The sequence below is a fragment of the Ylistrum balloti genome, unplaced genomic scaffold, assembly GCF_031769215.1.
Source record: "Ylistrum balloti isolate Yb309-2 unplaced genomic scaffold, AGI_CSIRO_Ybal_v1 Utg370580, whole genome shotgun sequence".
NCBI classification, from domain to species: domain Eukaryota; kingdom Metazoa; phylum Mollusca; class Bivalvia; order Pectinida; family Pectinidae; genus Ylistrum; species Ylistrum balloti.
The window spans coordinates 542-288,899 of record NW_026782361.1 but is presented as its reverse complement, the minus strand read 5'-3'; the positions used below and the strand labels follow the sequence as shown (position 1 = coordinate 288,899).

At 36.0% G+C, this 288,358-nt stretch overlaps 11 protein-coding genes and 1 long non-coding RNA gene across 17 annotated transcripts in view; 10 read left to right on the top strand and 2 right to left on the bottom strand.

Annotated features, from left to right (window-relative positions):
* The window catches only part of LOC132556591 (protein mono-ADP-ribosyltransferase PARP3-like), an 18,065-nt gene extending 14,827 nt beyond the window's left edge, over positions 1-3,238 (top strand). The window contains exons 10-13 of one of the 2 annotated variants that reach the window (XR_009554476.1): positions 1-121; positions 656-799; positions 1,038-2,769; positions 2,942-3,238. The exon at positions 1-121 is cut by the window's left edge and continues 57 nt beyond it. Coding sequence is in view for 1 of the 2 variants with exons in the window: in XM_060221013.1 (XP_060076996.1) it covers positions 1-121; positions 656-799; positions 1,038-1,207 (435 nt within the window). In the remaining variant the exon portion in view is untranslated. Of the gene's footprint in view, positions 122-655; positions 800-1,037 lie in introns of both variants that reach the window. The other variant, XM_060221013.1, reaches the window with a different exon arrangement.
* An 8,682-nt stretch (positions 3,239-11,920) lies between these two features.
* On the top strand, positions 11,921-37,656 carry LOC132556584 (sodium- and chloride-dependent glycine transporter 1-like). Its single transcript, XM_060221003.1, has 15 exons — positions 11,921-12,045; positions 14,305-14,998; positions 17,641-17,772; positions 23,963-24,103; positions 25,733-25,910; positions 27,003-27,135; positions 27,314-27,448; positions 28,105-28,208; positions 30,387-30,511; positions 31,684-31,796; positions 33,168-33,305; positions 33,657-33,756; positions 34,836-34,936; positions 36,269-36,451; positions 37,507-37,656. Exons 2-15 carry the CDS (start codon positions 14,809-14,811, stop codon positions 37,654-37,656), a joined length of 1,923 nt encoding a protein of 640 aa, XP_060076986.1. The 5' UTR covers positions 11,921-12,045; positions 14,305-14,808.
* Positions 37,657-39,582: 1,926 nt separating this feature from the next.
* On the top strand, positions 39,583-42,492 carry LOC132556666 (uncharacterized). The gene is made up of 2 exons (XR_009554478.1): positions 39,583-41,414; positions 41,481-42,492. It is a non-coding gene; the product is annotated as an uncharacterized LOC132556666 (long non-coding RNA).
* Positions 42,493-42,634: 142 nt separating this feature from the next.
* On the bottom strand, positions 42,635-54,104 carry LOC132556586 (UDP-N-acetylglucosamine--dolichyl-phosphate N-acetylglucosaminephosphotransferase-like). The gene is made up of 8 exons (XM_060221005.1): positions 53,919-54,104; positions 51,405-51,525; positions 50,856-51,069; positions 48,329-48,475; positions 46,914-46,998; positions 46,389-46,577; positions 45,551-45,782; positions 42,635-45,280 (listed from the first exon to the last, which is right to left on the bottom strand). Exons 1-8 carry the CDS (start codon positions 54,074-54,076, stop codon positions 45,215-45,217), a joined length of 1,212 nt encoding a protein of 403 aa, XP_060076988.1. The 5' UTR covers positions 54,077-54,104; the 3' UTR covers positions 42,635-45,214.
* Positions 54,105-54,255: 151 nt separating this feature from the next.
* Positions 54,256-55,132, top strand: LOC132556601 (histone H2A-like). The gene has a single exon (XM_060221028.1). It carries the CDS (start codon positions 54,377-54,379, stop codon positions 54,776-54,778), a length of 402 nt encoding a protein of 133 aa, XP_060077011.1. The 5' UTR covers positions 54,256-54,376; the 3' UTR covers positions 54,779-55,132.
* Positions 55,133-58,854: 3,722 nt separating this feature from the next.
* Positions 58,855-74,550, bottom strand: LOC132556623 (serine/threonine-protein kinase Chk1-like). The gene is made up of 14 exons (XM_060221055.1): positions 74,478-74,550; positions 73,060-73,158; positions 72,088-72,187; positions 71,406-71,529; positions 70,444-70,508; positions 69,202-69,271; positions 67,330-67,518; positions 66,856-66,960; positions 65,088-65,192; positions 64,551-64,659; positions 63,283-63,451; positions 61,467-61,598; positions 60,521-60,622; positions 58,855-59,629 (listed from the first exon to the last, which is right to left on the bottom strand). The coding sequence occupies exons 2-14, from the start codon at positions 73,128-73,130 to the stop codon at positions 59,504-59,506; spliced, it is 1,467 nt and encodes a 488-aa protein (XP_060077038.1). The 5' UTR covers positions 73,131-73,158; positions 74,478-74,550; the 3' UTR covers positions 58,855-59,503.
* Positions 74,551-82,475: 7,925 nt separating this feature from the next.
* On the top strand, positions 82,476-129,997 carry LOC132556639 (sortilin-related receptor-like). Its single transcript, XM_060221075.1, has 42 exons — positions 82,476-82,493; positions 82,707-82,946; positions 84,245-84,406; positions 87,105-87,172; positions 87,464-87,638; positions 87,833-87,931; positions 88,506-88,675; positions 89,290-89,494; positions 95,091-95,276; positions 95,542-95,630; positions 97,112-97,287; positions 97,755-97,944; positions 98,708-98,845; positions 99,353-99,435; positions 99,902-100,083; positions 100,443-100,666; positions 101,235-101,502; positions 102,085-102,223; positions 102,609-102,821; positions 103,517-103,642; positions 105,807-105,926; positions 106,265-106,408; positions 106,977-107,213; positions 108,388-108,540; positions 108,929-109,057; positions 109,555-109,692; positions 110,867-110,998; positions 111,495-111,644; positions 112,095-112,197; positions 112,571-112,743; positions 115,362-115,471; positions 116,752-116,865; positions 117,474-117,711; positions 118,416-118,514; positions 118,730-118,839; positions 119,301-119,505; positions 120,369-120,475; positions 121,610-121,778; positions 121,981-122,087; positions 122,361-122,559; positions 122,778-122,999; positions 123,270-129,997. The coding sequence occupies exons 1-42, from the start codon at positions 82,476-82,478 to the stop codon at positions 123,332-123,334; spliced, it is 6,375 nt and encodes a 2,124-aa protein (XP_060077058.1). The 3' UTR covers positions 123,335-129,997.
* A 10,545-nt stretch (positions 129,998-140,542) lies between these two features.
* Positions 140,543-255,495, top strand: LOC132556597 (rho guanine nucleotide exchange factor 11-like). 5 transcript variants are annotated; one of them, XM_060221023.1, is made up of 40 exons: positions 140,543-140,818; positions 163,884-163,966; positions 167,980-168,081; positions 168,379-168,428; positions 175,542-175,599; positions 196,336-196,466; positions 199,131-199,211; positions 199,938-200,069; positions 200,961-201,020; positions 201,657-201,836; positions 202,626-202,673; positions 209,362-209,502; positions 210,483-210,581; positions 213,235-213,345; positions 213,627-213,731; positions 213,935-214,109; positions 215,841-215,946; positions 216,422-216,593; positions 216,804-216,912; positions 217,238-217,345; positions 221,653-221,754; positions 222,333-222,453; positions 224,705-224,797; positions 228,762-228,839; positions 229,173-229,351; positions 231,951-232,097; positions 232,640-232,719; positions 233,211-233,336; positions 233,596-233,713; positions 234,732-234,901; positions 235,569-235,818; positions 237,051-237,126; positions 237,421-237,555; positions 238,096-238,235; positions 239,814-239,923; positions 240,433-240,526; positions 243,146-243,240; positions 245,927-245,986; positions 249,829-250,057; positions 250,600-255,495. In XM_060221023.1, the coding sequence occupies exons 1-40, from the start codon at positions 140,802-140,804 to the stop codon at positions 251,346-251,348; spliced, it is 5,220 nt and encodes a 1,739-aa protein (XP_060077006.1). In that variant the 5' UTR covers positions 140,543-140,801; the 3' UTR covers positions 251,349-255,495. The 5 variants fall into 5 exon arrangements, with proteins under 5 accessions (XP_060077006.1, XP_060077002.1, XP_060077003.1 ...); XM_060221019.1 differs by lacking the exon at positions 140,543-140,818 and adding an exon at positions 149,262-150,009; XM_060221020.1 differs by lacking the exons at positions 140,543-140,818; positions 202,626-202,673 and adding an exon at positions 149,262-150,009.
* Positions 251,360-255,495, top strand: LOC132556598 (uncharacterized). Its single transcript, XM_060221025.1, has 2 exons — positions 251,360-254,610; positions 254,641-255,495. The coding sequence occupies exon 2, from the start codon at positions 254,661-254,663 to the stop codon at positions 255,216-255,218; it is 558 nt and encodes a 185-aa protein (XP_060077008.1). The 5' UTR covers positions 251,360-254,610; positions 254,641-254,660; the 3' UTR covers positions 255,219-255,495.
* A 9,478-nt stretch (positions 255,496-264,973) lies between these two features.
* LOC132556596 (uncharacterized) lies at positions 264,974-273,292 on the top strand. Its single transcript, XM_060221018.1, has 7 exons — positions 264,974-265,093; positions 266,044-266,224; positions 267,510-268,444; positions 269,127-269,282; positions 269,973-270,127; positions 271,077-271,389; positions 271,824-273,292. The coding sequence occupies exons 1-7, from the start codon at positions 265,060-265,062 to the stop codon at positions 272,030-272,032; spliced, it is 1,983 nt and encodes a 660-aa protein (XP_060077001.1). The 5' UTR covers positions 264,974-265,059; the 3' UTR covers positions 272,033-273,292.
* A 5,100-nt stretch (positions 273,293-278,392) lies between these two features.
* On the top strand, positions 278,393-279,991 carry LOC132556638 (uncharacterized). Its single transcript, XM_060221074.1, has one exon. The coding sequence runs from the start codon at positions 278,393-278,395 to the stop codon at positions 279,989-279,991; it is 1,599 nt and encodes a 532-aa protein (XP_060077057.1).
* A 4,621-nt stretch (positions 279,992-284,612) lies between these two features.
* Positions 284,613-286,190, top strand: LOC132556608 (uncharacterized). The gene has a single exon (XM_060221039.1). The coding sequence runs from the start codon at positions 284,613-284,615 to the stop codon at positions 286,188-286,190; it is 1,578 nt and encodes a 525-aa protein (XP_060077022.1).
* Positions 286,191-288,358: the final 2,168 nt, after the last annotated feature.

The window sequence follows — 288,358 nt, the reverse complement described above, 5'->3', positions numbered from 1 at the left end:
ACCAATGTTGCTGTAGTGGCAGCCATATGTAAAGGTGGACTTCGGATAATGCCACACAGTGGTGGGCGTGTTGGGAGTGGCATCTACTTTGCTTCAGAGAACAGCAAGTCTGCTGGCTATGGTAAGTTTATCCATGGCACAGATAAAAATACAATTGGAATGGCATTTTTTCATAGCTATCTCCCCTTAGAATAGGCGCTCTTATAACAAACCAGTAGAAGATTAGAGAGTGTGACGTTTTGATGACTACACGATCACCGTCATCAGACAAATGACTAACAGTAGTATGGAGTGTAGTAACACTGACATATGTAGTGTATGACTGTGAAGTCCTTGAAACATCACACTCTAATCTTCTACTGTTTGTGTTATAAGAATTTCTTGAAGAAAATGTTCCAAGTTATGTCCCTTTGCATATTTAAGCTATGCATTTTTAGTGCCATGTACCATCACATCCTATTCGAAATCAATCTGTTTTCTTGAGAACCTCGCAACCAATTTTGTTTTTATTTTACCCTAAACTTTTATTAAATCAAGTTCTACACCTTAACATATTCTGATTAGCATAGTATCGACAGAAGTGATATCTCGTAGATAAGTTTGCATTTTATTAGTTTGAATTAGTTTTCTGAGTGTCTAGTTCTTGTGTTTACAGTCCGACCTGCTGGTAACATAGGTATAATGTTTCTGGATGAGGTTGCCCTTGGTGAGGAACACCACATTCTCACAGATGATTGGACACTCAAGTCTGCACCAGCTGGGTATGACTGTATCATAGCCAAGGGTCACACAGAGCCAGGTAAGTCATCAAGATATTGGAGGTCATAGGGTCATGGGGGAGGAGGGGTGAGGAGCTGGGCTATTGGATTCATAAGGTTTAATATAACATTATTTGCATTACCTGGTAAGATGAGTCATGAGTGGGGGAAAGATCTTTCATATAGTTAGATAAGTTAAATAAGTCTAATAGGTAATGATGTTGAGTCAGAACATAAATATTTAAAACTGGAATAATATGAATTTTAATTTTATTTTAGATCCTAAGAAAGATACGACATTGACTCTAGATGGAAAGAAAGTGATAGTGCCCCAGGGTAGGCCGATCCAACAGAAGGCATCTTCTACTTCTAGTTTTTCTCAGAGTGAATACCTGGTCTACAAGGAGAGCCAGAACCGCTTGCGGTACCTGTTGATGGTAGAATTTTAGAAGGAATGTTCTAAATGTTTTTGAAAAATTTATAGACAGGAACATTCTACCTATTGGTGGTACAGTTATAGACAGGGACATTCTATCTGTTGGTACAGTTATAGACAGGGACATTCTATCTGTTGGTGATACAGTTATAGACAGGGACATTCTGTTGGTGATACAGTTATAGACAGGGACATTCTATCTGTTGGTGATACAGTTACAGACAGGGACATTCTATCTGTTGGTGATACAGTTATAGACAGGGACATTCTATCTGTTGGTGATACAGTTATAGACAGGGACATTCTATCTGTTGGTACAGTTATAGACAGGGACATTCTATCTGTTGGTGATACAGTTACAGACAGGGACATTCTATCTGTTGGTACAGTTACAGACAGGGACATTCTATCTGTTGGTGATACAGTTATAGACAGGGACATTCTATCTGTTGGTGATACAGTTACAGACAGGGACATTCTATCTGTTGGTGATACAGTTACAGACAGGGACATTCTATCTGTTGGTGATAGTTATAGACAGGGACATTCTATCTGTTGGTGATACAGTTATAGACAGGGACATTCTATCTGTTGGTGGTACAGTTACAGACAGGGACATTCTATCTGTTGGTACAGTTACAGACAGGGACATTCTATCTGTTGGTGATACAGTTATAGACAGGGACATTCTATCTGTTGGTGATACAGTTACAGACAGGGACATTCTATCTGTTGGTGATAGTTACAGACAGGGACATTCTATCTGTTGGTGATACAGTTATAGACAGGGACATTCTATCTGTTGGTGGTACAGTTACAGACAGGGACATTCTATCTGTTGGTGACAGTTACAGACAGGGACATTCTATCTGTTGGTGGTACAGTTATAGACAGGGACATTCTATCTGTTGGTGATACAGTTACAGACAGGGACATTCTATCTGTTGGTACAGTTATAGACAGGGACATTCTATCTGTTGGTGATACAGTTATAGACAGGGACATTCTATCTGTTGGTGATACAGTTATAGACAGGGACATTCTATCTGTTGGTGATAGTTATAGACAGGGACATTCTATCTGTTGGTGATAGTTATAGACAGGGACATTCTATCTGTTGGTGACAGTTATAGACAGGGACATTCTATCTGTTGGTGATACAGTTACAGACAGGGACATTCTATCTGTTGGTGATACAGTTACAGACAGGGACATTCTATCTGTTGGTGATACAGTTATAGACAGGGACATTCTATCTGTTGGTGACAGTTATAGACAGGGACATTCTATCTGTTGGTGATACAGTTACAGACAGGGACATTCTATCTGTTGGTGACAGTTATAGACAGGGACATTCTATCTGTTGGTGGTACAGTTATAGACAGGGACATTCTATCTGTTGGTGATACAGTTATAGACAGGGACATTCTATCTGTTGGTGGTACAGTTATAGACAGGGACATTCTATCTGTTGGTGACAGTTATAGACAGGGACATTCTATCTGTTGGTGATAGTTATAGACAGGGACATTCTATCTGTTGGTACAGTTATAGACAGGGACATTCTATCTGTTGGTACAGTTATAGACAGGGACATTCTATCTGTTGGTGATAGTTATAGACAGGGACATTCTATCTGTTGGTGACAGTTATAGACAGGGACATTCTATCTGTTGGTGGTACAGTTATAGACAGGGACATTCTATCTGTTGGTGATAGTTATAGACAGGGACATTCTATCTGTTAGGTACAGTTATAAACAGGGACATTCTATCTGTTGGTGATACAGTTATAGACAGGGACATTCTATCTGTTGGTGGTACAGTTACAGACAGGGACATTCTATCTGTTGGTGATACAGTTATAGACAGGGACATTCTATCTGTTGGTGATACAGTTATAAACAGGGACATTCTATCTGTTGGTGGTACAGTTATAGACAGGGACATTCTATCTGTTGGTGGTACAGTTACAGACACGGACATTCTATCTGTTGGTGATACAGTTATAGACAGGGACATTCTATCTGTTGGTGATACAGTTACAGACATTCTATCTGTTGGTGGTACAGTTACAGACAGGGACATTCTATCTGTTGGTGATACAGTTACAGACAGGGACATTCTATCTGTTGGTGATACAGTTACAGACAGGGACATTCTATCTGTTGATGGTTCACATTGCTGTCATCTTTGATATGACCCTAAAATACATTTGAAGCTCCAGGTAAGGCCTTGAGTAAATGACCATTGCATGACTTCTATTGCTATCATATTAAAGTCACTTCACCGTTATAGCCAAACATCAATGGCCTGCTGAAATCCTTGGTATTCTTTGGAATAAAAGCAGTGAGGACTGTACCTACTTAACAGTTTCGTCCATCTCCTTGATGTTGGAGAACTGTAGAGGAAGGTACCAAAAATACATACCTCAGGTGTTATGTCACACCTTAAAGGCCTTTTGTTCCAGTAGTGACTTGGCAACAGTGCAATATCACTACAATCAATAATGGTCATTTCACTCTATTTAACAATGCAGAAGAAATTACCTACAAATGATCACTTGTAACAGTGATTTTACAAAGCTTTGACCTTGATATTTCTAGGTCACATGGTCAAGGACATATTTCAAATTGCATTTTCATCACATTTGGAAGAAGTGGAAGTATTAATTAATTGTCATTCTTCAACTCCACAAAGTTAACATGCAAGATAATCAACTGAGTGAGTGGAATTTATTTATATTTTAAAGATCATATTTAAAATTCATCTCCATGCCATCATCTTGTTTTCCTGGGGTTGAATCTTCAAGGCCATATTTACAAGGTCATCTTCATTTGGGGTTACATGTTTCTTTCATAAATAATCATTACAGTGCATTGGGTTGATGCATGCAGTGTGGTGTCAACAAGAAAATCAACCACATTTTACAGTAGGTAGATGTTTATAACAAAATTAGTATGTCTGATTGTTGTGTTTTGTTTGTGGAAACTTAGTAAATTGTATTTTTAATGTTTTTGATAAAACAAAATATGATTTTAGCGATAGCTTTAGCTATTTAATGAGAACTTTTAGAATTTTACTTCAAACAAGGTTTGTGATACATTTTATCCTTTTACATTTCTATGTTTTCAAATTAAATGCATTTTTTACCTTTTAGCCTTAAAAACTTATGGCAAGTAACATTTTTAGTTTTTCCCTAATGTTAATGTTACAGTTGCAATTCAAAGATTAGAGAATTCCTTTTATAAGTTCATAACAAGGAACACTCCTCCCTGAGTGCTAAAGAGAGAACATTTCTTCCTCAGTGCTAAGGGGAGACCACTCCTTTCTCATTGCTAAAGAGAGAGTTTTTCTTCTTTAGTGCTAAGGGGAGACCACTCTTTTCTAAGTGCTAAAGAGAGAACACTCCTTCCTTATTGCTAAAGAGAGAGCACTTGTTCCCCAGTGGTAAAAGGAGACCTCTGTAAGTGCTAAAGAGAAAACACTTAGTGCTTAGGGGTGGACCCAGGAAGAAGGGAAGACCACTCATGTATTAAGAGGTCACTCCTCTTTAAGTGCTAAAGAGAGAACACTTCCATCGGTATTAAGGGGAGAGCACTCCTCCAATGTGGAGGGTAGAAAACTCATTATCAGTACTATGGGAATAGTGCTTATGAGAAAATGCTCCTTCATCAGTCCTGAGGGTAGAAGACCCTCAATGAGTGCTAGAGGCATAGCAAGAGAAGTTGAGATTAGGTTGTACATTGTGATATTGACAATCACTAACTTATATCTTTTTTATTTGAATAAATATTTATTTGAACACTTGTTTGTTATTATATAATGTATTATTCAAAGCAAACAATGGAAACATATTGAGATAGTGAAGACAAACAAATGGTTCGTTTTTTGTTAATCTGAAGTGAGTACTAAACCTATGTGTCAAATATAGAAATCAGGAGGTCAAAATTGTTCCAGCAACATGTTTTCAAAGCATGGTATATTGAAGAGACCAAAGCATTTTGGAGTATGAACAGAGAAAGATTATAGCCAGTTGATTTAAAATTCATCTCCATGCCATCATCTTGTTTTCCTGGGGTTGATCAGGAGGTCAAAATAATAAAGGATATTACTGACCACACCATGAGCAAGGAAACACACATGGAGGAGATGAAATTAAAGTGATAGTGATAATTCACCACCCCACCAACTTGGTCTAACATAGCATGTTCCTTCATCTAAGTGTGATAATTCACTACCCCGCCAACTTGGCAAAAGATAGCATGGTTATTCATCTAAGTGTGATAATTCACTACCCCACCAACTTGGCCTAACATAGCATGGTTATTCATCTAAGTGTGATAACTCACCACCCCTCCAACTTGGCAAAAGATAGCATGGTTATTCATCTAAGTGTGATAACTCACTACCCCACCAACTTGGCCTAACATAGCATGGTTATTCATCTAAGTGTGATAACTCACTACCTCGCCAACTTGGCAAAAGATAGCATGGTTATTCACATGTGTGATAATTCACTACCCCTCCAACTTGGCCTAACATAGCATGGTTATTCATCTAAGTGTGATAATTCAGTGCCCCGCCAACTTGGCAAAATATAGCATGGTTATTCACATAAGTGTGATAATTCACTACCCCACCAACTTGGCCTAACATAGCATGGTTATTCATCTAAGTGTGATAATTCAGTGCCCCTCCAACTTGGCAAAAGATAGCATGGTTATTCATCTAAGTGTGATAACTCACCACCCCTCCAACTTGGCCTAACATAGCATGGTTATTCATCTAAGTGTGATAACTCACCACCCCTCCAACTTGGCCTAACATAGCATGGTTATTCATCTAAGTGTGATAACTCACCACCCCTCCAACTTGGCCTAACATAGCATGGTTATTCATCTAAGTGTGATAACTCACCACCCCACCAACTTGGCCTAACATAGCATGGTTATTCATCTAAGTGTGATAATTCACTACCCCACCAACTTGGCCTAACATAGTATGTTTATTCATCTCAGTGTGATAATTCACTACCCCGCCAACTTGGCAAAAGATAGCATATTCCTTCATCTAAGTGTGATAATTCACTACCCCACCAACTTGGCCAAACATAGCATGGTTATCCATCTAAGTGTGATAACTCACCACCCCTCCAACTTGGCAAAAGATAGCATGGTTATTCATCACCCCACCAACTTGGCCTAACATAGTATGTTTATTCATCTCAGTGTGATAATTCACTACCCCGCCAACTTGGCAAAAGATAGCACATTTCTTCATCTAAGTGTGATAATTCACTACCCCACCAACTTGGCCAAACATAGCATGGTTATCCATCTAAGTGTGATAACTCACCACCCCTCCAACTCGGCAAAAAAGATAGCATGGTTATTCACACAAGTGTGATAATTCACTACCCCACCAACTTGGCCAAACATAGCATGGTTATCCATCTAAGTGTGATAACTCACCACCCCACCAACTTGGCAAAAGATAGCATGGTTATTCATCACCCCACCAACTTGGCCTAACATAGTATGTTTATTCATCTCAGTGTGATAATTCACTACCCCGCCAACTTGGCAAAAGATAGCATATTCCTTCATCTAAGTGTGATAATTCACTACCCCACCAACTTGGCCAAACATAGCATGGTTATCCATCTAAGTGTGATAACTCACCACCCCTCCAACTTGGCAAAAGATAGCATGGTTATTCATCACCCCACCAACTTGGCCTAACATAGTATGTTTATTCATCTCAGTGTGATAATTCACTACCCCGCCAACTTGGCAAAAGATAGCACATTTCTTCATCTAAGTGTGATAATTCACTACCCCACCAACTTGGCCTAACATAGCATGGTTATTCATCTAAGTGTGATAATTCAGTGCCCCGCCAACTTGGCAAAATATAGCATGGTTATTCACATAAGTGTGATAATTCACTACCCCACCAACTTGGCCTAACATAGCATGGTTATTCATCTAAGTGTGATAATTCAGTGCCCCTCCAACTTGGCCTAACATAGCATGGTTATTCATCTAAGTGTGATAATTCACTACCCCACCAACTTGGCCTAACATAGTATGTTTATTCATCTCAGTGTGATAATTCACTACCCCGCCAACTTGGCAAAAGATAGCATATTCCTTCATCTAAGTGTGATAATTCACTACCCCACCAACTTGGCAAAAGATAGCATGGTTATTCATCTAAGTGTGATAACTCACCACCCCTCCAACTTGGCCTAACATAGTATGTTTATTCATCTCAGTGTGATAATTCACTACCCCTCCAACTTGGCCTAACATAGTATGTTTATTCATCTAAGTGTGATAACTCACCACCCCACCAACTTGGCAAAAGATAGCATGGTTATTCACCACCCCTCCAACTTGGCCTAACATAGCATGGTTATTCATCTCAGTGTGATAATTCACTACCCCGCCAACTTGGCAAAAGATAGCATGTTCCTTCATCTAAGTGTGATAATTCACTACCCCACCAACTTGGCCTAACATAGCACGTTTCTTCATCTAAGTATGATAATTCACTACCCCACCAACTTGGCCAAACATAGCATGGTTATCCATCTAAGTGTGATAACTCACCACCCCTCCAACTTGGCAAAAGATAGCATGGTTATTCACACAAGTGTGATAATTCACTACCCCACCAACTTGGCCAAACATAGCATGGTTATCCATCTAAGTGTGATAACTCACCACCCCACCAACTTGGCAAAAGATAGCATGGTTATTCATCACCCCACCAACTTGGCCTAACATAGTATGTTTATTCATCTCAGTGTGATAATTCACTACCCCGCCAACTTGGCAAAAGATAGCATATTCCTTCATCTAAGTGTGATAATTCACTACCCCACCAACTTGGCCTAACATAGCATATTCCTTCATCTAAGTGTGATAATTCACTACCCCACCAACTTGGCAAAAGATAGCATGGTTATTCATCACCCCACCAACTTGGCCTAACATAGCATATTCCTTCATCTAAGTGTGATAATTCACTACCCCACCAACTTGGCCTAACATAGCATATTCCTTCATCTAAGTGTGATAATTCACTACCCCACCAACTTGGCCTAACATAGCATGGTTATTCATCTAAGTGTGATAATTCAGTGCCCCGCCAACTTGGCAAAATATAGCATGGTTATTCACATAAGTGTGATAATTCACTACCCCACCAACTTGGCCTAACATAGCATGGTTATTCATCTAAGTGTGATAATTCAGTGCCCCTCCAACTTGGCCTAACATAGCATGGTTATTCATCTAAGTGTGATAATTCACTACCCCACCAACTTGGCCTAACATAGTATGTTTATTCATCTCAGTGTGATAATTCACTACCCCGCCAACTTGGCAAAAGATAGCATATTCCTTCATCTAAGTGTGATAATTCACTACCCCACCAACTTGGCAAAAGATAGCATGGTTATTCATCTAAGTGTGATAACTCACCACCCCTCCAACTTGGCCTAACATAGTATGTTTATTCATCTCAGTGTGATAATTCACTACCCCTCCAACTTGGCCTAACATAGTATGTTTATTCATCTAAGTGTGATAACTCACCACCCCACCAACTTGGCAAAAGATAGCATGGTTATTCACCACCCCTCCAACTTGGCCTAACATAGCATGGTTATTCATCTCAGTGTGATAATTCACTACCCCGCCAACTTGGCAAAAGATAGCATGTTCCTTCATCTAAGTGTGATAATTCACTACCCCACCAACTTGGCCTAACATAGCACGTTTCTTCATCTAAGTATGATAATTCACTACCCCACCAACTTGGCCAAACATAGCATGGTTATCCATCTAAGTGTGATAACTCACCACCCCTCCAACTTGGCAAAAGATAGCATGGTTATTCACACAAGTGTGATAATTCACTACCCCACCAACTTGGCCTAACATAGCATGGTTATTCATCTAAGTGTGATAATTCAGTGCCCCGCCAACTTGGCCTAACATAGCATGGTTATTCTCCTAAGTGACAGAGGTTGTAGTTAATGTAAAAGTCACACCTACTATCCCCCTCTACATTGCTCCCAATGTCTTTTGTTTTCCACACCTTAAGTGGAGAATTTTAATGCACCAATCTATGTTGGGAACCAAAGCTCGCACCATCAGCTAAAAAACCTGGAAACCTTATTCCACGCCTTGCATAGATAAAACTAATCTCGTTCTTAACTTAATGAACTATCATTACAATCAGTTAACATGGTAGCCATAGTGACGATTAAAATGATAGTGGTACTGTTACACACAGCACCACCACAACCCATCAAATAAATTACGTCATTGTGTTACCTGGCAACCGTAACATCCCACAAAGTTTTTTGACATCGCAGCCCCATATAAATAAAGCCATTATTCTACATGGAAGTCTTAACCCAACAAATAAGGTGTCACTTTGTAATACCACAACATTTCAAATAAATTACGCCACCGTATCACATGGTAGACTTGACCCTTTCAAATCCATGATGCAATACAGTAGCCTTCCCAACAATTCCAATAGAATTGATTGCGTCACACCGTCACGTGGTAACATTAACAGTTCATGGAATCAATTACATCGTGTAAACAACCCTTTAAATAAAAAATGTTCGGATATGACATCTAAACCATGATTTTCCGCCGATCAATTCAAAAGAAGAAAAAAATCACATTTCTTTACAATAAAAAATCCCAACCTCAATACTTCAGAAGTTACGATCACTTTCGTTCTCGGCACACATGGCACATGCCATGGCAAAATAGAAGGTTCTGTGTGCGACATTTAGTAGACAATACCAACAGACTAGTTTGATAATTTAATGCACATCAAACGAATCTCCAAGAGTCAACCAGATGACTTTGCTTGTGCCCTTAATTTTACCATGACAAGTTCCAGGAAATGCAGAGAGCAAAAGTGATCATAACCCCTGGAGTATCGAGAATATCGAAATCCAAGGTGGTCGTCTGGCAACCATTTGGATCTCGTGTAATACACAACAAAATGTGGTGGACCAAAAATGTGAAGTGGCATTTATAACGTAGTTAGATCAGCACTGAGTCAGCCGCTGGACGAATGGTGGCCGTCGGAAGCAAAGGTCCAGGCGAACGGTTTTAGCCAGCCAGGAGCCGAACTGTACTTAAACACATCAGCAGGCCGAGCGAACGAACGGTCGGTCGGAAACGGAACAAATCTCGAACGAGTGATTGCAATGGTCATTTTCAAAATACAATTCAATGTTCAAAATGGTATTGCTTGATTTTAAGGAACAGTGATAAAAAAAATGTCTGCATGCAGTTGAAATATGTCACTAAGCAGTATGTAGTGTACAAGCGTGTTAGCTCGCCTTTAGTTTCTAGACAAAAGACCCTGACTCTTTCTTTCTATGTAGTTACCCAGGCCTGGATGTGATCTCGCCCTAGTCACTAGTTATTATCAGATGTCTTCCATTGTTGAATCATTAGCTACCACCTATACTTACCTTGATCTTTAGTTATTATAGTCTGTTTTACATGACGTCATCAGATATGAATTCATCATCAATGCATCTTATACCTGTTGAGGTGTCGCAATTTGAAATTGATTGCTATCAAATACAGAAGTGGAATTGATATGTAACGGTCAAATAAGGAAATTTTTCATGTGGTGTTAATGAATGAGAAAGAATAACACCTTTTTAGACATAATTTTACAGCAATATCATAACAGACGCATAAACCAGGCATATATATAAACCAAACAAACAGAAATAAAGAAAATAACAAATAAACATTTACATTGATACAACAAAGGTACTTAAGTTCCATCATGTAAGTTTTACAGGTAAATCTACCTGTTGGGACTGATGCTCATTTTATAAAAAAAAAACTATATGTAATCCTTATCAAAACAAACAGTCATACATCGAAATTCCAATAGCCGGAGTTTAGAAATACACCCTGGCCTATTCAGCTGTAAATCACAGTCCCTTCCCTCAGACCATTACTGATTTTACCAGTAGCAGAGCCCCCAACTTATATAACATCACATATGAATTACATTCAGAAAACATTTAAACTGAAGCATTTCTATCTAATAAACTACACTGCCGAATGAAAAGCTCAACTGGAATAGGCGACGGAGAGGCCGGCCGAATGCTATATTAAGCAAAACGGCCGATCGTACATCTAATCGGGCTGAGCCGGAAACGAGCCGAACGGTGACCGAACGGTTACCGAACGGTTCCGAATTGGATACTTAATTTTAAGTCAATACAACTGACCAAAATCCTCAAGGAGTGCTGCGAGTTCTACAGTTGACTTGTGTCTTCGAAACCAAGAACATTGAAAATCATGCAAACCAAATTCTCTCAACAACAGATGCGGTAATTCGAAATTGCGCGGGCGTTAAAACTTTTCTCCTGGAACGTCAATCGGAGTCTATGAAATAATGCGTTTGACATGATGAGTTTTCTGTAGAATGTTGTGGATGAAATTAATAATTCATTGCACGAAAGACTGTTAAATAATGTGTGAGTATGTATCCTAGACGCCTGTTTTGGCATGTCGATACTGCTGGGAAACGATTTTAGGCAAGTTCCGTAATAAGTTGGATTTTTAAATATCAACTGACGCCGACAAACAACGTTTACACCCAGTGACATATATACCTAATTCATAGGTACTGAATACCGCTGATCCATGAAACGGTCGGTGTATTACAACGGTCCTAGAGTACGTCTCGTCGCGTATCGCACTGGGATTGATTGAAAGTAGCAATGAAATCAACGTATTTCAACAGTAACGAATTTAGCAAACACTGAACAGTCTGTCTGGTAAGTGCATTCACTCGTAATAATTTTCAGAAACGTGTTGAGATTTAACCTGCTGTAAGGTTTTACCCCAAAACTTTCCATTGACATAACTATAGCGTTACTTTAGCATGCAGTACACGTGTCAAGTGCCTGCAACACGTGTATTACCGTATTGACCCTTTTTATCGCCCTATACTGAAAGCGAAGTGTTTCGTCAGATGCAGTGAATTTGGTTCAGACAATGCCAGGCAGCTGAAAATGTTCACGTTTTTTTGTCAACAAATATCCCCATGATTCAGTAACGAGCGTATAAAATACACTACAGTGCAGGATGTAGCACGCCTACTACCTTTAAATTGTATTTCTTTTCAGGTCTTAAAATTCTAAAGCATTTTTGTTGACACTCCATTAACTGACAATTTAAAATCATTGTAGTGTGTAGTAAATTGTATACCACATTGTACACAATACAGAATAGATGTAGAAATTCACAGGATGGCTATTCTTTAAAAGACTAAGACTATAACAATGCACTACAGCTTAAAATAAGTCTGGAAAAGTCTTGTGGTCTGGTAGTAATAAGACTATAAATAGCACGATACAATGTTCTTATAAACTTCTTTTTCCATTCAAATTTACTTAAAACTGTTGTGAATTCTAACAATGTCAAATATCTGTTTGCAAATATTTGTAAAATAATGTAAATTTGTCTAAACTATGTGGAATATTTTGTAATTATTTTGCAGGATCTTTTTTTCCTGAACGTTTTGAAATTTTCTTATTGATTGCCAAACAAACAGCAGTGCTCAATGCATTTAAATGACCAAGATGAATAAATAAATAAAAACAAATGTAAAAATTTAACGAAATACTTCAACCTTTGTCAAAATAAGTTGTTGCTAATATTCAGAACACTTAATTTGGCTTTAATTTACAACCTATAAAAGTCTGTTTCCATAAAGCTTAAAGGTGTGCTATTTTCCCAAAATTGATTAAAAATATTAGGAATTCCTTCACAATTTATATATTATGCTTTATTTTTACAATTTATATATTTTCCGGCAGATTTACAATTCAAGAAAAGAAAAAATGCCATAAAAATGATTTTATTCACATTTTATTCCCTACAAATTTATTTTTACAGCTGAAAAAACTGTTCCATCAAAACAATTTTCCCATATGTCCTCCCAAATTTTAAATAGAAAATGATCTATTTTCATAATTTAGGCACATGCTGTCAAGTAAGACAAAGAGGAAAAACATCAAAATTAATACAAATGTTTGTATACTTCATAAATAAACAAACTGTACAGTTTCCAATGGCCCATTTAGAGGTGATGAACTCACAGACTTTTGTACCATTTAAATGATGTTTAGATGTAAATGCCAGACTGAGAGATCCATTGTGAAACATTATTGTATACATACACATGTAGTTTTAAATGTCAGCAGAATACCTACTGTTATCTGAACGATGAAGCAAGTTACCTGGTTTGGGCAGGTTTGGGTAAATGAGGAAAAAATAAGTGTTCTTCAGTGTGGCTATCAGTATTTCTTGCTAAAAATTTTATCAAACATTTTATCTAGAAAAGAATAAAACAGTATGAAAATAATTGTCTTAATAAAATAAACGAATCAAAATTGTTTCTATTGACAACCAGCTTTTAATGGTTTGTTCTGTTTGTCCAACTGCCATAGACTCTTTAAGTGAGTTATAAAGTTATTTGGACATTAACCTGTAACTGTTTAATGTATCAGAAAGATTTAAAGAAAATAAAGAATAGGTTAATTGGCGATTAGTCAGAGTAAGTCAGGTATTGTCTCGAGATCAGGTATTGTCTATACAAAGCCAACTGACGTTATGGTCAGGAAACATGAATGGGTCAGTGTAAAGGTTGTCACAGCATATTGCTCATTCAGGGAATGTAATGCTCACACAACTGAAGTTTGTCAGCATATTTATACTTCATATGTACCTAACAAAGGTAATTTTTTATTTCAATGCTTCCACCTGGAATAAGACCCTGGATATCTGGATAACTAGTCAGACAATTGACCAACCAAGCTAATCTAAACTAGTTCTTTCTAGCTGAATAGTACTATATATTGCAGCTTGTATTTGTGAGGGATAAAACTTATTAAAGTTGGGTAAAAAAAAATATCAGTTGTACAGTACATTTGTACCTAATCATTTAGTATTTGTCTATAAAGTGGTCACATATAGCCTTAAATTTTTCAGGTGACGATTGCTTATGATGTGTATATTTTTTTTAATTTCAGAAGTTGCGGGTGTTCTGTGAAATTGTTGTGTACAACAATTGCTAATTTGAAATTTGATTCCAAAAGAGAATGATGAAGTTTATTTTTCAAAATTATTACTTGTGATGGACATTGTGTCCATAGAAAGTCATGGTCTGAGTGATGTCCATAGACAAACTTCAGTGATATGTGTAAGAGAGATATTTTAATTGTGTCTGTAAATTGTGTAATCAATACAGTGAGCATTCCCCTGAATACATCGGTCACTACAGGTGTTAGAAGTCATTCCGTTCTACCAAAGAAGGAGATTTATTTGTGAATGTTTCAATAGACAGCCATAAAAAAAGAAAAAGCTCTAATAGAGAGGTAAAATAGCATTCTGAAGGCTCTCATCACCATCGATACTGATCATTTCAACAGAAATTGGATCTATCAAGATTTCTTTAAATCTAAAGAAGTCACTTTCACTGAATAATAAATCCACTGTGAATATTTAGCAAAACGGTTTATAGTGTGTGAAGTGTAATGTCAGAAAAGGCAGCAATGGATAGAACAGAAAATGGAAGTGATGGCAGTGACTCCACAAGTGGGGACGAGAATGTGGAGCGGGGCAACTGGTCTCGGAAGCTGGACTTCATGTTGTCCTGTCTGAGCTATGCTGTAGGCCTGGGCAATGTGTGGAGATTCCCATATGTCTGTTACAGAAATGGAGCAGGTCAGTAAAGATAATAAAAGATGATGAAGTAGTTGATAGAGGGGGAGGGGGATAAAGTAGTGAGGAATGATGATGGAGATATGGAGAGGTTTGGAGAGGAGGCAGTATATGTGGAGAGGGTAGGGCAGGGGACAGAAGGACTGTGGCTGATGATGGAGATGTGGGAAGGGTTGGGGAGGGGGAATAGCTAGAGATAATGATGAAAATATAAATAGGGTTTGGGATGGGGGAAATAGGTAAGTAGCTAGAGTAAATGATGGAGATGTGGAAAGGATAGGGGAGGGCGCAGTAGATCATGTACTAGAACTGATGATGGAGATGTGGAGAGGGTAGGGGGTGGGACAGTGGATCATGTACTTGAAATGATGATGGAGATGTGTAGAGGGTAGGGGAGGGGGCAGTAGATTATGTACTAGAGGTAATGATGGAGATATGGAGAGAGTAGGGTAGGGGGTGGGGGTGCAGTAGATCATGTACTAGAACTGATGATGGAGATGTGGAGAGGGTAGGAGAGGGGGCAGTAGATAATGTACTAGAGGTAATGATGGAGATGTGGGGAGGGTAGGGGAGGGGGCAGTAGATCGTGTACCAGAACTGATGATGGAGATGTGGGGAGGGTAGGGGAGGGGGCAGTAGATTATGTACTAGAACTGATGATGGAGATGTGGGGAGGGTAGGGGAGGGGGCAGTAGATTATGTATTAGAACTGATGATGGAGATGTGGGGAGGGTAGGGGAGGGGGCAGTAGATCAGGAGCAAAGGATGAAGATGTGGGGAGGGAAAAGGTAAAATAAGTCAATAGCGAGTAGCAAAGTCTGATAATGTAATTTTGAGGTGGGTACAGGGAGTGTCGGGCAAGGAGTTAGGGATGATAATAGAGGTGTAAGGAAGAGAGGTATAGAGGTACAGTACAGTTGTGATAACGCACAACACACTGAAACATCAGGCATACATCGTGTGCACACAAGCAAAATACAATATTGTGTGCAGAACTGTGAAATAGGATTGCACATTTTGTGCGGTTTGGTGAAAATGGTTGGCTGATATTACAGATTGAAAATTAAACGAAAAATTCTTGAAGTCATTACTAAATAGCGATTACATGACCTTTAAAATTGATCTGTGATTATAGAAGTCATTTTCAATTTGACAGTTTTCTAAATAACATTAGACCTGCATTACTTAGTCTTATGGTATAGAGTTTCAACGTTTAAAATGACGAGTAGTGGTGCGTCCGGCAACAAAAGTTTACCTGTATACGGATATATATGTGATAGGTCCAGATCCGTACCGGCTGGGTCACCCCTGTAATAAACACAACATTTGATATTTACCGGAGCATGTATTTTTTGTTTACAAAATGAATGAAAAATGAGAGTAATACAAAAGTAATGAAAATAAAATTTTCTTTCTGACGGTATGAGATTTTAAATGATTCATTGCTGTGACATTAAGAGACGTCCATTTAATGTTTACATATATAATGTATATATAGGTTGTCCGTACAACAAGACTGGTCACATATTGCTCTTTGTAAACAAAACACTTAAAATTCCGAGTGCATCTAACTATTCAGTGTGTGTCCAACCTATATATTACTGGATTAATCAGGAAATATACTTCATTGTATTTTTATATATTTATTTATCAGTCATTTTTTAATTTATATCAACAACAATAGAATCACACATTGTGCAGATATCGTGCATACATTGCACATCATATATACATTATGCAGACATCTTGCATACTTTATGCAGACATTGTGCACGCATTGCACATCGTGTATACATTGTGCAGACATTGTGTGCATATCGCACATCACGTAAAATTGTGCGATTTCACAACTGTAGCTAGGAATGATGTAGAAATGGTGAGGGAGGAAGGGAGCAGTAGGTCAGGAGCAAAGTATTATGAGTATGATTGAATTGTAGGGAGGATAAGGGGAGGGGGTTGGTAGGTCAGGAGATAGGGATAATGATTGAATTGTAGGAAGGTAAGGGGTGGGGGTCAGTAGGTCAGGGGTTAGGGATAATGATTGAATTGTAGGGAGGATAAGGGGTGGGGGTTGGTAGGTCAGGAGATAGGGATAATGATTGAATTGTAGGAAGGTAAGGGGAGGGGGTTGGTAGGTCAGGAGATAGGGATAATGATTGAATTGTAGGGAGGATAAGGGGTGGGGGTTGGTAGGTCAGGAGATAGGGATAATGATTGAATTGTAGGAAGGTAAGGGGTGGGGGTCAGTAGGTCAGGGGTTAGGGATAATGATTGAATTGTAGGAAGGTAAGGGAGGGGGTTGGTAGGTCAGGAGTTAGGGATAATGATTGAATTGTAGGAAGGTAAGGGGAGGGGGTTGGTAAGTCAGGAGATAGGGATGATGATTGAATTGTAGGGAGGATAAGGGTAGGGGGTCTGTAGGTCAGGAGATAGGGATGATGATTCAATTGTAGGAAGGTAAGGGGTGGGGGTCAGTAGGTCAGGAGTTAGGGATAATGATTCAATTGTAGGAGAGGTAAGGGGAGGGGGTCAGTAGGAGAGTAGGGGTGCAGTTAATCAGGATTAAGTGATAGTGATTGAATCGTAGGAAGGGTAGTTAGGTAGAAGGTTAGGAACTAATGAGAATGACAATTTGATTATTTCAGGAGCTTTTTTAATCCCCTTTATCATTATGCTGTTCGTGACTGGAATCCCACTGGTTTTTATGGAGCTTTCCTTTGGCCAGTATGCTAGCTCAGGGGTTGTCTCTATTTGGAAAGCTTCTCCAATATTTCAGGGTAAGTACAGTATGGATTCATCTTTCAGAGCTTTGATATTAGATTCATCCAAGGATTATATCAGTTTTCACACTGGAGTGGCATTGTAACCATGGAAACTTCTTTTGATCTTAGTTTCTAGGTTAATGCCACACACAAAGACACTTTTAGAGTTAATTATAACGTCATCAAAATATGTCCTGATTTACAAAAAAATGTTGCCATTTAATTTCGCTATATTTAACGAAGTAATTTTCTCTACTGTATATCATAATCTCAGGAAATATCTGTTCGCCAGAGTCAATGGACAGTATAGACATGTGAAATCTCCATGAATTAATTACAAATAGCTGAACAACCACTGTATAATAGCCTCGCTAACTATACAGTATGTATAAAGTAAGTGTTCAGTGTTTTGTTTATAAATTAACAGAATAGAATCCTTCAGGATATTTGTGTCAGTTTGGTAGTGTATTTTCTGTCTGAAATTTAAAGAAAAAATAATGTTTGGTTAGGAAAGCTTATAACACTATATGTAAATATAGATTGTCAATAATGTGTTTGTCTAAACCTTACCCAGGATTTAGAAATTAGGTGTGTCCTGTACTGCACAGTACAATAGACAGTGAAATGTTTGATCTAACTCCTGAATAGTGTCATTTTTCACTTTTCTTATTAAATCCTTTAAAACAATTTTGAATAAGAGTCACATATTGACTGTTCACTGACATATCTAAACATTTTGATAAATGTCTACACATTTATATTTTTAGGGAAGGCCTTCTTTGGGATTTCTCAGGTTGGCAAACAATACCTTGTTTTTACATTTGTAATATTTTAGAGAAATAGAGGACTCTAAAGTTGACTCATGTGATTCTAGTTCACATTGGGCTACAATTGGGTCTGATAATTTGTGCAAGTGTAGTTCTCTTTGAGCTGCTGTTTGGTAAAAAATGACTTGTGTAAGATTAGTTTTCCTTGGGATAATCTTATGTTAATTGATTTGTGAACTTTAAGGTCTTCCTTGGCTACTTTTGGGATAAACGACTTAGGTACATGTTTAAATGATTCCTTCATGGGCAACTGCTGGGTAAGGAGACTTGTGTAAGTCTAGTGCTTCTTAGGTTACTCTTGAATAAAACCTGTCTATTTCAGTCTAGATCTAGGATACTGATTAATAAGAAAAGGTTAAAATTTGTACCTGTAGGAGTGCTGCCGTTTATTTAAATGGTGCAATTGGGATTTTTCCTACGTTCTGCTGGTCATGAATATCGTTGATTTGAGCTGCACTATATTAAGCAACAATCTTTCCATTGGACATTGATAACCTTGCACTTCCAAGAAAATTTTATTTTGAAAGTTTCCATTAAGGCTTTACATGTTTGTCAGATTGTGTGCAGTATTGTCTGTGACGGCTTGTTCATGGTCAATAGTCTTTTTATGGCTCTGTATATACATCTGTATATAGGGATTTTCCCATTACTTAGAAGGGCATTTTTTTCTAAAATTATGAAAAAAGTGAAAATATTTTTCCAAATTTTATGAAAGTTTTGTTATATCATAATGCTAGCTGAGTCCTTAGGTTTATGTAGACTGTTGCAAAATTGATAAGAAATAAATACTGACTGTTTATACAAAGCAACTGTGGAAAAACCCCAGCAGAAGTCGGTCAGTACGTCATTGATGGATTAAACTTTAAGCAGGTTGTAAAGGGTAGCAGACTTTAATAAGTATAACACAGTCCAAAGTTTATAACAATAAAACAGTATACTGTACACACTTGATGATTTGGAATGAAGAGGTCAATCTGAATTAAAAAACCTAGAAGCTATGAACGGTCGTTTCACTTACATACATACAATGTGTTAGATTTACTGAATCCGATTCTGTCTCTCTTTCTATCATATAATTATAGGTTACAAGATCACTGTGGTAAAATGTTCCTAATATTGAAACACAGATATGTTATGATGAAAAGGCAATATTCATTTTAACAATCCTTTTAAAATTTCTTTAAAGAAATATACCATTAAGCTGTAGATTATATTTGGTTAACACTTTCATTTGTATGTCCTTGAAAAGGGTTATTGATCATTCATTTGAATCTACGACCGCTTTATATCTTAATTCAATCTGATGCCAGATTAGAAATTTTGCCAGAGGAATTTAAAATTTTGATCATTGAAAAATTTCCAAACAATTTTTTAAATTTTTAAATAATGAAAAATATGACATGTTTATAGTTACTATTGTGATTCTTTCAGCTAAAGCCCACCAGCTATTTATCAATGTAAGTTAATATTATTTGGTTGTTGAGTCTATAGAGCAACGAAAATCAGTTAAGAAATCTACAGCTCTCTGAATACAAGTTAATTCACTTGCTAATTTTTTTACTTTGAAAAACCGCTTCATAGGAAATCATTTGTATCAATTCCTTTGATTATAGATTTTTTTTCTTTCAGTCTGCCATAGATATATTTATATACAGTGTATAGTGACGATGTAAGAAGTCTAGGTATCCATGAGAGAATGTGGGAGAGTCGGACAGGGGCCTCCCATGGGGGAAAACTACTTGGCACTAAAACCTAACATATGTCACCATACACACCCTGTAAACTAGTACATGCGAAAACAGTGTGTACACTTACTCATGTAAATACAAATGATTTCTAACAGGCAGTTTGTAAATATATCAGTCAAAATGATGCAAAACAACAAGAACACAGGTAATCCTAGAACAAATGTGATTTAAATAACAGAAAATAACTATGGTATATGTTAGCTACATTACTTCTTAGTCTAAATATTTATAATTTTGTCAAAGTTAACAGTACAAAATGAAAAACAGTTAAAATCTAGGATATGTTTCATCTTTTACATGTATGCTTGGTAATTTAATATTTCTCAAGTTTAAATATCACTTATCAATTTAATATTTCTCAAGTTTAAATATCACTTATCAATTTAATATTTCTCAAGTTTAAATATCACTGTTATCAATTTAATATTTCTCAAGTTTAAATATCACTTATCAATGTTATCAATTTAATATTTCTCAGGTTTTAATATCGCTTATCAATTTAATATTTCTCCGGTTTTAATATTAGAGTTATCAATTTAACATTTCTCAAGTTTAAATATCACTTATCAATTTAATATTTCTCAAGTTTTAATATCACTGGTATCAACTTAATATTTCTCAGGTTTTAATATCACTGTTATCAATTTAATATTTCTCAAGTTTAAATATCACTGGTATATATGATGTTTATATTTAAAGTGTGTTGCCATGCTTTTGTGTATTACATATTTAATTGTCTTTATATGTGTGTTGTGTGTGTTTTAGATGTATTATGTGTTGTACAGGTGTTTTGTGATTTACATGTGTTTTTACAGGTGTTGTGTGTTAAAGGAATGGTAAGAAATTTAAACAATAAACAAGACATGAATATTATATATCTTTTAGGAATCTTTTCGCAATGTTTTATGAAGGTCTGTCCACATGTTAAAATATATAGGTATATGTATATCGACATCCTCATACCATTGATTCTATTCTAAAAGCTGAGAGGGTACACTCTTCTCACATTTTCTTGAATGTAAATTGTATTCACTGATTTTCATTTTCCAGGTATTCTAAATTAGTTTGATTTTTCAAATGAAAGAATTGTATTGGTTTTGGAGTTGATATTTGTTAAAAACAGTAATTAGTTGATGTCTTAAAATCTGACCTTGCTAAATGAATGACCTTACTTTTTTGACAAAAATAAAATGTATATTTAATGATAGCCTGCCAGAGGAAAAAACTATGATAGGGTCGGCCTTAAAACAACAGCAAATACAAGTTAGAATTATAAATTTCATGGAAGGCAAGGAGGAGTATAAATTATATGGAAGGCAAAGAGGAGTATAAATTATATGGAAGGCATGGAGGAGTATAAATTGTATGGAAGGCAAGGAGGAGTATAAATTATATGGAAGGCATGGAGGAGTATAAATTATATGGAAGGCAAGGAGGAGTATAAAGTATATTGAAGGCAAGGAGGAGAATAAATTGTATGGAAGGCAAGGAGGAGTATAAATTGTATTGAAGGCAAGGAGGAGTGTAAATTTTATGGAAGGCAAGGAGGAGTATAAATTGTATGGAAGGCAAGGAGGAGTATAAAGTATATTGAAGGCAAGGAGGAGTATAAATTGTATGGAAGGCAAGGAGGAGTATAAATTGTATGGAAGGCAAGGAGGAGTATAAATTATATTGAAGGCAAGGAGGTGTGTAAATTGTATGGAAGGCAAGGAGGAGTATAAATTATATGGAAGGCAAGGAGGAGTATAAATTATATGGAAGGCAAGGAGGAGTATAAATTATATGGAAGGCATGGAGGAGTATAAATTGTATGGAAGGCATGGAGGAGTATAAATTATATGGAAGGCAAGGAGGAGTGTAAATTATATGGAAGGCAAGGAGGAGTATAAATTATATAGAAGGCAAGGAGAATTATGATTCTGTCCTCATTTTTGTAAACTGATAAATTTGAATACTTTGACACTAGTCAACTGATTAGAGCACAAGGACAGGGGTGAATAGCACTGAGCGTCTTTTACTGTGATAATGCAACATGATCTTGAAACAAACAAATGCTATTTTTGAATTTTCTGGTCTATTTCTTTAACTATATTTGAGCAATTTAAAAAGTTTAAAAAAACAAAAAAATCATTTAGAATATATGCGTGCATAAATAATCATTATCCATTCCACCACACATGTGAAAATATGAAGTCTCTTTGCTTGATCGATTATATTTGCTCAAACCTGGCCAAGGACACCCCTTCACGATTGTTACATGACAGTTGAGGTAGTTTGTCTGTTGCACAATTGGGAACACCAAATTCAGATAAAAAATATGATTCTATGCAACAAATTGAATACTCTAAAAGGGTATCATCAATCGCAACAAACCAGGGACAAGTTGGTTATTTTCCGTGTCTATTTTATTTGTCGACCGGTTTCGCCCCCGATTGGGCTTCATCAGGACAATTTCGGGTACAGACTTTACCCCTGAAGTACTAAATTTTCGGGTAGTTCTCTGTTATGACGTATTAAAATAGCCTATTGTTATCATACCCGATATTTTGCATTTATACCATGTCTGGACGACTGCAGGACACCAGTTACATAAAAAAATACAGCACGCAAGGTGAATAAAAAAATCCCATGCATTACGTGCGGCAAAACGTACGCACGTTTACAAACTTTGAGACGACATGTCAACGTCACTCATGCAGTCGTCCAGACATGGTATAAATGCAAAATATGCAAACATAGGTACGGACGAGAAGATTCTTATAAGAAACATCTACGTCAATCCCAACCGGGATACGTTATAGAACCAGAATTAATGGAGGATCGGACCAGAGCCGAGGCAAAAAAACCGGCTAGTACCAGACCGTTTGAAGTTCTCACTAAACAACAATTGTTAGCAGCCAAATTCCGTATGACACCAGCTAAAGGGATCATCACTAATGGACCTGCCAGGACTACTAAAGCGATCCCAGATACAGATGCAATGGACACATTAAGGGAAGACCTAGCTTTAAGCGATTCAACTAGCACATCTTCAACAGCAGATATCTCAGACACCATAACTGAAGTGAACTACAGAGACTTAAGATATGTTTCAGAATCATCCTCTACTATATGCCTGGATGAAAAATCCTTTTAAATGCTGAAATGTAAACTAAAAACTTTTATATTTAATGTTATTCAAGTACACATGGTAACTGTAAACATTTCAATTATGATTAACTTATAAACGTGAAGGAAAACTGTTACAGTAATGTATATTGTCCATGGAGTTATCAATAACCAAGACACTCAGGGTGTTGATATTTGGCTTGTAGCATTTTGGGATGTATGGCTGTCCAAATACATAACCTCGATTCTTCAGCTCATCTATTTCAAATGTTTCAAAAGTTGAGAGATCTAGGATACTAATATTGGGCCTGTAGCATGCTGTGATATAGGGCTATGAACAGTGTACAAATGAATAATTCTAACTCACATTCAACATCACATGGGCCAAATGCATGAAAAAGTTAAAACTTCTTTCCTTAACAAATATGTCTTTAGTCATGGTATTTTTGAAGTAGCATGCTTGGGGGACCGGATTTTCATATTTTCAGAAATTTTCTTAATGTGTGTTATATATTACAGGTGTGGGCTGGGCTATGTTCATCGTGTCTGTGTACATCTGTATCTACTACAACATGATAATTGCCTATACGCTGTACTATCTGTTTGCTTCATTTGCCTCGGTCCTGCCCTGGAGTCTCTGTGGAGACTGGAGTACCTCATGTAAGTACATATATTCCAAATTACTAAAACCAGTTACCCATTCACTAAGACCATAACATGATATAATGTGTTAATTAATAAGGATGAATACAATTCATTGTAACTGACCTTTTAAGGTCATCTGACCTGAAGGGTTATGATGACCTTTAGTCATTGTGCTTCGTCTGTCGTCATCCGCCATCCATCGTCATCCGTCGTGCGCCATGCGTAAACTTTTGACAAAATTCTTCTTAAATTCTACCAGTGGGATTGAGCTCAAACTTGCATGAAATGATCCTGAGATGGTCCTTACCAAGTGCTGTTATTTTTTGGTATGACTGGAATCAAAGATATTAAGGAAAGGTAGCCAACACAGTGTTGTTATTTTTCGACCTTGTCAAAACTTCAACATGGCAGTCAGGGAGGGCATTTTGTAACATAATTGTACAATCATGCTTTTCCTGTTCAACACCTATTTCAAATTTCTCAAGTTTCACCAGTTGGATTGAGCTCCAACTTTAATGTAAAAAAATAGGTAACACTTGTTACAGTTAACTACTTCTCACTAAAACTATCATTTGCGTCATGGAAAATTAGTAAAATAGTAGAAAATACAAGCCTTCTCCCTGCTGACAGTTTTTGTAGTCAGATGACCGTTAAGGCCCATGGGCCTCTTGTTATGGTTATACAGACTGTGATGGCTCAGTTAGTAGAGCGTTCATCTATGCAATCCTGAAGTAAAGATCTTAGATTCGTTTTAGTGACCTTTGTTCAAGGCAACTTCTCTTTCTCAAAAAGTTTACTAAGTAGGGAAGTCTGTGTTATGCTGATGGTGTCTTTCAGAAGATATTTATTTACCCCACATGGTATGTGATGGGCCTTCCATATATTGTTCAGTTAGGTAGTCATCATTTAGGGTAAAGAAAACCACCTCAAAATGACCATTACTATTGACAGGGTGAAAACCAAGAAAACAAATTATACATACTAAAGTTACCTGCTTGTAAAGTCCTTTTTCAGCTCTCTGAACGACCTTCATTGTCATTATATAATCCAGTGCCTCTGCGAGGGTTCAATCCTGGAACCTATGAATTATAAATCTTACGCTCATCAATCAAGCTTAACAGAAAGTTTCTTTAGCCTATCAGTAAAATATGGCTAGTATTTTACCAATGTTACATTTATAACTTATCAACTATCACATCTGATACCCACTGTAGACTATTATATCTGATACCAACTGTAGACTATTACACCTGATACCCACTGTAGACTATCACATCTGATACCCACTGTAGACTATCACATCTGATACCCACTGTAGACTATCCCATCTGATACCCACTGTAAACTATCACATCTGATACCCACTGTAAACTATCACATCTGATACCCACTGTACACTATCACATCTGATACCCACTGTAAACTATCACATCTGATACCCACTGTAAACTATCACATCTGATACCCACTGTAAACTATCACATCTGATACCCACTGTAAACTATCACATCTGATACCCACTGTAGACTATCACATCTGATACCCACTGTAGACTATCACATCTGATACCCACTGTAAACTATCACATCTGAAACCCACTGTAAACTATCACATCTGATACCCACTGTATACTATTGTATCCAGCTTGCAGTGAGGGAGCCCGCTTTGCCATGAAGACCTGTGCTGAGGCTAATGGTGCTTGGTGTAATGAAACGTGTTACTACAACCTGTCCAGCTATGATATATCCTTCAGAAATGAACTTAGCTGTACCAACCTAACAAAAGGTGCCAGTCTCAAGTCCCCCAGTGATGAATACTTCCAGTAAGTCCAGTTTACAAAGACTTCTTGCATTCAAATAGCTGTACTGTTCCAGTGTTAGTGTTATTGGTATGACGTCAGAGATTCAAATATCTGTACTGTTCCAGTATTAGTGTTATTGGTATGATGTCAGACATTCAAATATCTGTACTGTTCCAGTGTTAGTGTTATTGGTATAACGTCAGACATTCAAATATCTGTACTGTTCCAGTGTTAGTGTTATTGGTATGATGTCAGACATTCAAATATCTGTACTGTTCCAGTGTTAGTGTTACTGGTATGACGTCAGACATTCAAATATCTGTACTGTTCCAGTGTTAGTGTTATTGGTATGACAACAGACATTCAAATATCTGTACTGTTCCAGTGTTAGTGTTATTGGCATGACGTCAGACATTCAAATATCTGTACTGTTCCAGTGTTAGTGTTATTGGTATGATGTCAGACATTCAAATATCTGTACTGTTCCAGTGTTAGTGTTATTGGTATGATGTCAGACATTCAAATATCTGTACTGTTCCAGTGTTAGTGTTATTGGTATGATGTCAGACATTCAAATATCTGTACTGTTTCAGTGTTAGTGTTATTGGTATGATGTCAGACATTCAAATATCTGTACTGTTCCAGTGTTAGTGTTATTGGTATGACAACAGACATTCAAATATCTGTACTGTTCCAGTGTTAGTGTTATTGGTATGACAACAGACATTCAAATATCTGTACTGTTCCAGTATTAGTGTTATTGGTATGACGTCAGACATTCAAATATCTGTACTGTTCCAGTGTTAGTGTTATTGGTATTACGTCAGACATTCAAATATCTGTACTGTTCCAGTGTTAGTGTTATTGGTATGACGTCAGACATTCAAATATCTGTACTGTTCCAGTGTTAGTGTTATTGGTATGACAACAGACATTCAAATGTCTGTACTGTTCCAGTGTCAGTGTTTTGGGTATAACACCAGGCGTACATGTATATAAATACTGTTTCAGTGTCAGTGTTTTGGGTATAACACCAGACCTACATGTATATAAATACTGTTCCAGTGTTTTGGGTAAAACACCAGGCATACATGTATATAAATACTGTTCCAGTGTCAGTGTTTTGGGTATAACACCAGGCGTACATGCGTTGGGAACCATTAAGTGGGAGTTGGTTGGCTGTCTTGCAGTGGCCTGGGTTCTGGTTGCCATCTGTCTAGCCAAGGGCATCAAGACCTCTGGTAAGGTAAGTCTTTCGTCAGGGACAAACTTCATCAGTAAGGTCCAATATCTTTGAGAACTATTTCCCAATTTTCCAGAGAATTTAAAAATGTTAAATTTTAAATTCATTGAAATTGATATGAATGAATACTTGGTATGTGGTATTGAAGTTATATAAATATTATTTTGTTTCTCTAATACAGGCAGTATACTTCACAGCATTCTTTCCTTACATCGTACTCTTGATTCTCCTGGTACGTAGCCTCACTCTGGATGGATCTGTGGATGGTATTGTCTACTACATCACACCACAGTGGGACAAACTTCTCAGTGCAAGGGTAGGTCGTGTTGACAGCACTTTACAGGTTATATCTCAGTGTGGTCCTTTCATGGGTTAGTTTTCCTTGCCCTTTCCCTTTCCACTATCATATATTCAGATGTGTTTTAAAATATAAGTCATCTTACTAGCCTAGTGGAAGGGCAATATTACAAAGAAATTGAAAAACGTTATGTATTTTTCCACTGATATGTGATGTCACTGACTGCAACAATTGAATTCAAAGCTATTAGTGTAAGAGATGGAGATAAATTTGTTTAATGTCTGAACCTGAATCAGGGTTGTCTTTCGGGGGTATTTGTGACTTTGGGGGGGGGGGGAGAGAATTGTTAAAATTGAAAGTGCAGACCAACTTGCTGTTACAGCTAATAGGAATTTTCCTTTTAGTACAGTTGTATTTCATTTGCTTTGAAAGCAAGACATCACAAATTTGAGCCTTAGTAATGGTTGAATCATTTTATCATATAAATTCTGACTCAAAGTCAGGGAATGACCTTATTACAGGACACTGTCCTAGCATTTGTTTGGAATTCATCTGAACTGCAATATATATGGATGGGCTTATTACCAGACATGGGCTTATTACTGAATAAATGAGGTATTTACCATTGTCATTCTTCTCACAAAAAATATGAGAATAAGTGATATTTGTTTCAGGTGTGGGGTGATGCTGCAGTGCAGATCTTTTTTTCCCTATCTCCCTGCTGGGGTGGTCTTATCACACTAGCTAGTTACAACAAGTTCCATAATAACACACTGAGGTATGTATATCCCATGGTACCAGTTATTTAAATAGGAAATCATTCTGTTGCTCGCCATTTAACTGTTATTTGAAAAACCTTCAAGAACAGATGTATGAATGGAGAATACCAGGATGTTGGTTCTAACTCCATTAGGAGTCACACAGGATATCACAAAAAGTTGGCAAGTGTATTACATTTCAAAAGGTTTTCATGATCAGTTTGTTACACAGGATAATAGCCAAGCAGTAAGATTACAAAAACTCTACAATGTTAGTTTACTTTCATCCTTTTCAGTGAAAAAAATATATGCTTAAATAAGTTTGTCTGGTAAATCCAGATTCTTTCGCAAGTTTTGCTTCAAATATTTTTTTGATTTTTTATAATTGAAAGGCACAAAGCAATCTTTCAAAATTTTATCACTCATAAATAGCCACAGTTTATTACCACACTAGTCCAAAAAGCTCAAACTTCATTTTCTTATTAATAAATATTTGACAATACTTTTTAGCCATTTGCTGTTTGACAAAAACAAAATCTCCTGACCTTGTTTCTAGTAAAATCATGAAAGATACAGAAAGCAATGTTTTAAGTAGATATAGATGTAATTATCCTGTACTTTTAAGTAGATATAGGTGTAATTATCCTGTACTTTTGAGTAGATATAGGTGTAATTATCCTGTACTTTTAAGTATAGATGTAATTATCCTGTACTTTTAAGTAGATACAGATGTAATTATCTTGTACTTTTAAGTAGATATAGATGTCATGATCCTGTACTTTTAAGTAGATATAGATGTAATTATCCTGTACTTTTGAGTAGATATAGATGTAATTATCCTGTACTTTTAAGTAGATATAGATGTAATTATCCTGTACTTTTAAGTAGATATAGATTTAATTATCCTGTACTTTTAAGTAGATATATGTGTAATTATCCTGTACTTTTGAGTAGATATAGATGTCATGATCCTGTACTTTTAAGTAGATACAGATGTAATTATCCTGTACTTTTGAGTAGATATAGATGTCATGATCCTGTACTTTTAAGTAGATATAGATGTAATTATCCTGTACTTTTGAGTAGATATAGATGTAATTATCCTGTACTTTTAAGTAGATATAGATGTAATTATCCTGTACTTTTAAGTAGATATAGATTTAATTATCCTGTACTTTTAAGTAGATACAGATGTAATTATCCTGTACTTTTAAGTAGATACAGATGTAATTATCCTGTACTTTTAAGTAGATATAGATGTAATTATCCTGTACTTTTAAGTACAGATGTAATTATCCTGTACTTTTAAGTAGATATAGATGTAATTATCCTGTACTTTTAAGTAGATATAGGTGTAATTATCCTGTACTTTTGAGTAGATATAGGTGTAATTATCCTGTACTTTTAAGTATAGATGTAATTATCCTGTACTTTTAAGTAGATACAGATGTAATTATCTTGTACTTTTAAGTAGATACAGATGTAATTATCCTGTACTTTTGAGTAGATATAGATGTAATTATCCTGTACTTTTAAGTAGATATAGATGTAATTATCCTGTACTTTTAAGTATAGATGTAATTATCCTGTACTTTTAAGTAGATATAGATGTAATTATCCTGTACTTTTAAGTAGATACAGATGTAATTATCCTGTACTTTTAAGTAGATACAGATGTAATTATCCTGTACTTTTAAGTAGATATAGATGTAATTATCCTGTACTTTTAAGTACAGATGTAATTATCCTGTACTTTTAAGTAGATATAGATGTAATTATCCTGTACTTTTAAGTAGATATAGATGTAATTATTCTGTACTTTTAGTAGATATAGATGTCATGATCCTGTACTTTTAAGTATAGATGTAATTATCCTGTACTTTTTAGTAGATATAGATGTAATTATCCTGTACTTTGGAGTAGATATAGATGTCATGATCCTGTACTTTTAAGTATAGATGTAATTATCCTGTACTTTTTAGTAGATATAGATGTAATTATCCTGTACTTTTAAGTAGATATAGATGTAATTATCCTGTACTTTTAAGTATAGATGTAATTATTCTGTACTTTTAAGTAGATATAGATGTAATTAGCCTGTACTTTTACATTCTGTTTCCAAATAGAAATCTGTAAATTGACAAGTTTTGAAGGTACACTCACCAAATAACCACTAACTCAGGATTATCTCCTTACAGTGATGCTGTTATTGTGTCTGTACTTGACTCGGTCACCAGTGTGTTTGCGGGAATGGTCATTTTTTCCATCATTGGTTACATGGCTAAGGAGCTTGACCAGCCAATCGATCAAGTAGCAAGTGAAGGTATGTAGTAATGAGGTGGCAATATTTTTACTTTTTTAATTGAACTTTATTGTTGAAGTATTAATTAACAATGAGAAAATGAAAAATTCATCTTGTTGATTATTAATAAAATGGGCACCCTTGGGAATAAATAATTTGTCACGTATTTTGAGAAGTCAGGATTGTAGAATTTGCAATTAATATTTTTTACTGATTAAGGAACCATGCGGTCCTCATGGTAATGTGTTACTTGGGTTGAAGTTAAAAATGATGACAATGAATGGAAATGATCAAATAATCATTTATTTAGTTTTCCACTTCCCTGGTTTTAATTTTCAATTAGTAATCATGACAAAATATTCTGGCATAAACAACTAAATATTTCTGGAACCCTGTTAAAAAGCTGGCTGCAGTATACTGCTCCGCTAGAGAGAGTTTTTCTTTAGCTTGATATGTATCAGGTTAGTAAGCCACAGGTCTCGGGTTCAAATTCTAGCGGAGGCATTGAAATAAATGATGACCTTTATTACATTTCTTTACATAAGATTAGATGTAATACCTAAAATATGTGATTTGAAATGGCTTAGTAGGTCATTGTGGCTTAGTTATAGTGTTAGATATGGCTTCTGTCGCATTCAACTGACAGGCCAGGCTTCTTTGGCTCCGGTGGTAGAGCCAGTCAGTTATCATGCTGGAGACTTTGGTTCAATTCCTGGTTTGGGCACTCAGTAGGATGCATTTGTCTCTGTTCTTTCAAAGATGTTTGTGTTGTGAGATATTATTGTTGTGGAATTGAGCCAAAGTTTTACTTAACATGTTTAAAACTAATTATAATTACTCTCCTGTAAAATAATTATCTGGAACTGTGAAATGAAGCAGTTTTTAGCTTTGGTCAAGTCATCTGGCCAGATTGGAGATAATTTAGAGAGTGGTTAAGGAGGATTTTTAAAAGAAAATTTGCAGAGAGGTTAGTTTAAAAAGGTGTTGGAGAAAATTTAGAAAAAACCTGGTTTAGAAGGTTTTTTGACGATAGTTTAGAGAGAGGTTAGTTCAGAGAGATATCGGAGAAAGTTTAGAGAGAGGCTGGTTTATGGATTTTGGAAATAATTTAGAGTGAGGCTGTTTTAAAGAGATTTCATTATACTTCACTTAATCATAAAAGTAGTGCATTTTATATGTGATATATGTTGCAGGGGCGGGATTGGCATTTGTGGTGTACCCGGAGGTGGTGACTAAGTTACCTGTATCACAACTCTGGTCCATCCTTTTCTTTGCCATGTTAATTACGCTTGGTCTTGGTACACAGGTAAGTCATTTCTATCTCAGACTCAACAGGCCCAAGATAAACTAAATCTTTTCTGTCCCTGACTTGATTTTTATACTCTCAGGTAAAACTTATCTTGGTACACAGGTAAATAATTTCTGTCCCTTACTTGACTCTGTACACTATCAGGTTCTTGGTACACAGGTAAGTAATTTCTGTCCCTTACTTGACTATGTACACTCTCAGGTAAAACTTATCTTGGTACACAGGTAAATAATTTCTGTCCCTGACTTGACTCTGTACACTATCAGGTAAAACTATGTCTTGGTACACAGGTAGGTTCTTGGTACACAGGTAAGTAATTTCTGTCCCTTACTTGACTCTGTACACTCTCAGGTAAAACTATGTCTTGGTACACAGGTAAGTAATTTCTGTCCCTTACTTGACTCTGTACACTCTCAGGTAAAACTATGTCTTGGTACACAGGTAAGTAATTTCTGTCCCTTACTTGACTCTGTACACTCTCAGGTAAAACTATGTCTTGGTACACAGGTAAGTAATTTCTGTCCCATACTTCATACTATTACCAGGTGTTTAACGTTTTGATGCTAATTATAATAAATGTCTGGAATAAGTCTACGTGACATTTAGTAAGGTGATGTTACATGTTGTGACTGTCATTGAGCTGATTCCTAATAGTATTACATTGAGAATCAATACAAATGGTCTTTGTTGACAGAAAATTCAAATGAAAGCTATAAACTGTACATTAAAAATTTAAAATTCACATTATAAACAGTTCTTACATAGATGTGGTCCTTTACTTTAGATTAAATGTAACAGAACATACAGACAAACCTAACTTAAAAGGCCAACGACATACAGTGTAGTCGTTTCATTTTGAGAGACTAAAAATTGTTTTTGCAGGGATTTCATTTTGCACATGTCTGAATACTGTTATCCAAGTATACAAGCATATAACATAGTTATCCTTAGACTTCAATTCTTTGTTAAATACTTGCTGGCTATTTAATTTACAGTAATCTGATGATTACAGATAAAGCATAATGATATATCCCACAGCCATTACAAACAGTATATAACAAATTTGTCTCTAAAGAGGCACTAGTTTCAAATACCTATATCATACAAATTGAACCTCTGTATATAGGCCACCTGTCTATAAAGGCCACTTTGTTGTGCTCTCTGTTGTGGCCTTTATAGACAGGTTTAAATAGAAACAAAATAAGAACATATGTTACTTAGAGAAGTAAATGATATTCCTATTTATTGAATACAGTTCTCTTAACTAATGATATGAGTGAACAAATGCTTTCTCTGATCCCTCAAAAATTATCATCTTCTGCAAAATGGAATGTATTTTATCTGTATTGTGACATTGCCATTGTCTAGATTGCCACGGTAACAACAGTACACACGACCCTTCTGGACCAGTTTCCAGAAATGTTCCGACGTGGACACCGGAAGCTGCTGCTTCTCATTGGGATATCGGTAGGCTGTTTCCTGGTTGGACTTCCCTTTTGTACTCAGGTGAGCAATTAAAGACACTGACAAATGCTTAAAAGGTAACATTTCTGAATTCTGATATTCTGATTTGATATTTATTTTTATATCCTAGGGGACAAGAAATAGAGAGGAGGGAGTTAAAAGTTTTTATTGGATAAAGTGTCAATTTTTTGTCAACGATTTTATCATTGAAAGTTGCTTATTACAAAAATATTTTTCATTTTTGCAAAGAAAGATGAAAGATTTTCATATAAATGTTTTTGTTCTATAGATGGATCATAGAAACAGGGAAAAATGGTAAAACTGATATTATCCATCTGATGTATCAGCATTGTGATTTATGTTATATAATAGCCTATGTTATCTTTGTTACAGGGTGGGATGTATGTGTTACAACTGTTTGACAATTATGCTGCCACCTACTCTCTCCTCATTGTGGGGCTTACAGAGTGCTTCGCCATTTCTTGGGTGTATGGTATGTTATTAGTCCCCTGTGGGTGACGCCGAGGGGATTGGGTGTGGTGGAGTGGGGAGACCATAGTTTTCCTTCTCTGTCTGTCTTTCTGCCCCTGCATCTGTGAAAGTTTGTCAACGCTCTGGCAGCTTCATTCCTGGAGAAATTCTCATCAAACACAGTCTTATAGAAAAATATCTTGAACGATTTTGACCTTCAGGGTCATTGGTTTAAAGTCAAAGTCACTGTTACTATTTTAAGTAAATCATTTTCAGCTTTGTAGCATTTTCATCCCTTGAGGGATTCTCATCAGACTTCAAACACACCAAATTATCATAGACAATTTTTAGATTTAGGGTTGTTGGGTCATGGTCAAGGTCACTAATACTATTTTTAGAAAATCATTGTTAGCGCTCTAGCTTCTAGGGGCTGATAGGGGACATTTATTGCTACAGCAGTACTCAGTATGCTTGATTAATCTAATCATTGATTTTGACGCCTCACAAGCTCTGTCAGTTAGCCATTAACCTATACCACCTCTGGTAAAGATCCAAGGCGTGTGGTTCAACACTATTTAACTGCGCCATTTGTGTTTCTGAGGAAGCTGTATTGACTTGGTTTTGTTCTCAAGGGTAAGACAATTTACCCTGATTGCTTTTGATGGCATCCAATGGGCCTTCCCTATGACTTTCAGTTAGGTAGCCACCTGCTAATACTAGACAACCCTTCCTCAAAATGGCCCTGACTGTTCAGGGTGGGGGGGATGAATGCACCAAGCAAACAAGCTCATTATTAGGTTACTGTGAGCTAGGTTACTTTGAGCTTATAACAAAGCAAATATAACTAAATAGAAATATCTACTAGCACCAAAGATTCATTATGTAAGCTGAATGTCTTATGTCAACATGGTCAGACAGGTGACCCTGCACCTTTTCCACGTCAGATCAGATCCTTTATACATGCCTGTTTAATTGTGATCCATAAATAATTCACTTACACCATCAGGCCAATATTTTGTGACGTTACCTTAAAAATACATCATTTCTCAGTGATTTTTTTTTTTTTAATTTATCATGTACTGTTTCTGGTTTTGTTTACAGGGGCAGATAGATTTCTCTCGGATATACAGCAGATGATAGGAAAACGACCTCACAACATATGGAAGTACAGCTGGTCATACATAGCTCCCTTGGCTTTACTGGTCAGTGTAGTAACATTATCATTTGAAATGAGCGAGGGTTTATTGGTCTGGATAGAGACCAGTAGACTCCATTAATACTAATTCTATTCTCATAATGGTTATATGACCAAGAATACCGCAGAGCAGGTTTATTTCAACGCCAGCAATTTTTTTTCAATATTGTATATAATTTACTGGTCAGTGTAGTAAAATTATCATTTGAAATGAGCGAGGGTTTAGTGGTCTGGATAGAGACCAATGGACTCCATTAACACTAATTCTATTCTCATAATGGTTATATGACCAAGAGTACCGCAGAGCAGGTTTATTTCAACACCAGCAATTTTTTTTCAGTATTGTATATAATTTACTGGTCAGTGTAATGAAATTATCATTTGAAAGGAGCGAGGGTTTAGTGGTCTGGATAGAGACCAGTAGACTCCATTAATACTAATTCTATTCTCATAATGGTTATATGACCAAGAGTACCGCAGAGCAGGTTTATTTCAACACCAGCAATTTTTTTTCAGTATTGTATATAATTTACTGGTCAGTGTAGTAACAATATCATTTGAAAGGAGCGAGGGTTTAGTGGTCTGGATAGAGACCAGTAGACTCCATTAATACTAATTCTATTCTCATAATGGTTATATGACCAAGAGTACCGCAGAGCAGGTTTATTTCAACATCAGCAATTTTTTTTCAATATTGTATATAATTTACTGGTCAGTGTAGTAAAATTATCATTTGAAATGAGCGAGGGTTTAGTGGTCTGGATAGAGACCAATGGACTCCATTAATACTAGTTCTATTCTCATAATGGTTATATGACCCAGAATACGGCAGAGCAGGTTTATTTCAACGCCAGCAAATTTTTTTCAATATTGTATCAAAGCCAGAATCCAATCTTAGTCATGTCATGTTTTTACTAAAATAAAGCAGGAACTGAAAGTAGATGTTGTATTACTTCCTCAATTAGAATTTGTCTGTCAAGTATTCGCCATGGTGACAATAGTGTCTGTGTGAACACGAGTGATAAAACATACATTTATCACAACACAGTTATCCAGTGAATTGTCACTAATTCAGTATAACTGGGGTCATTTTTTCAGTCAGAAATTATTGCAATTGAATTGGAAAAGTCACAACAAAATGGCTGCATTTGTTTGATTTTTACTTCAAAACCTGTCAAAATGCAAGTTCACTTAGTTTTGTTATAAAAAGTAACTTAAACTTATTTTTCAGATGCTATGTCAGTTTACAGCATTAAAAGCATGCAACAATAACATATGCTGACAGACCAAATGCAGGCATCATTTTCACTTTATCAGTTTTATTTTTGTTTGCTTGCAGTTTATTCTGGTTTTTACCTGGGCTGACTTCAAACCAACAAAATACGATGTCTACGTTTTCCCACCCTGGGCCGAAGGTTGTGGTTTTCTGATAGGTTTTTCTTCTGTCATCTTCATCCCTATAGTGGCTATCATCAAGGTCACTAGGGCAAGGTCAAAACGGCCGGACATGTCTTTAAAACAGGTAATGTCAAGGTCATAATCTAACAATTCAATAAAACATTTGTATGAAACTTTATCCCTACTAGAACCAATCATGTATGTTTTACTACTGCACACCAAAAGATATAGACATACTGTCAAACCATTCATTTTTGTGGAGGATTTTATTTTCATTGATGTTGTGGATATTCTCAATCCACTAATAAATTATAATGTCCATAAACAATTAAACTGAGTATAAGTAAATTTATTGATCAATTTTTACCCACAAAATATTTTGTCTGCGAAATAATAAATTTTTGAAAAACAAGGAAAATTGAGCCCCACCAAAATCTGTGATTTTACAGTAAATCTCATGGTGAGTGATAATGGTCACTGTTCAGACATTGGACCCTTCCTTTTATTTACGTGTGGAAGGAAATTATACTTATTGACCTGAACAATGTGTGTGCGTTGGTTGTAGCCATTTTGAGGAAAATCTATCACCACCAACTACCAGAAATTTCAAGTCCAAAAAACCTGTCTTTTTGTATGCAAGGATATTGAAACTATTATTAGCTGTATTAAGCCTGTTTTGTTGCAGATCTTTCATAATATATCCGTACCATGCTGCTCTGTCACTTGATTAGTACTAGAATCCAATTTGTTTATCATGGACATATCAGTTTTGGATGAGCATTAATGAAAATTCAGTCACTGCAAAATTAATCATGTTACAGATGTTGATAAAAAAACTACTGTGACAAGAAATGTCCCAATTAAGGAAGGGTTTTTGCAAATGTAAAATGATTCATTTTTGTGAGTCTCAGATTTTGTAGTTTTCCAAAGATGTATACTATTTATGTGCATTTTTGTTTATACATGATTTTGTAAAAAGTCTTGCTAACAAAATCCATCAGTGCTGCTATAATTCATGTCAAGTTTTGTCTGTTTCTCATTTTGTGGACATTAATTTTATAGATTTAGAGTAGCCACAAATAAAACGAAAATAATTCCACCACAAAAATTAATTTACTGTATATATCCTAAAGAATTGTGTTGCTCTGTCTAGAACTGTAACACCTGTTTCTTTTCCAGGTTATCAAAAGTATTTCCTGTTCCACAGAAGACTGGGGGCCCGCACTCAAGGAGCACAGATCGCAGAGACAAGAACAATACCCCACTGTAGAAACTTTTGAATCTCAAGTACCTCTCACCCAACCAGTTCAGGAGAACACAAGTTTCTAACACTGACAATAAAGTCCCTCTATGCCAGATGTTTATAATGCCACTAACAATCAGCATGTTCAACACCTACCTACCTACTTCCATCAGTATGGTCCATCTGTATCAGTGTCATCCGTCTGTTATTTCTTTCAGCACTGACCAGCCATTTCACACATTCCACAGGTATCAGTCTGTTCCATTCTTTTGTCACACAGCTGTGTTGGCACAATTCAACCATTCCACATTCCCCCCCTCAAACCCCCCTTCCCTCTACATCCCAAATACAACTGTGTTCTTCTCCTATATCCTTCCTCACAGCACTATTTTCTCTTGCTTTCAGTGCCACACAAATTGTCTGACAACTGTTTTTATCATCTTTTTCATGTCGGCCAAGATGAATTTCATCACACTGGATACAGGCAAACTTAGACTCATTTCATCCTTTTTGCCAATAAGCCAAAAGTAAGATGTTGGTTAAAGATTAATGTTAAAGCTGAAATATACATTGCAGCCTCATTCCCAATTCAAATTATTTTTATTTTAATGTGAAATTATCAAAGGTTGGAATGTCTTTCCTCAGAAAATTTACTTCACAATGCACCAAATTTCTTCCAAAATCAGGCAGATATACAGATACAGATATCTCAAACCAGTGAAAAAACCTTGCTGGTATATTTATAAGAGGAAATTTTACATTAGGAAAAAAAAAAAAAAAAAAAATGTTAAATATGAAAGAAGGTGGGGGGAAAAAACAAGCAAACTTGGGGCAATGTTTCCCTATATACAGTTAATACTATATAAACTTATATCATGTGACTTTTTGACTCAAATTTAAAGGCCTGCTGTTCCATACATATAATATGGCGAGTGTTGTATTTATCAATTATAGATAAGACTGCGTGAATCACTATGGACAGTACTTGGTGAATCACTATGGACAGTACTTGGTGAATCACTTTGGACAGTACTTGATGAATCACTATGGACAGTACTTGGTGAATCACTATGGACAGTACTTGGTGAATCACTATGGACAGTACTTGGTGAATCACTATGGACAGTACTTGGTGAATCACTATGGACAGTACTTGGTGAATCACTATGGACAGAACTTGGTGAATCACTATGGACAGAACTTGGTATATCACTTTGGACAGTACTTGGTGAATCACTATGGACAGTACTTGGTGAATCACTATGGACAGTACTTGGTATATCACTTTGGACAGTACTTGGTGAATCACTATGGACAGTACTTGGTATATCACTTTGGACAGTACTTGGTGAATCACTATGGACAGAACTTGGTATATCACTTTGGACAGTACTTGGTGAATCACTATGGACAGTACTTGGTGAATCACTTTGGACAGTACTTGGTGAATCACTATGGACAGTACTTGGTGAATCACTTTGGACAGTACTTGGTGAATCACTATGGACAGTACTTGGTGAATCACTTTGGACAGTACTTGGTGAATCACTATGGACAGAACTTGGTGAATCACTATGGACAGAACTTGGTGAATCACTATGGACAGTACTTGGTGTATCACTATGGAATCACTATGGACAGTACTTGGTGAATCACTATGGACAGTACTTGGTGAATCACTATGGACAGTACTTGGTGAATCACTATGGACAGTACTTGGTGAATCACTATGGACAGTACTTGGTGAATCACTATGGACAGTACTTGGTGAATCACTATGGACAGTACTTGGTGAATCACTATGGACACTATGGACAGAACTTGGTGAATCACTATGGACAGAACTTGGTGAATCACTATGGACAGAACTTGGTGAATCACTATGGACAGAACTTGGTGAATCACTATGGACAGTACTTGGTGAATCACTATGGACAGTACTTGGTGAATCACTTTGGACAGTACTTGGTCACTATGGACAGAACTTGGATATCACTTTGGACATACACTATGGATAGTACTTAGTAAATCACTATGGAGAGAAATTAGTGAATCACTATGGACAGTACTTGGTGAATCACTATGGACAGAACTTGGTGAATCACTATGGACAGAACTTGGTGAATCACTATGGACAGTTCTTGGTGAATCACTTTGGATAGTACTTGGTGAATCACTATGGATGGTACTTGGTGAATCACTATGGATGGTACTTGGTGAATCACTATGGACAATACAGGGCACATCACTATGGATCGTAATGGGTAAATCACTATGCATATGCATACCTGAGGTCAGTGCTTGTTTGACCTTCTATAGGGTTGGTGCTGCTGGGTGCATTCCTGAGGTCAGTGCTGGTTACACATTCAATGGTCGGTGCTCAAAGTAATAAATTGCTCATATTTATGCTTCTCGATGTTTGATTTTTGATGATACAAGTTTGCTTTGCTGACATGATCACCACTAATACCGATGATCAGGGAGAATTTCTATGCTGCAGCTACAAAGAAAACAAGTGTTCACTTAACATTATATATGCTGTTTTGTGTGGTTTGTTCTTTATAATGTGTTATTTTGTATCTCAAATCATGATATTTAATCTACCATTGTTGTGCTCACTAATTCCCCCTGTTGTCTCCATGAAAGTTTTAATCAGGGCAATTTTAACTAGACAGGTATATTAAGTTTATACTTGAACTTTTCATTGTTCATAAAATGACATTAAATCATGTGAAGGTCAATGTTGTATGTGAAGGTCAAGGTTGTACAGATTTATGCTGCAGACATTCAACTGTCTGCAGAACATCTTGTAATGTTTTTAAGGGTTAAACATCTCTACGACATAGATTTTAGGAGGATTTTAAACAAATGACCTATATATATTTTGTTCTGCCTTATTATGTTTCCTGTTTGCTTAAAACTAATCACAATTTTGAAGTTTACAAGGTAAGCCAGTAGGATTGTAGAATGGTCTTCTAGATAATCCAAACCAGGACATATTTTCAGCTTGATGTTAAATTCCAGATGTTTAATTATTTTTATCTATCAGGGAAAAGATCTCCCCTCCACTCTTACTTGTAGTATACAGACACCAGTTCTTTGTTGTCAAATGGACCTCTTGCTTAACGGCACTATATCTATAATGTCATTGATTTATGTTATAGTACTAAGCAAGATACCAAACCATGGAAAATTATTGTTGTAGTTTTAGGATCAGGTAAATATTTAGAAGAGGAGCAATTCAAAATGTCATAACAGATTTTTTTTGTTTTTGGTTTTTTCTATTTGGCATCATGTGCCGTATTTTATCACATGTAGGAATCCTACATGTTCCTGTGAAATGTTGGGTAGTATTTGGTAACTTATTGGATTGTTTGTTTTATTATATTAGTTTTTATATCATGACCTTTTGTATATAGATCAAGGTCAAACATATTTTTTCAAAGATATATTTGTTTGTGAGTGTTTTTATTTTTTTTCTGATTATGCCTTTAGTCTTCCTATCCCCATAACAAAATAATTGTGTAGAAGTATTAAGAAGAACCAATTTGTAGTTTTATTAAAAATTTATCTTTAAAGTTATTTTAATTATTTAGATTATTTTAATTTATTTTACCGCTTTGTTGTTTCTTTTTGAACTTTTGATTTATGATGAAATCATAGTAAAATATGATATATGGTAGATTACTCATGTCCAGTACTAAAATAGGGCAGAAAACTCATGCTCAGTACTAAACAACGTGGGTATATAACTGATGTTCAGTACTGAAACAGGGGTAGATAACTCATGCTCAGTACTAAAAAACAGGGGTAGCTAGGAAATGCTCAGTACTAAAAAACAGGGGTAGATAACTCATGTTCAGTACTGAAACAGGGGTAGATAACTCGTGCTCAGTACTAAAAAACAGAGGTAGCTAACTCATGTTCAGAACTAAAAAACAGGGATAGATAACTCATGCTCAGTACTAAAAAACAGGGGTAGAAAACTCGTGTTCAGAACTAAAAAACAGGGGTAGATAACTCATACTCAGTACTAAAAAACGGATAGATAACTCATGATTAGAACATTAACAGGGGAAGCTAACTCATGCTCAGGTAGAAGTACACAGTTTCTGAAATTATACGAGTAAGTCCACGCTGAAGTTTGTATAGCCATGTTGAAGTGGACATTGTGTGGCTTCCTATTTTTCAGAATAATATTTTTGTACTGAATACAAAATTACTATTTTGATTGTACTGAATTTGTGTCTAAACACCAAAAACTAGCTTTACAAGAAATTGAATTTGCTCCCATATTTACATGTAAGGTTACCTATATTTCAAAGACATGTCCTATAATTTCAATAAAAAGGCAACTTGACTGTTTCTTGCTTCCTCAGTACTGAAAAAGGGAAGTAAACTCATTGTCAGCTCTAAAACAGGGGAGATAACTCATTGTCTGTACTAAAATGGGGTATAACCGATTGTCAGAACCAACACGAAAAACAGGGATATCTAAATCATAACAGGGGTAGATAACTCACATTTAGCACTGGAATAGAGAAAGGGAACTCATGATAAGTACAAAAACAATGGAAGTCATGCAAAAATTCTCAATAAAAATCTGATCCCTTCATCTTTTCCCTATCGGAGGAAATTTAAGTGTACTCAATAGTATAAAGAAAATGATCAACTCTTAAAAATAAAAAAAAATCTTAATTAGATACATTTTTATTCAATCAAATAGTCTAATGGAATAATATAGTGTGATCTCTTTACCATTGAACCTGTTTGTAAGCCATCCCATCTGAACAGAAACGAACCAGTGTATTTCTGGTGACAGTGAAGTTAATATTAATCAAATCATTACATATAACTTTTTTATTACCTGATCAGAAAATTTATGTTTTAAAATGAAAGTATATTAAAGTTTTCTGTTTGTATTCATTGTGTTTATTGTCAATATCATCTTGCTGTTTGTATTGTTTTCACAAAACAAGATATGTCACAGTATGTGTTATCAGAACAAAAAATTATGAACACATCAGAGATTAACAAATGTTTATTGTAACTCATATCATATAATTGAAAAAAAAGAAAGAAAACATCAAGAAAACTGATATTTACTATAAAGTCAATCAAACAAATAACAATAGTTTTGGTATTATACTTCTCTGTAATAAAAGAAAAAGTCCCAGGTTAACAGATACCATGATAAATAAATTATGATCATACTCACACACGGCCATGATTTCATTCCAATTCATGAACACGACATCATATCAACTCAAATATACATAAAGTTTACACAGGGTAAAATAACATGCTTACACATACTTCCAATTTTAAAGTTATATAAAAATTTGTTATTGCAAATACTTAGGCCCGATTTATACTAAGGTTCCATATTAGTAATAACTACAAATATAAATAATACGAAAGATGTTTAGCCGTTAAAAAATTCTTCGAAAGTTTAATACACCCGTTTCAACTAGATTTCGTCTACCTCGAGCAAACATTATGATGAGGAAAACGATTAACAGATCAATATGCACTTGCACAATAAAATGATGAAAAGTTTTTTAAGAAGGAAAACTTGCCAAATATTATTTCGACCTGCTTTACATACCAAAGCCCAGCTTTACTCTCAGTCACAAACATAAATCATGATCAGTGTCGAAAATACCTACAAAGGTCATACACTTCCTAAATAAGACTGACTCGGTAATTGATGTATTGTAAAATTAAATCATTTTGTCAGGGATTTATTCTCATTGAATTTGTGGGTACAGGAATCCGTAAATTAACCTCTAATAAACAGATACATATTTACATAGATTATAGTAATAATTGATTTCATAGCCAAGATTTATCACGGAAATCATGTTCCAATGATCACTATATATATATGATTTAACAGTAAAACTCTACCGTTTAAGATCTGCTTCAAACATACATGATCTAGATTATAAATAAGTCTGAGATAGTCATTGCACAATATAGTGGATTTGATGAAAATAGAAAAAAAAATTACATCAGTCTGGTAATTCATAAGCTATTGTGACTCGTGTACATAAATCAGACATCTACTACAGCCCTTAAACTCTCCATGGCTGATTCGTTTTGTCTGTTGGGTTGATCGCCCCATCTATTTGTTGGTCACTTCCTCATTGAACAACATATGGGAGGCCGCAATGTAAAATTTAGGTATTTCCAGAAATTCTACGAGTCCAATCAAAATTCTATGAATACAGGACCCCTGTAGATTGACCACTGATACTGATAGGTTTTTTTTACTCGTTGCCATTTTGTGTCCATTCAACATGCTATCTGGATAATGATTAGGATATTGGTAAGCATCCACACATCATGGATAAAAGATATTGTAATGCTGTCTAATTTTCTGCATTATTTTCCTCAAGTTAGTGAGCAGAATTGATGAAATTATCATACATTTACATCTCTTTGCAATTAAAAAAAACATTTGTTTTTATAAATTCTTCTCATCGGACACATTCAAATCAACAGATATACTGCAATAATTCTGAGGGTTTTCACAGAAAATATACAAATTAATTACTTTATTCTGTTTTGAACTCCAGGATCTAACTCATAATCCCAGGGTCAGAGGACTGACTGATAGCACTGTACATGTAGTAGCATTTATATATAATTTTACTGGACAGTTGAAGACATGAATGGGCTTATTACCGGACATTTGCTTCTTGACAAATAAGTACACTTTTATCTTCACACACTATCACCTGTTGACAGACATATCTATAGATATCACATACACACTTCTGAAACCAATGTTAATTGTTGTTTTCCTATTAACAGCTAAGGTCATTTAAGGACGTGCCAGATAGAGGACAGCCAGAGTTTCTGAAGAAGAACCACATGGCACTTACGCCACGTCTTGAAATCGCTACACTGTGTCACCAACCTCTAAACATAATAATACTTGATTATTAACCATTTAAAATAAAGGGTAAACTGAAGGGGTGCACTTAAGGGCATTCAAAACAAGAAACCTTAATTCGCTTACATAGTTATCACATCTGTACTTAGATGTTCATGTTCTGTGTATCAAGTTGACGACATTTCAAAAAAATCGGTAAAGAATCCAGATTGAAACCAAATTCAATATCCCTGACCTTGAACATACTTCTTTCATAACTCTTAACAAGAATGTTCATGTTTATCCTCTCAACAAAATACATCCCCAAATTATATTGCAAATTTGAATTGAAATATAACAGTATAGCCTTAATAGAAATACATGTTTCAATTTTCTGATTTGGTATTGCTAGATAGAGGAAACAAGTATTAGTGTCTCTAAAACCAATACAGAATTTATATTATATATTTGGTATTAAAGGAACTATTTACACTGAGTCACAGAATTCCTCCACTAAATGCATTATCAGCCTGTGATTGTAGTTACAGACCATTTACAATTGTAAAGTTAACTGAAGGAGAGCTTTAAAACAATTTGCACCAAATTGTATGAATTTGTTTTTATAATAATTATGTAAGTGAATTCATCCCGTCCTTTCCTTGTGTCGGCCCGTCAGTTCCAGATTAGTCATCAGTAAAGTTCTACTCAATCAATCTAATTTGTAGACAAATTTGCAAATTTACAATACAGTGTTTATCACATTCTCAGTCTCCGTAAAACACTTTGGCCAGTTGATATCGTATAAAAAATGCTACACAGCTACACAGCACCTAAAATATTAATAGAAAGCATTGTCTCAGATCAAAAATTGATAACTGCAACAACAAGGTATTGTACAACTCCTGTGTAAAATAGCACAATTCTAGTTCTATATAAATGTTTTAAGCTTGTTTTTTCGATCCAATTCCTATCATATATATGTGTTATGTTGTTCAATATTGAATCAAATATACTTTAATTGTTTAACACAGAATAAATCTGAATAAAAATTACAGAGACATCAGTGAGGATTCCTTGTTCAATTAACACAAATTAATTACCTGAATAAACAAGAGTATTACACAAAGCGACCGTTCGTGTAGTGGACCCATGAACTTGAGGATGAAGTTGATGAGTGTCATATTATTGCAGGAAAACGTCTCGTCTGTTTCCTCCACGTACAGTATCCCCAGGCTTCTCATCAATTTTACGATGATTCGTCCAATAGGATTCAAACTTGATGTCTTAAATACGGTCATACTCATCTTCAACTTATCAGTCTTAGGGTCATAACTATAGAAAAATAGTAAAATCGAGAGTATCACGTAAACTGATGACATCATTAGACACTTCTACTTTTCTCTGTAAACAACAAAATTACTGTAAAAGAATTTCTAATTTTCCCATCTGTACAAATGGATCTCAGTATTTGGTACTACATATTGTATATGTTCAGGGCTCTCACACCCCATTTTGGGACGGGGCCCGGTGCCCTTAGAATTGGGAAAAATAATGGTGTTTTCCTTAAATTTGGGAAAACTTGGGGTCTAAATTTGGAAAAAAAGATACTATTTTGCATTGGGAATGGGTCCAAATATCGGCCCCAAATCTGGCAGATCGAGAGCCCTGATGTTCTTTGTTTTTTAAACCAATGCAGTAATATGGATCATATGACAACCATAAAGCAAATTTTGAAACTTTTTCCTTTTCGATGATTTTATAATGTTCCAAAACTGAAAACATTGTCATTTCACAAGCCTGAAAAAGTCAATTACTTTATGTACCGACATTTAAAACGATCGCTTGATCGTTTGATGCTATGAACCAAAAAAAAACCTAAAGCTTACCTACATGGTAAGTGTATGACCAAATAGACCATTGAAACATTGTTTCACCTACCTGGGAAGTCGGTGGCGAGGACATGGTACTAGTTTGAAGATCTGTGGCGCAGAGTACAAAAAGTTGATGACTTGTGGTATGAAGAAAAGAAGCATGGTTTTACTAAAATGTCCTAGAATAGCGACAACAGCAAACGTCATTCCAGAGAAATAACAGAAGGTGTCTCCAACGAAGACCTGGGACGGGTACCTACAACATGTAAAACAAGTTATCATCAATAACACTATACAGGTGTAATATACTTTCCAATGTTTCCTGATGGTCATGTGTTTTATTTTACTGTATGTTTAGAATAAATAATTTTCTTTTCTCATCCTTAGATTCTATAGATTTCCCATAAAAATATGAATCTGTAAGAACTTCAAGATACATTTGTGAAACAGCTAGACAACAGGATCTGTTATCAAACTACAGATGACAGGTTATCATTGTTAAACTGTCAACAAGGTTATTAATTGATAAACTGTTACCAGGGTTATCTCTGTTGAACACGGTTAAAACAGTACAAAAGATAGTATGGCTTACCAGTTGTAATAGAGAAGGGCCAGACTAACAGCTAAAAATGGAATGATGAAGTAAGCACTGAAGACGTGAGCCTGGTGGTAGATACCTGTAACAAATCAAACAAGTTACATTAAAACTTAGTCCCACAGGGATTTCACAATCTGAATTGTTCGTAAACTCAGCTTTCTGTTCAGTGATAGAACCATGGATCTTTACCAGAGAATCACAAATTGTTCTGAACAGGGACAGAACCATACCATGGATCTTCACCAGAGAATCACAAATTGTTCCGAACAGGGACAGAACCACACCTTGGACTTTTATCTTAGAAACACTAACCGTGCGAACAGGGACAGAACCACACCTCAGATCTTCACCTAAGAAACACAGACTGTTACAAGCAGGGAGGGATAGAACTGTGAAGATTAACACTTCACTGAAAGTGTTATAAAGGTCGTTAAAATTTCACATGAGAACATATCTAGCTACAGTAAGATGTAAGTTAGAGCACACTTGCCCTCCCCCTTCCTGTATCAACTAAATCTGAACTTTCTGAATCTGATTTCATTCCAAAATTCCACATGATGAGTTATCTATTTATCTTCCAAATATAACAAGCTTCAAGCCAGAAAAATGTTACACATATGTCCTAAAAATAAAACCTAATGATCAATAACCTAATTTGACCCCTGTGACCTTGAAAAATGGGGTCAAAGGTAATTTTGCTTAAATCCTTTTCAGGCTTCATCCCAAGAATATTTCAACGATGAATCATGATTCCAAGCCTTTTGGTTATCTAGAATAAGTCATATAGCTTTTAATTTAACCCCTGTGACCTTGACTATTACCAAAGGTCATTTTACTTAGCAAACTTTGATGGGCTTTATACCGGTGACCTTCCAGCCATGATTCTAGGCCTTTTATTATTAAGATGAAGTCGTTCAGAGAGAAAAGCTGATTTTGGATGGACAGACAACAGACGGACCACTGATGCCACACCACAGCATAGCCTCATTTGGGCCAAAAATTTGATAACCTCTGATCTCTCAATCCACAAATAAAAAAGGTGGGTTTTTTTTTGTTTTTTTTAGCATAAACATTTTGACCATTTCAACCAAGGTTGTTTGTTTAATAATGAAAATAAAGAGCAAACCCTACTGATTTTACTGACAAGTTTTGACAAAAATCACTACCTGACCCATATTTAAAAATGTAGGTATAACAGGATTATTGCCCCTTTGTATTAATGTTACATTGACAATTTTTAAGAACAAGGTCTCCTGTGTCTCTTTACAGGAAATGTCAATTAAAAGGGAGGTCACTCTTTATTACTTAAACAATCAACAATATTCTCCTTTTAGAAAAAATAAGGAATATTTCTAAAAGTAATCCTTTAAACTGACAATTTATTTCTTTATGTACACATGTTTACCCACCTGACATTTCAATGAAATTGTAGAGAAGGACAGAGAGGGCTATGATCACAGCCTGTCCACATTCCAGGCCATTAATTCCAGCAAGAATATTGATGGCATTGGTACAGAACACAGCCAGCATACCCATATACACGTAGTATAATACCCCTGAAACAGTGATATATATATATATATGTATAAAGTATAAAGTTAATACTTAACAATTAAACATTATACTACCACCAATCTCATAACATTATGAAGAAATCTGGAAAAACTTTTGTAGTATTTTTTAGGCGAGTCCTGAACACCATTTCCAAAATTTTGAGGAGTCCTAATACTGAAAGATACAGTGGGTTCTCAAAATTTGAGTGAGTCTCACAGGAAAAGCATGAGACCAAAACTCAAATATCTATGTCCCAAATAGATTGATGTGAACATTCTTTTTATCATAATCTCTTATTTCTTTTTGTTTAAAACATATCTTGCAGCTGTAAACAAAAAACGTATGAGTATTGATAAAACCAACTTTAAAATACCTTTGTAGATATTGAATCACAGTTCTATACAATAAATAGTTGAACAATAAAATAGAAGATGTGCTTGCTGCCATGCAAACCAAACTCTGATCAGATGTATACAGAATTACTTGATGTTTGGATATTATAGGTAAATATAAATCTCTTGAGATGTTCTTATAATAAAAATCTAGAGATTAATAAGAACAGAACATGAAGTGAGAAGACAGACAGATATATTTATATGCCACCTATCCAGTCCCCATTCTTTGTAACCCATACCATAACAAGAGATCCCAGAGGGATCTTGGCGCCCACCATTTGAGGATCTGTTTTCAGTTCTTGAAGATTTGTTTATTTTTTTTTTTGTTTGTTTGTTACAGGTGTTGTAAATGTTCATGAACTGGTCTTCATTGAATGTACTCAATGATGGCACAAGATATTTTATTAAGCACCTATTAGCAAATATCATTTGAAAAAGATTCCAAAGTATTATTAGATAGCAGTCAGTTACAGGTGGATAATGGACAATATGTTTGTGCTGTATTACTGTCGACATCCAAGATGGCTGCCTGTGGGCCACCTTGATTTCAAATCAGTCCAAAAAAGGTACAATGCACAACTAGGGACCAAGGGAAACCAATATCTGTGAAATATCAGAAGGATCCATCCAGGACTTCCTCAGATATAGCAGTAATAAGATTTTACTCTCAAAATCCAAGATGGCTGCCTGTCAGCCATCTTGATTTCGGATCAGTCCAAAAAGGTATAATGCACAACTTGGAACCAGAGACCTGCATATGAAATTTGAGAAAGATCCATCCAGTACTTTCCAAGAAACAGCATTAACAAACTTTTACATTCAAAATTCAAGATGGCCACCTGTCTGCCATCTTGAATTCGAATCAGTCTAAAAAAGGTACAATGCACAACTAGGGACCAAGGGGAAACTGCATATGAAATTTGAGAAAGATCCATCCAGTACTTTCCAAGAAATAGCAGTAACAAACTTTTACTTCCAAAATCCAAGATGGCTGCCTGTCGGCTATCTTGAATTCGAATCAGTCCAAAAAGGTATAATGCACAACTTGGAACCAGAGACCTGCATATGAAATTTGAGAAAGATCCATCCAGTACTTTCCAAGAAACAGCATTAACAAACTTTTACTTCCAAAATCCAAGATGGCTGCCTGTCGGCTATCTTGAATTTGAATCAGTCCAAAAAAGGTACAATGCACAACTAGGGACCAAGGGGAAACTGCATAAGGAATTTGAGGAAGATCCATCTAGTACTTTCTCAGAAATAGCGGTAACAAACTTTTACTTCCAAAATCCAAGATGGCCACCTGTCGGCCATCTTGAATTCGAATCAGTCCAAAAAAGGTACAATGCACAACTAGGGACCAAGGGAAAACTGCATATGGAATTTGAGAAAGATCCATCCAGTACTTTTCCAGAAATAGCGGTAACAAACCTGTCGGCCATCTTGAATGCGAACCAGTTCAAAAAAGGTACAATGCACAACTAGGGACCAAGGGTAACCTGCATATGAAATTTGAAAAAGATCCATCCAGTACTTTTCCAGAAATAGCGGTAACAAGAATTGTTTACGGACGGACCACGGACGCAAGGCGATTTGAATAACCCACCATCTATTAGATGGTGAGCTAAAAATATAACAGATAATGCCCAAATACATAATTAAGCCATACTTCATCCTAGGAACCTACCAGCCAAATGCTTCTAGAACTTTTTGTTATTCAGAAAGTCATTTCAAGTTTTTAACATATTTGGTCTGTGTGACCTTAAATATGGGTCAAAGTCATTTCTTTTCATAAACCTTTTTTGGATTCATACAATAAATCAATCAGCCAAATATCAAACCACTGGTCATTTTGGTTAGTCAGAAGAAGTTGTTAAAAAGGTTTGATCACTACAACCTTGAATATGGGTTAACGTCATTTTTAACTACGCTGGACGACAGGCAGATGCAGCAGCACAACATAAGCATCTGAGGTTTGACTTCTTACCTAGGTCAATGTCATGACCAAGAAATTGCCGCAGAGGAAGTGGAACAATGATGATTGTTGAGTCAAAGTTTACAAAGTAAACCATGAGTAGAGGGAGAGACGCCATAGTCGGTAACCAGATTTTGTGGCGCCATTTCAGGTTTAAGACATCATCAGCAAACCCCAGAAATATCATGCAACATATGGAGAGTAGGGCTGCAATGTATTCTATGTACTGAAATGAACATGTTTATCACATTTTATACTGTAAACAGATTGAACAATTCAGACAAATTTTACAATCAGAAAATTCTCTACTGTGATAGATGTTTAAAACTCCTGAAACAGCAGAAAAATCTGATGTCAAACTTTACACAAAATAGATAAGAAAACAGGACAATAAGAAAACAATTACTGATATGTACTTTTTTATATAGTTTACATGTAAAATTTCCCAATTTCCTACATTGAATTTTCCCTGGATTCCAAGGAAAAACACTGGAATGCAAGCTTGAACTATAAGATGGAGCCAAATAGGCTGAGATTTGAGAACAAGGTCTACAATATTACCTCATTATGTGGGAATTTAGTTGAATGGTTGACAGCAAGATGTTTGTAGAATGGGAATGGAATGAAAAGAAACATGATGATCAGAAACACAGCTCCACATACCACACCTTGAGCCTCTGGGCTGAAAACAACAATGACACAGAAATTTTTAAGTATTTCATTGAATTTCAGTAAACAGAGGTGAGTATTAGATTTAATATCTGGATTTTTTTAACAAAGCCTCATCAAATATTTTTCTCTGTAAGCAAATACATAACAATCAGGCTAGCTCCTTGTCAAAATAAGAAATTTTAAAAAATATTACTCATAATGCTCATTATTTCTGGGCTCAATATCATGTGACCACAGCAGTAATGCATGTTCATGAATTGTGTTGTATGTATATTTTGTTGGTTTACCGACATCAAAAATTGGGCCCCCAACTTCTGACTCTTAATGTCTCAATGTCTACCTTGATATTCATTATGCTTTTATTAATAATTAGAATTTATTTTTACTAATTCTGCTCATATTGAAATGAGCATAATCAGTAAAACTCTTAATACCAATCACAACACAATACTTGTATATGAGAATATTGACATTATATCATCATTTTAGAGGCAGAAATTTTAGTCTTGCTTAACATGCATGCCTTCCCTGTTGTCTCAACTTGTGTACAGACTTAAAACAAGAAGTTTTAAAAGAAGTCGGTAGATGATATAAAACTAGAGGTTCACATGGTCTGTATCGCTCACCTGGCTTTACTTGACTGAAATTACATCAATAAAACTGAAGGAAAAAGAACACAGCACAATATATATATTTTCATATTGGATCTAAACACTTTGTCCTTAGGGGACCAGCCAAACCATTCATACGGGAGAAGTAGGATTTTAAAGAATTTGCCTTATTTTCCCTATTGGGCCACACCCCTCCTCTAGCAGGGGGCTGAGACCTACAGTTTATAAAAAATTGATTCCCATTTCCCCAAGAATGCTTCAGACAAAATTTGGCAGAAACCCAATTATTTTAAAGAATTTGCTCTATTTCTACTATTGACAGACTGACGGATGACAGACATTGCAGTATGCCAACAGGTCACTTAGTCCTTTTGGCCAGGTGAATTAAAAATCTCCTTGCACAAAAATTTACTACTTTCAATCACAAGTGACAGAAATGTATTAGGCTCAGATAGAACGATATTTTTCTAGGACATAAAAATATGTGACAGTCACTAATCAATTACACAGCATATAGGGCCTAGTTATAATTACTCTACATATCTATGGTTAACTATTTTTGTGATAAATCCATCCTGAAAATATAAAAATTCCTGACCTTTAATGTTTTGCTGAATGCTATAATATTCCTTTATAAATAGCACTACAATTGTTTGTTCCACACATATGTCTTACACAACAGATTATTAACTTTTGCAGATTAACATATTAATACATTGATCTGCTTTTGAAGGATAGTTCCTGCTTACAGCAATCAATTAGTTACTCAAATGCAGGATCCTTTAAAAGAGAAACACATACAAAGGGAGTGGATAGGTTATGGTTTGGGGAGGAATTTAAAGACATCTTTTGTGATCATTAATGGAAATTTCACAGCTGTATGCTATTGAGATAGGTCCTGAGGCCTCATGTTGTGCCTTTCATTATAAGGTAACATTTGACCTTTCAGCATGACAATGCCAGACCACGCGATGCAATAGTTTATAGGGACTTTCTTGCAACCCAGACACTGGTCTTCTTGCTGTGTCATGCTGAATGTTAGGTTAGGTATACTAACAGAAACTGGGGTCGCCTTCTAAATTATAGCTTTTAGATCAGGTCAAGTAGCATAGATAGCCCCTCTCTACCTCATCTCTCCCAACAATCCTACTTTTCCCCTCCTACTCTTTTTCCTATCTCTTCTTGTCTGCTGAAAGACCGAAAGGTCGTAATAGTGGATGTAAAACCTATTAAAATAAATGAATGAATAAATAAGCAACCCAGAACACCATCCCCATTGATTGGCCTCTGTACTGTCCCGATTTGTTCCTAATTGAACAATTGTGGGACGTGTGAGACAGAAGAGTTTGGAATAGAGCAAACATCCCAAATAACCTCCGCCAATTGGCCAATGCACTTACAGAAGAATGGAATAACATTCCTCTATGTACAGTCAATGTCCTTATGAACTTCATACAGAATTAGAGACGTTACAGGTGTTTGGGGAGGGCACACACGATATTAAGAGTATGTCTGACAACTGCCGTTATTTTAACTTTGTGTACACAAGGGTATCCTAATTGATGGTGGCATAATGAAATTCTCTTTTGTTAAAAATCTCAGAAAGACTGATGCAAGTCACATTTACGCTTATCACTAAAAAATCACTAAAAACTGCTGTATTGAGTGTTGGATTGTTGGTAACAATAGACCTAGTAAGTGGAAGGTTTTACGCTATTTGTTTGATTAAGATTAAACTAGATAAAGAAGCTGATGAAACAACTTAAGAGGTCACACAGCTGGTCATACTGACATTTTCGCACGCCCTGGTTTGCTCATGTCGATTCCAGAGAGGTTAGCAGCCACAAACATGTCTTTCAACTTCGGAATTATGTTTAACAAACACAGGAACCCTATGAACGACATTCCTGTGTTTATTAAAAGGTGTGTCTGTGTACTACTTATCTCCATTTTTACTATACTTTAAAATCTAATCTTTTACACCGGTAAAACCGCTACTTTATCCGCCATGTCAGTTCTCGTGGGATTTCGACGTGACAAAACGATATCTGGTTCACATACTTCCGGTAGTGACGATAGATAAAAGAGGCCGTTATCCATTGGATAAATTCTTTGGGTGCTTGTGTTTCATTGGCTACCGTTTCAATCCCACTTGTCGGTATAAAAACAGCCGATTTCGCGCGAAATTCATTCTAAGGATTTACAGTTGAAGCATAAGGACGTATCTAACCTAAACGCATAACTACAACGATGTCTGGACGAGGAAAAGGCGGAAAGACTAAGGCTAAGGCCAAGAGCCGATCTAACAGAGCAGGACTTCAATTCCCAGTAGGCAGAATCCACAGACTTCTCAGAAAAGGAAATTACGCCGAGCGAGTTGGAGCTGGAGCTCCCGTGTATCTCGCTGCTGTTCTGGAATATCTGGCGGCCGAAGTTCTGGAGTTGGCTGGAAATGCAGCTAGAGACAACAAGAAGACGAGAATCATTCCCCGTCATTTGCAATTAGCCATCAGGAATGATGAGGAGTTGAACAAATTGCTGTCGGGAGTAACGATCGCCCAGGGTGGAGTTCTACCCAACATCCAGGCTGTCCTTCTGCCCAAGAAGACCGGAGCTGCTAAAGGAAAGTCATCACAATCCCAGGAGTTCTAAATATCGGAGAACTTCCTAATACCTTCAACGGCCCTTTTCAGGGCCAACCATCTCGCTCGAAAAGCTTTCGAGAAGCCTCGAGATACGCATTTAAACATTTAGTAGCTGACTAACTTTGATTGACATCAAATGTGTTTTTACAGACGTTTTGAACGATGTAATTGTGTATTATCCAATACTTTTTTTTTGCAAAACGATTCTGTGTCGCGTTGTGAAAGAGGGTAAACGTCCTAAATAATGACCTGCTAATTTGAAACTAGAGAACACTGCAAAATGGGCCCGTCTGACATTACTATGATGCCAAATTATGTGCAATTTTTATCCAACAATAAATTTATTGCACACATCTTTAAAGAGACTGATACCTTGTTTATACATTGAATGCACAGGGCTCTTACCATGATTTTTCACCCATATACTGTTATGATGTATATCCTAGCAGGGTTGGGTTCATTGTAATATGGACAAGGAATCCTAGCTATATATAGATTGCTAATACAGGGATATATGCATTTATGACCTGGCTTGCTGTGAAAGTTAATTTTCTTGAAAATAGGTTGACCATTTAATATACATGCCCAACATTGATGCACAAAATCTGGTAAAATCATTGTCCAGCTTGTTGGAAGACAATTGATCCCATCTTATGTAAGGTTCTTTAGATCATATGCAATGTCGGAATTCACTGTAATAGTATTGTTAATACATAGCCAATCCACTTGTCATTTATCTATTTTGGCCAAATATTGATTATATTGCAGTTACGCATACCACAATTTTGACAAGTCCAGTTACTTGGGAGGCATAGCATGTCCTTAAAATTTCAGTGACTGCCCCTAGAAAATTGAGGAGTTCAGAACTGGATATAGAGTCTCTAATATCACTTATAATCTTTATACATTTTATATTCATACTGGTTTCACAAACCAAAGGTGTGTGAAAAGATGTGATTTTAACCCCTATATTGCTTAATATAACCAATTTATAAAGTCTGTTTCAACCAATTTCATGGCCACTAATTAGTACAAGGATACAGGAAAATGGACCTTTTCAACACAATTTAGAACATATCTATCCTTTCCATAAACACTAAGAACAACCCTTTTTGCTAGATTGCCTCGAGGACAAGATATGGTGTTGACATTTAAAAAAAAACCCATTAATCTCGTGTGTCAAAAGTTGGAGGCAAACCTGTTATGATACTTGGAGCACCGGAAGTACCGACACAAAGATCAGTATATATTATCTCAAATTTTAACCCCCTCCCCCCTTAGGTTATGTTGTGTGCTGTCATATTATGCAATATTGCTCATTGAAATATACTTGTAATTAAACAATAGAAAAAGCAAACAGTCCTCAAAACTGGTTTTTGTCGTAATAGTTGCACTCGTACTTTGAAGTTAAAAAAGTATTTTGTAATAATACAAAGTAATTTTGTAGGATTTTTTAAGGCAAGTTCAGAACATGGTAAAGAAAAGCAAGAGTCCAGGACTTTGATAAATCCGAGTCCTGAACATCACTTATAAACATTGCAGGTTAATCCCTGTGATTTCAGGGTCCTGTTTCACATTTGTAAAAAAATGTGTGTCAGTATGAATTGTACATATTGTATAATACAGTCTCTCAATCGTCTGAAGTAACGAACTTCATTGGCTTGGTGGGTAAAGAAATGGGATTATCACACCAGAGACCCAGGCCTTAAGTGGCATTCTGAGGGAATGTGCATTTTCTCTCTAAAGTGATATAACCTTACAAGAGTCTCGGTCCAGATTTAGAAATTTCCAGAGAAAAGGCAATGAAAGTAGTGTAAAACGATTGAGACTGTGTGGCTTGTACATAGTGTTATATATGGTTTTGTCTGACAGAGCATGCTTCATTGGCTCAGTTATAGCTGTGGATTATCACATCAGAGACCTTTGTTTCCTGGTTGGACCACTTAACAGGAATGTGTACTTTCAGTTCTTTCACAGATTTCAGATTATACCTAGACCACAGGAACCTGAGCATTAATCTAGATAAACATGTATTGATATTGGTTCCATGTTCTAGGAGGTTAACATTCAGTACATTATAGAATTTTTATGAAATGTAACCCTCCCAGATATGGAGTTACCTGTTAAACATATTCACCAAGAATTCTAAAGTCACTGAGATAAGAGATGGTTATGATATCTCAGATGTCCATAATTTCAAATGATCTTTGCAAGGATTACAATTAGCAACATTACTGCCCATAGAAACACAGCAATAATAGTATTGGGACAGTCGGTGATCTTGGGTTTCCAAAGACACTCGGACCGCCCAGTGTAGATTCTTTCCATGATGTGTAAAATATGATGTTCCATCAGCTGAGCTATAAAGAGCTCCTCAGGGCCATTCCGGTAAAACATCTAGCCCCCTTCCAGGTTTCATTTAGTATTTAATTGATGACGTGATTAGTATTTATAAACAGGAAGTTGAGTCGTGGATTGAAGGGATTCATTTCAAGAGTCTTTCAGTAAAATTGATGTTTTCCTGGAAAAGCCCTCAGACAAAACAGGAAACCAAGTAGCATTTTACATGTGTAGTTTATTCAATTGAATAGCACCAATATTATACATATATGTACCTAGATTATAAAAAACTTTCACACTTAAACATACAAAAATCTGTGATACAACATTTAAACATGATCCCTATTTGCATTCATATAGTTTTAAGCCAATAACTTTTCCAGCATGACACACAGAGGTAATGATGACATCCTTCATTTACTCGTCTCGCCATCATGTACATGTATACAAACTCTTAAACACCTGTATATATCAATCCAAAAACTGGAAAACATGCAAAAGAAATTAACATTAACAATTTCATGTTTGAGAACTGATGAATCAGTTGTTACTGACGAGAATGCTTACTGAAGTGATACAGTTTTAAAGATTCTTCAAATAATATTGTTTGGGAATTTGTAGGATATGTAACTTGGTGTTGAGCTTCTTTAATCAAAATACAGTTTTCCTGACACTAGTTTTACATTAACAGCTTTACAATTCATTAAATTTTTCTCAAGACCAACTTGTCGAACTTCACCAAGTTAACAAAATGTAGATACAAAAATGAGTATAAAAAGTTGAAAAAAGAAGGTAATTTCTGGAATTTAAATGATTTCTGTAAAATAAGCACAAAATACATCATATCATAGACAAAAGTCCTCTTCTTTCTTGAGCAAATATTGGAGTTTGCATATTGCTTTCACAAAGTAAGATATAGGGAACCAAGGCTTGCTCTGTACAGGTATGTTAGTAGAGGAAAATCTCTGACGGAAGAATTTGGAATTGTGGCTTTTCCAGTGTAGGTGTGGAAATTCTATTTATCAAATAGTAAAGATTTTAAAGGAAAGGGTTATCCTTCGTATGTAGGATAGAAATCAAAGTTTTACCTAACAGAGGGTATGCAATTTTGAAGCTTGACAGTTACAGTATGTATGTAGTGGATGAGAAAATCTTAACTAGAATTTGACACCAAGTCTTGCTCTGTGTATGTATGGAAGACAAGAAAATTTCACCTAACAAAGGGTACACCAACTTGTGGTGGGCAAAACAATATTATAAAATTGTTAATTTTTGTAGGTGTTTTTTATTTTTCATTAAATTTGTGATAACTGTTATTTCATCAATCGATATGTCATCTAAATGATAAACAGAAGAAATTTTTATGGATTATAGAACACTGTGAACTTTTGGGATTCCGTAAGCATGATTTCTCCCCGAAATCAAGTGCCAGCGAAAATGAATAATTTGTAAACACAAAATTTGAGCATATCAAAAATATCAGTTTTAAACAAATTTTTAATTCTCCAGAAAACAATGTCAAGCAAAGGGTATCTGCTTTAGCAGAATATCTGTTTCTCTTATCATGAAACTTGTATTTGACGATCCAAGAATCATTCATTAATGCTGATTTTTACCTGAATATTACATTCCTGTATCGCCAAACAAGTTTATATTTGTATATATAAATAAATGTGGTAATCATTTTTGTTCTAACATGTAAGTTTAAATTTCACAACGTCAAATAATCACATTTTTGTTTCCAGCACATATTTGTGCAGTTTGAATATTTCAAACCATGCTGCTAATATAGTCAAAAGTCAAGGAACTTTTATGTTTAAATCAGGCATAAAATTAACACAGACCAGATCTATACACTGCTTTAGACTGCTTTCGCGTAACCCAGTTGAAACGGCTCAGGTAGTCTGGAATTATTTCACTATACATGTACGCAGATGTATGTTGGAACTGATATATGTTAAATGCACAGCTTTGGAATTTCCTGTTAAGCATAAAACAATGAACAATAATTCATCTATTTCACTCAATGCTTGTTGATATATTTGAGTGCACAGACCCTGCTTTATGTTGAAATTCTGAAAACTACTGATATTCATCAAGTTAGTTTTGAACCGGTACAGCTGGACCTCTTCATCAAGCATGCCAAATATTCCGCAGTCCAGCCTCAGTTCCAATCTGTACCTGGCAGTTCTCATACAGGATCAACCACTCCAACCGTTTCAACTGCTTATGCAAAAGAAATCTTACTTACAACCTCAACACAATATCAATCAGTGCATTTGATTCATAAGTCAAACCAGTCAAACACATGTCCTTCACTGTTGATAAAACTAGTCAAACACATGGAAAGATGCAGTGCCTCCTCGTCCTAGTGAGAATAAGTAGCCTGTTATCAGTGAACGTCCAGAGGGTTAACTTGTGAGGGCACCAGAGGATACGCTGGAGGCATCTTACTGATGACTGATTTCATCTGCTCCTTTATCTTAATAAAATGCCGTTTAAACTCCAGTCCATCTCCCTATAAAAGAAACACAAATATCTAAATTTTCCAAAAAACTCAACTGTAATGTTACAAAGAACACTAAACAACAGAAGTTGTGATTTTATCTAGTATAACATCTATCCCAACCCAGTTCTTCAGATTTTGTTTAGGGCTATTCCAGTTCAACATCTTTCCCAACCTAGTACTCCAGGTTTTGTTGAGGGTTATTCCAGTAAAACATCTATTCCAAACTAGTACAGGTTTTGTTTAGGGTTATTCCAGTAAAACATCTCTTCTAACCTAGTACCCCAGGTTTTGTTTAGGGTTATGCCTGTAAAACATTTATCCCAACCTAGTACTCCAGGTTTTGTTGAGGGTTATTCCAGTAAAACATCTATTCCAAACTAGTACGGGTTTTGTTTAGGGTTATTCCAGTAAAACATCTCTTCTAACCTAGTACCCCAGGTTTTGTTTAGGGTTATGCCTGTAAAACATTTATCCCAACCTAGTACTCCAGGTTTTGTTTGGGGTTATTCCAGTAAAACATCTATTCCAAACTAGTACGGGTTTTGGTTAGGGTTATTCCAGTAAAACATCTCTTCTAACCTAGTACCCCAGGTTTTGTTTAGGGTTATGCCTGTAAATCATTTATCCCTACCCAGTACTCCAGATTTGTTTAGGATTATTCCAGTATCTATACCATCGATCATTTTCTTAGACATAATTGAGGGGATACTGTAACTTGGATAGAAGAGACCTGTTTCTGAGTAGTGAGGCCAAGAAGATGTTTTACCAGAAAAGTCATCATCATTGTCTTATTTCACACATACAGCATAATTTGTGATGTCATGAAAATTTTTTGAGGAACAGTATGAAAATATGAATTATGAATGTGAATAATTTTTTCACAGCAGAATAAAACCTTACCTTAGAGAGACGAAAGTCCATCAGCAAATTTTCTCCCATCTCTAATAGACAGGCCTTGAACACAAGGGACATCTTCCTTCTGTCATGGGCACTCACTGTGGCCTGAAAACGATATGCTTATTCAATGAATAACTAAGACTTATTTTTCTTTTTGTTTTGATTTCAGTGTCTTCTTTTTTGCGGCTAAGGTATTTCTGAGAAAACTTATCTCCTAAAATTTTCCTTATTATCCCCAAGAAAAATTAAACTGCTGTCATATATTTGGTAAGACTTTCAAAGATGTTACTTTGAGAATAAGAGCTAAAGACTTTACAAGCATTAGTCTATTGAGAGTTTTAAAGAAAATTTTTCCTTCCAACTGGTAAACATGTTTCCCACTACACCAAGGTTTTAGTTCTACATTGTCAACTTTGACTTGACGACCAGATTAGTGAACTGTCCTGTCACTGCAAGATATTTCAGCACAAATACATACCACACACCAACCATACAAGAGTTATAACACTTGATGCAAGGACATGTTACCATAACAGACATTTTAGTTGAAATCAATGATATCTATTATACGAAAGGAATAAAGCTGTTCGTTGCTTGATTTACTTAATGTGGAGTCTTTAAACAAATCTCACATACAGAACATTTTTAGATCCTCTGAAATTTTTACTGTTCAGACGTCCACTGTTTTAAATGAGAATTAGTGTTCCATGAATCGATTCTGCTATATCCTTTTCATGTATATAAAATTAGAACTGTGTAATGTTTTTATAGAGTGTGCCTCTGACCCAAACTATTGATAAACTGCAGAGATTAAGTGAAGGCCAAATTATTTGCTTTGTCCCTTAGGACAAGTATAGTTTAAATTTATTTGTGTGAATCAAATGTCATATAAATTTGAAAATCAAATAGTAAGTCAACAGATTTATTTCAGTTACCCTGTGTTACCTACCATGCCTGGTGAGTTCCGTTTGTAGTTATACCCTAGATGTTGGAGAACCCGCTCCAGTTCAGCCATACTGCCTTCCTTATCTGCTCGTACAAAAAACCTGGTCATTCGTCGTACCATCTTCTGTAACGGTGTCTGCAACAACAGAAAAACATCAAGTTACCATCTTTACAAACCCATGGCTGGAAATGATACCACTGTTACTCAGTGGAGTTTTATAAACCAGTACTATATTAATATCCTTTAATAAGCCCACCTATAGCATTCAGTAAAAAAATATTACAGGATGAAGATATACAGTCACACATTTTTTAAAATTGATATATTAGCAAGCAAAATGATATTGCATGTTTAGCTACAAGTAACTTGAAATCCAAGCTAGAATATATAATTGAATCAATTAGCTACAGGAGTGGGCACAAAATGTAGAATCAGATTTGACACACTGTAAAATTGGAATGAAGGAGAAGAAACCAAATAACAAAGAGCATGTATATCACGTGATCCAAGATTAAATTATCAATTAAGGAAGATGTTTAAGGAAACAGAAAATTAAGCAGCATTTAATATGAATTTAAGGAGTTTTCTTATTTCAGTGTTTTCTTGCTGAAAAAGTGCTAAAATGTGATTGCATTTCTTTATGTTGTAAATATAACATCAACTTGCCAAAAAGCGACTGTAAAATGTCATTTAAAATTCAGTATATACAAAGAGGCTATAAATCACAACATACTAACACACTACCCATTAAGAGGGTGTTGAATTTACTGTCAACTAGTTTCACCTCTGTCGCAGAGCTGTCAGTTTGGATACCCTAAAGATATGGAGGGCACTGCCTCTGCGACAGAGGCAAAACTAGTTGACAATAAAGTCAACACCCTCTTAATCGGTAACGTGTGAGTATGTTGTGATTAATAGCCTCTTCGTATATACTTCTTAGTCTTTGTCTAATCGCCCAGCATACCTTTAGGGTATCCATACTGACAGCGAAGTACCAACCTAACACCAGCTTACTTCTACATGACGTTGGCTATTTCCTTTTGAAGTTTCTTTAAAATTCAGAAAGTACATTTACAGTATGACATTAGCTGAGTTATTTCAAACAAATATCCCCCAACATGTTCCTACATTTCCTACCTGTGAACATCCAGGCATGCCCTGGAACTGGCTACTGAGGAACATGTTCCTACATTTCCTACCTGTGAACATCCTGGCGTACCCTGGAACTGGCTACTAAGGAACATGTTCCTACATTTCCTACCTGTGAACATCCTGGCGTACCCTGGAACTGGCTACTAAGGAACATGTTCCTACATTTCCTACCTGTGAACATACTGGCGTACCCTGGAACTGGCTACTAAGGAACATGTTCCTACATTTCCTACCTGTGAACATAATGGCGTACCCTGGAACTGGCTACTAAGAAACATGTTCCTACATTTCCTACCTGTGAACATCCTGGCGTGCCCTGGAACTGGCTACTAAGGAACATGTTCCTACATTTCCTACCTGTGAACATCCTGGCGTGCCCTGGAACTGGCTACTAAGGAACATGTTCCTACATTTCCTACCTGTGAACATCCTGGCGTGCCCTGGAACTGGCCACTAAGGAACATGTTCCTACATTTCCTACCTGTGAACATCCTGGCGTGCCCTGGAACTGGCCACTAAGGAACATGTTCCTACATTTCCTACCTGTGAACATCCTGGCGTACCCTGGAACTGGCTACTAAGGAACATGTTCCTACATTTCCTACCTGTGAACATCCTGGCGTGCCCTGGAACTGGCTACTAAGGAACATGTTCCTACATTTCCTACCTGTGAACATCCTGGCGTGCCCTGGAACTGGCTACTAAGGAACATGTTCTCTGGGTGAACTGGTTGAGAGAAACTAAAGACCGCATCCACAGATGATTGGCCATTGTCCCCTGTAGTGTCTGTGAGCTGCTGAGGATCTGGCTGGGAGGATGACACTCGCATGATGTCACTGTCAAATACACAAAGTAGTACACGGATAATTCTAGGTCATTCATGTTAAAGAGGAATTTACAGGTTTTGCAGAAAGCAGATTGGATATTTCAATGTGATACACAATAGTATATTCTGAATATTTCAATGGGGTTTTTAGCAAAACACATGTGATAATTACTAAATCTCATACAGAGTGATCTCTACTGAATCCCTGTCGACTTGGCCCTCATGAATCACACTGGAAACAGTTACCTAAAGCTGATGTGTACTTGTCATTCATAGGTTATTCTGGTTAAAACTGTGGGTTTGACCTGATCTCTGACCTAGACTTATTGTCTATCAAACGATTCTGGTCAAAACTTTGTCTTGTGTTTTATTTAAAAGGTTTGTGGACCTGTCCTTTTTTAAAAATTCTGGTTAAATACTTTGAGTTGTGTTTTATTTAAAAGGTTTGTGGACCTGTCTTTTTTGAAAAATTCTAGTCAAATACAGTGAGTTAAAGTGATCTAAAACTGATGTGAACTTTTAACCTGGTTTACATGGTAAGTACAGTGAGTTAAAGTTATCTAAACCTGACGTTAACTTTTTACCTGATAAATACAGTGGGCGTGACATAAAGATAAAACAATAAACAAATATTTATGATTTTGGCTTAAAACTCGTGTCAAGGAAGAATAAGACTTTACACTTTTTTTAACCAAACATTTGCCTTTCAACAGTTAACACATTATTCCACTTACTTCACAAGTTATTTCTGTATGATATTTTGTATTGAAGAGCTACCAAAGGGAAATCATTGGATATTACATTAAACTCTGTCAAAATGACCCATGTAATGTTCATCAACACATACAAAACAAACATCAATACTTTTACATTACAAAACAAATATTTGCATGATTATGGTAACACATGAATTGAGTTAGCCACTTCTTACATATCATCACACTTCTCTGTGTAATTATAAATCAAATACACTATATAGACTGTTAATATTGATCTATAAGGAGTAACATACGATTCACAAGGCTGTGACCTTGACCTTTCCATATCAACATCAATAAGATCATGAAGTGATACCACCTCCAAAAGACATTGAACTTCATTTTTTTTACCTGTCTGTACCATGTCCAAGGGGAGATAATCCAGAACAGACACGTTTGAATGAACCTGTCCCACAGGGTGAATCTCCTGGTGATCCTGATGGCAGGCGACCCCATGACCCTGCTCAAATATACATAAATGTAAGTACATCAATGAAATATAAACTTAAGCATTTTAAGTCATTCATGTAGGTATGAACAACCATATGATATATGGCATACCCCTTAAAGACTAAACTTATTATATGGCAGAATTACCACTGATCTGTAAAATCGTATTTAACCCCATAAATGTTTGGGAAAAAGATGACTCTGACTAAATGAATTCTATCTTACACTGACAGATTTTGCATATCTGCATACATTCAGAAATGAATCCAGATTGATGAGATGCTGACAAGTTTATCAACAGAATGGCAAAAATTGGCAACATACTTTCATAAAGCAACAAGAAAAAACATCTTTTTTTTTTGTATCGAGCAAATCCTGTTTCATCTGTTGATTGATTGATATTTACATGCAATGCCATGATAATTTTATGTTACCTACCTTTGCTGGACTTATTGAAGTTTTTGTTAAACCACTGATGTCCCTTTATCTGTCGGATTGTGTATCGTTTTGAGGCATTCTCCACAAGCAGCTTCCGTAACAAAGCTACAATAAATATATGTGTATATAGATCAGGGAGCAGAGAGACATCCCATACTAATTCTATTGTAAAAATTAAAAAAATTACAGTTTGTATCCTGTAATCAGCCTTACAGACTTACACACTACCTTCTCTCTGTCAGGGGGTGGGTTTATCACAGGACCATGAAATATTGTTTGTTTGAAATTTTATTGCAAAAATACTGCTTTTTATCATGTAAATTTTATAACCTGATAGTTTAGTTTATTGTTGCTTTACTTCCTATTAACAGCCACAGTCATTTAAAGACGTGCCAGGTCTGGATAGTTGAAGAAAGCTGGAATTCCCAGAGAAAAAACACTGACCTAATAAATAAAGTAACAGAGCCATCTATGAACTCTATGTACATGTATCGACAAACATCCCTCTGCAGAAATGTCCATATTGAAATCACCTAGGTCACTCTTTTTGCAATAACATTAGAATATGGTACAAGCTTGTTTAATCATGTTTTTATGGTGAAAAAAAGGCCACAATTTATCTTTTAAGTACATATAATAGCTACTTATGATACACAGAATGTAATTGATATGAAAATGTGACAAAAACACAAATGTATCTAAATTTTGATCTGTATTTTGACCTCATTTTTAATTGTGTATATTAATAATTTTCTGACAGAGATTTTTTTTCACTCGTTTTTAAAAGCACACATTGCCCTCATTTTGAGAAGAAAATAATCAGAAGTAAATTGTAAATTTTAGGAATGTGGTAGACACTAGACAGTACAGACTGGTCGGATTAGGTCTGATACATAATGTATACTTATCAGTACTACATGCATACTCTTGATTGAGAGGTTTTACCTTAAGTACACTCCAAGACTGAATCTTTAACAATATTATATAAACATCATCCCTTTATATACATTTGTACTTCTGTATACTGTGCTTGAGAATGCAAGATTTAGTTTATCTGGAGGTTGTATCCAAAATATTTTCAGAATATTGTTTGAAAATACAGATTTTATATGTCTAGAACAAAGGCAAAAATTTCCAGGGATCCACTTTGGTGTTCAGACCTTCCATTATAATAGGGAGCTGTTTTGCATCGCAGGTTTGTGATAAATTATCTCCCTTGAATCTCTTTTAAATCAACCTTTCTCTATACAATATGGAAAGACAAAGTTGTATGTTGTTGTAGTAATTTTATGTCTGTAATCAAATTAAAAAATACTGCCTCCAAATCAAAGTTCTTTTTTTTCACAAATCTTAAATTTTTGTATCTTTTTTTAAATATGTGTTACTGAAATGATTATATTCTTCCAAAAAAACAACCACCTCTAAAAGTGATATTTATATACTTCCTTTGTTGCAAGAATCTTCCTGAATAATCTAAAGCAAAAAAAAATTATTGACATATAGAAATAAATTAATATCAAACAAATTGTGTGAAACAATGTAGCTCCTTCCCGTTATGATAGACATCTTAGTGTTAAAGCATGTTGGTTTGTGAGGGGTCTTAATGTCAGAGGAAACAGGACAACCTATGAAAACTCAAATTTACTCAGAGAACTGGAGTCTGATGTCTAGGTGAAAGGAAAGTGTACTATCACTGTGCCACATGACAACCCATTATGTGATAAGGATGCATGTCAGTACACATTTTAACACTCAGTGAAATACCTACACAGTGCCAAGTTGTCAATCTTGCTCCAAGGAGGAACTGTGATGCGGCAATCTTTCCAATCACTGTACTCCTGACAGCCATAGTTAGGCTCATCCCACGGCAATTCTGTGCAATCAGAAACTCATTAGTTTTCACTTTAACTAATCATACAGATAAATGTACCATTAGGATCAGACAGCGGATTAAGTAATATTTCATAAAAAGATATTTTTTTCTGTAATACACCCTTTCAAAAATTCTAAAATAAAAAAGAGTATCAAATACATTGGAGGATTAATGATTTGAGTTGGTACTATTTTATGACAAAAGTTATCAGAATTATCAAAGATGTATTTGTTTTGTGTTTTCTTTAAAGGTAATCATTCACTAGACAGCCATTTTGAGGTCCTGACCTTTATTGACAATGTCTTGTTTCATTTTATATGGCAGCACAATAAGATGTCTATAGGAAGAGCAAGGACTGTATAAACCTACCTCCAGCCAGAAGAGCTACAAGTATTATAGCACATGACCACACATCAGCCGGCTCTGCATGATACGGTTTACGACTGATCACCTCTGGAGCTACATACGGCACTGTGCCACAACAACGCTCCAGTAGACGTTCATTGCCTTGGTAACGAAACACTGTTGCAAGACCAAAGTCAGAAATCCTCAAATTATCTGTCAAGTAGGAAAGGAAATTCATTTAGACATAGCATACTGTAAAAATGAAATATCGTGTCAATTTTTCAATTCCATTCTTCAAATATTTAGTCAAAATACAAATATACAACTATTTCATACCTTATCAGCTAACAGTGGAATATAACACATTTCCCCGAGGTGTTGGGACTGACAGGATTACACATTTCCCAAGGCTGTAGTCTGAAGGAATTAGTATAATGGGTTGGTCCGAACACCTTGAGGAAATATATTTCACTCCTGACTGATATTAAAATAATGAAACAAATGCTTTGTTACCCAAGTTATCCCAAATAATCAGATGTTGCCCATAGATATTTAGAAATTCTTACACTTGTTTGTCTGATTGTATGTCAAACAGATCAAAAAGACTAAAAGTTGATGATTGCTTTTCATTTGGTTGTTCATGATGCAGGGATTTAAGCGATGAGAATGCTGCTGTGACATACTTCTTGTAATGTTGACGGTGAGTCATACCTTTAAAATTTTATCAATTTTGCTGACAATTACTAAATATCTATCTCTACAGGTCCTGTTTCAGTGTATGACAAACACTACAGGTTGTGTTTCAGTGTATGACAAACACTACAGGTCCTGCCTCAGTGTATGACAATCACTACAGGTCCTACCTCAGTGTATGACAAACACTACAGGTCCTGCCTCAGTGTATGACAAACACTACAGGTCCTGCCTCAGTGTATGACAAACACTACAGGTCCTGCCTCAGTGTATGACAAACACTACAGGTCCTGCCTCAGTGTATGACAAACACTACAGGTTGTGTTTCAGTGTATGACAATCACTACAGGTCCTACTGCAGTGTATGACAAACACTACAGGTTGTGTTTCAGTGTATGACAAACACTACAGGTTGTGTTTCAGTGTATGACAAACACTACAGGTTGTGTTTCAGTGTATGACAAATACTGCAGGCCCTGCCTCAGTGTATGACAAACACTACAGGTCCTGCCTCAGTGTATGACAATCACTACAGGTTGTGTTTCAGTGTATGACAATCACTACAGGTCCTGCCTCAGTGTATGACAATCACTACAGGTCCTGCCTCAGTGTATGACAATCACTACAGGTTGTGTTTCAGTGTGTTTCATGTATGACAAACACTACAGGTTGTGTTTCCAATCACTACAGCCTGCAGTGTATGACAATCACTACAGGTTGACAATCACTACAGTTTCAGTGTATGACAAACACTACAGGTTGTGTTTCAGTGTATGACAAACACTACAGGTTGTGTTTCAGTGTATGACAAACACTACAGGTTGTGTTTCAGTGTATGACAATCACTACAGGTCCTGCCTCAGTGTATGACAAACACTACAGGTCCTGCCTCAGTGTATGACAATCACTACAGGTTGAGTTTCAGTGTATGATAAATACTACAGGCCCTACTGCAGTGTATGACAAACACTACAGGTCCTGCCTCAGTGTATGACAATCACTACAGGTTGAGTTTCAGTGTATGACAAACACTACAGGCCCTCCTGCAGTGTATGACAATCACTACAGGTCCTACCTCAGTGTATGACAAACACTACAGGCCCTCCTGCAGTGTATGACAAACACTATAGATCCTGCCTCAGTGTATGACAAACCTACAGGTCGTCCTGAAGTGTAAAGGTTTGAGACCAGACAGTTACTTACCAAAATCATCAAGGAGGACATTTTCTGGCTTGAGGTCTCTATGTGTTACACCACGACTGTGTAGATACTCCTGTAGTTACAATTTATCACACATTTGATGGTAAATTTCTAGACACAAAGTCACTAAAATATTTTCAGGGGTCAACTTGCTTCAATATTGCTGCTAAATTATCAGTTTTATTTAATATGTATTTAAACCTTAAAGTGCAAGCAAGCCATATACACATATTTCTTTAAAAATTAATGTTGACAATCAAATTAGTGACATGTTTGTAATCAATACCTTCTTACAAGCAAAAGAATGTTGGTTCAAAGTGAAGTTTATTTTTGCTTTAAGTTAGTATACACCATGTGTTTTCTAATGCTAAAAATAGAACAGACTTAACTTCAGAAAGTTTTTCTTCTTTTTTTTAGAAGGGGAGGGTGTTTTTTGCTGTACAGTGTTGTTAATTTAAAGAGTTTTCAAGATATTGAAGAAAGTGAGGCTAAATTGCAAATAAAGATTTTAGGGGATTCAAACAGAAGCCAACCAGTACATGTTCATATAAAAGTTAACAAGTTCATGTTCATACAGAAGCTAACTAATTCATGTTCGTACCAAAGTTAACAAGATCATGTTCGTACCAAAGTTAACAAGTTCATGTTCATATCAAAGTTAACAAGTTCATACCAAAGTTAACAACCTCATGTTGTATATCCTGATCTGTAACTTACTGCTATTTTTGTGTAATTGTTACATTTGCAGAATGCTATTCTGCTCGAATGACGTAGTATCTGCTAGTACTGACCAGTGTTCGTGTGTATCTGCTAGTACTGACCAGTGTTCCTGTGTATCTGCTAGTACTGGCCAGTGTTCGTGTGTATCTGCTAGTACTGGCCAGTGTTCGTGTGTATCTGCTAGTACTGGCCAGTGTTCGTGTGTATCTGCTAGTACTGGCCAGTGTTCATGTGTATCTGCTAGTACTGGCCAGTGTTCATGTGTATCTGCTAGTACTGGCCAGTGTTCGTGTATCTGCTAGTACTGGCCAGTGTTCGTGTGTATCTGCTAGCACTGACCAGTGTTTGTGTGTATCTGCTAGTACTGACCAGTGTTTGTGTGTATTAAGGGTTTGTCCCTTACACTCCAGTAAGAATATTGATTTAAACTCTACAATCTAAATGCAGATATATGCTGACAAACTGTACAAGAAACTGGAGAAAATGAAAATGTTTCCTAACTTGACATGAAATAGAACAACCCACCACGCCTGCCAGCAGCTGTTTGAAGTACTTGTTTGCATCTCCTTGAGACATACCAACATCGGGCTCTGAAACACCAAACACATCTATCAAGAAAACCCTATATCTCAGTTTCCACATTACAGGAAGATAAATTTACATTGAAGATAATTTGATTCAAGCATAGGTTGGAATTATAAGATTTGTGATGTGTAAATATCCACATATCATAACTGTGATTTTAATCTCTACACATCATATACTCTACCAAAATTTAACTAATATCATCTTTCCATATATCGTAAATTTGCGGGTATAGTGCGCGCTCGGGTATAGTGTGCAGGTACTTTTTTGGGGTCAGATTCAAAAAAAAAAAAAAAAAAAAAAATTTCTACAGAAAGATTAATTGATTACTGGTTACCGCGATGAAACAGTTGTGGTTTGATCCATTGATATTAGGAAACCACAATCATCGTGACCCTAACATATCTAATTACCTTATGTAAACAAATTCACACAGGTGACTGACTTAACAAGCATGAAAGGCTTGGCTAATTGGATAATTAACGGTTCTTAATGTAAAGGGCATAAACAGACTTCAATTCAATTTGTTACTTGTACATATCTGTCATAGTGGCAATTCCACACATCTCATAAGTGACGAAAGTCTGTATAAATTCTGAGTGAGAGGAAAGTTATTGCAGAACAATGAAATAGCATTGTATTTTCACTAATCAGCAATATATATACAGGTGGGAACATTACCTGGGCTTATTTTCAGGTAAATTGTACTTATACCTACACATTTAATTTTACAAGCATAGTTTTATAAAATAAATTACAAATCAATGTTTATTTCTATATTAAATCTGTATGAAATGACTAAATTGTCAATCAAAAGCAACCTATAAGAGACTTGCTTTTCAAAAAGATGTAAATCAGGCAATATGAATTACTCTGTTAGGTTATCACATCAGAAAACTTACCTATTCTATCAAACAGCTCCCCACCACTTGCATACTCCAGAAACAGATATTGCATGTTGCCATTTTTCCGGAAGCCAAAAAATTTGATGACATTGTCATGATTCAACATTTTGTGAACACAAACCTGAAAAGTAGAAAACACATTTCATTACTATATTTCTAGCTTTGGTAATCAAGATTTTTCTCTCTCTTTTTTTTTTACGATTTTCAAGGTAGGAATATCAGTTATGATTCCTTCTCTACATATCATCTGAAAATACAAAGGATTCCTAACAGACTTTCTATTTTTTCAGACCTATACTCACAAACTTAAGAAACGACCAGTCTGTGCTGATATGGTCTCTATAACGCATTTTACTCCGGATTGCATACAAGGAGCCTCCCATATGATGTTCAGCAAGGAAGCCATCAAATATTACGAAGAAACTCCCCTCAAAATGATCCTGGTTGTTTACAGGGCAATGACCCCAACAAAAAAAAGATCAAGTGTCTTAGGATGCACCCTGATGATCAGGGACAAAGACATTCATATCATGAATTAATCTAATGCAAGCTGTGAATGCTTTCATCTGAATTATCACTGAAATGTACCAGTAGACAAACAAGACTGCATTATGAACAAAAAGTCTGTAGATTATCAAAGTGCACATATTATGTCTGTTTATAAGGGTGTTTTTCTAACCTCTTTGCGAACACTGTCGGCTGCTGATGGACATCGCTCTAAGTTGATGATCTTCACAGCTATGGCTTCTTGTGTGTCTGTATTTACAGCCAACTTCACTCTAAAATTTTAAACAATTAATTTCATTTCTGCAGAAACAACATAACAATAGAAAATTTACTAAATTTACATGTAAACATACATTATTGTTTCTCAGTTTTAGACAGATTCCCTCAAATGACAGTACAATATGTCATTATATATATCTATATGTAAAAGAGGTCATTATATATATCTATATGTAACACAGGTCATTATATATATCTATATGTAACACAGGTCATTATATATATCTATATATATATCTATATGTAACACAGGTCATTATATATATCTATATGTAACACAGGTCATTATATATATCTATATGTAACACAGGTCATTATATATATCTATATGTAACACAGGTCATTATATATATCTATATGTAACACAGGTCATTATATATATCTATATGTAACACAGGTCATTATATATATCTATATGTAACACAGGTCATTATATATATCTATATGTAAAGGAGGTCAATATATATTTCATTGCCTCCATTAGGATTTGGACCCAGGACCTCTTATTTACATCTGACCAAGCTAAAGAGATGATCTCTATAGCCAAGCAGTATACTGGGCTAAGTATTTTACCTGGTTTACATATTAAGACATTTTTTTTGTGCATTAAGACAAGTAACCATTTCAATACCTCTGCTGGGTTACAGTTTATATGAATAATTTGCAGATAGATTGAGACAGAAGAGTTTTCTAAGCAATATTTTGAAAATAATAATGGGAATTGCTTTAATATTTAGAATGCATAATGATAATTAATCAACAAAACAAAAGAGACAATAGCAGATTTTTTTGGAAAGAACGTGTACTACACAAGTCATGAACATTTTAGGTCTTACGCCCATCATTAAATGCTATGTTAACTCACTCTCCGTATGCTCCTTCTCCCAATGTCTGGACAAAATCCCAGCCCTCCACAAACGTAGTTACTACAGCCATCAGTCACCACGGGGAACTACCATACCTCCTGAAGATAAAATGGTAGATGACCTTTAGATTCTTGGAATTTCTGTTGGGGAGATTACAATTGTGTGTTTTGCAGATATGTGCAAATTTTCAAGCAACCAAAGACTCCATTTCACAATTATCTCACATTTATTTAAAAGATTTTACACCCACCATTATGACTTTCAGTCGACAAAGTATTTTAGAATCAGCATCTCTTATATGTCTGATTTTTGACATGGTCTTAAAACACAGTTCAATTGACAGGACACTCAATTTCATAAGAAAACTATTAATGTAAATGGGCTATTATTATTCATTAGACTATAAAAATTATTCTTTTTGTAGATTAACAATTGGCATATAGTATTCTAGCGTCCATTCTACGAGATATCACGTAAACAAATGAAATAAACAAAAAGCTATAATTTTTTTGGATTTTTTTTATAATTAGGGTCCAAATAATCTTCATGTTAGCCCTGAAAAGGTCAGGACAGGTAGATTATACTGTCAATACACTCACTATATTATCATGTAATCATAATTTGCCATACAGCACCAAGGACAGCATCAGTAGTTGGAATTGGTCAATTGATTATGGCCCGATTGTTAAATTTATAATTGCTTATATTAGTATTTTCCTACACTGTTTCAGTAAAACATATTTACAAAGAAAGAAATCTAGAAAGTTCATAATATAATGTTTCTGAATGCAGTGTTGCCAATAAATTCTTTTGTATAGTTTTCGCATCTGTACTATATGTATTGAGATTATGTTCTATGGCATGTATATCATTAGATCCATATTATTAGATATAGGTGGTCAGGTGGCGCAGTGGTAAAGCACTCGCCTTTCACCTAACCGTCTATGGTTCGAGTCAGAATGGGCGTGAAAAGGTACGGGATCACCTGCCCGACCATATGGGTTTTCCACCAGGTACTCCGGTTTCCTCCCACACTAAGACCTCTCGTACGCTTGCCAACAAGAGTGAGTAATGTAAGTTTGAAAGATTTGCTTCGCAATTGTTCTAAACGAAATGGTTTGTTTATCACTTAGATTGAAAAGTTGAATCCGAAGTTTTTTAAACTGTTTCAAAAGTAATAAAATTACGTGAATCTAGCATTTGTTATCTAAGTAGGTCATTATGTAGACAATATCAGGTTGACCAGACAATATCAGGTAAGTGGCAACCCCAGATCTGAAATCGCCGCCATGTGTTTTGGATGTTGTTCCATCTCCGCCGACACAAAACGTAATTATCATATTTTCAACGTAAAACAGTATGTTTCTTATACATCTGAAATAAATACAAAAGTATTGACAGGTGATTTAATATGAACCTGTTATTGATATTTCCGATCAAATGGAATACAATTGGTGTTTTCTCTTCCTTGTTTACAAATTGACATCCAAAAGCACCGCCATTTCTGCCGCCTTCTAAAATCCTAAACGCAACACGGAGAAAATGTATCCGGAACATGACATGGAGTTACCTCCCATCGGTTGATGTGTCGCCGAACTGCCGCATGTGTTATCTCCTGTTGTTAATTTTGTATCATTAAGTCTTGTTATTAATTAAAAAAAAAACAGCTTATCATGTCCATTTTACATATTATGTTGTTTATAATTTATATCGATATTACACACCGTTATTGATATCGATAATTGTGAAAACATTACAGGTAGCATGATAGAAAACTTAGGAGTTTATTTAGTTTCAATTATATTAATTCAATAATTGAGCAATATTACACATACAACAAATTTTGGGATGAAAGCAACAAGGTTGAACAAACATGTATGTAGATTTATAACTGATTTCTCAAGAAATGTTTTATCTAGTTCTTCCACGAATAGGAATATAACAACATAGATATGCACTTTAAACTTAAAAACATTATCGTAAATATTGATATGTATTGACGTTGCGCTTGATTTTGGTGACGTCAATTTTTGCATTATTTTCACCCTTCTAGCGCTTGGTATCGTGTATCGCCTGGGTACATAACGTTCATGCTCATTTCATCAATTAGCTTTCCCCTCTCTGAAGAGGTGTGTTATTAGATACAATTGTTTAGTTAGCGAGTCCAACAATTTCACAATTGTCAACATATTTAAGCTTAGTCCGAATTACCCTGACGTCCTATCGAATTTAATACATCGTCTGGGGTCAATCGACCATAGCCAAACGTCAGAATTATTCGGACTTGTTTAGGCTATAGTTTGATGACATGGATGATATGGATTCAAAATAGGAATAATTCTAAGTGATGCTCCGTCATGATACATATTTAAATAAATACACTGAATACAACTTCGTCATTCACCACACTAAATACCTGGTCACGTACACAGATTAATGCGTTGTACTCTCGTATCAACGACGTCGCACTCCTATACTACCCAAGAATAGTACAAAACACATCACTCATCTTTGAGTTAGATACAGTAGAGCCAAGCAATTGACTAAACTGCATATGTATCTGTTTCGGCCTTTCTAAGGATCGTCATTGATTTTAAGAGCTGAAATCTTGAAGCCGAAAGAGCAACAGTGACAAAATAGTACAGTTCGAAAGAAATATTAAAATCTAGACGGGAAGGAACGCTATTCCCATAACTTGATACATTTGGAAGCTTTATGACTTCAAAACAACGTCAAGCACACGTGTATATTCTAAACCATACAACTTATAGAAAGAATCCAAACTGGGCATTCGGGTAATTCCGCAAAACCTCGAGAAGAAAAGTCCATTAAGAGTCTACCACCTGCAATCTCAACATACCATTTAATAGTACTAAAAATACTAAGTTGAGAATTAGATACACTAGGACCAAGTTATGAATTAAACGGCATCATTTAGCAGCTGTAATGAGGTTTAGAATATAACGAGGTATTGAAAAGTTTAAAGTGTAACTAATACAAGTGTTCCCCGGTTTAGGAGAGACTGATTTACACTTACAAACATAAATTGTATACATTATAACTCTCTCTCTCTCTCTCTCTCTCTCTCACTCTCTCTCTCTCTCTCTCTCTCTCTCTCTCTCTCTCTCTCTCTCTCTCTCTCTCTCTCTCTCTCTCTCTCTCTCTCTCTCTCTCTCTCTCTCTCTCTCCGTGTAATTTTGTATTTAAACATATAGTTTTGTCTTGTCATTATACACTTTGTCAAACTCTATGGGGAAAGGGCAAAATGTCAAAAAAAAAAAAAAAAAAAACTCGTGTTCGATCCCATTGAAATTTCAATCAAATCAAACATAAATAATCTAAAAATTTGGATTTCAATCGTCGTAACTCACAAATGATAAGGTGTCATTAATGTAATGTCCTCCGTGCAGATTTTTTTCAAAAATATTTTATTACATTAATTAAAGCCCTTTTTCCAAGATAGAATAAAAATTACTGCATTTAACAAAATATGGATGGTTACACAATGATCTCCGAAATCAGAAAAAAATTAATTAGAATGCAATTAAGACCTATTTCCAGATAACGTGAAATCGTGCACATTTCTTCATATAATTTCATTCGTGTCTATATGCAGATTTTTATTTCCAAGAAAAAAATGAACAACAAAGCTACATATTTTCAAGATTAAGGAAAACAAACATCTCGGTTATTCATAGTGTTCTTTAAGATTTAAACTATAGATATATATTAAATTATCGGGAATTTTTTAATTTTCAACAGGTATTTTATATGTAACATAGAAAACGTCACGTCTTCACCATAACGTTGTACAGTGGACATGCTGACTTTACGTCGTGTAAATGGAAGGAGTCGGTCCCGCGCCGCTCAGTGTTAATAGTATAATAAACACAATAAATATTTAATTGTTTTCTGATTGAGAAACATCGTTATTTTTGCCTATTTAACATTTGTATTACAGTTTATTGTGACGTCATTTTATATAGTCAAATGACGTCACATCTAAACTTTTAATATGCGATATATGAAATTCGTCACCATTTGTTTTCATTTCAGCTCTCCAAAGGCTCGCGAAATTGAAACATTCTTAGAATTGCATGCAAGATTCTATGTGTATTACAAAATCCGTTTGTTCTCCACGGATTAAGTTCTTGTCACTAATGTAATATATTCCTTGGAGGGTTTCCAAATTAGCTTCGCCAGTCAAAAATGAGCTGTGATGTCATAATATGGACAATGACGTCGCGTCATGAATATATCACAATGGCAACCTAGGAAACAAAATAGCTGACTCCACGTTTGATGTTGTACATTATTTTTTTTATTTTAACTTTTGAAACGTTTCTGGGATATGGAATATGAAGTATCTTAATTTTGTTCCCATTTTAGGTGAGATATTATGAAAATTGTATAAAAGACACATGTATGAACCTGCATACAGCTGTTTCCTCTTTCAAGGGCTCGTCAGTGATGCTAATGGTTTAAATATTGAAGCCTAGAACTGAAAAAAAAAATCTAAAGCGATGAAAGAAATGTCAGTGGAGAGATGTACTACCCCAATTTTGTAGGATAGATTCAGAAGATGTCAATTGCGTATGTATGAAATTAAAAGTGACACACGAATGCTACAGCTCGTTCCATAAATTAATATTTGTCGCAACATGATGAGATCAGTCTGAAATCAGTTGTGACGTCATAATCGGTAATTTGTATATATATATATATATATACGGAGGCATTTTGTCGCGTTTGATTATCTCCACATTTTGACTTGAAACCTGTAAAAATATCACGTTTACGAATTATGTGATAAAAAGCATATTGAGTTTTTCATTACATATGAGATGTAATGCCACGTGATCGTCTTAGGGTTAATTTATTGATTATATCGGAACATCTAAAACTATCTAAATTTTTTCACGAATGATGTGATCTTTTTGATCCTAATGAAGTATATTTCTCTGTATAATCGATGACGTATCTAACCAGAGACGTATAATATATCCCTGATCTAACGAATTAGATTAAGTTTAGAGTTCTGTCGTCATAATACATATCAAAACATATAACATTTATACGTCTCTTGTTATGTATCACAAAATGTTAATATAATTTAACATTCAAACTTATTTAGTTTAAATAACAATTTCAAAACTGCAATTAAATATTTACGTATACAAATATAATAACTTCATTCATAATAATTTGTCACTGCTTGTGTTTATCTGAAGACTTCTATCGCATAACAGTAATATATTAAAGTATATATATATGTAGGTCAAGATTTATGTAAATGAACACCTTGTTTACAATAACACGGTACCCGGCACGGTCATTGTCACGACCATGACATAATGCTCAGGTGATCGCAAATATATTTTAATTCTCGCTCTTCAATCTGCTCATTTTCTTCCTAAAAACGATTACGACTGACAAAATATAACAATTGGCGGATGAATATATCTCCAACCAAAACTATTAATAAATTTGTCAAATAAAGAAATACCCTTCTTCCTATCTATTTAAATAACAAAATTTATAGATTGATAACGTTAAAAAATTGTGTTTTTATTTTACCGTGGAACTATTTTGTCCGATGTAAATCACAGCCGACTTACCCCATTTTCGTAGTAAACAAAGATGGCGTCCAGATCCAGGATGCACTGGTCCCAGCGAGGGATAATTTTGTTGATATCTTATCTGCTCAGCGTGGTGGTTGCTGAGCGATACGGATCACAGTCCACCACCATTCATGTAGCCAATAGTGGTCGGTCAAGAAAATATGACGCTCGGACGGCTGTCGTTGAAGCTGACATAAGCCTGGAGACAGAAGGCCTTCATAGAGTTAGGAGGTCTGCAACCGTTCCGCCCCTTGGCAATCATCCTCATGACCCCCAAGTAACAGCGGTAGGTTGAAATTGTTACACAATCAGAAATACTCGACATAATGCTACAATTTAAAATTCGACATATTTTCATTTACGACACCATCACATGATCAAAATTTATGTTGCCCTGAAACTTCCTGGTTTCGATTCACCAAACGGATTAGGGACGGGCTCCTGGACTGACTTATGATGTAACCTTTTTATTACAGGACAGAGTTTACAAATACATTTAATCGAACACACGCTGCCAACTGTATGCAATCATTCATAACGGCTAATCGAGACAATGTTATGTTTGTCTATTACAGTTAATGATATTGTTACATAAACCGAAACTGGTCACTTTTAAGAACGAAATTCTTCAGAAAGTTACGCATAATTAAAGAAGAATATCAACTGTTAACTTCCCCATTTAAATGACTTCTTCTCAATAACATAGAATCCAGGATCATTTCCATGACACAAGCGTTATATTTAATGCAGAATGCTGATGTAATATGCATTACTGCCATTTATTCTGTGTAAATACTATACACTGACAGATATTTTTTTTGTAATTTTGACGAAGAATTCTGTGAAAGATGTTATTACACATTCTATCTGGACCACTTAACTACATCAACAAAATGAAGTGCCAACTTGCTTCTACTGGAGCACAATTAAAGATATTCATTTTCAGTCCCCCACCAAGAACTGGAAGGGAGTTGTGTGTTGTGTCTGTTCTTCCTTCAGCTGTCTTGTCCAGGGTCTTATCTTCTACATAACTAATCATAGGAACTTAATACTTGGGATACAGGTTCACCTTGATAAAGCAGTGTGTTGTGTATCTAAAGTAGGTCGCATTGACCTATATTTTGTAAGACTGTCACTGGTACAAAACTGTGGGCCTGGGTACCCAAATTTTAAAAACTGATTAACTGTCATTCTTTGTGAATGAAAACAGAACAATTTGGTAAGATGTTGCATTACTTGGCTTATGGGTTTACCTTGATGCATCAGTGCTCTTGAGGAATGCATTTTGCCAAATTATCTATTTTCTGTATTCATTATACTTTCTTTGCTAAATACAATAATTAATTGGTGAAATAAGGCATTTTTACATCAATAATGACAAGTTTCCACAAGCTTTTTTTAAAAACAATCCACAGTAAATGTCTGTCTTGCAAAACTGGAAGAATGTGTTTTACATCATGTTGATCATAATTTTAAGTATGGGTTATACTAGTACTATCTCCACATAAAATATGATAAATGAATGACCTCCATTTCGATATGGTTCGGGGAAAGAACGACTGTTTTTTTATTTGGGTTTTACAATGGGGTAGCTGAAATGACAGTGGATGATTGTGTCTAGAATGTTTGACCTGGGGGTATGAGTCGGTTTCTGTGCAAGTTTATCCAGATCATGTTGGAGGGTTTTAGCATCACTATCAGACTTGATGACAAGGTAGGCGATTGTGTCATCTGCAAACCGACGGATGGTGGAGTCTATACCCACAGGGATGTCATTTATGTAAAACAAGAATAAACAGGGCCCGAGGACAGATCCCTGGGGGACACCAGACTGGATATTAACAGAGTCTGATCTTTTACCTTCAAGCACAACTGATTGTTTCCTATCACGGAGGAAGTTATCAATCCAGTTGGAAATAGATTCATTGACTCCATAGTGTCGTAGCTTATGGATAAGTAACGCATGACTGACTTTATCGAAAGCTTTTGCGAAGTCCATGATCAAAAGGTCTGTCTGATGTCCTTGGTGGAGATTGTTGGATATATCATTGACAAATTCTAATAGTTGGGATTCACAGAAGCGATATCTGCGGAAACCATGTTGGAAAGGATACAAGATGTTATATAGTTCCGCATGAGTCATGATGTTAGATACTATAATGTGCTCCATAATTTTACTGCAAATACATGTAAGGGATATAGGCCTATAGTTTTCTGGTAGAGGTTTTGGACCCTTTTTAAATACAGGAGAGACATTAGCAGCCTCCAGTCTTGAGGCACTATACCGGTTTCAAGAGATCTTGGCAGAGGATTGGAGATATCTCAGATGCAAGTTCTTTCAAAATCTTAGGTTGTAAACAATCTGGACCTGCAGCTTTGTATGGATTAAGGCCTTTTAGTAACTTGAATATACCTCCCTCAGTGATGTTTATGTCAGGCATTCTAGGGTAGGAATCAGGTGGTAGGTTGCATCAAGAGAGGAATTGGTGTCCAGAAATAGACTCAGATGGAGTAAAGACAGACTGGAATTGTACATTCAGGGCCTGGACTTTGCCTAAGGAATCATAGACTAGCTTACCATTCTTTTTCAATGGAGAAATACCACTATAGTCTGTGCGCTTGGATTTTATGTTTACCCCCGGTAACCAAAAACGCTTCATGTAAGAAAAGTTGCTGTCATTTTCTGGATTACCAGGGAATATTATGTTTTCAATGTAATTCCAGTAAGATGTACACAGTTTTTTCTGTACTAGATGTTTCAGGTCTCTGATTTCTTTTGTGTGTTAACACCTGCAGATTTTTAAAAATTTTTATGCAACCTATCTCTGGACTTAAATAATTTTTTAATTTCTGGAGTGATCCATTTGAGGTTATGTTTAGGTTTGACGGTCTTATGTGGAATATGGTTATTAGCAATTTATAGGAGGTTGGTTTTGAAATAATTCCACATAGTATTAATGTCCTATTCATTGCTGGATAATATATTATGGACAGTGCAGAGCTCAGACTTAATAGTATTCCAGTTGGTGTTTTTGTAAACTGGTACAGATCTTGGTTTTTGATGAAGTTTCAATGGTGTTAGATTGAACTCAGCAAATACTGCCTCATGGTCAGAAAGTCCTGGGCTGACCTCTACACAAGATATTTGATTTGGTAGGTTGGTAATGAGCAAATCAAGAATATTGTCATTTCTGGTGGGGCGCTCAACTAGTTGGGTAAGGGCAGTGTCGTCCAGTAGAGTGGCGAAGTCATAATGGATGTTAACATGATTGGTTCTAGGCATTAGGACTTTATTTTCCCAGTCCCAGCCAGGCAAGTTAAAATCACCACCTATTAGAAGGGCAGCATTGCTATTATGTGAGGCTTCTTTGATGGCAGAGCCAAAGTGTCTCATACTCCCAACATCTGAAGTTTTAGGATGGTAAAATGAACAAATATAGAGTATTATGTCATATTGCAAGGTCTGTATGTTTTGTAGCCCATTGTGGAAAGGGCGATCATTAAAATATGACATCACTTGCTCTGCTTTGATACAAGGAATAATTCTTGAAGGGAAACTTTCACTGGTTTGTAGATGTTTACCTGTAGGTATGACAACATGACAGTTGATTTTTGATGCTATGTAATACATAAAGTATATACTTCAGATAATATATATAGTGATGTTGAAAAGAATTAAATACCTGTAGGCATTGCTGACTAGTACATGATGTCAACTCCATTTACAACAATTCTTTGGTGTTTGGTTTGGAATTCCTGACAGATCTCATTGTGGTCAAAATGTAAAGATCCTCATGAAAGACAATTGTCTGGTAATAATTGCAGCAGCACATCGCTTGATTATGTTAAGTGCTTCTACTCCTGGTACTAGGTGGCAAAATTTACCATGTATGATAATAATATATAATGTATGATAAAAACATGTTTATAAGACACGTACTGATGGAATTTTTTATATTCAAGTTCAAAATTTATAAATAGCTTGTTGTGGCAAGTTGTTTAATATGTTTAATTTTTGTTTAAAGGTTCAACTGAATGACAGCCATAACCAGATGATTGTACATTGGGCAGGTGTGGGGAGTGATGTAATCCTCGCACTGTCTAAAGAGAGTCGTCCCTTCAACGACTCGGCCGGTAGCAGCAATCTGTTCATCTCTTATGACTATGGCAAGTCCTTCACCAATGTGGGGCCTAAACTGATTATCCCGACCGGCAAGCAGCCTATCGTTGACCATTACTATAACAGCAAAGTCTTCAACAGCTATGTAAGTGTTGTGGGAAAGTTGTACAAAATTTCCTATTTTAGGACCCTCTTTATCTTCAGGGAGATTTTGTTCTATCTTTTCTTAATAAAACATCGTGTAGACATAAGCTACGTCATACAGTTAACTAGATGTATGGTTGAGGTTAGTGGAATTAAACACCTTGCTGGAGTTTTTAGCTTGGACTAATTACCAAAATTTTGTGTCAGACTGTAGTTTAAATGTATAGTAACATACTTCTCTGGCTTGTATTGATAGCCGAGAGCTCATGATGGGCCTATAGAAATGTAAACCCATGAGCTCCCTTGCTTGGGCCTATAGCCGAGAGCTCATGATGGGCCTATAGAAATGTAAACCCATGAGCTCCCTTGCTTGGGCCTATAGCCGAGAGCTTGTGTATCGCCAGTAGATATGTTTACACACCTTGAGATTCCCTGGCCTGGACTTTTAAGTCCAGCGTTTGTGTCTTGCTAATGCAAACGACAACCTAGGTACATGATGATTTTTAATTTTACGACATTTTTTGTAATTACATATGTTACTACTGTTGATGTTTTGCACTAAAATAGTGTTACTGATTTAAATTTCTAGACTTTCTTGTCGTGGTTGTGAAAATGTACATTCTTGGTAATATCTTGTATTCATCTGTATCATTAAAGTTGATTGTCTCTTCATTGTACCGACATTACTACCTGTATGTACTTGGTACACAGGTAATTTGGCAGGTGTCCAATTACAAGGCTGTGGTAGATTGGAGATCCTGGTTCTGTCAAAATTTGATTTGAACTTCAGTTTTATGGTTATTCATGCGTTAAAGTGTTCTGAACAACAATATGGTTGTAAATGCAAATAAGTAATACTTGCTCTCTAAAACAAAATAGACTTCGACTAGAATGACTGAGAAAATAAACATATGTCCGACTCTGGTATTAGGATAAGCGATCAATCTTTATGATGCTTGTAGCATAAAAATTTGAATTTTGAAAACAGATTCAAACAATGGATTCATCTCTTGTGATATTTCAAAGTATACAGAATATATAGAAATATCCCATATTTCAGATCACAAGATAAAAATATATTCAAAAGGAAAATCTGAAGTTATACTTACAATGTATATATGGAAACTATTCGCCCCTTTTTGCCCTTTTAAGGTAGGATTAAAATTGAATGAAAAGACTGAAATATCTGTGTTATTCTTCCTTTTTTTAGGGTGAATATGACACTGGGTAAGAATGAAGATGATGTACTTGACTTATGATGAAGTTTATTTAATTATTACGTATTTCTTATTATTTCAGTATATTTTCACGGACATTGCCAACCACTACATATTTACAACAAAAGACTATGGGCAGACATTTACACCCTACAGTGTGCCATTCCGTCCCAAGTCTATTGTCCTTCACCACAGCAATCCAAAGATTGTCCTTGGCACTGATGATGACGAGGATCAGAAAAGGGTAGGTAAATCTGTTGGAAATGAATCACCCCTAAATGTGAAAACCAGGGGTGAAGTTGGTATGACCTGTTGTCCACAGGGGTGAAATTTCAAATGAGTAATTAAGTAATGATTTAATACTGATTATTTACATGTTTAACAATACTTAAAGAATTTACTCCCCTTGCGTAGCAGACATATTCTCATAGTTGAAAACAAATCGCCATTGCGCTTGTAAGATATGGGAGTTTACGTTAGCTTTTACTTGATCAAGATTAGCTGATCGAAACTCCTCATCTGGTACTCATATGAAGGTGTAAAGACGAGGTGTTCCGATAATATGATGGGAAATATGAAACAAAAACTATGATTGCGGACCACTGGTCTGGAATCGACGCATATACATGAATTGAATTTGCTCTGCATTTATTTATTTTTTTTTGCCCATTAATTATGCATGAAACACGCAATCACGCATCCTATCTGGAGCTCTGGGTATGTAATTAAAAAATATATACAAGTCAAAGTAAATTGGTACAAATACCAGAATAAATATGTATATATATATGGTGCTGCATCCAACGCGTCTGTCAACTTCTTATTAGAAATTGCCACCAGTCATGAACAACTTGACAGATTTTGACCCAATTTGGTCAGAAGCAACCTTAGGGGAAGGGGAATTAAGGTTGTATGAATATTGGTTCTCATCCCCCAGAGGCCTAGGTGACGGGGCTCAATAGGGTAAATAGAGCAAATATTCAAAACTCCTTTGTTGGAAGGATTGAATTTTGTCCAGATTTGATATGAAGTATCCTTAGGTGAAGAGAACTTAGTTTTTACAAACAGTGCATCTAACCTCCTCTGGGAGAAGGTATGGGGCCTAATTGGAGAAATACACCATTTCTAAAAATATATTTCCTTTATTTTGAATTAATCAATTGATGTAAACTAAGCCAGGTGATTGGTACAGGTCCTGTGGGCCTCTTGTTAATCTTTCTTTCCCTTAAAACTTATTGTTTTGTAGACATCTGAACATTGATGATATACTTTTGAACTAGATATTTATATCTTAATGTAATGTTAAACTAACCAGGATATGAACTAATGATCCCAGATCTCTTTACTTAACACTTAAATTCTCCCCTGAACAAACATTTACAGAGTCGTTGAGTGAACAAAGTCTGTGAGGTCAAGGGCTGTTTTATAATCTTAATTGCTAAATACACTATATGTCAGTAAAGGGAACTAGTATATCAGGTCATTCAATGAATGACCTTTTTTATGCTAAGTAATAAAACGTGGATGCCCTCTAACAAAATAGTTTTACCACTTTTATTGGTTAATCAGTGTTAAGTCACATGTACCGTAAAACTTTCAAAAACTTTCAAGTTCGTCTCATCAGTGGAAAGAGGATAACTTTCAAGTTTATTTGTCTCATCAATGGAATTGTTTTTTTTTTATTTTTCAATTTTTGAAATTGAGAGCTATTTCCATTAGATAACAATCCCACGACTGGAAGTTTCATTGATAATTTTTTTAGAAGTCACAGGCAGGAAACAAACCAAAGATAGAAGTGATCTATTTTGGAGTTTCATGGAGTCTCAAATTTTCAGGAGTAAATTACAAATTATATCTAGTAAAGTGCAATTTTTACAAACCAATCAACCTCAAATTTGATCCTCTCTAGAAACCAAATGAAATGGCTGTGTAGTGAATGATATCCTCTTCATCATAGTAATAAAACCCTTCCCAATAAAGATCCCTCTCAACACAATACCAAACCTATTTTGCATCCTAAATGAATGAAATATACTGAAAATCACTTCTGAAAACTGGCATTTACTGAATGATCAAGACCTGAGTTCCGATCAGTGGACTATGAAATCATCACCTGTTGTATCAGTTGTATTAGATTGGGCATGTGCAGTGTAAATGCTGACAGGGAACGGAATGGTTAATGTAATATACAGAACAGAAGCGGTTTGATTGTATCCGAGTACGGACTGGTCAACTTGCTTCAATTCTACATTTCGAATCCTCTCTAAACTGGACAGATATTCATAACCAAATGCATGATTGGTTTGGAGAAGTTCCAGTGTACTAGTTAATAGGGACATGGCATGTATGGCCTAAAATTAAGTGTTTATAGCTCAAGTTAAGCTTGATTTTCTGTGTGTACAGGTAAACCTGTTTTTCTCTGTGTACAGGTAAACCTGTTTTTCTGTGTGTACAGGTAAACCTGTTTTTCTGTGTGTACAGGTAAACCTGTTTTTCTTTGTGTACAGGTAAACCTGATTTTTGTTGTGTACAGGTAAAAGTGATTTTCTGTGTGTACAGGTAAACCTGTTTTTCTGTGTGTACAGGTAAACCTGTTTTTCTCTGTGTACAGGTAAAAGTGATTTCCTGTGTGTACATGTAAATATGATTTTCTGTATGTACAGGTAAACCTGATTTTTGTTGTGTACAGGTAAAAGTGGTTTCTGTGTGTACAGGTAAACCTGATTTTCTGTGTGTACAGGTAAACCAGATTTTTGTTGTGTACGGGTAAAAGTGATTTTCTGTGTGTACAGGTAAAAGGGATTTTCATTGTGACAGGTAAAAGTGATCCTCTGTATGCATGTTAACCTGATTTTCTATGTTTACAGGTAAACTTGATTTTTGTGTGTAGAAGAAAACAATTTTTTGTCTGTATGGGTAAACCTGATTTTCTATGTGAACAGGTCTACAAATCCTTTGATTTTGGGCAGAGTTGGTCGCTGATGCAGGGAACAGTGAAATCTTTCTTCATGTAAGTAATTAATGTAGAACACCTGGATCTGTATGAAACTGTGCTGATATCCGAACTCAGATTCAGACCAACTTCTTGTTCTAGTTTCCTCGTCCCTTAACATCATCCATGAGTTTTAGAAGTATAAAATGGCTGTATGATGCAGTATAAGTAATTATTTGACTCTACTATATCTAGTTCTAAATTTGTAATGAAAGTTGCTTTCACTTGTGTATCTTTTGTACAATATGAGGCAGGCTAAAACTGTGTGTTTGTTATCAGTTTACATGTATTACGATCGTGCCATTTCAGGGGAGAGGAACCTTATGATCAGCCTAACGACACATATGTGGAACGCATAGAGAATGGTGGTAAAAGTACCCTATTACGAAGCTCTGATTATTTTGCTCACGATATCACCACACTCATGACCGACGTGGAGGACTTTGAGATCAAGGGTGCCTACATGTTTGTCACCAAAAAAGTGGTGAGTTAACATTTCACACTAGGGATGCTTGACAAGTTGAAAAAATATGTTTGATGCAAGTTTTCTAATTTAATTTTTAAAATAAAAGAAGTATTTATTTCATTGATATATTTAAAATAAGGACTTATATAAAGGTTGATAAAGAAAGGATGGATTAGTATGAAGTATTGAAGTTTTGTTATTATTTGTTTCAGCACCTCCTTGGCGGTCCGTCGGAAACACTTCAACTGTGGGTGTCATACAAACGAGGTCCATTCTACAATGCCCAGTTTTCTCACCGAGGAGTTCACAAGGTAGGCAATAGTTATCTGTTTTTTTACCACGGCATGTGCCTGTATAAATTTGAAAAAATATTCAATTATTAAAATGGTCATTTTTTTTAAATTTCAGAATAGGAATACTTTTTAAATGAGGTGAAACAGCCTTTTTTAGACTGTAAATCTAGTAAAATATAAAACACTTATTTTTCAGAAGAATTATTATGAGATTTAGCATTGTTAAAAGGAAAGAAGCTTTGATTACTGGACAGACCAGTAAATGTCTTGAGGTCATAATCTCATGATATGGTGCACAGTGTACTTATAAAATGATAATAACAGTACATTCGCATAAGGTTGATAAAACATATTATTTGAAAGGCTTATCATAACACCTTATAAGACATTTCTAAGCACTTGCTATGGGTAACCCGTGTGGCAGGCATCCAGCCTGATGGTCAGTCACTCCAAGGAAACCACCAACCACACACCGACACAAAAGCAAATATGACCAATTCTAATATTATCATGGCAACCCTGTTAAGTATCCAAGGAATATACTGCTGTTATTGTATACCCTGATGACTAAGATGTCACCTTGTGTTTTCAGGACTATTATGTCGCAGATGCTTCCGAGGACATGGTGTTTCTGTGTGTAAATCATGACAATAACTCCACCCACTTGTACCTTTCTGATGTGGAAGGCAAAAAATTCTCACTCAACCTTGAGAACATTGTATATTATAACCCGAAGGGAGCCAATAAGGACACTTGGTTAAGGTAATTAAGGATTTACAGTTCTGACTAATTGATGTTGTTTTTTGTGAGAAATGACTTCAGAAATAGAGTGGTGTTCATTCCAGGAGATCTCCACACATTTAGAAATCACACATGATAATATGGACTTTAAAAGATTCATTGGTGATACATTTGAATGGGATTCAAGAGCTCTTTCAGTTGAGATACTCCCATAATTCATAGATGTTTGTTACTTAAAGGGGTATAACTCTCACTAGTACATGTAACATATGCTGTAGCATATAACCTTAACCATGTATTTGAAAGATTGTGATCTTGTTTAGGGTACACTTATTGAAATGTCATTGTAGAGAGGTGAAAGATGAAAATGAAATTAAAAATTGTTTCATTCATATATTATAAATGGCTTATCTATCTACAAATGCCACATAACTCATGTTGAGAGAGGAAGATTTTTCTTGCTGAGAAAATTCTTTGAAAACGAACCATGGCTGAAAATTTGCAGACAAAATAATGAAAAGATTTAAAAAGCTAATAAGCATTTGTGATGGTTCAAGTGCAGTTTGTTTGCTGTCAAGCATTTTCCTGTTTGTTTTGTTGTCGTTTCTAGAGAAAATTATTTGACCTGTTTATAGGTACTTTGCTGATGAAGCGTTCGCTGACCTGGCTAAGATTGAGGGTATTCGAGGTGTATACGTTGCCTCTCAGATTATGAATGTCAGCACAGACCTGAGTGAGGAGACACAACGTACACTCATTACATTTGACAAGGGTGGGCAGTGGCAGCTGGTCAAGGCTCCGGCCATGGACCGCAGTGGTAGACCTACGAACTGTACACAGGTAAATACTGTATGCTGGTTAATACTGACCAGGCTGAGGTACGGATTAAATACCGGCCAGTGGGCTGGCACAGATTAAATGCTGATTGGGTAGGCTGGTACAGATTAAATGCCGTCCAGGTAGGCTGATACAGATTAAATCCCAGCTGGATTGGCTGGTACAGATGAGATTCTGACCTGGTTGGCTGTTTGTATTCCCAAGTGCTTCTGAGTACAGGAAAATGATTTATACTGTTAATATTGGAAAGCACTGACTGAAAAAGAAACAGAATAATATTGGCTAAAGACTATGATGTTAAAGTTAATACCCTTACATAAACGGACATGAAGAATATTTAACAAAATTAGATCAAAATTTTATGGCAATCTGGCCAGTTTGCTGACTAATACAAGACATTCTCTGCTATCAATCAATTTGATTTAAGCTGAATGCAAGATGAAGGAAAGTGTGTGATTTTGGAAATTTCAACAATAAAAAATGTCTTTTTATCCTACTAAAACAGCCAAAAACAAAAAGAATAAGAAACTTGATATATTTCTTAATCTCATTTTGTGTAATTTCATAGTTTAGATCTAAAAACCTTTTACAGGAATATGGTAATATATTTAAGCTTGAGATATTTTTATCCCTGCATTATTATCTTTATCAAAATTGTACATAAGGAAAGTTCTGCCCTTTTCTTGAATGATAAGACAAAAATTCAGCACGAGGTAAAAAATGACTGAGGGAGAGTCCCACAGTTGGTATTTGTGGTAGAATTGGAATATCTACTGCGCTAAACCAGTGAGAGAGGGTTAAAATGTCACCATTTAAGTGATTACGTTCAGGTACCGTAGGTTCAAATTAATCTTCATGGTATTTTTTGAGACCTGGACTCCTTTCTTACTTACTGATTTCTGTATGTACAATAAACCTTTGGTCAGTCCAAACAAAGTTAGATAAATATTGTTGAACCTGTTTGAATTATAGGAAATTATGCTGTGAAAATAAGTCAGAGTTCCAACTATCAGAGCTGACATCGCCCCGAATCAAAACTTGGTGTTTTAAAAAAAGTTCTAGCAGACAGGAAACTACCTATCTGTGAAAAAAAATGACCTGTTTGGAATATTGAAAAAATATAGTTGTTATCTCCTGCCCAAGTTTGATTAATGGCAAATTCCACACATATCTCTTGAGGCTGCAGTGAACTGATTGGCTAATTTTTTTAATTACTCTCAAATGCTGCTTTCTGCGTGATATCATTTGAAAGACTGGTAGGATTTTGATGAAACTTGGTTTGTACACTTGTTACCTTAATCCCTTGCCCAAGTTTGATTAATGGCAAATTCTGTTCATATTTAATGAGCCTGCTGTGACCTAATTGACTGATTTCTTTAATCACTCTAGGAAGCTGCTTTCCCCATGATATCTTTTGAAGGACTAGTCAGATTTTGATGAAACTTGGGTTGTACATTTGTTACCTTAATCCCTTGCTCAAGTTTGATTAAGGACCAATTTAATGAGGCTGCTGTGACCTGATTGACTGATTTCTTTAACCACTCTATGGGAAATCGTTCTGCACATTATCTTACGAAGGAATGACAAAATTTTTAGGAAACTTGCTTTGTAGACTTATTACCATAAATCCTTGTTCTGGTTCGATTATCAGCAAATTCTATAAATATCTTTAGACTGCTTTGACCTGATTGGCTGAAATCTTTCAGCACTCTAACTGAATGCTTTCTGCATGTTAGCTTTTTACGGAACGAATGAATTATGATGAGACTTGCTTGGTAGATTTGTTACCTTAATCCCTTGTTCAAGTTTTATTATCAGCAAATTCTACACATATTTAATGAGGCTGCTTTGACCTGATTGGCTGATATCTTTTCCAGTTTTCCATGTAGCTCTCTTTAAATGTATACATTTTACAAATGAACATGGGCAGGGGATCTTGATGACTATGTCCTTATTTATTCAGTATCTTTGGAATAATTTTTATGTTAATGAACTGCTAAATAATCACAAGTTTCATTTTGTTCTTCATAACATTGGATATCACAACAAAAAAACTATGTCAACCTGAAAAAAAACGTGTCAAGGGATGTTGTTATTGGTATTGCAGTATGAGTGTGGATTGAGATTTATAGCCACAGATTAATGTTTACTGAAATTGTTCCATCGATGTTTATGGAGCATATCTATGAGGTTTATAATTCCTTATTTGTTGTATTAGATAGGGAGAGTTTGACTCAAAATATCTTATCAAACACTTGCTATTTAGTAATACATTATCCAAAAACCAGTCACTTGTAGTCCTAACAAGGTGCAACAGCTTGACATGAAAGACCACAGAAATCACAGCTAATCGTTTATGATTAGCAATATATAGTTTTTTATGATGATAATTTACAACCTCCTTCCTGCAGTGTGAAAGGTAACTACATGAATGGTTGTAGTGACACTTTTATCCCAATCTTTAGTTCAGTATGTGCAATCCCATGATGTGTTCTAATGGTTTGAAATGTAGGTGAAAAACGGGTTCTGCTATTAACAGACAGACAATTATTGTTTTTATTTGAAAAGTCATGTATTTAAACTTCCCACCTACTGATAGTAACCTAAGGTTTACCCTATCCAAATATTATCCAATCATTGTATGGTGTCCTACGATTTCAGATTTTTTCCATTTCCTTTCCAAAAGTGTATAACTACCCTACCATAGCTGTGTCTGCATACATCTCTGTATTTTCCTTTCCAGATGTTTATCACTAAGGACTTCCATAAGGTAAACTAGCCAAAATAATCAGCATGTTTTGGTTAGGAGATTTGCATGTGATTCATGTGACTGTCCCATTCTCCTTTTGTTGGTAATTTTACCTGACTTTACCCTGTTAACAGTATTTTACCTGACTTTACCATGTCAGTAGAGTTGTAATTTCCTTAAAATGTAACCTTGAACTCAAACTTCGAAAGCTGATGTAGTGAAAGGTGACATTTATGTTTTTATTTTATTTTTACACAGTTTTTGTTCTTTATTGTGTGGTAGACAAAAATTTTTAAATCCTCTTATTTTTTAGTTATTCAATGTTTGAAAGTACCTAGCTTATCAGAAAGGGACCAGAATGTTTCTGTGAATATTGTTGCGTAAAAAAAACATGAAAATCTGGATTTCAGTAAATTTGGCATGTGACATGTTTCAGCGTTTGGTGAATTCCCATTCCTTATTAATAACAAAGTACTTGATTTTCTTGGTTAATAACGTCACAAAGAAAAGTTTTCCAGATAAATGGAGTTAGATTTATTATGTGAAGTAAGTCAATGTCTACATTTGAAACCTGCAATAACTGATAGATGAACACTAGTTTAGAATGGTGGTATACATGCCGTTGGTAAACAACATAATGCCAGTTTTGATGTTCATCTACAATGCATGTTTTGGTGTATCTATATAGGTGATGTTCTATTTTCTTCAGTTTTATCTGTGAAGTTTTTGTTAAGAATGCAGTCTTATATCATTTTCGTATTTCAGTTTTGTTTATAGTTTCAAGCTGGTACTTCATTGATAATACTGGAGGGTAACAACATTAGATCTCTGACCTTCTAACCTAAAGTTTGGAGATATCTCCTGTTCTACTTCATATGCAGTTTCTAGCACATATATATAAATTATTTCATAGGGAGTTTGAGTTCACATAGAAACTTTCAGGAAGATCTACTTCACAGAAAGTTCTCCCATTATCTTCTACACAAATTCATATTAGGTTTCTAGCACATAAACATATATTGGATTTACAGAATGCTATATACCATAAATAGATAAATGTAGGTCACAATTATTGACCTATATTCATACCATAAATAGATAAATGTAGGTCACAATTATTGACCTATATTCATACCATAAATAGATAAATGTAGGTCACAATTATTGACCTATACTCTGCCAAGAACCTTTGAAAACTATCAAATAAGTATAAAGTTTTGTACAGCATAACCAATTATCCATCTTAATAGAGCTCCTTATAAACATTTCTAGTTGTATTTTTATTTCATGTAATTATTGCTTATATCACCTGTCGTGTGAATTTGAAAAGAAAGCACAATTTCTCTGACTTGTAAATTTAGTGTTTAAGATGAACGTGCTTTATTTCCAGCTGGCAATACAAGAATTAACTCCAGAGTCTTTATAATGATTTGTGTTGGAGTCTAACATACTGTGTAGTCAGTGTTATTTTGGGGAAGTATTTAACTTTGCTATTTTGGTGATCTTAGAGATAAAGCAAAATTGATTAAAGACCAAATATATCTAATGTGAATTCAGATCTCCAAGAATGTACTTTTTGTTCCTCTAATTATATATAAACTTAAGTGAATAATAGATGCATTTATCATATTTTTTGCAAAATGTTGAAAAAAGGGATTTGGTTTTGTAAACAAATCTTACTCCTGTGAACTAGTTTCACCAGGGTCAACTGTTATCCTTGTTCAGTACTACACAGTATGTTAAACTGCTGATATGCATGTACATCTTAACTCTTATTCAGACTTTCAGTGATAAGTTTAAGAGAATGTCATTGTCACTGAGTTGTACACTTTATCAATGCTAATATTTGAATTACATCATAAAGATCAGAGTACTACATCATCAAAACATGTGTATTGCATCATCAAAATTTAGGTAGCACGTCATCAAAACAGACTGCATGGCATCATTATTATTTTCAGTGATTCTGATCTAACCAGAAAAACTTAAATTTCAGTTTACGTGAAACAAACGTGTCTAAAGAAATCAAAAGTCACATTACAATTGCTTACCTAGTTGGTTTTCATTCAATCTTGTTTTTTCTCACGAGTCAACTAGAACAGAACCAAGTTAAAAGTTAGCTCTTGAATTATTGTGACTGGTTGTTCCTCAGGAAATGTAACTGCACTAGATCCCACAAATTAACTTTAACAAATGGTTGATGATTAAATAGCCAGGCAGTGTTCTGTTGCTTTGTTTATAGCATTTGAATGGAGTTTAATGTCATGTGTAAAAAGCTGTTAGCAGATTTAAATCTGGGCATCTAGAGAATACGGTTGTTAGATATTTCAGTGAAAATGTTGACTTTGCTCATAGAAATTTGCATCATTCTTCAGTTGTCTAACTAAATGAATATGAAATTGTACATACCTGCTGTACATGATATCATCAAATTCAGTGCATGGAATCATCAAAACCTGCATATAACATCTTGAAAATTTGTGCATTTGTGCATTTGTGCATTTGTGCATTAAGATCTGTTAGTGACCTCACATATTTGTGTATTAGGTCATCAAAATTTATGTGATATCATATGTGTATTAGATCATCAAAATCTGTGTATGAAATCATATGTGTGTTTTATCATCAAAATCTGTGTGAAATCATATGTGTATTATATCATCAAAATTCATGTGATATCATATGTGTATTAGATCATCAAAATCTGTGTATGAAATCATATGTGTGTTTTATCATCAAAATCTGTGTGAAATCATATGTGTATTATATCATCAAAATCTGTGTATGACATCACATGTGTGTTAGATCATCAAAATCTGTGTGTGAAATCACAAACATCTATGTTAACAGGCAGTCAACTGTTCACTCCATCTTGCCCAGAAGTACAGCAGATTGTTCCCCTTAAGTCGGGCAATACAGATCCTGTCACGCACCAATGCCCCAGGGATTGTGTTAGCTACAGGAACCCTGGGAATGAACCTGAAGCTTGATGCAGATGTCTATCTGTCCAGTGATGCTGGGTACTCATGGCACATGGTAGGTTTATACAGAGAAGCATGATAAATCTCTAATATACATTATTCTGGTTTAATCAGACAATAAGTATATGCTTAGTAATAAGCTTAAAACATTTCATTGATCTGTAATTTTCACATTCCATTCAGAAGTGTCCTTTTGGCCTCCTGGGCTTATTGGATAACATATGTAATGAACAATCCAAGTGATCAAGAAGAAACGTATACATAACAACTTTGTAGCTGAGAATGATACGGTTTATTGATTAGAGTGTCTGATGTTGTAGGTACTGGAAGGTCACAATTTCTATAGTATTGGTGACCATGGAGGTCTCTTGGTGGCGGTACCACAGTTTGGTGTTACTGATGCTCTGCTGTAAGTATAACACAGGTCCTGAGAGATGAGGCTGATACCACAGGTCCCTAGGTTGGGGAATGTTACCACACAGGTCCCTATAGGGGGTTCTGAAAACCACATGGGTCTGGAGGGTAGGGGCTGTTACCACAGAGGTCCTGGAAGTGGGGATTGATACTACACAGGTCCCTAGGGTGGGGAATGTGACCACACAGGTCCTTATAGTGGCGACTGATACCACACAGGTGCAGAGGGTGGGGACTGATACCACAGAATTTCCAAGGGTGCTGACCACACACTTGTGCAGAGGGTGGTGACTGACACCGGTCACTAGGGTGGGAAATGTTGCCACACAGGTTCCTTTAGTGGGGTCTGAAAACCACACAGGTCTGGAGGGTGGGACTGTTACCACAGAATTTCCAAGGGTGGGAACTGATATCACACAGGTCCTTAGTGGTGAGATTGATAACAGACAAGTCTCAAGGGTGACGACATACACCACACAAATCCCTGGTGTTGAGACTAATACTAGAAAGAACAACTCATTCCATAGTTTCATTCCCAGCCTCAGATAAGTTCATCTTTCAGGGTTTGAAGGTCAGATACTGATACACAATATTTTAACTTCTAAATAGATGTAGATCAAAAGGAAAAGATGTTGGGTAGGGGTGTATTGATGTGGGCCCCTGCTCACTGTGTTTTTAGGTCATCTGACCTAAAGTGTAAGGATGACCTATAGCCATCGTGTTTCTTTTGCCATTGTTCGCTGTACGCTGAGTGTAAACGGGTCACAGGGGCCAAATGTGTTGAAATATATTTTAAAATTTCCCCTCAATAACCGAAATGCCATTGGTGCTGATATAAAGCCTGTACATGCAGCTGCTGGGATGTAGGGCTATCACTTTTGTTCATATTATTGACCTTGACCCACTTTCAATGTCACAGGGGTCAAATTTGTTCAAGATCTGTAAAAACTTATTTTCAATAACCAAAAGGCCCTGGATACTGATACTGTGCATGTAGAATGCTGGGATAGAGGGCTACAAATTATATGGTTGACCTTAGTCCACTTTCAAGGTCATAGGGATCAAATAAGAATAATAATAAGGTCCAGGCTGATGATATGGGTTCTTTAACATAAATGGATGAAGGCTATCAATTTATTCAAATAATTGACCTTGACCTATAATGAAAGTCTGCAGATAATGTATTTATGAACTGATGATATTTGTTTTGTAAGCTGTAGAGTAGTTGAGCTATTCATTTTAGGACTATGTGGCCCCTTTCAGATAAAGATCTTTATAGTCAGATGACTGTAAAGGCCTATAGGCCTCTTGCTACAATTTTTTTTTCTGTATTTATTTTAACATATCAAGACTTGTCCTGTTAATATCCTAGGTTAAAATTCAGTATAATTTATCTTTATGACATGGTAGTATTCGCGACTGATTTACTGTCTATGATTTATTTGCTGATAGCCTGACAGCCATCTTTTTGTTTAGGTATTCATGGAATGAAGGTCAGACGTGGAACAACATCACATTCCACACAGAGAAGATTCGAGTATACGGCCTCCTCACAGAACCTGGAGAAAAGACTGCTGTTTTTTCACTGTTCGGCTCTCATGTTGGTCACCACCAGTGGCTGATCATCCAAGTGAACCTGACGTCTATCTTCAGTAAGTCTCTCATCACTCCACAGTTCATAAGATAGACAGAATAATGAGGTTCAGATACTGGAAGGCTTTAATATGAACTTTAACGATGCTATTCCAATGGTGTTTTCCATTACTGGCACATTTTACTTCATTGTAAAAAATCATCTTACTTTACAAGTCTTCTCTAATTTTTGTTTCCAGGACTTCTTTTTTCACTTTTTCTTTTTGAGAATTGAATAAAATTTACAAAATATCTTGAGAAACTCTCAATAGACATGATTCATATTTATTCCATAATATTATTACATGAAGTTCTATACCTCTTTGGATTAAGATTATCATTGGTCAGTGTTGAAGGGTCAAAGGTCACATTATAATGTTCACTGAGGTATTTATGACTTACAGATATTTACACTTAGAATTATTCCTGCGTGTGTCTTAAGTAAATATTCTGTAGACCAGTTATAATGTATAATTCTGTGTTGTAGGTGGTTCGTGTAGTTCTGAAGACTACAAGGACTGGTCGTTCCCTGACAACCCACCGTTTGCAGGCTGTATCCTCGGTCGAAAAACTGTCTACCAGCGCAGAATCGCACATGCCTTCTGTTACAATGGGCTTGATTATGAACGCAAGGTCACTCAGAACAACTGTACCTGTAAACGTGAGGACTTTGAATGGTAAGTAATCAATGGTTGGAAGGAAATTTTAATTCATGGTTAGGGAAGATAGAAACATTGGTTTTTATGTTGACAGGATACAAAGGGATATTTCCATTCTTTTCTTCAAAAAAATGAAAACTTTGTAATAAATCAAATAAGAAAATTAAGAAAAAACAGGTACAAAGTTCTCTTATGAAATCACAGCCTCTTACTCCTTTTGAGACAGAAGCAAGAATTGTTTTATCAAAGTTCTCAACTTTTATATCACTGCCATTTCTCTCTCTGTGTTTTTCTGTGATAAGCTTTATAATGACGTTCTCCTCCTACATGTTCATTGTGTCTAGCTTTTATCTCACCAAATGTTATCAGTGCTCTGTTGATAATAACAAGAATTTATTGATAGATTGGTAAAGTGACAACCAGGGTCATGTCATCGTTTCTTCAATGTATAGTAACAAACAAAAATATTATCAAGGGTATATAATAACTACCCTTATATAACCTGTGCTTGTGTTCAGTTGTCAAATGTTCAGCATGTACATTGCTACTTAGTGTCAAAAGATATATATCAACTCGTATTCATACAACTGAACTGACAAGAATTTTTAATTTTGTTGGAAAAGGAGGAGACAGAAAAATGAAAAATTCAAACAAGGACTGAATACTTATATTGGTGGACTAACTCCTCTATAGTCCGGTAATAAGCCCAGGTCCATTATATCGACAGAACTGTTCGAATTACTAACTACATGAAGTCTTGGACTTATTTTTTATTTTACAGTGACTTTGGATTCAAACTCAATGCCTCTGGACTTGTAATGGGGTTAAGTACCTGTGACGAGGATCGTGACAGTAATATAGATGTTCACGCCATCCCTGACCCCTGTCCTCCTGGAACCTATTATAAATACACTAGAGGGTAGGTATATCTACTAAGTACAGTGATATAGACGTTCATGCCATTCCTGACCCCTGTTCACCTGGAACCTATTATAAATACACTAGAGGGTAGGTATATCTACTCAGAACAGTGATATAGATGTTTGTGCCATTCCTGACCCCTGTCCACCAGGAACCCATTTGTCTACTCAGAACAGTAATATAGACGTTCGTGCCATCTCTGACCCCTGTCCACCTGGAACCTAATATAAATACACTAGAGGGTAGGTATGTCTACTCAGTACAGTGATATAGACGTTCACATGCCATCCCTGACCCCTGTCCACCTGGAACCTATTATAAATACACTAGAGGGAAGGTATGTCTACTCAGAACAGTAATGTAGATGTTTGTGCCTGTCCACTTATACATAATATAAAAAACACAAGATGATAGGTATCTTTATGTAGAACAAATCTTATGTACAGTTAGAGTAAATCCTTGACTTAAACATGGAGAAATGATATTTTCACATTTGATTTTACAGATACCGTAAAGTTTCTGGGGATATGTGTAAAGGTGGACTAGATCACAGATTCTCGCCACTGATGTACTCCTGTCCCATCAAAGGTTCGTACTCTGCTTTGGGTCATCCATAAGAATGGGGTTACCCTTGAATCTCTCAAATCAACAGCAGCTCATATGTGAAATCAATTTGTCCTATTTTAGTTTACAACTTGATATAGTATATACTGTTTGGAAACCTCTTCTTCTCTCTTGTTAGTGTAGATTAGTGAAGAGAACCTAAAAACTCTTGCACTTATGAATAGGTTTTTCAATGTCAAATGTTAACTAATAATATGACTTATTTGAGGGAGTGGCTGATTATTAAAACTATCTCATTTTCAAGATACTTTTCCTTGCAAGAATTCAATGGCTTATTTAGCTTATATTAGGACAAACATATTATCATTGAAAGTGCAAGTGGCTAACTTAGTGACTACAAACAGGTTTTCCTAGATTAAGATGCTCCTTAGCCAATACTTAGAGGTGATCCAAATGTTGAGTATTGAGGATGTCTTCGATTCTATTACAGAGACCCCAGAGTTTATCCTGTACTCGACACGCTTTACAATTCACCGATTCATACTCGGAGAGAATCGTGATGAAGTCCTTGTGCAGCGAGATTTCTCCCAACAACATAGTCTGTTTGCTGTAGATTTTGATTACCATGCCAACTGCCTTTTCTGGGCCGATGGCGCTGAGAATATGATCAAGGTAAGAACTTGGTTGTTCTTACATGGGTGTATATACAAATTTTATTATTAAGCGGATTTAAGACAGATAACATTTTCATTAAAGAACTCTTCAATTTGATCCAGGAGCAAGTAATTTGGACAAAACTGGCAAAAACAATGTAATTGTTTAAAGATATAAAAGAGAAGAATTTTTTCTAATGAATAAGGCAGGTAATGTTAAGCAGAAATGGCTTCATGAAATGAGAGATACCCTGGATAGAGACCTAAGATGCCACACTGACACCTCATAACGTGCCAGAGTGACAGCATTTTTCTACATTAAATCCTGTGGAATAGACTTGCAATTATATTGGTTGGAATGATGGCTTATGATTACAGAGGATGTGTCTGAACGGCTCAAGTGCTGTGGAGAATATTGTCACACGAGGCTTGGCCTCTGTCGAGTCGCTTGTATTTGACTGGACAGGAGGCAACATCTTTTGGATAGATTCACACAATAGAACACTGGAAGTAGCCAGAAGCAATGGCCTCTACAGACGCACACTTTTTAATAAAACAGACTTGGACCAGCCACGGGCCCTTGCCTTGGATCCTCACCATGGGTATGTAAAGAATTTCTTCTCTGAATGTGTAAGATAGATGTGTCCCATATGTGAAACCTACATGAGTAAGTTTCACTTTTGTGTAATTGGTGATATTTAAGGGGGAAAGGATTTCACGTTATTTGCAGTCAATAATGATAGCATGATATTAACAACCAAATGAACATTTTGACAGCGAATGAAAACATATAAATGGACACTGATGCTTAAACATGTGCAAAATTTAATATCGATGAACTAGCCCAAAACTGGTGCAACCACCAAATCTTAACCTTTCTAAATTAAACAACCTTACAGTATCGTGACATGATGTCACATCTTTAGTCATATCCATCTTAAGGCACATGGTTAAATAAAATCAATAATTACGGGCTTACTACTTAATGATATTCCTACAATAGTCCAAACATACTTTTTCTAAATTTTTTTCGACCCAACAGGTAAACTAAGAATATTGTGTTTAGATTTCAATCCTGTGAACATGATGTGATATTAACTGTAACAAGTTCAGTCTATTTTCACACATAGATAAAGTTAATTGTAGAGTTATCTGCCCTTGGTTTTGTAGGTGGATGTATTGGACCGACTGGTCAGATACTCATCCGCGTATCAGTAAAGCTTGGATGGATGGCAATCCATCAACTGTTAAAGTGATTATCAATGGTTCCATTGTTCACTGGCCTAATGGAATCACCATTGATCACCGTTTGGAACGGATTTACTGGACAGACGCATTCCTTGACCATATCATGTCTTCTGACCTCGAGGGTAATAACCAACAGTTGATTGTATCTGGGAGTGCAGTCCCCCATCCATATGCCATCGGCATGTACAAGGTACATATTAAACAACTACTTAGATAATACTTCAATTAACTCCCAAGGAATGTGAGACAAGTCTTGTACAATCTCATATGAAATTAAAACAAATTAAAGATTCTTTTCATCACATCACACAAAAAATCGCGTTTTGATAGGTTTTATATCTTGACAGGTTTTCAAGTAAAACTTTGTAGGAAAAATATAAATGGAGATAAGGCGTTTAATTGTAAGAATTTCTATTTATGATGTCACATTGTCCACATTTTACGTCATCACATTTAATTTCTGAGTGGCACATTTCCAGGGTATGTTTCATCAGTGACATAGATGTTAAAGTATTATATGAATGAATTCACTGGGTAACTGGCAGACACTATTGTCTTAACCTCACCAGTGTTCAGAACCTTTTTTTAATACCATAATAAAAATTTTGATTATTTGATTTGATTTTTTTTTTATAGAAATCTTATCTAATTCATGGTTTTGTATGTATAGCAAGGTAGTTGTCACAAATTTTGATAGAAATGCATTTGAATTGTCTAATGCAGGATGACAATACAATGATAATTAGTGATGAAAGCGGGCTTTGTTTTACAGAGTATTCTATACTGGACAGACTGGTCTAGGGAATCCATCATGAGTGTGGATAGTCTTGACCACTCCTACATACGACCCATACTTACCAACGTGTCTGATATCATGGACCTGAAAGTTTTGTCTCATCAAACACAACAGTGTAAGTCTCAAATTACTAAAATACTTGTAAAAAATAGCTGACCTTCCTTGATTTAATACATTCTGTGAGGTCTAAGTTAACTACATGTCCACCCTGATTATAAGCCATTGACCAAAGTTCACTGATATGACAGACAATGGAGGGCAATTTATCAAGATCGTCAGTTAGCAAAGGAATTATACAGATTTTTTTATTGATGTATTTCAAAAATTGTAAAATAGCAATTATCAAACTTGTTGACTCAATAAGGTTCACACCAAACATAATTTATTACTTTGTGTTAATGATAATAAATCTTCTGTTTGTTACATAGGAAAACATATTTACATACATACCCACACACATGAAAAAAATGCTCCATAACGGTGTAATGATGGTTTTTTAGTGGAGACAGCTTGCAGTGGAGGAAATGGTCAGTGTTCACAGCTTTGTCTACCAAAACCGCCAACTTCTATAATGCATGAAAAGAATCGCACCTGTCGCTGTGGTAATGCTGTGACACACATGCTTATGGCGGACGGAAATGAACGATGTCACTGTGAACCAGGGGAACATCTGAACACTCAGACTGGAGCCTGCATGCCTGGAAACGGCACAGGTTAGTACAGAAGAACCATATCAATATATTTGTCTACAATTACTCTCTCAGAGGAATGTAATAGATCGTTATGTTGACAAACCATTAGGTCAAAGGTGAAGATCTAAGGAGTGTTGTTACAGACTGTTATGCAGTAGTTGCATCCACTTGGTAAGCTACTTTACTTTGATAGCAGTGAATGGCATGGAATAAACCTTTTACATGTGGTTCAGTGAGATAATCTACAGCTTCAATGAAACCCAGCCTATAAATTTTTTTCATCGGTTACCATGGGGACAATATGCAGCCATCTGATTGATGAAAAATCAAATATACAGAATAGATTAAATTTGGTGTATAAGTTTTTTATTGCTAGTTATACCTGTTATATTTTGACACAGAAACAATGATCTATCTGTCAGGGAAAGATACATCTTTACACATCATGGTTGATGATCTTTTACATCCATATAAATCTTATTGATGGATTTCTCAGCAGAATGCTGTTACTTTTCCTCTCCGTTTTTACAAGACTTTATCAGAATAATGTCAACACCAGGTGGCCATCTTGGATTGTGACTGTTAATTATTCACTAAGTAATAAGATTAGATATCACTAATTTGAAATTACTGAACATCCAGTTCACCATACTTGATACTTCGCTGCCACTTTACTCAGTAGAGTGAACATTATTCTCTCTCCTGCTTTGTTGTAGGGTCAGCTGGAAATGGATCTTGTGGGGCCCAGGACTTCACCTGTAATAATGGTAAATGTATTTCATCTGCTTGGATCTGTGACCGTGACAACGACTGCGGAGACTTCAGCGACGAAATGGACTGCAGTGAGTATTCTATGTTCAGTTTTCAAGGTGATGTACCCCCATATAGCCACATGAAATAGCATGAACATACAGAACATGGGAGAATGATTGCATAACCATGTACGTAAAGGTCAACATTAAAGAATTTAAGTCAGTTTACTTTTCAAAACTTAATGTTTATTGGATGATTACAGCAAAAGGCTATTGAAATAAGTAATATTTTATCTTTAGATGGTAACTATTTAAATAAATGATGGATATATTAACCTCATACAAAATCTAATCTCAAAGTTTTGTGGAAATGTAACTTTAAATACCATCTCGTTCTCTTTACTCCATGTTGTACATATTCATTAAGGGACTCAAATTGATCAGTCAATGTGATTTTGTATACCTGTACTTTACACCTGAGTTCTTGTTTACATGTACTTTACACCTGAGGTCTTGTATACCTGTACTTCACACCTGAGTTCTTGTATACCTGTACTTCACACCTGAGTTCTTGTATACCTGTACTTCACACCTGAGTTCTTGTATACCTGTACTTCACACCTGAGTTCTTGTATACCTGTACTTCACACCTGAGTTCTTGTATACCTGTACTTCACACCTGAGTTCTTGTATACCTGTACTTCACACCTGAGTTCTTGTATACCTGTACTTCACACCTGAGTTCTTGTATACCTGTACTTCACACCTGAGGTCTTGTATACCTGTACTTCACACCTGAGGTCTTGTATACCTGTACTTCACACCTGAGTTCTTGTATACCTGTACTTCACACCTGAGTTCTTGTATACCTGTACTTCACACCTGAGGTCTTGTATACCTGTACTTCACACATGAGTTCTTGTATACCTGTACTTCACACCTAAGTTCTTGTATACCTGTACTTCACACCTGAGGTCTTGTATACCTGTACTTCACACCTGAGTTCTTGTATACCTGTACTTCACACCTGAGTTCTTGTATACCTGTACTTCACACCTGAGTTCTTGTATACCTGTACTTCTCACCTGAGTTCTTGTATACCTGTACTTCACACCTGAGATCTTGTATACCTGTACTTCACCACTGAGGTCTTGTATACCTGTACTTCACACCTGAGATCTTGTATACCTGTGCTTCACACCTGAGTTCTTGTATACCTGTACTTCACACCTGAGGTCTTGTATACCTGTACTTCACACCTGAGTTCTTGTATACCTGTACTTAACACCTGAGATCTTGTATACCTGTACTTCACACCAGAATATTTCTTTACCTGTACTTCACCACTCAGGTCTTGTATACCTGTACTTCACACCTGAGGTTTTGTGTACCTGTACTTCTCACCTGAGTTCTTGTATACCTGTACTTAACACCTGAGTTCTTGGGTACCTGTACTTCTCACCTGAGTTCTTGTATACCTGTACTTCACACCTGAGATCTTGTATACCTGTACTTCTCACCTGAGGTATACCTGTACTTCACACCTGAGGTCTTGTATACCTGTACTTCACACCTGAGGTCTTGTATACCTGTACTTCACACCTGAGATCTTGTATACCTGTACTTCACACCTGAGATCTTGTATACCTGTACTTCACACCTGAGTTCTTGTATACCTGTACTTCACACCTGAGTTCTTGTATACCTGTACTTCTCACCTGAGTTCTTGTATACCTGTACTTCACACCTGAGATCTTGTATACCTGTACTTCTCACCTGAATTCTTGTATACCTGTACTTCACACCTGAGATCTTGTATACCTGTACTTCTCACCTGAGTTCTTGTATACCTGTACTTCACACCTGAGATCTTGTATACCTGTACTTCACCACTGAGGTCTTGTATACCTGTACTTCACACCTGAGTTCTTGTATACCTGTACTTCACACCTGAGATCTTGTATACCTGTACTTCACACCTGAGTTCTGGTATACCTGTACTTCACACCTGAGGTCTTGTTTACCTGTACTTCACACCTGAGGTCTTGTTTACCTGTACTTCACTACTGAAGTCTTGTATACCTGTACTTCACACCTGAGATCTTGTATACCTGTACTTCACACCTTAGTTCTAGAATACCTCAAATTCATATCAAATATAGATGCTCAGAGTTTAACGAAGCACAAAACCTACTTCTGATGTAAAATGTTATTGAAATAAAAAGAAAACATTGACTCTACTCTTTTAAAACAGCTTTGCGGGGATGTCCTTCAGGCAGTTTTAAATGTAAATCCTCCAATCGTTGTATTCCTGATCGTTGGCGTTGTGATTTTGACAAGGACTGCACTGATGGAAGTGATGAATTGCACTGCAGTAAGTTACACACGACATACTTCGAATGTACTGTGAAATGTTTTTAAAACATCATTATATTTGAAGATTAATTGCAAGAAAGATGCGTCTGAAGTATCTTTTTTTTTCTGCAATGGTTTTAAGTTTTGCAATTTCAATAAAAATTTGAAGCAGAAGGGATATTATTTTCTTGAAAGTCTTGAAAGGACTTGAAAGTCTTAGTAACTGATTTATTTCAATTCCAGAAACAAAAACCTATACAGCATTTGTCAGGACATCAGATTTTAAACAATGACAGACATGTGTCATGTCTGCTTTGTTCTGGTTCTCTCTGTCATGTTAATGTTACTCTGTTTCAGACCACACTACTTGTGCTGCCTATATGCACACCTGTGACTCTGGACGTTGTATACCTAAAAACTGGACATGTGACTATGACAATGACTGTCATGATGGTGTCAACGGGTCTGTTTCATCAGATGAACGCAACTGTTCTTACGGTGGTAAGTGCCACACATTATAAAACTATTATTGAGTTGTTTTTTATTAAATGGGCCACATTACTTATGCAAACTCTGGTGAAGTTCTTAAATGTGTGGTTTTATCCACAAAAGTATTTCATAGGAAGCTAAGATCAAAGCCAGGCTTTTGACTGTCATTGTAACCTTAGAAGAGAGAGATAGTTATCATCAAGTTGCTCTGGATAACATGCAATGGGCCTCACACATATGTTCAGTTTGGTACTTTCAGCAACTACATGGAGCCCTTGCATCAAAATGACCTAGATCATGATACACTTTTTTTCTGATTAATGAGAAATTGTCCTCATTCTTGTGACAAAATTTGTACAAGTGTGATATCAAACAAGCTAAGAAGTTGAAATGTAAATAAAACACAAGAATATGTATTTCATGTCACATGTAAGTGAGAATGTGACATTCCATTGTATGAGAGGTGCCAGGAGTAGCGTGTGAAGTTTCTATAGTCAGGCATTGTAATTAGTATAATAATGTGTTTTCCTTTATTTACCTGTATGTATCTCTGTTTACCTGTGTTTATCTGTATTGCCAGACATATGCCTGTCCAGTGAGTTCCACTGTAATGCCCACCAGCCAAAGTGTGTGCCAATTGGCCTCAAATGTGACGGCCAACGTGACTGTGGTGATGGGTCTGATGAAATGAATTGTACCTCATGTCCTTCTGGAGAGTTCCGATGTGACAGTGGAAAATGTATCTTCAACAACTGGAAATGTGACGGGGACTTTGATTGTTCAGATAAAAGTGATGAGAGTGAGGCCACTTGTGGAAGTAAGTCACCACAGGGTTACCATGGTAACTCAAAGTCAATACACAGTGCAATTAGTAATTCATAGTCATTACACTATTTCCTTGATAATACAATGAAATCTGATTATTTCAAGGTTATTATACAATATCAATGTAATTAATTGTCATATGTTATGAAATCATACTCATAGTTATATTTACATCCTTACTTACCTCCCTTCGTTATATTGACAGCCATACTTACCTCCCTTAGTTATATTGACATCAATTCTAACCTCCCTTAGTTATATTGACAGACATACTTACCTCCCTTAGTTACATGGACAGACATACTTACCTCCCTTAGTTATATTGACAGACATTCTAACCTCCCTTTGTTACATTGACAGCCATACTTACCTCCCTTCAATTCATTGACGGCCATACTTACCTCCCTTTGTTATATTGACGGCCATAGTTAACTACCTTAGTTATATCGACAGTCATACTAACCTCCCTTCGTTATATTGACAGTCACACTTACCTCCCTTAGTTATATTGACAGCCATACTTACCTCCCTTAGTTATATTGACAGTCACACATACCTCCCTAAGTTATATTGACAACGATACTTAACTCTTTTAGATAAATTGACAGTTTTACTTACCTCCCTTAGTTGTATTTACATCCTTACTTACTTCCCTTAGTTGTATTTACATCCTTACTTACTTCCCTTAGTTGTATTTACATCCTTACTTACTTCCCTTAGTTGTATTTACATCCTTACTTACTTCCCTTAGTTGTATTTACATCCTTACTTACTTCCCTTAGTTGTATTTACATCCTTACTTACTTCCCTTAGTTGTATTTACATCCTTACTTACTTCCCTTAGTTGTATTTACATCCTTACTTACTTCCCTTAGTTGTATTTACATCCTTACTTACCTCCCTTAGCTGTATTTACATCCTTACTTACTTCCCTTAGTTGTATTTACATCCTTACTTACTTCCCTTAGTTGTATTTACATCCTTACTTACTTCCCTTAGTTGTATTTACATCCTTACTTACTTCCCTTAGATAAATTGACAGACATACTTACCTCCCTTAGTTATATTGACAGACATACTAACGTTCCTTAGTTATATTGACAGACATACTTACCTCCCTTAGTTTTATTGACAACCTTGTTTACTTTCCTTGTTGATATTAACAGCCACTGCCCCTCCAGTAGTAACCAGCACACCTGTAAGTTCATCTTGCCACTTCTGGCAGTTTACGTGCCACAACAAGGGATGTGTTTGGTGGAGTGACCGCTGTGACCAGGTCAATGATTGCGGAGACAACAGTGATGAGGACAACTGTGATGGTCAGTATTTTATGCTAACTCGACCCAGGTCAGTGTATCAAGTAAACTGGACTTGAGTCAGTATATCATATGAACTGGACACAGGTCAATATGTCATGTAAACTGGACCCAGGTCAGTGTATCATGTTAACTGGACCCCACATGAGGAGCCTGTTATTTATACCATGCTTATAGCATGAAACAAAACCCAGTCCTCTTCAACCAAATTTGTCATTCTTAGAAGAAGGACTGTAAATGTATTGCTAAATTTCCCTTGTAGTGCCCGGCCCCTGATTCAATGTTTATACATTGTAAAAGTGTCTTTGACAACAAGAGGTTTGTAAATTTCTTATTAGTCTACTTAAGAAAAGTTTGGAATGATTAAAATGTTGTTGGGTTTTAATTACAGGGAAGACAACACCAATACTCTGTCGTGAAGATGAATTCCGATGTAGGGATCAGCATCACTGTATCGGGATGAACCTTCGATGTAATGGACACTATGATTGTAGTGATCGAAGTGATGAAGACAACTGTTGTGAGTTTTAAGTATTAATTTACATCTCAAAAGGAATTAAGCTTTTATGATGACTGGAAGAATGCTTTGATAGTGGATGATTAAACTGTAAAGGCATTAAAACTAAAAAGGTGATAGCTGTAGATGACAATAAATAGTCAAAGAGATTTTAACTAAAATTAGGAAAAAATCCTTTGTAGCTGTAAGAAGGAATAGTTTGGATGACAATGGAAAGGGAAAGACTTCGGATGACATTGAGAAGGAAAAGGTCCCTAATGAAAGTGAAAACAATCTTTATTGACTATCAAAAGGAAAAGTCTATTATGGCACTGAAATGAAAATAACCTCAGATATTTCTGAAAAGGAAGACAAAGTATATTCACTGAAAATAAAATTTTTTAATTACACTGCAATGGAAAGAAAAGAAAACCTCCAATATTGAAACAAACTTTGTTTATTCTTGGATAGAAATAGGGTATGAATCTTGAAAATATTAACTTCATATCTTTGTATGACAGATAAAACCTCAACAGCATCACCTGTGATCTGCCATACGGGTCAGTTCCAATGTGGGGACGGTCTGTGTATTCCTACTTCTTGGCTGTGTGATGCTTACCCAGATTGTGCTGATGGTGCAGATGAGAGAGACTGTAATGGTAGGTTGTCTTCTAGCTGAAATTTATCACGGTTATCAGAAACTGAGCTTCTTTGATGGAAGAGAAATGGTTTTTTTTTAAGATCACCAACATGAAATCAGAAGCCTTGCCGTACCAAAACAGGTAGATTTTACTGTTCATTGTTGTTACAATTGGTAGATCATTATATTGTCAAAACTTGTTATCTTGGAATTCAAGGGACGTGGAAAATATTTCGACTAATCCATATTTCAACTAAAACAAAGTGTATAAATAAGGTTGACGATATCAGTTTCCTGATGTTGATTACGGTTGTACGAAGTAGGGCTATGATAGCACACATTGTAATTTAATCTGATATTTGAAATGGCAGTAATTAAACAAATTAATTTATCCTACATTTTCATTTATTTTTTATTCACCTAAATAGCAAAACATGTGATAACTCCAATCAAATGTACTCACATCATTCTGTCATTAAGCAATGACCTTTTGCACAATGTGTCATCATTGGTATTTCTTAACTCTTTGTTTTAACAAATTATAATTTCTTTCATTAATCAGATTAAAAAGCTGTTGTTGTGTTGATAAGGCTTAATGTTAATGAAATATAGAATGATTTTGTGCAAAGTTCTGTCATTTGATAGGACAATAAATGTCATAAGACAGTTGAATGCTGAAATAGAGGTCATACCTTAGATAATATCTGTCAAACTAGTCCACCTATACTAGTGAAGTAGACTGAGAAATACCAAGAAAGGCTGGTTCATAGATTTTTCAATGACATCTGATGTATCTGATATCTTGAAGTGATATTTGGGGTATAATGACGTCGTAATTTACACAACATTATATCTAATATCAGCTCTCTAGTTTAACTGATATTGTCTCTTTACCATACTGGAAATAAGAATAGTGGATAAACGTTTTTATACAATTTTGACATAAAGTTTGTAGAAAAAAAAAGAATATTTTAATGGTAAATGTTACAGATTGATTTTTCAATCTCAAATGTGATTTCTTTTGGTGTATCAGTTCTCTTCTGAGATAGATTGATATCATATATCATCTTAAATCATATGTGTGTGCTGAACCACCTTGTGTGCGATGTGATGGGATGAGGATTCCAGGGAGGGAGAATAGGGTTACATGTTGAGGGACAAATATGATATAATTTATAACCTGTCGTTAACAGATACCCAGGTATGCGATGAGTCAGACTTCCGATGTGAGAACATTGAGGGGTGTGTGAACAAAAACCGTGTCTGTGATGGGGTAGCGGACTGTGTTGACAGCTCTGATGAGTACAACTGCGGATCAACCACTAGTATGTTACACAACATTGTTAACTCTTCAAATATAAACATAGGGAAACTAAGAGAACAACGTTGATTATTTCATGTACGGTGAAACTTTCTCTATATTGTTAAGGTCACGCTTTTATAGGGCAAAAATGGAAAAGAATGTTTCTTGTCAGAGGGCAAAAATTTTCCAGGATTAAATTTTCCCGGTATACTTGGACTTTGTCACTCATTTCATGATCTTATGGTAAACAATCATTTGTTAAATAGGATTATTTTACCATAAATTGATTAAAAGATGTCTTAATATTTGATGACATTGAGAAATGATTTGGATGGATATGAAAATATTTGTTGTCATAACGTCACAGGAAAAATAGATTGGATGATAAATGATGTTACTCTATTACTTGACGTTGACGTTTGACATAATATGATGTAATAAAACGCTGCTATGATGAGGTACGCGTGTCCAGGTGAATACACAGGAATAGGTAGGTAACACTGTGGTCTGTTTAATAGGTTCACCACACCATTGCCAGGGCTGTGACATACACCACATGAAATGTCAGAGTTATTGTAAATGTATTCTGTGGATGAATACCTGTGACACTATGTATAACTGTTTTGATAACTCGGATGAGACACTGCCTTCCTGTCAACATCCTTATGGTAAGTATATTCTATTAAAAGTTCTAGTTTAGTAAATGTGTAGACTCAACGATAGGCAACTCATTTGCTGCTGTGATGAAGGGCCCATTGTCTTCTTATTCATCTGATCTCAACTTTTTTAATATTTAAAAAAAACTTTTTTGGTAACAAAGATGTCATTAGTTAAGAAATTTATCCAGTAGCATTTTGATAAAATGAAAAGTCTTGATCACAATCAAGCTCACAAAGTTGAAATGTGTGTTATAAGCTTCAAACGTCTTCTGGATACATAAGAGAGCAAGATGTTTCACCAGCAGTAAAGAAGGGTCATTTAGATTGAGATGAACTTGAAGGTTGCCAGAATAAACCCTTTAAACAATGCATAGCAGTACAGGTCCATTAAACCTCTTGTTTCAAGTCCCATTGCTGTTTATATGAAATAGTGATACAATGTTTCACCTGTCTTTACAGCCAATACTGGGTATATGACAGAGTGGAACAGTGCCAGTCAAAGCCTCTCTTTGTCCTGGAGCCACGTGGATGGAACCAATGTTTCCTACATTATCTCATTCATGTAAGATCAACACATTCAAAAGTTTGCGAGTCTTTCAGAATTCTAGGCTACAGATTCCTGTGTAAATCTGTCATACTTACCAGTGATGTAATTTTTTTCTATTTTACAATGGAAAAAGCTATTTCCCTCGGGTAGATGTGACATTTATCCAAAACCATGGAATAATCGGGAATGATTATAAAAAAATTGAGAAAATATCTATGAAATATGCTTAAACTTCACTGTTTATACTGCACCATTAGGTAAAATAATAATTTTTGTTATTATTATTATTACATTCTTAACGGCCCGTCTACACATAAAAGGTCATTAGGACCATCAAACGGTAACATTAGGTAAAAAAAAAAATACTGATGTGTTATATTTTATATAGTGAGGCTAACAATGAAGGATCCTACCAGAACAAGACTGTGGGTTATGTTAACAAGTACACTTTAACCAATCTACGACCTCTGACCCTGTATCGTATCAGGTTATATGTCACTGACATTAATGGCACGATATTCCCATTTACAAAAGTGAATCAGTACAGGACTTCCGAGGGAGGTAAGGACACATTGTTTCACATATATTTTTCCCATATTTTTCTCAACTATTTTCACATTTATTTCACATCTTCCATGAATGTGTTTTGAAAATTCTGAATTATAGCATAAATGCTTTCTTAAATTTTCTTACATCAATAAATCTGCATTTGCTTTTCATTAAAGAAAATAATCCGAGTCTTCATTCTGAATTTTTTAGTGTTAATATAAAAAAATAATTAACTTTCACATCAGAATCTAATGAGAGAAAAAATTGATTCAAGCTTCATCAAAATCTTTCAGACCCATCCAGCCACTGTGTCATTGTTGTACAGTTAGGATGATTATACTGGCAGGCTGTTACAAAGACAGATTGACAAGAAGATCAGATGTTATTTTTGTACACTTCAAAACCTTTGAGTTTATAATGACATCTTGAATACTTCAACTATATACAACTGTATACAATGACTTTATATTGATATTTCATACTCCAATTTATAGGGACAGTCTGGTGTACTACAACATTATAGGGACAGTCTGGTGTACTACAACATTATAGAGACAGTCTGGTGTACTACAACATTATAGAGACAGTGTGGTGTACTACAACATTATAGGGACAGTCCAGTGTACTACAACATTATAGGGACAGTCTGGTGTACTACAACATTATAGGGACAGTCTGGTGTACTACAACATTATAGGGACAGTCTAGTGTACTACAACATTATAGGGACAGTCTGGTGTACTACAACATTATAGGGACAGTCTGGTGTACTACAACATTATAGGGACAGTCTAGTGTACTACAACATTATAGGGACAGTCTGGTGTACTACAACATTATAGAGACAGTCTGGTGTACTGGGACAGTCTAGTGTACTACAACATTATAGGGACAGTCTAGTGTACTACAACATTATAGGGACAGTCCAGTGTACTACAATATTATAGGGACAGTCTGGTGTACTACAACATTATAGAGACAGTCTAGTGTACTACAACATTATAGGGACAGTCTAGTGTACTACAACATTATAGGGACAGTCTGGTGTACTACAACATTATAGGGACAGTCTAGTGTACTACAACATTATAGGGACAGTCTGGTATACTACAACATTATAGGGACAGTCTGGTGTACTACAACATTATAGGGACAGTCTGGTGTACTACAACATTATAGGGACAGTCTGGTGTACTACAACATTATAGGGACAGTCTGGTGTACTACAACATTATAGGGACAGTCTGGTGTACTACAACATTATAGGGACAGTCTGGTGTACTACAACATTATAGTGACAGGGACAGTCTGGTGTACTACAACATTATAGGGACAGTCTGGTGTACTACAACATTATAGGGACAGTCTGGTGTACTACAACATTATAGGGACAGTCTGGTGTACTACAACATTATAGGGACAGTCTGGTGTACTACAACATTATAGGGACAGTCTGGTGTACTACAACATTATAGGGACAGTCTGGTGTACTACAACATTATAGGGACAGTCTGGTGTACTACAACATTATAGGGACAGTCTGGTGTACTACAACATTATAGGGACAGTCTGGTGTACTACAACATTATAGAGACAGTCTGGTGTACTACAACATTATAGTACTACAACATTATAGGGACAGTCTGGTGTACTACAACATTATAGGGACAGTCTGGTGTACCACAACATATAGGGACAGTCTGGTGTACTACAACATTATAGGGACATATAACATTATAGGGACAGTCTGGTGTACTACAACATTATAGGGACAGTCTGGTGTACTACAACATTATAGGGACAGTCTGGTGTACTACAACATTATAGGGACAGTCTGGTGTACTACAACATTATAGGGACAGTCTGGTGTACTACAACATTATAGGGACAGTCTGGTGTACTACAACATTATAGGGACAGTCTGGTGTACTACAACATTATAGGGACAGTCTGGTGTACTACAACATTATAGGGACAGTCTACAACATTATAGGTGTACTACAACATTATAGGACAGTCTACTACAACATTATAGAGACAGTCTGGTGTACTACAACATTATAGGGACAGTCTAGTGTACTACAACATTATAGGGACAGTGTGGTGTACTACAACATTATAGAGACAGTCTAGTGTACTACAACATTATAGGGACAGTGTGGTGTACTACAACATTATAGGGACAGTCTGGTGTACTACAACATTATAGGGACAGTCTAGTGTACTACAACATTATAGAGACAGTCTGGTGTACTACAACATTATAGGGACAGTCTAGTGTACTACAACATTATAGGGACAGTCTGGTGTACTACAACATTATAGGGACAGTCTGGTGTACTACAACATTATAGGGACAGTCTGGTGTACAACAACGTAATAGCGACAGTCTCGACTACTACAACATTATAGGGACAGTCTGGTGTACTACAACATTATAGGGACAGTCTGGTGTACTACAACATTATAGGGACAGTCTGGTGTACTACAACATTATAGGGACAGTCTAGTGTACTACAACATTTTAAAGACATATTTACAGCAACAATCTTTCATACAACAGCATTGTAGAGACATTCTTCGGTACCTGTTTGTGTTCATGGTATTTTATATGTACCTATTCATTGCAGTGCCAGACGCTCCTACAAACTTTCAAGCAAGCTACAATCATCAAGATGCTTACTTCAAACTGACATGGAAGTCTCCAGGCAACAGCAGTGGTATCATCCAGCACTACACAGTAGGTAGCAAGGACATCTGTCTATAGTATATAGTATCATGGTGTTGAGGATTTCATCCTACATAGTTCATAGATTTATAGTTTAACTTTATTTTGTAGGAGATTTAGAGAAAGACCTACATTTTATAAGAGATATGATAAAGGTGATTTAGGTATAGACATATGTTAAATAAAGTTGTAGGAATTTAGAGGTAGACATGTTAGATAAAGTTGTAGGAATTAAGAGGTAGACATGTTAGATAAAGTTGTAGGAATTAAGAGGTAGACATGTTAGATAAAGTTGTAGGAATTTAGAGGTAGACATGTTAGATAAAGTTGTAGGAATTTAGAGGTAGACATGTTAGATAAAGTTGTAGGAATTTAGAGGTAGACATGTTAGATAAAGTTGTAGGAATTTAGAGGTAGACATGTTAGATAAAGTTGTAGGAATTTAGAGGTAGACATGTTAGATAAAGTTGTAGGAATTTAGAGGTAGACATGTTAGATAAAGTTGTAGGAATTTAGAGGTAGACATGTTAGAGTTGTAGGAATTTAGAGGTAGACATGTTAGATAAAGTTGTAGGAATTTAGAGGTAGACATGTTAGATAAAGTTGTAGGAATTTAGAGGTAGACATGTTAGATAAAGTTGTAGGAATTTAGAGGTAGACATGTTAGAGTTGTAGGAATTTAGAGGTAGACATATAGATAAAGTTGTAGGAATTTAGAGGTAGACATGTTAGATAAAGTTGTAGGAATTTAGAGGTAGACATGTTAGATAAAGTTGTAGGAATTTAGAGGTAGACATGTTAGACAAAGTTGTAGGAATTTAGAGGTAGACATATAGATAAAGTTGTAGGAATTTAGAGGTAGATGTATTTTAGAGAAAGTTGAAGGAGTTGATAAGTAGATGTAAATTTTGAAAAGTTTTAGGAGTTCTGAGGTTGATAGAAGTTTTATAAGGTTGAAGAAATTTAGAGATAAACATACTTTTGTTAATGTTGAATGAATTTAGAGATGGAAATTTAATTGATTAAACTGAAGGAGATTTATAGCTATAGATGAAAAATACAGGGAATCTTTCACCATATATTTACTTTCACTAGTTTCACCCATTAACAAAACAATGATGGAACATGGGCTAAGTTTTGTAGTTACAGTATAAATTATGATGTATTTAAGGCTGAAGTTAACATAATATGATCCCTTTTGTATGTGAGAGTTATTGGCTGGCAACGCAGGAAGAAATTTAGATATCAAATGATATTGAACATTTGTTTGATTTTCAAATCAATATTTTCAGGTGTATTATACCTCGTCAGAGCAGTCAACCAGTAATCACGAGATCATACCACCTGCCACATCCTACAATCTCTACATCCCCTCTGTGGCTACTGGTCACACTTACAAATTCTGGGTAAGTTAGGAAAGGGAGGTAACTCTACCACTCATGTCTTCCTATATCTCTACATCCCCTCCGTGGCTACTGGTCACACTTACAAATTCTGGGTAAGTTAGGAAAGGGAGGTAACTCTACCACCCGTGTCTTCCTATATCTCAACATCCCCTCTGTGGCTACTGGTCACACTTACAAATTCTGGGTATATCTCAACATATCCCATCCCCACCGTAGCAGCAGGCCTCACAGAAGTTTCAGGTCATGTTTACAGATTCTTAATAACTTTATAAAGAGAGGTACCTATGGGATCACAAACAAGCTTAATTTTAACATTTCAAATAAAAGTAGGTTTTTTGACCTCATCAAAACTTAATTTCAACAATTCAAATGAAAAAATGTTTTGAGACATCATTAATTGGTAAAAATTAACAGTACGATGAGGTATAAAAGTGAAAGTGAGAGAAGATGAATCGGAAAAAGAACGTGAAGGGTAAGTCTGGATTATGACTTTGTATAAGGGAGGTAACTACGTGGTGATGTTTATATAATCTTATGTGGGAAAGTAACTGATTTCATAGTGTGCTGTTGATAAGATATGAAAAAGATTAAAATTTTGTGGTTTGTAGGTAACGGCCTCTACTAACGCAGGGGAAGGACCAATCTCTAAGAAGGCCATCTTAACAGTGGATGATGAGCTACTGATGAGTGAAGTTGAGAACCTACAGTTGACCACAGGAATGTACAGTGTGTCCTTGACCTGGTCCAAACCTAACACCACAGCGAAAATAGACCATTATGAGGTTATGTACAATGATGCTTTGGAAACAGAACAGATAGTGAAGACCACAACGACAAACCTTACAGGTAAGGAGGCGTGTCTGATTTTCTTTCCAAAAAAAATTATTAATTATGATCTGTAGTCTGATGATACGGACCCACACAGTCTCATTGTGTACCAGTTGCAAGGTGACACATCAGCTTGTTTGTATGCTTTTTTGTGGCAAACATAACATCCCTTGATGGCTGTGAAAAAGTGCACCAGGTTAGAGAGACAGGCAAAACATGCTTGAATGAGATGTGCCAGCTACAGTCTTGCCACTGGCAACTCTGCACATGAGAATCAGTTATAAGATTTAGTATTCATAGTTCTTCACTTCCTTGGTAGACGTCACTCTGGAGCTTCCATCATCTGTCATATGGAACATTTCCATTTACATGCTTGATGATGTGAAAGAACTTTCATCTACTTCTCATTTTTATTAGCTGACATATTCAGAGGGGCTCAAGTTGTCATTGCGTCAATGTCTCCATCTGTTTTTGTTAAAGGCTTAGGACAGTGTTGGATTGATCTTGTATCATATATTTTTTGTCTCTGGTGAAATTTTGATACACAGGTTGATTTTACACATAAAGTTAAGTGAGTTAAGTGTAAAGATTTAGAGAAAATTAAATTAGCATGACAACTAACATGTTATGGGCTGAGATTCTTTTACAGATAACGTTAAGGTGAAAGTTTTGGGATGACAAGACATATTAGAAATCTAGTTTCTCTGTATTTTGTTAAACAGTGCTCCACCTGTGTCCTGGTGTCTCTTATGATTTCTATGTAAAAGCTGTTAACGACCATGGAAACAGTCCCTTTGTGTTTCAAACAGCAACTCCCACACGTGAGTATTATACTACCCCAATAAACATATGATGCATTATATATCTCATTATTTATCATGGTCAAACTTTTCTTCTGATATTGTTTTTAAGACGTAGATGATTAGCATTATTGTGTTTTGTGCTCAAGTTGCTAAAATTTGACGGCGGCTAACATTTCTACCCTTACAGCACAAACATCTTAAATTTATGTTTAATTTGATACTTTCTTCATTAGTTCCACAGTCTTACCAATCCTTTGCTCCCACAAATATCTCCTGGGAGACCACCAACCCTGGACAGTATCACATAATGTGGGAATCCCAGAAATACCCCACACCCGATGTGGTATGTATAATCTCAAAAGGTGGAGTAGCTTCGGTGTCAAGTGACATTTATCATATTTCATGTAACATTTACCCAGAAATAAACCCATCAACAGTAGAATAACCATTAATTGCTGTTTTATTGTCTCTTAATAAGCCCACCCCCTTACTTTGAGGCAGAGGTAATGTGTTGGCCTTGTGAACATATTGTAAGAGAAATGCAAAGATATAGTGACAGAATTTTGATGACATTGTCTTGTACATGAGTTACACAAATTCACTTTTTTGTTTTCACTCTTAGCATGGTAATTATCAAAGACCTTTATAGACAAAAACTCCATTAATAGAAGTATAAATATATATTACTATATTAAAGATATATTAATTTGTTGGTAAAACTTAGAGAACAGAAGTGAATCAGACAGATCCTAGAGATACAGACCTGTTGAATTGGATGATATCAGTAAATGTTTTTGCCAACAGACTTACATCCTGTACTACGACTACTCACCGGTAGACATGGAGCCGAAAAAGATTGAGAAACACGCACACTCTGTGAAGGTGACAGGAAGCAGGTCATATACACTACAGTCACTGAGGGCCTGTGAGACATATTTCTACAGAGTAGGCCTGCTGTCTCCAGGGACATGCATGCCAGCCAAACTTTCTTCTTTTATTACTGCGGAAGGTATGTACATTTGTATGTAGCTTTAACATTTTATATATGTTGTGAACCACTACAAACGCCTGTATATGTCCTTTGCTTTCATAGGAAGATTAATACTAACTTATTACTGTCAAACACTGTCTGTAATGAGACCCACAAGACCAGTAAAAATTACATTAATTACCAGTAAAAGATCATTTAAGATCTTTTACAACCAACTCAAATTTACAATATGATATTTCGTAATATCTTCATGTTCCCCTAAAAGTTTTGGGGACGCATATAGTCACCACTTTGTCTGTCCATCTTTCCACCTGCCTTTTCCTGTGCGAAGCATAACTTTGCCTACAGTTTAGCAAAGATCATGAAACTTGGTGTATACATTGGTCATACTGAGGTGATGTGCAGTGTACCAAATTTAGGGTCTGTGGCCCTGAAATACAGAGTTACAGCCCTTTGGTAAAAATCTGTGTCCGGAGCATAAGTTTGCTTTCATTTAAGCTAGGATAATGAAGCTTGGTGTATACATTTGTGTTACAGTGTACCAAATTTAGGGCTTGCAAACCTGTAATTACAGAGTTCGTGCCCTTTTCTAAAATTTTGTGTCTGTAGTATAACATGGCTTTCATTTAAACAAGGATAATGAAACTTGAAGAATACAGTGATCATACTTAGATGTTCTAAATTCATTGCTTGAAATCCCTTCACTACAGAATTATTGCACTTTGTTAAAATTTATGTCCAATAAGGGTTTTTTTTTTTTTTTTGAGAGGGGGGAACATCATCAGATTCACTGATACTCTTCTTTTTTCATAATCTTTCTTTTTAATTTTGAGAACATTTGAATTACACGAATATGTATCCTCTCTGTTCTTTATTGGTAGATGAAAATGCGCCTCCAAAGAATACTGACTTCAAACTGGATCACAAAACGATGACCAAGGGCACACTTCTGTGGGACCCACCATGCATCAATAGCAATGTACCAGATGTAAGTTTATTTTAATTAGGCCCCCCCACTAGGAACCGGAGGATTCAATAGTTATACATTTATGTCCTTCCTTCACAGCAGTACTGAATGGGACATTCTCTAAGTTCACTTTTAGTTTTCCCTTAGTCCCTGGTCTTGTATAGTTTGATTTTGGAGCCAGTTCAAAAGAAAAGAAGGAAAAAGATCCAGTTGATGAAGAACTAATAAAGGGTATACAATGGTGGGGAATCGGCAAGTTTTATGATCCTGTATGATAACTGAGGTGTTTTGTTGCCGACATAACTACACTCTTTCGGGGACAAGTTTTGTAAACCATAACAGAATTGATGTATCTTGTTGTAGACAGAACTACAACACTGTGTGGGGAGCGAGTTAATGAACATGAAAAAAAAATTTATGTTTCTGGTTGTCAACAGGACTACACTATTTGGGGGACAAGTTTTGTAAACCATAACAGAATTGACGTATCTTGTCAACAGAACTACACTGTGTAGGGGGCAAGTTTTATGAACCAATAACACAACTGATGTATCTTGTTGTCAACAGAACTACACTGTGTGGGGGGCAAGTTTTATGAACCAATAAACACAACTGATATATCTTGTTGTCAACAGAACTACACTGTGTGGGGGGCAAGTTTTATGAACCAATAACACAACTGATGTATCTTGTTGTCAACAGAACTACACTGTGTGGGGGGCAAGTTTTATGAACCAATAAACACAACTGATATATCTTGTTGTCAACAGAACTACACTGTGTGGGGGGCACCAATAACACAATGTGTATCTTGTTGTCAACAGAACTACACTGTGTGGGGGGCAAGTTTTATGAACCAATAACACAACTGATATATCTTGTCAACAGAGCTACACTGTGTGGGGGGCAAGTTTTATGAACCAGTAACACAACTGATGTATCTTGTCAACAGAACTACACTGTGTGGGGGGCGAGTTTTATGAACCGATAACACAACTGATATATCTTGTCAACAGAACTACACTGTGTGGGGGGGCAAGTTTTATGAACCAATAAACACAACTGATGTATCTTGTTGTCAACAGAACTACTACACTGTGTGGGGGGCAAGTTTTATGAAGTAATAACATACTTGATGTATCTTGTTGTCAACAGAACTACACTGTGTACATCTCTGAGGTCAATACCAGTATTTTCAATGCCTTCCTAACAAAGTCAACATCTATGAACCTGACAAACCTAAAGCGTGGTGCCACCTTCAACTTAACCATCCGCTCCAATTTCTTAAATGCAAGGAGCTCAGAGCCATATATCATCAGTGTTCGTAAGTTTATAAATGATTTTTAAATTGACTATAATTTTTTAAATGCCAGGAGCTCAGAACCGTAGATCATCAGTATTCGTAAGTTTATAAATAATCTTTTTAATTGAATGTAATTGATTTATTTTGCTGGGACTGTCTGTACATGTTGTGGTTTTTTTTTTTTTTTTTTTCACATCTGTTGATTCTTTGGGATCTTTTCCAGCCCGCTTCGCAGCCCCAGAGAAGTTCCACGCTGTCATTGAAAACAGTGGTAAAGTAGACCTGGTTTGGGAGGTGGCCGAAGATAGTCCTTCTGATGAACATTTCCAGGTTTGTAGGATTACTATCCCAGATTGGATGTAAAGCGACAACATTGGACAAGGATCAGTGTATCCCCTTTCAATATTTTACTCTTGGTGTTTGTATCATATTGTACACTTTTATGTAGCTGGACGTATGTAAATCACCTGTATGTATTTTATACCTATATATTATCCTATGTTTCCCTATGTATATCTTTCTGTATACCTATATATTGCTGATGTATGTATGTAATACGTGTGTGATTATTACATGTTACCTGTCTGTATGACTTTATTACAGGGATATGACGTGTACTACAGTCGATATCATCGTATAGATTCGAGTCAGAAGGACAACTATACATTCCACCAGACAACAACGGCTACTCACATGGAAATTGCGCTGGATAGCACGTACGAGTACTCCTTCAAAGTACGTTATGCAGCAGTTAATCACTACCCCGGAGAATTCACAGAGCCCGTTCAGGTGGCAGCATCAGGTGGGTGTAGATACATATTTTCTTGACTGACTGTATACTTTGAAGAAGTGTGGGTTTTATGATGTGACTTCTAGTTTTAGAAAGAAATTTTTATTACTATTTGGTCACATTTGGAAATTTGATTGTATGATCATTAGTATGTTTTTAGATCATGTGATTAGTCATACATCAAGAGCTGATCATGTGACCTTACCATTGTTGTTATGTGACTGTTTCAGAAATACTCCATCTCCCAGAGAACCAGGCCACTGTCTCACTCTCTAAAAATAATCTGATCGGGATATTTGTCGTGGTGGCAGTGATTGTCGTTGCCCTTGTTGTTGTTCTTGCTGTTTTCATCGTCCGCCATCATCGTCTACAACGCAGCTTCCTGTCCTTTGCAAACAGCCATTACGACACACGCTCAGGGACGACAACATTCTCTTCAGCCAATGAGCTTGGTGTGTAATACTGTATTATGTACAGTTAAAGTGCCAAATTGATCTTTTTCTGGTCTTTGAGTACTGCCCCTGTTATTTGAAAAAAATGTTGAAATTTTTGTTGCTTTGATGCTGAATTTTTCTATATTGTAGTTAAACCCAAAATTAGTGGAAGAGAAAAAAATGCTTCTAGAAATGAAATCAGAAAATGTTTGGAAAATTTGCAGCGTTTTGTATTTAATAATATTTTGTTTGCTGAAGTGACCTGACCTTATTTGTAATGATTTACAGGTGAAGACGAAGATTCCCCGATGATACAGGGATTCTCTGACGATGAACCTCTGGTCATGGCGTGATGTGGTCATGGAAATCTTCAAAAAATCCAATATTGCCTATCGTCAGAAATGTCCATACTGACAAGATTTAATGACTCTGTTTCATCATCAGCCTTCAAAACATAAAATCATTCCACCGTCTGATTGGCAACTAGTGGCTTTGGACCAGAGATGATTGGACATTTTTCGATCAGTGGAAGTTGGACGTTGGAGATTTGGAGTTGGACATTCCTTGTCATCCTGAGATTAAATTATCAGGTCCTGAAGCACCATGCTCAGCGCCTTTAGCATAATATACAGTCCCTATTGAACATATAGGAATCAGTAGGAAGGAACCTTGCTAGTCAGGACACAGGATAACTGCTGAATAGATCGCTGTGAACTGCAAACAATATCAAAGACACAGAGAAATATCACTGTTTAAGTAGGACAGTGGTTTTCTTGATATTTCAAGGTCATAGGTCAGATGTGTTGGATTACCAAGGTTCCTGACTTACAGGGAGGTAAACTATTTAGCTGTGCTCATTATTAAGATTCCAACTTCTCTTATCTGTTGAGGAAATAATTAGTTTTGAATGTGACTGTGATGTAAGTTGTTGCTATGGCAACAGATGTGTGGAAGAGAGTAACAGAAGATAATGTGAACTTTGTGATATTCTGTAACAAGTTCCTGAGTGTGAGACTACATACATATCATGACTTTTTCTCCATTAGGTCAAAGGTCAGCTAGAGTGCTTTGTTTTTTGAAATGAATAATTAATGATATAATTTTATGCATTTAATATAGATAAGTTGCCTAGGGGGAGGGAATTCCATCATTTCCGTAAAAACAGTTTTTCTTTTATAAAAAAAAGCTATAATCAGATAAATAATTATGGTGGTTTTAAAACAAACTGTGACAGGCAATTGCTTGTTGGCTTATTGCTATGATGTGGGTTGTCACCCCTTCTAAAATCCATGAGATGGATAATCTCCCCTTGGGCTGCTATGATGATGGTGTCTTCTCCTGGAGAATGGAAATTGATCTGTTTGTTTTATTTTGACATATTTTTATCCTTGTTTATACTTTGATCTGAATAGATATGCTGTCTTGAATCTGACATTGGTATGATTTTGATTTATAAATAGTGTTGAGGTTTTGTTGCTATGGAAACAGTTCTCAACATTATGAAGATGAATATGTTTATTTAGTCATTTTTGTGATTTGTTTACTACTGATCATATCACCTGTTTATGTTTACTGTATATGTGTTTATATTAACTTTATGTATCTTTGTACTGAGAGCTGTATAGGACTATAGATCTTAATGTACCCGGTAATATTAAAGGTTAAAGAATTCTTTTTGGATTACAACTTTAATCAAAAACCTTTTCTCCCCATAGAAGTTACTGTTACATTTTTTTCCTAATTGCATGAAAATCTGGAATCTCTGAACTTTTGTTTTTGATGATTAAGTATTTAGATATATTCATTTTTAAAATCTTTTTCTGTTCTACTGAGATTCAACACAGATTCTTAAACAACACACCATGCTGTGAGTTAAAGTATTTTTTGAGATTTGAGTTTTAAAATCTACAGTTGGCTACGTGTTTTCTTTAAGAATGATGAGGGTATATGATATTTAATTCATAAATTGACTAAAAATTGTAGATAATTGTAACTATTTATAGAGATAAAATTCAATTGTGCCATTTAATTAGTCGTTTTCAGAAAACCCAAGTGTCTTCCAAAACAGATTTCTGATTTCTGTTTTGTAAACAAAAAATTCCCAAAGATCCTTCTTTGAAAGAAAGAGCCAAGTCAACTTGTAAGCCAAAGTTAATGCTTAATTTATCACTGACTTTGACTTTTTATTTCACTGATTTTTTAAATTAAGAAAACTTATCAACTCCATGTGGCGATATTTCACAAGCTTTATGTACATATTGTTGATTTAGGAATCTAGTAAAGGAAGAAGAAAATCAAAAGTGAAACATAAAAGACACAAACTGTATAGTCAGATATTTTTTTAGGAAGCTTAGTTCTTTACAATCATGTTTAACAATTAAATTTTATGAGGCCCCAACCCCTCACATCTTGTTTTAGTCGTCATGTGCTGTTAACGTACATTGTTCAAATACCTTGTTAGCAATTTTGGGAGAATCGTGAATTTCCTTATGTTACCAAAGGTTTGAACAGACTCTGAAATAGAAAAGACAAATAAGGGAGTTGTACAGAATATAAATGATATAAAATTTGTTTACATTGAATCAAAATTTTAATTAAACTTATTAAAACTTGAATAAGAAAATGGGTATGTTATGTGTGCAGAATGGATTGTTTTAATCCCATCTGTATATATATATATTTTTTTCTATTTAAATAGTTATGAAATTTATGCTGAATTTGATTAGATTTCAATTCAAATGATTCAGATGGAGCTTTAAAGTGATAAACTTGCAGAAAATGCCTAAAGCATTGAATACTTTATACACCATGTGCTTTGATACTTTTGGTCTTTAAATATAGAAAACTTGTATATTCTTACTCTGGACAATAGTTTCAATGTTTTTTACCTTTGTTTTCTTCGTCGACCTACTACGAGCCTGGAACTTACGGCCTGATAAACATACCTGAATTATTGGTGTTTCAATATGAAAAAACTTATCCTATTTCAGATTTAAAGTGATCTCCTCCATCCTGTAGACACAAATAATAGATACCTAAATAAAATGGAACATGTCGAAGGGAGTAACTCTGTATGTTCTAAATTCAGAGTTATCTGCTCTTGTGATCATATTAATAGTTACATCCTTACTTTGCATGAGAAAATGAACATTTTTACTCACTCTACTCTCACAAACAAATGATGTAAAAATCAATATCTACTCTCAAGGGCAGATAACTCTGGATTATGAAGGACAGTTTAGACACAAAAATGTAACAGTTATCAGCGGGGAAAATATGTTAGAACTGAGGAGTTTCTTAGAAATAGATACAGGCCTTTAGTTGATAAGAGATATATCTTGACAGATTTTTTTCCCCAGTTAAACCAAAGATTCAATGCAAATTTATTTCCTGAGATAACCATATTTTTAAACCGTCTCTGATATTAAGGTGGTTTTGTTCACGAACAACAACTTATCACATAAAAGGTTGGTTGGATGGTGAATGTTTCTAGAAGTGATGTAGTAGATGCAATTCTGGTATTTATTGAAGTGTTACAACTCACATCCACATAGATCCCAAGCTTTCCCCACATACATGTATACAAGTACATCTTTAAGTGGGGAATTTTGGTCTTGTTTCTTGTTTTGATATATAAAAATATAGTTTGAAGTACATAAGAGATATCTTTGAAATGGTACAATTCAGATGGTATGGTGTTGCCATATGATGGTGCAATTTTAATGGCATGTTGTGATTTTGTGTTATCTCTGGTCGCTGAGCACAGGACAGGATTTGTGGCGCCGAAGCGTGTGTAATTTGGATGACTGTGGGTTAAGCCTGTTGTAAGCTAGTCTCTGTTATAGAAGGCATTACCTGGTAAGCCTTGTTTGTATGAATGTGTGCAAGTGTTCTGATAATCAGCTGAACATTTTGTTTTGGGACATGGCTTGTTGGCCTGATTTTTAATTGAGCGTGTTTTTTTGACATTAGCTTTCAAAACTGTTTGTAGCCATAGATTTTTGGCTTGCTGAGTGAGAAAAATCAGAACTCATTACCAGGTGAATGACTTGAGAGTTGGAATGTTGCTTTACAGAAGGCCTAGTGTCAAGAGGGTGACCGTATTATTAGGAAGACGAGGCTAAGCGGAATAGGGGCCATGGCTGTACTGTGAGGGAGACATGTGTAGCCCAGTGTCAGAGACATTTCTGTATAATTGATTTGAGAGAGATATTAACCAGAGAACAGAGGACCCCAGATAGGGAGAATTTGTCACAGATCACAGATCTGCCATTCATATAAAGTTTATTTTTCCGATATATGTGTTTCATGTTTTTGTTTGTAAAAATTTTTTGATGGAAATAAGTGTAGATATACAGTATACATTATATATTCTGTCATCATGTGAAACATTTTTGTACAAACTCATCCTTCCTGATGCTTCGTACCTCATGTTGTTAGCTGTAGGAAAGCAATATTTTGAGATACAGTGAATATTTGAGTCAATGTTATTTCATTGATTCAAATTTTCTGTTTTAACAAAAGAATGAGATTGGGTTTCTTCACAGATATTATGTAATGAACCATGATTTTCTCCATTAGTTTTTTTTTCAAGATACTGTTACATTTCAGAATATCATTATATTCTTAGTAATAGCAAAAAGTGGAAAAGAGATAACATTAATTGATGGCTCGTATCTCTAGATTGATTTAGGACATTTTTGGGATCAAAGAAATTTCCCCCAAAAATTGAGAAACCTTAGATCTTTCGCATTTACAACTCTGCTCATGATTATCACTCTAGATGTCTATATAAATGTACTCAAATATACGCATATTTATATAAAATTATGTTCATAATTAGTTGTATGTTTTCACAACAACTGATTTACTCATTAGGGTAATCAGATGACAATAACCATATATTTTGACCTTTACATGAAATATTTCAATTGTACAATTGGATTTGTCTCTAAATGATTCATTCATGTCCTTGAACATCACAACAGTTTTATCTATGATAATTAGTTCTATTTTCGCTATATGTTTATAGAAGGTCAAAATGTACAGTTGTTGGGGTCTGATTATATACATTATTTAAAAAAAAATTGTTTCTATAAATAAAACACATGGCATTGTCAGTAACAGGGAAACTGCACCTCAGCCAGGGAACAAACAGGTTGTTGTAATGGACAGATTTTCAGTGTTGAATGTGCCTACTGGATATTTATATTGTAATTGAGGCAGGTGGTCTTCATAGACATGTGGTCTTTATAGGCAGGTGGTCTTTATAGACAGGTAATCTTTTTGGAACGGTTACCTTTAAGTCAGGTTGTTATATACGCGTAATTGGGCAGACTTTGTAAATGAGTAATTCTAATTTACAGGTGGTGAAATGTGTTTTATTGTAACTATTACTGTTCATTGGAGTGAGAGAAAGTTACACGAAGGTGGAACTGGATGGCCTCAGTCATCAGAGTTATATGTTACCTCAGATGAGGATGTGAGGTGTCTGGTTCCACTCTCTCTACCCATGTTGGTTTGTGTTTTTCATGACGCTGACAAAGAAATCACCTTGTGCTAACAAGGATGAGTCCTTGAATAAGACGCTTTACCCCAATTTCTCTGGATTGCAAGTGACAGGCCTCAATATTTTGTTTAGTGAGGTACCCTTGTACAAGGAGACACAGCATCACTGGTACATTAGTAGAAAATCAGGGGCAACCAATGTACTAAAGGTTTTACAAGAGGGATTGTTCTTCAGTTTGACTCAACATTCTGTATCATTTAGATATAATAGTATATTCACCATGACTTGGCCTATCATCTGTGTATACAATATATGTCTATATTATATGTCGTCAAGTCAGCTTTGGGGCAATTTGTCAGTACTAGGAACAGTGTAGGAACAGTCTGTCTGTACCTCCTATACTATATTGACAATCTGTCTGTACCTCCTACACTGTATTGACAGTCTGTCTGTACCTCCTACACTGTATTTACAGTCTGTCTGTACCTCCTACACTGTATTGACAGTCTGTCTGTACCTCCTACACTGTATTGACAGTCTGTCTGTACCTCCTACACTGTATTGACAGTCTGTACCTCCTACACTGTATTGACAGTCTGTCTGTACCTCCTACACTATATTGACAGTCAGTCTGTACCTCCTACACTGTATTGACAGTCTGTACCTCCTACACTGTATTGACAGTCTGTCTGTACCTCCTACACTATATTGACAGTCGATCAGTACCTCTACACTGTATTGACAGTCTGTACCTCCTACACTGTATTGACAGTCTGTCTGTACCTCCTACACTATATTGACAGTCGATCAGTACCTCTACACTGTATTGACAGTCGATCAGTACCTCTACACTGTATTGACAGTCTGTACCTCCTACACTGTATTGACAGTCTGTCTGTACCTCCTACACTATATTGACAGTCAGTCTGTATCTCCTACACTGTATTGACAGTCGATCAGTACCTCTACACTTGTCCCAATATCAACTGTAGCCACAGTGTCATTATATCTCCATAATATGTAATTGCCTGCTTGATACACAGGATATAAATTTGTACCAGTGCCACATCAATATCCTCAACACTTAGGGATTTCCCCGTCATACACAGCCAAGAGACAGGCATACAGAGAAACTTTTTAAACAAAGATAGCTTTGTGGCAATTAAGAATTTTATTTCTTTCATGATTCTCATTCATATACATATATTCTTTAATGTTTATGCGGAATTACATGTAATACAATTGAAAAAAAATATTTACAATGTATTGTGTCCTTTTTTTTGGACACCGATGTATGTGTTGGGGAAATTCTTTAAAATGGCAAGACCCGTTTGTTTTAAAGATGTATTTTTTTGTGATGGAAGCTCTCTGTGTAACTTTTAGAGTCACAGTAGCTGGGTAATATCCGGTAGTTGCCATTCTGTTGTTGAATAAGTGTGGCTCTGGTTCTATGCAATATGTTATGTTAAAACATTCCATTAATAAAATCGTGCTAATTCCATCAGAATTCTGTGTTACATTTGTTATTCTTTCAGAAATAAGTACTTTCACACAATGTGCTTTTGATGCATTTAAAAATCGTGCTAATTCCATCAGAATTCTGTGTTACCTTTGTTATTCTTTCAGAAATAAGTACTTTCACACAATGTGCTTTTGATTAATTTAGTAAATTCACACCCTGATTATAGAAAAGTAACAGAAACAGGGGTAAAGAAATGTTTATTAATAGAGACCTGGTGAAATGAGACAGCTGTGTGAAAGGATTCATAAGGCCTGTTTTACACCAGACAAATAAGGCCAAATTGACCCACATTTTAGTCATAGCATTTTGTGATACTTATACATCTCTCATCACTGACCTTAAAAGTGGATAAAATCAAATTTTTTTAAACAAACTTCAAAGCTTAGAATACATAAACTCAGAGATCAATATTACCACTACTGATGAATCTGTCATGGCGAAACTGGTATGGTGTATATTTAATGCTACAAATAATTTTTAAACCCTTTCCTGTGAAAAACTCTTTTGGATTAATCAACAAATTTCATTACAGATAAATTACAATAAATTTGACCCTTCTAACATTAAATGTGATTCACCATTTTCACTATTTACCAATTTTGCCAGATGGCATCTTGGGAATCTTTTGGCTAATGTTGTTATTTGAGGTCTTTAACTATTAACAAGAAGTAATTGGAGTATTTTATCAAGCTTGGCCTATGTGATATGGGATATAGGTCATTTGCTTTTACAAACTTTGATAGACTTAAAGAAGAATATCATGATTCTTGGCCTTTTGACCAACATGACCTTGTGACATTGTCGAGCAGTCAAGGTCATCCCTGATAGCAAGCTTTGTGGGGCATTAAACGATCACATTTTGTCCAGCGTCGTCCGTCGTAAACATTTCCAACTTCTTCTCAAGTTCTACATGTCTCATTGAGCTGAAACTTACCTGAAATGATCGTGACATGATCCTGACCAAAGTTTGTGAATTTCGGGTTGGTCCGAAATCCAACATGGCCGCCATCTTGAAATCACATTTTCGACTTCTTCAGTTCAAAATTTGAAATTTTGTATTTTATGTCAGATGACCGTTAAGGCCTATGGGCCTCTTGTTTTTGTGTGTGTGTTTTGTTTGTTTGGGGTTTTTTTGTGGATGTGGTGGCTTTTCGGGTTTTATTCCAGAAATTTTTAGTCTATTTATGTATTCGAAATATTTTCTACAATATACATGGGGAGATAGATGTTACTGTAAATATCTGGTACAAGATCCTCTCTGAAACACACAAAAAAAAAAAAAAAAACTAACATGTCAACAAAAAAAAATCAAAATCGTTGTAACGTGAGGAAACTACACAAGTAAGATTGATGTTCCAAGTAGCTTCTTAATTCTGAACGCAATTTATGTAGCAAGCTACACCTCTGGTATTCCATGATTTTTGTTTTGGATCGCTAAATAGTTTAAGACCTCACATTTCCATCCTTTCTCCTCGTTGTCGCTTGTTGCAGGTGTCCGAGGTATAGGTTGCACTACCGCATAAAATGTATCAATTAGTCGTAACAGAGAGTACGGGATCTGATCACACTCTGATTAAATGTAGTGTTGCGGACATTGTTAAGAGGATGTTATGTTACAGATCGCAAAATTGAGGAGCGACGTAAATTAGTGCTTATGGTGAGAGGATATCCCATCTGGAAGGGGTCTTGTATGATGAGAAACGTTTCAGGGAAATTAGTGAGGATCAAGCAAATATGCCTAAGACAGGAGAGGATGGAGCTATTGGAGGAGAAGAGATTACAAACACTGTTGTCTCCGAGATAAATGAGAGGAATCAAAGAGAATCAAATATAATAACCTTTGGAGTAGAAGAGCTGATCGCAGAAATAACAACAGAAAGGATGAAGCATGACACTGGTATGGTGGGAGAGATAATAAGAACATGTAAATTTAAGACAGGATCCATACAAAAAGAAAGGAGAATAGGAAAGTTTAAGAAACCTATAAGTAGGTCCGAGAATGGGACTCCTGTGGGCAAGAGGCACATACTTGCTACATTTGAGGATATAGGAAAGACGGAAGAGTCGTTCAAGCACATCAAACTTGAGTTTGAAATGTGTTTATACGAACGCTGACCATCTAACAAATTAAGTATCTGAATATAGTATCAGAATGAATCAAATGAAACCAGATGTGGTTGGGATCACAGAAGTAAAACCGAAAACTGAAGGCTTAAACTGAATCAAGCGGAATTCTCAATGTAAGGATACAAAAGACACTGGGTAAATTATTGATAATAATATCGGTAGAGGATTAATGTTATAAATCAATGATAGCATTAGTGCAGATCAACGGAAATCCATTCTGACTTTAGAGAATACTTATTTGTTGAAGTCAAAATAGACAACAGAGACTCTCTGCTGATAGGACTGATGTACAGACAAGACATTGGTTTACGTGAAAATAACCAGAAACTACGTAGTGTCCTTGAGGAAGTATCAGAGTCAAAGTACCCGGATCTTCCCCTAATGGGAAACTTCAGTTATCCAGAAATAATTTGGGACATGTTAAATACGAAAAGTAAAAATACTGAGGAGTTTAAACTTATAGAATGCGTCACTTTTTATGTTAACATGTATCCAAGCCTACTAGGTGGAGAGGAGGAGACACACCACATGTGTTAGACCTACCTAGTGTTTGCCAATGAAGACACTATGATCTCAGATATGGAACTACAAAGTCCATTAGGAAAAAGGGGCCCTAGTTTGATATGTAGGACTTTAAACTGTTACACCAGGGTAAACAACAAATGCAAAAATGAGATTATACAACAAAATTAACTTTGAAGCAGAGAATTTAGAAATCAGAAATGAGGAATGGGAAGAGAAAGTCAAAACAAATTCAGTCAACAAATTTTTTTTCCAAAAATATATTCCTGCTAAGAGTATGACCAATAACAGACATTCAGTTGGCGATTATCCTGTGGACAGAAAAAAAAACCACTTGGACTGATAATGAAAGAACACTCACATGCAAAATAGACGATGCAAACAAGATACAAAAGGAACACGGGCGTATAAGGAATCAATTGAAGAGAAAAACAAGCAAAAATGAGGAAAACATTTGAAAATGATCTTCAGCCAAGCCCAAAGTCATTCCGAAGCTGTTTGGAGATACATCGAAATCCAAACTGAAAACAGGAATTGAATATCTCTACAAGAACCAACGTGACAAAGGTCCAGAAAAGTCTAGTGATGATAAAAAGAAAACAAGCATTCTGACCAACGTTTTCCAAAGTTTCTTTGTAAAAGAAAGTGAAGGTTGTTTACAGGAACTGGAACAAAGGGAAGTGAAATTGGAGGTGACCAAACTGGAAATAAAAGAAGAACAAGTGATTAAGTGCAAAAATTGTAAATAGACAAGATCCCAGGTATTGATGGTGTACATCCAAGAGTACTGAAAGAGATAGCAACATCTATAGCACCACCACTAATGGTTGTCTTCAACCAATCCTAACGTGGAGAGCAAATACCAGATGACTGGAAAAGAGCGCAGAGCAGTGCTTTCCACAAATATAGCGACAAGAGCGAGACAGGAAATTACAGACCTGTGAATCTTAACATCATTTGTATGCAAAAATGGAGAAGCTAGTGCGAGATCATAAAACATCGTACATGGAGACCAATGATATGTTTACTCCATGATTTTTACCAGGGAGATATATATCTTTACAAATGCTGGAGGTAATGGAAAAATTGACAGAAGCATTAGACATGGACTATCCGTAGATTGTATCTACCTAGATTACAAGAATGCATTTGATAAAGTACCCCACAACAGACTATTAAATAAACGAAAGGCTTGAAGATTTTCTTACTGGATAATGGAGTGGATAAACGGCTTTCTAAAATCAACAGAACAACGGGTAACTGTTAATAGCAAGCTCTCAGAATGGATAAATGTGTTGTCGGGAATTCCGAAAAAGGCTCAGTTCTTGGTCCCATACTATTTTATCTTTGTGAATGAACTTCCGGATACTGTAAAATCATCTATATTCCTGTTCACCGAGGACGCAAAAATATTTAAGACCATTGCCACAGAAGATAATTGTAACTTTTCGCCGTAAGTCTTGCCGTACAAAATCAAGTTTTGTCCGGATCCACCTTCCCATCAGCAGTTCACAGGGAGTCATCCCAGTCGATTTTAGTGGTCTCCTCAAGGTCTGCATCTAGTCCTGGCCATCGCACATATCCCTTTGCGATACTTTTTATCCTGTTGTCTCCAGAACGACTCTCATGCAGAATTTGGAGCATGGCGGCTTGGCCTTTCAGAGGTATGACTATGCGATTTTCCCTGAGTTAACATACATTCTGGATACTAATCTCAGTCCGCTCCTTGAAATAGGGTGAGTAATTCATCTGGGCTTTTAGCTGGCCAACCGGATTTGACCAAGTTTAGGACTTTGCCAAAAACAGAGTCCTGTCCATAGCTTTATATGGAACGCGTTCGTTGACCGTCGTGTCTCAATCTGTTCCATTACCTGGATTATCTCCCCTAGAACAGGTGGTTCAATAATTGGTAATCGGCTCAGGCCGTCCGCGTAATTCCCTTGCGCCAGACCAAGGTGTACTCGTACGCCGCAAATGTCAATGCCTACCGTTGAATGCGTTCTGCGGAGAGCTCTGACACTCTCCCATCTCCCTTAAGCAGACCGAATAGTGTTTTTTAATATTGTGTACAGTGTGAAAGGGTGTCCATATAGGTACTGATGATTTTTCTCATACTAAAAACTATCGATAGACCATCTCCAAGTGTGAGTATTTTTCTCAGCTATTGAGAGGGTACGCAATGTGTAACCGACCGAGCATTCATTACTAACATCTCCAACTACATTGTGAGACGCATCACAGCAAAGGATGAGGGGTCTTTGAGGATCGTAATGAACCAATACCCGTGCTGAAGTTGCCAATTCCTTAGCTGCTTCAAAAGCGTTTTGTTGTGGCTTTCCCCACATCCAAGTACTTTTCTGATTCAAAAGGTCTTGAAGGGGAGACAACACTGTTGACAGATTTGGCAAGAATCTGTTATAGAAATTGAGCATACCCAAAAATGACTGAAACTCTTTGATATTCTTCGGCGAAGGGATGCTGTTAATGGCCTTGACCTTGTCCTGCATAGGAATCATGCCTTTTTCCGTTACTCTATACCCAAGGTAGACAACTTCCTTTGAGGGGAAAATACATTTTTCTCGTTTCAGGAGAATTCTTCCGGCGGCCAACGTTTTCAACACCTCATGTAAATTTGATAAATGCTCTGATCGTGTTTCACCAGTCACCAGTATGTCGTCAATACGTACACTCACGCGCGAAATATCCAGCAGAATGTTCTGCGTGGCTCACTGGAAAATCCCACGTGCGGATGCTACCCCATAGGGTTAACGGTTATACCGGTATAAGCCCTTATACGTGTTGATAGTTACATAGGGTTTGTACTCCTCCAGTTCCAATTGCTGACGGCCATGACTTATGTCGAGTTAAGTGAATTGTGTAGTCTCGGACACGGGACATACGAGAGTTATAAGTTTAGGGCCATTCTATCAACCTCGGAAGCTGATTAGCAACGCTGAAATTTATCACGTGGGATCATGTTTATTTTCAACAATGTTTATACATTTGTATGCAACACGTGACTGGGTGAGTAGAAGTTCAGACCTGTAAACACTCGTAGTTAGTGAACATTCACGGAATATCATGCTTTTTTATGTTAGTGGCTGTTAGTAACAAGGTAATATACTGAAAGGATAAAGAAACGCAGGGTAATATTTATTCCGATATTTTGAAAACGCGTTCTCCAAATAAAGTGAAACTTTGTGGATTAAGTAATTAGGTCATATTACACCTTGTCATGTATCGAAATTTTAGTCGCGGTACAGTGCGCAGCTCTGGTAAATGGAGGAAGGAAAAACAAGAATCTCGTGCACCGTGTTGTTCTGGTCTCATACAGCGTTGGTCAAGTCACTCTTCGTTAGGCTTTATACAGACCAACTGCTTCCCTAAAATTAATTGAGAATTTGATTCGTTTTAAGAATGGCACGACTCACAGAAGTTCAGAGGGGTCAGGCCATTCAGATGCTGATGCAAGGACAGCTGCAAAATCGGGTTGCTAGGCACTTTGGTGTTAATGTTTCCACCATAGAACGTCTTGTAATACGTCTTCGGGAAACTGGGCGATTGGCCGATCGACCTAGGTCAGGGCGTCCGCGCGTAACGTCACGACGTCAGGATCGCTATATCGTCGTCTCTCATGTGCGTAATCGGCGCCTTACTGCCGCTGAGAGTGCACTTAATATTCGTGGAAATCATGTGCGTCATATAAGTTCAAAAACTGTAAGGAATCGATTACGAGAAGTTGGTGTAAGAGCACGTCGCCCCTACGTAGGTCCACACCTTACCCCTGCTCGACGTCAGTGTCGTATGGCCTGGGTCGCTGCACATGCTCCACGACGGTTTCCAGTGGAGACAAGTTTTCTTCACGGACGAGTCTCGATTCTGTCTTTATCGATCTGACGGCCGTCAACGTGTCTACCGACGTCGTGGCGAACGTTTTACGGACGCTTGCGTTGTAGAGAGAAGTAGGTTTGGGGGCGGTTCAGTAATGGTGTGGGGAGGAATCTCACACGGGTTAAAATCACAATTTGTTCTTATTGATGGCAATGATCCTCCGACCCCATGTTATCCCTTTCTTACAGCAGCATAATCTAACCCTCCAGCAGGATAATGCTAGGCCCCACGTAGCAAGGATTTGCCAAGTCTTTCTGGCCAACAACAACATTCAACCACTAGATTGGCCGCCATATAGCCCTAATTTGTCCCCGATCGAGCATCTTTGGGACCAGTTGGATAGACAGGTTCGAAAGCGCCAGCCACCCCCTGCTACTCTAGAGTAGTTGACCAGAGCTGTGATTGAAGAGTGGGACAACATCCCCATAAGACGGATCAACGCTCTCATGAACTCTATGACCAGAAGAATAAGGGCTGTGACCACAGCAAACGGCGAAAACACAAGATATTGATGACTCAGTTCAATTTCAAAATCCTATGGGTTCATTCAATTTAATCGTTAGTACCTCTAAACCAATTGTCAGATGCAAAATACAGACTTTGGAAATTTTTAAGTTTTAATTTATCTGTAAGTATACAAAATTTCGTTTTAAATGAAGCCCGATATCATACTTAATTTCTGGTTTAAAGTTCACCCTGCGTTTCTTTATACTTTTAGTATATATGTACCTAAGTTTGAACAAAATAATAATGTAAAATGCTAAAATAGCGTCTAACTCACACCTGTACAACGAGCCTGGTAACTTTTCGGTCTGTGTTCATTGTCTCCAGGTTGATTTTTGTTCAAGGCCCGCCGTAGTCATGCTTATTATTATTAATTTCAAATTATGCATGTGAAAATGATTGATGATGGAAATATAAGATTAGATTTTCAACGACATTTTTTATCTAATTGATATTACGCCACCTTTCTCGGTTCATTATGCTCCGTTGTTGTTTAATTTCGCAATTTTACCAGTTTGGACTAGTTCATAGGGGTTGTTTTTCTCTCATGGCTAACAGTTCACACAGGTAGGAATTGTGGTATTATATTTAAAGTTATATTGAAGTCGGATTCATGTCATCCTCGATCGAGTAGAATGTCGAGTAAATAGTTAGAGCTAAAACGATACTCGAATTATGATACAGTGCACTGAAATAATTCTTCTTCTAATGACTGGTCAGTCTTAGACTTTGTTTCTTAAACGCAATCTTTTGAAAAGTAAAGTCACGAGATATTTTGTGCTGTACTTTCGATTCCGTAATGTAAAGTTGATCTGCTAAGTGTCCCTATTTCCATTACATAGCTCAATGTATTTTCCCTTTTCCATTTCATTCGAGTGATTACACGTATTGTTTGCGACAATGATCAACCAACGAAAAAGTTCGTTTTTAGCCTATCGTCGTCGCCAAAATTTAAGGCACAAACGAAGTAATTTGATTGGTTCCAGAAGGAAAAAATGACCAATCACAGGCTGGTACGCTCTTTTTGAAGATTACGAAGGAGAGACATCCAACTTCAAAGCCATTACAATATACCGTTATGCGACCTCGAGATTCCTTTGACGTAAATCAAAAGGTAAAATTTTTCGTCTTGTTCATAAGGTGACGCATATGAAACTTTCAATTTTGCCACGACATGCTGGATTATCGAGGATGTTCAAAAGACATAACAAAAGAGAACAACGATTGAGCGATCCTCAGGATCAACACGCAGCCTCGATCTGGCTAAGCGATCAGACGACACCAACGAACCGCCAGCACATGTATGTTAGATGTAAAGCCTACGAAAGAAACTAGTGCATGTTGAAATACCATCCCGAGAGCAGAGAATGCTTAACCACTAGCAAGACGATTGCTATGCTATTTCAAACAAATGGACGAATTAAGGAATAGTTTTAACAAAGTTCTGGAAAAGGAGGTAAAACGGAGGAAAAGGGACATTTACGACCGACAGCCATCACCAATTGACGTAGAATTTCAACATTTAAATCAATTGTGAAATAGGTTTTCGGCGAAAAGAAAGGAGGATCGACACCAAGAACAAAGTCACGTTGTGCCATTCTATGATTTAAGAAATCAACAGTGACGAGGACATCGTCAACGCTAATGAATGACGTAGATATATTACAACACGTACACAGACAGGATTGGGCAAACTGGGTGACAGCATATCACGGTGAAAAAAGAGCGGGTTTTGTACCATGGCATGAATTCCGTGCCAGCTGGAACTATCCGACGTGTGACTAGCAGTCCCACAGAACTGGAGAGGGACGACTCCGAAACGTTGAAAATGGCGAGGATGCAGATAACATGCTGGTTTACAAAAACCCCATCAATATGCAAACAGATGTGTGTTGGTGTTACATAAGCGGCACGATCGCTGCGTTCTTCCTTCAAAATTCATACTTTCTCTTCGTCTGAACGACTCTGGAGATTAACTTGCGGTTCAATTAAGTTCGTCTGTGTCGTGGATACAGCTATTATTCAATATTAAGTCAAAATGTAAATTATCTCCGATATGTGATTTTTTCGAAAAATATTATGATCTAATGTTTACCACTGAAATGGAGAAAATTTGAAGTTAATGTTCCCGGCGAAAGAACAGATCTACCATAGAAGACCCATTAATAAAATAACGTGTTCAGTATGTCTCTATTATCACACGAAAACAGAAAACGAGACTTGATGATATTAGGTTACACACTAGTGTGACCTTAGGACGAGCCGCTTACCCAGTTTAGAAATCCAATAGCGCATGTTTTCTCTCTAAAGTTGATAACATTTATTTTGTTCGACTCACGTGTTCAAATCGACTAATCATAATACATACTTCACGTTGATCAGGTTCGGAATTTAACACTATTAGGAGAAGTTCAGTGTATCGCTTGTTTGTTTATATTTACGGATAAGTGTTGTACACTGAAAAAATATTTACATGCACTCTGCTAGTTTTGCTGTCGGTTAACAAATATGCTAGTTATATAATTTAATTATTTTTGACCGACATAAAAAAAAAAAGACGACTGAAATAAAATTGTGATATGCATTACGTTATAAAAAGTGGTCCGACAATTGACAACCATTTTAACAATCAGCTCTAACTTATATATATATCGTTGGTTGATACCTATATTTAAGTACGTATTATGTAACATGTTACACAGATGTGGTGTGATCGACTTAACGGCCAATCAGAGCACCGAAAAAAACTTGAGGCTACTATATCATAGTGTGGATATATCGACTGCACACTATGGAAGTTGTACATGTTTTCTGTTCGATAGGAAAAGTTTGTTATTTTTAAACATTTGCTCGTTCGACTTTTACACATAATGACTAGTTTTCAGGCAATTAGGTATAGTTTCTTGTATAAAACTACTGGCACGCTGCATCTGGTACGTGGGTCTAGACAAAACCGGACAGAGCTGTGCCTGTGTATTGTAAAATGAAAGTAGACAGTAGTTCAGTTTGATACGCCAGAGGTAACTGAAGCAGATACATTTTAACTTCCCTTAAAAAGGCAACAAATTTTTTTGCTTCATAACATTCATTCTAACTAATATCTTGCCCCAGGCACTGTACGATTTGTCATATTGTTTGTTGAAATTCTATTTTTGTCGAGTGTTTATTTTTTCACTTTCAGCCAATGAGTGCCCGTAGTTTCATTCTATGCAAACTACAAGAAGTAGTGCAAAATGGCTCCACCATATATTACAACGCGTAAAAAACATAATAATGGCATATTGAAATGTTCTTATGTTCCTACAGAATTAAAGACAATCCATAATGTTATATACTTAACAATATTGTTCACATCATGTATCTGTAATAACCATTAGAGACGTTTGAACGATTTTATGTTAATATAAATCCCGCGGATGAAGAACAGGTACTTGCAGATGTTGTGTGGCTAAAAGTAGAAGAGGTGAGGAGTCTTTCCAGAAAAGACAAAATTAACTAAACCGTTAAAACTAATGCAATCAGTAAGACGATAACACAATTATAATCAGCGTCTGGACTTAGTGTGGTGTATTACTTGGCTGTATCGTGTTCGTGTACTGATCAGGATTAGCAGACCAGCCCCTGGTCGGTGTGTTTCTGAATGTTATGATTGATGAAGCTTGGTTGACGGGGCGAGGACATTGACTACCCAGGGGAGGCCACGCCCCCTGTGATGTGACCTGGGGCAAGACACAGACCCGGGACCATGTCTATATCTGACAAGTAAGTCCACACTCTCGCCGGACAAGTCTATGTAAACAATACCGTCTGTCACCTATTCACTTCCTGTCTTGAGATCCTGGACCAAAATCAGGGAGGGGTGGTATCATGAAAGGGCATGATAAAACTGTTGGGCATGAGATATTGGTCAAGTAAAATTAGCAAAACTTCCTAATGTGATTTTAGATGCGTGATGAGTGAGACACATACTGCTGGTAATTACCAGCACAATTAAAACCAGAAGTACACGGTACATTTGCAGTCTGTCGCAGTAATTCCAACACATGTAGGTATTTAACATTGCATGCTGTATATGATTTATATTCGTTCAGTATATATCTATTACAGATGTTTACTGAAATCTTGTTGATCAGATGATGGTGTTTTCAGTTGACATAGGTTATCATAATGATCATGTTATAGCTTTGATACTTACCAATAACATTCAGTGCTTGATACATAAGCAGATAGATAAGAATGAGTTTACTATCAAGGTTTCTAAAACAAACATCTGTTGCATCTACTGCCCCTTTATGGCCTGCTAACTCTGAAAAACCGAAGGACTGCCTCCAAGGTCTTAGAACACTTCAAGGATTATATGTCTCGTTATTGTTGCCAATTTCTCGTTGTCTATTGATCATTGCCATCAAATCAAGGGTGATGGGGTAATTTAAAGGGTCATCATTGTCAGAAAGACTTCCAAATCAGATCTTTTTCCTAGTTATCACATTTCTATGTACTTGCATAATGTTCTTTGTTATGTTTGATCATTATTTTTATGACATTAGACTTAAAAACTGATTATGTATGTTTTAAATACTGATACGGAAGTAAAGGAATATCTAGTAGTAGGTTAATTCTCTGTAATAATAGCTTGAGCTGACAATGTTGTGAGTTAGCAACACAACTTACCAATTTATGAAATGTTGATGCTGTACATTAAGACTATTGCATAACCATAGAAAGTTGTTGGATATAGATATTGGCGATTTCTATCCTGATATTGTTTTTTGTCTGAAATGGAAGAGAAATATGATTATAAGTAAGCATGTTGGGGATAAACACTGTTTGCAAAGTGTTAAGATTCTAATGGTGACAGTTGATGACTGTGATTATCAACATTATACATATTTGTGTGTAAAACCGTATGCTTAATAAATTGTACATACAGTTTGTAACCAAACATGATAGATAAATTTTTCATGTCAACAAACCTATCATTTGCAGAAAACCATCCATATTTTACAGTCCAAGGACTGTGAAAGTTAGAAATGCTGTGGAAACTGGACTGTGTTTCTCTGAATGTAAAAGTTCCGTTCTTATCAGACCTAGAGTGAAATTACAATTGCAGTAGGATCATTATAAAATGAATTGTATTTCCAAATTTTCAGAAACTGACATTATTTTGTCAGTCACCAGATATTGTTGTATTTTCTTCCCACTTCTTTGGAACTGATACTTTTTATTTATTTAAAATATCAACAATGTTGTTTGCTCAAATTGCAAAGATAAAGTGCCTTGGACATAAATTTCGTATGTATCTATGAATCTGACCATAATTTTTTCTCCATTTTTGTGTTTTCTTTTTGAAAAATATTTACACATGTACAGAATAAGTAGGATGGATTTGGTTGAAACATAGATGTATATTATATTTGATATGAAAAGACAAAGCCTTAATCAAAAGAACATAGCATTGTCTAACTTCTTGCATGTGTACAATAAAAGCACAACGTTATTCTGTTGGTGAAGATTGGTGAAGTACTATTAGTATACAGAATTCTCAATAAATATTGTAAAATGAAATGTGACAACAAGGCCCAATCCACTCCAATTCAGGTTTTATTCGCATGTTTACATGTTTTGAATCCAAGCGATTCAGCATCAGAGCAACAATCGGATTACTTGGATTTGACTGTGTTGTCGTCACTCTGGGAATTTCATACGTATAAGTACTAAAACCAGGAGAGAAATTAAAACGAGGCAATTAAGTAGGAATCATTCCATGTTGATATGAATTTTAGACTGTACATCATTATCAATTGATTGATTGATTGATTGATTGATTGATGGAATTTTAGTCTACATTACTATGTTGTCTCACAGACAATCTATAATGTTCAGTTGCCGTGCGGTTGTATTGTAACCATGCACTCAATACTAAAGTACATAGTAAATTGTTCATTTGGGTTTCAGCATAGCCAAGGCATTTTAATCCAAATCCACTATGTCGTGCAAAGGATACTCAGTTCAATCAGAAAATATTATTTCAACATGAAAAATACATTCTGTTAATATTGAATGTAGTCGTAACATGACATAATCAAATAAATGTTTAATACAGTTGGCATCAAAGCAACGTTTATGGTATGTTCATTTACAGGAGGTAACGCTAACAGAAAATAACACTTTTCTCACTCTCGTGAGAGTAGGACAAGATATGCAGTTCTGCCTATGGTTTTGTTATTTATTGCCTTTCTTACTTCAAAATGTAATTGAAAACTAGTCTGTTCAAGTCTTGTTCACCTATGCCTTTGATTATTTGGTAAAATGTTTAAGGATCTGGTTAAATAAGATTATTTTTCGGTTTTCCAATCATCAAAATATAAAGGAAACACAATTGGGAAGGGAGACAACTCTGCCAGTCTTTTAAAGTCCTAAACCCAATCTAGATATATAATCTCTTAACGATAACTGTTATTTTATCCTTGGCTGAGACTGAGTTAGTATAAATCCCTGAAATGATAATGTAATATTTCATTATCTTAATTACAGTATTATCATAATGTTGTGCAAGATAACAAGAATAATATACTTACATTTCTTGATATGCTTATTGGAAAAAAAAAAAATTGTATGTTCTGAAGGTCATTTGACCAAAATTTGTTATCAAGCAGTGAACAGATAACACATTATCTTTACAGTTTCTAGATAAAAAAAAGTTCCACTAATTTAACTGTTTTAAAATTAAATGTTTAACATTGTTTTGACTTGACAACATAGCTCTGTACAATTTCACAGCTTCAAAGTCATTAGTGGTTAATGAATAGTACAGACACTGGTGTTCAAGTGTTCCTATTATTTCCTGTAGAAAACTGTTATTACTAGCACACAGAAAAACAAGGTTTGAGAACTAATTCAACAGAACAACACATTCACTTCAGCTTCTCTACCTTATTAGCAAATTCCACTTCATGCAAAATAGTTACCTAAAGTTCATTCTAAACTGTTAAAATTTTGGTAAGAAAGTACAGAAAGGTCAGAGGCAATTAAAAGTTTTATACTATAAGACAACATAGTTCTCTGTATGTACATTTATCTAAGTCAGTATTTCCCATTATCCATGAATGAGGATACAAGACACCCCAAACTGGTGGAATTCGAGACTTGTACCCCCAGTTTACAAGCACTCTCCTATTAGGTACATTCTTAGGGGTAAACTGTGCCCCTAGTTTCAAAAGACAATAGGAAACTCTGCTAAGCACTGTAGTTATAACTTTTTAACTTATTTCTGTATAATCACTTTTATAAAACTAATCTTTGTCTACTTGTGTTTTTTGAGAAGTCAGATGTGGAAATTATTATGAAAAGATAGCACATTAAGTGGAGAGTTTATGTATGGAAACATATGATAATTCTGCTGATAGACTTGTCAGTGAACCATTTCCAAAATTTTGTCCCATTACTAAAAGATGCTGTATTTTACGCGTAATAATTTGCACTGGTATACAGGCTGCAGAGCCAATTTTTAGCAGTTTTCTACATATTAACTACACTGGAATAAAAGCTGTAACCTTTTTTATGATATGTTAATCATTTGAACAAAGTTTGTTGATATAACAGAAAACGGAGGACAATTTATCAAGATCATCAGTTAAACTTTTATTAAGTTTGCAAATTATTTATGCACAAGTAATCCTTTTATATCATTGATGTTTCTAAAAAAATATCTTTGATCATTCAAAACACATAAAATACAAAGTATTGAACTTGTTTGGCTTGTGGCCTTCAAAGATTTCTACCCTTAGATATGGGGCCTGACGTTATGTATGGTTTGCGAAACAATCTCTGCATTGGTGTCTGTACTGTTAAATATTAATGTAGGTCCTTGCATGTTGACAAAGTTTTATAGTTCCATATTATTTCTTCTTCTAAGTTACATGTGCATGAAGCCATTCATATCGTAAACAAGCATGGCGGTCTAGAATTTGACCTTTCACCCGATGACATATTGACCCCAGGGTACGAAAGCTATTGTAAACTTTCCCCATGCCTTCTTGTAATTGCTGTGAAGTAACTTCGAAAGTCAAGAACATCTTATTGCGATTCACATTAAAAAGTATGATTATATCGCAATTTTGAAATCATACTCTGTGCTATTACAAGTGACAATTCTACGTGATCCATTTTAGTCACAAACACATGGTGTGCAAGTACTCTTAAAAACACTTCTGAATCTGGTACTGGTATATATATATTTTTTTTCATTTTGCATATTTTTTTTGTCTACATATAAGCCACATGCCCAATTCATGAGGAAAAAAGTTGTGGTTCAACATTCGGAAATACGGTATATGGTTGTGATTTCTTAAAATATGAATGAGTCCTTAGAATATGAATTAGTCTCAAAGGAAAAGCAGGAGATCAGTACTTAGATATCTGAGTCCAAAAAATTACTGATAGTAATATAGAGCATTAAAAAGTGCATTTTGAAATTAAAATAAAAACTCAAAAATATAAAATAAATAAAACACTTAAAAATGATTTCAAGTTGTAAAATCACACCACAAATTTTCTACAGTTGTAAAATGTCAAACAAACTTTGTTTTTATATCTTATGGATTATACATTGTAAAAGGTTGAATAGTACAAAGACTTCTGTGTTGCATGTTGCTTCTTTGCACTTACAAAAACAATTCATGTGTAATGTAAGAGATGGATTTTAACTTGTACCTGTAAAATTTTACATATTTACTAGACAGACAGAAAATTTTCTGTGTTATGTAATAGATGGATTTTAACTTGTACCTGTAAAATTTTACATATTTACTAGACAGACAGAAAATTTTCTGAATGTATTCAAGAAAATTGTTGAATTTTGCAGCTTAAGTAGAATTCAACATCTTATGTAACTTTTCAAAACAAAAATTGTTATAACGTGTAAAGTTGAAGTATTTAAAATAGAGTGCACCCTAGATTCATAATCCTGTTTATATCTTAGAGTACTAATAATGCTACTTAGCTATGAAACCTTATCTGTTTTATCTGTAATAAAATTAAATGTTAAATCACTTGTGTATTAAAGTTCACTTCACTTGATGGCCAGCTCTCTTCCTCCTTCCGGTCAAGTCTGCTAGATTAGACAGACATGCATCTTGTCAGTGATATTTGGGACATTTGTGTCCTGGACTCGTGATTTTTCTGTGGACACATTATATTTCTTTGTAACTGGACTGATGAAGATTTTGGAACTGGTGCTTTTGATTTATCAGAACAGAATCTTACATAAATTACAGCTGTTGATCAGGTCATGAGCTCACTATACTGATCAATATAGGGGAGAGTTACAGTGGAAGGCATGTGTTTTATTAAGAAGTCCTTATTTTAATTTTAGTTTTAAGTAATTTGAAAAAAAAAAAGTTTCTATACCTTAAGGGACATAACTCTTGCTATTTGTGATGGCTATTTAGAATTGAACAAGAGAAGAAGGGAGGTAACTGTGTCACATTTAGAGATATATTTGCAAGGAGGTAACTGAGGAGTGATAACTCATTTTGTAAAATTGAAGTTGACCAGGACAGATGAAGAACAGACATGTATAATTATTTCATTACATATTTCAATACTGGGCTAGAAAATTGTACAGTCTGAATGTTACATTTTATATTCAATGATAAATTAGAATTATAAAAGCTTTATTTTATTACTACAACATAGATTTATTTAAAATTACACCAAAAAATGACTTAAACATCTAAAAATATTTTTTATAGTTCAGTGGTGAACACAAAACATTCACACACTGTCATCAAGACAACAAACCTATAATATATATACAGTTCAGTGATAGACATAAAACTTTCACTCACTGTCATCATGAAACCATGTCTACAATATGTCTACAGTGTCATCTGTGAGTAATATTAGCACTAAAACTAAAACCTTGTACAATGTAATTTTGTGTCTGTAATTGTTAAGTGTTTGTAGTGGCACAGCTGATGTTCTAGTCCCTACAGTCTGTCAGTTTGTGGAAGTGGTTGTGTCTATATAAATTGGTTGAGTATGCATGCTGCTGTTTGGGACCCACAGAGGTGAACTGCGGTTATTGTGCTTTTTATCCAGGTACAGTGGTGTACAACATTGTAAATAATGGATTTGCAGGGCACTGGGATCTGCTGTAAATTGTAGACTTACAGGGCACTGGGACCTACTGTAAATTGTAGACATACAGGGCACTGGGACTTGCTGTAAAGTGTAGACTTACAGGGCACTGGGACCTACTGTAAATTGTAGACTTACAGGGCACTGGGACTTGCTGTAAAGTGTAGACTTACAGGGCACTGGGACTTGCTGTAAAGTGTAGACTTACAGGGCACTGGGACCTGCTGTAAAGTGTTGACTTACAGGGCACTGGGACCTGCTGTAAAGTGTAGACTTACAGGGCACTGGGACCTGCTGTAAAGTGTAGACTTACAGGGCACTGGGACTTGCTGTAAAGTGTAGACTTACAGGGCACTGAGACCTGCTGTAAAGTGTTGACTTACAGGGCACTGAGACCTTCTGTAAAGTGGTGACTTACAGGGCACTGAGGCTTGCTGTGAAGTGTGGTACATTACCACAATCAGTGTACTATATTACATTATTATATAACACTTTTGCAGCTGAGAACAGGCTGTTTTCTCAAGAAGTGTTAAGAATCAAGAAGTGTTATTTATCCCAATAAAGAATTACTCATGAAAATATGACTTCATTACAGATCCCTGCTATGTAAGCATATGTACAAACCGTGGTAAACTCTATGTTGAAACATCACTGCTTATGTGCCTTCACAGACAATACCTTACTTTAAGTTATTTTAAAATTTATAAAAATACGTGTTTATATAGACAAGAATGAGTACTGTGGGCTTTTTAAAGATTTGTTTTAGAAAGTTTATGAGATTTCCCAAAATTTGTGGCATATATGTGATGAAATAATTAAGATTTCTAAAGTCGTCAGGAACACAGGTATCAGGTACACAGAAGTGTTAGCATTTCTACCCGTGATATATTTCAGCGATATGTTTCATAGTATTGTAAGTGTTTGAGGATATTGATTAAAGGCTGCATTTAATTCTTGTAATATGGTAACATATGGTAACAATATAGGGTCTTGACTTTTAATGTGAAAGCAACATGTGACAGTTTAAGACAGTATCTTCTGTGTCAGTACTCCAGTATCTTCTATGTCAGTACTCAATATCTACTATGTCAGTACTCAGTATCTTCTATGTCAGTACTCCAGTATCTTCTATGTCAGTACTCCAGTATTTTCTATGTCAGTACTCAGTATCTTCTATGTCAGTACTCCAGTATCTTCTATGTCAGTACTCCAGTATTTTCTATGTCAGTACTCGGTATCTTCTATGTCAGTACTCAGTATCTTCTATTTCAGTACTCCAGTATCTTCTATGTCAGTACTTCAGTATTTTCTATGTCAGTACTTCAGTATTTTCTATGTCAGTACTCCAGTATCTTCTATGTCAGTACTCCAATATTTTCTATGTCAGTACTCCAATATTTTCAATGTCATTACTTCAGTATTTTCTTTGTCAGTACTCAGTATCTTCTATGTCAGTACTCCAGTATCTGTCAGTACTCCAGTATTTTCTATGTCAGTACTCCAGTATTTTCTATGTCAGTACTCCAATATTTTCTATGTCAGTACTTCAGTATTTTAATATTTTCTATGTTAGTACTCAGTATCTTCTATGTCAGTACTCCAGTATTTTCTATGTCAGTACTCCAATATTTTCTATGTCAGTACTCCAATATTTTCTATGTTAGTACTCAGTATCTTCTATGTCAGTACTCCAGTATCTGTCAGTACTCCAATATTTTCTATGTCAGTATATTCCTTTAAGTGTTGATATACCCTTGTATATTCTGTGACGGCACTGAAGTATCTACTGTGGTGTTACTGCTGTGTCATTTGACTCCCCGTTGTATATTCCAATACCTTCAGTGTTAATATACTAGGTATCTGTGTTGGTATACTTGAGCCCATGTTCACCATGTGTCTCCCTTCCTGAAGGCTGGTGTACTTAGGACAGTAGTTATATACACATGATGGGGGATACAGTGATACACTATACACGGGATGTAAACCAGATGTTGACGACTCTTACGCTCACACTGACTCACTGACAGACAAGTCTCCCAACAACTTTCTACAGGGATTTACGCTGCCCTGCCCAAGATTGTCCCCATTGTAGTGACCACAACCTTAGTGTTCTGTATACAGGTGTGTGTGTGTACAGGTGTGTCAGTCATCAACAGGTGTGTTGGAATATATGACTTAGGGACTAGACCCTAGAGGAGGGAAGGAGAGTTCAAGAAGATGGATCAAGCCATTGTGTAATGTGTCTCCTGTGTGTTACAGAAATTATCAGGGCTTAAGCCTTGTTAGATATGCTGGGTCTATTCTGTGTGGAAATATATACTACCAGAGTTTCTAGTAAAATGTGGATCTTTAAAAAGATGTGTTATGTGTGACTTCTAGCAAAACGTGGATCTTTAGAAAGTATTTTTGTTGTAGGTTTTACAGCAAAACTTTTATATGTGTTTGAGAAAAAATCATGAGTTTGATGTGTATATTCCAGGAATATAATTGTGATTTATATAATTATGTATTTACGGTGAGTTTTTGAAAGTGGTTTCAATTCATATACAGGAAGTTAATGATTCGTGACGTCGGTTTTTTTTATCATAACGTGAGAGTATGCCGCTGGGAAAGAAATGGCGGTCCATGGAAGTCCTCAATTTTGGATCCAAGGCCATGGGACCCCTGGAAAGTTTTCTCAACTCGAGAAATAAGTCTGGATCACGGGAAAACTTACGTGCTTCTGGATCTCGGTTTGGTTCTCGGGAAAGCTTGAATCTAGACCATAATCATAATAGACACCAACCATCACAAAGTAGAAGTCTTCGCAGCAGGTGGGTATGGAGAAGAAAAAAAAGGCCTTACACAAAAATTATATGTAGTTATTAAAAATTACATGTATACATGTCTTATTTGTTTGGTCGATCAAATTCCTATTGTTTCAATTAAAATGTAGAAAAAGTATAAGATGCTTCACAACTGCTATTCTATAGTTGAAGCAGATGCTGCATTCCATACATTGCTTTGATAAAAAGCTGATGGTACGATCATGTGTAATACTGGGTTTCCCGTATATCTTAAATTTGTCTGTTTAGCGATGACTGTATGTTGACAGAAGTAGGTCGGTCACTCAATAATTTTAAAATTTAAGAGTAAAAAAAAACTTTTCTATATTTAGGGTATATAAAAAATGAGTTTGCTGTATCCTGCAACTAGCATGGAAGTGATGAATGAAGAGATTATTTAAATGCTACTTCGAAGTGTTGAAAATCTTGCCAATGTTTCATAGATATTCTAGGGATGAAGTAAGGTAGTAAAACAAGCAAGGATCAATCTCATCGTTTGAAAGAATACAAAGATTTTTCAAAATTGTCCAGGAAGTTTTAGTTCTGACCCATGTTCTTTGATGGAGTTTTGAGGATGGACAACTTTTATTAACATCACACATTGTTTTATCCCTAATTAGTCCACTATGGGTAAAATCCAGGGAGACCACAGTCACCACCGCCTCAACTGTCTATGAGAATATTGTCAAACGAGGCTGGTACCTGTGGGACGAGGGGTGGAATATTGTTTTCCTCTCCGTCTGTCCCTGTGTCTGTCACTGCGTCTGTCCATGCGTCTGTCCATGTGAAAGTTTGTCATTGCTCTTTAGTGGCTGTATTCTGTGAAGGATACTCATAAAAAATTCACACAATTATTAGGCATCAAAATATCTTGGACTAATTTGATTTTCAGCATTCTTGGTTCAAGGTCAAAGTCACTTACTATTTTTAGAAAATTTGTAAACCATTACGATGAAATAGCTTGTCGTGGTAGGTGGGGGACATGTACTTTATGAAGCAAGACACAATTTTCTTGTTTTATATATAAATGACATGCATGATACGAAAAAAGACTAGACTTTACATGGACATAAAGATTGATATCATAATTGGTATGAAAATGATGTAATACAGTTTGTAAAAAAGGGGAAAAAATAGACATAAGATTTAACATTATAACAGACTTAATTTACATAGATATATTGAGTAAGTTTACCAGCTACAGTCCATAAATTAGAGGCGAGAGCAATTCATTAAAGGTGAAGATCGTAAATAACATCTCGTCCTCTGACTAACAGGTTCTCGGTTATGTAATTTACAAGAAGCAGGAAATGTGAGAGGATTCGATATTAGCATATATATTATCATAACATTTCATGAATATATTTTGTATATGTCAGTTTGCGGTGTGGTGAACACTACATGCAAGACAAATAGAATTTCAAGTCTCCTCTATTGTAGTATGATTGTAAAGGAAAAGTCAAAGAGATTTGGATTTTTTGTTTTTACGATATCAATGGGTGATTAAAACTTTTAAGATGTATTAATTTGTATGTACAATAATTGAAATTGATGTTCCCCTTCGTATTTTAAAGTTCGGACTACAAAGCTTTCCCCTAAAATTGTATTTAAGTTCGGAAGTCATTGGAAACTGACAGTGCAAATCCAGAATTTTACCAAAGGGGTGTTTTATACCCTTATTTTGGGGTCATGGAAACACTTGCTAAAACATCATATATCATTATATGCTTTTTGTTTTATTATTAAGTTTTAACTTTGGTTTTTTGTCTTTGTTGTTGATATATAGAATCATCAATAACAGTAGAAGTGATAGTAGAACAGTGGAGTGTCTGTAGTATTCACATACATGTAGGATTTGATACATGAATTGGTTTGAAACATATATTATTGTCGTTAATGTCATCCTTTAGTCATAACCACCTGTACTTCCATTTCTTAATACTACAGGTGACTTTAGGATGTGACAACTGGCCTCCGTCAATGTAATAACACGATTGATCGTCAGTGACCCGTGACAACTGGTCTTAAATTTGAATAATTTCCTGTGAAGTATAATGATATTATACATGTACACACCTGTGTAACTTTGCTGATTTTAAACGGTTAAATCTGAGCAATGTAAAATTTGAAGTCATCTTTTATTTCAGTACAATTTGTGTGATGATTACAAAACTATATACATTTGGTAGATGTAAGCAGATTTTTTGTGAGTGGGAACGTTTTCTGTCTACTGCATGCATAACTTGTTGATGTAGGGGTGTTGTACAGTATCAGGTTGCTACAGGTTAATGCTTGGGGACTATTGTAACACAGGAATGTTGTTTTCTGCCTGGAACTGAATCTCCTTACACCCCACTGCTTTTATCTGATGATGAGTTGCCATGGTTACGGTGATGTTGTATTTTGTCATTTATGAGTAAATACATGTATGTACACACGTAACAAGACCACTCGCCAACATCATAGGCAGAACAAAAGTCATTATATAGGAGTTAGAGGCTACGGCACCATCCTTGTCACTCTTAGTAACATTCTTAGAGGGGTCAGAGGTCATCAGTGTATACAATATAGGAAGGGTCAAAGATCATGTTGTACAGTGGTGGGTAGAGTTCAGAGGTCAAGATTATCATCATCAGTGTTTACAATATAGGAGGGTTCAAGGGTCATAAGTGTATTATATAAAATTAGTCAGGGGTCAGGAGAAATCAGAACAGGCCTGTAGTCTCTCCCACTGCAACATTTTGTCAAGATAAAGTTTTGCTGTCTTGTGAACAAAATAAAATTGAAATAGTTACTTTTTAGATTGAAATCATGACATGTGTGAAAAATATATACATTTTCTTTACTTCAACCATTTTGAAAAACTTCGAAAATATGAACTATTGTGAAAAACAACTTTTACAGTATTTCAGTATAGAGTTACTCGAAAGGTCAGGGGTCAAATCTTATGACAGAGATCAGGAGTGAGTTTCATACTGTGCTGAGGTCAAATGACAATTCCTAAGGTCATAAGGACATGTCAGATCTTTCAATTACTGTAGCGTTTCATAGGAAAGTTTGAACTGATAGATCTAAATGAAACAGTTGCTATGAGGTTGATTGGTTAGAGGTTAGTAAACTATGACATGTTATAAACATTGAGGAAGTACTTCATGATGAGTTAGATTTATGTCGCTGTCATACAATATACTCACAAAAGTATTTATGTGTGTCAAGTCTGCGCAAAACTGAAGTGACAGTCAGTTGTATCAGCCATGCTGTAGAGATATTTCATACTTCCTCCAGGGCATTGATTTTGTCAGTGTTTTTTTTCCCGTTGTCGGTTTCCGTTGCATTTTATTAATGATACAGATTTCATCATCTATTTCATTCATGTACAAAAAATTAATTAATGGCTGAAAATTATTTTGATCTCATTTGCCATGTATGTTTAAGAAATACTGGTAGTTATAATTTCCCGTATCATTGGTGTGCAAAATTTGATTCCTTGCTGCTTGTTCGTTGATGCATAAAATGAAATTCATATCTCTCCTTTTGTGTGCAAAATTAAATTAGTATCATTGATTCGCAAAATTTAAGAAAAAAATTTCACTACTATTCAAAATAAATAAGATTGTAAAACCAAATGTTAACTTAAATACTTGTCATTGTGGCTTTATCTCTATATGTACTCAGATATTCAATGGTTGGTTATTCATTATAGCTCAGTAAAGATGGTTATGTACACCTAGAGAAAAAATGGTGAAAGAAAATGACAGCCTCATGGTTACATGTTGGCCAACGGAATGTATTGACTTTTTGGTAGATAGGAACATTTGTAGGAATATAATGTCTTCATTCACACTTAGTTCAACCTACACAATGTTCAATATTTCATCACACAACAGAAAACAGAAATTTCTTCTTTAATAGTAAAGTTGGTGCCAAAAAAAATTTACCACCATAAAAAGGGAGATCACTCTTGAATTATATTTTCGTTCCCTATCATTTAGATAATCTATTTCTACCTAATTTGATTTTAACCTGCTCTATATTTATAAACATGTATGCTCGAAATTAATCATGTTTCTGAATTTTTTTTTTTTTTATGTTTTTTCCTTCCCAAACATTGTGAGTTTGCCTACTTTAAATCATTTTGAATTATGTATTATACAAACTGCCAAACTGATTAACATCGAAAGGCAGGTCATAGTGATACAGAAGGCCTGGTTCTGTCCTGCTGAGACATCAGTGGCTGTAGATATGTATTACGTAAGACCTGGTATGTTTATGTCCTACATTGCTTAAGTGTATATGCATTCCTGAATAGTAGGGCAGTTTACTTAAACATCACTAAACCCACTTCTGTATAGCTACTACCTGCTAATTAGCTGGGATGTTATGGCTAAGAATATGCAAAACTGATTATACAAAGATAATTTGGTGTTTTTATGGAAATTCTTTCAAATTTTTTAAAACATTATACATGGTTCCTGTATAGTACGGAGTCACCTACCCAATCAGTTTTCCCTTGATACTGCAGTTTCTTCCCACATTAAGACTTGTTGCATGCTTCCATCTTGGCCAATAAGAGTGATTGATATAAGCTTAAAGCTTGTTTCACAATTGTTGTAAAATAAATAAATAAATATATATATCAGTATTATTACATGTTTTGTTACATAGTAAAATGTGGAATTCTTGTAAAAGTACATTGTCTGATGAATGGTTCGTTTTCATTTGATTTTTACATAAATGACCATCACACCTGGTAGACCATTTAGTTTGGTCTCCTCAAGCATGAATCATCTTGTTGACTTGTGATATTGCCATAAAGTCTTTGGTGCGGATTTTCATGACAATATTACCAAGATCTAATCAATCTACATCAGTTTAAAGCTTTAATGTAATGTGACCACCCGGTCAAGCCTCACATTGACCAGGATGTATTAAGACACCACAGTGAAACTATGACCAGGTGTACCCAGCTTGTGCTGTTTCATTTGGTGAATAAAGATATCTACTGTACTGTTTAACCTTGGTTTTACGATTAGTCAATCTGTGACTAGTCATTTAAAAAAGCCATACATATCCGCAACCTGTTATAGAAACATATATACTTTGTTGACATGAAGTTTAACTTTCTGTGAATCAGCTTAAATCTTCTCTGATGTCCTGGTTGGTGTTTATGTAACAGTTGTTTACCTGTGAACAGGTTTATTTTCTCACGACTGAGATTGATGGACTGGACTGTCAAAGTTTTATGACCTTCTAATAAGTACTCACAAACCTAACTATTAATTAGCCCTGATGGTGACAATGAGTGGATTCTCTCTGGTATATAATGTCTGATGTTTTGTCAGACGACATCCTGTATAACATTGTTGTTCTTCATTCTGTGGCAAGCATTTAACAAACAGAACGGTGGAGACTTTTGGTTAAGATTGATACAGCATAAAGTCAGTATTAGTAGAGTATGAGATAAGTAGTAGTACAGTATTAAGTCAGTAGTAATATAGTATGAAGTCAGTAGTAATACAGTATAAAGTCTATAGTAATACAGTATAAAGTCTGTAGTAATATAGTATAAAGTCAGTAGTAATACAGTATAAAGTCAGTAGTAATACAGTATAAAGTCAGTAGTAATACAGTATTAAGTCAGTAGTAATACAGTATAAAGTCAGTAGTAATACAGTATAAAGTCAGTAGTAATACAGTATTAAGTCAGTAGTAATACAGTATAAAGTCAGTAGTAATACAGTATTAAGTCAGTAGTAATACAGTATAAAGTCAGTAGTAATACAGTATAAAGTCAGTAGTAGTACAGTATAAAGTCAGTAGTAATACAGTATAAAGTCAGTAGTAATACAGTATAAAGTCAGTAGTAATACAGTATAAAGTCTGTAGTAATACAGTATAAAGTCTATAGTAATACAGTATAAAGTCAGCAGTAATACAGTATAAAGTCAGTAGTAATACAGTATAAAGTCAGCAGTAATATAGTATAAAGTCAGCAGTAATACAGTATAAAGTCAGCAGTAATACAGTATAAAGTCAGTAGTAATACAGTATGAAGTCAGTAGTAATACAGTATAAAGTCAGTAGTAGTACAATATAAAGTCAGTAGTAATACAGTATAAAGTCTGTAGTAATACAGTATAAAGTCAGTAGTAATACAGTATAAAGACAGTAGTAATACAGTATTAAGTCAGTAGTAATACAGTATAAAGTCAGTAGTAATACAGTATAAAGTCAGTAGTAATACAGTATAAAGTCAGTAGTAGTACAGTATAAAGTCAGTAGTAGTACAGTATAAAGTCAGTAGTAATACAGTAGTGAAACCATTCTGATTTGTATTTGATTATAATTTTGAGGAATATATAGTATTCTAAGAACAGTGACTGATGTCCCATCTGCTGATGGATCAAGGAAGTATGTATCATTTTAAAGTTTCTATGTTGTCAAATTTTCATTTATAGAAAATTCATATATGATGCGTTGCATTATTAAACATCAACCAAAATGCCAACATTACCTCAAGTTGGGTCGATGACTATCCTGACCTTTGACCTTAACCTGGCGGATAATGACCTTGACTTGAATTCTAACCTTAGTATTATTAGCATGACCTTTGACCTATATAGATACGGATGAGAGAGTTCCAAGTCTGACTTGTGATTGATACCTAGGAGGTTTAACCAAGCCTGACCTATGACCTTTATATGTATGATTTGACCCTAGGCTGACCTGTGACCTATACCAAGGGGGATGACCCTAACATAACCATAAACATATATGAAAGTCACATGACAGTCAGTTGTTGTTCAGTGTGCTGTGTAAGAAATAGCTAAGGTCACCTGTGATCATGGTAAAGTCTTGTTTGTTAGTTTCTTCAAGGTTGATATAGATATGAAGGATAAGTTAGTTTCCAAGGACATAAAACCATGAAGCATCATGTTTGGTATTGTACTTGTCTTTACACTGGTTTGGAGCCACATTTCAAAAATATGAAATCTACTCTTAAAAAATTCCTTCCCAGTTCACCAATATTTTTCCAAATAAGGGCAAAGTACCTCACCTCAAACCAGTTTGAAAAAAACTGTGGTTACAGTCTATTTTTTTGCCCTACATTTTATAATGTATATATTTACACATCATTAAACTAACAACATTCTATTAATATATTTCTTTTCATCCATCACTGAATCCCACATATCCTTAAGTGAAGACTTAAAAATTTAACATGGATGGCATTATGTGAATTATGCCAAAATATTTTGTCACATGAACACTTCAGCTCTGATTGTTTTCTAGTATATTTGATAAACAAGATCTATGCTAGTATTTACTGACAGTTATAAACATGCTAGCAAGTCAGAGGATAGTTGGGTTTCCCCTGACAGAGAAACAATGACTCATCTATGGGGTGATAAATACACAGGAAAAACAAGATATTTTCTGTGTTAGCCTTATCTGACTGATATGTTAAAAGATATTACACTTATCCATATTAGTTGCTGTTGCATTCATTTGACTATAAATGCCATACCCGGGTATAAACCCATGTCTAACAAGCCCTCTCAGTAGTATTAATTTTGTTCAGTAGAACTACTAAGTAATAAGGAACTTTTCTTGGTACATTCATTTGTTATTGTCAGAGAGAAATGGAGTATAGATTTCTGAAATCAGTCTTTGTTTTTTAAACTCATTTAAATTTGTTCATTTTAGTTGGTTCTTTGATTTAGATATTGTTTTAGAAATTAAATTTTGATAGGAAATGTGGTAGATTTCAAAAGTTAAAGGAATAAGTGATACAACACATTGAGGCTGTGGCCATGTGGTTAATGATTCTGAATGTCTCTATCACTAGCCCTCCACCTCTTGGTCACTGGTTCAAGGCCTCTGTGGGGCAGTTTCCAGGTACTGGCCACAGGTCGGTGCTTTTCTTCAGGAATTCCAGCTTTCCTCCACCAGCTAAATCTGGGACATCTGTAAATGATTCTGGCTGTTATTAGGACGTAAAAACAGCATTAAACCAAACTAAGCTTAACTGAACAAATTTTGTTTACTTTATAATTCAAATTATATATTAAAGTTAATTTCTCTTTGTAAAACATAAATTTTCATGTCCAGTCTGTGCAAAAATTGATGCAGCTTTTAAATGACCAAAAAGCAAAACAGATATCTTTTGGTGTAGTACTTATTCATATCAAATCATCCACCATTGTTGTTATCATTACCGAAATAGGAACAGGATCCGGAAATATTATTTTTGAAAGGACATATTTGGTCAACCTATTAAATACAAATGTGACATTGTCCTGTTCCTATTTTGGTCATCTGAAGATACTGATCTCTGATAATGAGGTATGTGATGGGCCCTTTTATAGTGCCATCACACTGTAATGTCCTCTTGAGTTGGACATGATAGCACCACTAGGTCAACTGTAATCATAGCTTTCCTTACTTGGTACAGGCCCAATTCTAAAAGCTGAAAATGATGTAATATCAGCTGTAAGGAAGAAATAGTTAAAGAAGATAAAAAGGCATAAAAATCAAATTTAATTATGAGTTTTAAGTAGATTCTTGTGATTGGGACAGCAGGTAAAATTCTTACCCCTACAGCTACCTGCAGAAGAGACAAACACATTGTACATGTCAATCAATTCCATAGTCATGTTGTACAACATTTTAGTTTGTACTTTGTCAAGGTATTAAGACTCCAGAACGGTCAGTATGCTAACACTTAATTACAGGTAAGGGAGACATGAGTTATACACACAACTTTGGCATGTGAAATATTTTAACCCAGGAATGTTGGGATTGGCAAGGGAGGTACTTGTGTACAAGCCAGTTTGGCAGGCTGAGTAGATGGTGGATGAGAAAGGGAAGGAGGAGGGGGTGGGAGATGTGTACACTCACAGGCTTTGGAGAAGAATAGGGTAGAGTTAGGGTAAGTTATGGAGGGGATAGACGATAAATGTTATTATTAGGACCTGGGGTGGGGTTATGGCAAATTGGGTAGGGGACATGTAAACTAATGTATGGATCTAGGGAGGGATAGGGTGGAGTTAGGGCAAATTAGGTAGGGGACACGTAAACTAATGTATGAATCTAGGGAGGGATAGGGTGGAGTTTGGGCAAGTTAGGTAGGGGACAGGTAAACTAATGTATGGATCTGGGGAGGGATAGGGTGGGTTTTGGGAAAATTGTGTGAATATGGAGAGCCTCATAAAGCTTTGACTGGGAGTGAGGACTCAGATGAGGGTGGTAAACAAAAATGATGATGTTCTGTTGTGTCAGAAGGGAACATAATATTGAAAGTGTAATTCGGGACATATTGAGGTTTAGGAAGAGAAAAGGGTGTAGGTTTGATAGGTATGTTTTATTGTATAATTTGGGGCAATGTGTACCCGGTGTTGGGGGAGTGTTAGGTAGGGGAGATGTTTGGATAGGTGCATTAAGGTATGATTTCGTACAAGGTAGTATATTAGTACCGGTATACTGGAGGAAGGGGAGGAAAAGAAATGTACAGAGGTTCTAATGAGATAGACATATGACATGTACAAATGTATTGTAGATTTGTGTATATAATGACAGAAGTAGACAGCAAGGATCCTGTTGTTTCTTTGTGTAATCTCACTTGTCAGTGTCTCTAATTCAACAGGTACAGGGCCTCCCACAACCTACATGTCAGTGTCTCTAATTCAACAGGTACAGGGCCTCCCACAAGGGCCTCCCGAAACCTGCATGTCAGTGTGTCTCATGATCAGAAGATATAGGTCCCCACAACCTACAAGTCAGTGTGTCTCATGATCAGAAGGTATAAGTCCCCACAACCTACAAGTCAGTGTGTTTCATGATCAACAGGGACAGGTCCTCCCACAACCTAAAAGTCAGTGTGTCCCTTGATCAGAAGATATAGGTCCCCCACAACCTACAAGTCAGTGTGTCCCTTGATCAGAAGATATAGGTCCCCACAACCTACAAGTCAGTGTGTTTCTAGATCAACAGGGACAGGTCCCCCACAACCTACAAGTCAGTGTGTTTCACAACCTACAAGTCAGTGTGTTTCTAGATCAACAGGGACAGGTCCCCCACAACCTACAAGTCAGTGTGTTTCTAGATCAGAAGATATAGGTCCTCCATAACCTACAAGTCAGTGTGTTTCTAGATCAACAGGGACAGATCCCCCACAACCTACAAGTCAGTGTGTCCCTTGATCAGAAGATATAGGTCCCCCACAACCTACAAGTCAGTGTGTTCCTTGATCAGAAGATATAGGTCCCCCACAACCTACAAGTCAGTGTGTTTCTAGATCAACAGGGACAGGTCCCCCACAATCTACAAGTCAGTGTGTTTCTAGATCAACAGGGACAGGTCCCTCACAACCTACAAGTCAGTGTGATTCTAGATCAACAGGGACAGGTCCCCCACAACCTACAAGTCAGTGTGTCCCTTGATCAGAAGATATAGGTCCCCACAACCTACAAGTCAGTGTGTTTCTAGATCAACAGGGACAGGTCCCCCACAACCTACAAGTCAGTGTGTCCCTTGATCAGAAGATATAGGTCCCCCACAACCTACAAGTCAGTGTGTTTCTAGATCAACATGGACAGGTCCCCCACAATCTACAAGTCAGTGTGTTTCTAGATCAACAGGGACAGGTCCCTCACAACCTACAAGTCAGTGTGTTTCATGATCAACAGGGACAGGTCCTCCCACAACCTACAAGTCAGTGTGATTCTAGATCAACAGGGACAGGTCCCCCACAACCTACAAGTCAGTGTGTCCCTTGATCAGAAGATATAGGTCCCCACAACCTACAAGTCAGTGAGTCCCTTGATCAGAAGATATAGGTCCCCCACAACCTACAAGTCAGTGTGTTTCTAGATCAACAAATACAGGTCCCTCACAACCTACAAGTCAGTGTGTCCCTTGATCTGAAGACATAGGTCCCTCACAACCTACAAGTCAGTGTGTCTAAAGATAGGTCAGGGAGTACTTTGTAGAGTGTGAAAATATCAGGGTATCAGCTAGTCTGGACTATTTCAAGTGTTATTGTCCCTATCAGACAGGAGAGGTATCTAGCTTTGAGTTTGTCTGAAGGCTTGTGTTGGTCTTGTTCCGTTACCAAAGTTCCTTGTCAGCAAGCTGGCCTGCAACATTTCAAAACACATTATTAAAACGAAAATCTTGAATGTTGTAATATTTTCTTTTGGACCATTTAGATTTGTTAAAAATAATCATTTTCTACTTATCTTGATAAAGCTAGTTTACATAAACATTCTTGAAAACATCAAAAATTGAAATTAACACTGTAGGTATTTTAAGCATCATGTGATTTCTAGAGACATGTTTAAATAATCATAGCTTAAAAGACAAAAAAATATTTGTTTGAATGTCTGTAAATTTTTGTTTACTTGTAGACTGTTAAGTTGAAGAGGCTCAGATCAGTGGGCTGTTTATTTTTTGTGTGTACAGATATTACTGTGAGATATGAGCAGTGATAGCTGTGGTGTGTGATTAGCACTGAGCCACTAGTGGGGAGAGATGATGATGGTTGTGTACTATCTACACCACAAGTTCCTTTCTCCACTAGACAGTCTTAAGATTACAGTATTCAGTCTGCAATTTGCCCTAGGAACCAATATATTGCAAACGTACCTATTTTGTAGCAATATGTAGGGCATTATCAATTTTGTACAAATTAGCACCATATTAACAAATTTTTGCATTTATAATTATATATTTCTATATATATGTACAAGTACCATATTGATAAATTTGCACATTCGTAATTATTTCTTTCTATATGTGATTGACATACAGAAAATGCAGTTAGGGAGTTATAATTTTTGCGCAAATTTTTGGTGTGAAAAGTGCAAAATATAAGATAACTGTTAAAATATGTATGTTTACAGAAAACTCTTAAACGATCTAAGAAAACACTGGTATATCAATAGAATCTCTATTCAAAGTCAGTGTCAATGAAAGTAGGATAAAATAGGAACAGAAGAAATATTGACATTATGTACACAGAGAACCTTGAATAATTCCGAAAGTGTAAGAACCTGTCCTTTCATATACTACACCCGCTGTCAGTAATGTCAGATTCCAAAATGAGGAGAGCGTAAACATTGAAACTACAAAGTACTCTGACGAGCATCAAACACATCCAACTTTAAATGACACAAGGAAATTGAATATTTCCCTATGTGATCGGGAAGTGGGTTTATCACAAAAATCATATCGCATTTCTCCTATTTTTTTTGCTGAAACTGTGTTAGATGTAGATGTGATTTAACAATTGTAACACATGGATTGAATGGATACAGAAGTTGTTTCATCATTTTCGATATCTTGACTAAATTAGATGTTAAAGAATTATATCATTTTACTGTTTGGAAATTTTTTTCGAAAAATTTCTTTCCTATCTTTTTCTTATGAAGTATGGTACATCATTTTAAGTAAGATTGATTGAAAATAAATGTGACCAAGTAGCATAGCTTTTTGAAAAAAATGTCTTTCTTGAAGAATTTTTATGCTCGTTTATGAAGATTTAACACGTAGTATTGTCAACTTATGACGACCATATGTAAGTGTTGTTCTCATCTATTTGTAGGTGCATTTATATTGTCAATGGGCTCCAATTTCTCATTGTAATTTTCCAGATGTTACATGTACTATTTTTCATAAAATCATAATTTACCAGATTTATATGGAAAAGTTCTTCTAAAGTTTTGAAATATGATTTGTTCAGAGTATTTATTTATCACAAATAAATAAATCTCTGTTATCACTTTAGCTTGAGTCATTACATAAATTCTGTTATAACATGGAATATGACCTAGTAGAATGTGGTTGGCTGAATGTTCTCATTGTTTCCATGGTTACATCATAACTTCATGATGTCATAAGGTGACATCATCAGAGAAAAAGATGTAAAGTAAGATAATTTGTAATTTAGATTTTGTATAATTTACATCAAATACTGTACACACAAATGTTTGAAAATTGTGTCAAACTAATGTGATAAACAGAATCTTCAATTTGTTCCCACCTGGTAAGAGAAATTTGTAACAATTTTTTTCCCTTTTACTTCATCAAAGGGAGACTTGTCTCTTCTGTCTCAAATGAAATGTATGAAATATTGTACAAGATCCTGAATACATTTATATATTAACCTGCCTTATACTCACAGGATACATATGTATCATACAATTAGGATGTTGTAAAATGATCTACTGGGAATACTTGTGTAAAGATAAAATAAAGATATTTACTTTTAAATAATTAATAAAAAAAAATACTTATGTCCAAATCTGACTATGACATCTTTGAGATTTGAGTTTTGTCATTAGGTAAACAAACCAATATCATTTTACAATTATATTACTTCTTTTGTTAAGAAAAAAAACTGAGATGTTTTGCTTATTATGAAAGTTATGATAATGAGTGACGATATCACATGTTTATGTTTTCATTGTGATGTTGAACAAACACAACTGACGTCAAACATATAATTTTCTAAATTAAGAAAATCTGGAATTGAAAGTAAATGTTTTTAGAGTTATTTTGAATTATTTAGGTTTTCTCTGGGTTGATATAGAGTTTAGACATATAATATTATATTTGGAGCCTGAAGAGCCAGGAAGGTAAAATAGGATGTAATTATTACCTGGCTAGGAGTTTGTCAACTTCAGCTTGTCCTAAAAGTCTCCTTCACAACCACAGACAAAAAAATCTTCAACTTCTTTAATATCTCTTGTATGAAATGGAAACTTGTGTGAGAAACGATATATGTCAGGTTAATTTGAGAAATCAGTGTTTTTAAAGAGAAAATGATGTTTGTGATTATAATATTTTTGTTTTGTTTTCAGGCTTGGTAGCCTCAGTAACAATGTGAGAGAAGAGCAGGGATCTCCTAAATTAAAAGACGGAGGGGCCGCTGGTGATACACCAGGTAATACCATCATCTCAAACACGGAATAAAGTCTTGTACGCCGAGAAAATATCACCACATTAACTATACACAGAATAAAGTCTCATGTTGTACGCCGAGAAAATATCACCACATTTACTATACACAGAATAGAATAAAGTCTCATGTTGTACGCCGAGAAAATATCACCACATTTACTATACACAGAATAGAATAAAGTCTCATGTTGTACGCCGAGAAAATATCACCACATTTACTATACACAGAATAAAGTCTCATGTTGTACGCCGAGAAAATATCACCACATTTACTATACACAGAATAGAATAAAGTCTCATGTTATACTGTACGCCGAGAAAATATCACCACATTTACTTTACACAGAATAAAGTCTCATGTTGTACTGTACGCAGAGAAAATATCGCCACAGTTACTTATAATACTGTACACAGAATAGAAGAAAGTCTCATGTTGTACGCCGAGAAAATATCACCACATTTACTATACACAGAATAGAATAAAGTATCATGTTGTACGCCGAGAAAATATCACCACATTTACTATACACAGAATAGAATAAAGTCTCATGTTGTACGCCGAGAAAATATCACCACATTTACTATACACAGAATAGAATAAAGTATCATGTTGTACGCCGAGAAAATATCACCACATTTACTATACACAGAATAGAATAAAGTATCATGTTGTACGCCGAGAAAATATCACCACATTTACTATACACAGAATAGAATAAAGTCTCATGTTGTACGCCGAGAAAATATCACCACATTTACTATACACATAATAGAATAAAGTATCATGTTGTACGCCGAGAAAATATCACCACATTTACTATACACAGAATAGAAGAAAGTCTCATGTTGTACGCCGAGAAAATATCACCACATTTTCTATACACAGAATAGAATAAAGTCTCATGTTGTACGCCGAAAAAATATCACCACATTTACTATACACAGAATAGAATGAAGTCTCATGTTGTACTGTACGCCGAGAAAATATCACCACATTTACTATACACAGAATAGAATAAAGTCTCATGTTGTACGCAGAGAAAATATCACCACATTTACTATACACAGAATAGAATAAAGTCTCATGTTGTACGCCGAGAAAATATCACCACATTTACTATACACAGAATAGAATAAAGTCTCATGTTGTACTATACACTGAGAAAATATCACCACATTTACTATACACAGAATAGAATAAAGTCTCATGTTGTACGCCGAGAAAATATCACCACATTTACTATACACAGAATAGAATAAAGTCTCATGTTGTACGCCGAGAAAATATCACCACATTTACTATACACAGAATAGAATAAAGTATCATGTTGTACGCCGAGAAAATATCACCACATTTACTATACACAGAATAGAATAAAGTCTCATGTTGTACGCCGAGAAAATATCACCACATTTACTATACACAGAACAGAATAAAGTCTCATGTTGTACTGTACACAGAGAAAATATCGCCACATTTACTTATAATACTGTACACAGAATAGAATAAAGTCTCATGTTGTACTATACACTGAGAAAATATCACCACATTTACTATACACAGAATAGAATAAAGTCTCATGTTGTACTGTATGCAGAGAAAATATCACCACAATTACTTATAATACTGTACAAAGTGAGACTTTGCCACATTTTTTAAGTTTTAACCATTTTTGCCTCTTGAAAATAAAGGAAAACTTTCAGGTAGGCTAAAATTTGATGCTTTAGCAAAATTCCCTACACACATTGTACTTTTCAGCAAATTTAACACCAGGCATGAATTAAATAGTTTCATTTCAGGATGAAAAAGCCCCTAGGGCATATTGAGAAATTTATTAAATATGCCTGGCTGATAATTTTATATGTCACGAACCTTTAGATAAGTGTCATGTTAATTAAATGGTTTGATAAGTTTGATAAAAACGTTATGCTTATTCATTATTTTTGTAAAATACCTGTCCATGTTTGTCAGGTATTATCAAACATGTTGTACTGTCAGGTGTTATCAAACATGTTGTTCTGTCAAGTGTTATCAAACATGCAGGACTGTCAGGTGTTATCAAACATGCTGTACTGTCAGGTGTTATCAAACTTGCAGGACTGTCAGGTGTTATCAAACATGTTGTTCTGTCAGATGTTATCAAACATACAGTACTGTCAGGTGCAGGTGTTATCAAACATGCTGTACTGTCAGATGTTATCAAACATGCTGTACTGTCAGGTGTTATCAAACATGTTGTGCTATCAGGTGTTATCAAACATGCTGTACTGTCAGATGTTATCAAACATGCTGTACTGTCAGGTGTTATCAAACATGTTGTGCTATCAGGTGTTATCAAACATGCTGTACTGTCAGATGTTATCAAACATTCTGTACTGTCAGGTGTTATCAAACATGCTGTATTGTCAGGTGTTATCAAACATGCTGTGCTGTCATGTGTTATCAAACATGTTGTACTGTCAGGTGTTATCAAACATGCTGTACTGTCAGGTGTTATCAAACATGCTGTGCTGTCATGTGTTATCAAACATGTTGTACTGTCAGGTGTTATCAAACATGCTGTACTGTCAGGCGTTATCAAACATGCTGTACTGTCAGGTGTTATCAAACATGTTGTTCTGTCAGGTGTTATCAAACTTGCTGTACTGTCAGGTATTATCAAACATGTTTTACTGTCAGATGTTATCAAACATGTTGTACTGTCAGGTGTTATCAAACATGCTGTGCTGTCATGTGTTATCAAACATGTTGTACTGTCAGGTGTTATCAAACATGCTGTACTGTCAGGCGTTATCAAACATGCTGTACTGTCAGGTGTTATCAAACATGTTGTTCTGTCAGGTGTTATCAAACTTGCTATACTGTCAGGTATTATCAAACATGTTGTTCTGTCAGGTGTTATCAAACATGCTGTTCTGTCAAGTGTTATCAAACATTCTGTACTGTCAGGTGTTATCAAACATGCTGTATTGTCAGGTGTTATCAAACATGCTGTACTGTCAGGTGTTATCAAACATGTTGTACTGTCAGGTGTTATTAAATATGTTTTACTGTCAGGTGTTATCAAACATGCTGTACTGTCAGGTGTTATCAAACATGTTTTACTGTCAGGTATTATCAAACATGCTGTATTGTCAGGTGTTATCAAACATGCTGTATTGTCAGGTGTTATCAAACACGCTATACTGTCAGGTGTTATCAAACATGTTTTACTGTCAAGTGTTATCAAACATGCTGTACTGTCAGGTGTTATCAAACATGTTTTACTGTCAGGTATTATCAAACATGCTGTATTGTCAGGTGTTATCAAACATGCTGTATTGTCAGGTGTTATCAAACACGCTATACTGTCAGGTGTTATCAAACATGTTTTACTGTCAAGTGTTATCAAACATGCTGTACTGTCAGGTGTTATCAAACATGTTTTACTGTCAGGTGTTATCAAACATGTTTTACTGTCAGGTGTTATCAAACATGCTGTACTGTCAGGTGTTATCAAACATGCTGTACTGTCAGGTGTTATCAAACATGCTATACTGTCAGGTGTTATCAAACATGTTCTTGCAGCTCCATATAAGAAAATTGAAGTCTAATTGCAGGCTGTTTAATCAAGAAAAATTTTCTTGCGAAGCCTGTGGATTTCCCCAGGTTTTCAAGTTTTTTGATTTCGGGACTGATTGATAGAACAAAATGGCCGACATGCAACCATTTTGGATTTGAACGTTAAAGATTGCGATTGGTATTTTCTAGTTTCATAGAATAAAAAGAAAAGAAAGGAAAAGATCCGACATGTAAAGAACAAATAAAGACCAAACAATGATGTATGCCAAGGTCCCTTTGGGATTTTGTGTTAATCATAATGTCACGCACTCAGCTTTTTATGATCAGGATGAAGTAATCAATAGCTAATTAAATGAAACAACAGTCATATCACTGTGATAAACGTTCCAACTTCAACATTCACCATTATTACCTTGAGGTTCTTATCATTTCAGCTGGCTACATACAGCGTTGTATTATTATACAGCGTGATGAGAAAGGATATGGATTTACTGTAAGGGGAGATAACCCAGTATATGTGGAGGTCGTCAAGCCTGGTAAGTCTTGCACCGGGTAGATTATTAGATTATACTTCAGATATTTTTTTATTAAAAATTTGTGTAATGTAAAAAGTGTTGGTTTTTGAAATGTTTATTCGATCAAAGTTTATATGTCAGAAAACTTTGTAAATATAGATGTTTTGTCAGGAATATAATAATTGCTAAATATTTGAATACAAGATATAAGTTAAATTTGAGATCAGAGTTTTGAGCTGATAGGTCTGTCAATAAGAATATCAAAATCAATATTTTTGTTATGTTAAATCAAAGTTTACTCTAGTTTCTGTGTTTCAGATGGGGCAGCTGCTAAGGCAGGTGTACAGCAAGGAGACCGTATAATAAAGGTAATGTCATTGGCTAGAATTTGTCAGAGAGAGGGGGCCATGATAGGTCTGTGGTGTTGTAATATCACATGCTACAGGTTCTCAGAGAGAAGGGGCCATGATAGGTCTGTAGTGTTGTAATATCACATGCTACAGGTTCTCAGAGAGAAGGGGCCATGATAGGTCTGTCTGTGGTGTTGTAATATCACTGGCTACAGTTTGTCAGAGAGAAGGGGCCATGATAGGTCTGTAGTGTTGTAATATCACTGCCTACAGTTTCTCAGAGAGAAGGGGCCATGATAGGTCTGTCTGTAGTGTTGTAATATCACTGGCTACAGTTTCTCAGAGAGAAGGGGCCATGATAGGTCTGTAGTGTTGTAATATCACTGACTACAGTTTCTCAGAGAGAAGGGGCCATGATAGGTCTGTAGTGTTGTAATATCACTGACTACAGTTTCTCAGAGAGAAGGGGCCATGATAGGTCTGTAGTGTTGTAATATCAGAGAGAGAGAAGGGGCCATGATAGGTCTGTCACTGTATAGGTCTGTTGTTGTAATATCACTGACTACAGTTTCTCAGAGAGAAGGGGCCATGATAGGTCTGTCTGTAGTGTTGTAATATCACTGACTACAGTTTCTCAGAGAGAAGGGGCCATGATAGGTCTGTCTGTAGTGTTGTAATATCACTGACTACAGTTTCTCAGAGAGAAGGGGCCATGATAGGTCTGTCTGTAGTGTTGTAATATCACTGGCTACAGTTTCTCAGAGAGAAGGGGCCATGATAGGTCTGTCTGTAGTGTTGTAATATCACTGACTACAGTTTCTCAGAGAGAAGGGGCCATGATAGGTCTGTAGTGTTGTAATATCACTGGCTACAGTTTCTCAGAGAGAAGGGGCCATGATAGGTCTGTAGTGTTGTAATATCACTGGCTACAGTTTTTCAGAGAGAAGGGGCCATGATAGGTCTGTCTGTAGTGTTGTAATATCACTGGTTACAGGTTCTCAGAGAGAAGGGGCCATGATAGGTCTGTAGTGTTGTAATATCACTGGCTACAGTTTCTCAGAGAGAAGGGGCCATGATAGGTCTGTAGTGTTGTAATATCACTGACTACAGTTTCTCAGAGAGAAGGGGCCATGATAGGTCTGTAGTGTTGTAATATCACTGACTACAGGTCAGAGAGAAGGGGCAGTTTCTCAGAGAGAAGGGGCCATGATAGGTCTGTAGTGTTGTAATATCACTGACTACAGTTTGTCAGAGAGAAGGGGCCATGATAGGTCTGTAGTGTTGTAATGTCACTGGCTACAGGTTCTCAGAGAGAAGGGGCCATGATAGGTCTGTAGTGTTGTAATATCACTGACTACAGTTTCTCAGAGAGAAGGGGCCATGATAGGTCTGTAGTGTTGTAATATCACTGCTACAGTGAGAGAAGGGGCCATGATAGGTCTGTAGTGTTGTAATATCACTGCTAGAGAGAGAAGGGGCCATGATAGGTCTGTAGTGTTGTAATATCACTGCTACAGTTTCTCAGAGAGAAGGGGCCATGATAGGTCTGTAGTGTTGTAATATCACAGTGAGAGAAGGGGCCATGATAGGTCTGTCTGTAGTGTTGTAATATCACTACAGTTTCTCAGAGAGAAGGGGCCATGATAGGTCTGTAGTTGTAATATCACTGGCTACAGTTTCTCAGAGAGAAGGGGCCATGATAGGTCTGTAGTGTTGTAATATCACTGGCTACAGTTTCTCAGAGAGAAGGGGCCATGATAGGTCTGTAGTGTTGTAATATCACTGGCTACAGTTTCTCAGAGAGAAGGGGCCATGATAGGTCTGTGTAGTGTTGTAATATCACTGACTACAGTTTCTCAGAGAGAAGGGGCCATGATAGGTCTGTTGTTGTAATATCACTGGCTACAGTTTCTCAGAGAGAAGGGGCCATGATAGGTCTGTCTGTAGTGTTGTAATATCACTGTCTACAGTTTCTCAGAGAGAAGGGGCCATGATAGGTCTGTAGTGTTGTAATGTCACTGGCTACAGTTTGTCAGAGAGAAGGGGCCATGATAGGTCTGTAGTGTTGTAATATCACTGGCTACAGTTTCTCAGAGAGAAGGGGCCATGATAGGTCTGTAGTGTTGTAATATCACATGCTACAGGTTCTCAGAGAGAAGGGGCCATGATAGGTCTGTAGTGTTGTAATATCACTGGCTACAGTTTCTCAGAGAGAAGGGGCCATGATAGGTCTGTAGTGTTGTAATGTCACTGGCTACAGTTTCTCAGAGAGAAGGGGCCATGATAGGTCTGTAGTGTTGTAATGTCACTGGCTACAGTTTGTCAGAGAGAAGGGGCCATGATAGGTCTGTAGTGTTGTAATATCACTGGCTACAGTTTCTCAGAGAGAAGGGGCCATGATAGGTCTGTAGTGTTGTAATATCACTGGCTACAGTTTCTCAGAGAGAAGGGGCCATGATAGGTCTGTAGTGTTGTAATATCACTGACTACAGTTTCTCAGAGAGAAGGGGCCATGATAGGTCTGTAGTGTTGTAATATCACTGGCTACAGTTTCTCAGAGAGAAGGGGCCATGATAGGTCTGTAGTGTTGTAATATCACTGACTACAGTTTCTCAGAGAGAAGGGGCCATGATAGGTCTGTCTGTAGTGTTGTAATATCACTGGCTACAGTTTCTCAGAGAGAAGGGGCCATGATAGGTCTGTCTGTAGTGTTGTAATATCACTGGTTACAGGTTCTCAGAGAGAAGGGGCCATGATAGGTCTGTAGTGTTGTAATATCACTGGCTACAGTTTCTCAGAGAGAAGGGGCCATGATAGGTCTGTCTGTAGTGTTGTAATATCACTGGCTACAGTTTCTCAGAGAGAAGGGGCTACAGTTTGTAATATCACTGGCTTCTCAGAGAGAAGGGGCAGAGAGAGAGAAGGGGCCATGATAGGTCTGTAGTGTTGTAATATCACTGGCTACAGTTTCTCAGAGAGAAGGGGCCATGATAGGTCTGTAGTGTTGTAATATCACTGTACAGTTTCTCAGAGAGAAGGGGCCAGGATAGGTCTGTAGGGATGTAATATCACTGGCTACAGTTTCTCAGAGAGAAGGGGCCATGATAGGTCTGTCTGTAGGGTTGTAATATCACTCACTACAGTTTCTCAGAGAGAAGGGGCCATGATAGGTCTGTAGTGTTGTAATATCACTGGCTACAGTTTCTCAGAGAGAAGGGGCCATGATAGGTCTGTCTGTAGTGTTTTAATATCACTGGCTACAGTTTCTCAGAGAGAAGGGGCCATGATAGGTCTGTAGTAGTGTTGTAATATCACTGGCTACAGTTTCTCAGAGAGAAGGGGCCATGATAGGTCTGTAGTGTTGTAATATCACTGACTACAGTTTCTCAGAGAGAAGGGGCCATGATAGGTCTGTAGTGTTGTAATATCACTGGCTACAGTTTCTCAGAGAGAAGGGGCCATGATAGGTCTGTAGTGTTGTAATATCACTGGTTTCTCAGAGAGAAGGGGCCATGATAGGTCTGTAGTGTTGTAATATCACTGTTTCTCAGAGAGAAGGGGCTACAGTTTCTCAGAGAGAAGGGGCCATGATAGGTCTGTAGTGTTGTAATATCACTGGCTACAGTTTCTCAGAGAGAAGGGGCCATGATAGGTCTGTCTGTAGTGTTGTAATATCACATGCTACAGTTTCTCAGAGAGAAGGGGCCATGATAGGTCTGTAGTGTTGTAATGTCACTGGCTACAGTTTCTCAGAGAGAAGGGGCCATGATAGGTCTGTCTGTAGTGTTGTAATATCACTGACTACAGTTTCTCAGAGAGAAGGGGCCATGATAGGTCTGTAGTGTTGTAATATCACTGACTACAGTTTCTCAGAGAGAAGGGGCCATGATAGGTCTGTAGTGTTGTAATATCACTGAGAGAAGGGGCCATGATAGGTCTACAGTTTCTCAGAGAGAAGGGTCCATGATAGGTCTGTAGTGTTGTAATATCACTGACTACAGTTTCTCAGAGAGAAGGGGCCATGATAGGTCTGTAGTGTTGTAATATCACTGGCTACAGTTTCTCAGAGAGAAGGGGCCATGATAGGTCTGTAGTGTTGTAATATCACTGGCTACAGTTTCTCAGAGAGAAGGGGCCATGATAGGTCTGTAGTGTTGTAATATCACTGGCTACAGTTTCTCAGAGAGAAGGGGCCATGATAGGTCTGTCTGTAGTGTTGTAATATCACTGGCTACAGTTTCTCAGAGAGAAGGGGCCATGATAGGTCTGTCTGTAGTGTTGTAATATCACTGACTACAGTTTCTCAGAGAGAAGGGGCCATGATAGGTCTGTCTGTAGTGTTGTAATATCACTGACTACAGTTTCTCAGAGAGAAGGGGCCATGATAGGTCTGTAGTGTTGTAATATCACTGACTACAGTTTCTCAGAGAGAAGGGGCCATGATAGGTCTGTCTGTAGTGTTGTAATATCACTGACTACAGTTTCTCAGAGAGAAGGGGCCATGATAGGTCTGTAGTGTTGTAATATCACTGACTACAGTTTCTCAGAGAGAAGGGGCCATGATAGGTCTGTAGTGTTGTAATATCACTGGCTACAGGTTCTCAGAGAGAAGGGGCCATGATAGGTCTGTCTGTAGTGTTGTAATATCACTGGCTACAGTTTCTCAGAGAAAAGGGGCCATGATAGGTCTGTAGTGTTGTAATATCACTGGCTACAGTTTCTCAGAGAGAAGGGGCCATGATAGGTCTGTCTGTAGTGTTGTAATATCACTGGCTACAGTTTCTCAGAGAGAAGGGGCCATGATAGGTCTGTCTGTAGTGTTGTAATATCACTGGCTACAGTTTCTCAGAGAGAAGGGGCCATGATAGGTCTGTAGTGTTGTAATATCACTGGCTACAGTTTCTCAGAGAGAAGGGGCCATGATAGGTCTGTAGTGTTGTAATATCACATGCTACAGGTTCTCAGAGAGAAGGGGCCATGATAGGTCTGTAGTGTTGTAATATCACTGACTACAGTTTCTCAGAGAGAAGGGGCCATGATAGGTCTGTCAGTAGAACATTGGTCTTGATAACTTCAGAAGAATGGCAGAGGTGAAAGGTTAAACAATCCCTACCCTTGGTAGTTTGTTTTTTATGAAGCTGAGAAAAGGGAGACAACAAAGAAACGGTCTTTGGGAGACCAGCAAAGAAAGTCTCAGGGAGAACTAAAGTTCTAATGTTAGATGGAAAATGTTAAAAATCTTTTATAAAAAGAAGTTTTAACAGAATTAGGACACATGTAGCTCTGCAGCATATTTAAAAGCTGACCCAATGCAGATAGATACAACCTTTATCCAAACATAATTTGATAGAAAATACTCAATATTAAATTATTCAATATTTTCTATTGATTTAGAATATACAGAAATCTCAAGATAAGAATTAGATACAATTTAGTAGTAAGACCAGCACACATCTGTTATTTTCTATATCATATTTTACAACTTATCAATGTAAGTATCAGTATACCCACTCCCTCTACTTTTGTTGAAAAAATGAAAATGGTCAATAATGATAAAAAGAGTCACCAGTGATTTTTTTCCTGATTCAGACTTATTCTTGAGAATTGCAGGTAAATTTATGAACTGCTTGATAGTATTTCTGGTGGTGTAATATTAAAGTCCCTGGTCAATATAATGTATCTATATATAATGTGATATTCTTCTACTGTGTGGTTTTCATACTGATGTTGGACTTGGTTATGATTTTGAAATGGCTGCATGTCCTTGGATTCAAACACTTTAATGTCTAATCAACATAGATATGATATCCTTCATCGTGTTTGGTATAGTATGAGTGATTAAAGGGAGGTAACTGAGAAATTGTTCTCTGAGCTAGTGGTGAAGTGATGACAAGTCAGTTACAACAACAATGGATTTTTTTTTCAAATTCTTTATAGCTAATACTGTAATAATGTTACACTCTTCTCATGCTGGATGTCTGACATTGTATGTTGGTAACATATACTACCAGTAAACTGTCTAATATATACTTGTCTCAATAAAATCACATTACTGGCCTATTGTGTCTTGTCATACAGATCCATAAATATAAGACAAGTGTGTAATGACACTATGGTAATGTCATAAATAAGTTGCGTCTAGATGATGTCACATCATTGACTTAGTAGTGAAAAATATACCATCCGCATCAAAATAAATCTGTCTCATAGGGATATTAATTCTTAGGTTTCGGTTTATATTTTGTAAATAATTTTTTATACCATATATGGAATCTTATACTCATGCTCTTGTGATATGGAACTTACCATATTATACCATTACAGGTGTTCAACCTGTGTTGCATAATTTCATATTTCACTTGCCTAAAGACTGAATTGTGAAATATCAAATTATTGAACTTGTTTGATAAATTCCATATTACATTGATATTCATATCAGATCTTTTTTTATCAGCCATCCTTTCACTATAATTTGAAACATAAGCCCACTGGGCCAGCACCTCTGATTCCTACAAATCTGTCATATATATAGGTGGGCTTACCATCAGACACAGACTTATTTGATAAATATGGTAGATGAACACAGTATGTTGTGTAAATATAAATTCCTGCATTATTTTTAGGCACTTATAGAAAAGAAGGGTGAAATGGTTTAAAATCTGAATCATTAGATAAGCAGTATTTCATCCACACAATAGACATTTACATGCCCAAACATTTCTAGAATACAAGAAAATTATTAAAAAAAAAAGCAGTTATGAATATTAACTTTTAAATATTGAAAATTATATATATATATAAAAAAAAAATGACAATAAATGTTTTGAGTTCCAGGTGTCAGAAACTAGACACTATATTGTTTTCAGTTGAAAAAAAGAACAGAAGGAAGGGAGGCAACTGTGACAAGCCTACAAAACAAATAGCACTTAGTAATATCTTTACAGCTTTATATACAATACCATATATAGTCTAGGTCATTACATAATAGAAAATTTCCTTATGTCATTGAATTTGGAAATTTTCTGGACAATATGTATTGTATATACATAACATGTTATTTATGAGAAACAGAAATCACTAGATAACTAGAAGTGATGTTGCTTATGTAAACACTTTGGATTTTGTTTGTAGGTCAATGGTACCTTAGTGACAAACTCTAATCACCTAGAAGTCGTCAAGCTCATTAAAGGTAAGTGCAGAATTTTGATGTTTACACTCGAACAGGTGTGTCATAATAGTTATTTATTTACAGGAGAAGACCAGTTAATTGAGTTATTTATAAGTAATATGTATGCTTTTTATGACATTGGATTTTACATTCCAATAATTAGTTAATTGGAAACATATGACTTTGGTTCATGACACATTTATGACTTGTTTGTGACCTTTTCATACAGTCATGAAGTCATATAGTCATAACCTGTTTTTGAAGTTATTTTAACACCATACATACACTTCACAATTATTATTACATACTGAGTACTAGACTGTACCATGTAATGTTAAAGTTTACTGAAACAACAAGCAACTGAGGTCCAAGCTTTTACTATGTAAGACTGAACATTTTAATGAAGTATACAAATGTAAGGTTTTATTAAATGAAGGGTGATGCCATAATGAAAATTAAACCCCTGAAATTTATCAGCTTCAGCGAAAATCTGGTAGACCAACATGCATTTGAATCCATGAGGCTTGCAGATAAATCCTGAAGAATATAATTGGATTGTAACATGTTTCAAAAGAATTCTTTAAATTCTTCAAAAACTTTCCTTCCATGTTTACAAACAATTAGTTGATTTGTATTTTCATCCTGGAAAGAAAGTATAGAATTATGTTGATCAGATATTGGAGATGGCTTATGATGGAGGTTAAGGATGTAAAGAATGTGAGTGAAATCTGTTTGTGGAAATGATGTTGTTTGCAAAGATATAATTGAAAAAAAAAATATATACAGAACCATTTACAAGATTTTCTTTGTGATATGTGTTTACCAGCAATTTTTTGATTGCTAAAAGTGAAACAAGTATAAGTTGTTTATACTCTTGTGTGTCATTGTGACCAATATAAGCTGGAGCCTCTTTAATGAATAGGTAGGGTATAGAGCCTCCTTATTCTGTAGCTAGGGTTTAGAGCCTCCTTGTTGGGTGACTAGGGTGTAGGACCTTATTGTTGTGTAGCTAAATTGTAGAGCCATATAGCTTTAGAGCGAGGGTCTAGATCCTCCTTGTTGTGTAGCTAAGTTGTAGAGCCATATAGCTTTATAGCGAGGGTCTAGATCCTCCTTGTTGTGTAGCTAAGTTGTAGAGCCATATAGCTTTATAGCGAGGGTCTAGATCCTCCTTGTTGTGTAGCTAAGTTGTAGAGCCATATAGCTTTAAAGCGAGGGTCCAGATCCTCCTTGTTGTGTAGCTAAGTTGTAGAGCCATATAGCTTTAAAGCGAGGGTCTAGATCCTCCTTGTTGTGTAGCTAAGTTGTAGAGCCATATAGCTTTAGAGCGAGGGTCTAGATCCTCCTTGTTGTGTAGCTAAGTTGTAGAGCCATATAGCTTTAGAGCGAGGGTCTAGATCCTCCTTGTTGTGTAGCTAAGTTGTAGAGCCATATAGCTTTATAGCGAGGGTCTAGATCCTCCTTGTTGTGTAGCTAAGTTGTAGAGCCATATAGCTTTATAGCGAGGGTCTAGATCCTCCTTGTTGTGTAGCTAAGTTGTAGAGCCATATAGCTTTATAGCGAGGGTCTAGATCCTCCTTGTTGTGTAGCTAGGGTTTAAAGATTGCTTACTGGATAGGAAGGGTGTAGAACCTCATTGCTGGGTAGCTAGGTTGTGGAGTCTTATAGCTGGATAACGAGGGTCTATAGCTAGGGTAGCTAGGGTGTAAAGTGTCTTACCTTAGTAGCTAGGGTGTAAAGTGTCTTACGTGAGTAGCTAGGGTGTAAAGTGTCTTATCAGAGTAGTTAGGGTGTAAAGTGTCTTACCTTAGAAGCTAGGGTTTATATTGTCTTATCTGAGTAGGTAGGGTGTAAAGTGTCTTATCTGAGAAGCTAGGATGTAAAGTGTCTTACCTTAGTAGCTAGGGTTTATAGTGTCTTATCTGAGTAGGTAGGGTGTAAAGTGTTTTATCTGAGTAGCTGGGTGTAAAGTGTCTTATCTGAGTAGCTAGGGTGTAAAGTGTCTTATCTGAGTAGCTTGGGTGTAAAGTGTCTTATATGAATAGCAAGGATGTAAAGTGTCTTATCTGAATAGCTAAGATGTAAAGTGTCTTATCTGAATAGCAAGGATGTAAAGTGTCTTATCTGAATAGCTAGGATGTAAAGTGTCTTATCTGAATAGCTAGGATGTAAAGTGTCTTATCTGAGTAGCTAGGGTGTAAAGTGTCTTATGTGAGTAGCTAGGATGTCAAGTGTCTTGTTTGAGTAGCTAGGATGTAAAGTGTCTTATCTGAATAGCTAGGGTGTAAAGTGTCTTATCTGTGTAGCTAGGGTGTAAAGTGTCTTATCTGAGTAACTGGGGTGTTAAGTGTCTTATCTGAGTAGCTAGGGTGTAAAGTGTCTTATCTGAGTAGCTAGGATGTGAAGTGTCTTATCTGAGTAGCTAGGGTGTAAGTTGTCTTATTTGAGTACCTAGAGTATAGAGCCTCATAGTTCAATAGGTTTCAGTCAGCTGGCCTCCTACCCATATATACATTCACTTCAGCAGTGCTATGCAGTGCTAGGTTCATCTTTCATTTTTAGCTTCTAACATTTCTGTTTTCTTGGCAAGATGTTCATAGGAAGTCTGTGAAAACAGTTTCTTCTTGAAATGTTGATGTCGTTTCCTGGCAGTGCATATGAAGGCCATGTCAGTTCCACGACTGACCCTTTTGTTTTCACTGAACATCATAACATTCCCTGCAAAACCTTCTATCTAATGTCAGTCTCTAAAGTTTCTATTTAATTTTCCTTCATATGGAAACACCCCTTTTGAACACAAAATCTTAAAATCATCACCAAATCAACAACTATTGTTGTACATGATAGAAGGCTGTGAAATTGGCATTTGCTTTGCTCCATCATTTAGAATGTTTGCTCCAGATGGTAAACACCATAGCCCAGCTCCTCCTACACTATTTATCAAATAGTGTAACATTTTTGTATGTTCGAAGTGTTTCATTTGTAGAATTGAATAAAAAGGCAGAAATTATAATTTTACAAATTAGTCAGTGTTCAACTGTGGTTTCCTTTCCTTAAGGTCCATCGACCGACATCTATACTAACTCAACCTCCTTGGGCCTTAATATTTAACAATGATACCCCTCTCTCAGGAACAAATACTTGACAGTCACCTGGCATAACCCATCTTCCCAGGGCTTCAGTGTTCAGATTTAATTCCCCTGTCTTAAGCCTCAGTACATGACTGTCACCCATAATTAAACTTCGTCCCTAGGCCTCAGTGTTCAACTGTGATTCCCCTGTCTTAGGCCCCAGTATATGACTGTCACCCGTTATAACCCACTTCTCTGGACCTCTGTATCAATCCCTCCTTCCTGTGGCCCAGTGGTCATTTAGTATCTCCCATCCTCCTCTTCCACACTTGGATGCCTGTCATCACCATTAATTGTTTCTCCTTGTTCCATGATCATTGCTATTTGTAACCACCTCTGCTGGGCCCCAATGTAGCAGCCCAGTGCCAATATCTTCTGCAGGTTTTCAGTGCAAACAGAGCTCACTAAAATAGCAGTGTATTGAGGTTCCTCTGCCAAGATTTCCTGTTCTGAACCAATGGCTTAGATCTGGGATCAAATAGAAATAGTACATGTACAGACCAAAAGGGAAGACTCCTCATGATCAGTATAGGCCAAAAGGGAAGTCTCCTCAGACCAGGCCTTAAGGGAGGTCTCCTAAGTACAGGCCTTAAGGGAGGTCTCCTCAGTACAGGCCTAGAGGGAAGACTCCTCATTACAGGCCTTAAGGGAGGTCTCCTCAGTACAGGCCTAAAGGGAAGACTCCTCAGTACAGGCCTTAAGGGAGGTCTCCTCAGTACAGGCCTTAAGGGAAGCAGGCCTAGAGGGAAGTCTCCTCAGTACAGGCCTTAAGGGAAGACTCCTCATTACTGGCCTTAAGGGAAGACTCCTCAATTCAGACCTTAGGTCTCCTTTTAGTACAGGCCAAAATACTCCCTCAGGTCCCAAATATATACAGGTCTGAAAGGTGCTCTGAAAAACATTCTAGCTTTCATATTCTTAAGGTCTGGATGGTGCGTTTAAATGCATACAGATCTGATTTATATCCACAAATGCATAGAGGACTTACAATTGTCTTTGTAAAATCCAGAGATGTTTTATTAATTTCATTGTAATTCAGATAGTTTGCACTTTATAGTGTAGGCACTGTCAGTACCCATGTTAGTATACATAGTTATCATTGCACTTTATAGTTTTATGCGGAGTCAGTTTCATGTTGGTAAACGTTAGTGTCTGTATGTTTTATAGATGTGTTGACATTTGTTAATTGGAAAAATATGCTGTAACTCGACACCACAGAGAAAATGATAGGTCTGAAATAAACTTGTTTCATATATATTGATTCAGATAGATTACAAATGTGCTGGTGATATAAATATTCATTGGATAGGTTTTGTTTAGGAAGACAACTAACTAACAGCACATGGTTATAGACGAGAAATAACAGAGCAAGTTGTAGAGACATGTGAAGATACTTGCTTATTGTTAAAAACTCTTTTAGATTGAGCTTGGTCGGAAATTTTGAAGGAGAAAGCCTTTCCTAGACTTAAATACGTTCAAGTTACGTTCAGGTACAAAGCACATGAGTTTCAAGTGTGCACTTAACTGTATTTATAGTCATACAGTCTTGTTTGTACATTATCCTATATATAGATAATACTGATTACATCATCATTTTTCAAACTAGATCTTCGTTAAATGATGCGGGTTTGGGGTTATAATTATGTAAGCTGGCTATACCAAATTCATTCTCTGACCGTTTCTTCTCAAATGTCAGTTTGTCTCTGCCTACTATGCCACACAACCTGTGTGAGATTCTCCCGTCCCCTGTATGAGATTCTCCCTGTCCCCTGTATGAGATTCTCCCGTCCCCTGTATGAGATTCTCCCTGTCCCCTGTATGAGATTCTCCCGTCCCCTGTATGAGATTCTCCCTGTCCCCTGTATGAGATTCTCCGACTTCCCTGTGAGAGATTTTTTCCCCCTCTGCTGTGAGAGGTCCTTCCTCCTCCCCTGTATGAGATTCTCTCTGTCCTCTGTATGAGATTCTCCGACTTCCCTGTGAGAGATTTCCTCCCCCTTTCCAGTCAGAGGTCCTCTCCTTGTGCCCTGTATGAGATTCTTCTTGTCCCCTGTATGAGATTCGCCGACTTCCCTGTGAGAGATTTTTTCCCCCTCTGCTGTGAGAGGTCCTTCCTCCTTCCCTATATGAGATTCTTCCTGTCCCCTGTGAGGGATTCTGTTCTGTGATACAGTGTCTGAGTATGGAGCCTCATCAAGCCTTATTAAGCTAGTTGGAGTAAATTTGTATGAGGTTTGTAGATCTCAGTAATCTTGTGACAGGACTGGTATCAAGTTTATTGGCTGGTGAGACAGTCTGACAAGGTACAATGATTGAATTGATTTGTTTCCTAGGAGTTTTATGAGAAACAGACTATAGAGTGATAAAACTTCTGACTGAGTAGTGAATGGTCAATGGTCAGAGCAGGCAGTCCTGTGTGTGGAGGGGGATTGTTGTGGGAGACCAGGTTATATACACAGATAGGACCAGTGAGGCTGGAACGGCTGCCTGGATAGTGTAACCTATACACCTGCTCCAAGGCTTTTACAGCCTCTGATACCATGGTGATGCATTCAGTTAGCAATTTTTGAAGCAGACTATAGATCCGAAAGTTGATTGAAAAAAAAGCTCTGGCAAGTGCCAGCAGAGTTGCCTGATAACAGTTGTTTCTGTGTGTCAAATGTACAGGGCAGACTGTGGTGATGGACTAACGCCCACAGGACACAAGTTTAGGGGGACAGTATTCTTCTTCAGTTGGATATAAAAACTGGCATGGATGTGTTAACACATGGATGATACAGTATGGAGGAAAACTCCCAATCAGAAAATGGTGGGTATATATAGGACATACAGGGAATGCTATTTCCAAAAGGATGTTGTTTACAGATTTTTTATTTGTAAGAAGTATACAGGAAGTTGATGCACGGACGGTCATACATGATTCAGGTCTATAAGATGTTTGTATGAGACAATAAACAGGAATTTACATCTACTAGATATTTGCAGGAAGTTATTGGGTTTGTCTTTGGAACTTTTATAGCGGACATTTACAGGAAGTGATGTCTGCAAAATCCCTTGGAAGTTTGGTCTGTAAGAGTATAACAGAAATATGTACACATCACTCATGCATATTTATTACGTACAGATGGTGTTTGTAAAACTGGTTACAGGATGATATGTTATTGATAGGTGTTATATAGACACTGTGTTATATGTACTGGTTACAGGGTGTTATTGATGGGTGTTATATAGACACTATGTTATGTGTACTGGTTACAGGGTGTTATTGATGGGTGTTATATAGACACTATGTTATGTTTACTGGTTACAGGATGTTATGTTATTGATGGGTGTTATATAGACACTGTGTTATGTGTACTGGTTACAGGATGTTATTGATGGGTGTTATATAGACACTGTGTTCTGGTTACAGGATGTTATGTTATTGATGGGTGTTATATAGACACTGTGTTATATGTACTGGTTACAGGGTGTTATTGATGGGTGTTATATAGACACTATGTTATATGTACTGGTTACAGGGTGTTATTGATGGGTGTTATATAGACACTGTGTTATATGTACTGGTTACAGGATGTTATTGATGGGTGTTATATAGACACTGTGTTATGTGTACTGGTTACAGGATGTTATGTTATTGATGGGTGTTATATAGACGATGTGTTATGTGTACTGGTTACAGGGTGTTATTGATGGGTGTTGTATAGACACTATGTTATATGTACTGGTTACAGGGTGTTATTGATGGGTGTTATATAGACACTATGTTATGTGTACTGGTTACAGGATGTTATGTTATTGATGGGTGTTATATAGACACTGTGTTATGTGTACTGGTTACAGGATGTTATTGATGGGTGTTATATAGACACTGTGTTCTGGTTACAGGATGTTATGTTATTGATGGGTGTTATATAGACACTGTGTTATATGTACTGGTTACAGGGTGTTATTGATGGGTGTTATATAGACACTATGTTATATGTACTGGTTACAGGGTGTTATTGATGGGTGTTATATAGACACTGTGTTATATGTACTGGTTACAGGATGTTATTGATGGGTGTTATATAGACACTGTGTTATGTGTACTGGTTACAGGATGTTATTGATGGGTGTTATATAGACGATGTGTTATGTGTACTGGTTACAGGGTGTTATTGATGGGTGTTGTATAGACACTGTGTTATGTGTACTGGTTACAGGATGTTATTGATGGGTGTTATATAGACGATGTGTTATGTGTACTGGTTACAGGATGTTATTGATGGGTGTTACATAGACACTGTTATATAGACACTATGTTATGTGTACTGGTTACAGGATGTTATTGATGGGTGTTACATAGACACTGTTATATAGACACTATGTTATGTGTACTGGTTACAGGATGTTATTGATGGGTGTTATATAGACACTATGTTATGTGTACTGGTTACAGGATGTTATTGATGGGTGTTATATAGACAATATGTTATGTGTACTGGTTACAGGATGTTATTGATGGGTGTTACATAGACACTGTTATATAGACACTATGTTATGTGTACTGGTTACAGGATGTTATTGATGGGTGTTATATAGACACTATGTTATGTGTACTGGTTACAGGATGTTATTGATGGGTGTTATATAGACACTATGTTATGTGTACTGGTTACAGGATGTTATTGATGGGTGTTATATAGACACTATGTTATGTGTACTGGTTACAGGATGTTATTGATGGGTGTTATATAGACAATATGTTATGTGTACTGGTTACAGGATGTTATTGATGGGTGTTATATAGACACTGTTATATAGACACTATGTTATGTGTACTGGTTACAGGATGTTATTGATGGGTGTTATATAGACACTATGTTATGTGTACTGGTTACAGGATGTTATTGATGGGTGTTATATAGACACTATGTTATGTGTACTGGTTACAGGATGTTATTGATGGGTGTTATATAGACACTATGTTATGTGTACTGGTTACAGGATGTTATTGATGGGTGTTGTATAGACACTGTGTTATGTGTACTGTTTACAGGATGTTATGTTATTGATGGGTGTTATATAGACAATGTGTTATGTGTACTGGTTACAAGACATTTTGATTTTAGTCTTGGATAACACCAGAGCTAATTACTAGCTGGCAGATATATACCTGTATTAGATATAGAAGTCCATAGATTTCTTGACATCTGGTGACAGATGGTCTTAAAGAGCAGATGGACCATTAATGTAGAGAGCTAATAACAAAATGGTCAAGGGGTCATTTCCTATACAGCTACTACTTCTGAGGTTCTGAACTTCAGAACTGATCTTCATAATCTATAATTCTTAAGAGAAAGTTCAAAAGTTTAGTAATGGAAGTCATAAGTTTGTTGGTTTTAACTTTAGAGATTGTGTGTAGACATGTTTGATGTTTCTTAGCTTTAGAGATTGTGTGTTGACATGTTTGGTAGTTCTTAGCTTTAGAGGTTGTGTAGACATGTTTGATGTTTCTTAGCTTTAGAGATTGTGTGTTGACATGTTTGATGGTTCTTAGCTTTAGAGATTGTGTGTTGACATGTTTGATGGTTCTTAGCTTTAGAGATTGTGTGTGGACATGTTTGATGGTTCTTAGCTTTAGAGATTGTGTAGACATGATTGGTAGTTCTTAGCTTTAGAGATTGTGTAGATATGTTTGATGGTTCTTAGCTTTAGAGATTGTGAGTTGACATATTTGATGGTTCTGAGTTTGAGGTGTTGGCAAAAAATCAGAAATGAAATTTATACTGTCCTTATTGTCTGGTAAGAGGCATTCATGAAAACAAGTCAATAATAAGGTCTTCAGTTTGGAATGTCGATTTGGGTTTATTGTTGTTACGTGTGGGAATGAGATGGAATGTTTACTAAGGTTTAGTTGTTACGCTAAAATTTCAGTTTCAAATCTACAATTTTCAAAAAAGCCTGCCATTCAGCATACAGAGCTGGTGGTGCAGGCCACCTATTTATAGAAGACAGAATTGTTGAATTAAGATGAACAACAGAGATAAATAAGATATATTTGGAGAGTTGAGCTAGGCGAAGCCATCAAAACACTATACACCTGTGTGTTCAGTGGAATGATCCTACATGTTCATAGTAGAATCACCCTGACATGTTAATTGTGGAATCACCCTCACATGGTTACTGTGGAATCACCCTCACAAGTTAATTGTGGAATCACTCTCACATGTTAATTGTGGAATCACTTTGACATGTTAATTGTGGAATCACCCTGACATGCTCATAGTAGAATCACCCTCACATGTTAATTGTGGAATCACCCTCACATGGTTACTGTGGAATCACCCTCACAAGTTAATTGTGGAATCACTCTCACATGTTAATTGTGGAATCACTTTGACATGTTAATTGTGGAATCACACTCACATGTTAATTATGGAGTCACTCTCACATGTTAATTGTGGAATCACCCTGACATGTTGATTGTGGAATCACCCTCACATGTTAATTGTGGAATCACTCTCACAGGTTAATTGTGGAATCACCCTCACATGTTGATTGTGGAATCACCCTCACATGTTAATTGTGGAATCACCCTTACATGTTTATTGTGAATCAACCTCACATGTTTATAGTTGAATCACCCCTATATATTCATGGTGGAATCACCCTCACAATTTTGTTTTGGATTCACCTCACATATTGGAAGTGGAATCACCTAAGGGCCAATAGAAGTGAATGATATGTTAAGTTGATCAAACTTCTTTCATAATTGTTTAACATAAATTCTGTGTAGTATTCTGTGTGGCTACATCACTCTCATATATCAAAGACGGAGAACTAAGGAAGACATGTCGTGGTATTGGTGGGAGGAGCAAGGCTTGGCGTACTTGATTACCAGAGAATTAATATCTACCTCTGTTATTGATTGTAATGTTTGTAGATTTGGTTTGGATCACACATAATTGTGTGGTTAGTTGATTGTCTAGGCGCTTTAATATCCTCCTGTAGTATAGTCTGAATGATGGTAACAGTTCCAGTCTACAACACTACACCAGTGAGACATGATAGCACTGACATACTAATGATACAACACTGATGTTCTTAATCAGGAAGTAAAAGGTGTCATTTTCAATGGCAACTATCAAAACACCTGTTGATGACTGTTACTGAGAACACTTGTTGATGGCTGATACTGAGAACACCTGTTGATGACAATTACTGAGAACACTTGTTGATGACTGTTACTGAGAACACTTGTTGATGACTGTTACTGAGAACACCTGTTGATGACTGTTACTGAGAACACTTGTTGATGACTGTTACTGAGAACACCTGTTGATGACTGTTACTGAGAACACTTGTTGATGACAGTTACTGAGAACACTTGTTGATGGCTGATACTGAAAACACCTGTTGATGACTGTTCCTGAGAACACCTGTTGATGACTGATACTGAGAACACTTGTTGATGACTGTTACTGAGAACACCTGTTGATGACTGTTCTTGAGAACACCTGTTGATGACTGTTACTGAGATCACTTGTTGATGACAGTTACTGAGAACACCTGTTGATGACTGTTACTGAGAACACCTGTTGATGACTGTAACTGAGAACACTTGTTGATGACTATTACTGTGAACACTTGTTGATGACTGTTACTGAGAACACCTGTTGATGACTGTTACTGAGAACACTTGTTGATGGCTGATACTGAGAACACTTGTTGATGGCTGATACTGAGAACACTTGTTGATGGCTGTTACTGAAAACACCTGTTGATGATTGTTACTGAGAACACTTGTTGATGGCTGATACTGAGAACACCTGTTGATGACTGATACTGAGAACACTTGTTGATGGCTGTTACTGAAAACACCTGTTGATGACTGTTCCTGAGAACACCTGTTGATGACTGTTACTGAGAACACTTGTTGATGACTATTACTGAGAACACTTGTTGATGACTGTTACTGAGAACACCTATTGATGACTGTTACTGAGAACACTTGTTGATGACAGTTACTGAGAACACTTGTTGATGACTGTTACTGAGAACACCTGTTGATGACTGTTACTGAGAACACTTGTTGATGACTGTTACTGAGAACACTTGTTGATGACTGTTACTGAGAACACTTGTTGATGACAGTTACGGAGAACACCTGTTGATGACTATTATTGAGAACACTTGTTGATGACTGTTACTGAGAACACCTGTTGATGACAGTTACTAAGAACACCTGTTGATGGCTGTTACTGAGAACACCAGTTGATGACTGTTACTGAGAACACTTGTTGATGACAGTTACTGAGAACACCTGTTGATGATTGTTACTGAGAACACTTGTTGATGACAGTTACTGAGAACACCTGTTGATGACTTACTGAGAACACCTGTTGATGACTATTATTGAGAACACTTGTTGATGACTGTTACTGAGAACATCTGTTTCTGGCTATACTGAGAACACCTGTCTATATTGTCTTAGATACTTTTCAGCTGTTAAAAGGATTATCTTTAACCATTTAAGGAATGTATACATAATATCAACCATCTTTTGCTGTTTTGTGTTAAACTCGCATAGTCTGTGTCACCATTTTGTTTCTTAAAATCTATGTCACCATGATGTTTCTCAAAATCTGTGTCACCTTAATGTTTCTCAAAATCTGTGTCACCATGATGTTTCTCAAAATCTGTGTCACCATAATGTTTCTCAAAATTTGTGTCACCATGATGTTTTTCAAAATCTGTGTCACGATGATATTTCTCCTCCCTTCTTTCACACTTTTGTTTTTGAACATGATATTTGGCTGATACAGACACCCATGTTTAAATGTTTTGGAATGGTGTAGTTATTTAAATCACAGCTAGTAACAACACATAGAAAATGTATATAATTAGTGATTGAAGTAATGTTTAAAATACAAGCCAGCAAAGTGAATGAAACACAAGCTGCATTCATGTAATATGGAGGTAATTGATTTGCGATCATATTAACATAAACGCTCAAAACATTGTGTTGAATCTTTCAACACCAGTATAGTACACCAACATTTCTACAGATATATAACATGGTTTGACCAGCTCCTGTGTGCTCCACATGCCAGTGGAAGCTTGTTTATATTCTAATGTTTGAAGGGCAGATTGGTTGTGAAGATGCTGAAGTTGCCATGGCAACGACATCTGAGTAGTCTGTTAGATGTAGGGTATATAAACTCCACTAGCAGATCATCTCCTCTTCAGTAGTGATGTATGGCCTGTCCATTATACCATATACACCATGAACATAACACACTAGTGTGTAAAACAGACCAGTACATCGAAAACACCCTGCTACGGAGCACACCCCAGTTCAGCACACATCGTTGTACAGGACACACCCATGTACAGGACACACCCATGTACAGGACACACCCAAGTTCAGCACACACCCATGTACAGGACACACCCCAGTACAGGACACACCCCAGTACAGCACACACCCCAGTACAACACACATCCCAGTACAGCACACACCAAAGTACAGGACACACCCCAGTCCAACACACACCCATGTACAGGACAAACCCAAGTACAGGACACACCCCAGTTCAGCACACACCCATGTACAGGACACACCCCAGTACAACACACACCCATGTACAGGACACACCCCAGTACAACATACACCCATGTACAACACACACCCCAGTACAACACACACCCCAGTACAGCACATACCATAGTACAGCACATACCCTAGTACAGCACACATCCCAGTACAACACACCCCAGTACAGCACACATCCAAGTACAGGACATACCCCAGTACAGCACATACCCTAGTACAGCACACACCCTAGTACAGCACACATCCCAGTACAACACACCCCAGTACAGCACACATCCAAGTACAGGACACACCCAGTACAACACACACCCTGGTACAACACACACCCGAGTACAACACAACTCAGTGCAGCACATACACCAGTACAACACACATACACCAGCACAATGACATACACCAGCACAACACTATGGTGTACATCATGGTGACTGAAACAATCACATGATGCAGATGGCCAGGTACACTAACCCTGCCTCTATACATAGGAAGTAAAACATAGTATTTTTATAACTATTCTCAATGAACATATGTATCTATAACATGAATCCACTATTGACTGTATGAACAATACGTACAAATAGATATAGACAATGGGAAGGTGATCTGATGGTAGATGCCAAGATCTCTTAGGGATCTCACATTTCATTCTTACATTTTCCTTATACCAATGATTTGATATTTCTGTAAAGATTTGGGTAGTAAGTAGCGCTAGAGGTCTGGATTGTAAGTAGCAGCACTGTTATAAAGGCTGAGAAGTTTCTATAATTACAAGTTCCTAATGCAACTGTGCTGCAACTGTTGAGGAAGTGAGGTCTGACAGGTGTAAACCAGAGCATTCCTATCTAGCCTGTGTATACAAGTATGTACAACGTATCATGGACAAATACATGTATTACTTAGGGGAAAGACTTTGTCAGACAGAAGTTTCAACACGTGCTCAACTTATCACACATACATTATACAGAAACTTTTTGTATGTAAAATTCACACCACACATTTATTGTGCACACTGCCAAAAAAAAAAAGTAATTCTTCAGTGAAGAAGATATGATGGGGTGAATTTTGATTGGAGATGTATGGAGATGTGAAAAATTTCATACCTACTGATTTTTCAGACAAAATATTGCCCTATGCAGTGGTGCCCTCCAAATTTTAAAAGATTGCGGCAGCTAGTCCTCATACATTAAACAATGGTTCATACAGTGTGTTTTCTTTGTTATCTCCCTTTAGATGCTAAATATTTAAGAAATGAAAAAAAAAAAAATCTATCGCAATTAGGCAGATGACCTTGAACAATATTTTGTGTATAATTTTATTATGGTTTCCTGCCTGCCAGGACTGTTTGTTATCATATTTATTTCCTTATCGAAGGTTTACATCCATATACCTGTAAGCTTTCCTGTATAAATATTTATTGAGAACCCAGGTCTTAGCATATATGAACAATATGTTTGTATTGTCATTGAAATATTCCCCCCAAAATAATTTCTAGAGCAATTAAAGAAATATGTGAGTGATGAGGTTTGGGACGAGTGTTACACTGGTTATGATGGCTGAGCTATAGTGTTGTACAGGTAATTGTCTGTAGATAAGATACTCTGATAGATTGTGATGTGGGCAGGACACACAGGTGAGATTGTGTAAGAAGTTACCTGTATCTACCTGTTCAGGTGAGTGGCAATATATGGCCGCAATAAACATGTTATCAGGTTCTATATACACACACACTGCATGTACCGTCATCCTTGTATGTACATTTACATATCGGGCTAGCCACGTACAGACCTGAAAAAGTCGTAACCACACAGGAACCAGAGTTACACCTGAGAAAGCAGCGGCACTCAGGTATGAAAGTTAACAAGGCGTGAGATAGGCTGATGTTACATACTAGTGCATTGTACATGCTGTTGTTGGACCTTAGGGAAGTTGAGTTCTGCCGTGTACAACCAGCTCATTCTGTCCGGACAAGGCACCATTTTAATGATTAAGGTACCTAAATGTCTGTCAGGCCTGCCCACTCCACAACAAGGGGTTCTACTATGGATTGTATTTATATGGAAATTCTCAAATATGCCTGGATTATTGTGGAATGTATAACACGGGAAATGTTTCCTGTGTTGAAAGCTGCGAATCTCAGCTGGGATTATAGATGGACATTGGATCTGTTTTATGCTTTGTTATCAGAATTATGTATATGTTATCTGTCAGGTGTATATAAGTGTGTTACAAAATTTTGTATACATATTGATATATTGTACCTTTGTATTCGGAATTCAGTAACATACATATTTTTATGTTTAGTGATACACACCTGTGTATTATGTATTCACATTTGTGTGATATGTTGTACACATCTGTGTAATATGTATACACCTGTGTGTTGTGTATTGACAGCTATGTAATATATATACAAACCTGTATATACTGTATACACACCTGTATATAATGTATACACACCTGTATGTTATGTAAACACGCCTGTATATTATGTATACACACCTGTCGATAATGTATACACACCTGTATATTTTGTATACACACCTGTATGTAATGTATACACACCTGTATATTATGTATACACACCTGTACATTATGTATACCCACCTGTATATTATGTACACACACCTGTACATTATGTATATACACACCTGTTTATTATTGTAAACATACCTGTACATTATGTATACACACCTGTACATTATGTACACACACCTGTACATTATGTATACACACCTGTGTATTATTGTAAACATACCTGTTTATTATGTATACACACCTGTATATTATTTTAAACATACCTGTATATTATGTATACATACCTGTATATATACACACCTGTACATTATGTATACACAGCTGTACATTATGTATACAAATCTCTTCCTGTGAAATATTTGAAAGTTTTGAAGTTCGATGAGTTGTACTTCAGAGGTGATAAAAATGGATGATCTCAGATATGATGTAGGAAGTGAATTGTGTGCCAGGATGTGTAGGATGTTGATACAGGGAGTTGTCCTGGTCTGACTATGATAAGGCCACAGGGTCATGGGGTTGCAAGCTCTGATATATAATTCTGCTTTCAATTGAAACTCAGATGTACAAAAAATCTTGCTTGGTTTTAATTATATTGTATGGCATTCATTTAGGTAGTAAAAACATAGGTACCTGTAAGATGTGAGTACCTGTGAAATATATGTACCAGTTTGATGTTGGGACAGATGTGACTACCTGTGAGTTGTAAGGCAGATGTGGGTACCTGTAAGATGTGAGTACCTGTAAGATGTGAGTACCTGTAAGATGTGAGTACCTGTGAGATGCTAGTATGAGGGAGATATGGGTAGCTGTGAGATGTTGTTGCCTGTGAGATGTGAGTACCTGTGAGATGTGAGTACGAGGGAGATATGAGTAGCTGTGAGATATTGTTGCCTGTGAGATGTGTGTACCTGTGAGATGTGAGTATGAGGGAGATATGAGTAGCTGTGAGATGTTGTTGCCTGTGAGATGTGTGTACCTGTGAGATGTGAGTATGAGGGAGATATGGGTAGCTGTGAGATGTTGTTGCCTGTGAGATGTGTGTACCTGTGAGATGTGAGTATGAGGGAGATATGGGTAGCTGTGAGATATTGTTGCCTGTGAGATGTGAGTACCTGTGAGATGTGAGTACGAGGGAGATATGAGTAGCTGTGAGATGTTGTTGCCTGTGAGATGTGTGTACCTGTGAGATGTGAGTACGAGGGAGATATGAGTGGCTGTGAGATATTGTTGCCTGTGAGATGTGAGAACCTGATACATGTGTGATGAGATTACCTGTGCAGTATTGGGATATTACACCCCAAATAGTTTTCAGTAGCTTGATAAGATTAAAATGTGACCATGGTCTTAACACCTCTGTCCCTGTGACACATGTTACCATCTATCTAGTCATCTACCCCTGTCTCAGTGACACATGTGAAAACCAATCAAGCCATTTACCCCTGTCTCAGTGACACATGTTGATACCAGTCATTTACCCCTGTCTCTGTGACACATGACTTTAACACCTGTCTCTGTGACACATGACTTTAATACCTGTCTCTGTGACACATGACTTTAACACCTATCCAGCTACTACCCCTGTCTCTGTGATACATGTCTTTAACACCTATCCAGCCATCTACCCCTGTCTCTGTGGTATACATGTTCTGTTGACTTTTGAGATTGTCAACATGTTTATCTAGTCAGACCCTGCTGCACTGAGGAGGCAATATCTGGATGGTGTATACATGTGGTACTTAAGTTCACAGTACTTGTTGAGAAGTCTTATCTATATATAGTATGAGGTATGTGATGGACACTTTCAAAAGTCTATCTTTGCTGGGGTTTACTCTTTAGTGTTTGGATTAGAGACAGCAGCCCTATAATTCAGGAATTTGTCACCATATATATTTGTGAAGGGAAACCCCTTGTATTTTGGGTTGGGCATCCTGTGTTTGTGTGTGGGTAGGGAGAGGGGAATTCAGAAGACTGTCTTAGGGAATTGGTTTCGGGTTTTGTTGCTTGGCAAGTTTCTTATTGTGTAATGAATGAAATTGTATGAAGGAAAAAAAAACTATTGGTATTTGATTGAGAAATAAAGCAGGATATATCATGATTTCTAGTGTATATATCACTTATATAGAAAAAAGGAGGTGATGACCTGCTGGGAAGGTTATGGTCCAGATAATCTACCTAAAAGGTTCTGACTGATAGTGTCCCGTTTCAATCTTCAAAATTCAAAAGAAAACTATATACCATTTAAGTAAGTCTGTTCCTGACTATATTTGAAATAGATTTATGAGATGCCCCCCCCTCCTCATCCCACTCATACCTTTTGCCTGAAGCCTTCTTTACACCTAAATAAACAGAAAAATCCAAATCTGTTAAATTTATGACCTCAATAACAGCTGTATACATCTTAGTCGGGGAGATGCTTTCAAATTTTTGTCGAAAAAATAGGTTTTAAAGTTTGAATCATAGTGTACACATAGGTGTATATACTCATCATGTCTATATATAGCATTATCTTTGTATACTAACTTTCTCCATGAAAAACAGGGATTTCCTGGTACATTCTTCAAATAACACATCAGTGGTCTGTCAACAGGCAAAAAGTTTTTATATTCAAAATGACATATACCTTGTGTGTGTGTGTGTGTGTGTGCATGCCAATAATTCCAAGATATTCAACACACTGTAGAATGTGTAATGTAATATGCAAACAAATATTGTGTTCCTGGGGCTTATGCTCTGATGGCTCAAAGGAAATAAACCAATATTTTTTTTAGCTTGGCCTTAATAAGTAGAGAATGATAGAAAAGGGAATATGAGCACAGTGGAATTAAACCAATAATTGATAGCTTGGCCTTATTTGTAGACAGTAATAGACAAGGTTAAATATTACTCCAGAGTGGAGAGGATATGGAGTGTGTATAAAGTTTAAGAATATTTGTATACTTGTCCTACTGTTTATGATGTTAACAAGAAAATGCTTATCCATATTGCCTCTATTTTATGGTTGACAACACAACAAGTAATTAACAGGGTATTTGTACCTGTTGCAGGCATTGTGTGTAGTAGTAGTAGAATATACATACATGGTCTGTAACATGTGTGGGTATATATAAATTGTATGTGTGTATAGTGGGGTATATGTACATTGTATATGTACAGTGGGGTATATGTACATTGTATGTGTGTACTGTGGGGTATATGCATTGTATGTGTACAGTGGGGTATATGTACCTTGTATGTGTGTACAGTGGGATATATGTACATTGTATGTGTACAGTGGGATATATGTACATTGTATGTGTACAGTGGGGTATATGTACATTGTATGTGTACAGTGGTGTATATGTACATTGTATGTGTACAGTGGGGTATATATACATTGTATGTGTACAGTGGGGTATATGTACATTGTATGTGTGTACAGTGGGGTATATATACATTGTATGTGTACAGTGGGATATATGTACATTGTATGTGTACAGTGGGGTATATGTACATTGTATGTGTGTACAGTGGGGTATAAGCATTGTATGTGTACAGTGGGGTATATGTACATTGTATGTGTACAGTGGGGTATATATACATTGTATGTGTACAGTGGGTTATATGTACATTGTATGTGTACAGTGGTGTATATGTACATTGTATGTGTACAGTGGGGTATATGTACATTGTATGTGTGTACAGTGGGGTATATATACATTGTATGTGTACAGTGGGATATATGTACATTGTATGTGTGTACAGTGGGATATATGTACATTGTATGTGTGTACAGTGGGGTATATGTACATTGCATGTGTGTACAGTGGGGTATATATACATTGTATGTGTACAGTGGGGTATATATACATTGTATGTGTACAGTGGGGTATATGTACATTGTATGTGTACAGTGGGGTATATATACATTGTATGTGTACAGTGGGGTATATATACATTGTATGTGTACAGTGGGGTATATATACATTGTATGTGTACAGTGGGGTATATATACATTGTATGTGTACAGTGGGGTATATATACATTGTATGTGTACAGTGGGGTATATGTACATTGTATGTGTACAGTGGGATATATGTACATTGTATGTGTACAGTGGGATATATGTACATTGTATGTGTACAGTGGGGTATATATACATTGTATGTGTACAGTGGGGTATATATACATTGTATGTGTACAGTGGGGTATATGTACATTGTATGTGTGTACAGTGGGATATATACATTGTATATGTACATTGTATGTGTGTGTGTACATATGTGTATGTGTACAGTATATGTACATTGTATGTGTGTACAGTGGGGTATATGTACATTGTATGTGTACAGTGGGGTATATGTACCTTGTATGTGTGTACAGTGGGGTATATGTACATTGTATGTGTGTACAGTGGGGTATATGTACATTGTATGTGTGTACAGTGGGGTATATGTACATTGTATGTGTGTACAGTGGGGTATATGTACATTGGATTAATGCTGAGTGTTTGGGTATTAAGATAACAAATTGCAATGTCACATTTAAATTCTTCCTCCTGTTATCTCCATGTGTTGTGTTTACTGACTGTGTCAGATCTCATGAGAAGTATAGGTATAATTCATGAACTGTGTAGTATAAAATCTTAATTGTAGTGTATTTCTGATGTAAGATCTAATATTAAGTGTATTTATGATGTAAGATCTAATATTAAGTGTATTTATGATGTAAGATCTGATGTAAGATCTAATATTAAGTGTATTTCTGATGTAAGATCTAATATTAAGTGTATTTCTGATGTAAGATCTAATATTAAGTGTATTTCTGATGTAAGATCTAATATTAAGTGTATTTCTGATGTAAGATCTAATATTAAGTGTATTTCTGATGTAAGATCTAATATTAAGTGTATTTATGATGTAAGATCTAATATTAAGTGAATTTCTGATGTAAGATCTAATATTAAGTGTATTTATGATGTAAGATCTAATATTAAGTGTATTTATGATGTAAGATCTGATGTTAAGTGTATTTTTGATGTAAGATCTAATATTAAGTGTATTTATGATGTAAGATCTAATATTAAGTGTATTTCTGATGTAAGATCTAATATTAAGTGTATTTCTAATATTAAGTGTATTTCTGATGTAAGATTTAATATTAAGTGTATTTATGATGTAAGATCTAATATTAAGTGTATATTAAGTGTATTTATGATGTAAGATCTAATATTAAGTGTATTTATGGTGTAAGTCTGATGTGAAGTGTACTTATGATCTAAGATCTTATATGAAGTGTCATTTTGGTAAAAGATCTTATGTGAAGTTTATAAGATCGTACATTGAGCAGTTTATTTTAAAGATCTTATATGAATTGTTCTGATCTTGTTTAAAACGAAATTCATTTCTTAAAATATGCATATAAAAAAATTGTATTATAACTATATGTATTATGGCAGATCTCTATAAAGTACCAATGAGTAGTTGATTTAAGTCTGAATTTTGTCTGTTACAGCGGGATCCTTTGTGGCCCTAACCTTGCTGAACAAACCTGCAGGTGGTAACCAGTCCCCTGCTGATAAAGCCTCAGGGGTAACTTTAAGAGGCCCATCCAAAGAAATAGTTTCAGCACCCCAGTCTGTCAATGTGAGTACAACATTTGTCTCCCCAAACTATTTAGAGTACAATAGGTGCCCCCCCCCCTTATTCTGTCATTATAAGTACAAAAATGGACTGACCCAAAGTCTGTCAATATGAGTACAAGTTTTGGCTGTCCCCTTGTCTGTCAATGTGAGTACAATACTTACTTCATCAATGAGAGTACAATGTATTCTCCCCCCCCTTCCCCACCCCCACCCCCAATACTTGCCTCCCCTCCCTGGTCTGTGAATCTGAGTACAATACTTGCCTCCCCTCCCTGGTCTGTGAATCTGAGTACAATACTTGCCTCCCCTCCCTGGCCTGTGAATCTGAGTACAATACTTGCCTCCCCTCCCTGGTCTGTGAATCTGAGTACAATACTTGCCTCTCCTCCCTGGTCTGTGAATCTGAGTACAATATTTGTGTCCTGCTATTTTGTGCCATTGCCAATATCTCACTGTTTAAACTTTCTCTGACTTCTATATGTGGGTGATGCTGCCCTGCTTGCTTTCCATCATCCTGATGATTTACAACTGTAATACCTTATAGCTTCTTTTGTAATGAAAAATAAAAAATGAAATATTGATCTGTTCTGTTATTCATGTATTAACTTAATTAATGATTTTCATGACTACAAGTCGATCAATATTTTCAAGCTGTCACAAATATTTAATGAAAAGTTTGTATGATTTTAAAAAGCAAAATATTGCAGAAAGGTTTCTGAATAACAATAATGATATTACTATATGTGACCTGATCAATGTATTTCCTCGTTTTTAACATTACTGTAATGGTTTTGTACTGTTGTAGTGCCGACTTGGGTACATTCTTTCTGATATTAATCTTTGTGCCTGATATTTCTCCAAATAACATATTACACACTTGCATGCTTTGCTATGTACTTTGCTGATGTTAAAAAAAATTCTGTCCAAAAAAAGATATATCTATCTGCATAGATAACCTCCAGTATTTAACTGGGTGTGACTAGATATGTGACTTTCTCCAGTATTTAACTGGGTGTGACTAGATATGTGACTGTCACCAGTATTTGACTGGGTATGACTAGATATAAGACTGTCACCAGTATTTAACTGGGTGTGACTAGATATAAGACTGTCACCAGTATTTGACTGGGTGTGACTAGATATAAGACTGTCACCAGTATTTAAATGGGTGTGACTAGATATAAGACTGTCTCCAGTATTTAACTGGGTGTGACTAGATATAAGACTGTCTTCAGTATTTAACTGGGTGTGACTAGATATAAGACTCACCAGTATTTAACTAGGTGTGACTAGATATAAGACTCACCAGTATTTAACTGGGTATGACTAGATATGTGACTGTGACCAGTATTTAACTGGGTGTGACTAGATATAAGACTGTCACCAGTATTTAACTGGGTGTGACTAGATATAAGACTGTCACCAGTATTTGACTGGGTGTGACTAGATATAAGACTCACCAGTAATTGACTGGGTGTGACTAGATATAAGACTCACCAGTAATTGACTGGGTATGACTAGATATAAGACTGTCACCAGTATTTGACTGGGTATGACTAGATATAAGACTGTCACCAGTATTTGACTGGGTATGACTAGATATAAGACTCACCAGTAATTGACTGGGTATGACTAGATATAAGACTGTCACCAGTATTTGACTGGGTGTGACTAGATATAAGACTGTCACCAGTATTTGACTGGGTATGACTAGATATAAGACTCACCAGTAATTGACTAGATATAAGACTGTCACCAGGTGTGACTAGATATAAGACTGTCACCAGTATTTGACTGGGTATGACTACCAGTAATTGACTGGGTGTGACTAGTGACTCACCAGATGGGTGTGACTAGATATAAACTAATTGACTGGGTATGACACTGTCACCAGTATTTGACTGGGTGTGACTAGATATAAGACTGTCACCAGTATTTGACTGGGTATGACTAGATATAAGACTCACCAGTAATTGACTGGGTGTGACTAGATATGTGACTGTGACCAGTATTTGACCAGGTGTGACTAGATATAAGACTCACCAGTAATTGACTGGATGTGACAAGATTAAAACTGTCACTAGTATTTGATCAGGTGTGACTAGATATATGACTGTGCCCAGTATTTAACTGGGTGTGACTAGATATATGACTGTTCCCAGTATTTAACTGGGTGTGACTAGATATATTACCGTGCCCAGTTTTTAACTGGGTGTGACTAGATATATGACTGTGCCCAGTATTTAACTGGGTGTGACTAGATATAAGACTCACCAGTAATTGACTGGGTGTGACTAGATATATGACTGTGACCAGTATTTGACCAGGTGTTACTAGATATAAGACTCACCAGTAATTGACTGGATGTGACAAGATTAAAACTGTCACTAGTATTTGATCAGGTGTGACTAGATATGACTGTGCCCAGTATTTAACTGGGTGTGACTAGATATATGACTGCCCAGTATTTAACTGGGTGTGACTAGATATATGACTGTGCCCAGTATTTAACTGGGTGTGACTAGATATATGACTGTGCCCAGTATTTAACTGGGTGTGACTAGATATAAAACTAGAGTATAAAGAGAGTAGTGTTTGACTAGGGCCAGTGTAGTTTAGGTCAGCTCTCTCCAGTATTTGACTGGATGTGGCTTTGCTTTTGTAGGCGCACAAAAGCTGGGAGTTGAAACAGTCCAAGGTGCTGGAATTAAATAAATATTATGAGCTAGCAGTAGAAGAACTAGAGGTTTGTATATGTAAAACACCAGTGTGGAAACACCACTCAAAATTTCATTGACTGAAAAAAATCAGGGCATATTAATTACCTCTGATCTCTGTATATAGTACATCTTCCTCTCTTTATGATTATCGTGAAAATCTTTCTGATTCCATCTGTCTCCCAAGACCTTCCAATTACTTATATATACTGTTCTTTAGATTTGGATTCTTTCTGTCGAGTTTAGAATGCAGAATGTTATTATATTCTTTATCAAATTATAATTTACTTGATTAAATCTAATAAACTGATTCATGATCTGCCATCTTTGTTTCAAAGTTAGGCAGTTTTCTGCTTTGAAAAGCCAAGCAAAAAACAAGCATGTGTTATATTTCATGTACTGTGATGGGAAATATTTGCCCAGGATTTCTTTCGCTCTCTGATAATATTGATAATTTTTTCTCAGTGTTCAATTTACCTTGAATGTATACAAACAATCATTCAAACATTAATATCAATCTTTACCATCTTGTCCTGTTTGGAAAAAGGTGAAAGTTGAACTGAGGCAAAGGTATCCCAAATACAGTATTACAATTTTGCTGTTAGCAACTGACTTTATCTCATGAACAAAAGAAATGATAACACAAGCTTAAAATTTGACATGCTTAAGGTTTATGGGATGCAATAACAAGTGTGTGACAAACAATATTCTTAAGTTGTAAAGTGTAATTATCATGTAACTTTTTTCTTATTTAGAAATTTAAAAAGGGATACCAAAAATACCCAACAGAAAAGTCCCACGCACAACTGTTAGAAAAGGAAAAAACGGTGAAAACACTGAGGGACCAACTTGAGGCGTTAGCATCAACGCTACCACCAGATTACAGTGTAGGTTGACAAGTTAGGTTTACAGGTCACAGTAATCATAACTTATAGTATGAACACATGTTGACATGGCTGAGTTTGATACATGTTGACATTGTTGATGTTGACACATGTTGACACTGTTGATGAATGTGTTGACATTGTTGATGTTGACATGTGTTGACCTTTTTGATGTTGACACATGTTGATATTGTTGATGTTGACATATGTTGACATTGTTGATGTTGACACATGTTGACACTGTTGATGTTGACACATGTTGACACTGTTGATGTTGACATATGTTGACATTGTTGATGTTGACACTGTTGATGTTGACACATGTTGACACTTGATTTTGACATTGCTGATGTTGACACGTGTTGGCACTGTTGATGTTGACATTGTTGATGTTGACACATGTTGATGTTGACATTGTTGACATTGTTGATGTTGACATATGTTGACACTGTTGATGTTGACACATGTTGACATGTGTTGATGTTGACATTGTTGATGTTGACACATGTTGATGTTGACATGTAGACATTGTTGATGTTGATATTGCTGATGTTGACACATGTGGACATTGTTGATGAAGGTGTTGACATTGTTGATGATTATGTTGACTCATGTTGACATTGTTGATGTTGACACATGTTGACCTTTTTGGTGTTGACATGTTGACCTTTTTGATGTTGACATGTTGACCTTTACACATGTTGATATTGTTGATGAAGATGTGACATTGTTGATGTTGACACGTGTTGACATTGTTGATGTTGACATATGTTGACACTGTTGATGTTGACACATGTTGATATTGTTGATGAAGATGTGACGTTGTAAATTTTGATCCATGTTAACATTATCCATGACATGTAATTGTTGACATCTAATATGTCTGTTTTACAGTTACCGTTATCTTTGGGAGAGTCATCACCTGATACAGGGACTGGAGACGCTACACCATGGGTAGGGAATCTTAATACCTTAGCAAAGACTCAATTACTGGGTTTGGATAAAATACACAATAAGATGGACATAAATTAGCTTCGTTTATAAATGGATCTTTCAATAGGTTAATGAATTGACTTTTTGGTGAAATTGCTTTATGTTCCTAGCTCATAACAGAGTGTAAAACATTGGCAAATATGATGAGTCAAAAGTCCAATTAGAAGCTTTAAAATGTTGTGATAATCAGATGGTGATGAGATATGCAAGTAAAGCATATGTATGGTGTAGCCAATGTATGTAAGATATGTGAAATAGTGGATGTCTCTTGTCTGGGTAGGGATGTACATTTTTCTGTTTTGTTCATATTTTAAAGTGATTTCTAAATTTTATGGAAGGTTCTGTCTTAATGTGGCTAATGGAACTTAGATACCTTTACCAGCAGTAGCCCTTGGTCAGTGCTGTGTTAATTTGACTTAAGATGGCTCCTGTATTGTAATATTGGGAAGAATGGGGATCTATAGATGCTGTTGGTATTTGCATTTTAGTAAAGTTTTTCTTTCAAAGGAAATATGCTGGTTACCTTTGACAAAATGTCCAACTTCTCAATAGGTCACTTAGCTTATTAAGCCTAAACCTGTACTAATTTTGTCACAGCTGAAAAGTGGACCCAAACATGTGAAAACAGGGTCCATGCCCGTCACAGTTTATGCCAGTGACCAGGAAATACCTGCTGAAACTCGTGCGGGGGTCGCACGGTCCCAATCCGACGCAGGATCTCGGAACCGAGATCCAGCAGTACTAAAGATTGGGTCACGCCCAGGTGTCAGCCCTGAGGTACGGTGTGCCTGATGCTTGTGTTCTATACAGAATTGCCCACATGTCCTTACCCGCTTACAGCCTGTCGGGCTCTCCGCACTGTTAAATTTTGTTTTTTACTAATTCCATTTATTTCTAGTTTTTTCTTTGATTTTAGTGCAATGACTTGCTAAATAGAAATGAAAAGTATTTATTTCAAGTTTTTAAGAAAACAAAATTTAAAAATTCAGAGTAGTTGCATGTATGTTTTTGTGAATTTGATTCCATAGGAGTCAAATGAGACTATATGTCTATACGAAAACATGCTATTGGTCATTAATCATCAAAGGTAGAGTAAAAGCATTACACCAGGACCACACACATTACTTCCCACACACTCCAGCACATCTCATTGCTGATGAAATTTTCTGTTCTGAACATTTTCCCACCTTCACCACTTGTGAAATTCCTAACCATGTTATCCTTCCCATTATCACAAACATGTTTTGCCATATCACTCTCCCTGACAGTTTTACTGTATGCAGAAAGCACTTTTTCACTCTTACATATTAAGGCATTAAATAATTTTGTTTCAATCTTCATATTTAATTTGAAACCTATTCAAAATATTTTCTGTATTCTTCGTTATATGTTCGACATTAACACTGTAAACTATTGTTGGACAGCGTGATAGGTACCTATCTCTGTGTATATGTTTGACATTAACACTGTAAACTATTGTTGGACAGCGTGATAGGTACCTATCTCTGTGTATATGTTTGACGGTTGTTGTGGAGTCATGACCGCAGGTCACTGTGTCTGTTGTAGCGAACTATGGCCAGTACCAAGAGACGGATGTTTAATAAATTGAAGAAGGTAATGGTCAGTGTGTGTGCTTATATATGACCACTAACACTGGGTTCACTCATATACTACTATCTTCACCGGCCCTTGGGTCAAAATTCAGCACGTTACCCAGCCCTTGGGGTCAAGGTTAGCAAGTCACTTGGCCCAGGGGATGAAGGTGGGCATGTCACCCAGCCCTTGGGTTGAAAGTGGGTATGTTACCTAGCCTCCTGGTTGAAGCAGGGCACATCAACTGTCCCTCGGGTCGAAGATCGGCACGTTACCTTGCCCTCAGGTCGAATGTCGGCATGTCACCCGATCCTTGGGTTGGAGGTCGGCACGTTTCACCGTCACCCAGTTGGATGGTTTTTGTATTCAGAAGAATTTGTTTGCATCCTTAGTTAAGTCTGACCCCAGTGAAAAGACACTATAAGACGTAGGCATTAGTAATTTGACATTTAGGCTTCTACTTTAATCAGAGACACAAAGTTTTATACTTTAATCACAGACACAAAGTCTTCTACTTTAAACAGAGACACAAAGTCTTATACTTTAATCAGAGACACAAAGTCTTATACTTTAATCAGAGACACAAAGTCTTATACTTTAATCAGAGACACAAAGTCTTATACTTTAATCAGAGACACAAAGTCTTATACTTTAATCAGAGACACAAAGTCTTATACTTTAATCAGAGACACAAAGTCTTATACTTTTGTGTGTGTAGTTATTGGAATTTAGTTTAAGGACATTAAGTATCAGTATGTAGACAATAGACAATCAATCATAGATAAAAGCTCAAGGATGCTGTCTTAGCCTTAGTCAAATTACACTTTAAAAGCTTAGACCCAAGTTATTGAACACCAAGTCAAAGATCTTAGTTATTGAACACCAAGTCTGACATCTTTGTCAATGAGCAACCAGTCTTAAACCTTATATTCAATGGGCAGTGAGTCTTAAACCTTATATTCAATGGGCAGTGAGTCTTAAACCTTATATTCAATGGACAGGGAGTCTTAAACCTTATAGTCCATGGACAGCGAGTCTTAAACCTTATAGTCCATGGACAGCGAGTCTTAAACCTTATATTCAATGGACAGTGAGTCTTAAACCTTATATTCAATGGACAGTGAGTCTTAAACCTTATATTCAATGGACAGTGAGTCTTAAACCTTATAGTCCATGGACAGCAAGTCTTAAACCTTATATTCAATGGACAGTGAGTCTTAAACCTTATATTCAATGGACAGTGAGTCTTAAACCTTATAGTCCATGGACAGCAAGTCTTAAACCTTATATTCAATGGACAGCGAGTCTTAAACCTTATAGTCCATGGACAGCGAGTCTTAAACCTTATATTCAATGGACAGCGAGTCTTAAACCTTATATTCAATGGACAGCGAGTCTTAAACCTTATAGTCCATGGACAGCGAGTCTTAAACCTTATATTCAATGGACAGCGAGTCTTAAACCTTATAGTCCATGGACAGCAAGTCTTAAACCTTATATTCAATGGACAGTGAGTCTTAAACCTTATAGTCCATGGACAGCGAGTCTTAAACCTTATATTCAATGGACAGCGAGTCTTAAACCTTATAGTCCATGGACAGCAAGTCTTAAACCTTATATTCAATGGACAGCGAGTCTTAAACCTTATAGTCCATGGACAGCAAAACCTTATATTCAATGGACAGCGAGTCTTAAACCTTATATTCAATGGACAGCGAGTCTTAAACCTTATAGTCCATGGACAGCGAGTCTTAAACCTTATATTCAATGGACAGTGAGTCTTAAACCTTATATTCAATGGACAGCGAGTCTTAAACCTTATAGTCCATGGACAGCGAGTCTTAAACCTTATATTCAATGGACAGCGAGTCTTAAACCTTATAGTCCATGGACAGCAAGTCTTAAACCTTATATTCAATGGACAGTGAGTCTTAAACCTTAGAGTCCATGGACAGTGAGTCTTAAACCTTAGAGTCCATGACGGTAAATCCTGAGCTTTAGACAATAGACAATCAAACAATTTAAGCCTTAGGACCTAGATTTGGAAGAATAATAGTATGAGTGAGTTCTGTGACTGAAGTTTATGATTTTGGGTACTTGAAATTCTAGGGATAAAAGAAAGCAAATCTGAGGACTTGTTTGAAAATTAAAGTTTATGATTTTGGGTACTTGAAATTCTAGGGATAAAAGAAAGCAAATTTGAGGACTTGTTTGAAAATTAAATAATTTTCAGCCATACTGATGATATTTCAGTGAGGGAACATAAAAAGATCAGTAAAGAATCAGGAAATATGATATTATTAAAATTGTAGGGATTTGTCTTTATATGGCAATGGCAAAAAAAAAAAGTTACAAAAAAATGAATTTTTAAAATTTCTTTTTCAATATGTTGATATGCATTTTAGATATTTCTAGCTATAATCAACTTCAGTTTTGTAACAAGGTCATATCAAAAGGTCAATAGGTCATTGAATATATTTATTAGAACAGCCTGACCCTCTCCTCTCCACAAAGAAAAGATTTGTTTTTAATTAAAACTTTGTATGGCAGAAATTTGCAATGTTTTTGATCATTTAATTTCCAAAGGGTTGATCATTTTATTTTCTCTCATGTTCTAACATTTACTCTGTAGTAATGTCGTGTTATATAAGCTAAAATTTTACATAATTTTTGTTAAAAAGTCCACTTTATTGTGATGAATCTGTTTACTACGTCATGAGATAGTAATTACGGAGAAGATTAACTTGGTGGGTGATCAGTGACATGATAGATCTGTGTTGTTACAATGTTACAGTATAAATGTAGATTGTTTTCTTCCTGCCTTACTCACATATTTGATACGATATACAATCTTTATATGAAGTGCACAATATTTGAGACATCACGTAAAAAAAAATTCTGATCCGAGAGTTATGGTATGATTTCTCCTCAAAAGTAAATGATGTGAGACTAAAATTAGATCTGAATAGTCTAACTCTAAGTGAAATTTTACTCTGTACGGAGGTTAAGGGAATATTTTTACAAAATGTGATAAGTTTTAATGAAAACTTTGCCAAATTAGTTAGTACTGCTGATATGGTGTATAATCTTTCTTTTTTCATCAAACTATTCACAATATTTTGCTTTGCTTTAACACAGAATATTAAAGGAAATGGTGGTTTACTTGCTTATACGGAGATACTTCCTTAAATTCTGTGCTTGACAGCGATTTCATCTTTTTTTATCGCTACCAAATAATTCTATGAATACATTTTTACACAATTAAAAATACTTAAACTAAAAAAATTTCCAGATTGCTAAATGCTTGCTTCTTGTAATTATTTTCTTTTTTGGAACCTTTGGTATTAATATAGTGCACTGCATTTACGATGATGGCGTCATTTACGATAATATGAAACCCAGATTGTTCCCAGATGGTCTCTATGCTGTACCTCTGTGCATTAATTCCTGACCTCAGATTCCCGGTAGGGAAGATAAAACTCGACTTTCTATAAAAAGATTATATAACCAGCGGTGTAAAAGAAGAAAGATTAAGATGAAATCTAAGAAAAGAAAGAAAATTGGTAAATTTTCATTTTTTTTTTCCCCCATGACTAGGATAGATTTGTTAATGCCCATAATTATAGCTGTACATAGGGTACTATTCACATGTATGATAACAGTGGTAAAATTCTCCCCACCCTACCTCTTTTCTTTTTCTCCATGTTAAAATCATTCTAATTCATCATTTGTCTGATTTAATGTCTTTTTTATCATTTATTCTTCAATATCAATAACACATTTGACTTAATTAGCCAGTTTCTAAGGACAATTAATATAAGCCGAAATTTGTCTTCCTGAGATTTTGTCTGGTTTATTGTTTGTTACAATCTTTAAAATATCTTCTTTATCTTGAAAAACACATTCTTCTTCCTAAAACATCAAATTCTAATTGGAAACATGAATTTACTCAATACTTCTCAAAAAAGAGAAATTTTTGAAACACATAATTTCTTCTGTTTGGCCTTGTCCGTTTAGAGTGTGCAAATACATGTTTGATAAGAATTTGTTATGATTTATAAATAACCCTTACACCATAACAGAGGGACTTTGTGTTTTGGTTTCTAGTCTCACAACTAGCTTATTACTAGACTGATCAGCTTGTACAAAATTGATTTCCTTTGAAAAGGTATGGAAAAGATTTTAACTGAAAACTGTCTCAGTTGAACTAAGAAACAAGAAATCTGAACGTTTCAGGATTTGTGTGTCAGATTTAGAAATACATGGTCAAGTTTGATCACATTAATTTCTCTTTAATTCCCAGAAGTTGGACACAGATGATGTTTTGTTGGGGTATTTATATGTTGATTTGATCCACTAATTCTAAAAATGATGGCTTTGGAATTATAGTCTATTTCTAAATTGTGGTTTTCCTGTAATATGACATTTTCTAAATACCCTTAAAAATTATAGTCAGTTTCAGCGTTCATTCAAATTCAAATTATGATAGATGTTTCTAAAAATACTCAGGAATTCAATAGTAAGGGGCGTTCAACAGCGAATAGAAATTTCATCAGAGTGAATTTAGAGTTAAAGGAATTGATGTATTTTACAGGGTATTGGACTTATATAGAGAGGAATTTAAAGATACACACATTGAAGGAAATATGTGGGAAGTCAGTAGAAGATATATACTATATATCTATGTACAGTAAAACCTAGGTCTGACATGCATGGAGTTTAAATAGTTGAGTTAGGTTAGATGACATTGACAGCAGTGCATGTAATGGTTGTGTTCAGTGGCGTGTAACCGCCAGTCAGGCGCGACCTACCTGTGCATGGCGTAATGTGGTCTCCCCCACACCTGACATAACAAGATACAGGTAATGAGTCTCTTGGCAGGTAAGCATGTGACCTAGTACATCAGGGCTGTGTTAAGATAGGACTTGTTACAGGGATAAATGACAGTGTTAGAGGAGGGACAGAAAGGTGGTGTTAGGGGAGAGACAGAAAGGTAGTGTTAGAGGAGAGACAGATAGGGAGTGTTAGAGAAGGGACAGATAGGTGGTGTTAGAGGAGAGACAGAAAGGTAGTGTTAGAGGAGGGACAGAAAGGTGGTGTTAGGGGAGAGACAGAAAAATGGTGTTAGAGGAGAGACAGAAATTGGTGTTAGGGGAGAGACAGATAAGGAGTGTTAGGGGAGGGATAGAAGTGATGTTAGAGAAGGGACAGAAAGGTGGTTTTAGAGGAGAGACAGAAAGGTGGTGTTTGGGGAGAGACAGAAAGGTGGTGTTAGGGGAGAGACAGAAAGGAAGTGTTAGAGGAGGGACAGATGTGGTGTTAGGGGAGGGACAGAAAGGTGGTGTGAGAGGAGGGACAGAAGTGGTGTTAGAGGAGGGACAGAAAGGTAGTGTTATAGGAAGGACAGAAAGATGATATTAGGTGAGGGATAGAAAGATAGTGTTAGAGGATGGACAGAAAGGTGGTGTTAGGGGAGGGACAGAAATATAGTGTAAGAGGAGGGACAGAAAGATGGTGTTAGGGGAGGGACAGAAATGTAGTGTTAGAGGAGGGACAGAAAGATGGTGTTGGGAGAAGAACAGAATGGCTCTTTTAGAGGATTGACAGAAAGTTGGCATAAAGGGAGGGACAGAAATGTAATGTCAGGTTGAATGTTGTTTCACAGTTGAACTTGTAGATTATTGAAGGCGAGAGATGAAGCCTCGCATGCTGGGTCTGTGATTTGTTTTGGTTTGATATAATGTTGAAAAATGTGTTTCATGGAACACTGACACCAAGCGCCATCTGTGGACAGATACCAGCATGTTTACCAGTACTTCTTTGTAGCATGTGAACAGTGTTGAAAGAAAGAGGGTAAACCAGTGCAAAATATACCTGTGTATGCCAAGGGCCAAAACATTTCTGCCACCTCAGGGCATTCTGGCTCCAGTCTGGGTTAGCAAAATGTTTGTGCTTTACCTAAAATCAAACATACATATGTTAATGAAGTCTAGGTCATCTTGAACCTTGTATTAAATAGTACACCAAATTTAATATCCATGTGAGTTGTCATGTTGTGTATTTTATGATGAATTGAAAATTAGAATATGATTGCAGAATAATGTTTTGCTGCAAATAGCAAAATTTCTAAATGTATATACTGGTACATATGAATGATATTAATTACAAAAGGATATTGCAAAATTCCATAGTTTCACCTCCTGAATAAAATATGGTTCACTGTTACATGTATGTATATGTAGAGAAATCATTTCTTCAAGTCATGTCCATCTTAATATTTATGCGACTTTATTTCGTTTACCTGTAGGGGAAAAAAAAGTCAGAATAGTAAACCTTTGTTTCAGGAAATTAAGATTGATGTTTCTGTTTAGAAATCATTTGATCTCAGCTTGTTTAAAGGTGTATATACTCATAGCAAATAAAATCAAAATGTGTTTGTACAGCAAAAAAGATAGGGAATACTCAGATTGGTTATTCTTGTCTCTTACTTCGTTTCATGTGTATTGTTTAGCTGCCAGTCAGTGTAAATTCTAAATTTAATTATGGTTAAAATTTTATTGTTCTTTTAATCATTTATAAAGCTATATCATTGTCAATTCTGTGCTGATAAAATGTCTTTTTTCACAGAAGTGACAGGGCTGCAGACTGGGGAAGAATTTAAGAGGTGTAAAGTGATATGATTAATTAAACTGATTGATCTTCATTTCAGTCTACGTCAGCGCCCAGCACTGCTGTGGATGGTGGTAGTTTCTCTGATTCTCCCGCTCATAGTCCCAACGCATCGCCCACGCCTACACATCCTGCCAACTCCCGCCTCGGCGAGGAGTCCGACTTAGCCACAAACGTAGATGTAACTATCCTATTTTATTTCATCATTAATGAAAAATATTTAATATATTGAACTGTTTTATGCTCTAAATGCTGTTCCTTGTTAACTATTAAAATAGGATAAACAAATGAGAATGTTTTGTGATTCAGTGTAGCAACAAAGCTTTATAAATCATGAAATTTAAAATCTTAAAATTTTGAAAAAATAATATAATAAAGAACCATTTGAAAGCTAGCAGTCTTTTAAAGAAAAATGATAGATACAAAATATTGATTGGGGAACAGGTATCGATATTGCATAGTGATGATAGGTCTAGATATTCATGAAGCAGTCTAAGGGAGACAACTCTATTATTTCCTTTAAAGTTATTTGAACAAAAATAAGTGCACAACAGGTTTTGGTGTTGCTAACTTGATTAAAATTTCTTATAAAAGGTTTGAAGTTTTTTGATTTCCTAAATTTTGTTAAAAATCAAAGTGTTAGTTAAGCGAGTGTTTTCAATAATTGCAATATTCCATGTCAGTATACAAAAATATGGTCATGTACATATTATGCTTAATTTTCTCAAAAGTTTGAAATTTCTGGTATTATTCGGATGTCATAAAAAATGAACTTAAAATTGATTAATCTTATTTAATCATTATTCTTTAATTTGTTTGTAAATTCCTGGATACAGGATTGATTCCTTTAGAGGATGAATAATATTATTAAATATATTGACTGCCCTTCTCTGTCACAAGATAACTTGTTCAGACTAAAGTTGTTTTTATGGAACAGCAGGAAGATCCCAGAACTATGGCCAACATTTTAGATTATCTTGCTGCATTTTTAATTTCTCAGCGCCATAATAAGTTTGATTTAAATCTTAAATATGAAATAAATATTTGCTGATGACTAATGTGGTGTTGAGATTCTTGCTCGTATTGTCATAGTTAATGACTTGTTATATTGACTTTTTTCAGGTTTCAGTGTTTTATATTAAAAGTTGTTGTTTTATTCAGGATCCTACTGTAAACAACACCAGCAAACCTGAAGGCCCTCAGCGGTTCATTATAGCAATGGAGGACGATGAATTTGAGTCTGATGAGGAACATGCTCGGGTAAGTGTTACCTCCCTTGTCATCAGTTCCTGCGATATTCAGATTGTACATTAACATGATGCTGTAAAGCTATGATTTCATGATGTTATTACGAGGGAAAATGCTTTTATATAGATTTAACTTCATAGAGAAAAGATTGTTCAGTGGTTACAACTGTGATTGTAATATTTCAAAGTTACCTCCCTTTCTAGGGCAGTTACCATAAGAATATGTAGTGATCTGTAAGCAGTTGCCTCCCTTAAAATTATCTCCCTTGTCAGAATAAACCTTCCTTTTCAGCAATGATTTCCCTTTCCCAGATCTGACAACACATGTAGATACATAAGGTTTATAATAATGGAACACAATATGTTTAACATTACTGGATATTTTGTTTCTGAACCTGCCAATTTTTTTATTCTAATTTTTTCTTTTTCTTTTACTTTGCTTAGTTCTTGACACATAACTCCACAAATACCATCTGTACTGCACTATTTTTCATTATAACCTATTCACTGTAATGATTTTTGTTCCAATAATCTGTATATATGTATCTCCAGTATTTCGCTTTACAGGGGAGATAACCTGTTGGAATGAAACAAATTTGATCATTGACCTTTTAAAGCAAATTGTTGATAAGGATTGTCTCCCCTGTAGGATTGTCTCCCCTGATCAAATCCATCTGGCTTTTTGATGTTACACTTCTGGTTTACAAATGTTCCTGCTAAATGGTTCACCTGACTTAGTTTTTACAATATAATTCTAAGATAGATCTACACGGATTCTTCAGTATAAACATATTAAACTATGTTTATGTGAAGAACCATGAAATTTAATAGCTCATTATAAAAGTGGTTAATGCGGTCAGTTTGATGTTGCTTTCAGCCTTCATCAGAGAGAAAGACCTCTCAGCCTGTTGTGTCCTCATTCCTGGCCCGACTACAGACCCTGGAGGTTTACATTACATTTATCATTGCTATGGGGCTTTTATTCACTTTATCATTCTGCTGACCTCATCTCAACTCTGAATGACCTCTGACCTTTTGTTGCTTTAACCGATGCTTATCTCAGACCCTTTTCCCTCTTAATTTTACACAAATTCAAACTTTGATCTCATATATTGTTTACTGAAGCATAGCTTTTGCAGATTTACAACTCTCTTTATACTGCATAAAATCATGACTCCTCATTTATAATATCTGACCTTTGACTGTACATATCACAATCATGCAAACTTTGACATTTGACCTCACATCCACCTTTTTCAGAACTGTTTGAGGTCAAATCTCTCATCTCTGCTTCCATTCAACCACATTTATCTCCTCTTTCATCATCTGTACAATATCTCATCTCTATTTCACCATCACTGATTGAAATCTGAACTCTTCAACATTCACTAACTCCCCTTCAAACTCTTCATCACTCACTACTTGACCTCTGACCTCTTGTTTCCACTACTAACTGTAACATCTGACCTCACAATTTCTCCACAAAGAAAGTGTTTGCCCTCATGTTGTGATTTTCAAAATTGAAAACTGTCTTTTTCAAGAATGCCTTTCACTATGAAATATTCACTAAAATTTTGCAAAAAGATTGAGGATACAACTTGTGCTGAATTTGTGGTCATGTCATTTCACTGTTTCATAATAACCTCTGTGTCCTGTTATCAGGCACCGTATATGTATTACACAGTATAAATATATAGTTCGACAATAAACAATACTCCTCACTTGTGTTACCTTAATGTTCAGTTCTAGAATGTACTAAACCGTAATTGAGGTAGTTCCTTATATAGGTGTTTAATTATATTGTGTGTAAGCAGAATCTCTCTTTCATCTAAATAGGTCGAACCGTACTATATTGTAGTAGACAGTAAATTATCACTTCATGTTAAAAGACAGGAAGGTAAAGATACATCTATAAGCATATGAACATCTGATGGGAGGTAATTTTATCCAAAATAAAATAATTGTTGATAGAAAGCATCGTATATATCAATCTCCAGATCGATAAGACTTTCTGATGGCTATTGTTCAAGTCATCTTACTTTTGGCTCTTAGTTTGAAATGTGCGCTTGCATTTCCAATTATAGACAATTAGGAGGTTTTTTAATCTTGGGTATATATTTCTGTGTGTATATTCATTTATCTATGTTCATATATATAAATGTGTGTTTGTGTTTATATGTTTAAAAAATTGTGTCTGCCTGCTATTAAATTCAATATGCAATTTCTGATTAACAAAGTGGAACACTTGAACTCATCAATAGTAATTAATGGTCAGCTGTTAATGAACATTCGCTCACATGTGATTTTTTTTTTTTGGAAGTTTGTCATTGGGAATAAACACACATTTAATTAATAATAATTATAGAACAATACAGCCTTTTCTGTTGCTTCAAACTTGTTTTTGGATCAACAATTTGTGAAAGTTAGTATTCACACAAAGAAAAGAAAAAAAAAGAGAGAGAATTGGTTCAAAGTTTGCTGAATACACAACAGCCAACTAACCTGTCTATATGTAAACAGATATAGTGCTTATTTACCTTTTCTTCCCTGAATTTCTTAATAGAGTTGAAGTTTTTTGAGCTGATGTACTTTGTATCAAACTAAAATCAATAAAAAAAGTTGTGTGACCTAAGAACAGAGTGGTTAACCTTTGTATTGTTTTTCAGACGGACGACCATGGTCCCTTCAACAGTTTACGACAGTTGGACAACAAGCCAGCTCACACAGCAATCTTCCTCAATTTTCTCCTTGTCGAGAACCATGATCCTTCTGCTTTTGTGAGTTATCTCCCTTATTTATTACCAAGGGGTTGCCATGTTGGAAGGCAATTCTGGAATATTAACCAGAACTGCTGACACTCACATAGCACTTAAAATCTGTATGAGTAATATGACGTTAAAAATGTTACATGCATTTAAAATTTTGTTTTATGTTATTATCCCTGCTATTAAAAGAAACTTTTTGTTCTTATTCAAAATTTCACAGCATGTTTATAGATTAATTTATAAATAAGAAAGATCTCTCGTTTGATATATATATTGATGATTATGTGTTTCAGCTGTTCTACGTCACAGCCAGTTTGTATAATACTGCTAAAGGTGGACTCCAGGATTGGAAAAAATGGGCATATGAAATTTACTCCACGTTTCTAGTCGATGGAGCGGTTAGTATTTCACATAATATTGAATTCAGAGGCCATCAAGTTATCCTGGTATTTTTGTTTCACTACACTACATTGTTTCCTGGATGTTTCTGTATTTATGTTGTAGTTATTGTTTTCATTATCTGAAATGATAAATTTCAATTGAAATACAATACTGGTTTTGTTTGTAATAATCTTTTACCTGTTTGTTCATTTTTTGTCAGCCTCTGAAAGTCAACATTAATGAAGAAGTTGGTTTGGGGGTCAAAGGAGTTCTGGAGAAGGTGGAAAAGGTGGAACAAGAAGAAAACATGAAGACTGTCTTTCTTATTGCCCACCAGGCAGTTATGGACGAGATTGAATCACAACTCACCATGTTTAGACAAAAGAAAGATATGGGTATGTGTTCCATAACAAATTCTTCATTAAGTTGTTTATTGTAAATAAATCTTATAACTCACCAATTTTAGGCAAAAATTAATGAGATTATGTTCCTACCACAGACACCAATTTTAGACAAAGAATCAATGGGATTATGTTTTTACCACAGACACCAATTTTAGGCCAAAATTAATGGGATTATGTTCCTACCACAGACACCAATTTTAGGCCAAAATTAATGGGATTATGTTCCTACCACAGACACCAATTTTAGGCAAAAATTAATGGGATTATGTTCCTACCACAGACACCATTTTTAGACAAAGAATTAATGGGATTATGTTTTTACCACAGACACCAATTTTAGGCCAAAATTAATGGGATTATGTTCCTACCACAGACACCAATTTTAGGCAAAAATTAATGAGATTATGTTCCTACCACAGACACCATTTTTAGACAAAGAATCAATGGGATTATGTTTTTACCACAGACACCAATTTTAGGCAAAAATTAATGGAATAATGTTCCTATCACAGACACCAATTTTAGGCAAAGAATTAATGGGATTATGTTCCTACCACAGACACCAGTTTTAGGCAAAGAATTAATGGGATTATGTTCCTACCACAGACACCAATTTTAGACAAAGAATTAATGGGATTATGTTTTTACCACAGACACCATTTTTAGACAAAGAATCAATGGGATTATGTTTTTACCACAGACACCAATTTTAGGCAAAAATTAATGGAATAATGTTCCTATCACAGACACCAATTTTAGGCAAAGAATTAATGGGATTATGTTCCTACCACAGACACCAGTTTTAGGCAAAGAATTAATGGGATTATGTTCCTACCACAGACACCAATTTTAGACAAAGAATTAATGGGATTATGTTTTTACCACAGACACCAATTTTAGGCCAAAATTAATGGGATTATGTTCCTACCACAGACACCAATTTTAGGCAAAGAATTAATGGGATTATGTTCCTACCACAGACACCAATTTTAGGCAAAGAATTAATGGGATTATGTTCCTACCACAGACACCAATTTTAGGCAAAGAATTAATGGGATTATGTTCCTACCACAGACACCAATTTTAGGCAAAGAATTAATGGGATTATGTTCCTACCACAGACACCAATTTTAGGCAAAGAATTAATGGGATTATGTTCCTACCACAGACACCAGTTTTAGGCGAAAAATCAATTTTTCATTATTTGATTTATTAGTTTTATCATTAAAAAAAATCAGGAATGGCCGTCATATTTGTGGGATTTTCTGTGATTTATGTTTAATGTCTTTGCTATCCCAAACTTCAATCAGGGTGATACCATCAAAGTTTTACTGTTTAAAGCTAAGGACTTTTTATCAGAATGGATAGTAAAAACACTAACCATTTCTTTTGCATTGAAACAGTATGTTTTCACTGTGTGTAAGATTCTTCTGTTGTTTACTTTGAAATCATTCATTTTTGTGGAGGATTATTTTCATTGATTTTTTGGGTACCATTATTCACAAATTCAGATGTCCATGAATTTCAATAATTTGTTTACAGACATTTATTGAGATATGTTATCCATGAAATCGAAATATCCATAAAATTTTCAGGAAATCACAAAAATTGAACCCCTTGAAAATATATGCTTTTAGTGTTAATAATAACTTCTTTGTTTGTTAAAAGTGTGTTATCATTGTTTTTATATGTCAGAGTGTAAGATTGTTGATGCTGTTTCAGGTATGGGTAATATGTTTGGTGCTCACGAAGTGAGGGACAGCATGAAGAAACGAGAGGAAATGGAAGTTATAGAAAAATATCTGTTAAAACACCTGGATAAGGCACTGTAAGTAAAGTCAGCAGGCGGGTCAGTATTCTAGAGTATTTTGTGCTGCCATAGATCATTTATTTAACATAAATATTTGTATCTTTATCTTTTACTTTTAACATTTGAACAGATTTTCATGGTCTTGCCTTTTTTCACTGGTTTTGGACAGGACACTTTTGCCTTACTTTAGAAGAAAATGAGTGAATTGGGAAAAATATTTTCAGGAGTAAATTTTAAATTTGAGGAAATATGGCTTAAATATGAAAGTATTGCAATGGGGAAGAAGGCCAATTATCGGCCTTCAAAAATCCCCCAGAAAACCTTAAATATAATTAATGTAGTGTTGTTGTCCTACAATAAGACCACCCTTGTTCTGATAGATATGTGTTGACGCCCTGGGCTTATTACATGATACCTACATCTCAGATGTTTGTTAAGGCCCTTGTGTTTTTTATAATGGACTCTAGGAGTATGAATATCTTGTGTTTACCAGACAAACAGATTCAGATATAAAGAATGACCGCGAGCAGGCCGTGTCCTGGGCACTCTCTACATTCCTCCGCTATGTGGGATACAATAAACACAATTCCAGTCTAGACAAGGTGCCCAGCTTTGTCTGTAGAGACAGGAAGGGCATCCGCCTCTCCAGCAAACCCACAAAACGGGTAAATATTTCCGCTGTATTGGTAACATGTATTCAGGTCATAGAAAGGCTTGAATGTAATCAAGGTTTATTTTATTGAAAAGCAATTTAAGATCAAAATTTCTATTAATTTGTTGTTTCCATGATTAATAAACTGTATGTAATGAGATAATTTATCTAACAGATAAAATTTGTAAGATCTCTATGTCTTAATATGAACTTTGTGTTTCAGCCACATAAGGGCCATAATTTTGAGCCAACCCATTACACCAAAGTAGAGACATGTATGTTTTGTAAAACTGTGATATGGGGAGTGGGCTACCAGGGATACTTCTGTAAAAGTAAGTTTTGTTACTATGGTTACTTCTGTAAAAGTAAGTTTTGGTTACTATGGTTACTTCTGTAAAAGTAAGTTTTGGTAACTAGGGATACTTCTGTAAAAGCAAATGTTGGTTACTATGGTTACTTCTGTAAAAGTGATAATTAGTAACTAGTGTTGTTGTGTAAATGTATCAGAGAGGGACAATGAAGAATGAAAATTAGTCTCAATATGAATCTATCGATACATAATTCCAAAGAAAACTCAAGTTGTTCAAAGGAAGTGAAAGAAAGATGAGTCAAGGTAGAGATTTCTGTTGAGTGAGGAAGGATTGATCTTATTTACAGATTGTGAACAAAATATACATACTCGGTGTATAGAGAAATTAGAGGACAGCTGTAAGAAGAAAGATAAGGACAACAAGCGTCCATTATCTAATATATTTAAAGGGAACCGTGAGTAACCCTAGATGTTTTTCTGTGTATTTTGTCTAGTTCCTGAAAGTATCCACCTTAGGCAAACCTCATTATTATGATATCTGTTTATAATATTCTGTTTGGGAAGGTCAGAGTGATGGAATGTTTTCCATCTTCTGGAATAACAGACAAAATATAATTATGAAATCTGACTCTGAAAACAAATAAGAAACTGTTTTGTGTGCATTTTTAATGAAATGCCTTTTATTTTGTGTGTATCTGTATTTGAAATAATTATTTTTCATTGAATAAAGAGGTTTGACTCTTGGTTTGATATAGTAAATGATGTTATTGTTTCCTTGATATGATTTTAGATGATATGAAATATTTGTGTAAATATTTTTCTTTTATATATATATTTTTTTTTCAAATTCTATTAATTTCTTTTTGAATGCATTGTGGATGTTTTTTCCGTGATATTCAGAAAGAAAACTGTACAAAAGAGAACTTTTTCTACATGTATGTTTATACTGAAGTCTGAAAGCTTTATGTAATGGATAGAATTCTATTGGAGATAATTTGATCTTTACCTTTAAAAACATCAGATAAAAAAATCAGGAAATAGATAAAAAAAGATGTACATTACAAAAATAAAGCAAGTGAAATGATGAATGCAGTAATAATGATAATTTTTTCATACGTTTTGCCAAAAACAAGTAAAAGAATGACAACACACTGTACAGTATTTATTTTTGAATATAGCACAGGCCTCCAAGAAGCTCATTGATTTAAGTAGCCATTTAAAGGTTATTCAAAATTTTACCTCGAGTTTGATAACACGTATGTTACAGTGATGCAAAAGTATTCTACTAGCAATGAAAAAAATCTTGAAAATTTTACTCACCACTCGATACAGGACTTAAATCTTTCATATTCTGTTTTCTACTCAGATTTTTGAGTGATTTACTTGGTGGTTTGCAATTGTATGCAATTTTGAAAAAGTCCTACCTGGTACATAATATTTATTTTTTGTTGCTATGATCCTGGTGATGCATGGTTGATACCCTGTAACTAATTAATGTTTGTATTTAACCTGGATGTGATGGTTGTAAGATTTGCCTGCAAACTTTCAATTGTTATAGGTGATATTCGCAAAAGCGTTTTGCCCGAGCTTGTCATCTCAGGTAGAGTTATCTCCCTTGTTTGTACTGTGTCCCTCCTCCTACCCAAGGGGGTGTGGCAGCCATGCTTTATCCTATTATAACCCATGCTTTTTTTGTAACACAAACTTGGAAATCATGTTGATAAATGAAAATATAATTAAATTGACGATACATATATCCTCAACGATATATGGGTGGGAACAAAATATAAAAAATAATTATTTGAAATTTTCTTTTTGATTATGAAGGGTGTCATTAAGGATAACAGTAATTAACATGAATTTCCTTGTTTGTAACTAGAGCAGTGTGAGTTGGAGTGAAGGGTGCAATTACTGGTCACTGTAGACTGACCAATGGTCAGCTAGTATTTGAGATCTGATGCCAGTGTGATATATAAGTTAAATAGGTTTAAAAGTAGGTTTTTATAATAACATGTCTGTTTCCATAACAAGTTTGTTTTCATTCCAACAAGTCTCTTTCTATACCAACAACTGTTTCTACACGAGAACTATATACTGTTTACATGTAAACAACTTTCTTCCTAAGTAACAATACTACTCATAGTAACATTCCTGTTTCCATTTTAACAACATTGTTCTAAAATCAACATTAGTGCCAATACATTTCTCAAAGTGAAAACATTGTTCCCAAGGTAACAACAATGTTAATGTAGTAATGCTGCTTCCATAGTAACAACACTATACAGAATGCAGGTCTTGGTGGAATCAGTGTTAAAATGGCAGTAAATATTTTATGTCCATAACACCTTTGTCTTGTCCTGTTTTAGACATTGTAATACATTATTGTCAGGAGCATGTTAGTATGTTGATTTATTGGGATATGGCATGTCTGTTTATTCAATGAAAAGTTTGCATACAATCTGGTGTGGGATGAATGATAGGGTGTAAAAAGTCACTATAAATATTGTATAATATATATCCCTGTAACACTTACACAAATCCATTGTATATATAAACTTTACCAAAACATGTGTATACTACTGACCATGCACGGAACCAATATTTATCGACAAATTAATGAAATCACTTGTCTATTCCATTGCTCTACCTCTGTCATAGACATCAACATCTACAATTTATGTTAAGACTTCTGGTCAAAGTTATAACAGATCATTCATAATGTCACATACTTTACAATGACATCAAATTCAACCAAGAGTTATTCAGTTTATTCAACCCTGAGCTAATCAGTTTATTCAACCCAGAGCTAGTCAGTTTATTCAACCACAAGTTACGCAGTTTATTCAACCCAGAGTTACTCAGTTTATTCAACCCAGAGTTACTTAGTTTATTCAACCCTGAGCTACTCAGTTTATTCAACCCAGAGCTAGTCAGTTTATTCAACCACAAGTTACGCAGTTTATTCAACCCAGAGTTACTCAGTTTATTCAGCCCAGAGTTACTTAGTTTATTCAACCCTGAGATACTCAGTTTATTCAACCCAGAGTTAGTCAGTTTATTCAACCACAAGTTATGCAGTTTATTCAACCAAGAGTTACTCAGTTTATTCAACCCAGAGCTAGTTAGTTTATTCAACACAGAGCGAGTCAGTTTATTCAACCCAGAGTTACTCAGTTTATTCAAACAGACAAGTAAAAATGTTATGTTTTAATTATTTCACCAATTTCTGAGGTTTAGCAATAAAGTAAAATCTCTTTTGTATGGCTAGTTAGATATGCTGCTTCTTCTTTTATTATGGAACTTCTGAGGTTTTATAGTAAAGTTTCTTTCTCACTTGTGGCTAGTTAAGATATGCCTATGTTTTCCTTGGAGTACTTTTAAAAACAAAAAGAAAAAAAATAGTTTGATCTCTTCAGACAGAGGTATTTAAAAAAAGAAAAGAAAAAAATCAAGTTAAATCTCAGATGGAGGTATTTAAAAAAGTAAAGGAAAAAATATAGTTTGATCTCAGATGGAGACTTTTTTCTTGAATAACTAGAATGGTTTAATAAATTGGTATTTGTTTTTCTGTTAAAATAAATTGATCAAACCATTTTTTTTCCAAATCACAAAATGACAAGTGTTTCTGACATTATAACTCTGTATTTTTGCTAGCATGTAAATTGTACTTGTATATGAAATACTGAGACTGATCAATTGAAATCTTTTTCTCGAATATTGAACCTCTCCTTTTAACTGCATCTTTTGATGTAGCTAGACCTCCGTCATTCTGATGTTGAACTGTCTCCTATCACTCATATCTGCTCTAAGCATCCTCTTGACATGTGCAAACTGCAGTACCTTGCTTTTGAATTCTCTCTGCAGTTTGTGGTTACATAGGAGAGTTATTACAAATAAAGTTTCTGACACACAATCTTCAAACAATAACATAAAAATAGTAATTAAGATTTGTTCTTTTTAAAATAAATTTTATTGAAACTCGTTGGAAAATGCTAATCTTGAAATGTTGATTGATTCCCTAAATTTGGTTATTTTTGCTGGTCAAACTTTTCATGATTTTTATTTAAAACTAAATATTATCTGTTTTAAGAGAGTTTAAATATTGTGACTTGTATAAAGTACCTTATTTGCAGAATTTCCCATTAGATAGGTTAGCCTGGCCGATCTGTTGTGTCCCACAGGGTGTCAGATTAGACAGGTTAATCTTACTAATGTCGTGTACCCTTCATGGTGCCTGATTGGACAGGTTAATCTGACCAATATGTCCCACAAGTTGTCAGATTAGACAGGTTAATGCAACTAAGACCTGTCATGCAGTGAGTCAGTTAAGACAGGTTAATTTGACTAATAGGTTGTGTCCAACATGATGTCAGATTAAACAGACTATCTTGACCAATATATGGTGTACTACAGAGGTTCAGAGAAGACAGGTTAATCTGACCAATATGTTGATTTCAACAGGGTGTCAGATTAGACAGGTGCCTGATTGCACAGGTTAATCTGACCAATATGTTGATTTCAACAGGGTATCAGATTAGACAGGTACCTGATTGCACAGGTTAATCTGACCAATATGTTGTGTCCCACAGGGTGTTGACTTAAACAGGTCTATATACATAAATTGTTTATATATCAATAAAGATCAAAATATATATCTTACTAAGATTGTAAAAAGGTTGAGTATTGTAAACTTTAAAGTGGTATTTGGGTCTGAATTAGGCATATCGTTACTGTTGCTTGATGTGACAAACTTTTCTTTAAGGCCAAACGATTAAAGAGAGTGAGGTTTCTGGCAGTCCGGGACCCCAAGTTACAACTAGCTTTGAAATACAGGCAGTTAAGGATGAGGATGATCCAGATCTGCGTGAGTTTTTTGAAGAAAAATGATGAAATAAGAGAGATTTTTTTTATTTAATTGGCTTCTTCTGATTTAAGCCAGAATCAATACTGTTAAAATCAGATTTAATCACTTGAATGATTAAAAAATTTTACTGAATATGGTATTGCTACAGTTGATCATTCATTAAAGCTGTCAATTTAATATACAGTTGAACCTTGTTTTCTCGAACTCAGCAGGACCATGGGAAAACTTTGAGTGAACAAAGTATTCTCTATTTATGCAATTTAAGTGAGTTCAAATGTTTTGTGTATAGTTTGGCAGGGAACTACGAAACACTTCAAATTAAACATGGTCTTCGAAGTTATACGAGTTCCAGATAACGATGTTCGACCATAAAATTTGCATAGAGCTCTTTATTTATTTATTTGTAGAAAAATACTTTGATGTTAAGGGGATTATTTTGAAAATCACTTTTAGTTTGATAGAAAATTTAATTTAACATCGTAGTTGATAAGAACAACCTGAATGTCGCTGTCAATTATAGGGCAATTTCAGCTAATATTCTGACATAGAAATTTACACACAATGGATGTAAATTTCAGATCAACTTCGAACCGACGCCCACTCTGTGAGCAAGTTGGTGACCCGGTTTGACCAGCTTGTACCATCACCTGCAGATAAGCGTCGTTCACCAAGTCAGCTGACTGAGCCAGAAATGCACAGGTAAGGTTTATCTCCTAAGCTTACCAGTTGTAAATCAATCACATGCTGCAGCAGTAAAACCAAATTGTAAATAAGTGCACCAATCACATGCCTCAACAGGTAAGCCAATCACAAACCATAACAGATAAGACATTCATATGCAAGCAATGATGTTCCAGTCACATTCTGCAGCAGGTAAGCTTATCACTGATGTTGAACATTTAACCAGTCTGAAGCTTTGTCAGGTAAACCAGTGTCTGACTACGAACGTCAGTGATCGACCATTCACACTATTTCTGGTTCAATGAACAAACACTATTAATTCTATTTCTCATTTCCCAGACTTTTGTTATTATGAGAGTCAGATATTTCCTGCATCATTTAGAAAAAAAACATTTGAAACAATTTAAAGAGAAGAAAGAAAAAAGTATAAATTTAGCTTTGAAAATCCAAAAGGTAATGAAAGATATGAGAAGAAATAAAGATATTTCTTATATAATCTCTCAAGATTTGTGATCATTTTATATATGTTTGTTTGTCCTTCATTTCATCTATCTGTCTTTCCTATACAAGTGTTTGTCCATTTTTCTTTCTAAGAGAGTCTTCTTCCTTCTTTCTTGTCTGTATGTATTCGTTCACCTTTCCTGCCATTTTTTTTCTCTGTCAGTTCTTCTGTCTTTCATTATATGTATTTCTAATATCCTTCATATATGTGAGTCTTTAATTATCTGTATGTCCAAGTCTTTCTGTCTTTATGTCTGAGTCTTTCTGTCTTTATGTCCGAGTCTTTCTGTCTGTATGTCTGCGTCTTTCTGCCTTTATGTCCAAGTCTTTCTGTCTGTATGTACCAGTCTTTCTGTCTTTATGTCTGCGTCTTTCTGTCTGTATGTCCGAGTCTTTCTGTCTGTATGTCTGCGTCTTTCTGTCTGTATGTCCGAGTCTTTCTGTCTGTATGTCTGCGTCTTTCTGTCTGTATGTCTGCATCTTTCTGCCTTTATGTCCAAGTCCTTCTGTCTGTATGTACGAGTCTTTCTGTCTTTATGTCTGCGTCTTTCTGTCTGTATGTCCGATTCTTTCTGTCTGTGTTTCTGAATCTTTCTACCTGTGTGATTTTTGCACCTTGCTTTGGTGGTGTTACTGATTAAAGCAGTAAACTAGCACCAGCTAATCTAACCATGGAGATGGCTGCACAAACTTAACTGTCTATAAAGACCACCCAGTAGGGGAACAGTAAACCTACAGAGTAGATGGACTTAATAAACTGATAGCAACAAAAAAAATATATTGTTCTTCAAATGGTAAAGGTCATATACCATGTAGTAACCCTTACAGACAGGTAGATGTTTTTTCTGTTTAGTTCTCTGTCTTTTAAACACCTTTTTTTATTGTCGGTGTATTTATACATAGTAAAATTAAGCAGTTGGGTTAAATACCAAAGCATTTTTTTTTTTTCAATTTTCCCGATTTTATACACTTAACCATAGAAAAATATGAAGAATTCTTTCTTTCTGTAGACAAATGACAATCAGAAACACCAATGAAGAGTTTCAATTTTGTGTTGATATTAATAGCTGTGAGAATTTCCCTTTTCTATATTTAGAACAAAGAGAACCTGCTTTCTATATTTAGATTAAGCTAGGCTTTCTGTTAGATTTAGATGAGTTCAGCTTGGTGACTGATATACCTGCTTTCTATAAATAGTCTTTATATAGTTTGTTTGAGTGGTTTTACGTCTGCAATAGATGTACTGGTTAGAGAGTAGTTTGGCAAGTTTTATTGTGGATTCCAAGAATTAAAATCATTACGATCTCGGAGAATGGCAAGATCAAAACACAACAACAATACATGTCTGTTCCTCTTGCCTCGTTGTCTTGTCTGCCATTATTTCTCAAACTTGAGTATAGAACTCACCTGTAAAGTTTCTCACAAGAACAAAAGAAATACAGCTTTGGAAGCTGTGTTGAATACCTTATTTGGCATCAACTGTAAAGTGGTGCCGTAAGACCAATGCTACGGACATTAAAATGATTCTCTATTGATAAATATACTAAGATGTTCAATATGTATTTTGTTTACTGTCACTACATGTTATTTCTGTACGTAACAACTGCACATTAAATATTTGGACGAAAACCATGATTTTTCTTGTAATTTGAAACTTCCACTCTTGATTATCAGTATCCAATCAAAGCATCCGTTACATACTGGATTTGTGGTAGAGTAAAAAGGTTTTTTATTGGCTTTTCTCACTCTGTTTCGCCCGCCATTGTAGGAAAGGTACAGATTTAGGGCGGTCAGAAAGTTTGAAAGGCCGGGCTGACGGCCGAGGAGAGCGACCAACCCGCGACCGACAACGGGCAAAAAGGTAACAGGGTCACGCATCACCCAACAGGCATGTCGTGGATGGCTGAATTTTGTTGCGGAACACTCTTATTTCCGAATGCTGCATGCCATTATTTTTATTTTGAGCCTGCATGTATCAATGTAGTATCTTTATTTCTTGTTTTTAGGTGTTGTTTAGTTTACTCTGATCTTCTAGTTGCTTTGGTAACGGTTTTGGTGTAAATAGTATGAGGACAATTTTAGATCTCTGTCAGAATTTCTCACACAGTGCATTCGATAAAGATTTCCTTGAAAAGAACTTCAAAACACTAGGAGTAAATCAAAGTTTAACATAGGTTTAAATGCAAATCCTTGTGAACTGCCTATTATAAGATGTCACTTCTGCAGGAACATTTTTTGGCTGTTTATAAAGTTTTCATGGCATTAATTACTGGCACTATAGCTATGATTACACGGCAGTCATTGAAAAAATGCACGGTCTTATATTGATTGGAAGTTATTTTACTCTATAAACAACTAAAGACAAATTGTCTTCCATCTACAGACAATTAAGGACACTTTGTCTTCCCTCTAGGAACAATTTTGGACATTTTGTCTGTCTTCTACAGACAATTTAGGACATTTTGTCTTCCCTCTAGGAACAATTTAGGACATTTTGTCTTCCCTCTAGGAACAATTTAGGACATTTTGTCTTCCCTCTAGGAACAATTTAGGACATTTTGTCTTCCCTCTAGGAACAATTTAGGACATTTTGTCTTCCCTCTAGAGACAATTAAGGACATTTTGTCTGTCCTCTACAGACAATTTAGGACATTTTGTCTTTCCTCTAGGAACAATTAAGGACATTTTGTCTGTCCTCTACAGACAATTTAGGACATTTTGTCTTCCCTCTACAGACAATTTAGGACATTTTGTCTTCCCTCTACAGACAATTTAGGACATTTTGTCTTCCCTCTAGAGACAATTTAGAACATTTTGTCTTCCCTCTAGGAACAATTAAGGACATTTTGTCTTCTCTCTACAGACAATTAAGGACATTTTTTCTTCCCTCTAGAGACAATTTAGGTTATTTTGCCTTCCCTCTAGGAACAATTTAGGACATTTTGTCTGTCCTCTTAAGGCAATTAAGGACATTTTGTCTTCCCTCTAGGAACAATTTAGGACATTTTGTGTTTCCTCTAGGAACAATTTAGGACATTTTGTCTGTCCTCTAGGAACAATTTAGGACATTTAGTCTTCTCTCTAAAGACAATTTAAGACATTTTGTCTTCCAACTAAGAACAATTTAGGACATGTTGTCTTCCCTCTAGTAACAATTTAGGACATTATGTTTTCTCTCTACAGACAATTAAGGACATTTTGTCTGTCCTCTACAGACAATTTAGGACATTTTGTCTTTCCTCTAGTAACAATTTAGGACATTTTGTCTTCCCTCTAGTAACAATTTAGGACATTCTGTCTGTCCTCTAGTAACAATTTAGGACATTTTGTCTTCCCTCTTAAGACAATTAAGGACATTTTGTTTTCCCTTTTAAGACAATTTAGGACATTTTGTCTTCCCTCTAGTAACAATTTTGGACATTTTGTCTTCCCTCTTAAGACAATTAAGGACATTTTGTTTTCCGGTAAAGAAAATTTAGGACATTTTTATCTCTCTATGCGACGTGGAACTGATCATCTCACCAGCTGTACAGACTGTGTAATTATAGCATTGTTCTCATATACTAACTTCACCTATCTATGTAACCATTAGTTCATTTTAACCTCACCAGACTCTTTCTTCTTGTTGTCGTTGTTTGTCAATGTTGTTGTACTTGTTGTTTAAATTGATGTTTTGGTTTTCTTTTTGATGTTATCTGTTGTTTACGTCACTTTTCCTTCTGTCACACCCACCTCACAAAAACTTATCCACTTCTTGGATATTAGCCCCACCACGCAAAATCTTGTCAACTTCTTGTTGTAATGTTTCAAATCTTGGATGTCACACCCACCTCACAAATTCTTGTCAAATTCTTGTTGTAATGTTTCAGATCTTGGATGTCACCCCCACCTCACAAATTCTTGTCAAATTCTTGTTGTAATGTTTCAAATTTTGGATGTCACACCCACCTCACAAATTCTTGTTGTAATGTTTCAAATCTTGGATGTCACACCCACCTCACAAATTCTTGTTGTAATGTTTCAAATCTTGGATGTCACCCCCACCTCACAAAATCTTGTCAACTTCTTGTTGTTTCAAATCTTGGATGTCACCCCCACCTCACAAAATCTTGTTGTAATGTTTCAAATCTTGGATGTCACACCCACCTCACAAATTCTTGTTGTAATGTTTCAAATCTTGGATGTCACCCCCACCTCACAAAATCTTGTCAACTTCTTGTTGTTTCAAATCTTGGATGCATGTAATTTATCCTTTTAGGTTAGGATGACGATTAAACACATAACCCTTGTATTTTCCTGTGGGAGGGAGATTCCAGGATACCTGTAAACTACCCCAGGGGAAGGAATTGGTGGAAAGTAAACACATATCCCTTGTATTTTCCTGTGGGAGGGAGATTTCAGGATACCTGTAAAAGGGTAGAGATTGATGGAGAGTAAAGTCATTCCCCTTGCACTGTCCTAGGGGAGGGATGGTCCATGATATCTGTAAATATTCTCTTGTGTGTTTGGGTTTGTGGAGAAACAAATACTACCATTTTGTAATTTTCATGTTACTTATCTGAGGGTAGGAGTGGAGGAGAAGAAATGGGGGGTGGGGGGTAACATGGATAACAACATAGTGTAACTTGTCCCAGCTTGGGGTTGATGATTAAATCACCTTTCAGGATGCATGTTGTCAGCCCCAGAGTAGGGGACAATAACTGCCCTTACTTTTTTAGCTTTGACTTTGTTTCACTGACATATGGAATTAAGGCTACCATCAATTTCAACTTCAACTTTACAACAAAAAACATTGATCTTTGATCTATGATTTATATTTCTTTCTTTTTTGAATGTTTTAGATAAGAATATATCGGCTGATGCTTCAGTGTATATCTAAACTGTATATTTGTAGCTTTTGTTGTTCTATGCTCTCTTATTTTCATCATTCTTTTGTTGTATGTATAAGGGGAGATTACTCCCATTTTGTCAGTGACATTGGAAGGTACCTCTCATTAAATGTGTATTATACTGGCAACAGGCCATCATTCTAAATCTGATTCCTTTATTGTATATGCTTTTGTGTTACAGTGACTTTGAATGATCACTTGTTAATGTTTGTAGTACACCAACCTAGATTTTACATATCTTTTTCAATTTACAGGAACCTGAATTTTGGATCATTCATATATTGTGTTCATATTGCATGGACCTAGTGATGTTACCTTATTTGTGTTTTGTTCATGTTACAATGGTCCAGTTCTGGATGATAATATAAATGTGTAAATACCTATCTAGTTTTGGATACAAATAAATTTTTGTGTCTGTTTCAGCGACCTGGTTTTGGAAAAAATTATATTTGTGTGTCTAATACAGTGGCCTAACTATGGATGACAGTGTATTTTTGATTGTTGTACTGTGACCAAGAATTGAATGGAGATATACATATATTTGTGTTTCAGAGACCTAGTTCTGGATGATAATACATTCATGCTTGTGTTGCAACGACCTAGTTTTGGATGATAATATATTTCTACATGTGTTACAACGACCTAGTTTTGGATGATAATATCCTTTTGCTTGTGTTACAACGACCTAGTTTTGGATAAAATATTCCTACTTGTGTTACAGCGACCTAGTTTTGAATGATAATATATTCCTACTTGTGTTACAGCGACCTAGTTTTGGATGATAATATATTCCTACTTGTGTTACAGCGACCTAGTTTTTAATGATAATATATTCCTACTTGTGTTACAGCGACCTAGTTTAGGATGTTAATATATTCCTACTTGTGTTACAGCGACCTAGTTTTGAATGATGATATATTTCTACTTGTGTTACAGTGACCTAGATATGGATGAAACCATTAAAATTCTACAGAACAACTCTAGCAGTTCATCAACGTCAAGTCTTTCAAATCGGTAAAATTTTGTAATCTTATGGTAGCTTGGTAAACTATTCCACAAATTGTCTTCTTTCTTGATGTAATTTTATTTCATAAGTGTAAGAAAAAACCCATTGAAATGGCCTTTGATTATGTGTCATGGTCATTGATCAGCTATGTTCTTATCATGCTAATATTTTGAAGAACAAATATGAAGCAATGCTATATTGAACCTTGCGAAAAGACGGCATAAAGTCCTTATTTGGTGTAAGATAAAATTTGGTGTGATAATTTGTTAAATAGATAGTGATGATGGTCTAATTAAGGCCTATTCTCCACTAGTAATGGAATCTGTATGGTTATATTGTAGGAGTGTTGACAGTCCAAGTAATTCATTGGATGCTGTCAACAATATCCCACAGTCCCTTCCAGATGAAGACTCCGATTACGATGTGGAACAGGAGCTGCCTCAGCTCAAGTCTGTCCTCCCTGATGAAGTATATCGTCGACTGAAACCCAAGGAACGGAAACGACAGGATGTTATTAATGGTCAGTACTGCAATAATGTATTGGATATGGTCAGCGTTTTGTTTTTTTGTACAATTGGTTTTCCTCTCTCTTATAGAGGGTTTGACAGTAGATAATATACCATAGTTGTTTCTCTATTACCTTTTAGTAAGAACGAGGTTGATTCTTGTACTTAAATACCTGATGAAGCTCTTATAGAGGGTTTGACAGTAGATAATATACCATAGTTGTTTCTCTATTACCTTTTAGTAAGAACGAGGTTGATTCTTGTACTTAAAGACCTGATGAAGCTCTTATAGAGGGTTTGACAGTAGATAATATACCATAGTTGTTTCTCTATTACCTTTTAGTAAGAACGAGGTTGGTTCTTGTACTTAAATACCTGATGAAGGAGGGTTTGACAGTTGTTGTTTCTCTATTACCTTTTAGTACTTGTAAAATACCTGATGAAGCTCTTATAGAGGGTTTGACAGTAGATAATATACCATAGTTGTTTCTCTATTACCTTTTAGTAAGAACGAGGTTGGTTTTCTCTCTCTTATAGAGGGTTTGACAGTAGATAATATACCATAGTTGTTTCTCTATTACCTTTTAGTAAGAACGAGGTTGATTCTTGTACTTAAATACCTGATGAAGCTCTTATAGAGGGTTTGACAGTAGATAATATACCATAGTTGTTTCTCTATTACCTTTTAGTAAGAACGAGGTTGGTTCTTGTACTTAAATACCTGATGAAGCTCTTATAGAGGGTTTGACAGTAGATAATATACCATAGTTGTTTCTCTATTACCTTTTAGTAAGAACGAGGTTGATTCTTGTACTTAAATACCTGATGAAGCTCTTATAGAGGGTTTGACAGTAGATAATATACCATAGTTGTTTCTCTATTACCTTTTAGTAAGAACGAGGCTGATTCTTGTACTTAAATACCTGATGAAGCTCTTATAGAGGGTTTGACAGTAGATAATATACCATAGTTGTTTCTCTATTACCTTTTAGTAAGAACGAGGCTGATTCTTGTACTTAAATACCTGATGAAGCTCTTATAGAGGGTTTGACAGTAGATAATATACCATAGTTGTTTCTCTGTTACCTTTTAGTAAGAACGAGGTTGGTTCTTGTACTTAAATACCTGATGAAGCTCTTATAGAGGGTTTGACAGTAGATAATATACCATAGTTGTTTCTCTGTTACCTTTTAGTAAGAACGAGGTTGGTTCTTGTACTTAAATACCTGATGAAGCTCTTATAGAGGGTTTGACAGTAGATAATATACCATAGTTGTTTCTCTGTTACCTTTTAGTAAGAACGAGGTTGGTTCTTGTACTTAAATACCTGATGAAGCTCTTATAGAGGGTTTGACAGTAGATAATATACCATAGTTGTTTCTCTGTTACCTTTTAGTAAGAACGAGGTTGGTTCTTGTACTTAAATACCTGATGAAGCTCTTATAGAGGGTTTGACAGTAGATAATATACCATAGTTGTTTCTCTGTTACCTTTTAGTAAGAACGAGGTTGGTTCTTGTACTTAAATACCTGATGAAGCTCTTATAGAGGGTTTGACAGTAGATAATATACCATAGTTGTTTCTCTGTTACCTTTTAGTAAGAACGAGGTTGGTTCTTGTACTTAAATACCTGATGAAGCTCTTATAGAGGGTTTGACAGTAGATAATATACCATAGTTGTTTCTCTGTTACCTTTTAGTAAGAACGAGGTTGGTTCTTGTACTTAAATACCTGATGAAGCTCTTATAGAGGGTTTGACAGTAGATAATATACCATAGTTGTTTCTCTGTTACCTTTTAGTAAGAACGAGGTTGGTTCTTGTACTTAAATACCTGATGAAGCTCTTATAGAGGGTTTGACAGTAGATAATATACCATAGTTGTTTCTCTATTACCTTTTAGTAAGAACGAGGTTGGTTCTTGTACTTAAATACCTGATGAAGCTCTTATAGAGGGTTTGACAGTAGATAATATACCATAGTTGTTTCTCTGTTACCTTTTAGTAAGAACGAGGTTGGTTCTTGTACTTAAATACCTGATGAAGCTCTTATAGAGGGTTTGACAGTAGATAATATACCATAGTTGTTTCTCTATTACCTTTTAGTAAGAACGAGGTTGGTTCTTGTACTTAAATACCTGATGAAGCTCTTATAGAGGGTTTGACAGTAGATAATATACCATAGTTGTTTCTCTATTACCTTTTAGTAAGAACGAGGTTGATTCTTGTACTTAAATACCTGATGAAGCTCTTAATTTTAGCATTGATATTGACACCAAAGTATTATGATGTCAAATTTTACATGTAACAGAATTTGATGTTGTCATTGGTCAAGGTCTGACTCGATGACCAACAGAAATTCTGAGACTTAAAGAATTGTGGCCATAGAGTTTCTTTAGTCTTTACAGGTGATACAATACAACCGTTCCCTGATCAGGGCCCTGCTTACTTAAATTTCAAATAATCTTTAAGTATGCAGTCCATTTTCACTTACTGAAATTAGAATAAATATGATTGATATAAAAATTGATTGTGTCGTGAGAAATGTTTTTGTTATATAAATGGAATTCCCTTTCGTTGAACACTTAGAAATTCTGAACCTTTTTTATGTTTCAGAATTAATTTATACCGAACGACGCCATGTGCGGAACTTAAAGATAATGGAAAGTTTATTTCAGAAACCAATGGTTCATGATCCTAATATATCAGAGGAGTTTACTAAACTGCTGTTCCCTAACTTGGATCACATGATCCAACTCCACTGTAAGTATTAGTTATCTCCCCTGCCTTTCTCTTGTTAGAACCAGTTACCTCCCCTGTCAGTGCTAATTATCTCCCCGGTGTTAAACTCTTTAGATTTTTGGTACTTTTGTCCTTGGCCCTGTCAATTTCTGAGGTAACAGGCAGATTTTATATCATTTAAAGAGCATATGGAACATCAAGATTTATTGCTTTATTAGGAAAAAAGACTGTTTCATATACCATTGAAATTGTGAGTTAAAAAATGTTAAAATGTAATTACTAATAATATGGGCATTTCATGGCCATGATTATTTCCAAGTTGCTTTTATTGAAAATAAAATATTTGCAATAAGTCTGATCTTACTTATATAAAAAGTGATATTTAAACCTAACTCAAAATTTGTTTGAATCCAAGTACACATATAGAAAGATTTGCAAAACTCCATTTGATTTAATAAATTTCAACTTGATCGAACGTGTCTTTGTTATGTTTATGTGTTCGGCAATAATAATAAGAAAACATGAAAAAGCCGAGATATTAATCTATTTCTTGTTTGCTACAGGTTCATTGAATAATGCTTTAAAGGCAAAAAGAAGAGAAAACAAAGTGGTAGATGATATTGGTGATATTTTATTAAAAAGGGTAAGTTGTGTTTCATTTTCTTTATGCATCGACCTGATTAAGAGTATGTATTGTTAGTAATTGTGGTGGATAACAAACATTGATAAAAGTTAGCTTGGCCTTGCTTTGGGTGTTTTGGGTAGGACTTACAATAATCATTAAACATTGACAAAATTTGGCTTTGACTTTATTTTTGGTATCTTGGGTTGGACTTCCTACAAACATTAAACATTGATAAATGTAAGCTTGGCCTTATTTTGGGTGTTTTGGTTAGGGATTGCAACAAAAATTAAACATTGATAAATGTAAGCTTGGCCTTATTTTGGGTGTTTTGGTTAGGGATTGCAACAAAAATTAAACATTGGTTACAGTTAACTTTGCCTATTAACTGGTACATAAGTTTAAGTAGACTATCAACATTAACAGAACAAGTTAAATCTATTGAAATTTTTATGGACACTACTCTTAAAACATAAACTTAACATGGCTTGACCAATCTTTGTGCTTAACAGTTTGACAATGAAGAGGGGGAAGCATTCCGTAAAAATTGTGCCATATTTTGTCGAAACCAGCAACATGCGCTGGATATGCTCAGGTCAAAACAGAAAAAGGATGCACGAATATCAACGTTTTTGGGGGTAAGTACCTGTGAAAACTAAAAAGTTTCTCTTGGCTTTCACAATCTGTCTTAAAAGGCCCATGTTTTATTGGAATTCCAGCTGTATGTAAAGCTCAGACCACTTAACAGTTTAAGCATGATGTTTGTACTTCTGTGATGACTTGGTTTCTATCTAAATATTACCCCATAGCCCGAAAGAGTTGTCACAAGTTTGAATATGTGATATTGTATGAGAGTAAGGATTAGTACTGAAGTATACATGTTTACTGTGTTTACAGGAAGCAGAAAGTAGTAACCTAATGCGCAGGCTTCAGCTGAAGGATCTCATCCCAACTCAAATGATGAGGCTGACCAAATATCCCCTGTTAATAGAGAGTCTCAAGAAACACACGCTGTGTAAGTCTGGTCTAGAGAATATAGACAGGTGTTATAGAGACCAAATATCCCCTGTTATTAGAGAGTCTCAAGAAACACACGCTGTGTAATTCTGGTCTAGAGAATATAGACAGGTGTTATAGAGACCAAATATCCCCTGTTAATAGAGAGTCTCAAGAAACACACGCTGTGTAATTCTGGTCTAGAGAATATAGACAGGTGTTATAGAGACCAAATATCCCGTTATTAGAGAGTTTCTAGAAACACACGCTGTGTAAGTCTGGTCTAGAGAATATAGACAGGTGTTATAGAGACCAAATATCCCCTGTTATTAGAGAGTCTCAAGAAACACACGCTGTGTAATTCTGGTCTAGAGAATATAGACAGGTGTTTTAGAGACCAAATATCCCCTGTTAATAGAGAGTCTCAAGAAACACACGCTGTGTAAGTCTGGTCTAGAGAATATAGACAGGTGTTATAGAGACCAAATATCCCCTGTTATTAGAGAGTCTCAAGAAACACACGCTGTGTAATTCTGGTCTAGAGAATATAGACAGGTGTTATAGAGACCAAATATCCTGTTATTAGAGAGTTTCTAGAAACACACATTGTGTAAGTCTGGCCTATAGAAATCTCATACAGACAGGTGCTGTAGACCAAATATTCCTAATAGACAGTGTCCATAAAATGTACACATTGTAAGTCTGACCTATTGAAAATTTAAACAGAAAGGATGGTAAAGAGTACTACATTGGCACATGTTTCTAGAGAAATGCATGCACAATTACCGAACAACCTAATACTGTACAAATGAATTTGGTTATTTAACACATATTTTCTAGTGTGGATGTCCCTTTAGTTTGTAGCTGTATGATAAAATGGTGAAAGTATGGGCTTACAGGACATAAAAAAGTTTCTGGTATTTCTGTAGGTAAATAGACCTGGTCACAGGAAAAACAAGAAATACATCATAATCATTTACCCTCGAAACCCATACAATAACTATAAAATGACAGGTGTCTGACTGTTTGTGTTACAGTGGGTTCCGAAGAACACACAAAGCTGGAGCGGGCTCTCCAGTGCAGTAAACACATCTTGGAGTATGTAAACCAGGCAGTCCAAGATTATGAAAACATCTACAGACTGGAACAGTTACAGAGGAGAATGGAGAAGAAGATTCTCTCTGACTACATGGCTGATGACCTGAAGGTAGGTTTTGTGGTCCTAATTAGTGAAATCAACCAGAGTTTGGTCTGATGGGTAATCAGTCAGGGTGAAAACTGATGGGTTATCAGTCAGGGTGAAAACTGATGGGTTATCAGTCAGGGTGAAAACTGATGGGTTATCAGTCAGGGTGAAAACTGATGGGTTATCAGTCAGGGTGAAAACTGATGGGTTATCAGTCAGGGTGCGAACTAATGGGTTATCAGTCATGGTGCTAACTGATGGGTTATCAATCAGGATGAAAACTGATTGGTAATCAGTCTGGGTGAAAACTGATGGGCTATCAATCAGGGTGAAAATTGATTGGTAATCAGTCAGGGTGAAAACTGATGGATTATCAGTCAGGATGAAAATTGATTGGTAATCAGTCAGGGTGAAAACTGATGGATTATCAGTCAGGATGAAAATTGATTGGTAATCAGTCAGGGTGAAAAAATATTTGGAACATTTTCTTCAGATTGTTAATGTCAGTAGTACAGTGGAAAAAGTTTTTAGATTCTTTAACATCTTGTAAACTATGTACATCACTGCTAATATACTTAACATTGGTCATTTATGTTGTGAGGATGACTATGTGATCACACTTGAATCTTCTACTGGACGTGTTTTGAGAGCTTTCTTCTACTGTTAAAAGCCTGATTCTGTTTTATAGTCCCTGGACCTACGAGCTCACCGACTAGTGCATGAGGGCCCACTGACATGGAATATGAACCAGAGAAAGAGTCTAGATGTCCATGTAATTCTACTGGAAGATCTGTTTGTACTTCTCCAGAAACAAGACGACAAACTCGTCCTCAAGTGTCAGAGCACACAGCTGGTGGCGGGCAAGGAGGATATCAAATATATGTTCGCTCCCGTCCTCAAACTCAATAATATCCTCCACACCAACAGTAAAGCAACAGGTAAGTACAGTCAAGTACATGTTCTGTCTTATCCTCCACATGTACAGTACAGCGACAGTTAAATACAGTCAAGTACATGTTCTGTCTTATCCTCCACATGTACAGTACAGCGACTGTTAAATACAGTCAAGTACATGTTCTGTCTTATCCTCCACATGTACAATACAGCGACAGTTAAATACAGTCAAGTACATGTTCTGTCTTATCATCCACATGTACAGTACAGCGACAGTTAAATAGAGTCAAGTACATGTTCTGTCTTATCCTCCACATGTACAGTACAGCGACTGTTAAATACAGTCAAGTACATGTTCTGTCTTATCCTCCACATGTACAGTACAGCGACAGTTAAATACAGTCAAGTACATGTTCTGTCTTATCCTCCACATGTACAGTACAGCGACTGTTAAATACAGTCAAGTAAATGTTCTGTCTTATCATCCACATGTACAGTACAGCGACTGTTAAATACAGTCAAGTACATGTTCTGTCTTATCCTCCACATATACAGTACAGCGACTGTTAAATACAGTCAAGTACATGTTCTGTCTTATCCTCCACATGTACAGTACAGCGACTGTTAAATACAGTCAAGTACATGTTCTGTCTTTTCCTCCACATGTACAGTACAGCGACTGTTAAATACAGTCAAGTACATGTTCTGTCTTATCCTCCACATGTACAGTACAGCGACAGTTAAATACAGTCAAGTACATGTTCTGTCTTATCATCCACATGTACAGTACAGCGACTGTTAAATACGTCAAGTACATGTTCTGTCTTTTCCTCCACATGTACAGTACAGCGACTGTTAAATACAGTCAAGTACATGTTCTGTCTTATCATCCACATGTACAGTACAGCGACTGTTAAATACAGTCAAGTACATGTTCTGTCTTATCCTCCACATGTACAGTACAGCGACTGTTAAATACAGTCAAGTACATGTTCTGTCTTATCATCCACATGTACAGTACAGCGACTGTTAAATACAGTCAAGTACATGTTCTGTCTTATCATCCACATGTACAGTACAGTGACAGTTAAATAGAGTCAAGTACATGTTCTGTCTTATCCTCCACATGTACAATACAGCGACAGTTAAAGACACTTAGGAAAATGTTAAACTTACTGAACAGAAAAACGCTGAAAATTATGATAATGTAATCGTACTTTGCAGTGATTCCATATGTAATTTGTAATCTATCAATAATGGGTGACTTGTGTTTCAGACAAAAAAGCGTTCTTTGTGGTCTCTAAGTCGCAGATCTACGAATTGTCGGCTCACACGGCTGACGAACAGCGCAAGTAAGTAGTGTCCACGCTTTGTTCATCAGTGAACTACTAATACTAAGCCTTAGAGAACAAACTCAATTAGCTTTAACTGTTCTTCATATGCAGGCACTGAATCTTTTACATCAGTATAAATTCTTGTCACTGTTTGATAATATTTGTTTTTGATAAAGTTGTAAAATAATTTGTGCTGGACATCAGCAAGTAAAACAAATTATAATTATTGCTCAGTGCTTGTGTTGTTGTTCCATGTACTGAACTTTGACCTCCATATATGCTGTTTTGACCTTTGACTCTTGACCCTTTAAGGTGGTGTAAATATATCAAAGATGCAGCGGATAAATTCAAGAACAAACACATCAAGGCAACAGTGACAGATGTGGCCAACACACAACCAGAGGTCATAAGTCAAGAACGTGACTCCTTGAGGGTAGAAAACAGCAGGTACTCAATTATCCCCCCTGATTCAAATCACACCCATGTCTGAATTTTGACCCAGTGATCTCCCTTTGCTTAAGTTCATGATTGTCACCACTTTACTCTGTAATTTCCCAGAACTCATATGGAAGTTTTATGAAACTTCACACATTTATCTTTGCTGGCTCAATTTGACTTTCCTGGTTAATGTAATATTATTACAGAAAACTCTTTTAAAATTATTTTCCCTGGCTCATACCAAGATACCAATATATGCATAATTCTGACCTCAGCTTATGTTGATATGAGGTGTATTTAATACACTGACCAAGTTCTCTCCCCTTGCTCATATAACTCTTTTTAGCATTTGGTTAAAATACTCCATATCTGAGAGCCTGTCCCTGAGGTGATTTAGTACACACAGACATAGTAAGAAATAATTGTACAACTTTCCAGAGCCTGCATGTACACACAGACATAGTTAGAAATTATCGTACAATTTTCTCGAGCCCGCATGTTCAGTCTAACTGCCTTGAACACCATTTGATATATCCCTTTGTTTGGCAGGACAAGTGGTTCCAATACTGGTGGAGAGTTCATGGCGGAACAGGTTGAACTTTCAGAGGAACCTGGTCTCATCCAGCCTGAAGATATGGTCATCAAAGATGCTGTTACTTCTAAATCCCAACCAGTCCTCACCCCTCTAGGTATGTACCCTCCCTGGGGATATATTACTCCCCTTCCCAGAGTCTCCTAAAATCACATAAACTTAGGATAAAATTCTCTTTGCCTTAAAGCGAATGATTTGCCAAGATTAAGTAAGGGTATGGTGTGTTATGTAGATGTAGCTGTAAAGGTGTGTTGTGTTGTCCATTTGACCTTTATGCTCTTTCTCAAGGTAGTCAACAACAGATACATTCCTAGTCCTGTCACAGATTTTATAGGAATAATAATCAATTATTGATGATAATAATTCCTAAAAAAAAATTCCCCCTTCAGAATAAGTGAAACCTTGGGCCTGTTCATTTATGCTGACCAATCTGTTTGTCAACACATTTTATGTAATATTTTTGGCATGAATCAAGATGGACCTGCAAATATCAGTACAGGCCTCAAAAGGCTTAGTCAAGGCTCACCATAAAGTGAAACTAGATGAGTAGGTCTGCCCTCACTTTGTTTATTAACAGTCCTGAGCAAGTGATCAAATCAGAAAATGAAAAGGCACATCATATCCTTCAGAGGTAGTTTTTAAATAGACCTATTGTTGCAGTTGGGTATATCTATTTAAGTTTGTTTTTAATATGTAGGGATATTTGATGCATGAAATGAGATTAAAAAAAAAAATTCTCATTGTTGTACATAAATGCTGTTATGTATCCGAGGAACAAAATCAAAGGAGAAATTTAAATAGGGTAAAGCTTTGCTGCATCAGAGTAATAGATAGATGTAGTCCAAGAACTTTGTCACAGAACTAAATCCTCCTGTACATTAGCTGTGTGATCTATGTGTATATATATTTCTCCTTATTAGGGCGTTTGTATGTTGGCATGGTTACAAATGTTGTTGTCCACAGTTGTTGGAGCAATACCTCCTATTCATCCTTCATGTGATGTTGCCATGGCAACATTTGTCATGGAAGCCTGGTAGCCATGGATCCAAGTGTTTATTTGTTCCAATGGTGTCTTGTCGTGCCCAGTATATTTAGATAATCTAACTTCATCGTTCTTTAGTGTCTTTTCTTGTCAAAATCTAACATTACTAGTTTTATTTAAATCTGACTTGTGAAAGAAAGGAAAAAGTAGAATTTATTTTCTTCTATTTTTTAATTGAAATGATTCCAGAAACATTCAGGCATTTGTAATACCTTAATTATCTTTTTACTATTAAAAGTAAAAGGAATTGCTTCTGTCTTACAGAAAATTCAGTATTTTAAACTGATTGAAAAGATTTTATTTTCGTTTCTTGTAAATTTGAATTGTCTGAAATAAACTTTTAATTGTGGATTTTGGCGAGATAAGCATTGAGATTACTAACACTGTGACTAGTGATACAGAACATCCTACTTTGTGTAACACATATAAGGCGTCACACTGAACTGACATGGGAATTTTTAGTTGTTTCTGATCTGCCATTTTTTAAAAACTCATTGGCTAAACTTAAGTCTGAAGTAGTAAGTGTTGAAGGAGGAGAGTGTGACGTGTTACTGTGGTAGTGTGTCCTGATATCCTGGTGTTGCATCACGATGCATGTTGCTATGAGACTGAGCCCCTGTGTCCCTTACACAGACAAGCTTCGGATGCTGGACTCGGACATCATGGAAAAGATGAAGGACCGCCGAGCCATCCTTAAGGAGATTCTTAAATTACATGAGATGGACAGTACGCTACAGATCCAGGTAAGATTTAGGAACTGAACACACATTTATTTTCATGTCATAATTCATACAACAATTTATACAAAAGAGAAGACAAACAATGTATGTTGATGTTTTGACAAGTTCTGATTTGAAGAAATTCCAAAAGAATTATAAACTATGAAAAATTAAACTTTGTAACAGATGAATTCTTTGTCTGAACGGTCAGTGATATGATGTATGAGCCTCTATTTTCTCTCAATGTATTGTAAACTTTCTTTTACTTGAAACTTAATTTTCGCAACTTTTGAAATTGAAAAAAAATTGTTAATCATTGCAAGTTCTAAAGTCAATCATTACAGAATTGTTATGATGCAGGTATTCGGAAAGAAAAGTATTCACAAATAAATTTGGTTTACACTGTTTATTCATATGTTAATGCTGATATCTCGCCTCACAGGTAAATCAGTTATAATAGTAATTTGTTTTATTGACCTGCTAAATAAAAACATGCCATATCTATTTTAAAGGTGAGATATCTTATGTTGCAGTCTGGTGCAGACACTGACCGACCAATAAATGAACTTCTACACGACATGGCTCAGGAATCGGAGGACTGTATCAATATGTTGAACAGTGCTGAATGTAGGTTTTGCCTGAGGGTGGGGATTAATTATCTGGGCGTGTGAGGTCGGGGTAGGGGCATCACTCAAATTTCCTGTGTCGGAGTACAGGATCTTGATGCAAAACACTGCTCAATGAAGGTTTCTTTAAGTCGAAGGAACACTAAATATACCAGGGGTGATAACAAGTGCTTTAAGAATTGGACAGGAGGTAGGGTCAGGGATATAGACTAGAGGTAGGATCAGGGATATAGACTGGGGGTTGGATCAGTGATATAGACAGGGAGTAGGTTCAGAGATATAGACAGGAGGTAGGATAAGGTATATAGACAGGAGGTAGGATCAGGGATATAGACAGGAGGTAGGATCAGGTGTATAGACTGGAGGTAGGATCAGGGATATAGACAGGAGGTAGGGTCAGAGATATAGACAAGGGGTAGGATCAGGGATATAGACAGGAGGTAGGATCAGGGATATAGACTTGGGGTAGGATCAGGGATATAGACAGAGGTAGGGTCAGGGATACAGACTGGAGGTAGGATCAGGTATATAGACAGGAGGTAGGATCAGGTATATAGACAGGAGGTAGGATCAGGTATATAGACAGGAGGTAGGATCAGGGATATAGACAGGAGGTAGGATCAGGGATATAGACAGGAGGTAGGATCAGGTATATAGACAGGAGGTAGGATCAGGTGTATAGACTGGAGGTAGGATCAGGGATACAGACTGGAGGTAGGAACAGGTATATAGACAGGACGTAGGATCAGTGAAAAAGACTGGAGGTAGGATCAGGTATATAGACAGGAGGTAGGATCAGGTATATAGACAGGAAGTAGGGTCAGGAATGTAGACTGGTAAGTTTGGTGAGTAGGGTCTTCTTAAAAGTACAATAGTAATTTACGTTGATAACCACAGGTGGTATATTGAGTTAATTACATGCACACGAGGATAAAATTGCTTTAATGATGCACAGTTTTATTTCTCTCTTTTGTATTACAGATTTTTTAATGGCATATTGTGTTGTAATAACAGTACGCCTTCACATGGTAGTGTGAGGCTATTGAGTGGGGAGGGGATTGTATCCAGATGCATTCCCTCATCCCCAGGAAATAACGGGAAGCAGCCCTACATTGTCTACTGTAGCATGTGTGCATTCCTTTTGTTTCTGTGTGTTATCAGCCTGTCACCTAACATCTAGTTGGAATGTTATGTAGACACTAACAGATGTTTTATTCAAAACAAAACAAAATGTTTTATTTGTGACAAGGGAATCAACTTTCAGACAACACAGTCAGACACAAGATCAGTCTGTTGTCAGAATGACTAGATTCATTGGTCCTTTGTCATGATCATAAAAATTTGACTGCAGTTTTGTCATATAAATGATCTCGGACAAAAATCACGAACACCACAGACTGTCATCAAGGAGACATCATGAGACTGAGATTGTTGTCACAGTCATCATGGCGCAACCTCAGACTGATCATAAACATGCCCTCAGACTGTTATCACAAACACACGACTTCAGACTGTCATCACAAACATGAACTCAGACTGTTATCACAAACATGAACTCAGACTGTTATCACAAACACAACCTCAGACTGTTATCACAAACACAACCTCAGACTGTTATCACAAACACAACCTCAGACTGTCATCACAAACAAGACCTCAGACTGTCATCACAAACACAACCTCAGACTGTTATCACAAACAAGGCCTCAGACTGTTATCACAAACACAACCTCAGACTGTTATCACAAACACAACCTCAGACTGTTATCACAAACACAACCTCAGACTGTTATCACAAACAAGACCTCAAAGTGTTATCACAAACACAACCTCAGACTGTCATCACAAACACAACCTCAGACTGTTATCACAAACAAGGCCTCAGACTGTTATCACAAACACAACCTCAGACTGTTATCACAAACACGACCTCAGACTGTTATCACAAACACAACCTCAGACTGTCATCACAAACACAACCTCAGACTGTCATCACAAACAAGACCTCAGACTGTTATCACAAACACAACCTCAGACTGTCATCACAAACAAGACCTCAAACCGTTATTACAAACACAACTTCAGTCCGTTATTACAAACACGACCTCAGACTGTTATCACAAACACGACCTCAGACTGTTATCACAGAGATGCAATCTCTGTCTGTTGTCATAGGCTTGACTTAAGGCTGATGTTACAGACACAACCTTAGACTGTTATCTCACACCACAGGGAATTGAGAGGAATCAATAAGTAAAAGAAGTTTGCATGATTTTTGTGATTTAAATGATGAAATATTCTTGCATGAGATTTTTACAAACAAGATGGGTAACAGTATAACAATAAGGCTGTCTTCTGGAAATAATTTTTTCTAATTTTATTCATTTTCGGAACCTTTTTTTTTTTGTTTTTTAAACCCTTTTAGTGTTTTGATTTTAAATGGGATATTTGATATGTTTTATTCCAAAATAAGTGAAAAATGCATAAGAATATCTTTTTTTTAAGAAGATGAACCAATATTTTATTTGAAGTGTTAACAAAATTATAAGCTGATAGAAAAGTGGGGATGGGCAGGCTAGGTAGTGTGTGGTGCTAACAGGCGTGCCATGTTTATCTACAGCTGGTCTAGCTAAGGAGGACCTATCAATGCCTATACCCATGGATAAACTGAGGGAGATGGCCAACAGAATGAACCAGATCCTAACCAACCTACTGGTGAGTTATCTCCCTTGTCTTGATTTATTTTTTTCGCAATCTTGACTGACATTCATGATATCCTTTTGGTAAGTTTTCTCTCAGGTATTTCACAGTCATCAGGTACAAATTATTTTCATCTTTTAACTTAGATAACTTTGCCCCACTTATCATAAGACAAACCTGACTTTTTTGCAAAAATACCTTTGAGACCATCCTTATCAATCAGAATACAGGAATTCCAGATTTTAAAAATATGCTGGGTTTTGAGATGTTCCCTCTATATTAATCTGTATGTAGATCTATAGATGAGGTTTACATTAAGGTGTTGAGATCTTTTTATATATCAAATAAATTAAGGTTTTGAGATGTCCCCTCTATGTTGTACAGCTCTAGTTTAGTTGCCATGCTCATAATGATGGTTTTGAAACGACCCCCTAGATGTACATCTATTGTCTGCCATGCTCAAAATTAAAGTTTTGAAATGACCCCTATGCCTCATGAAGATTTTTAGATGTCCCCTTTACGTTGTACTTTGTTAGTCTGCGATGTTTATATTTAGGATTTGAGATGTCCTTAGACGTTGTACATCTGTAGTCTGCCATGTTCTGTAACTGCCTCAGTGTTGTTACCATGGTGATCCCTATGGCCAGAGCTTGGTTGTTGTATTTGTTAAGAAACTTTACTAAAATGTTTTCTTTTTTCTGAAATTTTGCGTGGATTGAACTGAGCACAATCTGTCACTGATGTTGTATGTTTTTTCACATTACTGCTGTAAAAGACAAAAACACTTTGATGTGTACATCAGTTATAACGAAAACTATCATTTCCTTATAAGCATACCTATCAGATAAGCATGTTTGTCAGGGACTAAAACATATAATTTTATCCTAAAAATTGTGTCCATTAGAAACCAGGAAAACTGTTTCATCCCCCTAAGTGTGCCTGTCGGATAAGCGTGTCTTTCATAAACCCAAAATACCTCTATTTGAAACTGTTGTTATGGAAATATTAAGATAAGTTTGTCTGTCAGAAACCATAAAAATTGTTATATGGAAATAAACTTATATGTAAGAAACTGTAAAAAATTTTATATTAAAATAAGTTTTGTCTGTCGGAAACCAGAAGCGCTGTCACCATATTTGCTTTCAATTAAACCAAGTGGTCCAAAATGCAAATTCTAAAACTTTTTAAACAGGGCAAAAAATATGACAAGATCCCTCCTGGATATGTGTGGTCACCCTGCAGATTCATCTCATTAGGTTATGTTGAATTTGAATGGAAGAGGATATTTGCTACAATAAGCATTTTTATAGCAAATTTAGAATTTTCCCTTTGTTCTAAGGCTACAATAGGATTTGTTTGGTTGGCTATAGGTTCTAGGTCCTCTTACAAGGATGTATATATGGTATGTCTGTGTTGAAGTAGATGATGAAGACTATCGCCTCAGGAGTATTATAATTGTAAAATTTCAACTTGCTATAACTGAAAATTCTTACTTAGCTCTGAAAATTCTTAAAATTTGCCAAAATGGGATAAATAAAGATATTTCTGTACATCTTCTAGATGTCTGTCAGAAAAGTAGTCAAATATCATATGCAAATAAAACATGGTTTGTTGAAATGACCTGGTACTTTTGTAGGTTTCTGGCATGCTGTATATATAAATATCTGTCTCGTTTTAGATACAGGTTTACTATAATTATACAATGTTTGAATCTCCTTTCACAATCAGCTAGATTTGCTGGTCACGCCTCACAGAATGGCTGTTAGGAAAGATCTGAGACAATTTTTGTTGGTGGTTTTAAAGTTTCACACTTAAATGTTGATATATTCTTTTTTTTCTTAACGAAGATAAATTTTACGATCTTTTATTTCCTTATCCAAGGGTAGCAATTTAATTATGCATGTATTGCCGAGGGTGAAGAGGAATAGGCAGGCACCCTTGGGTATAGCAAAGATGCAATTTTGTAATCTTATAAAACTTTGTGCAGAAAGGTCTAAATGCACACTTACCGTTGCATAGAAAAAAAATATTTTTGTTTAAATGCATTTTGATGAATATAAATGAATATTTTTTCATGAGGTATTTGGATTTGCTGTATCTGAACATAAATTTCTGTTATCACTAGGTATATCTCGTTAGCAAAGAATTCTAAGCCATATGTGGTGATAATTTCGATCTTGTTATGCTTTATATGTTATAAAAACAAAAAATAATTTTAAAGAGTATTAAAAAAATTGACATGAAGTATTTGATCTTTTCAAGCCTTTAGACTTTAAACTAAAGGAAAATGTTTATCGATGTTAATATCATGTTTATCAATGTTAATATCATTTTTTTGAAAAAGAATTTTCAGTTGATTAATGATCATACATTTTCTATTGTTAAGTGGTTTTAGGATATTTTCTGTAAACAGTTTTACATGTGGAAAGTGTAAAGAAAATGATATTGTGCATTTGAAAGTAAGTGCACAGATATTTGAGAGTGTGGAGATTTCACATTGGATATCATCAAGACATAAGTCACCATTAGAATTCAAAATACTGTGTTGAACCTTTTCCTCAATCTCTGGAACCATTTACATTAGAAAGAAACTGGTCAGAACCAATGACAGCCATTGCTCAGATCTTTCTGGTACATTGTAACAGAGAATTCTGGCTGATTAACACAGGTTGCTGTATGTAATGTGTATTTATTCTGACAGGAAAAGACGAGGGCATACTCTGCCCTGACTGCGGGACAACCCGCTTCCTCCTCCTCCTCAGTGAGTCCGCATCTCTAGTTCTGTTACCTTTACTAACACAGCATGGCCACAGTCACTATTATTCGAGCAGTTTAATTGGTTAGTCACAACAGATGGGCAATTTCATCAGTCAGGGCCAAAGCTACCATAATATTGGCTGTTTCATTGGTCAGCGCCAGAATCACAGTACTACAGGGTATTTTATTGGTCAGGGCTAAAGTCAGTAAAGTACAGGGTATTTCATCGGTCAGGGCTAAAGTCAGTAAAGTACAGGGTATTTCATTGGTCAGGGCTAAAGTCAGTAAAGTACAGGGTATTTCATCGGTCAGGGCTAAAGTCAGTAAAGTACAGGGTATTTCATCGGTCAGGGCTAAAGTCAGTAAAGTACAGGGTATTTCATCGGTCAGGGCTAAAGTCAGTAAAGTACAGGGTATTTCATCGGTCAGGGCTAAAGTCAGTAAAGTACAAGGTATTTCATTGGTCAGGGCTAAAGTCAGTAAAGTACAGGGTATTTCATCGGTCAGGGCTAAAGTCAGTAAAGTACAGGGTATTTCATCGGTCAGGGCTAAAGTCAGTAAAGTACAGGGTATTTCATTGGTCAGGGCTAAAGTCAGTAAAGTACAGGGTATTTCATTGGTCAAAGTCACAAAAGTACACAGGCTGTCTCATTTGCCAGGGCCAAAGTCAGTATCACATGGGCAGTTTCTTTGTCAGAGGCAAAATCTCCATGGTTTATGGAAATTTCATCGGTTAGTACTAAAGTCACTGTATTACAGGTAGTTACATCAGACAAAAAGTCGTTAAGTTACCTTGGTTAGTACTAAAGTCACTGTATTACAGGTAGTTACATCAGACAAAAAGCCGTTAAGTTACCATCGGTTAGTACTAAATCTCTCTATTACAGGTAGTTACATGAGACCAAAAGTCGTTAAGTTACCATCGGTTAGTACTAAAGTCACTCTATTACAGGTAGTGACGTCAGACCAAATGTCGTTAAGTTACCTTGGTTAGTACTAAAGTCACTGTATTACAGGTAGTTACATCAGACAAAAAGTCGTTAAGTTACCATTGGTTAGCACTGAAGTCACTCGATTACAGGTAGTGACGTCAGACCAAAAGTCGTTAAGTTACCATTGGTTAGTACTAAAGTCACTGTATTACAGGTAGTTACATCAGACAAAAAGCCGTTGAGTTACCATCGGTTAGTACTAAAGTCTCTGTATTACAGGTAGTTACATCAGACAAAAAGTCGTTAAGTTACCATTATTTAGTACTAAAGTCTCTGTATTACAGGTAGTTACATTAGACAAGAAGTCGTTAAGTTAACATCGTTTAGTACTAAAGTCTCTGTATTACAGGTAGTTACATTAGACAAGAAGTCGTTAAGTCACTATTGCACTGTTGTTCATATGGTGCAAGTACGAACATCTATGCTGGTCAAGACCACAGCCATCCTTATGTTAGCATGAAATAATTACCTAGGTCAAAATTTCAATAGGAAAAGGAGTACTTGGTTGGCATAAATTTTCTTCATAAAGTTCTTAGATAAGTCATAGTACAGAAAATGTTATTTGTCAGTGGAAGAGAGTTTCACATTGACACTAATGCAGGTAACTTCCTTAATCAGGACAATCTTATGTTAGAATAGGTAATTAATTGGTCATCAATACTGTTGCAATGATACAAATAATTTGATTGGCAGCAGAGCAGTATTTGACTGGCAATTTGTTGACCAGATAATTTAGAGATCACTAGTATACCAACAGTCACCACACATTATTCCACTCTCTATACTAATCCTGTGTAGACAAGAAACTTTAATTTGTATATTATATTCCTTTTTAGCTTTGAGTGAACCTCAGAGTGTCACTGAGGGAAAATCTGGAGATAGTTGTTATCAGCAGTGGATAGTGCTGGATAAAACAAAATTATATTGTGTATAAATTACAGATGTATAATATCATTATCTCTGTTTCTAGAAAGATTTTCCAGTAATATTATAACAAGATAAGGCACCTGTACTGTAGAAAGTATTTTACAAATGGATTTAAAAAAAGAGTTAGTACTCTTTGATGTAAGCAGTTTTGAGAAAAAATGTCACATTGAAGGTGAATATTATCAGACACACTCTATATTGAGTATGAGGTAATGTGAATATAATGTCAGGTCTGTACCCAGTGTGGAGACTCAGCACTCTGAGGCTGTTTATTGTAGTGTTATCAGATAGACTACTATGACTGTAGCCATGCATGCTTCAGGCCCGCCACACAGGTCAGCTAAACTTACTGCCCTTAAATTGACATCCTCATTAATTATCACCTGATTGGTGACTTGCTTAATGATGTCGGCTTTAATTTGTAACATGAGACATTAATATGCGTAGATTTACTGGTTTAAAGGAATATTTGAATTAATATACAAAGAAATGTTATGTCAGATATATCATGAAAGTGTGACCGATATACAACTGTGGTGTGACTCTATATAGAGAATCTGTAAGATTTAGACAGTAGCATGTAGAAGCATTGTTAGATGGCCTGGGTAGTTTTGTAAATAGGTCAAGGTCAAGGTCATGACTTCTGCCATGCAAGTGTACATGCATTTAGAATTCTATGACTAAATGAAATTAACCTTCAAACATCAACAGATTAGGTCTGTTATTTATACAAATCAATACTTGATAACCATGACAACTATTGGTAGCAACCATTTAGATATCAAGACTTAGTTGCCATGACAATGATTAGTCCCAGCCAGACATATCTCAATACTTGGTAACTATGACAACATGTAACCACCACCAATCATATCTCAGTACTTGGTAACCATGACAAGTATCAGCTTCAACCAATAACAATTCAAGACTTGGTAACCATGACAGTCATGAGTCACAACCAATCAAACGTCAAGACTTACTCACTGTGACAACATGCCCAAGAGTGTCAGTCTGATAATTAGTTGGTAAACCAAGTCAGTTCTTTTTTTTTCGAATCTGATTTTTCAAAAATGTTATTAAAAGGGTTTTGAAGTCCCAAATTATATACATACAAGAGTATGGAAACACCTGTATTTTGCTTATCAAATTAAACTGTTACTACAGTGGCATGCCTGCCTCACCTCTTTATGGCTGGTGTGTTGTTTTTTCGGGAATTTTATGTGTGTAAAGACATCATATGATGGGTTTGGACAATGGTAGTTTGACCCCTATTGATGGGTGTTGATATGGAGTGTGACCTAGCATGGCTTTTGATAGTTCTGTAGCATTCCTTTGTTAATGAATGCACCAGACAACTTGATGATTTGTTTACCATTTTAAGATTTAAAACTAGCGGTGTGATTTTATGTTAAAGTATTATTTACACAAATTTAAAAGATTTTATTTATTTTGGGATTACTCCCTCATATAAAATTTGTTTTTACATATTATGTGCTTGCATGCTTGATTATTATTACGGACAATTTGTATCATTCGTAAATGTATTTATCAATATTACATAATATTTCACAGTTTATAATCCACGAGATATCAACCAAGATCCCACAACATCAACTTACCCTCAACTAACCTGTCATAATGATCTTATAATAAGTTTAATTTAGCAAGAAACAGAGGGTGATTTTACCAGAAGACCACTTGGTACCTTTTGATTGTTAAGTAACAACATTGAGTATTAATTGATAACTTGTGAAATAATTGCTGACAGTATCAGAAGTTTTGTCATTAGACTTAAATATTTACTATGTAGTTAAATGATATTTGGTTGAAAACATTAACTTTAAGGATAATAAGATCAATTTTACAACTTCTGTATGCCTTGTATCATGATGTGTATCTTTTGAGTAACGCTTGTCTCCCTTGACAGGCGGTGGTTAACAACCGTGATGACGAGCGAGAACGACTTCGACAAGAATTAAAAGCTGCACAAGATGAACTCAACATGCTGCGGGAGATTCAGCGACGTGTATCGTCTTCATCACCTACTGATGTCACGCTTGCTCGACCCCAAAGTATTATTTCTGTGGCCTCGACTTCATCAGATGTAGCAGAAGACGGCACCCTCACTCAGATAGACTCTACCGACACAGATACAGGTAATATTATACAAAAATAACTAAATATTATTACACATGTGTAACAGTCATGATAACTTGTTAAATGATGTCAGTTTATATCTAGAATACTTCACTGCTGTATTACATTTCCATATTTATCTTATGATAAGGTAGGACAACACGTAACCGCCAACCCAAAATCACAAAACACTGCCATAGCATTTGTTCTCTTTATTTATGGTAAAAGTTTTTATTTTCCATCAACCTGTTTTTTGCTATTTCACAGATCAAATCAGATTGAGAAAAAATCTTTGCCATGAAAATGAAATAAATGAAGAAAATCATGGAAGTTTTCAATATTTCTTTGGAAACTTCATCTAATTTGCTTTAAACTTTTTCCAAAACTTGAAAGCATTTCAAGTATCAGAAAAATAAAGTTTTTAGTGTATGTAAGAATAGATCTATATATACATATACATGATTGTTATTAATGAATATAAAAAGCACACTGGTATTTTTTATGTGCTGTAGTTTAGATAGATATCTGCTTGTTTCTTAATCATTCTTGTTCCATTTTGCAGAAGTTACCAAGGAAGATCTACTTGAAATTCAAACTGTAGAACCAGTTAATGCAATGGAGATGGACTTTTCTGAGGCAGAAACTGTTTCCACGGCAACAGAACTGCCACAGGAAATGGTGGACATCATGGCTGATAATTTGGTGGTAGCAGAGCCACCAGAATATGAGGCAGTTGAAGACAAGGATCCACCAGCATTGTCAGAAGAGGAGGTTCTCTCCCCTGCCGAAAACCAGGCTGTTGAGGTACATCGAGTTGATGAGGTGGTGGCAGAGGAGATCACAGAAATTGTAGAAGACCTGATTCAGGATCTTCCTGTGGTGGAGAGTAATGGTGACGCAACAGACGGTCGACGTGACAGTCTGGAGGACTATGAGGATGCCAGTGATCGCCTCGATCCCGAAGGAGGTGCTGGTCTGGAAAGTGGACTTGAGGAGGACATGGTAGTGAGTTCAGAAAGGGGAGACAATCTCACCGAGAGTAGTGAGAAAGGAGATAATTTAACAGAAAGTGATGTGGAGATGCGCGATGTTGAAGGAGACGAGGTGGAGAAACGGGACACTGAGGGCGAGTGTAACAGTGACACTGACAATAAAAGGACACAAAGTGATCATATTCTCTCCAGCACGGATCAATGTGCTGTCGACAACAGGCAGCTTATAGACAGTTCGTGTGTACTGGACAACAAATCGGACCTAGACCGTCTGACGGTGGAAGGTGGCGCCGCCCTGGAGATGACTGTAGACATTTAGTGACCTGTATAATCCATAACTTACTTGTCATTTAGGCGGTGTGTTCACGGGTCTCGCTATGCCAGCAGCACAAGGGTGGTCAGTGGTCACTTAATACAGGTGGGGTCAGCGGTCACTTTGTACAGGTGGGGTCAGCATTCATTTTTTACAGGTGGAGTCAGCAATCACTTTGTACAGGTATGGTCAGTAGTCACTTCTCACAGATGTGGTAAGTGGTCAATTGGTACAGGTGTGGTCAGCAATGAATAGGTGTAGTCACTTGTCACTTTGTTCAGTTGTGATTATTAGAAGACAATTTACAGTAGGCAACACCAAATGGTATCATTACAATATTGATCACAGGAGACAACAGCAAACGGTATTACAATATTGATCTTGAAAGACAGAACCACAAGTTTTAATTATATTGATACAGGGGACAGAATAACAATAATACTATCCTGATGCTGTAACTTCCTCCTACAGGTTGCAGGATCAGGAAACATGTACCAATCTGATATACTGTGGAGATTTGGGTTCATTGTTACACCTCTAGAATCTGGTTTACCTGGTGGCTATGTTGTGTTACACATATACGATCTGATGCATCCTGGGGTTGGAGATATTGTGTTACTTTATACCTGTAAAATCTGCTGTACCCCAGGATAAGGTGACTGTGTTAATCCTGTACAACCTGATGTGCCCAGAGGTTTGTTCGGTGTACAAGTCAACCTTGTACTTAGTCAGTGTGCTATTATAGCTAGTAGCCATCATACAAGACTTTTTAATGCAATATTCTTCCATGTATAATTCTAGAATGTGATACATACACAGTGGAATACACCGTGACCAGCTTCTGATCGACATCTTTTATAACATCTGAATCAAGAGTTTTTATGTAAAAGTAACTACATTGGTTATGTTCAGAACTTGAGGCTCATTTACTCTCAGAATGAGGCTCACATCCTCTCAAAATGAGGCTCACATCCTCTCAGAATGAGGCTCATTTACTCTCAGAATGAGGCTCACATCCTCTCAGAATGAGGCTTGGGAAAGTTTGGTCATCATTTTTAGGAGGAAAGAAATCTTTGTATAGATGACAGCATCATTAGGGAAAAGTCACAGGGAAGGGGGTCACTTTAAGAAGGTGCCAGGAAGAAAGGGGTCACTTTGTTGGTGCCAGGAAGAACGGGGTCAATTTAAGGAGGTACCAGGAAGAAAGGAATCACTTTGGGGGTGCCAGGAAGAAAGGGGTCACTTAAGGGGTGCCAGGAAGAAAGGGGTCAATTTAAGGAGGTGCCAGGGAGAAAGGAATCACTTTGGGGGTGCCAGGAAGAAAGGGGTCACTTTAGGGATGCCAGGAAGAAAGGGGTCACTTTAAGGAGGTGCCATGAAGAAAAGGATAACTTTAAGGAGGTGCCAGGAAGAAAGGGGTCAATTTAAGGAGGTGCCAGGAAGAAAGGGGTCACTTTAAGGAGGTGCCAGGAAGAAAGGGATCACTTTGGGGTTGCCAGGAAGAAAGGGGTCACTTTAAGGAGGTGCCATGAAGAAAGGGATAATTTTAAGGAGGTGCCAGGAAGAAAGGGGTCAATTTAAGGAGGTGCCAGAAAGAAAGGGGTCAATTTAAGGAGGTGCCAGGAAGAAAGGGGTCACTTTAAGGAGGTGCCAGGAAGAAAGGGGTCACTTTAAGGAGGTGCCAGGATAAAAAAATGGGGTCACTTTAAGGAGGTGCCAGGAAGATAGGGGTCACTTTGGGGGTGCCAGGAAGAAAGGGATCACATTAAGGAGGAGTTAGAAAGAAAGAGGTCACTGCAGGGAAGTGTTAGGAAGAAATGATGGTTGTAAAATGAAGTGGAGAGGAAGGGGTTTGATACAGGGAAGTGTAGGGAGGATAAGTCATTCTAGGTGTCATTAGGAAGATGGTCATGGTGACATTATTCCTTGAAGTGTGTGGCTAGTATATATGTTTTAAAAGTTATCAGCTGTTCATTTCTCTTCTAACTTATGCATTTGTTTCCATGTCTACTGTTTTTAATCATTCTCTATTGCTAATGTTGGTGTCTGAGAGAGTAAGGTGTGAGGAAAGAGAGAGAAGAATGAAGTGAGAGGAAGGGAGAAAGGAGTAAGAATGCAGTGCAGCAAATGCATTGTCACAAATATTCTATTTGAGGGATTTCTTTCCATATTTTAAATTGTTTCATGGTGATGTCTTTCGTCTACAAGATACTGTGCTGATTTATTGTATATTTTCTGTATAGTATATATCTGTACAGCGTTTCAGTATACCTGTACAGTGTAAATATTCGGTAGTTTTACCTCTGTACAGCAAACCTTTCTTCCAACATATGTCTGACCCAATTAATTTACAGACATGCATCTACAAGGTATATGTTTATAATGTGTTATTAGTAGAGATTGAGAAATACTATACACTTGATATGATAATGTAAAAATGTCTACAAATCCTGTACAACTACTAGTTTGTGTCAAAGAACACAAATTTCCTGTAACAGCCTCTCAGTGCTAACCAATATCATCTGTTTGTAAGTTACTTGTTAAGAGAAGTGTGACTTAATTTTAAACAATTTTAATTCTTTTGATGCATTGAAGCTGTGCTTATGCAACATGTGGAATCTTGAACAACATGTTGTTTACATAACAAAATGTTCATCTGGCGAAGTGTTGTTTATCTAGCAACAAGTCTGGCTAGCAAATTAATGTTCATTTGGCAAAATGTTGATTATCGAGCAAAATGTTGATTATCTTAACGACCTGTTCATCTACATAGTGACATGTGTTTTTTCTATCTCTATGTATCAACCTGTGGTTGAGACATGTTTAAATAGAGACTTGTTATTTATCTAGTGACACTCTACAGACAGGTGGTCTGTGCTGTAACCAGGAAAACGTGTAAAATCAATACTGCCTTTACCTGAACTGGTTGAATGTCATTGAGATATGCATGACTTGCTGATTTCAATGTGATTTAATCATCAAGGATTTTATATTAGACATTCTCAGGCTTGTGTTCTTTTTCTGCTCCAAGTATACTTATACCCATTTTTCATACTGGTCAGGACTGGTCCAACCATAAAACCTGCCAGCAATCACTTAGCATTACAACAGACAAGAAGGTAAAGGATTGTTGACCAATAGGTATTGGGCAGAGACCACCTGACTAGCACCAGCATATATAGAGGTCGCCTTGCAAGTGTTTGCAAAGACTGCCTGGCCAGTACTGGTGTGGGCAGAGGCTGCCTGGCCAGTATTGGTGTTGGCAGAGGCTGCCTGGCCAGTATTGGTGTTGGCAGAGGCTGGCTGGCTGGTACCATTATGGGTGGAGACTGCCTGGCCAGTATCGGTGTGGGCAGAGGCTGCCTGGCGAGTATTGGTGTGGGCAGAGGCTGCCTGGCTGGTACCATTACGGGTGGAGACTGCCTGGCCACTATTGGTGTGGGCAGAGGCTGCCTGGCTGGTACCATTATGGATGGAGACTGCCTGGCCAGTATTGGTGTGGGCAGAGGCTGCCTGGCCAGTATTGCTGTGGGCAGAGGCTACCTGGCCAGTATTGGTGTGAGCAGAGGCTATCTGGCTGGTACCATTACGGGTGGAGACTGCCTGGTCAGTATTGGTGTGGGCAGAGGCTGCCTGGCCAGTATTGGTGTTGGCAGAGGCTGGCTTGCTGGTACCATAGTGGATGGAGACTGCCTGGCCAGTATTGGTGTGGGCAGAGACTGCCTGGCCAGTATTGGTGTGAGCAGAGGCTATCTGGCTGGTACCATTATGGGTGGAGACTGCCTGGCCAGTATCGGTGTAAGCAGAGACTGCCTGGCTGATACCATAGTGGATGCAGGCTGCCTGGCCAGTTGCAATTTGTGGGTTAGCGGCTAGGCCAACACCAGCGTTTTATATTATATGTATTGTGTATGTAGTAAGTGCTTGTACCCAAAGTGGTTACTTCCTGTTGTATATAGAAATATTATAGTGTATCTACTGTAATTTAAATTCTTCTGAATGCATTCAGGAACTTGTTGGATATTTTGCAAACTAGAGAAGAAAGAAAGAGCATGTTTATAAACAAGCTTGCTTCTGTCATTGTTACTATACTTAACAAATCATGAACGGCTGCAATCATGGAAAAGTATTCTAATAAAAGGTACAAACTAAATCATATTTGTTTTCTCTTTAACAAAATGTGGTTCTGAAGAATTACCTAATTTTAAAAAATACACCCAAGAAACAAACAAAACTTTGTTCAAACCAGACAAAAGATTACTTCCAGTTGAGCTAGAGTCTCCATAAAGACATACAGAAGGAACTGTTGGTTTCACATTGTGCCAGATCTGAAAGCTCTCCTATACAACATAACGTGACACATGATGCTGTAATCAAGCTATGACAAACTACCTGGCATTGCGGAAAGGTCGTGACCCTTTCATTTAATCTACCTTTTCTGATTAGCCAGACATTTCAGATGGAAAAAACAGTTACGGTCTTGTTCTATGGCCACACACTTGATGTAATAAAAAACAAAAAATATAATTGTTCAAGAGAATCTAAATTCAAACCTGAAGGGCCGGTTTCCAAAACGGCCCCTTCTCTGATTCAAATTTCCTGTTGGTGGTGCATTGCCCATGCCGTTGTGGTCACAAATCTATAAAGTATAAAGATTTAGGTCACTTGATTTGTTTTTTATGGCTCCTCAAAGTGTTGATAAAATGATAGTCACCGTAAAGAATACATTCATGGTATGATTGTGACAAAAAATCATGTTTCCATCGCTCCATATGGCTGTTTTATGGAAGAAACAATCTCAAAAATGTCATTTTCGATGATACCATTTTAGACACAAAAACTGTGTTTTTTTTTAGAGAATACACCCTTTTATGGGCGTTGGATGCAAACCAATTTTTATCCTATTAAATAGTACGTAATATGCTATTGATGAGAGGAAAAATCATCAAAATGTAAGTGGTGGAACATTTTCAAATGTTGGGTTGAATTAGCCTATGGTTGAATTGCCGATTTTCGACTTTCTTTAGATAATTAACAAAAAAACGAGAGTATTTGCTCGGTATGTTGAGAATATGTACACAGATATGAAAAAAAGTGAGAGAAACACTTTTTCATAAAAAAATCCAAGATGGCCACTTCACAAGTCCCCGTGGTTGAAGACATTGGCTGACAAATAGACAGAACAACAAACAAAACGTGTTCCTTATGATTTTGGTTGGTTTTCGCATTTACGGGAGTGTTCATAGCTACGGGCGATTGTATAATACCTATATTTATAAGTTTGGTTAGTCACATGGTAACGGGGATCTTTCATATCGAGCCCCAAACATACTTTCGACATATGCACTCCGTTGCCGCATGGAAAACTATTTCAAGTTTTGTCGGAATTTCTTTACCTGTGGTTGTAATGGTCGAGGGTTTTCCAGCGTCCTGTAATACCCAAGGTAGTACAAGATACTGGAGATGTGCGCACACATTCCCATCGTTCTCTCTCCAACTGGGCACTGGCAGTAGTAGTCCTTTATTGGGGCCTCAACATCGGGTGAAACGGTGAACCGTATCCAAACGTTATATTTCGTTTGGCTTTTGTGTCGAGAATGTATTTGACATCGGAGAAGGTCTGTGGAGTGCTGGTAAAGCCACACCTCATAGTCTCCGTCATCACTTAAATGTTCGGCGATGTAACCAGGAGCCAGAGATATCTGATACGTTCCACACGTAATGGTTCTCAAGTAATCAAGATCGAGACGGGGAAACAGTACGGAAGATGCATCCATCTTGACAAACTCGGACCTTGCCCGTCTAGATAGATCCGGATCTATCTTGACTCTCTGAGCTAAACCGTTCGGTGTTGTCAAACGGTCCTTCATACGTTCAGCCATTAGCCTATCTTTGGCATCTCTCTCTGGAGATCTCTGGTAGATCGGTCCTCCAATACCATTCAGACAGGCTGTGACGGTTCGAAGCAAAGCCTAAATGACATTGATAAAGCTGTTAGGCACCAATTACGTTCGGAAGAATGTCCAGTGTTTCAGACAATCCACCTCGATTTGGTGATAGTTCTGTCAAGATTTGCTTGGACGTCAGAATGTTGACTTTGACCGGGTTTCAGGTATGACAGCATGCTAGCATTGAGGCCAGAGGCTTCGAGAACTGGTAGGACATCTCTAAAACCTCGGTCAACGACAACGTTGTCGTCTGGTTGTAGCCAAGTAACTAGCTTGTCCATGACTTTTTTTGTAATTGTAGCATCATTTTCGCTGCCAGTGAATGGTCCTACGGTGTCCAGAATGTAGCCATCTGGTAAGGCGATGCTCATGAATTTGACATAGTTTCTCTTCTTCTGGCCACAGTAGGACATTCTCTGAAGCTTGTGGTCGGAGCTTTTCTGGATATAAATATAGGTGCCATCTATTATGGCCGTGGCTTTATCTCAAAAAATGCTTCTGAAAAGACAGTATTGTGCCCGAGCAATTGTTCTCTTGTCAAGTGATCCGGACCTAGAAATTGTGGGACTATCGATGTGTCTAATGCCTGTACTATGGAGTGGAAAGTTTTGGACACACTTGACTTGGAAATTCCAAAAAGAGAAGAACGCTGACTCCAGGAAATGTCGGTTTTCAGTTTTACCCAGAACAGTAATAGAGCATCGTGTGTAGTCTTGGTATATATACCAGATGAAAGATATGGGGAACAGTGCGAGTGGATTTCGAGGAACTGATCTTTGGACCAACCTGTCCAGGCCATGCATGCCGAGTCATCAAGAGAAGAAAAGCTTATTGTAAACGCAGACTGGTTCTGTGAAAGGACGTGCGACACCTCTAGGAGGTCATTGATGATTTCGAACGATTTTGATGGTAACTGAGATTCCAAGGAACCTCTACCATCAACGACAACCTCTGTAGACGGATTTAAGTCGTTACCAATAAGGTGAATGGAGCAGACGCGGGATGAGGTGGGACACCACAGTTTGTGTGAATAGATCAGGTGATGTCTTGCACGTTTTGGTAAGACTGATGATTTTGTTCCATTTTTTGGAAAGGTAACAAGACAGAGACAACATTTTTGTGTGAAGATGATCCATTCAAAAGATCATGAAGAGTCAGCAACGGCAGGATATGGGACGGGGAGTCGTCTTCTTCCTCTATATCCTGGTTCTGCTCGGGTTCAGGTTTAGGCTGATTTTTGTGTTCCGAAGATACTTCATGTAGCACTTCTGGCAAATAAATGCTTGTTCCTTTGCTGACATCAATCCTTGTTGCACCAGCGTATCTAGGAGCCATTTATATTGTGGACTATTTACATTGCGTGCACTTCTGTTCTTATTGCCACTACGTTTCTTTAAGTATACTTGACACTCTTCTCCAACACATTTACCCTCCATCTTGAAACAATAACGATTGGTTTATGAAGCGTCGATAAAGTAACAAAATAGCAAGCCACCGATGATTGCTGTAAACAGCTAATACTTAGTAGTTTGGTACAATTATGCGAAAATGTGTGATAAATAACGAACAACTAATTACACAAAATAACAAGAGAATATAATAAATCACATTCAATACCTCCAAGAAGCGCAGAATTGATTGAATACTTAGAGCAAAATATAGTATTTCATATGGATAATCTATCTATTCGATGTGGCGTGGTCGGCAGGCACAAAGAAATTGAGACAAGTCAGGGTCTCAACCCTGACAGAGCCACAACGCTTTGGAGATGGGACAATAAAACAAGGAAATTGAGACAAGAATAGCTAGCGTCGAGTGATTGATTTCGTAAACGTATAGACAATGACAAGAAGATACGGATAAATGTACAAGGCCACACGATCAGAAAATTCAGAAGAGGACAGCTTGAGATAGAACAGTATTCATGCATCAGGGTGTCCTCAGTGTAAATCTTTATATCGATACTATTTATTTAGTCGTTACACATCATAAAACTGTCATGAAAATATCCGCTCTGATATTCAATATAAAAGTTAGTATATAATAAGCTATATAATAGGGTTTCAGACAAGGTTGTTACTCATTTCCCCTTTTCTTTCAATTTACAACCACATTCAGGCGGCGATATGAGAACGTTCCACCACATGGAATTAACTGATTTTTTTGTACACATATTAAACAAGTAAAGCTCTATCCGATTTTCTGATGGAAATTTGCATCCAAAACTATATAACGGGAGAAAATTGCAAATTAATGGCATTTATCAAAGGAAATTTGTACTATGTTGCGAATTACAATTTCGAGATAACCTTCTTTTATTTACGAACTTATGTCTTTGATGCTGAAATTGACAACTTTATAAAAATACATTTTCACTGAAATTATGAAATCTGGGTGTCGGAAAGGTGTAAAATTATTTTTCGGAAAAGAAAAAAACAGTAGTTGAGCTAGATAAGAAATTATACGGGGGCAGGCTTCTAAGGAAAATTAACATTACTGGAAACAGGCCCTTTGATAAAACACGCGAAAAATCTTAAAATGCTAACTCCTGTGAAAAGCACAGGAACACAAGATTTTTATGTCAGTAAGTTCTGGCGAATTCCTTACATGAAAACGAGGTAAATAACAATAAATAGAATCATTAGGACAACCATTAAAATGTCCCCATAATCTTCATTAACAATCAATAATTTATGTGCCAGGTTGGAAAGGGTCTTACTGTGGGAGAAAACTGGAAATATCCAGAAAGAACTCGTGCGATTGGTCAGCCAAGTGACCCCATATATCTTTTCCTGTCCGATCGGGGAATTGAGCCTTGGTCAATGAGTACGTTATTGCTGTGCCATCAGTCCACACAAAGAAATGATAGTTTCTATTTAACTGGCACGTGAGTGTAATGGCCCAGAATAAAGTGATGCCGTAGCTGTATCGTCCAAATTTTCTCCAGTGAATACTAACCTCACTCCTCCACTGACTTCCTGGTTTAATCCCTGTACATGTTAATTCTATTTTCAAATTTCAAAAGTGAAAAAGTTAAGAGTGTTATTATTTATTTCTGGATTAATTTTCGTATCTGCGCAGTTTTATGTATAGTACATTTGTATGTATACTTCGGTATGAAAGTATTTATACAATTAGAGAATATTTATCTGTTTGAGAATAAGGTGCTTTTTAGATAACTGTCTCTTTTAATGTAGGGGTACGTTTCATGTTAACCATAACAGACATGGCTTTTCGTAAACGAGAAAGCAAACAGTTGCGTGGAGTTTGCTCAACATTCGACATGCAATATTCAACATTCAGAACTTGAATGTTGTGTTTCACAACATATTAAATATGAAGTTTGAAATATGAAAGTTGTACATCATGACATACTAAATATGACATTCAAAATATGAAAGTTGTGCATCAGGACATACTAAAAACGACATTCAAAATATGAAAGTTGTGCATCAGGACATACTAAAAACGACATTCAAAATATGAAAGTTGCGCATCACCACATACTAAATACGACATTCAAAATATGAAAGTTGTGCATCACCACATATTAAATACGACATTCAAAATATGAAAGTTGTGCAACACCACATATTAATTACGACATTCAAAATATGAAAGTTGTGCATCACCACATACTAAATACGACATTCAAAATATGAAAGTTGTGCATCACCACATACTGAATACAACATTCAAAATATGAAAATTGTGCAACACCACATACTAAATACAACATTCAAAACATGAAAGTTGTGTATCACCACATACTAAATACGAAATTCAAAATATAAAAGTTGTGCATCACCACATTCTAAATACGACATTCAAAATATGAAAATTGTGTATCAGGACACACTAAATACGACATTGAAAATACGAGTTGTGCATCAAGTGATACTAAATACGACATTCAAAATATAAAAGTTGTGCATCATGACATAATTAATACGACATTCAAAATATGAAAGTTGTGCATCACCACATTCTAAATACGACATTCAAAATATGAAAGTTGTGCATCAGGACACACTAAATACGACATTGAAAATACGAGTTGTGCATCAAGTGATACTAAATACGACATTCAAAATATAAAAGTTGTGCATCACGACATTCAAAATATGAAAATTGTGCAACACCACATACTAAATATGACATTAAAAATATGAAAGTTGTGCATCATGACATTCTTAATACGACATTCAAAATATGAAAGTTGTGCATCACCACATACTAAATACGACATTAAAAATATTAAAGTTGTTTATCATGACATACTTAATACGACATTCAAAATATGAAAGTTGTGCATCACCAAATACTAAATACGACATTCAAAATATGAAAGTTGTGCATCAGGACACACTAAATACGACATTCAAAATAGGAAGGTGTGCAACACCACATATTAATTACGACATTCAAAATATGAAAGTTGTGCATCACGACATACTAAATACGACCTTAAAAATATGAAAGTTGTGCATCACGACATACTAAATACGACATTGAAAATACGAGTTGTGCATCAAGTGATACTAAATACGACATTCAAAATATAAAAGTTGTGCATCACGACATTCAAAATATGAAAATTGTGCAACACCACATACTAAATATGACATTAAAAATATGAAAGTTGTGCATCATGACATACTTAATACGACATTCAAAATATGAAAGTTGTGCATCACCACATACTAAATACGACATTCAAACTATTAAAGTTGTGCATCACCACATACTGAATACGACATTCAAAATATTAAAGTTGTGTATCACCACATACTAAATACGACATTCAAACTATTAAAGTTGTGCATCACCACATACTAAATACGACATTCAAACTATTAAAGTTGTGTATCACCACATACTGAATACGACATTCAAAATATGAAAATTGTGCAACACCACATTATAATTACGACATTCAAAATATGAAAGTTGTGCATCACCACATACTAAATACGACATTCAAACTATTAAAGTTGTGCATCACCACATACTAAATACGACATTCAAACTATTAAAGTTGTGCATCACCACATACTGAATACGACATTCAAAATATGAAAATTGTGCAACACCACATTATAATTACGACATTCAAAATATGAAAGTTGTGCATCACCACATACTAAATACGACATTCAAAATATGAAAGTTGTGTATCACCACTTACTAAATACGACATTCAAAATATAAAAGTTGTGCATCACCACATTCTAAATACGACATTTAAAATATGAAAATTGTGTATCACCACATACTAAATACGACATTCAAAATATGAAAGTTGTGCATCACCACATACTAAATACGACATTCAAAATATGAAAGTTGTGCATCACGACATACTAAATACGACATTCAACATACGAGATGTGCATCAAGTGATACTAAATACGACATTCAAAATATAAAAGTTGTGCATCACGACATTCAAAATATGAAAGTTATGCATCACCAAATACTGAATATGACATTCAAAAGATGAAAGTTGTGCATCATGACATACTTAATACGACATTCAAAATATGAAAGTTGTGCATCACCAAATACTGAATATGACATTCAAAAGATGAAAGTTGTGCATCACCACATTCTAAATACGACATTCAAAATATGAAAGTTGTGCATCACCAAATACTGAATATGACATAAAAATATGAAAGTTGTGCATCACCAAATACTGAATATAACATTCAAAAGATGAAAATTGTGCATCATGACATACTTAATACGACATTCAAAATATGAAAGTTTTGCATCACCAAATACTGAATATGACATTCAAAAGATGAAAGTTGTGCATCACCACATTCTAAATACGACATTCAAAATATGAAAGTTGTGCATCACCAAATACTGAATATGACATTCAAAAGATGAAAGTTGTGCATCACCACATTCTAAATACGACATTCAAAATATGAAATTTGTGCATCACCACATACTGAATATGATATTCAAAATATGAAAGTTGTGCATCACCACATTCTAAATGCGACATTCAAAATATGAAAGTTTTACATCACCACATACTAAATACGACATTCAAAATTTGAAAGTTGTGCATCATGACATACTTAATACGGCATTCAAAATTCGAATGTTACACACCATGACATACGACATACGAAAACCAACAAGACTGAGAAGGAGAATGAAGAATTCCATCAACTCTGGGTGACGTTCTCGCTGCAATCATAAGACACTATCTCTTAGTCCTTACTATAATATCAAATTATGCAATTGAATGAATTAGTGATGTCACTAAAATAAATAATTGTCATCATTTTATTGAGCTTTCTCGTGGCTTTCAAAGAGTAGACGTTTAAGGCTTCTTTCAAATAATGATTTAGTGACATCATAATTATGGTTTACTGACGTCACTATAATCATTTACTGACATCACTATGATCATTTACTGACGTCACTATGATTCAGTGACATCACTATAACGATTTTGTGACATCACTTTAATGATTCAGTGACATCACTATAATGATTCAATGACATCACTATAATGATTTAGTGACATCACTATAATGATTCAGTGACATCAATATTATGAATGTGACTTCACTATAATGATTCGGTGACATCACTATAACAATTTTGTGACATCACTTTAATGATTCAGTGACATCACTATAATGATTTAGTGACATCACTATAATGATTCAGTGACATCACTATAATGATTTAGCGACATCACTATAATGATTCAGTGACATCACTGTAATGATACTGTGACATCACTAAAATGATTCAGTGACATCACTATAATGATTCGGTGACATCACTATAATGATTCGGTGACATCACAATAATGTTTCTATGACATCACTATAATGATTTTGTAATATCATTTTAATGATTCAGTGACATCACTATAGTGATACTGTGACATCACTATAATGATTCAGTGACATCACTATAATGATTCGGTGACATCACTATAATGATTTTGTGACGTCACTATAATGATTCAGTGACGTCACTATAATGATTCAGTCACATCACAAATAATTCAGTGACATCACTATAACGTTTTAGTGACATCAATATAATGATTTAGTGACATCACTATAACGATTCAGTGACATCACTATAATGATTTTGTGACGTCACTATCGATTGAGTGACACTGTGATAATGATCTACTAAATTCACTTTACTATTTAGTAATTTCTGCACAATTGATTTGACGTCAATATACACATAACGATTTATTGACATCAGGTTATATTTAATTATCATCTTTAACATACAAATGTTTTATTTGTTGTTATTCACACCCAAAAACATATTTGAACGATTCTTTTGAATATGATTTTTATTAAATGAAAAATTGACGTAAATTTCGTCAGGTTGTTTCTAAATTTACGTAGTGCAAATGTTATTATACAAATGTTCATATAAAATAAAAACAATTTATACGATATACATGTACATGCATGAAATGAAACCAAAAGCCTAATTCGATTTAAAATATATTCCATGTAATATACGGTGCCGGTCAGTGATAAAGAAAAAAAACTGCATGGAAATTAGATTCGGGGAAAATTGTGTAAATCGAAAGTGAAAGTTGGAAAACCCAAGTCTCCGTCAAAGCGTTTTCGAGACCATACGTTTCAACAGTACAACGATAGACGGTGTGTGTAACGCGTCTTTTGGAAATTAAGGACCATTTGAAATTTGACATCACTTTAGAAGCTTTATGCAGATACAGCGATTTATAAACATTTCATTCTAATATGTCCACGGGAAGTCGTGCAGGTGAAAAACAAGGTATGTATATGTTTCACAGCCTAAAGGGATTAAATGTAAATCGTTAACATAAATTTCTCTGTTGTAACTTGATAGGGCACCTGCAATGGTATGTTTCTATTTTGGACGTAAACGTTAGCACAGTCATACTCTCTGTGTAGTAGAGGAAAGAAGAATGTGAAACAAAAAGAAAACATTGAAATAACAATGAAACAATATGATGAAAAATGTAAAATGTTAGTTTTGGTTGTTATTTCGCAAATGTTTTTACATTATATTTGCATTTGCTTCAAGATTACTTGAATTTACCTGTAACATACTTTAATATTCAATATCTTTAATAAAATGAAAATCTGTATTTTATGTGAACCAGTGCTGTATGATTAAATGATTTCACTCGTCGATCTGATACTTAATGGTGATTGTGATTATATGACAGTACAATATTCATGTTAAGATCTAGGTGTCACACATTCATAATCATTCTATAGGACATCAGGTCTCTCACACCCCATTTTGGGACTGGGGCCCGGGGCCCTTAGAATTGGGAAAAATAGCGGCGTTTCTCTTAGAATTGGGAAAACTTGGGGTCTAAATTGGGAAAAAAAGATAATATTTTGCATGGGGTATTCGGCCCCAAATCTGGCAGATCGGGAGCCCTGGAAGTATTCCATATTAGATTGTTTTTAAAGCCCACTGGGTTACATTTCTTTGTTTAGTGATGTTTTTGTCAAGGTTCTTTACATGCATGTTCCTCGATTACCTTGTAATCTGGATAACTTGATGCTTGAGTTCCTGTAATCTGAAGGGACTGTAATTTAGTTTCACTTGCTGTATTTATACAAGGTGATAACTTGGCTACATTTTATACCTGTCCGTTTTCAACACTGACATCTGCCACTAGGAAATGTTATCATAAAACAGTGAATTTTAGGTACACAATTAAATTTGATACTTTGTTTTCCTGACAGCTAATCTCCGGGAAAGAAAACCAAAAAAAGATGAGGCGAAGCAGAATGTGCCTTCAGAGGATTATCTTGGGCAAGAAGGTCCTGATAACGATACGGTGCAAAAACGGATAATGTCATTTACACCTGTACAATATGGCTTAGGCATAATAACAATGCTGGTACTAGTAATGGGAAGTACTGTGTAAGTACTTAACTGATTAAATATACATGATTAAGTGAGAGATTATGTCACATACTCTGATACCTACTACTCAGTCTGGATTTGTAATCACAGGTGATATCCAAGTTACATGGATTGACACTATCTACCTGTGACGGATTTGGTTTCTTGGGAAGCTGAGAGATGAAGTAGTCTCACAAAGCGGATGTGGTTGCATCCTTGGGCAAGATACTTTATTGTAATATAAAGATTTTATATGAAATTCTTACTGATATTACAGTGTAATTTGGCATTCCTGCAAATGTCTTGGCTTTTTGTATGTTTCTGCTAATATGATTTAATTTAGTGTGCTTGTTGTTTACTTTTTTTGTTTATTTTACATATTTTCCTTTCTCTGACTTCCCTGTTAATATCATGGTTTGCATTATATGATATTACTGGTTTTAGCATGGCTCACTTTATATGGCATTCCTGTTAATATCACTGTTTATTTAATGCAACATTCCTGTTAATATCACTGTTTACTTTTGTGACATCCCTGTTGATATCACATTTTCCATTTTGGAAGGACCCTGGTCATAACATCACTTACTGTGATTGACATAGTTAACTTTCACATTAGTGTCAATAGCATGGTTTCCCTTATGGAAAATGAATGAAGAAATGAATTCAAAAATAAGTTTAACAAAAGAAGATTGGTAGTAATTTTCCAGTCCTTACTCTCCTTTGTGGACAATATAGGTGATAATAGTGTAACGTCATGAGGAATATCATTCCATCATGTATCTATGTATTTCATATTATTGAATAGAAAATATTTAGAAGTTTTTTTTAGGTTAAGATAGATCTGAAAGCACAGTACTCCTTATAAGGGCCTTAAACCATACCTTTTACTGGGGATGCAAGAAGGTAATGCCACATTGTCTGGTACATACGTAAATCATTTTTGAGAACATTGAGGCCTGCAGCTTGTACTGAGAAATGTACTGATGGACTTTACAAGTCTATTGGATGTTTTTTTAAACTATTATTTTTAATATCTGGGATGGTCAGGTGGTGCAGTGGTAATGCACTCGCCTTTCTCCTAGCAGACCGGGGTTCGATTCCCGTAACGGACATGAAAAGGTAAGGGGTCACCTGCCCGACCACGTGGGTTTTCCCCGGATACTCCGGTTTCCTCCCACAATGACCCCTCGTGCACTTACATTTGGGCCAACAAAAGTGATTAGTATAAGTTGACATAACTTGTTTCGCAATTGTTGTAAAATAAATAAAGTTAATATTATATATCTGTTGTCTGTTGCAGGTATACATTGCATGCTAGAAATGGAGAACTTGTATCCAGGATAGAAAAATTAGAAAGGAAAATTCTAATTGACCAAGATATTGAGAAGCTCCAAAGTGTTGTTAAAAAGTTGGAAGGCAGCAGTTCAGAGTTGGAAACAAAGGTTAAAACAATGGATAACACAGTTAAGAAATTGGAACCAAAAGTTAACGAATTGGATGAAACATTTGATAAATTAAAACCTACAGCAGCGGCATGTAAGGAAACTATAGACAAGTTAGAGCCAAAACTTGTCACATTGGATCAAACTGCTGACAAAATGGAACCTAAAGTTGAAACAATAAAGGAAAAAGTCTCAAAAATGGAACCGAAAGTTGACGAAATGGATGCAAAAGTTACCAAACTGGAACCAGTAGTCAAACAAATGGATGGAAAATTTCAGATATTGGAACCAAAAGTTGACAAAAGCTCTAAATTGGTTGAAGGAATGGAACCAAAAATAAAAATATTAGATGAAACGGTCAAGAGCTTACAACCAAAAGTTAAAATGATTGATGATAAAGTTGGAGAAATGGAACCCAAAATGGAGCATTTGGATGATATAGTTATAAAATTAGAACCAACGGTGGAAGAAATGAGTGGAGCAGTTAAGGAAATGGAACCAACAATTAAAATGTTAGATTTAACATTTAACAGATTAAAACAAGAAATTGAGAAGTCAGATGGAATAATGACAGAATTAAAACCAAAAATAGAAACAATCAAAGAAACATTTGACAGATTAGAACCAAAAGTTGATAGAACTGATAAAACTGTTCAAAAATTAGAACCAGTAATTCAAGACATGGACAGAAAAGTTGACAAATTAAAACCAACGGTTGGAGGTTTAGATGAATCAGTTAAGAGCATGGAAGAAAGAATTGAAACCTTGAACACCAAAGTGTCCGATACAGAGAGTAAGTATCAAAGTAACATTAAAAAAACAAAGAAAACAAACTTATGTGAGGATCAGGATAGATGTGTCCTGACCTTCAATGTTTTTATCTTCTAAAGTTTAAAATCTTTTAATGGACTTCATTACCTGTTTTTATCCAGCATTAAACCAGGCAGGAGGGGTTTAGGATAGGTGGGAGGGGGTAAGGACAGCTGGGAGGGGGTAGAGGGAGGGAGTGAGGACAGGTGGTAGGGGATAGTGGGAGGAATTAGGACAGATGGAAGGGGGTAGTGGGAGAGGACAGGTGGTAGGTGTAGTGGGAAGGATAAGGACAGATGAGAGGAGGTAGTGGGAGAGGAAAGATGGGAGGGGTAAATCCAGGTGGGATGGGGTATAAAACATAATACATAGTGATTCACAATGTCAGCCCAAGTAATACATAGTGATTCACAATGTGGCTATGTATTACTTAAGCTGAGTAAGGGAATCACTATGTATTACTTTAGCTGAGTAAGGGAATCACTATGTATTACTTAAGCTGAGTAAAGGTATCGCTATGTATTACTTTAGCTGAGTAAGGGAATGGTTATGTACAATTTTTTGTGACATTATGAATCACTGTGTATGCCGATAATCTGTCTGAATTTATAGAATTATTAAGTGAAGAATTGAAGTAGTTTAATAATTCTTTGTTTTAATTGCAGCATTAACAGGTGATGTAAGAGATTTGAAGAACATAACTGAAGAAATGCATGAACGCTTGAGTAACCTTGGTAATTATTCCTGGAAAAAACTTCCAGAGAGTCACCTACGGTTAGATCACCTGGAATTATCTTCGAGCTCCCATTTCAAATTCTTGTGTAAGTAAGGTCATATCATTTTAATGTATAAGACTCTCCATTGAAATCTCCAATAACTATCATTATAAAGGTCAGTATCCTTCACTTTATTTTGCATCACTTAATGATTTCAACAGTCAAGGTCTCATTCCTATATGTGTCACATGACTACAATATATAAGAGTGATTTCTTTTTTTAGACAACATCTACAGCAAATTGTGCTAAATGAAATGATTTTGTAAGAGATACTGAAAAATTATTCATTTTTCTACGATATACTGAAAAATCATTAATTTTCGTTTTGATATACTGAAAAATCATTAATTTTTGTATGACATACTGAAAGAGAATTAATTTTTGTTTGATATACTGAAAAATTGTTAATTTTGTATGAAATACTGAAAGAGAATTAATTTTTGTTTGATATACTGAAAAATTGTTAATTTTGTATGAAATACTGAAAGAAAATTTAATTTTTGTATGACTTACTGAAAGAAAATTAATTTTTGTATGATATACTGAAAAATATATCACCCTCAGGGTAGGCGAAGATTCTAATAATCGACATAATAAAAGGTCAATGAAATAGTTTTTTTTTTTTTGAAACCACAAAAATTGGGGCCCATGAATTTTTTTTTTTCAGTATACCTGTTTACTGTCAATGATATGCAAAGTATAGGTTAATGTTTCCAATCTTGTTGGTTTTACAGGTGTGTTACTGGTGATGTCTTTATGTCTGGTCTGTTGGTCTGTGTACAGTTATTCTCAGATATCAGGGATGAAGAATGTCCAGTACCGTCCAACTTCTGCAGCAGTTAACCAGAGAATTGCCCAGACTCCTACAACAGACAGGGAGTCGTATAGGGTAGGTGTTGATGTCTGGGTCCTTCCTGCCTCATGTATATACAAATTCATTACCTGCTGAAAGATCAAAAGTGACATTATTTTGTGGTAATGAGTCTGGCAGCAACTTGTCCCTTTACATGAATTCTCTATAACCATGAGACCCAGGGTCTATACGGTCTGTATAGCATGCATGAAAGGATTACTTTAATCTACTTTCAAAGTGAAAGGGGTCAAATTTTTTAAAATCTTAAAAATCTTCTTCTCAAAAAGTACTACATGGTTTAGGATATGTAGCATGCTGGCATGAATGATAAGGATACCATATTCAAATAAATGACATTGACTCACTTTCAAGGTCACATGGGCCAAGTGTGGCAAAAGTTCAAACAACTTCTTTTTAATAATCAGGAGCTTCTGGTTTTGAATACATGTTCACCACTGGCAATATATAAACTGTAGAGTTGGAGTTTGTTATTTGAGAGTTACCAAAAGAAAGTTTTAAAAGGCTTCAGAGATTCAGATTGATGAAGATTAGCGGGAAATTTTATGGTCTGTATTCATAATGGTGTCATGTGGGAAAGATTCTGTTTACTTCAGTTATATGAAGTTGGACATGTTTAATACTTGTTTGTATGCCTGCTGGTTCTGTTGTTGTATACTTTGTTCTCATTTTGAAATGTGACAGGACTTAGTTGAATTTACACAGTGAGCATCATCAATGAAGCAGGAATCACTAAGGCTTCAGGAACACCTGGTTATCGCCCTATGTATTTTTCGTGAATTTCGTTTTACTCACTTTTCATCAATCTTGGCCTTGAATTAAGAATCTGATGACATGTCAATATTTCCTTTGATGGGCTGTTCTGGAATAAGACACAAGAAAAATATGAGTTTATCTTTCTTTTCTCTTTCTGTTCAGTCAGTGTTGACCTCTCAGATAATTCATTATTTTTAAATTTTCTCAACAGCCGGTGCAGTCAGTACTTGACAGCATGCATCCCTCATCTCTTGCCAACCAGATATGTGTGATCAGTTTCTACCCCGAGACCATGGCATTACATATGAGACTGGTAGAATCTGCCTGCAGAAATGGAGAACTCGCCAAAGTGGCAAGAGTTAGTTTCTTTTTATCTAATCACAACAGCATCCCTAAATTACCCCGTGTTAAAGTCTTCCTGGTATTTGTGGATTTCAACGAGAGAGATATAATTCTAGAACATCCACAGCGAGAGGTTGGTGACCTTAGACTGACAACTGTCCAAGGAGCTCGCAAACTAGGAGGTTAGTTGATGAGGTCATGGAACTTGTCTATTTTCAAAATTAAAATTAATTTGAAATATTTTGAGATTGACTGTAAATGTATCTTTTTTAGCTGTAATTTTATTTTAGCACTTCTTCCATTGAACAGAACATGCTAAAATATTGTAACACTAATCATAGTTTATACATACTGCTTAATTAGTGATTATTATGGATGCCTAAATGTATGATTGTGCTCATTTGCCAAAAAATATGAAGCACTAAAATTTTAATGCAATAAATTAATAACATGAGACATTGTCTAAGTTTAACTGGAAAATTAATTTTTATCAATACTGATAGTTCAAGTACATGTGATAATTGATTATGAAACTGTAGCCCAATTTCAACAATAGTCAAGATTTTTATATGTTTTCACAGCACATTGTAACAAAATCTATCTTGTTTAACAACAGGTGATGTGTTTGTGGTATATGTAAAGGACAAAGGATCACAGAATCTTGATGGAGGTCAATTGTATAACAAACGTTTGCGCTCCATCGAAACACATCCTGAACTTTCTGACCTCAGTGCTAAACAACGCGTGCTGACAACATTTGATGGGTTTACAGTGCACCAGTGCTCTCATCTTGCCAAATGTTTCTTAAGGACACTACAAAAGTAGTAGCAGCACCAGGTTGACACTCCTTGTTTGTGCTGGAGTTTCCTCCCCTTATTTTCATTCTGATTTTCATTTTTACTGCAACAAAATTTTAATCGGTTCGCTGCGAGTAACTGTGAGCTGTCCTTATAATGCAGTTCCTTTGGTCACAATATCACTGGTTATAACTTAGAAGGTTTAGGCATTTTCATAATTAATTTTTGAAAGGCTTCTTAGACCCTACAATAACATTACACACTCCTAATACTTAGATGTTAACAATTGAAATGCTACAGCAATTTTATGCTGAGATTTCTTTGTATTTTTTCCTTTTTTCTTTTTCATTTTTTTCCCAAAATTGAACATGTATTGGACTCAATCATTTTTATTCAAGAAAAATGAATCAAACCATTATTGGGGTAGATTATTTATTTCATGAATTTTCCATGTTTTGTATGCAAAAGTTTCAGTGTCCACATATATACCTCCCACACCCCTGATGTTTTGCACATATGATATTTAATTCAGTATTGTGTAGTCAAGCTGCTTCTGATGAATTTTGTTATCAATTCGCATCATAATCCAAACTAATCAACACAGCGTCATGGTAAAACTTTGTGTTGTACTATCCGAGAGCTTGACTATAACTGAATTCATTATTGTACTTGTTTGCCAGAAAATAAAAATGTGCTAAAATTTGAATGCCCTAAATTAAGTATGTTTGAAATATACAATATAGAGCATATGTTACTACTTCTTTATTCTAAAGTGTAATTTAGATTTATATATTAAAAAAGTGAGGATATAACCCTTTAATACTACATGTAGCTTCAATATAAGGCTGGGGTTTAGAGATCTTCAGTTAACATGAAACTAGCAGCATGTTGTCATTGAAACATCCATTAAATAAAACATGCTGTAGTGAAACCTGAGGTTTCAGATGTGATCTCCAGAGGTGTAAAGATAGTGATAAGTGTAACAATGAGATGTTCCACAAGATCAAACTGAGATATATGTGTTTTTTTTTTAATTACAATTCCCAAAGAGGGTTACGATATCTGAGGGCCAGAAAACCTGTCAGCATCTGCTAATTTTAGTATAAATATTCTAAGGAAAATTAAAAAATTATATATTCATTTTTGAGTTTTTGGACACAATTTATTTGTTAATGTTACACTGCCAATAATATTGTGGTGTGTTTCTGTTTAGTTAGATGATTATGTAGTTTGGCTTTGTTGTTATTTTTAACACTAAAATTGATTAAAGCTTTTACTGTGACTTGTATATGGTTTATCTTAGTTTGTTTTTTAATCTAAACGAGGATGAATTTTAATGAAACTGTATAAACATTTATCACTTTAGTTCTGTTCATGCTCCTGACTGCTGCAGTAGAATGGTCCCTTCATCCGTTAATTTTTAGGTCACCTGAGCCAAAGTCTCATGGTGACCTATTGCCATCATGATTTGTCTGTCGCCGTGCGTTGTGTGTCATGTGTCGTTAACTTTTCATATATTCGACTTCTTCTCAAGAACCACTGAAGGGATTTTAACCAAACTTGGCACAAAGCATCCCATGGGAAGCTGCTTCAAGTTTGCGAAGAAAAAGGGCGTGGCCCCAATAGGGGCCCAGGAGGGGGAAAAAGGGTGTAAAATTAGGTAAATCTTTAAAAATCTTCTTCTCATGAACCAACAGTCAGATTAAGTTCATATCTGATATTTAGGGTCCTTATGGCAAGGTCTAAAAATGACCCCACTAGTTCTTTGATCCTGTCTGTGTTTTCTCCCAGCAAGCAAAATGTTGTTCCTTAAAGGGCAATGGTTGCCAAGTGGTTAAGGCCTCTGGGCGTATTTATCACATCTATTTAATATGTCCCTGTATATATAGGACTTGATACAACCTTTGGTCTATCATATACGCCCCTGTATATATAGGACTTGATACAACCTTTGGTCTATCATATACGCCCATGTATATATAGGACTTGATACTACCTTTGGTCTATCTTATACGTCCATGTATATCAGACTTGATACTACATTTTGTCTATCATATACGTCCCTGTATATATAGGACTTGATACTACCTTTGGTCTATCATATACGTCCCTGTATATATAGGACTTGATACTACCTTTGGTCTATCATATACGTCCCTGTATATATAGGACTTGATACTACCTTTGGTCTATCATATACGTCCCTGTATATATAGGACTTGATACAACCTTTGGTCTATCATATACGTCCCTGTGTATATATAGGACTTGATACTACCTTTGGTCTATCATATACGTCCCTGTATATATAGGACTTGATACAACCTTTGGTCTATCATATACGTCCCTGTATATATAGGACTTGATACTACCTTTGGTTTATCATATACGTCCCTGTATATATAGGACTTGATACTACCTTTGGTCTATCATATACGTCCCTGTATATATAGGACTTGATACTACCTTTGGTCTATCATATACGTCCCTGTATATATAGGTCTTGATACTACCTTTGGTCTATCATATAAGCCCCTGCAGACATCATTGACTAGATATCAGTGCAAAACACAATTGAAAAGTGGACCTCTATTAATTCCAGCTACAGTGTTTTATCACATAACCAAAAGCCTTAAGTCAAATACTCATACAATGTCACACATCGTTAAACTGATCTCCAACCACCGCTTCCTACGTTATTGCGGAGTGTTATATTGTGTGACACGTTGGATTGAAGACCAGATTCCGATGTGTAATTTACTTTCATCTGGTATGTTCATGTTGTTTTAATAAAACATATAAAGAATTGTTACGATATTTGGTAAATTAAGATTAAAAGATCACGTAATAAATAAGTTGATGACTCCAGAAGAGTAAGCCTCTCCTGCTTCATCGACGACACGCAATGTAAATCTTGGTCAATCCAAGTAAGTAATTTCACGTCCTCAAATGAGAACAATGTATACAACACCGGAACAAACAAGCATTAAATACGTCTAGCTTCATGTCGCACAAAGAAATAGAATATTTCTCAATGAGATCACGATGGCGACCATACATCTTTCCCATAATTTTCACCAATTTGCATCTTTTGAACCCTTGCGTTTCGAGGAAATACAATTTTTACCAATAAGATCTTAATACATGTTAAGCACCATGAATGAGTGATTCATATTTACCATCACTATCTATGAAATTAGTTTCATATCAACCATCATATTTTCATCTCCAAAACAAGTAATACTGATACATGATGTCATTAACTACATTATTTCTGGTGTGCAGTACAGGAAAACATTCAAAAACAAAGCTTCTCAAACTTCTATATTTTTCAAACTTCTTTATTACCAAAAAATACATAATGTAAGAAACCAAATATCCGGAAAAAGTAAATTATAAATAAATGAAAAAGGATACGGAATGAAATATCCGGAATTAACATGGTAAGGGAAATAACTCTTAAGGTACAATTAGAAAATTAAAGTATTTAAATATATATTTAGCAAATTAAACATCTCATATAGTTTGTATATAACACTGGGTTTATATTTAATGTCAAATAATTTCTCTCTATAACTATTATAGCAGAAACAACACGGGAATATTAGTAATACTAGTTCTTCAAAAAATTCTTTCTATAGAAAATTTATGCCTTAAGTTCCCGTTTATTGTTCCTTTTCAAATGATTGATTTTTTATGATTAAAATTTGCAAGTATTTACACAGTTTGATAGAATAGTGTTGAGGTCGCGCTCATTTGATATGTATATATGCAATAATTATGATAATTATTGCCGTACCAGGTATACAACATTGTCAGAATAATTCTGTATTACGTTATGAGTTTAATACCACAAATATATTGCGGTGAATTAAAAAAATTGTCTTATAGAACAACAACAAAATGATATCAATAATTTAATCAAATTAGGACTGACTTTAGATAAAAGAAAGATTTACAAAAAAAAAAAAAAAAAAATTACGAGAGGACTCATGGAAGATTCGAAGCGTAAGCGTTTTCTGGTTTATCGAAGACAACCTATATAACACCCAAACCAGAAGGCAAATTAACAGTAGGCAGGTTTTCACCCCTAAGTCCAATTGGTCGAGTCATACTACCTGTGTGTTGCAGCGTTAGCATCATGTACCTGTTGAGGACAGGCATATAAAGTTTTTCACCCCAAAGTCATACTACCTGTGTGTTGCAGTGTTAGCAACATGTACCTGTTGAGGACAGGCATATAAAGTTTTTCACCCCTAAGTCCAGCTGGTCGAGCCATGATAGCTGTGTGTTGTAGTGTTAGCAACATGTACCTGTTGAGGACAGGCATATAACGGTGTTTACCCCAAAGTCCAGCTGGTCGAGCCATGATAGCTGTGTTTTGTAGTGTAAGCAATATATACTTATTGAGGACAGACATATAACGGTATTCACCTCAATGTCCAGCTGGTCGAGCCATGATAGCTGTGTGTTGTAGTGTTAGCAACATGTAACTGTTGAGGACAGGCATATAAAGTTTTTCACCCCAAAGTCATACTACCTGTGTGTTGTAGTGTTAGCAACATGTACCTGTTGAGGACAGGCATATAAAGTTTTTCACCCCAAAGTCCAGCTGGTCGAGCCATGATAGCTGTGTTTTGTAGTGTAAGCAATATATACTTATTGAGGACAGACATATAACGGTATTCACCTCAATGTCCAGCTGGTCGAGCCATGATAGCTGTGTGTTGTAGTGTTAGCAACATGTAACTGTTGAGGACAGGCATATAAAGTTTTTCACCCCAAAGTCATACTACCTGTGTGTTGCAGTGTTAGCAACATGTACCTGTTGAGGACAGGCATATAAAGTTTTTCACCCCTAAGTCCAGCTGGTCGAGCCATGATAGCTGTGTGTTGTAGTGTTAGCAACATGTACCTGTTGAGGACAGGCATATAACGGTGTTTACCCCAAAGTCCAGCTGGTCGAGCCATGATAGCTGTGTTTTGTAGTGTAAGCAATATATACTTATTGAGGACAGACATATAACGGTATTCACCTCAATGTCCAGCTGGTCGAGCCATGATAGCTGTGTGTTGTAGTGTTAGCAACATGTAACTGTTGAGGACAGGCATATAAAGTTTTTCACCCCAAAGTCATACTACCTGTGTGTTGTAGTGTTAGCAACATGTACCTGTTGAGGACAGGCATATAAAGTTTTTCACCCCAAAGTCCAGCTGGTCGAGCCATGATAGCTGTGTTTTGTAGTGTAAGCAATATATACTTATTGAGGACAGACATATAACGGTATTCACCTCAATGTCCAGCTGGTCGAGCCATGATAGCTGTGTGTTGTAGTGTTAGCAACATGTAACTGTTGAGGACAGGCATATAACGGTGTTTTCCCCCAAAGTCCAGCTGGTCGAGCCATGATAGCTGTGTTTTTATATATATTTATATAAAACATAACGATAACCACCGTTAGTTCGTTGATCGAGCCATGCTATTTTTAGATAACTTGAATAACGACAATGACTCGGGTTACCTGTAGAAGGAAGTAAAATTCTTACCGCGAAAAAGTGTACATGGTAATTGTTTTCAATGTAACCATGGCAAGATTTATACAAAAGCGTATAGAATGTAAAAGTCAAGATTAAAGATTTCCTTGCAAGAAACGAAATCGATCGTGGACATCACAAAGTGAACTTCCCGAGGGAATTTCATCATGAACGATTAAGAGTGGAATAAAGTAATCGAGGTAAGTTCAAAATGTTTAAATGACATCAATAAGAAATTATGTAACCATAAGCTAGAGAGACTTGGATATTGGACAAGACTGAGGTATAGTGTTAATCATGGATGTGTAAGGATAGTCAAATAAGTGCCATGTAAGTTACCTATATATATGTGTAAACATAAACACGTAGTAATCCAGATATACCCAAACTCGAATATTATAGAGCCACATGAGTGTATTGACAATAAAATGGTAAAACCTGACTTAATCGTGGAAAGGTATAAGATTCGAATGACCTCAGAAACACACCTCAGCATGTATGTAAGTCAGAGGCCACGTTCAAAGTTACAATGGTATAATTCTCAAAAATAGTAGATTTCCTGATTTTCCCGACTTAAATACTCCCCTGTAAGTTGATCTTTCATGAAACTGCAAATATGAATGTTTTCTTATCATAGATGAGGACGCTGAGAGGATGACTCGGATACCGATGTAGTTATGCTGTTTATAATAAGAAACAGGGATGCAAGTGGATACATGGGCTAAAGGAAACGTTCTTTATGTAAGAAATTTACTGTTGATACCGGAAATACCCAGTTGTTGATGTGTACACTAACTGAGGATCACATCTGATTGATCTAAAACACTTTATGACTGACGTATCAGCATCAAATATGAAATGTGTAAAACATCCGGGTAATCAGATCATTTCGGTCTCTGTCACGTGTGATTCCACACTGGTCTGTGAGGATTGTATGACGGACGAGCAACACAAATCTCATGTCTTCGAGAAACCAAAAACAATTGCAAATAACATCAAAACAAAGCTACAGAAACAAGAGGAGACAGTATCTGTATTAATGTCCTGCTTAGAGGTGGACTTGGATGAGGCACAGAAGCTAAAATCACAACAAGAACACAACCAAAACAAAATAATCAAAAGAATAAACAACAGCAGAGAGGAAATAATTGAAACTGTTGCTAAGATGGCTGTTAAATTTATATCACAATCCGAGACTCAATTCCAACGTAACTATGTTAAACTACAAAACGTCTCCGATGATATCTCTGCAAAACTGGAAAACATGAGACGACACAGAGAGGAAGTAAAATATCTCATTGACAGCAAAGATGATCTATGTGTGATAGAGAGGTCACAGAAGCTAAAAGATATTGACGAACAAACGACACCTTTACCGGAACTGGAAACAATTGAGTTTACTACGGGAAAAATAAATACCTGTCAGTTAGAGCTCATGATCAGGGGTACCGAGAAAGAACCATCTTTACAAGGAGCTCAAGCACCACGATTTATGTCGTTATCAACGAGTAAAGGATATGATTTCGTTGGTAATCTCCTTCGTCCAAGGAAGGAACTTTTGTTGGAACGGACATTCAAACAGTCAGAATCAAAATCGATAACGTATATATGTTTTGCCTTTGATGGGCAAGCATGGATAAAATGTCACAAAAGCAAAAAAATATCGCTGACGGATAAACACGGACATGTTAAAAAAACGTTAGACTTTGACGTCTTGATTCTTGGTATGACAGTTGTAAATGACCAAACACTGTTAATATGTGGAGAGGGGGATAGAGATATTAAACAGGTCACACTGTCGAGTGGAGAGATCACTTCACTCTTCTCTACTGGAAAGTTGATGCCGAGAGATATCTGTACTGCACCCAATGGAGACCTCTATGTAACTCTTAGGGATGAAATTGGTTTCATAACTACCCGGAAAAGTGAGAGAGTATTGGCACGGTACTGTCCACGGGGCCGGGAGAAAGATCGAGCTCTTTATGATAGACGGGGTAACGCCCTGTTTGTCTGTCCAGGGAAGGTAAGGATCAGTAACACAGGGGGCGTTATAGGCGTGACCAATTTTACAGCCAAGGACGTCAATCACCTGGTTCTACTGAATGCAGATCTTACGTTAAAGTCCCGATATCTAGGCCATGGCAAGATCATACATGGGGAGGATACATTTGATGCGACTAGCTACAAAAATGGTTGGCGCTTTATCATTGACGATTTCATCTTCGATTCTTCAGAGAATATTATCATTTGTGAGGCCTATACCAAATCTGTACAGTTACTGTCCATAGATTTCGTCACCATGCAGACCCTCCTGCCAAAACAGGAGAGTGAACCGAGGTCCATCTCCATGACGGGTGACGAGATGTGGCTGGGTTTTCTGAACGGAACCGTGAAAGTGTACAAGTTTAGAAACGCTGATGAACAACCTACATCGTCCGACACCCATCTGTAACAAGCATACCTGGGATTGCATGTTACTGGAACAAGGTATTATAAAAATGTTTAGCTTTGTATGACTGTTCTACTAAAAAGACACAAATGTATGACCAAATCTAATTTTAGAATTAGATACAATAAAGTCAAAGGATAAGGTTAAATGTGTCATACAGAAATGTCGTCTTATATGTAAAAACTACAAGTTGACAGAAGAAATAAAATGATCTAAAGAAATGTCAAAACCTAGACGGGAATATCCATTAGCTTGTAAGCATTTATACCATGCATCACTTTCTTGTAAAGGGAATGTTACCTTTTTCTAGGTGCTTTACAAATGTCTGCCTGACCATGGAAACATGTTAAAATCAAATTTTATATTAACAACAATAACGAAACAGATTCATAAGAACGTTGATATCATTGCTTTACCGAAGTGTTCAATGGGTCTAAATTTGGGAAGCACTTGGTAATCCAGCCTACACTGTATAGTTTTACATCAGAGATAATATGTTCATTATGTTAGCTTTGACGGATGGAGACGCCCTGCTGCGGTGGATACCTGATAAAAGGTAGGACAGATAATGCTGTATTTCGTAAAATCAGGAAATCGAACAGCTACTAAAACCTGACATAAAGAGAGAACGATTCAATGAAATCTCCTTTTACCTTGTCATGTGTAGGTGTGTAAATATGGCACGTTAAAAAAACTGTGCCTGGAGAAATTTGGTATGTCCGTAATTATCATTGTTTCTACTTTGATATTGTATGATAAAAGAAAACAAAAAAATACATCGTTTATTGTATTCGATTGATTAAAATGATAATATAATTTATTCGGTGAGTTTCATGATATAAAGATGCAAGAAATCAGGTGACCACGCCCTATGTTATGTTGTATGTACCAAGTTATTTGTTGTCACATGATAAGTGATGCTGAAATGTTAAGGAATTGTAAGTTATTTACTGTAAATCACTTGGACTTCGCGAGTATTTTATTTCGCGAACGTATCTCTTAGACATATTTGTGAATACGTGATTTTGTGAACCTGACATAGAGTTGACCTAAAATTAAGGAATGTTGTTCTATTAGAGCGCAGAACTGTGCAAGGCTCCGATATTGTTAAAAATCTATATGTATGTCATCATTATTTATATATTACTAATTGCGAAAGATCTGAATTCGCGCTTGACACTCCTGGTACATTAATGCTTAATATAAATGATTTACAGTACTCTTAAAATATGTATGTATACATTGATTGGACGATTTGCAAACACACTGTATAGTCACTAATGAACTTGTATATGAAATAAGTTTACAAAGTTTAACTTAGTTCACTAATTTGTTTTACAATTTGTTCGTACAGTTGCTTTGTATTGTAGTGAGCGTTATATACTTTATTGAATAAAAGAAATATTCCTTTTACGTCAATTTTATGCTAAATATATATATAAATCTTTAATGAGTTTGGCAAATTGTTTAGCGATTTAGCGATCAAATTTCCACACCTGTGTAAATAGCCTTGAATCTTAGTTATGTAAACATTCTTGTACGTTATATGTTGTAGATAAATATCTATTTGTAGCTCATGTTTCGTTCGCTCTGTTATGTATTTTATTACTCCCCTTATTGTTTCTGTGATAAGTGTAAATCTTTGAAATAAAGGGATACGAGACCCACAAAGGCATTGGTTTCCACTTATCTATGTGTCACGTGTTACCCATTTAATCTATCGTCCTTCAATTTTTGTCTTTTTCGTCACGTATCCAATTCTTCAGGACGGCGTTAAATTTTCAATTCTTTCTTGCTTTAATACTTGTCAATAGTGTTCGCCATCTTATTGGTATCTATGTTTATATCATTTTTGTGAGTCTTCTGTTTCTCTCTCTCTCTGTTAAAATGAGATGAAACAAGGTATGTTAATTACGCCAAATATTGAACTACTTATACAACTGTTTTGTCCTAAAGGGCTCGAAAGTGTTACTAAAAATAAAGTACATATCTCTGTTTTACATATCGTATCACGTATACCAAAATTGTAGGAATAATTGTTCTTTTAATGATATTTAACTATTAAGTTTTTGACTTAAATCCACAACATCACTATTTAGAGCTAGCAATTTTCTCTACAAATTATTCACAACTTAAGTCAAATCGTTTCTAGTTCTATTGACCTCGAACTGAAATGATTCGCCAACATTTCCTTCATCAAGGAGCATCTGTTATTTCTTATTTACTACCGAATAGGAATGAAATTATAATTGTTCTAGGGTTCTGATATTTGGTTTTAGAGTTACTGTAGGGGTTAAATATTACTTCTTGGAGTCGGAATGGCTATTGTAATGTAACAGGTAACCAATAACGTGCCTTGCACACGTAAAGCTGCCACAACTGGATAATCTGTCCCCTGTTTGGGAAAGAAGAGGGGGCAGGGGATAGAGTTTTCGTCCATCCGTCCGTCTGTGTTTGTATGTACGTAACACCAAACTGCATAGGACCAAAGGCTTTGTTGACACTCTAACAACTTCCATGAGGGATTCTCATCAAACTTCTGACAGTAATATCTCGGGACAAGATTGAATTTCGGAGTTCGTGGGTCAAGTTCATCATTACTATTTTTATAAACCATTGTTGGCATTCTAGCCACTTTATTCCTAATTTTGAAAAAAAACTCATTTACAATTTCTTAGAAAATGACAATTTCAACTCTGATTCAAAAACCAAGCCTATGTATATTTTTCTCATAATCTTAATAGAAAATTATATACAAAATTACTCCTGGATTTGTTTTACTGGAAATAACTCCTAGATAATGTGCAGTATATGACAATTACAAAATATCAATATATAATTAATTATATAATAATATGAACAGTTTTTCCATTTAAATCATATTTTTCATAAAGCATAAATTGTTCAAAAGATACTGCAATGCTCCCTTCTAAAATTTTATTATACCTCCATTGGCAAACCCACCCCTAATACTAGTGGGAAAAAACGCGAAGCGAGCTTTGTACCGTTGGTGGTACTCTTGTTTGTCTGTCTTCAAAACAAAACAATAAGGATGAATGTTGTCTATTTTACCACCAACCACAACAATATCACAATCAAAACTTGTTTATCGACCGTAACATGAGCATTAAATGTGTTAAAACAAAACAAAACACTCCCCTTCCAACAAAAATGAAAATTTTAAAAAGACACAGTGGTTATTATAATTTGTTATGAACACAACGTATAATAGAATCAATGTCAAATATTGTTATAAGCATTTATCCATGTATTTATACATGTTAAGCTAAAATCCACCCCAAAAAACATACCAACACTTTCATACAAGATAAAGCATATTTTTCGTATTGGTAGGCAGGGACAGACGAAACGATTCGAATTCAAAGGAGTCTTCGATATTGATAATTGAAGACAGCCACATAACTTATATAACAACACAAGACTGATTTAAGTTCGGTCCGACACTTTTCAATACACACTCTATGCAGATAACAGGCTATCAGCTGGAACAGAAAACGTAGACCGTTTGATACGATTTAAATGTCCTGCTGATTGCAAATTTAAGACTGCATTTGCATGTTAAAAGATATATAATTATAATACATTATTACGTAAGGGTAAACAGTAATAACTTTTTCTCGCTGTATATCACATAACTATCAACGTTACCTTTATTCTGAAATACAGAGACAATATTCATATGTTTGAAACCAGTCTTGATCAAGCCTCTATACATTGTATAAATTGAGAAAAACATGGTTTAGAATTCCACCGTCTCAGTGTCAATGTACAAAGAAACTACTCCACTTGTGTGAATAAACCATGCATATCAACAATGACATTTAAAAACACGTTTGTTCGTTAATATTGCGTAAATGTCACGTGTTACCTGAAGGAGGAACTTTCTTTTCATTTCTTCTGCAGAGTTGTCATGGCAAGGTCACGTGAGTATACAGTGGTTGTGTATATAAATTGTTCAAGAATATAGAAGTTGTCCTACCAGGAGTACCTACATTCCAGGTTGTTGAACTAAATCATGGAAGCCTTCAACGCATAATACGACAAAGCATGGTGACTGTCAAAAAATATTTAAATGGCGTCAATACGACATGGTGAAAACAGACGACTAGGTTTTGGACATGAATGAGGTATAGTGATATAATGTGTATGTAAGGATAGTTGAATGTTTTTAGGTAACATAATGATACTGGTGATAGCTATATTCGAAAACAGAAACAAATGCTAAACAACAAAGTGATCTTCTGATTTTCAAATGACATCGGAATTGTATGACTTAGTCATAAGGAAGTATGGATTATGTAGTGATAACGGATAAACACACCTTCTATTAAATCCGCCAAAATTAGAACAGTTCATACTATAACCTTAACAGGATCTTATTTTAGGATTTTCTGTCCGCAGATGAGAATGCTGCCAGGATGGCTCTGATATCGATGTAGCTTGTTATGATTAGAAACGATGATGTATGTGGATATAAACACGATACAGGAAGTGTTTCCAATGTAAGAAGTTACCGGAAATACCCAGTTGTTGATGTGTACATTAATTGGGGATCATACCTGATAGATCTAAACACTTTATGACTGACGTATCAACATCAAATATGAAATGTGTAAAACATCCGGGTAATCAGATCATTTCGGTCTGTGCCACGTGTGATTCCACACTGGTCTGTGAGGATTGTATGACGGACGAGCAACACAAATCTCATGTCTTCGAGAAACCAAAAACAATTGCAAATAACATCAAAACAAAGCTACAGAAACAAGAGGAGACAGTATCTGTATTAATGTCCTGCTTAGAGGTGGACTTGGATGAGGCACAGAAGCTAAAATCACAACAAGAACACAACCAAAACAAAATAATCAAAAGAATAAACAACAGCAGAGAGGAAATAATTGAAACTGTTGCTAAGATGGCTGTTAAATTTATATCACAATCCGAGACTCAATTCCAACGTAACTATGTTAAACTACAAAACGTCTCCGATGATATCTCTGCAAAACTGGAAAACATGAGACGACACAGAGAGGAAGTAAAATATCTCATTGACAGCAAAGATGATCTATGTGTGATAGAGAGGTCACAGAAGCTAAAAGATATTGACGAACAAACGACACCTTTACCGGAACTGGAAACAATAAATACCTGTCAGTTAGAGCTCATGATCAGGGGTACCGAGAAAGAACCATCTTTACAAGGAGCTCAAGCACCACGATTTATGTCGTTATCAACGAGTAAAGGATATGATTTCGTTGGTAATCTCCTTCGTCCAAGGAAGGAACTTTTGTTGGAACGGACATTCAAACAGTCAGAATCAAAATCGATAACGTATATATGTTTTGCCTTTGATGGGCAAGCATGGATAAAATGTCACAAAAGCAAAAAAATATCGCTGACGGATAAACACGGACATGTTAAAAAAACGTTAGACTTTGACGTCTTGATTCTTGGTATGACAGTTGTAAATGACCAAACACTGTTAATATGTGGAGAGGGGGATAGAGATATTAAACAGGTCACACTGTCGAGTGGAGAGATCACTTCACTCTTCTCTACTGGAAAGTTGATGCCGAGAGATATCTGTACTGCACCCAATGGAGACCTCTATGTAACTCTTAGGGATGAAATTGGTTTCATAACTACCCGGAAAAGTGAGAGAGTATTGGCACGGTACTGTCCACGGGGCCGGGAGAAAGATCGAGCTCTTTATGATAGACGGGGTAACGCCCTGTTTGTCTGTCCAGGGAAGGTAAGGATCAGTAACACAGGGGGCGTTATAGGCGTGACCAATTTTACAGCCAAGGACGTCAATCACCTGGTTCTACTGAATGCAGATCTTACGTTAAAGTCCCGATATCTAGGCCATGGCAAGATCATACATGGGGAGGATACATTTGATGCGACTAGCTACAAAAATGGTTGGAGCTTTATCATTGACGATTTCATCTTCGATTCTTCAGAGAATATTATCATTTGTGAGGCCTATACCAGATCTGTACAGTTACTGTCCATAGATTTCGTCACCATGCAGACCCTCCTGCCAAAACAGGAGAGTGAACCGAGGTCCATCTCCATGACGGGTGACGAGATGTGGCTGGGTTTTCTGAACGGAACCGTGAAAGTGTACAAGTTTAGAAACGCTGATGAACAACCTACATCGTCCGACACCCATCTGTAACAAGCATACCTGGGATTGCATGTTACTGGAACAAGGTATTATAAAAATGTTTAGCTTTGTATGACTGTTCTACAAAAAAGACACAAATGTATGACCAAATCTAATTTTAGAATTAGATACAATAAAGTCAAAGGATAAGGTTAAATGTGTCATACAGAAATGTCGTCTTATATGTAAAAACTACAAGTTGACAGAAGAAATAAAATGATCTAAAGAAATGTCAAAACCTAGACGGGAATATCCATTAGCTTGTAAGCATTTATACCATGCATCACTTTCTTGTAAAGGGAATGTTACCTTTTTCTAGGTGCTTTACAAATGTCTGCCTGACCATGGAAACATGTTAAAATCAAATTTTATATTAACAACAATAACGAAACAGATTTATAAGAACGTTGATATCATTGCTTTACCGAAGTGTTCAATGGGTCTAAATTTGGGAAGCACTTGGTAATGCAGCCTACACTGTATAGTTTTACATCAGAGATAATATGTTCATTATGTTAGCTTTGACGGATGGAGACGCCCTGCTGCGGTGGATACCTGATAAAAGGTCGGACAGATAATGCTGTATCTCGTAAAATCAGGAAATCGAACAGCTACTAAAACCTGACATAAAGAGAGAACGATTCAATGAAATCTCCTTTTACCTTGTCATGTGTAGGTGTGTAAATATGGCACGTTAAAAAAACTGTGCCTGGAGAAATTTGGTATGTCCGTAATTATCATTGTTTCTACTTTGATATTGTATGATAAAAGAAAACAAAAAAATACATCGTTTATTGTATTCGATTGATTAAAATGATAATATAATTTATTCGGTGAGTTTCATGATATAAAGATGCAAGAAATCAGGTGACCACGCCCTATGTTATGTTGTATGTACCAAGTTATTTGTTGTCACATGATAAATGATGCTGAAATGTTAAGGAATTGTAAGTTATTTACTGTAAATCACTTGGACTTCGCGAGTATTTTATTTCGCGAACGTATCTACTTAGACATATTTGTGAATACGTGATTTTGTGAACCTGACATAGAGTTGACCTAAAATTAAGGAATGTTGTTCTATTAGAGCCCAGAACTGTGCAAGGCTCCGATATTGTTAAAAATCTATATGTATGTCATCATTATTTATATATTACTAATTGCGAAGGATCTGAATTCGCGCTTGACACTCCTGGTACATTAATGCTTAATATAAATGATTTACAGTACTCTTAAAATATGTATGTATACATTGATTGGACGATTTGCAAACACACTGTATAGTCACTAATGAACTTGTATATGAAATAAGTTTACAAAGTTTAACTTTAGTTCACTAATTTGTTTTACAATTTGTTCGTACAGTTGCTTTGTATTGTAGTGAGCGTTATATACTTTATTGAATAAAAGAAATATTCCTTTTACGTCAATTTTATGCTAAATATATATATAAATCTTTAATGAGTTTGGCAAATTGTTTAGCGATTTAGCGATCAAATTTCCACACCTGTGTAAATAGCCTTGAATCTTAGTTATGTAAACATTCTTGTACGTTATATGTTGTAGATAAATATCTATTTGTAGCTCATGTTTCGTTCGCTCTGTTATGTATTTTATTACTCCCCTTATTGTTTCTGTGATAAGTGTAAATCTTTGAAATAAAGGGATACGAGGCCCACAAAGGCATTGGTTTCCACTTATCTATGTGTCACGTGTTACCCATTTAATCTATCGTCCTTCAATTTTTGTCTTTTTCGTCACGTATCCAATTCTTCAGGACGGCGTTAAATTTTCAATTCTTTCTTGCTTTAATACTTGTCAATAGTGTTCGCCATCTTATTGGTATCTATGTTTATATCGTTTTTGTGAGTCTTCTGTTTCTCTCTCTCTCTGTTAAAATGAGATGAAACAAGGTATGTTAATTACGCCAAATATTGAACTACTTATACAACTGTTTTGTCCTAAAGGGCTCAAAAGTGTTACTAAAAATAAAGTGCATATCTCTGTTTTACATATCGTATCACGTATACCAAAATTGTAGGAATAATTGTTCTTTTGATGATATTTAACTATTAAGTTTTTGACTTAAATCCACAACATCACTATTTAGAGCTAGCAATTTTCTCTACAAATTATTCACAACTTAAGTCAAATCGTTTCTAGTTCTATTGACCTCGAAC

Bases quoted from the DNA above. Each gene is read 5' to 3' on its own strand.
- LOC132556598 (XM_060221025.1), top strand. From the start codon at position 254,661: ATGGGTGGAGACTGCCTGGCCAGTATCGGTGTGGGCAGAGGCTGCCTG.
- LOC132556586 (XM_060221005.1), bottom strand. From the start codon at position 54,076: ATGGAGATAAGTAGTACACAGACACACCTTTTAATAAACACAGGAATG. The intron at 51,070-51,404 runs GTAATATTGTAG...TGTTCATTTCAG, and splicing joins CTAAATTCCCACATAATGAG to TACATAGAATACATTGCAGC. The intron at 45,783-46,388 runs GTAGGTGAAACA...ATTTTTCTATAG, and splicing joins CCTCGCCACCGACTTCCCAG to TTATGACCCTAAGACTGATA.
- LOC132556638 (XM_060221074.1), top strand. From the start codon at position 278,393: ATGAAATGTGTAAAACATCCGGGTAATCAGATCATTTCGGTCTCTGTC.
- LOC132556639 (XM_060221075.1), top strand. The intron at 102,224-102,608 runs GTAAGTCTCAAA...ATGGTTTTTTAG, and splicing joins GTCTCATCAAACACAACAGT to TGGAGACAGCTTGCAGTGGA. The intron at 116,866-117,473 runs GTAAGTTAGGAA...TGTGGTTTGTAG, and splicing joins GTCACACTTACAAATTCTGG to GTAACGGCCTCTACTAACGC.
- LOC132556596 (XM_060221018.1), top strand. From the start codon at position 265,060: ATGTCCACGGGAAGTCGTGCAGGTGAAAAACAAG. The intron at 268,445-269,126 runs GTAAGTATCAAA...TTTTAATTGCAG, and splicing joins CAAAGTGTCCGATACAGAGA to CATTAACAGGTGATGTAAGA. The intron at 270,128-271,076 runs GTAGGTGTTGAT...TTTTCTCAACAG, and splicing joins CAGACAGGGAGTCGTATAGG to CCGGTGCAGTCAGTACTTGA.
- LOC132556608 (XM_060221039.1), top strand. From the start codon at position 284,613: ATGAAATGTGTAAAACATCCGGGTAATCAGATCATTTCGGTCTGTGCC.
- LOC132556601 (XM_060221028.1), top strand. From the start codon at position 54,377: ATGTCTGGACGAGGAAAAGGCGGAAAGACTAAGGCTAAGGCCAAGAGC.
- LOC132556584 (XM_060221003.1), top strand. From the start codon at position 14,809: ATGTCAGAAAAGGCAGCAATGGATAGAACAGAAAATGGAAGTGATGGC. The intron at 24,104-25,732 runs GTAAGTACATAT...TATTGTATCCAG, and splicing joins TGGAGACTGGAGTACCTCAT to CTTGCAGTGAGGGAGCCCGC. The intron at 27,449-28,104 runs GTAGGTCGTGTT...TATTTGTTTCAG, and splicing joins ACAAACTTCTCAGTGCAAGG to GTGTGGGGTGATGCTGCAGT.
- LOC132556597 (XM_060221019.1), top strand. From the start codon at position 149,795: ATGCCGCTGGGAAAGAAATGGCGGTCCATGGAAGTCCTCAATTTTGGA. The intron at 216,913-217,237 runs GTAAGTTTTGTT...TCTTATTTACAG, and splicing joins CCAGGGATACTTCTGTAAAA to ATTGTGAACAAAATATACAT. The intron at 229,352-231,950 runs GTCAGTACTGCA...TTTATGTTTCAG, and splicing joins ACGACAGGATGTTATTAATG to AATTAATTTATACCGAACGA.
- LOC132556623 (XM_060221055.1), bottom strand. From the start codon at position 73,130: ATGGCTGTAGTAACTACGTTTGTGGAGGGCTGGGATTTTGTCCAGACA. The intron at 69,272-70,443 runs GTGGGTTGTTCT...TTGTAACTACAG, and splicing joins AACAGCTGCTGGCAGGCGTG to GAGTATCTACACAGTCGTGG. The intron at 63,452-64,550 runs GTAAAAAAAATG...TGTATTTGACAG, and splicing joins CTTGGACATGGTACAGACAG to TGACATCATGCGAGTGTCAT.